The following is a 288,358-nucleotide window of genomic DNA, read 5'->3' as shown; positions in this document are numbered from 1 at the left end:
GCCAGGGCTATACAGGCAAACCCTGTCTCAAAAAACAACAACAAAGAAAAAACAAAAAAGAAAGAAAAGAGTATCTATTGTGTAGTATCTACACCAAAAAAATTGCAGCTCTCACCTTACCAGGTACAAGAGACTATTCTGAAAACAAATATGAGTGTGCATGACCCAGGAATGCAGATTCGGGGTACCCCAAATTCCATATTCTATTGTAGTAATTGTATTAATTGTTTTGTGAAGCTTTTATAGTAACAGAACAGAGAGAGGCATAAACCAATGTGTTTCAAATACTTTGGTGGAGACATCAGGTTGGGTGGGTAACAGCAACGCAGGAACATGTATGTAATAGGCGCCAGTATTATCTGACCACATTCTTAGTCTTGGGGTTGTCAGGAGCTTGGGGGTCTCTTTTACATTCCAAAGGACTCACCAAATAATTAGAAGCATGTTAGTCAGGTACAGAGGTGGTCATAAATGGCTGTGAAGAGCTAAAGATGGCCCAAGATAATATGGCCCTAAATCTACAACATTCCAACCTCTGCCATCATCAACGTTCTTATCAATCAATCAATTCCAGTGATCATGGCTGCCCTGAAGCAGGGTATTATGAACCAGACAAACCTCCAAAGGACAGGGACAGTTTGGGGTTAGGATCAGGAAGGGTGCAAGGGTTTGCCATTGTTCCTCTGCATCAGCAACAGGGTCCCCAGGGTACTAGGGTCTTGTATTAGACTTGGCTAAGAGGGCACAGGTGACAGGCAGCTAGCTGTATCTTCCTGCTTCTGGGTTCCAGGCTGTGGCCCTGAGAGCCTAGCGTTCAAATCATCGTGGGCTTGACCACCCTCTGCTGGCCATTTCTATCACTGCACTTTGATGCCCGAGGACCTGACCCAGGAGTAAGACACTGGGGCGTTTGTAGCCTCATGGTCACAGAGAAAAGATGGCTGTCCCCACAGATGACAGAGGACACATTTTCATCTCATAGTTCCTGGGTCTCTACGTATTGGAAGCTACTATATCTGCACCCACTCTCCCCCAAGCAGTTCTCTGGCTCCTCTTTGACTCGGGATCCACACTGGCCCACAAAATCCCCATAGTATTGAAAGTATATTTTGGAAAAACAAAAACAAAAACAAAAATGTATGACTGAACTGGAAATGTGGCTTAGTTGGTAGACTGCTCACCTTGCCACACACAAAGGTCCATCTGAAGCATCTGTATAAGCTGCAGTGGCCGGGTATACCTGGAGGCCCAATGTTGAGGAGGTGGAAGCAGAAAGATTGTAAGTTCAAGGCCAACCTCACCACTTCACAAGTTTGAAATCCACCTGGGCTATATGAGACCCAGCTTCAAACCAAATGCAAAATAAGAACTGTCAAGGATTCTTCACTTGATCTTGTTTGCATGGACAGAGTAACTCCCAACAGCTGTGACTTACGGAGGGTCACAGTGTGCAATGGGAACTGGATTATTATCAAGTCTATCATTCAGATAAGAAAACGGAAGCCTGATGGCCTGACACCCCCTGCCCCCTCCCCAGTCAGAGACTAAGCCATATGTCCTGAGCTCACAGTTGCTGTTGCAGATGTCAGGGGTTTGAAGGACTGCAGTAACCCCAAGTTCTTGATGCTGTAAGCCTGCTACTCCCTAGGCTGCACTTGGAGGCTGATGCTGTCTTACTTGCCTGGGTGGGCCCTCTGCTGAACTCAGGGACCCTGTGGAGACAGGGGGAACGTCCTGTGTGAGCTCTGGTGCTTGTGCACCTGAGCAGAGAGCAGAGCAGCTGCCAGGGCCACCCAGGCTGGTGGTGCTTTATGTGAGAGGCAGCAACAAAGGGTTGGTGGAAAAGGCAGAGAGGATCTTATACACCAGCACTCCGAGTTCCAGGAAGGCCCCTAGCACTGTGGGATGGTAGGGGAGTACCCCTTGCTCTCTGCAATGAACCAGGTGAAGCATGGGGATGGAAGAATGTAGTTGAATGCTTTTTTTCTGTTTTGTCTGGTCCCACTGGAACAGTTTCTCTCCTGCTCCGGGTTCCCGAAGCTGCTTGTGAAATAACACTCTGAGGCTTAATGTTAAATATAATTGTTTGGCCAATGGCTCAAGCTTTTTACTGCTAACTCTCTCTTATAAATTAACCCATTTCAGCCTGGAGAGATGGCTCAGACATTAAAGGCTAGGCTCACAACCAAAAATATAAATTAACCCATTTCTATTAATCTGTGTACTGTTACGAGGCTGGGGCTTACCGGTAATGCTCCAGTAAGTTACTCCTTCGGCAGTTACATGGTGTGACTCTGCCTTCTTTCTCTCCATAACTCCGTTTGGATTTCCTGCCTGGCTATTGGTCAAAACAGCTTTATTCACCAACCAATAAAAGCAACACATATTCACAGCATTCAGAAGGATATCCCATATCAGAAGAAGGCAGAGAGTCTCCACTTGTGTGCTCAGAAAGAGCCAATAGGGCTCTGAAGATGGCTCCATTGATCAAGTGTTTTGTAGGAGGACTTTTCTGTCCTTGACCACTCCCCAATAATCACAGAGAGGCTTAATATTAATTATAAACGCTTGGCCAATAGCTCAGGCTTGTTACTAGCTAACTCTTTTTTTTGTGGCGGAGGGGGGGGGGTGTTTCTCTTTGGCTTTGGAGGCTGTCCTGGAACTAGCTCTTGTAGACCAGGCTGGTCTCGAACTCACAGAGATCCACCTGTCTCTGTCTCCTGAGTGCTGGGATTAAAGGCATGCACAACCACCACTCGGTACTAGCTAACTCTTACAAATTAATCCATTATATTAATCTACAATCTGTCACATGGCATTACCTCTTTTTTATCTTGCACCTCCTATTTCCTCTGGCTGGTCACTCCTCTCACTCCATTCTTCTCACTCCATCCTTCTTCCCACTGTCCTTAGTCTGGTTCTCCCTCCTAACCTTGTCCTATTTAGCTATTGGCCAGTTAGCTTTTCCTCCTCCTCCTCTTCCTCCCCCTCCCCCTCCCCCTCCTCTTCTTCTTTTTGAGACTGGGTTTCTCTGTAGCTTTGGAACATGTCCTGGAACTCACTCTGTAGACCAGGCTGGCCTTGAATTCACAGAAATCCACCTGACTCTGCCTCCAAAGTGCTAGGATTAAAGGCATGAGCTGCTACCCCCAGTGTTAACTTCTTTATTAAACCCATCACATTGACATATATTTACACAGTATAAAGGAATATTCCACAGTGTTTGTCTTGCAAACAGGAGGACCTGAGTTCAATCCTCAGAACCCATGTTACAAAAAAATATCAGGCATGATGGTACATACTAGGAATCCTAGTGCTGGGGAGATGGAGACAGAGGGTTCAGTGGCCAGCCAGCCCAGGCTACTTGGCAAGTTCCAGGTCAGAGACAAGCCCCATTTTAAAAACAACAACAAAAAAAGTGGATGGTGCCTGAGGAATGACATTTGAGGGTGTTCCCACATCCTGGTGCAGAATAAGACAAAAGAAAGAGTCAGGGGCCTGGAAAGGTAGATCAGTGGTTAAACACACTGGGTGTTCTTGTAGAGGCTCCAGTACCCACCTGGTGACTTACAACTGTCTGTAACTGTATTCTAGGGGACATAATGCCCTCTTCTGGCCTCTGTGAGTACCAGACACACACATGGTACAAAGGCATACATGCAGGCAAAACACTCATATACATAAAATAAAAATAAATAAATCACTAAAAAAAGAAAGACCCAGTAGGGGTTTGGGGTGTGGTTCATTGGTAGAGCACCCCCAGAGTGGGTCAGCTCTTGGCTGAGAAGACAGAGCCCATCCTTCAAAAGTAAGTTCCTCTGGGCTGGTAAAGCACTTGCCACACAAGCCTGATGACCTGAGTTCCATCTTTCCGACAACTCTAACAAACCCTTTCCATTAAGATAATATTTGTTTTGTGGTTCACACTGGTTTCCAGATCTTCTACTTTTTCCATGCTTGCACGGGCCTACTCAGATGCAAAAGTGCAATCCCCAGCGGCTAGTTCTTAGCACTGAACAATTGACTTTGTGGCCTTGTGCCTTGGTCTTCTCGACTATAAAACCAAGACAATGAAAATAGTGCAAACTGTAGAAGGAGCTTGTGAAGAGTCAAGGAACTGATACTTGTATGCATGAAGTTTGGCACGGATAAATCTCAAAAAAGTGAGGGTGCTCAGTAGTTGTGAGTGTAAGATGCCCTTCTTAGGACTCTCACTTTAGAAAATGCTGACACGTGGGAGGCAGCCTGGAGTTCTGATTTAATTGGTTTCATGGAGCCAAACATGGGTACTTCCCAGGCGATTCTGATATTCCAAGGTAAGAAGTCCAGGTCACAGACTGATGGGTGTCCTGGCTCTCTTAGTGGGAGGGAACAATGGGTGGGCCAGCAGGTGTCACGAATCATGAGCTCTTTACTGACTCAGCAGTGAGTGCCTGCCTCTCCTCAGCTGGGAGGATAGGTATCACCCACTCAGAACAAGGTCAGCTAGCTGATATAAAGCTGTGCTTTGTCCATGGAAAGTCCCTGATTCTAGTGAAGTCACCACAGCCCCCTCTCTCTCTCTTTGCCTTGGGCGGTGGAAGTTTTCTGCTCTGGACCTTGGTAGGAAGGGATCCACCCAGATTCTTCCTAGTCACACCTCAGCTGCCGGTTTCCCAGCAAGGGCTAGGGAACCTCAGGTCTCACGCTGAAGGATGTGGAGGCAGGGGGAGGCTTCCATGCTCCCTCTGCTTGGGTCCGTGCCTGCTCTAAGTTGCTTAAGTCTCTTTCCCAGAACAGATGCTTCCCCAGTGGTTGTTAGGCCCTTCACAGTCTTGCTGGTTTGGATTCTAACGATGAATAAATGGCTGCTTTGAGTGTGAACAGTGACTGTGTTAACACCATGCCAAGGGCTGTGATAGGGACTGCCCTGGAGGGGTCCAGCATTGCCCAGCTGGATAGCTGCATGGGTGACATTGACTGGCATAGGTCTGGCCTACTCAGACTTCTTTGCTAAAACACTCATGATTGGACCACAGGACGGGGGCGGGGGCATCTGGTGAATAATCCCACCTCCTTCAGAAGGGACCCACTTGGATTCTGTTTATAGGTCCAGTGCTGGGATCAAAGGCGTGCGCCACCATACCTGGCAGCTTGGACATTCTTTAGTCATTCTCTCAACAAACGTTTATCAAGTACCTCCTGGGTGTCATCTGAAGTACTGGCAACTGGGCACAGTCCACAGCTGTTGGAGCTTATTCCAGGGAACAAGTGGGAGTAGGTAGGTAGGTGGGGAAGAGATACCACAAATGACTAAACAGAGATAATAAGGGTCACGGATTGGTCACGGTTGGTGTTCTTCCAGCCCCTCATTTGATTCCTTCCATTCCTGCTTGGGGGGCTCTGCTCAGCTGAGTGCTTAATCTGTTGTGGCTCTTGCCTGAGGTCCCTCAGGGCCTTAAGTGTAGCCTGGGGGTGCAGGGTTGCTGATAGTCTTGTTCACGTTGGTAGTTGTGGCTGCCAGCTGGACTCTCTCTATATGGTGAATTGTGACCCAAGTTGTCTAACCTATAGAATCTCATGGTCTGGCCTGCAGGATCCCTCATAGGGTAGCCTGGGGGTTTCAGGAGGGCCAAGGAAAAGATGCAAAGCCATTTCAGGCCCAGGACAGGAAACTAGCATGGCATCACTGCCATATCCTGTGGAATGAGATGAGAAAAGGGTCAACCCAGAATCAGGAAGATTAACTCCCATAAACCAGATAATGGGAGATGGCAGGGGTCAGAAACCGGACTTGTAGACTTTGCTTGGTTTCAGCAGTGTTAGACTCTTTCTTTAAACAAACAAACAAACAAAAAACCAGGGTCTTACATAGCCAAGGCTGGTTTTGAACTTGCCACATGTTTAAAGATGACCTTGAGGCCAGGCAGTGGTGGCACAAGCTTTTAATCCCAGCACTCAGGAAGCAGAGGCAAGCGGATCTCTGTGAGTTTGAGGCCGGCCTCGTCTACAGAGTGAGTTCCAGGACAGCCAAGGCTACACAGAGAAACCCTGTCTCAACCCTCCCACCAAAAAAAAAAAAAAAAAAAAAAAAAAGACCTTGAACTCTGGATCCTGCCTCTACCTCCCAAGTCATAAGTAAGTTTAAAAGCACTATTGGCTACATAGCAAAAACCAAAACAAAATAAAACAAAAAGGGATTTTGGCAGACGTTGAAACAGCTCACCGCAGGGCTTGAAATAGCAGATGTAACAGGGGACAGCTGCCACTGGTCAGGCCACCACCTCATCCCAGCAGCACTGGGCAAACAGGAGCCATGGCCATGCTCTCGGGCCACTGCTCTGTCCCTGCTACCTCTTTCCTGGCCACAGCTGCTAAGTGCATCCTGTGGATATGCAGACATTCACCCTTACTGTGAAAGCCCAAGCTGGGATTCTGGGCTCCTCTTCCATTACACAGTTTAGGAGTGGGTAGCAGAGAGAGGGTGAGAAGTTCCCCACTTGCTCTCCAGGCTGGGAGTTGCTGGGGAGAGCAGGCTAGGCTGACTAGGGCCAGTTTGCAAAAATGGGTAGTGCATAGCAACTAGTGTTGACTCAGGGGTGAGGGTGGGATGGGGGGAATGTTCTCTAACAAGTAGTCTTGTTTGGTGGTGGTGGTGGTGGTGGTGGTGGTGGTGGTGGTGGTGATGGTGTTGTGTGTTTGTGTGTGTGTGTGTATGTGTGTGTGTGTATGTGTGTGTGTGTATGTGTGTGTGTATGTGCCTGTGTATTAGGAGTATCCTCCTCAATCACATTTCACTTTATTTTTGTTTTATTTTTTTTAAGACAGGGTCTCTATGCAGTTCTGGCTGGCCTGGAACTTGCTAGGTAGACCAAAATGAGCTCAAACTCATGAGAGATCTACTTGCCTCTGCCTCCAAAGTCCTGGGATCACCGACCTGAGTCAACATGCCCAGCCACCTTGTTTTTTGAGATAGGGTCTCACTGAACCTGAAGCTCAACAAGCAGGTTATACTGGTTCATCAGCCAGGCCCAGAGACCCTTTCATCTCTGCCTCCCAGCACTGACAGTGCAGGCTTACACCATTCTGCCTGACTTCTGATGCCGGTTGTGTGGCAAGTGCTTTACTGACAGATCCATTTTCCCAGCCCTTGTTTGGTTAAGACAGAGTCTGACTACACAGTCAAGGATGACTTCCAACTGAAGGTCCTTCCTCCTAACTGCAGGAATGACAGACATATGCAGCCATACCCAGCTACCCTGAGTGTGGAGTTGGGGTTTGCCCATGCATCGTGGTCTTCTTTTCTTTTTGTTTGCTTGTTGTTTGTTATGAGACAGGGTCTCTCTATTATGTAGCTTCGTCTGGAACTCACTCTGTAGACCAAGCTGGCCTTGAACTCACAGAGATCTACTTGCCTCTGCCTCCCTAGTGCTGGGTCAAAGGTGTGTGCCACTACATCTGGTTATGTTATAGTATTTCAAGTACATCTTTGAAGTGATGGGTCAACATTGCCTGTATGATCATGCCACAGTTTGCCATGCTGACGTTTACATATTTGAGTTCTTCCCTCCTTCCCTTTCTTTGACAGGAGCTCACTGTCAGGTCCAAAGGAAACTCTGGACAGGGGCCAAAGAGATGGCTCAGTTTAAGAGCATCCAGCATCCATTGCTCTTCTGGAGGACCACAGTTCTGTTCTGGTATGCACATCCAGTGCCTCAACCACATTTGTCTCCAACTCCAGGGGACCCAACTCCTCTGGTTCCATGGACACCTGCATAGTCCCCCTAGAACAGACACACCTAATTAAAAATAATAAAGCTAAAAAAAAAAAAAAAAGAAAAGAAACTCTGGACAAAGGCTACCTCTGGTGTCTGTCAGCATACCAAAGTGCATTCTGGCCTCCAGACTCCCTCAGTGTCACAACTCCCCGTGGCTCTTCTCAGCTTTTCCCAGCATGCCCCCTGCTCTGAACTGCTCCAGCGTATGGCCGTCCCTCCTCCAGCTGCTCACACCCATACAACCCTGCCATTTCGGCTCCATGCCTTCTTTTGTCTTCTTCACTTGACTTCCTCTCTCTTGGTCTCCTCCTCCCTCATTGTCTTTATCTTCCCCGCTCACTCCCCCTCTTCTCCTTTCATGGTCAAGTCCATTCTGCTGGTCATGTTCAACCTACTACTCTCCCTGCTCTGTACTTTTCCAGATGCTGCTGCCTGTACCTTCCCTCATATCTATAATAAAAACCTCCCCACTCAACCACACTTTGGTGGGGTTAGGGATACACTCACTAAGTAGCCCAGGCTAGCCTTGAACTCTCAGTGATCCATCCTCTCAAGTGCTGAGACTACACGGCAATCTCCATGCCCAGTTTCCTTTTTTTTTCTCTCTCTCTTCCTTTTCTTCCTTTCACAAGAATTTTTCTAGGTAGCCCAGGCCTAGCTTCAAACTCCTGATCCTATTGCCTCAGCTTCTCTAGAGTGCAGGGATCACAGTGTGGCCACCATGGTGGCTCTATTTTTCTTTCTTTTACCTGCTTTTCTTTCTCTTATACACCTAGGCATGGAACTGGGATCAACTCGATAAACATTAAAAAAAAATTTTATATATGTTCATGTGTCTGTATGTATGTGTATGCATGTATACGTGTGCCTGTAGGTGTGCCAGTGTGTGTGAGTCTGTGCCTGTGTCTGTGTCTGAAACGCAGAAGGCTGCAGAAGATCCCCTGGAGCTGGAGTTACAGGCAGTTGTGAGCTGTCCAACTCAGGTGCTGGACTCTGAACCTCTGCAAAAGCAGCAGGTGCTCTTAACCACTGAGCCATCTCTCCAGCCCCCACATGGTAACAGTTAAATTAAGCAAGAACTACCACATTTCCCTGTTGTGGCTGTGCCATTTTACACCAGTCAGATACAAGGTTCCTGTTTTGCTACGTCCTCAGCAGTTTGTTCCCTTTAACAAAAAAATCGAGAGCCAAGGTAGTGATGGAGCATGCCTTTAGTCTTAGTATTTAGGAGGCAGAGGCAGGCAGGTCTCTGTGAGTTCAAGGCCAGCCTGGTCTACAGAGTGAGTTCCAGGACAGCCAGGGCTATACAGAGATGCCCTGTCTTAGAAAACAACCCCTCATACCCCTCCCCCGAAAAAAAGGAAAAAGAAATCTAGAAAATGTCTCTTGGATCCCCAGGCTGGCCATGAATTCCCTACACATCTGAGGATGACCTTGAACTACTGATCTTTCAGCCTCTACCTCAAAAGTGCTGGGATTACTTGTATGTGTGCTGTCACCCCAGTTTTTGTGGGGTTGGGGATTGAAGCCAGGACTTCATGCATGCTAGGTAAGCACTCTTCAAGCTCAGGCACATCCTCAACCCTACTTTTGCTTAAGAGTGAGAAGTCTCATTTTAAATTTTTTGTTTTGCTTCTCTGTGTAGCCCTAGCTGTTCTGGAACTCACTCTAAACTAGGCTGGCCTTGAATTCACAGAGATCTGCCTGCCTCTGCCTCCCGAGTACAGGGATTAAAGGTGTGCGCCACCACTGCCTGGCTTCACCCTTCACTTTTTTGTTTATTTTGTTTTTTGAGACAGGGTTTCTCTGTATAGCTTTTGGAGCCTATCCTGGCACTCACTCTGTAGACCAGGCTGGCCTTGAACTCACAGCATATACCACCACTGTGCTGCTGGTAGTTTCTTGTCCTGCCTGGTCCCACAGTCACCTTAGCCCCAAATAAACACATGGACACTATAATAATTATAAAACTGTTGGCCAATGACTATGGCTTCTTATTGGCTAGCTCTGTCTTAATTATTAACCCATTTCTATAAATCTATGTATTTCTACATGGTCTTACCTTACTAGAGAAGGGTCCGGACCTCTTACTCCTTCTTCCATTACATGGCATCTCTTCGAGGTCCCTCTCCACCTACCTTTCCCAGAATTATTCTCATCTCCTAGTCCTGCCTATCTTCCTGTCTCTATTGGCCAAACAGTGTTTTATTCATCAACCAATTCAAGAAACATATACACAAGGACTACACCCATCACCACTGAATGACTTCAGTACTGCTTTTAAAGACTTTATTCAAAGATTGTTCAGTAGCAACCTCCTCAAGATGAAGGGCTTAGAGCCTACAATACCAGAGAACTCTGCTAGGCAGGTGTCCTGACCTACATGACACTGTGTGCTACTGAAGGTGAATGACCCTACTTTCCATCATCAGGATGAGTCTGTAGGCTGTGTATACAAACCCAATCACTTGATCTGGCCTTCTGAAAGGTTCTCTAAGTTCTTTATCTTGTGACATCAGTAGTGTGTGTGTGTGTGTGTGTGTGTGTGTGTGTGTGTGTAGGTCATATGACAACTTTCAGGAGTGGTTCTCAGAACTCCTTCCATCATTTGGGCCCCTAATTCAGGTCTTCAGGCTTGGATTTATTATTATTGTTGTTAAGTGCCTGTGACTGCTATAGGGTAACTCTGTGGCCATGGTTACTTCTTTTTTTTAGATTTCTTTATTTATATATAGTTGTTTGCCTGCATGTATGCCTGTAGGCCAGAAGAGGGCACCAGACCTCATTATAGATGGTTGTGAGGCATCATGTGGTTGCTGGGAATTCAACTCAGGAAGATCAGCCAGCCAGTGCTCTTAACCTCTGCACCATCTTTCCAGCCCCATGGATAGACTTTTACAGCATGTAACTAATGGTCTCAATGTCTACTACTCATGTGAGCCCATCATGACAAAAAGCAGCCCTCCTTTCAAGACTGGTCCATGCTGCATCTACAATGCTGATTCAGCAGAATCCAGTCCAAAAAATAAAAGGAATGGCTGTGGAACTGGGGTGAATTGCTTGCTTTGCAAGGAAGAAGACCTGCATTTAATCCTCAAGACACACATTAAAACAATCAAACAAGCCCAACTCAGATGGTGGTGGCACACACCTTTAATCCCAGCATTCAGGAGGCAGAGGCAGGAGAATCTCTATGAGTTCTAGTCCAGCTTAGCCTAAGGAGTTCCAGATAAGCCAAAGTTACACAAAGAAACCCTGTCTCAAAAAACAACAAAACAAAATAAATAAAAATCCCAAACCAACCAACCAAAAGTGCTGGGTGTGGTGACATGCACTTGTAATCCCACCACAGGAGGGGCAGACAGAGATTCTGGGCTCACTGGCCAGCCAGCCTAGCCAACTTGCTGAATTCCAGATCAATGACACTTAGTCTTTCAAAATTAATTAATTAATTAAAATAAAAAGGCAGAAAGTGCTTAAGAATAAAAGACACCTGGCCCCTCGCCTCTGTATACATGTGCACACATACAAACAAAACACAAAGGGATTCAAATATCTTCCCCTTCAAATTATTTTATTAGGTTAATGAAACAGCTTGAAGACAATTCATTTTGCTCAGCACTCTTCTAGAAAATAGTTCAAGTTGTAAACGAACTTCCAATACATAAAACAGAATGACTTGACCATACACAAAGTTCAGCTCAAAATACAACACTCTGTTTTCTTACCATTATAAAATCCAGTCAATACAAATTACGTAAAAAAGATAAAACACCTTCACTAATCCTTGATACAAGAGAACAACAGCACAATGGCAATACTTCCCCAGGACACAGGTCTAGTGCTGAGGGTTACATACAATATCCCCCACAGTTACATACAATATCAACCCCCCCTCCGCAAACAAAGTGCTGCTACTTAATTTAAGAAAATTACCATATCCTTCTGCATCAGTGTTGCTTGTAAACCATAAAGTAACTTTGTAAGAAAGGTTACAAATTAAAAAATAACTTCTGACTTTGCTATAGATACCAGCAAAGGAATAAAAATCTCTACCAGGTACATTTGGCCCACAAGGCAGCAGACAGGGACATTGAAAGGAAATTCAATTTTTTTTTCCTATTCTCCTACTGAATTTGGACAGTTTTGTAAGTTGCAAATTTCTGGCCCCTCAAATAGTTTGCACTTTGTAGAGAATGACACTTGTTGCATTTATGTGAGCCTATTGCAAGTGCCTGTTTGTCAGTGGGAGAACGGTGTAAAGAGCACTCAGCTTTACACAGTTCAGCCTGACCTGAGCGCCATCTTCCTGGGAACTTCACTAGATAGTTACAGCTGCAAGAGTTAAATGAAAAGCCATTCTATAGGTACCATGCCAAGAAAAACAGTTACGGTAATGAGGTGGGATGGATTTTGGTATGGTACTTTTGAAACCTGTATTACATGTATTACATGGTCTTTATGGAGTTATCCTTATGGTAGAAGAAGCATCAGAGAACAAACCAGCTCTTTGCAAGGGTGACCGTTGCATATCAGTTGCATATGCGTATCGGTATTGTGTTCAGCACGATATCACAGGCTGCAGGCGACTCTACTGAGGCAGGGCCCCATGAAGGGTGGTCTGGAGCCTGGGGACAGACTGTCTTATTTAACTCAATTTACACTCTTTTTAACGGGATTTCCTGGGTAGTTCTCTGTCCTAGAAGAAGATAAACACTAGTGGCAGAATACCAACAAACTGCCATATTCATCGTCATGTGTTGTGGGTACATCTTATTCACACAAGGAAACAAATGCCCTGATAACTGCAGAATGAGGTCTGCCTGAGCTGTGTCTATTGATGAGAAGTGAGTGTGGGGCAGTGGTTCTCAACCTGGGTCTTGACCCATTTAGGGGTTGCATATCAGATATCTTGCATAACAGATATTTACATTATGATTCATAACAGCAGGAAAATTACAGTTATGAAGTACCAATGAAATACTTTTATGGTTGGTGGGGTCAGTACAACATAAGGAACTGTATTAAAGGGTTGCAACATTAGGAAGGTTGAGAACCACTGCTCTACAGGGTGGGGGCCCGGGACCCACTGTGACGTATACTCAGCACTTCTAACAAAGCCATCATCTTTGTTTATGGCTGTCACAATTTACAAATGGGACAACGTGGTCAAAGCAAGTATCACCATGCTACTGCTGACATGGAGGTTTACGGGAGAGAGAAAACAAATGGAAGCTGGGTTCTGAGTGGGTTCAAAGTAAAAGGACCCGTGGGCAGAAAAAGCCACTCATTGCTAAATTAAGCAAGCTCTGCTATACAGCTTGTGCTTTCTTTTCTATTTATTTACTTATTTAGTTGTTACTTTTGTTTGTTTTTTGAGACAGGATTTCTCTGTGCAGCCCTGGCTGTCCTGGAACTTGCTTTGTAGACCAGGCTAGCCTGAACTCAGAAATCCGCCTGCTTCTGCATCTGAGTGCTGAGATTAAAGGTTTGTGCCACTGCCTGGCTTATTTTCTATTTTTTTTTTTCTACTGAAGGCCACTTGGTACAGTTCCCAACATAAAGTCCTTCAGCCCATGGAATTTTGAAGACCCCTACATGATGAAACTGAATTCTAGAAATAGGTGTTACATGATAGACAGGATGAAGCTTAGGTGATTTTAAAATCTGATGATACTTTTGCCCTGGGTACCAGTTCCCACATTACTTATTATTTATTTACCTTTGTGTGTGTGTGTGTGTGTGTGTGTGTGTGTGTGTGTGTGTGTGTGTGTGTGTGTGTTTGAGGAGGTCAGAGAGGGTATCAGGTCACCTGGGGCTGGAGTTCCAGGCAGCTGTGAGCCTCTATGTGAGTGCTGGCAGACTCAGGTCCGCTGGAGAACAGCAAGCACTATCCACTGCCGAGCCATCTCTCCAGCCCTACACTGTTGTTATTGTTGTTTATATAAAGCCTAACAGTCAAGTTCAGTGAGTTAGTCTAGGTTGCAATTGACAATCATAATCCTCATCATCCTGGCCATCGACATCACATATGTATTTTCTTGAGTTTCTTTTGAAACAAAAACCCTTGTGATGAAAATATGAAAGAGTGATCCCTTTCTCATTGCAAACAAGCTATTCCCACTTCTGACTCTACTCACAGTTTGGTATACTTAAGTCAGAGCTAAACAAGATGGGAGGAGATGGAAGCCTGGTCTGCTCTTGGGAGCATGCCATGGGATGCAGGAAGGAATCCCATAGTGGTTTTCGGGCCAAGTGCAGAGGATCTGTCAGACAGCCTCTGTGAGGTGACCCCTGCAAGCTCTGAGTATATCTCGATGGACAGTCTGGGGCCACACAGTGCTGTGACAGGGGCTAGATGTTGAGGTAGTATGTGTGGCCTGGTACTGGCCCCCAACTCAGAGAGAGCCCTTGGAGGCCTCAGGGCAGGTGTGAAAGGCTCCTGTTCATCTCCAGTGCTTGAGGCTGGAGATGGGTTTGGGCTACGCTGGGTGCTGACCCAGGAAGCTTCTGGGACTAGCTGGCAGGTGGAAAGTGTCAGCACAAAGGCATGATTGGGGGCCAAGAAGGCACAACTTCTGGAGAGGCTGCTGATGCCATGCTCGGTGGTCCAGGGAGCAGCAAGAATTACAGCTCTCTCCTTTCCTTCCCTTTTTCTAATTTTCTTTTTACATTTACTTATTAATGTGTGTGTGTGTGTGTGTGTGTGTGTGTGTGTGTGTGTGTGTGTGTGTGTGTGTGTTTGTGTGTGGACAACTTGTGGGAATCAGTTCTCTCTCTACCACATGGGTCATCAGGTTTACCTGTTAGGTCACTTTGCTAGGTCTCTTTCCCTTTTTTCTTTGTGACATAATTCAAGCAACTGGAAAACCAGGTGGGGACAAGTGTGAGAGGTTTGAAAGTGGCAGGGGTGTGTACATGACAATGCTCTGGCAAACAGAACCACAGTCGTCCTCCTGAACAGAAGTCCTCAGTGGCTGGAGGGAACTGTGTGTGTGGGAAGGGCCCTGTTCTCAGAATCCTTCCAGTAGCATCTAAGTGGCCATCAGATGTATGAGGACAGCCCAGCACCCTGAGGATGGGGAGGGCAGCTGGGGGCTGTTCTCACCTACTGAGGCTGCTCCCTCATGACTGCAGAATTCCATTTCTACGTAGGGTTGGAGTGAATGGCTGAGGGTCTCTATGGCAGGCTTTCACCAGAGGGGAGACAGAATAGGAACAGAAGATTGGGGTCCCTAGAAATGTTTCACAAAAGGCAACAAAGAACCATGCTAGTTCCCAGGGAAATGTGGCTGAGCTCACCAAGCACCTTCCAGGGCAGCCAGCCCAACTTGGGAAGCATGACTACCATTTACCAGCTTAAGGCAGAGTAGGCAGCAAAGAGCTAAAAACAAAATGTGTGTCAACCAAAAACTATGGTTCTGGTGGACATTATGGCTTAAAGAAATCTCTGTATTATGGAAAGTTGGACCATGAGCACCCTGGTGAAGGGACTGCCATGGTGGCTGGTGGCCAATGGCCACAGTCAAAGGACCAAAGTGATGACAAGCAGAGTGGAGGGGAAAGGAATAAGGCAAAACATAGAAGGGACACAGGACTACTTCACAAAACCCTCTGAATGACTCTCCCCCCCCTTCTCTCCTAAATAAACAGTCCCTAGAGCCTCTGGCTTGCAAGAGCTCCAGCTGCCAGGGCAGAGCACCACAAAGACTGTCCTGCCTGCCTGCACAGGGTCTCTGGGAGTGCTTACAGAAGCTATCGCTGGCTACTACAGAAGGCACCCTGGAACCCCAAGGCTGTCCTACCTGATGGGTCTAAAGATGACAGAAGAGCAATCCTAGCACTTGGGAGGCAGAGGCAGGAGGCTTAAAACCTTGTCTCAAAAAACTCACGAAAAAAAATACATTAAATTAAATAAATAAGCAAGATGGTGAAATTCTGTAATTCTGCCTACTGGCCTGTAGTGTTCTGGTACACACACTTCCTTTATATGCCTACTACCAGGCCAGAGTCTAAAGGGCCTGGTCACCTGCTAAGCGGCTAGATGGCCCCAGGCTGCTCCAGTCTCACACTGCAGGCCTGTCTAGAACCTCCAGGCTGGAGGCATGGCCCTCACCACCCAGATACTGAAGGAAGTAGTTTCCACATACAAGATCCTAGTTAAAGGAGCAGAAGCTCAGGTCTGTGGCCTCAGTCAGAGATTTTGCCTGCCTCTGCCTCCTAAATACTGAAACTAAAGACATGCACTACCACATGTGGCCTGACCATAATTCTTGAACACTCTAAGCACATATGTTGGGGTTTCTGACATGCAGGGTTATCCTGGATATAACCATTAACGCTGGAGGTGAGAAGTGGCATGTGGCCAGAAGGAAAAGAATGTTGTAAGCATAAACAGACATTTACTGGTATCTGATGTGGTGGCAGATAACAGGAATGAGCAATGATAGGAGGCCAGGGATGTTCAGCTCTAAGTAGTCCCCTGCTGGCCCAGTGCCTCACAGCACTCTGTGTGGATAGACAATATGACCAATGAAGCAATGACAGCCACCACTTCTCATGTGTAATCATTACCCCAGACTCCACAGGAGACCTTTCCTTACAACCCATGGAGGTCAACACCTCCCTTCACAAGCAAGCTGAGCTGAGCCTTGAGACCAGAACATCGGTGACAAAAGTCTTCAACCCCAGGTTCCCCAACTCCAGAGCCCATGCTCTTGACCATTGGGCCTGTTCAAGTGCCAGGTAATTTCCTAGGAACGACTAAAACCATAGATGTGGGGCCTAAGCAGGAAGGGAGGATTTGTTCTCTTTGGAGCTGCTCACTGAAACCATGGGCTCCTGTTGCCAGCTCACCTGGGCTCAGACGCAGCCATATAATGCCACTTGAAAAGCTTTGCCATTTCTAGTCTCTGGGCCAATTCTAAAAGCACCAGCACACACATTTAATCATCTTATTGCATGAGGTGGTTTTTGTTGAAAGTGTTGTTTTGTTTTGAGGACAGGATTTCTCTGTGTAGCTCTGGATGTCCTGGAATTCACTCTGCAGACCAGGCTGGCCTCAAACTCACAGAGATCCATCTGCCTCTGCCTCCTGAGTGCTGGGATTAAAGGCTTAGGTTACCACACTTGCATGAGATTTAAACATTTACCAGGACCCATGCAGGGCTCTGAGGGGAGGGTTGGCACCCAGGGAGGGGGCTCTGAGGAGAGGGCTGGCACCCAGGGAGAGGGCTCTGAGGGGAGAACAGGGCTGAGGTGGGGATGGGCTCTGAGAGGAGCATAACATTCCTTTGGCCTCTACTGACTATCCAAGTCTTCCATTTAAGTAGGACAGGTCCAACCGTGACCTGAGAAATGGCCATCCCTATGAGAACTAAGTCCTGGAAGAGTGTTTCCAATTGCTGACTCCCTTAGCAGCTTCATTCTGACTTGGGAACCAGGAGAGAGCAGAGAGGCTGGGGCACTGAGAGCCTGTGACTGGTGGTGTGGAGAAGGCAGGTGCAGGGTGAAGCGCAGGAGAGTGCCCTGACCAGATGAGTCATGATCTTAAGGAAAACATGATTCGAGGTAGTTGGGTCAACCTCGATCTTGAACCTAGAAAACATGTGTTTTATTCTGACATCTGGTACTACCAGGACTGAAGGAAGAAGAGAATGTATTGAGCAGCCAGTAAAAGGAAAAGTTCCTGGGAATCAACAGCACCTTGCAAGAAACCAAACAGCAGCCTCAAGCATCCAAGTTCCAAACACTGTGCTGGATCACAGACACTCGCTCTTTTCTCTGATCCTAACAAGGACAGAAACAAAGCCCTCTAGTTTACACAGCGCTGCTGTGTGAATGTGCTACTTCTTTGCTACAAGAAAACATAGCCTTTTGAATGACTTTCAAATTCAAGTTGAGTTTCAAGTAATCACCTTGCAGTAGTCCCAGAAGAATTACCCCTCCTCCAGGTTTAAAGTGCCTATTTAAAAAAGTAGGAAAATGGAAAACACGCACGCCTTGGAGGACTGAACTTCTCAAGGCTGCTCACTGCTTGCTTTCAGGCGTTTTTTACAGGACAGAATGCTGAATTCTTCTCATCTGTCAGGGAACCAAATTCAACGCTACATCATGAGGTAGCTGACAAGAGGGTTTGTTTTTCCCCTATAAACACAAAGAATGGGAATGATTGCAAGCAATTCCCATCCAGTTAAGCAGGAAATGCCATGAAGTAAGTGATGGAGACTTTCCTAAGGTGTACCTGGTGGCTCTCTCCATACCTGGTGAAGAAGCATAAAGCAAGGCCCCTAAGTCTCCTGTCAGTGCTAAAATGAAGGAAGGGAACGAACTTACCAGGCAGGAGGTAAAACATGCAGAAGAGCCCACAGTTCAACTCCACCCAGACTTCACTGGCAGCAAGAGTGAGACATCTAATGGAGCTCAGGTTTCTTCCCAGCCCGGACCAATGGGCTCACTCTCATCCCTACCCCAGAACTGTATGTAGACATCTAAGTGAGCTATAAGGAGCCTCTGCAGACTGTTTAAAGGGCAGAAGGACCCCTCAGCAAGTCAGAGCAGTCTTCTTCCCCCTGACTGCAGGGGGGCAAATCAATGAAGTGTTAGCTTCAGTCTTTATGAAAAAACCCTGCCTTGCTTCCAGAAGACACTCAGGAAAGCCTGGGACTTCCAACAGCCAACGGGCAGGGGGAAACAAGGGTTTTCCAGTTTCTTCAGCTAGAAATATTTGGTCTGGGAGCTGAAACCATACTACAAGTGATGTACATCTTAGGAATAAAAACACCCGTGAGCCAAAAAAAACCTCAAGTTTTTGTTCAATCGGCTGGACTACCCCTGGTAACCCAAAGGCTTCTGCTTTTGGCTGCTGCTCACACCTGACTGTTCACTGTAGGAAGAGGAGAGTGCCCCTACTCACCCCAGACACGGAAAAGATTTGAAGCCTATGTAAGATGCAGTAACTCAACCTCACATTAACATGATGAACATCATAGGGTGCGCTGGGCACACGGCCACAACTGACGTACAGAAGCACTTGGAGATGCAGGCACTTGGAAGTTTTGATTCTGCCCTCACTTCCTTCTCATTTAAAGCCCAGCAGAATCGAGGAGAGCACTTTGCCTAGGGAAAAACACCCCATTGACGGCGAGGGTACTGCGACTCAATGCCTACTTGGAAACCTGGGTCAACTCACACAGATAGGGTCCCCGCTCAAGCTCAAGGGGGCAGGTGGGAGGACTGTATCCCACCTGCCTCCTTGTAAGGGTTCCTAGAAAGGCAAGCACAATTCTTGGGAGGCCCTCAGTATTTGCTGAATGATCCAGGGCAGGCACTATCACACCTCACCAATCACTGGCTTCCTCTGCGCCCTTTTGGCTAAGGGGCGGTGACTGTAAGAAAGAAGCCTTGCTCTACGCTTCCAGTGGTTATTTCTCAGGCAGTTCTGGTACCTCTAAGTGCATACAGTGAAAGTCACCTCACTTCTTCCCAGAGCATCCAACGTCTTCATCTGACTACAGGAGCACTGTGTGATCAGGGAAACCCACCTACTATAAGATAGCACTGCAGCGTTTGTCACACTCCTTGGAGGACTTCTGGGACTCCTGGCATAGTGCACTGTGTAGGAGGTGTCAAGTGGAGCCCTTGAGAAGAGCTAACTTTCCTTAGTCACCTGACTGGCATCCTGTGGGAACCTGAGGCACCACAGCAAGGACAGCCCTACCTTCACCACCTCTATAAAGAGAATGTGTTTCCGAGATGCTGCTGAGGGGGTGGCCTCGCCCACTTATAAAGGATAAAATGATACTTTGAAGCCACTGGAGATCAGAGTACCTTCAGCAGCAGTGAGATGTAACAGAACACCTGCTCCACACAAACAAGATTCAGCACAGCCCCTGAAGTCTTTTGGTTGCTCCATGATGTGAAAAGCCCAACCAGATCCCTGACTCCTCAGAGCGATCAAACAGCATGCTCAAGCCCTTAGACGAGCCCTTTCTAGGACCAACTGCTAGCTGGTAAATACATATAAAAATCCTGCTAAGGAAGAGAGATGCAAACCTAGTAAAACTGACTACCATCTACCGACAGTTGCACATTTACACACAGCATGTGTTTGACACAGCCATGTGACTGAAGGTCAACAGACTCAAGGTTTATCTGAAGCACCAAGAGACGGAAGTATATATAGCTTGTGACTACGACTCAAAAGTAAACATATACAGACAGACTGATCAAGTCATGTGGTACCGCATGCACACACATTCGCTCATCTGTCATACTATTTTTCTCACAGAACATAAGCACGCTTGAGATTAAAAAAAAAAAACTTCACTTTAAATTAAGCACTTAAATCTTTGAAACAAATCTATGTTTAGATATGTTAGAGAAACAAGCAAGCAAGCAAGCCAACAAACAAACCTAAAACCTATGTTAGACTCTAGTCTAGCAGAGTGCCTTGATGCACTACTGTAGCCTAACACCTTCCAATGAAAAGAAATTGCACTTCCCCCAAGACATTTGTGTTTCAGATTTTAAGATTTAGCCTCGGTTGCCAAATGTAACATATACCTGGTCAAAGTGCCTTACTGAGAAGGGAAGGACCACTCCCTCAGACTTTTACCAAGACACAAGTGGACTAGTAAACCACAAGCCTGCTGGACAGAAGCTACAAGCTACTTCTCAACACTAAAAGAGAGTAGTTACAAAGAGGTATGACTGACTTTGAAACATCATAATAAAATTAAATACAGCCCTACTTTTCAGCAGGATAGCCCCTCCCTCCCTCTCTCTCTCTCTCTCTCTCTCTCTCACACACACACACACACACACTCTCTCTCTCTCTCTCTCTCTCTCTCTCTCACACCTAAAATAACAGTTTGGCACTTAGCAGCTTTTGTTGTTATTGCATCCCATATTAAGTTGCAAATTTATTTTATAAACATTAATTTCTGCAGCTACAGTGTCAATGAACTGAACTGAAAAACCTGTTTGTTTGTTTTTGCTTTTGTTTTTTTTTACGTGAACTGACCAAGTCAACAGGTACTATGACATTACTATTGGACCCATGGCTCTAAACAAGGAACTGTCTCCTTGGAGAGGCCTGAAGCAGACAGAAGAATTTTAAACTTCAGGAGTTTAAACAAACAAACAAACAAACAAACAGACAGACAGACAAAAACAAAAACAGAACAGTTACCACATCTGTCCTGGTATCAGTTTCTCTCTGCTCTGGCAGACCACAGCTCTGTCCTGTGCAGGTATTTCACCAAAGTCTATTTGCCCTTCTGGCAATTTCTCTCCTCTGAGGCCACCATCTCAGCAACAGCAGAAAGTGCTTTCTTTGCCATAGCTTCTTTGATGGAAAGCTTCCCAATGGGAAAACATGCCGAAAATATGGCTGATATGCAACACAATCCAAGCCTGGCTTTGACTGACAATACATTTGACTGGATGGCATGAATGTGTGGCACATCTGGCCTAGAACAAAGGATAAAGACTTACACTTAGACTCTTACCAAGTTGCTTCTGGCCACAGCAGAGTTAGGAAGCCATTCCCAGCCCTTTTCACATCCACTCTCTGGGTTCTTTTCAGCAACTTTTGTAATGCCAGTCACAGGTATAGGAAAATCCCTGCAGAGAGGCCATACTTTTTCAGATCCACAGTGGGAAAATAGGATTAATGTTTTATATGCATTTTAATTGCATATAAAAATCTCACGCAGGAAGTTTCTGGAAGAAATTCCTGTTCTTCAATTTATAACCAAAGGATATACTTATACATTTAGCAATCACTAACATATAATGTTGTCTCGTCTAGCAATATTCTAAGAGAAAGAAACTTGTAGGAAACAATTAGAATGAGGAAATCTAAATCAAGTTGACTAGAAATTTCATATTGCATACAACTCACACTATCAAGTAATGGAGTGCACTCAAGTCCCTGATTTCACACCACGGTGGCATAATCTGAATGGAGAAAAAAAATATCTCACAAGATAAATTCTACAAACTTAGAATTTTTTTACTAATGGGGGGTGGGAAGGAGACTGGAAATGGCAATGAGTGATGGTTAAGGAGGGAAAGAGAAGAGGGTACTAGCGGGAACAGAATGAAATTAAGTTGAGGTAGTTTATTCTACCAGCCAAACATTACTGGGAGTGAAAAGTCATCTAAAACTCCTACCAGTGGACAGCTTTGGAAGTGGTCTGTTACAAAGACAAGATTCTAAACACACCTGTATTCAAAGACAAGTCTGTAACTTCTAAGCAGCAGTAAACAGGACTTAGTGTGCTTTCAGACAGATTATATGAAGTTTTTAATCCCTATGTACATTATCTGGACAGCTTTTTTTTTTCTTTTTCTTTTTTTTCAGTGTTGTTTCATCACTTTTAGTCAAAGCAGATCTCTATCATTTGCCTGACTCTAAAATCTCCTCTGCACTAACAGCCTGGAGTGTAGAAAATGGTTTTGTTTTCCAGATGGAAAAGAAGAATGGTACAAACTTCCTCCTGAGCTGACAGCACCCCCGGAACTTTCATGACATAGAGCCTTTTACAGTGAGTAAGTCCTTTAAGCTCATACAAAGGCTTCGGACTTGATCTCCTTGGGTGACTGAATCTTTACTAAGACAGATTGCTGCCAGACAGGAGTTTTATCTTAGTTTCAATTCATCAGAATATAGTTCTTAAAGAGTCTTAAGACAGAGCACTAGTATTAAATGGGAACTAACTGGCACAAACCTCAATTTAATGAGTGGGGCTAGGCATTATATCTCTCCACACACAGTACAAGGACAACCTTGTATGCTGGGTGTGTTGGCTTGCATACATGAATTCTGTTGTTTGTTTACCACAGCCACACACACTAGGACACAGCATCAGTTAGGTAAGAGCTCCCTTCTGGGAAAATGCACCTTAGGGCTTTGACTTTGATATTTCGTATGACACTAACCCCCACTCCCTCCTCCTTTTGACATTCACTAGCCTCCACAGTTTACAGACGCATCAGGCTGGAGGAACTGATTCCTCCCGGGTAGTTTTTCAACAGTTACACGGTTCCAAACAAGAGCAGAAGCCCAAGCTTCTAAGCATTAAAAAACCACCTAAGAGTAACCATTACTGAAGCCCAGCACACAGCGAGATGGAGCTGCTTCTCTGTGCTTGCTGACATCCAGCCACGTGATGCGCTTGGGGCAGGATCTCACTTTTGGCTCCTCTTCCTCTTCAAGGGGAATGGACCCGGATGCGGAATAAGCCTTGCTGCAGCTGCAGGCGGAAGAGCTTGCAGTTGGCTATGCGCAGAGCTGCGCAGCCTGTGCGACGAAGGTCAGACGGCAGGAGTGGCTTCGTGTGGTGCCAGGTGCCCGTGCTTCTCTTAAACTCACGCACATAGTCATAGTTGGTACCTAAACCCAGAGAGGGAGCAGAGCTGAGCTGGTGCACCTGAGCCCCTGGAAGCAGCTTCCAAGAAACCAATGCAGTGTTCTCACCTGTGTCCAGGTCTCCGATAACATAAATACTGGCTCCTATGGGGACAGCTCCATACACAAAGGATGAACTGGCAGGGATGCACAGGTTCTGATCGTTAAGATAGATCCACCTGGAAGCAAGGCCGACAGACACAACTCAGGAAATCAAAAAGTACAATGACATCTTCAGGAAGACAAACATGGTCAGTGCAACTTGGCAAGTCATCATCAGCACCCTGTACTGCCAGTCTTCACCCCTACTCCACTTGCAGGGACCACAGCAAAGGCTCAGACACAGTGACTCCCAAAGAGTGGGACTGCCTCTGCTGAGCACCACAGCCCCTGAGACTCATTCATATGTGGCTTATGCCACTCACATACTATTGTCCCCCCCCAATTTAAACGTTTAACTGTGTGTGTATGTCTGTGTGTCTGTGTGCAGGTGTGTGCATATGAGTGCAGTGCCTACGGAGGTCAGAGGACAAAGTCAAAGGCCTGGAACTTCAGTTACAGGCAACTGAGAGCCCCCTAATAATGCTGTAAAAGCAGCAAGTGGTCTTAACCACCGAGCATCTCTACAGCCCAGGGATATGCTTATTGTTAAAGTTCCATCATAGTTGTTGCATTCATCTGGATGCCTTCTGGCTACAATGGTCAGGGTTATTAGGTGAGCCTTGTTTGGTTCTAGTTTTTGGTGGACTTACAGAACTGCTTGATTCTTTGGAAAGGACATGTGGCATGTAAATGATAAGAAAATGTCCCTCTTACCCAAAGTACAACGCTGCTCTGTTTTCTAGTTAGTGAGGTGTGGGATCCCAGCTGCTCATTTCACTGGGTCTTGGTGCCCTTACTGTTGGAACCCTGCATTACACTGATCCCACCCCCAGACAATGGGTGGGACATGCATACGGCACTCAGGCAGATTTAGGCAGCTCAAAGGGCCCTGTGTTGCATGGTCACATCATGGCTACATCTTGCATTACGGGGCTGCTTAAGGATTCAGTACGCATGTGCAAGCTTCCCTTTTTAGGTGAGCATCTCCACAAGCTCTCTCTCTCTCCCTTCGTTTCCCCCATCTCTTTCCTTGTTCCCTCCTCTCTCTCTCCCTTCTCCACCCCTCTTCTCCACTTTTCTCTTTCTCTCTGCTCCCAGCTGGTCAACACCCCCCTTCTCTTCTTCCCTTTCCCTTCAATAAACTCCATGTGGGTTTGTTGACTCATGGTTCATGTTTCATTGCCTGTTGCTGCAGCAAAAGAACAACATTGGTGCCGAAGACCCGGCAGGCTCTCTCTGTAGTCTCTCCCGTTGCCTACTGGCGGGCACCGGAGACACTCAGGTATCCTGATCTCGAACCGACAACTCTCTTTTCATCTCCCTGTTTGCTGTGACCTGGTAAGGAACCCCTTCTCCCGGTATGCACATTTCCCACGGATGAGGTTTTTGGCTTTAAGCCTCTGGCAGTTACTGTCTACCATCTTTCAGATTGCTAAGTCATTTCAGGCCTTCTTGCCAGGCCTTACTCTTCGGTTGATGAGTTCCAAGAGTGATCTGTGCCATTTTCGGCCTCACCCATGGGAAATATATGCCAAACTGGCCACTTAACGGCTCTACATTTTACGGGAGCTTTACAATTACCACCAGTGGACAGGTAAATGGAAGGAGTTGCCACATATCTAAGCTTTCTTCTACCTCTCTGCTAAACAATCTTTCCTTAAACTTGTCTGTTTCCCTCCTCTTCCTGGCATGCCAAAACTCTCCTGACTGCCACAGTGGCATCCTGCCACTTCCCATCATGGCTAAGCCTGTCTCAGGGCGGGAACCTTCTTCCACCTGGCAATGTCCTGTTTCGTAGACCTCTTATGCTCCTGTTCAAAATGTCTCTCACTCTCCTGTTTGTCCTACCTCTGCTGCCCTTCTACCATGTTTCTTCCCAGTGCGGATGCCAGCGGCTCACATTGGCCTGGCCTGAGGCAGCATCTGCTCAGAACACTCTGAGAGTTTTCTAAACTTCTGCCAGTAGACGGGAATGTGATTATGGCTGCTGCCATCTTGACCATGTGGCCTAGTGGCCTAGCCGTAGGTCTGTCCACTCCATGCCTAGGCAGAGGAGTTTAGCCAGCCCTTCCAGATGTAATTCATTTACCTTTTTGCCTTTTATTTTTTGTCTCTAATTTCTTTTTTCACTGGCTCTGTTGTGCATGGCTTGTGGCTTGTTTGCTTAATGGTATACCTTTCCAATCACCTGTTCCGTCTGCAGCAGATTCTTGTCACTGGCAGTTTTAAGTCTACTCTCCATCTTTAAATCTCCTGTCTGTTTGCTGCAACATGAGAATCAGAGATCATACTCTGGTTCTCCTTACTTTTATCCAGTCCTGTTTAATATATCTATGTGTGTGTACATGTAGCTACTATTTAAAAATGTAAGCTAACTCTATGCAACCTGTGCTAAGTCTCAAATATTTCTAAATTGTTATGTATCTTTAAATGATGGTAAACATTTAAGGTTATAAAGGTCTATTTCAAATTAACAAAATATTTACACCACCCAGTCCTTCCTGTGATATGTTTACAAAGGTTAAGCTTCTAATACAAAAGGGAATTTTTCTCTACTAACCTATAGTCATACTAACCTATAGTTGTACAAATTAAATTACAGGGATAAAGCCTTACCTAGCCACCTATGTGCTTAAAGCAAGTAACTAAAGACAAATTTTGTCTACTGAGATATACTAAACAGACAGAGATCTAGAGAATATGACATATAAAATGTTTTATTAAAAAGCTTTTTAGAACAGAGAGACAGGCCAACTGCTTGCCCTACCCCATTTCCTCCAAGAACACAGGACACTGAAGAAACTCCATCACAAAAGTGGCAATGCTAGCCACTGAGAAACCCTGCCTTTAACCTCAACTGCTGAAAAGGTCTTCAGACCGTGGACAAGAGGACAGTAGAATTGACTTTTTCCATGTTGCTTGGGCCAATGGATTCTTTAAGTTCCAGGGAGCCAAGTTGAACCCACCCAAACAGGGCTACAGAGGTGTCAGGGTTCCATACAGCCAGGACTATGATGGAACAACCAGCTAACCCAGGACATGGCAGCACTCCAGTTTTCTCAGGTCCCCCAAAGATGGTCAATGTCCCCAGGTCAGCAGGAAGCAGTCTTGAGTACTCGATGCCCTTATTCCCTAACCTCCCACGCCAAACTCCCCACCTTTTATTAATAAGAAGAGGTGGGATTGTTGGAACCTCAGCATTATATTGACCCAGCTCTCTGACAATGGCCAGGGCATGCATAGTGGCATGGCCACTTCACGGCCACATCACTCATCAAGGGGCTGTGTAAGGACTCAATACGCATGTGCAAGTTTCCCCTTTTAAGCGAGTGTTTGCTCTCTCCTTTTGCCTCCTCCTCTCTTGCCCTCCCCTCTCTCTCTCTCTCTCTCTCTCTCTCTCTCTCTCTCTCTCTCTCTCTCTCTCTCTCCACTTCCCTTCTCACCCCCCCCCCTTTTTAGTAAACTCCATGGTTAATGAATTTCTTGGTTCATGTTCCGTCTCGGGATGGAAATTTAAACAAAAGAACAACACTCACTCCTTTGAGGACTGAGCCCCTGTAACAGTGAGAATTCCCTTAAAGTCTAGCTATTATGGGTATTTTGGCATGAGCTTACTGGCTGCTTTATGTACCTACTTTGCAAAATGTTCATTCAAAAATTTGCTCATTTTAGAGAACATACACCGAAATAAAAATAAGATAAGCCCTTGAAAAAAGGCATTCTAGAAAAAAAAAAAAAACTGACTACCTTCAAGTGTCAAAGTCAGGAAAGACAGGGGCTATCACTGGCTAAAGGACAGCAAGGAAACACAGCACCTGTAAGCAACTAGAATCCAGGTTGAATGGAGGCAATGGACATGTTGCTGGAAAGTAAGTGACACTCCAGACAGTCTGTACTTTAGCTAGTACTGAGAAGTTTTGACATCTGTATTCTGACAAGGGAGGCGCTAGCATTAGAAGTTAAATGAGCTGGGCATTGGTGGTGCATGCCTTTAATCTCAGCACTTGGGAGGCAGAGACAGGTGGATCTCTGTGAGTTCAAGAGCAGCCTGGTCTACATGGGCTAGTTCCAGGACAGCCTCCAAAGCCACAGAGAAACCCTGTCTTGAACCTGCTCCCCTCCCAATCCCCCCAAAAAGTTAAATGAATGGCTCATGGGAATGCCTTGACTTTCTGAAACTTTTCTAGAGTCTAAAATTACTGCAGGGGCTGGAGAGATGGTTTAGAGTACTTGTTGCTTTTGCAGAGGATCCAAGTTCAATGTCCAGCACCCACATGGTGGCTTAGAGCCATCTGAAATTACATTTTTTTCTAGAGGATCTGATGCCCTCTATTGACCTCCACAGGCACACACATGGTATACATATAATACAGGCAAAACACTTATAAACATAAATCAATATAAAAATTATTGAAAACACATATGGCTCAGCTGGTGAGGGTGTTTGCTCCTTAGTCTGTTGCCTTAGTTTGATCCTTGGGATCCATGCTGGAGAATCAACTCTTGCAAAGGCTGTTCTCTTACTTTCATATGAGATAGATAAAATCTAGGCTTTGCCGAGCAGTAATGTTCATTCAGGAAACTGTGACCCATTTCCCACTAATAGCTTACAGGCATGCCAAATCATAGCTACTCAGTCACAGCCTTGAGGCCCCACTGTCCAGGACAGTGCCTACAGTTCAGTGCACGCTTTGGCCTATCCACCCTGTAGCACAGCAGCTAAAGAGCCAGTGTAGTAGGGGAGCGAAGTCTGATGTCAACTACCAATATAGAAACATCTCATAAAGACTATCACTCACTTCAACAGACTCTTTGCTGACTGTTATGAAACAGGCAGCTTCCTTATTTTGAATTCCAAGAAACAAGGAAACAAGATAATCTGCCTGAGATTATAAAATAAAGCTAAGCCACCACCATATTTCTCTCCCGGACTCCTCCTCTGTCTCACCTTCCCTCTTCCTTTCTCTTTCTGAGGCAGGGCCCCAGCTGGTCTCCAACGTGCTAAGGAAGACCTTAACTTCTGGTCCTTCCAGCTCATGAGTGCTGGATAACATGTCCAGTTTATGGGGTACAGAAGATAGCCCCCAGCGATCCAGCATGCTCTCTCCTAAGCTACATCCCCAGCCTACCATCAGGTGGTTTGCTGGTGCTAGGAATATGGAATGCTAGGCATGTATTCTACCTACTTAACTGTATCACAGGCCAATGCCCACTGTCCTCAGAGTCCTTTTCATCCCTTGCCATTGCTGGTCAATAATTATATACATTATTGCATTTTCTCTGTTTAGATTACTGGTGTGGTTTCTGCCTCCAGGATGACCATGACTAAAAGTGATGAGGTCAAGAGTAGGGTTCACTCCCCTGATCATTACTTCAAGAGTCTTACTAAGGCAGCTGAAGAGCTTCCTTCTACCCAACCATCAGAGCCAAATGGGATGACATGGTCAGCAAGGGCAGGCAGTGGGGTTTCTGCAGAACACAGGATGATCAATTTTGATATATGGCTGACTCAACCCTGAGACCACACTGCACAGGTTAGCTGCTGGCCCTGCCTTCTAAGACTGAGATAGAGAAACTTCTCTGCAGATGGGATCCTTGCAAACGTGATGAAGAGAAAACATCAGCTAGCTCAACAGTTGCAGAGCAAGGCCTGAGATGGAAAGACATAGCCTGTCCAAGACGCACATCTGGACAGCAATTGAGATCAGTTCAGTCACCCAACAGAGCTGAGGACATGGCATACTGCTTTCCTTCCCTATTCTCCCTCCTAAGGTTTCAGTATGCATCGGCATTGGCTTGAATTAGAAATTCTCCTGTTTTTGTCTTTTGAGGATTATAGTGTGTTCCACCATGCCCAGCCATTTCTACCTTTCTAAGTGCACTGGATGGAGTGATAGGTTTCACATGCCTGCATTTTTTTTTTTTTTTTTAATATCAGTACCTCTGGGATACAGTGGGTTTCTTGTCTTTTGAGGGCAGGAGAGTTTATTTTTATTTTTTATTTTTTTGGTTCTTCGAGACAGGGTTTCTCTGTGTAGCTTTGGAGCCTATCCTGGCACTGGCTCTGGAGGCCAGGCTGGCCTCGAACTCACAGAGATCCACCTGCCTCTGCCTCCCGAGTGCTGGGATTAAAGTCGTGCACCACCAATGCCCGGCTCAGGAGAGTTTAAGGGATTTTCTTAGCCCTTCCTGCTCCAATGGTCCCCAACCCAAGGATCACTAACATTTGTCCAGGTGTCAAGCATCCCTATTCAATTGGACACTCAAAGATGAAAAGATGGCACCGGCTTCACAGTTAACACAAGGACCATGTTTCAAGGCAGGAAACTCAGGCAGAAGTGAAAGGGCTCAGGAAAGGAAGATGCCACAAGGGAGGCCTCAGCCTCAGGACATGGAGAACACTCAGCAGGGCACTCAGTGGACAACAGTGTCTACTTCATCTTGCAGAAGTCTAGGAAGGGAAGAACTCATGAGCAGCACTGCTCTAGATGAGGAAAGAGTCCCCAGCAGTGTGCAGCAGGAAGGAAAGTGGGTGCCCAAGAGACCCCTTATTGAGTGTGAAAGGTAAAATGTGGCAGCAGCATGAGAGTGAGGAAGCCGAGAGGACCCTGTCAAAGTGTGGGCACAACTAAAAGGGCAGAGGCACAAATACCACAGGGACACAGGAACTTCCAGGAAGAGAGAAGTCCCTGCTCTCTGTGTGTCGTTACCATGACTTGTGGCCTTTTCTTTTCTTTCTTTTTCTTTTTTTTAATTCAGAACTCACAGAAAATAGTAAGATATGGCATTTTTCCAGGAAAGTTTTAACCTAAAAATAGGGAACAAAGACAGGAAAGACAAGAGACTCCTTACAATCTAACATAGACTGCTCATCTGGCAGCAGCTTCCACAGCATGCACAGAGAGCACACTGGGAATGCTGTCCTGCTGCAGGTGGGGTTTTTCTGCCAGTATTTACGGGAACAGTCAGGCCAGTGGGGTGGGTGCATCAGAGGACTCTGCAGCCAGAATGCCTGAGTGTGGGTTCCAGGTCTGCTTTCATGCTCACCTCCCTGTGCTCTGGTGTTCTCACATATAAAATGGGACAGGGCAGTGTCTGTGCCTCAGAGGGGAACAGATAAGCCTCGGCAGTGACTGTGCAGCATCTTGTTTTGCTCATGATCAAGTGTTCTACAGATGTGCAAATGCCCTGTATGTCACTGACAAGAGGTCTTAGTGGCTGTTTTCTGTTTAAAAACTAAAACTGGGAAGCCTGGGAACACAAAGGCTGGTGGTCTATGGATTTTATTTGAAAAAAAAAAATTCCCCCCCATGTGACAGGGTTTCGCTGTGTAATAGTCCTGGCTGTCCTGGAACTCACTCTGTTGACCAGGCTGGTCTCAAACTCACTGCCTGCCTCTGCCTCCTGAGTGCTGGGGATAAAGGCGTGCGCCACCACTGCCCGGTGAAGAAAATTTTTTTATAGATGAAGGGTGTGGTGATTAAAAAGAAAATGTCCCCCAAAGGGAGTGGCACTACTAGGAGGTATGGCCTTGTTGGAGTAGGTGTGGTCTTGTTGGAGGAAGTGTGTCACTGTGGAGGAAGGCTTTGAGGTCTCATATATGTTCAAGTCATGCTCAGTGTCTCAGACCACTTCCTGTTGTCTGCAAAATGTAGGTCTCTCAGCTCCAGCACCATGTCCCACCATTATGCTACTGGAATAAATCTCTGATCAGTAAGTGAGCCACCCAAATTAAATGTTTCTCCTTCATAAGTATTGCTGTGGTCATGGTGTCTCTTCACAGTAATAGAAACCCTAAGACAAAGGGTTTTATTTTATTAAAAGGATTTATTTATTTATTATGTATACAGTGTTCTGTCTGCATGTATGTCTGTAGGCCAGAAGAGGGCACCAGATCTCATTACTGATGGTTGTGAGCCCATCATGTGGTTGCTGGGAATTGAACTCAGGACTTATGGAAGAGCAGCCAGTGCTCTTAACCTGTGAGCCATCACACACACACACACACACACACACACACACACACACACACACACACACACCACACATTGACACAGACACAGACTCAAATAAATAATAAAAACATAAATTTAAAGCCAGGCATGATGAAGAGGCAGAGGCAGGCAGATTTCTGTGAATTCATGGCAAGACTAGACTATACAGAGAATTCCAGGTCAGTCAGGGCTACAGAGTGAGACCCTCAAGAATGAAGAAAATTAAAAAGAACAAAACAAAACAAAAAAACATAAAAAGAAAGAAAAAGAAAAAAACAAAAGAGCACTACTTTTACTAATAGGGTCATAGTTTCATACTAAGAATGGGTGGTCAAGTTCATCAACAACAAGCATGTGGCAGGCTGACTGGTAGGAACACCAAAGTTCTAGCTTGTCTTAGGACAGCCAGGAAGCTTTACAGTCAGATTTCAGTCCCACCCAAGGCAACAGACAAAAGGAATAAAAATGTAAGCAAACGACTTCAGCTCATGCTGACTACATACTGAGTCAGTTGTCATGAAAAAGGTTTGTGTCAGTGTTTTCTCAAAAGCCAGACATGCTGCTGCTGCCTGCTAATCAAGCGGGACAGACTGTCTCACACTCATCTGGGCAAGAGATTAATACACTATTTCCTACTGCCGCAACCGGCCCCCACAGTGGCATATCAAAGAAGAAATGTAACAAGCCTCTGACATTCTCTGCCCACCCCCACAGAGCAAATACTGTCTAAATGGCCTCATTTTCTGTCTAGTAAATTCCCCTGACAGTCTACCCCTAGTAATGGGAAGCAAAAGCATCTCTGAAAATATCCTAAAGGAAAGTGCATGGCAGATGAGGCAACATTTATATGCATGTCTAACGCCCTGTGTCTGTTCATCATTCACCCAATCTCAAAGACAGGAAACGAGACCTTATCTGATGGCACCCGCTCTGGTAACATGACTGAAGCACATAAGATTAGCCGTGATCTTCTCTGGCGATCTGAGCAGATCACTACAGTGAAGAACACTGCCTCATGCTTATGAATGGGAAAGTGTGTGAGAGGAGGGGACAGTACCTACCACAGAAGCATGCCATGGCCTGTCAGGCACTTTTAAAAAAGGGTTTTCTTAAGCTGGGCATGGTGGTGCACGCCTTTAATCCCAGCATTTGGGAGGCAGAGGCAGGTGGATCTCTGTGAGTTCGAGGCTAGCCTGGTCTACAAAGTAAGTTCCAGGACAGCCAGGAGAAACCCCACCAAAAAAGGTTTTTCTTTTTGCATTTATTCATTTACTGTTTGTGTGTGTGTGTGTGGGAGGGGGGTGAAGTGACAAGCTGTGTGGAAGTCAGAAGACAACGTGTGGGAATCAGTTTTCTCTTTCTATCTTGGGGGTCCTGACAACTGAATTCAGGTCATCAGGCTTGATGGCAAGTGCCTTTTATCTGCTGAAACACATTGCTGGCTCGTCAGTGTTTTAATATCTCAGACACAGATGGAGCATCTGATGCCAGTCAGTTTGATGCTGGAGGATAATATGGGTTGGCCACATGGGACCTTGCCCTGTATACATTCACAGATTAGCAGTTACAGAGACAGGGAGATGTGCAGAGTACATGGGATCAGGGACTGAGGAGCATGTGCGAGCCTGGTGTAGCTTGTTGGAGGAGGTGTGTTACTGGTATTTTGGTTTCAGAAAACTCTGGCCTTTCCCATTTCTCTCCCCCCCCATCTCTCTCTCTCTGCCTCCAGTTTAGCTCTCAGCTGTTCCTACCACCATGCTTTCGTTCCACAATCATGGACTCTAACCCTCTGAAACTGTAAGCCCAATTAAATGTGCTCTTTCATAAGTTGCCTTGGTCATCATGTCTTACCCCAGCAGTAGAAAAGCAACTAAGGCACTCACCAACTTCTGAAGGCACTGAAAAAATATCTACATGTACTGAACATACTCCCTTGACAGAATTCAGTGACATCACTGGAAATCAAGCTGAGACACATCTCTGGAAGCACAGATGGCAAGGACAGGCTCGAGGACCTCGAGACTGTCAAATTCACAGAGGGAGAGAACCAGGGCAGAATCCTCAAGGCTGCTTACCTCTTGAACTCATCATGATAGAATTCAGACTTGCAGGTTACCATCTCACTGCCTTGGATGTCCTCTCGACTTCTGACGCCTCCAAATACATACAGCTCCATGGCAACACCACAGGCCACTGCTCCAAACCTGCAAGGCCACAGAACACAGGTGCTGGCTTAGAACTCAGGCCCTCAGCCCTAACTCCTCTACTACGTGTTCTTTTGTTTGTTGGTCTTTTTGAGACAGGATCTCATTATGTACTCAGGATAGGCTGGAACTCACTATGTAGACTACATTGGCCGTGAACTCACAGTAATCCTCTTGCCTCAATAGTCTTCCAAGTGTTGTGACAACAGGCATGTGTGCCAACCCAATTGCATTTGTCTTTATGTGTATAGGCACATGTGTGTGTGTGTGTGTGTGTGTGTGTGTGTGTGTCTGTGTTTGTGTGTGTGCATGAGTGTGTGCATGTGTAGGCAGGCCCAAGGCTGACATTAGTAGTGACTCCTGGGTTCCTTACTCATTAAAGCAAGGCCTCTCAAATGAACCTAGAGACTGCCGATAGGGCTAGTCCAGCTAGCCAGCTTCCTTAGGAACCCCTTGTGTCTGCCTTTCCAGTGCCTGCCTGACATTTACTCAGGTACTGGGGATTTGAACTCTGGTTCTCACACTTGTGTAGCACACCACACACTTTAACACTGAGCCACTTCCCCAGTCTTTTTGCTTGTTGTAACTGCAATGCTGTTTTATATGTGCATATGGGCTTCTGTTTTAGGACACGCCATACTCTGAGGCCTCAGATATGTCAACAATAGCACACTGATAGGCACACACACTTTGCCTCACCTCCTCTCTTTCAGTGGACATATGGCAGTCCACTGTTGGGTCCGTGGATCGTAACACTCCACAGACTCAAACAGTTTTCCATATGATCCTCCACCCATGGCATAGATTTTCTTTTTCATAGCTGCATAGCAGCCAATCTGAAAGGAAAAACAATGGTGGGGAGAGGTACCATTTGTCATTAGGATCGGAAGAACAGACAGCAACTGACCCAGAGAGCATGGTCACATTCATAGGGCAAGTTCCAACTCCTAACAGCAAAACAGTGACATGTCCTCAAATGACCTCACAGGGTTTCAGAGATGGAAAGAGCTGGTGACACATTCTGGAAATCCCCCCTTCAGCCATCTTCAGCAAAGAAGCCAGTAATATACTTCTCTTTATTTAGTGGGGGCCATGCTTGGACTGGAACCCAGAACCTTGAACATTCCAGATCAGTGTTCTGCCCCTATACTGGACCCTAGCCCACAATCCCACAATTTTTCTTTTTTTGGGGGTGGGGACCTGGCTCCCTTTTTCCACCATATGGATTCTGGCACTTCAACTCCAGTCATCACACTTGGCAGCAAGCACCTTTACCCACCTTATGAGCCATCTTGATGCCCTCATAATCTAACTTTCCACAAGAGATTTTAAATTCTGGAGATGTAGGCAGTGGGATAGCCCTTGCCTAGTATGCACAAACCATGAGTTCTATCCGCCATCACACTGGGCGAGACAGGGAATAGAAGAGGCTTCCCAGCATCTTCCTCTTTTCACCAGTATTTGATTGAGTTCCCAAAAGTGAAGATATTTGGAACAATAAACTGCTCAATTGCTGCCACAACTGTCTAGTGGGATGGGTGCACAGTAAGATAAGACAGGATATCCATGACATGAACCAGAGTCATAACCAGATGGACTGACAGACAGCTCTGCCTGTGGCCTGAGTCTAAGTGACAGAGGCTCACAGGAGGAAGCCACTGCAGTTTTTCACTTGTAGAGTAAGGGAGGAATGTGGGAGAGACCAGGCTATCCATAAAGAATCTTCTACAGACCCTGCAACCCAGCAGGGCTGCTCAGAGGCAGACAAAGACTCATGGGGGCTTTCCTTCTGTGACTGTGACTGCTGACATGAAGGCAGGCTGCCAGCAGAGACAGAATTCTGGAGCCTTGATCCTCTCCGCAGTTTTGAAAGGCATACTTAAGATGAAGATGTGCGCTGGGAGTTCCATTCCAGCAGAGTGAAACATGAGGCCCTGGGTATGTCCCTCCCCACTGCAACCACCAACCCCAGAAAGAGACACTGACTTGTAAAGAAGCTGCTGCAGCTGACTGACTGCTGCACTCACCTTTCTAACCATGGTCAAGTCAGGTTGCTTCGTCCAGGTTTTTGAATAAATATCGTAACACTCCATGGAAATCAATTCCCGGTCACCATCCTCCCCTCCGAGGATGTACAGCATCCCATCTATCTCCACGATCCCGAAGTTGTGTCTTGCCTGGAAAGACATCACAAACCTTTGTAGTAGAAAGTGGATATTCCATGTTTGCTAAATGCCACAGGCATTGTTTTATTCCAGCATCCCAGCAAAGAGTAACCTTGTTTACACTGCTTCTCCTTGGGATGCCTCCTCATTATGTGTGGCTTCCTCAGCACAACAGACAGAGCCAGTCACTCCTCAGGACCAGGGACAAAGATGCAGGCTCATCAGCAGAGGTGTTGTGCTTAACCTACAGAACTCAGAAGAGCGCCTGCCTCCCAGGACAACTGACTCAGGGACATTGCTTCTGTGCGGTTAGGGGCAAGCAGGTTTCTGAGGAGACTGAAGATGACAGAAGCCAGGTAGTGTAGACTATCTGTGTCCAGGATGGGTAGCAGGGAGGTCAGGGCATGCTAGAGTATCAGCAATTACAGAAGGCAGATATGCGTATCATTCACGCACAGCCCAAGCAGAACATAAGAAATTCCTGGCTAGTGGAGTCTCTGTGGGAACGTGTACAATCAGTGTGTGCAGAGGTAGGGAACAACAAAGAAAGGAAGGAAGGCAGTGGGGAAGACATCTTGAGACTGGGGAAGCAATCAGGGAGGTGGTGCTAGAAGGAGGCAGGGAAGGTAAAAGGCAGGAGAAGGAGATGAGGGAAAGCAGAGCTCCAGGCAGGAGAGGCCAGGCTGCCTCTTCTTTCCCTACACTGGAACCCACACCAATAAAAGTGCCAAGGAGAAAGGAAACACACCTTGGAGACAAACTGTACCATACCTCATTCATGGGTGGAAGAGGAGTCCACGTGTTGGCGTCTGGGTCATACTTCTCCCCCGAGCTCAGTGTCTGCTTATTTTCATCTTGGCCCCCCAACACAAACAAAAATCCTTCTAAAAAAAAGCACAGGCGACACACAGGACACCATCAGCAGGTGCTATTTAAAGCTCCCCTCTCCAACCCTGAGGGTCTTTTTGCTCCTTGGTGACAGATCCAAACTTGTTAGTCACTCTGGCCACTCTACTCAATACAGTCTATGAGGTGATTCTCACCCTATAGGAAGAGAAGAATGGTGAGCCTCCCTTTGGTTCCCAGGCAGCTCAGGGCTACCTCAGTTCATTACATTATTCACTATCTCTGTGAGTCTCCAGAAGCATCTGACCTGCAGTCTACATCTACTCTCAGGGTCACAGGGATATTTGGCACAGGGCACGTGACATTCAAAACAGAATGCAAGACACTGTTGCGCCTGCTCTTGGGGTAGTGGAGGTGAGTTCAGTAATGTAGCACATGGCCAGCACAGGCAAGGTCCTAGGTTTCATTCCCAACATTTAAAACCAAGGGAGGGAAGGGATAAGTAAGTGTGCCACCTGGAACCAGTATTCAACTCCTTTTTAAATTACATTTGACATTGTGCACTTTTTTTTTTTAAGATTTATTTGTTTATTATGTATACAGTGTTCTGCCTGCATGTATCTCTGCAGTCCAGAAGAGGGCACCAGACTACATTACAGATGGTTGGGAGCCACCATGTGGTTGCTGGGAATTGAACTCAGGACCTCTGGAAGAACGGGCAGTGCTCTTAACCCCTGAGCCATCTCTCCAGCCCCCACTGTACACTCTTTCGGCAAGTGTGGCTTTCAGCCTCATCAAAGAAGCTGCTGTCTGTGGCAGACAGAGGCCACTGCAGAGAGCACAACCTGCCACAATGCAGGAAATAAATGTCAGACCCTAACTGGGACATCTACAAGGCAAGCCCTGCATCTAAGGCTCAGGGGACATCATGGAAAGGAAGGTGGAAGACTGTAGGAGACAGATGGCCAGGATATCTGCTGCGAGACAGTGTCTTTTAGGCAGGACAGGGAAGTTGCATCACTGAACTCTCAACAGTTTGGTGCCTGCACAAGACCGCCTCAATCCACATGCCAACATAGAAGGGGAAAATGTCATCAGGTTTCACATGCTTCTACAAGATGCACTAGAGGCAGTCAATGGGCACCGAGGGAGAATCTGTTTTCTTCAGGATGAGCTCTTGATAGGTTTCCTAATCCTAAATGGTCAACCCTAGACACATGTGCATACAGACCATACTAACTGACTCAGGAGATTGTGTGTGTGTGTGTGTGTGTGTGTGTGTGTGTGTGTGTGTGTGTGTGTATTTACAGAAGAGGTCATTAATTTGAGATGGGGTCATGGTGGAAAACAGAAGAGTTGAAGAGAACAGAGGGAAGGATAGGAATGGTAGAAATATAATGGACTCATGTATGGCATTCTCAAAAAATTAAAATGAAAAGAATTCAAGTGTGTGTGTGTGTGTGTGTGTGTGTGTGTGTGTGTGTGTGTGTGTGTGTGTGTGTTTGTGCATGTGATCAGAGACAGCTTGCAGGAGTTGTTTGTCTCATTCCACTCAATCCCAGGGATTGAACTCAGTGTGGTGGCAAGTGTTTTTTCCCACCTTGGCCAGCTTAACTGATTTAAACATTCTGCTTGTTTAGGAAATTTCAAGCTTGAGCTCAGTTTTGGAGCAACAGTATTTTCCTGCAACCGTCAGAAACAAATGTAAAACCTTTATAGAAGAAAAAGAGCACCTTCATCCAAGCCCCAGACTACCTGTCATGCTGCAAGGCATTAATTTTTCTATGAATAAGAGCATCCAGCAAAGGCTCTCAGGCACATCAAGAAATGTGGTCCCGTGGAGTAAGAGCAGAAGCAAACACTGGCAATGGTGCTGCGAAGCCTTGAAGTACTGGATAAGCAGAGAAGGCAAAGCAGTGACACTTACCACAACCCCGAAACGCACATGACTACTAAATGACACTGAACAAAGACTCACAGAGAGACAGAAATGAAATAATCCCCTGGGTGGACTAATAGATTCTCAGAGCTGGAAAGTAGCTCAAGATAAATCAAAAAAAGCAATCATTAATCTTGAACAGAGAGACAAAAGGCCAGAAGCTGACACAAACAAGCAGAGAATGGAGGAGAAAGGTCTGACATGCTTGACAAGACTTCTAAGAGCAGAGGCAACATGGGAAGACAAAATAGATGAGGAAGAAAAAAAGGGCAGGTGAAATGGCTTAGTAGGTAAAAGAGCTTGCTGTAAAGGCTGACAACCTGAGTTTGATGCCTGGAACTCATTTGTCACCATACCAGGTGGTAATGGAGCTCGGACCCAGGGCTCTCTGAGTCACACCCCCTATCTTTTTTTTTTTTTTTTTTTTTTTTTTTTTTTTGAGACAGCATGCAACTACATATCCCTAGCTGACCTAAACTTATTATATAGACAAGGCTGGTCTCAAACTCATAGAGATCCTCCTGCCTCTGCCTCCCAAGTACTGGGATTAAAGGTATGGGGCACCCCGCCAGGCAAAATCGCATCTGTATACCTGCAATAGCCTGAAACAACACATTCCTGGGTCAGGTTGTGTTAGCCCTGAGAAGAGCATACCTGCTGACAGAACGCCATGGTTAATTCTCGGCATGCTCAGAGGGGCCAGCTCGATCCACAGCTGCCTGTTAGGGTCGTAGAGAGGGCACATACAGCGCATGGCGGCCGTGGGTTTCCGTGAACTAAGGAAATACATAACTGATGTTTTACAGTTTTGTTCACCATAAACAGTCAATTTTAGTAGTCTACAGATGGTTAACCATTTTAAAAAGTCAATTACTGTTATACTTTAGACAGAGAATATTACCCTGCATTTTTTTGTGTAGCCCCCCTTGTCTCATACCCCTCTTCCAAGGCCCCCTGCCACACTCACACTCTTTCTTCTCCTCCAATGGTCACTATGCACTCTGAGTAGCCCCTTGGCTTGAAGCTGGCCAGCATGGCTTCCCCCTGCTGCGGCTGGCTGAGCGGGATGTTGCTGCACTCTTTGACGATTTCTCGTACCAAGGGTTCATTCAGCATCTGCTCCCGCAGATAGCTGGAGTCCAGCCCTGAAACCCAGAGTGCTGACATGACATCCTTCATGTGGACCTGCAGAGGGAGGAGGAGGGACAGGAGAGGGGTGACATGGGTCTTCTCAAACACTTCCCGATTCTCAGCAGATGGTAGCCTTGAACTGTCTATTAGCAGGCACTGTCATTCCCAGCACAGCCTGAATATGCAACCAGATCCCTATTCTTCTTTTCTTCTTAAAAAAAAATTTAATTTTATTTTTATTATTTTATGTGTATGAGTATTTTGTATGCACTTTTTATTTTTAATTATGTATATTGCATAGGTGCCTACAGGGCAAAGGGGGCATTGGTGCTGTTGGAGCTAGAGTTATAGGTGGGTGTGAGTCAACTAATTGATGTGTGTGCTGAGAATCCAACTCTGGTCCTCTGTAGAGCAGCAAACATTCTTAACTGCTCAGCCATTTCTCCAGCCCCCTCCTTCTTTCTTTTGAGACAGGGTCTTGCTATGTAATCTAGGCTGGCTTCAAGCCCACCATCCTCCTGCCTCAAGACTCCTAGGCATGAGATTACAGGCATGTGGCACTCTCCTCTCCTTTTTAATTTTTCTTGTCCACAGTCTCTGGGAATAAAGGTTTAATTAACAAACAAACAAACAAACAAACAAACAAAAATCTGTTTGTATTTGTACTGTAAAGCTTCAAAAGCTTTCCATACCCTGAAGGGTCCTACCCAGTAGGTTACCTAAGTGAAAGCGGCCATACTGATTTATCTCACTGTCTGGACACTGAAACACCAGAAAGACAATAGTGAGTACAGTATGGTAAACTTGGAAACAGATCATTAATATTGTAAGAAAATCAGCAAAGCCGAAGGTTAAAAAAATCCCCAAAATTGTATAATCCCTGCAATGGTTACGGTTCAAAACTACCTCACAGCTTTGGGTATTTTTGGGTCTCAGTGGCCATCTCTGATACCTGGGCATACTCTGGGTGATTCTGGCCATGGACTTGATCTCAATTCACCATCTAGTACTGCCTCTGTGGGTAAGGGGACACCCCCCCACCCCGAATAAGTTAGAACATACTTTTCCATGTTCTGAGAAGTCAGACTAGCCAAAGGACAGAGAACTGCCCTGTTTCCTGGTAATCAGTCACCCTGAACACCCTGAGCAAGAGGATGATACAGCACAAGCCAAGGAGGAGCAGTGTCTCCTAGTGGCCTCTGTGAGTATCTCCCTTCCTCAATTACTTACCATGGAGCAGAATACCCGGTGGCCTAACTGCAGCTAAGACTATATGCATGGTTTCTGAGTGTACACGCTCACAGGCTCACAAAATTTAAAAACTATAAGATAATCAATAAGAGCTAAGTCAGTCATTGCCAAGAACAAAGAACAGTGTAATTACACAAAATCTAGTCTCTGAAACCAGCCCAATACATTTCTGATTTTGAAACAAGTAATTGGAGAATAGAATTGAAAAGCTATATTCCCCGTTGGATCCCAATGGGACCTAAAGGCTGTTGTTTTCTAAGACCCTCCCGCATCCGTTGTTCCCGGACCTTCTCCATTTGGTTTTTTGTTGTTATTTGCCCATTTATTTATTACTTTTCAGACAGAATCTCATATAGCTCTGGTTGTCCTGGAGCTTGCTATGTAGACCAGGCTGACCTTGAATGCAAACAGATCCACATGCTTCTGCCTCCTGAGTGCTGGGATTAAAGTGATGCTATGCCCCGCCTCCCTGTTTAACTTTAATTACAATTTTTTTCTTTTTTAAAAATTTATTTTACATTTTGACCAAAGTTTCCCCCCTTCCTCTCCTGCCACCCAGCCTCATCCACTCCTGTTTCTTTTCAGAAATGGGCAGGTGTCCCATGGATATCAACAAAGCATGGCATATCAAAGTTGTGCTAAGATTAAGCACCTCCCTTTGTAATTAGGCTGGGCAAGGCAATCCAAAATGAGGAATAGGTTTCTAAGAGGCAGCCAAAGTGTTAGGGACAGCCCCTGCTCCCACTGCTAGGAGTCTTATAAACAGATCAAGGTACACACACAACTGTCACATATATGTAGAGGGCTATAATTTATTTCTTTTAAATTTAGTTGTGAATGAATGATGAATGTGGGTGCACACATGCCATGGAATGTGTGCAGAGATCAGAGGACCATGTTAAGTAGTTAGTTCTCCCTTCTACCTTGCTGAAGCAGGGTGTCTCGTTTCGGCTGTGCTGTGTATTCTAGGCTGGCTGGTACATGAGCTTCCAGCTGAGCTTCCTGTCTGCGCCTCCCATCTCACTGTGGGAGTGCTGGGATTACAGATGTGCACTGCCACATCCTGTTATCTATCTATCTATCTATCTATCTATCTATCTATCTATCTATCTATCTATCATCTATTTATTTATTTGGTTTTTCGAGATAGGATTTCTTTGTGTATCCCTGGCTGTCCTGGGAACTCACTCTGGAGACCAGGCTGGCTCAAACTCAAGAGATCCACCTGCCTTTGCCTCCTGAGTCTGGGGTTAAAGGCAGGCACCACCACTGCCAGTTCTTGCATTTTTTTTTTTAATATAGGTTCCAGGGAATAAACTCAGGGTGACAGGTCTGTGCTGGAAGTGTTTTACCCTCTAAGCCATCTTCTCAGACCTCCCTTGTTTATGTGGCACTACTGTGCCACACACTCCTGACATGGTGTCAGTCAGTCCAGGGAAAGCCTCAGAAAAGCTCTTCTGCCAGACTCCATGTTCCACTCCCGTCTACTGATGCAGCATCTTGTGAGAGGGTAGCCTGGCACTTTCTACAGCAAAGGTTCAGTGGCAGTTCAGAAAACTTCAGCTTAAGCTTAAACTGCATTCCCAATTAAAAGCAACGTATGATGGCAAGTATGGCTTTACAGGTACCCAACATACTGTGAATGAAGTACATGGACCGCTCTCTCAGACTGTGTCTTTGGGAGCAAATGAAATCTCCTCAGGGGTATGAAGTTAATGATGTGAAAGCATGGCTAATGTTTTTGTTGTTGTTTTGTTTTTCAAGACGGGGTTTCTCTGTGTAGTCCTGGCTGACATGGAACTCACCTGGCAGACCAGGCTGGCCTCGAATTCACAGAGATCCACTTGCCTCTGCCTTTGGAGTATTGAGATTAACAGCACACACTTCCACACCGAGCAAGCACTGCTAACTTTTTTTTCTGCTTTATTTATTCTTCTCTCATACAATACATCCAGACCACAGCCCCGGCCCCACCTCCAGATCCACTGCTCTTCCATTTTCCTTCAGAAATGAGCAGGCCTACTGGATACATGGCCTAACAAGTTACAGTAAGACTAGGCACAAACCCTCCTATTCAGGCTGGACAAGGCAACCCAGCTGGAGGAAAAGAGCAGGTGAAAGAGTCAGAGACACCTTTACTCCCACTGTTAGGAGTCCCATAAAAACCCCAGGCTAAACAACCATAGCATGTATGCAGAGGACCTAGCTCAGAACCATGCAGGCAGGCTCTGTGACTGTTGCTTCAGTCTCTGTGAGCCCCTATGAGCCCAGCTTAGTTGATCCTGTGGGCTGTATTGCTGTGGTGTCCTCATCCCTACAATCTTCCTCTCCCTCCTCCACGGGGTTCCCTGATCTCCATTTAATGTTTGGCTGTGGGTCTCTGAATCAAGCACTACCAATATTAATGACAAATCTTTATTGAAAACAACCCTCCCCTTCTTGGTTTTTATTTTTATTTGAGAAAGGGTTTCACTGTATAGTCTTGTTTGGCCTGGAACTTGTATGGAGACCAGGCTGGCCTTGAACCCTGAGATAAAGCCCATCTCTGTCTCCAAAGTACTGGGATTAAGGCATCTGCCCATGCCCAGCCAAGCATCTCTTTAATTTTTATTTTCCCTCCAAATTAGCTAAGATGTTGGGGGCTGGGGGGAATCTGACTCTAGTTGCTTTGAGTAGAGGACTATCAGCTAAGTAGCCAGCTGGACCTCCTTCATGCCCCATTCTATAGATAGATGCCTTTGGGAGACAACATAGCTGCTTGCTACTGAAGAGAGGGCACTGCATGACAACCACAGCTGCTTGCTGCTAAACTGAGGGCACTACATGGTAACCATAGCTGCTTGCTACTGAAACAGAACTCTGGCTCCAGCAATCACTATCTTAGCCACAGCATTTTAGACAGCTGGACCTTTTTTTTTTTGTCCATCACAAGCCTCACTAACCTCCAGCAGCCATTTTCACCCAGGCCAGTGTGCGAGCATTTCCCTGGTGGCCAGCCTGAGGTTAGTGCAAACAGTCCTTCATTATTATGAAGGTCTACTGTGACTGGCACAAATATAGCCATCTCCTCTCTGGCAATCCTAAAGGATGGCTGTAATTCCAAACACCATTTCCATACTTCCTTTCTGGCTATAGAAGCAAAATTTTTATGTCAGTTGGAAGCTGCCCTCCTGTGTTGTCCCTTAGTGTTGCAATATTAAGTCCCCTGCTCCCCAAAGGGTATATCCTTCAATGGCTCTTCATCCCTACTTTTGATCTTAACTGTTTGCCTATGATGAACTATGACATAAAGAGGACTGGAAAAATGGAAGGAAATAAAGCAGGGACAGCAATCGATGACAGCAGTAGCAGGACAGTTGAAGAGGTCCATAAAGTGACCAGGACTGGGGTGCAGGAGATAATGAAAGCTGTAAAGAGCTAAAAAAGAGAAACTATGAGCCCCGTTACTGGAAGAGTTCCAGAGAACTTCTAAGATGTAAAATCCAAGAGTCTCAGAGATCCTAGGCCTGAGGACCATAACACTCACCTCTGAGGAGCTGAGGGTCAATACCCGAGGCCCTCAGAAGCTCTAAAAGCTGTAGGAAGGAGCATGCTGCCCACTGCTGCCAGAAGCTCAGGGTTATAACAGCTGTCAATGCCAGGACCACTGGTAATTAAAGCTCAAAGCAAGAAGTCTCCAACCTGAGCATCTCCAGCCACAAGTCTGACTGGATAGCCTGGACAAAGAAGCTCCCGGCTCTTAGGGCTGGGAGTGTGAGCCTTGGGGTCTGTCCAGTACCTAGGCCTTGGGCACTTGAGGACCTGGGACTGCTAGCAACAAAGTATTTCTCATTGCTCTCTGGGAAGAACAGAGATCACAGCCAGATGATTGCTAACAGCAACAGATGGAAAATGTTTTCCAGATATCCTTTAGTTCACAACTTGGTGAGTGTTTCAAGATGGAGAAGACAAACTACTGTGATTTGTGTTAAAAATAAACAAAGGGCTGGGTCAGTTAGTAAAGTGAATGCCTTCCAATTGTGCTGACCTGAGCCTGATCTCCAGAATGCATGTAAGATTGCTGGGCATGAGCTGGGTGTTGGTGGCGCACGCCTTTAATCCCAGAACTCGAGAGGCAGAGACAGGTGGATCTCTGTGAGTTCGAGGCCAGCCTGGTCTCCAGAGTAAGTGCCAGGATAGGCTCCAAAGCTACACAGAGAAACCCTGTCTCGGAAAAAAAAAAAAAAGAAAAGAAAAGTAAAGAAAAAAAGATTGCTGGGCATGGTGGTGTACACCATGGCTGGACCCCAGGGCTGGGCAGGCAGAGGCAGAAGGATCTCTGAGGTTTGCTGACTAGCCAGTCCATCCTAATTGGTGAGCTCCAAGTTAATGAGAGACCCTCAAAGAGCCAGACAGTGTTCCTAAGGGACATCATCAATGGTTGGCCTCTGCCTTCACATTCACCCCTCTCATCACACAAAGTAAATAAACACATTAATGAAAAGGGAACCCGCGGCCATGTCCTGAGTGGCAGGTACCTTTCTCATCTCTGTGTCATGTGCTATCCACCGAATCACCGCCTCAAACACGTATCTTTCATTGCCAACATTCAGTTTCTCAAGAGAGATCACTTCTTTGAGCTTCTGTGGACTCAGCTCCAGGAACTCCTCTGTGTTGCTGACGTCTCGGAAGTGAGTCTCCAGGTACTCGGTGGCCAGGTAATGCACATGGTGCAGGCAATAGTGCAGTGCAAAGTCACGGATGCCGATGCAGTTCTCTGCAGCAATGCAGCCCTCCAGGAACTCGCAGCACAAGGTTTTAAGGTCCGTCAGCAGCAGCAGGTCGGCTGCCTGTACAACATCTTGGATCGTGTCTTCATTTAGCCTGATCTGTAAGAAGACCATAAACACTTTATATCTGAATGCAGACGTAAAACCACTAACCTAGTTCTGGTCCACAGGAAATTGCCACTTTTTTCTTTTATCTCTAAAGATTTATTTTTAATCATGTGTATGTGCACATGAGTGTGGTTGCTCACAGATCAGAGGCATTGGATTCCACTGGAGCTGGAGTTACAGGCAGTTGTGAGATGCTAACATAGGAGCCAGGAGCTGAATTCAGGCCCTTTGCAGGAGTAGGGAGCACTCTTAACAACTGAGTTGTTTCTCCTGCCCTCAAATTCCCACTGGTGGAGGTCAAAGATGACTGGCAGTGTTGATCATATACTGCACATCTTTCAAAAGTCTGAGGCATGAAGGGGCCTTCTCTCACAGCAGATGTGTCTGACTTTTAACCTGTTCACCTGTCCAGGCATTCCCCTCCTGTGCCAGCATGATTTACACTCTCCTATTGAGGGAACATACCCATGTGTTCACATTTTCAACCCCGACAAAAACCAGACTGAGCATTTAGGAACAGTACTGCTGTTAGTGGAAATTGGAGTTATCTCTAGATACATTAGGATTCCTGTCTGCCAAGTGGGTGCAGGCCACCAATGTTCGGTAGCCCATACTCAATGCCATAGCACGTGGGACTCAAACTACCTTCTGGAATAAATCCCTCATGTACAGTTTCCCTTACTGTGAGTCTGGTTTTCTCCAGAGTCTGCCTGATGCATCTTTCTCTCCCTGCCTCACGCTTCTCCATGCAACTGCAAAATGCCACAGCACAGCCAAGCTCCCCCCAGACTCTGCTGCTTCAGAAACGAGAGAGTTCAGGGTCCAGCAAGAAACATTTTTACCACATTCTATACATTTTCATACTACAGATTTAAAAATGTGTTATTACCAATCGCCTTAGAAACTGCGCACAGAATTGTGGGAAGTAATATACTAAGTGAGGAAAATTTCCCATGCTGGGGACATTACTAACTTTTTCTTCTTTTTTGTATCTTTTTTGTTTGGGTTTCTTGTTTGTTTGTATGTGTGCTGGTTAGTTTCATGTCAACTTGACACAAGCTAGAATCATCAGAGGAGGAAGCCTCAACTGAGAAAATGCCTCTGTAAGATCAAGCTATAGGCAAGCCTGTAGTGTATTTCCTTAACTAGTGACTGATGGGAGAGGTGGGTCATCCCTGGGCTGGTGGTCCTGAGTTCTATAAGAAAGCAGTCTGAGCAAGTCATGAGAACAAGACAGTAAGCAGCACCCCTCCATGGCCTCTGCATTAGTTCCTGCCTCCAGGTTCCTGCCCTGTTTGAGTCCTTGTCCTGACTTCCTTCAATAATGGACTGTGATGTGGAAGTGTAAGCCAAATAAATCCTTTCCTCTTCAAGTTGCTTTGGTCATGGTGTTTCATCACAGCAGTGGAAACCCTGACTAAGACAGTGTGTGTGGGTGTATGCATGCCAGGATACCTGTGGAGGTCAGAGGACCTTTCAGGAATGGATGGTCTCTTTTTACCATGTGGGTTCTTCAGAATGAACTAGGTTATCAGGGTTGCAGCAGAGCCTTTACCCACTGAGCCATCTGTCCAGCCCTTCACCTCTTCTTTTATTTCTATTTTTTTGTACTTCTCAGGATGGAACCCAGGGCCTCATGCATTACAGGTAAGAGCTCTACCACTCAGCCACAACTCAGCTCCAAGAATGTTAAATTCAGCCAGAAGACAGGGAACAGCTGCAGATACAAATCCATGCAGAAACACGAAATCACATCTCAATTAAACCAAACAGCTAATTTAGAAGTCTGTCATAGCTTAACTTGCCAACTGGATTCTAAAGTTTAACTGGGACAAATCCTAGCAGTCAATCTGCAGACAGGCCCCAGGCTGCAGTCGAAGTCTGCACAGAGCATGCCCTCAGTGGCCCATCACCTGCTGTGTTCATAACTGCACTGACTCCACCCTGCAAGTCAGACCTGGCTGGTGAGATGCCTGGGTCCTCGCTGCTGTGCAGTGTTTCTAGGATCTTAGGGGCCATGCCAAAAGGACTCTAGCTTCATTCACTTTAACATCACATGCATGCACATCCATTGCCTTGTGTTTAGGAAGAAAGAGTCCCTTAATCTATGTTTTCCTACAAAATCACATCACACACTTCAACAGGATTAGAATCCCTGAGTGTGTGGACAGAACAAATGCATTCAGAAAAGACAGGCAATACACTCCAAACACTTAGAAAACTACTGGGAAAAACAGACCTTTTAGAACAAGGAAGGTCGGGGAACAACAGCAATGATGAAAGGTCCAACAGATAGGGCAAGGAGTAATATCTTGGAGAAAATGGCAGAACATACTTTCACACACCTCAATGTACAACACACTACTCTGCTCTCTGGCCAAAATACTCAAAAGTATCTTCTTTTCTGTTTTTTTTTTTTTTTTTTTTTTTTTTTTTTTTTTTTTTTTTTTTTTTTTTGAGGGGGGAGGGTTTCTCTGTGGAACAGCCCTGAATGTCCTGGAGTTCACTCTGTAGACCAGGCAGGCCTCGGACTCACAGAGATCTGCCTGCCTCTGCCTCTCAAGTTCTGGGATTTAAGGCATGCCTTTTTTTTTTTTTTTAAGATTTATTTTTATCTACTTGTATGTGTGTGTGTATGTTTGTTCCATAAGCTTTCCTGGAGCTGGAGTTCCAGGGGGTTGTGAGCCACCTCCTGCAGGTGCTGGGACTGGGAGAGTGCAAGCTCTCTGAACCTTTCTCTGTAACCCTGCTAAGCGTCATAAGAGTTGTATGTTAGAACTTAAATTACAGAAAGAGGACGGGGTTGGAAGGCAAGGAAAAGAAAGCAGTCTAGTTGCTTACCATTTCTTGCCTGGGTAATACCACATCTCCAGAAACAGTGTGGCACAAAGAGTAGAGGGAATGCAGGAAGACAGGGCAGGGGTAGGGTGAAATGTAGGACCACCAGTGCATACTACAAGGGTGGCTTTCAATGTGAGGTGCCTTTCGTGGCAATGACCCATAGCAAACTGTTTCTATAGAATAAGTCCCGGTGCCCAGAGAAGCTCCTGTTTCCATGCAGACAGAGAAGGTCCTGACAGGGTGGGTGTTGTACAAGATCAGATTCAAGACGTGGTGGCAAGAGTCAGCGGTGAGGGTACACTGTTCTTCCAATCTCAGTCTGGAGGGTGGACCTCACAAGAGCATAAGCTGGGATTTGGTCTATGATCTAACTGTGTTGTTCGTTTAGGGACAGAGTCTGAAAGAACACGGATATGGGGTCATCGCCAGGAAGATGCCAACAGATACCCCTGATGGCAGAAGATGACATGGCAATACCGCTCTGAAAGCTGGGAAGCCTCTGCTGTGTCTGGAGCCTGGGTGTCACCATACCTGCCCACTGAAGATGTAATCCAGGATCTCTCTCATAACCATTACCGATATCCCTTCAAGTTCAATCTTATAAGTGGATCCGTCATCTTTTGGAGGATTATAGTTTAACTTTGTCCTAGGAAAGGGAAAAAAATGTAAAACTTCTATGAACCAACAGAAACAACTCTAAATATTTATGCACTAAACACTATAACATAACATGTACTAAGCAGCAAGTACGCTTCCACTTACAGAATTTAGCTTCAGATCAATATACATAGCTTTAGCTCAAAGACATTGGTCCTAGTACACACTGGGGTTTGTTTTCAATCATGTGCATGTGTATCCACATGTGTGCAGGTGCTCATGGAGTCCAGAGGCATCAGATTGTCCAGGGGATGGAGTGCATGGCAGTTCTGAGACAACTGATATGGGTGCCAGAAACTGAACTGAGGTCTTCTGCAAGAGCAGAAAGCCAGTGATATGCAATGAGACACTGTCTTTAAATAAAAACAAAAGAAGGGGCTGAACAGAGGCCTCAGTGGTTAAGAGCACTGGCTGCTCTTTTGGAGGACCTGGGTTTAATACCCATCATCCACATGGCATCTCATAACCATCTGCAACTCCAGTCCCAGGCCAGTGGAACCCTCTTCTGGTCTCTGTGGGTACTGGACACACAGACATAAATTCAGGCAGACATGTATACACAAAAAAGAAAAATAAATAAAATCTCAAAAAAGAGAAAAAATTAGAAAAAAGGAGAGCTACATTAAGAAAATTGGAAGATTAATCCAGAAGTTTGAACATTTAAGAACAGGGATGTCTCCAAGTCAAAGAAAAAAAATACCTAGTAATACTCATGAGTGGAGAAAGACAAATTCTATCATCATGCTGCCTAAGGATGCTGAGAACAGGAATGGATTCTTATAAGCTCTTAGTAAGAAAACAGGCCACAAAGGAAGGAATGAAGATCAGGATGGCTTCCTACTCTACAAATAGGAAGATAGATGTAATACCAGGATCAAGATTCTGAAGGAAAAGAATTTCCAAGATTTTGGCAGCCAGCCAAACTGTCTAGATGTGAGGAGCAGCCAGGTGTGGTGTCACAAACTTCTAATCCCAGCACTTGAAAGGCAGAGGCAGGTGGATCTTTGTAAATTCCATGCCAGAGAAGCTAACATAGTGAGACCTTGTCTCAAAACATAGAAACAAACCAACAAACAATCCCCCGCCAAACAACAACAAAATAAAATAAAACAAGCAACCCAAATGAGATTTTTTAAAAAAACCCAGGATAGAGAAATGGGTAGTGGTGGTGCCCACCTTTGATCCCAGCATTTGGGAGGCAGAGGCAGGCAGATCTCTGAGTTGGAGGCCAGCCTGGTCTACAGAGTGAATTCCAGGACAGTCAGGGTTACACAAAGAAACCCTGTCATGAAAACAAAACAAAACAAAACAGCAGGATAGAGTAGAGGCATTTTAAAGTATACACAGTCATCAAACAACTTACTAACCTTTCCAAGAATGTGGCTGGGAAATGTGTCCCAACCAACCAAAGTCGGTAATCCAGAAAGAAGACACTGCATATATCACAGACATGATTCTGTCACTGTGCTAGTGCTACTGACACTCAGCTCAGGAAAGTGAAGGAAGCTAAGGTTGATGGTGATGAGCAACCCTGGATCACAACCAGGTACCGGGCAGAGGCCCCTGCAGATCTTCGGGAAGATGGAAGGTATGCTCCAAAGTACTAATGAAGCACATACTTGGACACGTTGTTCTCTCCACAGTTTCTACTGAGCTAAGGATTTACTGGGCCTTTACTTGCAACACTGCAAGGTCTATGTGTATGTCTGGTACTAAAAATGAAGCTGCAGGCAATCTTCAGTCAAGAGACAGTATGAGCAATACCTAAGCCTCCCAAATTCACTATGTGCAAGCATGTCTCCTAGCAACCTTTCACTTGGGATGTCATGACTATTGACATCTGTCAGAGTCACTGTACTGGTGGCTGATGGGGGATGTCTATCTGTATGCTGTGAATATAGTTTCTCTTAATGGTTGATAAATAAAACTGTTTCTGCTAATGTAGTCAGGCAGGAAGCATAGGCAGGGCTTCCAGACTAGGAGAATGATGGGAGAAGAAATGCAAGAGAGTTGCCAGAGAGAGATGCCATGTAGCCACTAAAGGAGTGACATACTAGAGCATTACAAGTAAGCCACAGTCTCCTGGTAATGCATAGTTTAATATAAATGGGATAATAATTAAGAGAGAGCTAGCCAATAAGAAGCCTGAGATATCAGCCAAACAGCTTATAATCAATATAAGCCTCTGTGTGTTTATTTGGGACTAAAGGGCTGCAAAGACCTGACTGGAAAGAAACTCCGCCTTAGGTGGCATTGCCCCTCTGTTCCTAATTCACACTCCTTGCCCACTCTGTGAAAGTGGGTCTGGGTCTCTTAACTGGGACAATGGTAAGCTTCTCAGAAGGCAATGGAAACAAATCAAAAAACCAAAAGTACAAACAAGACTGCAGGACAAGAGAGCTGTGCTTCCTGGTTCTAGGGTGTCACCTGGGAGCCCCCACAGTGCAGGTCTTTCCTGGCCTCTGGCTCATGCTCTGCCAGGCTATCCCGGGGTCACCTTCAGTCACCTCCCCAGAGCAGTTTTCTCAGGCATCTTAGAAACCCAATTTCCAGAAAGTTCCACTAGTATGACTTTTCTGTCTTCAGTAAGCCATAGGCATGTCTTGTGCAAGGTCAGCCCACAGGCTGTGGCTGCTGCTCCAATCTGTTACTCCTATAATTTAAAGTTTCCTTTTCGAGTAGCCAATCCGAGGCTACCCCAATCTCCTGTTATGGTGAATGATTCTTATATTAAACTTTCTTTGTTCAGGACCAGGGAGACAGCTCAGCAGATAGAGGAGCCTGATGATCTTGTGGACAGACAGAAACGACTTCAGCAATTTGTCCTTTAATCTCCACATGTGCTGGGGCACACCCATTGCCCACACTCCACCCTTCCCAAAATAAATAAAATGAAAAAAAAAATTAGTACGGACCAGGGAGTATAAACCTGGTAGTGGTGGTGCACATCTTTAATCCCAGCATTCAGGAGGAAAGACTGCTTCTTCCTATCACTGTAATCTTACCAGGGATCCCGTGGGTTTGGGAAGAGAAAATGATGCTTTTAATTGTCTCCCTAAGACTCATGTGTTGAAGGGATAGTCCCCACTGTAACCAGGGTTCAGAGCCATTGAGAGGTGACTGGATCATGAGGGCTCTGACCTCATGGGTAGCCAATCCTTTTGTAGACTCAAATTTATGGGTTTGGAGAAGGAGCCCCCTTTCAGCTTTACTCTAACAAGCATTTCTTCCATGACATTCAGCCTCAGCAGGTCCAAGCAACCGTGGACTGAAAACATGAGCTCAAACATTTCCTCTGTTTAAGTTGATTTTCTTGAGTATTTTATCACAGCAATCGAAATGTTACCAACAGAATACTCAACCCTCATTTTAAAAACATTCTGAACTGGGGCTGGAGAGATGGCTTAGAGGTTAAGAGCATCGACTGCTCTTCCAGAGGTCCTGCGTTCAATTCCCAGCAACCACATGGTGGCTCACAACCATCCGTTATGAGATTTGGTGCCCTCTTCTGGTGTGCAGATATACAACATGGAAGCAGAATGTTGTATACATAATAAATAAAATCTTTAAAAAAAAATTCTGAACTGTTAGCTGCTGTTAAACAGTTGATTTACTGCCACAAAAGATGATTTCTCGTGCAACAGAGCTGAGGGAGAATCAGTCATATAGACAGGATTTTCTCATAATTTGATCTGATGCCCTCTTCTGACCTCTGCACACATGTGTTGCATATACACACATGAAGACAAGACACACTAAAGAGCTATGGAAGGGGTTCAATGCAACAGTGACAAACAGTAACTCCGAAGGGCTTTTCTTCTCCCCTGATACGAACACTCATTTCTGCACACAGAACACAAGGGAATGTAATGTCCAAGGAGTCAGGCACTGTGATTTGGGGTGATTCATGGCATGATTCACAAGGTTGCAATGATTCCTGTCACCTGGAACTCTATGGCTATGAAATAGGCCTTCTGCAGAGCTCGGAGACAGCTTGTGCCAGCACTAGTTTTTGCCCCAAACTAGTCATTTGTTCTTTAGAGAATTTGTTTTACAGATGACACTCACTCACACACTGTGAGCTTCCAGAAACCACATAAAAAATTGTTTAGGGAAGTGAAAGTCCTGTGTGTGACACTGTACTGGCAAACATGTATAATAACACATTTGTGTAAACCCACAAAATACACACCCACCAGAGGGAGCCCAATGTTACCAGGCAGTGTCAACACAGGTTCATAAGATGTAACATACATACCATTCTAGTGGGGATTTGAGGGTACTGGGCATATGTGGGTTCAGGGAAGATCCAGCATTCTCTGTACCTTCCTCTCAATTCTGGTGTGAGCTTACAATTGCCCAAGACATATGGTTTGGTCTTAAAAAAAATGTGTTTTAAAGTTGTGTCTGAGTATAGCTTTGTGCACTTGAGTGCAGTGCCCACAAAGGTCAGAAGAGGGCACTAGATTCCCTAAAATTGGAATTACAGATTGTGAGCTGTCTGACCTGGTAGCTGGGAACTGAACTCAGGTCCTTTGGACTAGAGCTACACACTCTTTTTTTTTGAGACAGGGTTTCTCTGTGTAGCTTTGGAGCCTATCCTGGCACTCACTCTGGAGACCAGGCTGGCCTGGAACTCACAGAGATCCACCTGCCTCTGCCTCCCAAGTGCTGGGATTAAAGGCGTGCACCACCAACGCCCGGCAAACTACACACTCTTAAGCACTGAGTCATCTCTACAGTCCCTAAAGGCTGTTATTTGTTTTGTTTTTTCAAAGGTCTTTTCTAGTTTCCACTTGAGGCAGTATCATTCGCTGTTAACATTTCAATCAACAGATGGTACCCTCTGACAGACCTCTGATGGCAATGTCTCCAGTAGGAGCATAGCAGCTAGCCTCACAGTTCCTCCCATAGACACAGGAAGAAGGCTCCAAGACTGACAGAGCTGCAAGAGGGGGCTGTGCACTGGGAGCTGGCGACGTGAGCAAGCTTCATGCAGTCCCACCACATCTAAGTGAACCAGGGGATCTCAGCACAGGTTCTATAGAAAAGCCACACTAGGCAGCTGAGACAGAGCAACAGGAAGTCTGGGGAGCCGCCCATGCAGCATTGAAGTGAAGGAGGGAAAGAAACCGCACCAGGCTGCAGGATACTGAATGTTGTTTTTTTGTAAAACACGTATTTATGTGTATGTGTGTGCATCTGTGTGTGGTAAGTGCATGTACATGTAAGTGCCTGTGGGTTACAGAAAAGGGTGTTAGGTGCCCTAGAATTGGAGTTACAGGCAGCTGAGTCACTAGACATGGGTGTTGGGAACTGAATTCAGATCCCTCGTAAGAACAGCAAGTGCTCTTAACCACTGCAGGCCTCTGCAGCTCCCAAATGCATTTTAAAGGGTGACACAAACAGTTTGTGTGCTGCCCCCTCCACTCAGATTCTCCTCCATCCATTTCTCCTTTTTACTCGGAACTATGGTGTACAGGACACAGTAGGGACTGGCTATAGGTGTGCCTGACCATATGGTGCTTATTTACTTTCAAAATTTTCCCTCATACAGATCCTGGATTGAGTCATACTTTGAATGACTTTATGAGTAGTTTCCTGGGCTCACCTCCTGGGTCCTTCTGGAGAGCTGCTATAGACAATGAGGTATCATCCTAGACCAAGGTCCACCTCTGACTGCATAATAAATATAAGACATCCCCTGGCTCACCTGGCCTGTTCCTGCTGCCTGGAATGCTTCTGGGCCTCTCCCCGACATCTGCACACTCTGGTTCTTTCTGGCTAGGTGTGCCCCAGCACCCACAGTGGCAGCCCGCAGAGCCACCCTCACCATCTCTTCCTGCTTTTGTTTTCCTTCACAGGACTGATCATCCCCTAATGAACTGCAGGTGCTTCATGTCAACTGCCATGAAAACACTGTTTGCAGCTCGCCTAACACAGCCAACTCCATAGGATCTATATGATTTAGATGAGGCTAGCCCCCATGAGTGCCTGTGAAGGATCATCTAGAATATGCTAATTGAGGCCAAAAGAACCTAACCCTGGTGCCATCTCAAGGGCTGGGTCCTGGCCTGAATAAAGGAGGCAGTGAGCCGAGCACCAGCATTCACATCTCTGCTTCCTGACTGTGGGTGCCATGTAACCAGCTGCCTCCTGCTCAGACTACCTTGCTTTCTCTGCCATGATTGACTATAACTGCAAACCGTGAGCCCACAAAAACCTTCCTTTCCTTAAGCTGCTTTGCCAGTAACAGGAAAATTACCCAACACACTGATCTACCCTGTAGCCACGCCCACTTACGAGGGCGTGGTCAGGCACACCTGTAGCCAGTTCCTAAGTAGGCGTGGCTACAGCTTCCCCTACACTACCCCACACCAATATTCATGGTACCTGACACCTAAGAACTTGACATGAAGCACACAACCAGAGTGGGAACTGATGGATTTTGGTGACTAAGATGAAAAGACCTTTGGACAGGCACAAGTGGCCAGCAGAGCAGCTGAGAGTATTCATCATCACATGCCCAGAAGGGGACGCTTTCCCTCAAGAGACCAGGCACACTCACTATCAGTTGGACTGATGCCCTCACACGGGAGCTGCACTGTAAGGCTGGTCGAGAGGGAAGCTTTTATTTGTGAGTTAGCTAGTGGACCTCATCTTTCTGTGCTACAGTGTCCCACGCTCACCATCACTAGTGGCCTGCTGGGAAACCTGAACTTAGTAAGCAATATAGACTCCAAAAGGCTTCTAGAGCCCAGGCCTCAGCTCAGGCACTGTCCTGAAGAAGATGAAGAGGACCGCTGGACCCTGCAGAGGTTCAGAAGCAGCACCAGCCACAGCTATGGTCCCATCTCCCCAGGCTGTGACACAAGTGCAGGCATAAGGGTGCTTTTTGCTCCAGCCTGGCCTCCACTGTGAAGAAAGAAACAGCACTGGCTGTGCTCTGATGTGACACAAGAAACATAGGTGCTTGTTTTGAGAGTCATGCAACTTGAAAGAAAATGGAATTTACATTAGTGAGGCCATGTTTTCTGAAAAGAGACCGGGAATTCAGCATGTATTACAACTTAAGAGAGGGTTAGGGAAAGGACTGCTGGTAAATGTACACCATGGAAGCCTGAGAATCTGAGTCTAGATCCTCAGCACCTATAAGAAGCCACGAGTGGTCATGCATCTGTGACCCTGGTGCTGGGGTGGAGACAGACATATTTCTGAGGCTCCCTGGATGGCCAACCTACTAACAGGCAGGGCCGACAGCCTTTGTCTTTAAAAAAAAAAAAAAAAAAAAAAAGTGTTTTTCCAGACAGGGTTTCTCTGTGTAGCTTTGGAGCCTATCCTGGCACTCGCTCTGGAGACCAGGCTGGCCTCGAACTCACAGAGATCCGCCTGCTTCTGCCTCCCGAGTGCTGGGATTAAAGGCATGCGCCACCAATGCCCAGCAAAAACAAACAAACAAACAAACAAACCCACTTTTAACTTATTCTTTGACAATATCATATACACATACAATGTATCTTTTAAAAATGTATTTATGTTAAATGTATTGTTAAGTGTTTTGCCTGCCTGCTGCCCATGGAGACCAGAAAAAGGTACAAGATCCCCTAGAACTGGAGATGGTTGTGAGCTGCCATATGGGTGCTGGAAATCGAATCTGGTTACTCAAGAAAAGAAGTTCACACTCTTAATAGCTGAGACATCTCTCCAGTCCTATACAATGTGTCTTGATCAAATCTACCCTCAAATTCCTGTAGATCCCACAACATATGCTCCTCCCACCTTCATGACCTTTCTAGAAAAACAGTAACCCACTGAGTCCAATTCATGCTGTCTGCAGAGGCCACATCCCTGATAGACATGACTCCCTTCCCCCCAGCAAACATCAATTGCCATAGTGCTCCAGCTTGGGGGAACCTCCCCATCTACTCTGGCATTATTGGCAGGCTTGGTCTTGTACAGGCCACCATAGCTGCTGTGACTTCATGAGTGCATCTGTCTGTTTAGTCCAGAAGGCAGTATTCCATAGCACTCCTCCAAATCCTCCGGCTCTTACACTCTTTCTGCCCTCTCTTCTGCAATGTTCCCTGAGCCTTGTGGGGGTACATATAGATGGAGAGATACTATCTGAAAAGGTAAGGTAAGGTTACACATGGCATTAACCTCTGGCCTCCAGAGGTCATGCACACACACATAAACTACACATGTGTATATACACAAACAGGACAACTATGGAAACATCTACAGTGTATATAGGAGTTTGGGGATAGAGTGGTAGCAGGAAGCACACATGGTATCACAGGAACCATGAGAAGGAAGATTCACAAGAGACAATGACATCCAAGCAGAAACAGGCACCTCCACAGAGAAAGACACAGCTTGTGACCCCAACAATACTAACTGTTTGGCTTAGTCTTGTGCAACTAGCCCTTCCTTGTCCCAGTGAGAACGTGAGGTGCTGTCAAAACTTCAGAGAGCCAGCTGGTACTTCCCACCCTCTAGTGGCTATGGCAACCGAACTTCTAAACAGTGTCAACAAAATCAAAGGAGATATCATCAACTCCTGGATTTCAGGTGTTAACTCAATCCTGTTAAACATCACAGTCCACACCTCTCTTCTTTCCAGCCTGCTGAATCCATCCCTCCACTGGATGCTCCCCTTACTAAGTGCTAATATTTCTATCCAGCTGTGTAAGAAAAGAAACTATTAAATACTGAAGGAACAAACATGTTACAAACTGTAGGTGGATGCTGAAACTAGCAAAAGACAGTGGGTAAGTATCATTCCCCAGATCTGTTTCCTGGTTACAAAGAGAAAGCTGCATCCGCCAAGAGGTGTCTCCAACCGTGACCCAACAAACAACTGCTGGTGCTGGGACCTCATGGACATCAAGGGGTTTTGGATCTGAAGCATCCAGAAAGGCATACTCTTATTGTGGCTTGACAGTAGAGGCTAACCTCTGCCCTATAGAGAGGCACCCTATGAAGCAACTGACTAATTTTCACTCAGCATCCAAGTCAAAAAGGAAAAGTTGAGGGCTGCCTCAGACATACAAACCCATCTGTGACACTCTAATGGTGTACTTATGTGTGTGTGTGTGCTTGTGTGGGCTTATATGCACTACCTGTGCGCAGGCACCCACAGAGGCCAGAAGGGGGTGTTAGATCATTTGGAACCAGAGTTACAGACTGCTGTGTGCTGCCTGAAGTGGGTGCTGGGAACTGAACTTGGGTCTTCTGCAGTAAGTGCTGACAGTAGGTGGTGATAGCTGAGTCATCTCTCCAGCTCCTGACTCCAACTCTGCAGAGCTGAGTTACCTTGTACAGCACCCTTCAAGTCAGGGTTGGCAAATTTATATGTTCACACTGTGGTTGTAGGTTTGGGGCAGGAATGCTATGGAAATGCTGAGGTGTCCTTATCTACTGGGGAGAACCTGTCTCCTACTGGTCAGTTGGCTAAATGGCTCTGATAGGGTTCTCCACTGTAACCACTAGTTTTCCTTACATAGGTAATAAACACACTGGAGATCATTTGGGAAAACATAAAAATCCATTTCTCTCAAATTCTTGCCCAGTGACCTCAGTATCCACCAGTGGATCCCCCTGCAACAATTACCACTGTGGCAAGGATGATACCCCCAGCCCCACCTCTGTCTCTGGCTGTCTTCCTGTCTCCCCCACAACACACACACTGGGCTCTTTTAGGTTGCCTAGTTTGGCTTTAAACTCATGATTCTCTTGATTCAGCCTCCTTTAGTGCTTAGCTTCAAGGTGTTCTATTCGAGTCCTTTACAGATATTAACTGAAATTACTTTGTAAGACACCCACATCTTCTCACTCCCATTTGTCAACGTATTCATTCATTCATTCATTCATTCATTCATTCACACATGGATGGCTGTTTACTTTATTCTGATTATAAGCCAGCATGGTTCTTTGTTGCTTGAATTGCTGTAGCTCAGCCACTGGGTTTTTTGAGGCTGGCTCTTTTTGGTTCCTTCCTACTTTCTGGCACAAAGCACTTCAGGCTTATAGAGTAGTTTTCCTGCCCTGGCACCAAGCCAACTAGGTCTCTGAAGACATCAGAGTTTTAAATGTCATCTGATTCCACTTTGGAAACCTCCCTCTGGCGGCAACAGGGTGGAAGACAGATGGGGATTGTGCGTGGAGGACAAGCCAGTGGGAGCCGACACAGCCTAGGGCCAATGGGAGCTGGAGCCTGAGTGGGCAGTTATGGCGTGGAGGAGACAGACTCCAGAGAGCAGAGAGCAGAAGTGGTGCCTTGGTATAGATTAGATGCTGAGGAAAAGAGGGGGAGGAGGCCTCTCTGCCAACAGCTCTCAACTCTCTCCTGGGGAGCCTGATAGTAAAGTAAAGGTAATGGAGGGGGACAGTGAGGTGGCTCAGTGGGTAAAGACTTGTCTACAAGCCTAATGACTTGATTCCATCCCTGAAATTCATATAAAGGTAGAAGGAGAGAACCAACTCCACAAAGTTGTCCCCTGACCTCCATATACTCGCTGTGACTTGTGTACCACCACCTCATCTATACACACCCAGTAATAATAAAAAATTGTAAAAATTATTTGAAGATGGAAATGAGGATTTGGGGAGATGCTTAGTGGGTAAAATTATTTGTTCTTAAGGTAGAAGTATCCGAGTTCAAATCCCCAGCACCCACATAAAAGCTGGACATGGCTCTATGTGCCTGTAAACCCAGTGTTTGAGGCCAGAGTCAGGTGGATCCTAGGACCTGGCTGGCTGGCTAGTCCAGCCAAAATGGTGAGCTTCAGTGTGAGCTTGTCTCAAAAAACACGTAGATGGCAACAGATGTTGCTGTTGACACATTCTTTTAGCTTCTGTGGATACAAACAGGTGTACCCCACCCCTACCCCATATAGGGACAGGGAGGGGATGACTTACTTGGAAGGAGGAGTGTGACCACCAGGGTTGAAGGTGGCCAAGCACTAGGTAAGTGATAGAGGGGAGGGCAGCAAGTGTTCTGGCACACATAGTGTTGTTGTGGGGGTAGAAGGCAGAATAAGGTCAGAATGTTATGCCCGACTACAGTACAGGGATGGGAAGGGGGAGAACCAGAAAGTCAACCACCAGGGAAACAAGACAAAAGATGTCACTGGAGCGTAGAGAGACCAACTGTCAAAAAACAATGGACAGTGATAAATAGGCTAAGTAAGAGAAATGTATTAGTTTTCTGTTGTGGCATAATCTTTTTGTACACTGTGTAGATGTGTCTTTTCCAAGGCACTTTCTAATTGGTTTAATAAAAAGTTGAATGGCTAAGAGCTAGGCAGGAAGAGGTTAGGCAGGACTTCAGGACAGAGAGAGGGGAGAAGAGATGACTCTAGGCACAGGAGAGACGCCAGAGGACACAGAGAGGAAATAGGAGGTGCAAGATGGAAGAGGTAAAAAGCCATGAGGCAAAACATAGATCAATATAAATTTAAGTCATAAGAGCTAGTGGGACAAGCTTAAGCCATACACACGCTGAGCTTTCATAATTAATAGTAAGTTTCCATGTCATTTTTGTTTTGTTGTGTTTTTCGAGACAGAGTTTCTCTGTGTAGCCTTGGCCATCCTGGAACTTACTCTGTAGACCAGGCTGGCCTACAACTCAGAGATCTACCTGCCTCTGCTTCCCAAGTGCTGGGATTACAAGCATACACCACTGCCACCCGGCTTCCATGTTGTTTTTCTGTGAGCTGGCGGCTGCCCCCAAAATCTGTCTACAGTTTTCACTGGATCTGGAAATTACATTCAAAGAATGGGTTTAGTGGTGCCATGAGATGCAAGCCTAGCTGCAGAGTGAAGACAACACAGGAGGAGGGGTGATACACAGCAGGTGAGCTGGCTCTTCAGCCTTGACTAAGACGTTGAGACCAGGCACTCATCAGAGGAGACACATCAGAGGAGACATGGAGTCACTGAGGTACATCTGAGGCCAGGCATGTGAAGACTAAGGCAAGCTTTCCTTTGGGGAAAGGGAGCCAGCAGAGAAGGAAAATTTAAATGACAAGAAGGAAAGAGAAGACAAAAAGGAGGCTTGAAGAACAGAGGCTCCATGTAAGTGAAGGAAGGGGGGGTGTCCAGCCCCGATGGCACAAGATGGTAAGCATCACACAAACCAGAAGCAACAGAGAGCCCCAGGCTGGGTGGCAGTGAAGTAAAGCACTTTCCACACAAGCATAGGGATGGGAGTTTGAATTCACAGAACCTATGTGAAAATTTGAGTTTGAGGAGATAAGTCCCTAATATTCCAACTCTAGGAAGGTAGTGACAGGAGGATCCCTGGAGCTCACTGGAAGCCAGCCTAGCTGAACTGGGGAGCTCCAGGTTCAGCCAGAGACCTGGTTTCAAAAATAGAAAGAAATAGAGGGAAACAGCCAAAGTCCACCTCTAGCCTTTGCATGGCCCATCTGCTTGCATGTGTACACACACACACACACACACACACACACACACACACACACACACACACACGTGCTTACATTTCTGTCCAAACATTTAAGGCTGTAGCAGAAAGGGTAGTGGATTCCATCTTGTTACCTGTTTCCATAAGACTTTTGAGCAAAGCAGTTTTTGTTTTAAAAGTGTGTTAGGACAAAGAGCAAGAATATGCAACAGAGACCACAGGACTTAGGACACAACTGCCATGATTTTAAAATTGAGTCTAGCAGGGGCAAAAGTCATGATTTTGCAAACTCACTTCCAAAAGTACTAAGTAATCATGACAGGTCTTTTAAGAAATGAGACCCATGTCACTGGTATTTTTACAGATGGTGTAGTTTCTCTGGAAAGTGCTTACACTTCATATAGTCCAGCTTGATCATCTACCCAGAACAAAGGTCCTCAAGGTTGGTTCACCCATACCACAGGCTACAAAGCAAAGGGAGTCCACGTATTTTCTGACTGCTTTATAGAGTCACTATTCAGGAGAGAAAACAAACGTACAGGAAGCTGTATGATATAATAATAGTCAGCACTGACAAGTGATGTGAGCTGGCTGTGGTGGCGTATGCCTGCAATGAGGCAGGCAGGAGGACTGCTGTGGTCGGAGGCAATCCTGGCTATGGTGTGAGACCCTGTCTCAAGCAAACAAACTGCTCCCAACATGGTTATGGGCATTTTTATTGAGATAGAAAGATTTGCTGTGAAGTGAGCTCCAGGGAAAGCATGAACATGGAGAATGTGCACACTGACGGGACTCTAGTGTCTCACTAGCTCACCATTCACAGAAATGAACTGAGTTGGACTCTCATGACAGCTTCCCTTTTTGCATGGGAAATACATTTTCTCAATTTAAGCAGTTTTTGTAATTTCCAAATTTTGTAATTTCCATTTACATTTTCAAAGGCAAAGCTGGAAAATGCATGTTAAAATTTCAAGATGAACTCAAAGGCAGAATAGTAATCTAGAAACTTTGGAAGCAAATTCTTCTCGAATGAAACAAGCCAGATTCCTTGCTCTGGTCACACCCGACCTTTTGAAAACACACAAGAGAGACAGATTCATGCCGAGACGTGTCAACACTTCCAGATTTTCTACTTGGGAATTAGTTCTTTAGATGCCATTGAAAATTGGCTCCTTCAATGACCTTGAGACCTCATGCAAAAGGTCATGTCAAAGGCACACCTCTTTGCTTTGGCTACTGTGTATGACATTTTCTGTAGTTCTGGAGACCAAAAGGCTGAAGACAGGTGCCAGGATGCTCAGGCTCCTCCTGGCTTATCCATGCAGACTCACTTGTCTTTCTATAACAGAGACAAGAAACAGAGTGGGGGTCGGGAGAAATTAGGGCTCTTCCTTCCCTCATTAAAAAAAGCTCATCAGGGTCTTTTTCTACAGTATACAAATGGCACTAAATGCCACAGACACCCTACATCCCTTTCCATTTTCTTTCCAAATGAAACAGTAGGGTTGGGGGAGGGGAGACAAGGGGGAGGAGGAGTGGGAAGGAGTGGAGGACTTATGGCTTTTCAAACACAGCAAGCTTCCTGAATAAACACAAAGGGTCAGTAGGAGTTCCAAGAATTCACCCTTTCAAAGAAGTCCAAACCAGAACACTACGTGAGCTCCAAGGGGCTGTCTGTTTTGCCTCTTTAAAGGAGTTAGTCTGAGCAGGATAAACAGCAGCTCACGCCTCACACACTTGAGGAGGCTCCACAATCAGCTTCCATTTAGCAGCATTATGCTCAGCTTCAAGCCACTTCCATGCTTCTGGCAGCTCCTTAATTTATAACCCGCTGCTGTAACTGTCTCCAAACAACTTGACGCTGCACATGGCTTTCTAAAGTGTTGTCAAGGGAATGAATGCTTCTCCTCAAGTCCCCAGCCCTGCTAGAACAACGGCTCTCTCACTGTAGCTACTGTTTTGAATAGTTTGGTCTCTTCGCCCAGGCCTCTTGCCCCAGAGCAACAGCACAACACCAGGACTCCCTCACCGGTTACTCTGTCCTCCTTCCTCCGCACTGATATAGACTCAGCCATGGAGTGAAATGTTTTAGCCAAAGGCTTCATCTCACAGGGTGGTATACACATCATCTTGAAGGCCAGCATCAGCATTTACAAGTTACTCCAAACTAACTCTCATTAAGATCCGCTTAAGCCTCTGTACACAACATGATGCCCACTGCCTGTCCCCTTCTCCTGCTAGACAAAGGACTGACGGAGGGCACACTGAAGTGCTCTGCCACACACGGAGGGAGCATGTTCAAGGTTGGGATGACTTGACAGTGATGGGAAAATGGTGTTGACAGAGGGCTATTTGAAGCAGGCCTGTAGGTGGGTTGTGTGTATTTGTGTACACATGTGTGTTAAGGGGAGGGCAAATGGACATCTGAAGCAGCTCTGTATCTGTGGTGTGCATGTGCACATACATATCCATGTGCACATGCATGTGAGGGCAGAGGTCAATGGGTGTCTTTCTCAATCACTCACCACCTTACGTTGGGGGATGAAGTATTTCATTGAACCTGGACTTCACAAATTTAGCTACAATGACTGGCCAAGGAGCTCTGGTACCATCTGTCTCCACCTTCCCAGTGCCTGGGTTTACACGCACAGTGCTGGGCCTGGCTTCTGTGTAGGTGCTGGGATCTGAACTCAGGTCCTCATGTTTGCACAGCAAGCACTTTGCCCCGAGCTTTCTGAAGCAGGTCTTGAAGGATAGACATGAACTTGCCTGCTTGAAAGTAGCAGAAGGTCCAGAAAGGCAGAGACCAGGCCCATACCTGGACAGGAGCCACATATACACGACAGCAAGGCTCCAATGGACCACTATCTGCTAGCCTCAACACCTGTTCTCTCTTTATTTTGTTTTATGTTTAGCTCCCCACCCCTGCAATGATTTCTCCTCAATTTCTGACATCAGCCAGATTTGGGGCCTCCCCCTTGCCATGGAGTGAGAATGCTATTCTCCCCCTTGCCTGCCTGGCCTCATGACAGACAATTCTCCACCACATGACCACAGCTAAGGACTGAATAAGGACCTAAGCCAAAGAAACCTGGCCTTCTAGGACCCTTCATCTCCATATGCAGCCCTACATTGCCTAGGCCCAGCCACATATCTCCTCACTACCTTCTGTCCTGCATGACCACACACCTACCCTACCTGGACACCTACCCACGGACCCATCTCCCACTCTCCACACCTTGCTCACACATGGCTTCCTTCACCTGTGATCACATGGAGTGGGTCATCAATCCTCCTGGAGCTAGAAGCACCTCTGTGATTTAAAATCTTCTGCTCCACATCAGACAGATCCCACCCTATATATATGGAAGCCCTGTAAAAGGTTTTAAACTCAATGCCAGCATCAGTGATGTGAGTACTTTTCACGGGTGGAAATGGAGTCATCAGCAGGGTAGAGGACCAGCCTGGTGCCTTTTCCCCCTCACTAAGTCCCAATACAAATGTTACCAAACCAGCCCCTTCGCTCCAACTCCACAACTGAGCCCTAGTCCAGGGTACCCTACCTTGTGTTTGAATAAGCACAGTAGCCTCACAATTGGCTCCTGCTTCTACCCAGACTCCTCTACCCTGTTCTAGAGTGACCTTTAAAGAAATGTATAAAAGACTGTAGATTCTCTTTCCAAGAACCTGCCAATGCCACTCACAACCCTTCAACAAAATTTCAGCTCTAGCAGGACTTGAGTGATGTCATGAATAAGTTCTTTTGTCCCTCACTCTATTGGCTACCTCCTAATACAGGGAAGTATAACCTTATCTAGGAGTGTGACACAGTGTGCCTCTAGGACACAGCCATGTGTGGCCCTCTGCTCTGATTGCTGGCTCTGTCTCCAGCACCTCCTGCTGCTCTCCTGCTTAGATGTGTCCTCCTTCATGTCTTCTCTACAGGTACTTCCAACAGAACATGTTCCTTGCAGCAATACCCAAAGCACTCACTCCCTTCCTCTCTGCAATTACTGGACTTCCGTATAGTGGCTTCTCAATATAGACTCCACAGATGCCGAAACGCTGTCTGCCTGGCTCAGGGTAGTGCTGCATATAAATAAACACAAAAGAAATGGTGAGCAAGCCTGTTACAGCACACCAGTCAGGAGACTCACTCTTGCTACTTAAAGACAGGTGCTTCCATTTTATACAGTGGACTTTACAGTGGCAGGTCAATGTTTAGAGTGAGATTTCAGAAGATCTATCTCAGAAACAGAAAATTGTTTCCTTCACTATTCCTGATCTTCTGGCCTCTAGACACCAGGAACACAGTGTGAAAAAAAAGTAAATACCCAAAATAATTTTAAAGTCTAGCTATATGGTTATTCTTCCTAGCTCCACAGTTGTAGAAAATAAAGAACCAGCTTATGTTTCCATATACTCAGTCTTAGCTTTGACCCTGTTTTGTGGAAACAGTGACTACCCACTCAATGGCAGGAAGGGCGACCCTGTATGCCCTAGGAGGGCAAGGACCAGAACACTGCAGCTTCTGAGACTTGGGGTTACCTCCTGGATATATCTGCAGATAGATGACTAGCCCAGGCTTCAGCCCCCTGAACAACTGACACAGATACCACAAGGGAAGGCCCTATGAACTGTACCAGATAAATAGTGCACAGAGCACTTCAGCAACTTCAGACAATGCTCGCTCCTTAACTGTGATCTAAGATTGGCAGGAACAGTCCCATCAGTACATGTGTGAAAGAAGGCAAAGATGACATTTCTAAAGAATGTTCTGACTGTGATGGTGGTGGATACTGTCCTCAGCCCCCCTTTCTACCCACAAGTGGACAGAAGGAAATATCTGATTTTCTGCTCCTGGGCTCCCTTGCAGGAGCAGACAGCAGTTTACATCTCCATGCCAATAACATGGGTTCTAAGTTTTATGTAAGGGACAGAGTTAGTGTCTCTGCCCAACCAAGACAGTAGCTGTTGAGGAGGAAGGTAGGAGAGCACAGTGATGAGCCATACACCAAAGAGAAGTCTGGAAGCTGCTACACCAGGTTAAAGAATCTACACCAGGAGGCTGTAGTTACATACCTGTAATACTGACACATGGGAGATGGTGGCCAAAGGATCCTAAAGTTGAGGCTATTCTGGACTTCAGAGCTGAGATCCTGCCTTAAGACAAATAAGCAGGGACTGGCAAGATGGCTGGAAAGATAGTTAAGAATGCTAGTTGCTCTTCCAGAGGACAGTTTTTTCTTTTTTTTTTTTTTTAGGGGGGGACATAGGGTTTTCTGTGGCTATGGAGGCTGTCCTGGAACTAGCTCTTGTAGACCAGGCTGGTCTCGAACTCACAGAGATCTGCCTGCCTCTGCCTCCCGAGTGCTGGGATTAAAGGTGTGCGCCACCACCGCCCAGCCAGAGGACAGTTTTAAGTTGTTAGCAATACCAAGTTGGGTGGCTCACAACCACCTGTAACCTAGCTCCAGGGGCTGGGTTATACATGCACACACACACACACACACACACACACACACACACACACACACACACGAAAATAAATCTTGAAAACCTATAACAAAGCAGTCCTGTATAAGCTCCCCTTTAGGAACAGCTAGAGTACAGTGTTGCTCCCTTTACTGAGAGATAGAAACCTATGCAGTGAGCCAGGGTTCCTGCTGCTTCCAATTCTGTCCTGAAGTACTAGGTGGGCTCCCAGCCTGCAGAGGACAGAGCAGACCCAGGTATCAGCAACTCTTAGGATTCTCACTGCTGTGTGAAACCCCACCGATAAACTTCAGGCCTCGCTCGTCACTCTCACTTGTCACTTGTCCAGAGAGGCACATCCAATCTCTTGTCCTGAAGGTTAGAGTCCAGTGCAGAGACTGACCAACATAAACAATTCAAGTGCCAGAAGTTTGGGGATACCTTGAGCCCCATAGTATAGGCTATGTTCAATTCTTCAGAGGCACAGGCAGCTAGCTGGTCATGATGAGTATGAATATGACTAGAAAAAATAGGTTTCAAAATGTTTCAGTTCATTAGTGCTGAATCCTCTCTCTTCCAAGTTGTTTCTAAAGATAGGGAAATGCTTGTTGGTAGAGAAGAACTAGGTACAAAATGGCACAGTGGAGTATCTGCCTCCATCAGCATGCAGACTCCAGAAAGGGAGATAAAAGATGGCACTCCCCAGTGCTTCTTAATTCAGCAGATTTAAAAAAAACTAGTTTATCCATCTTCCACTTAGGATGCTCACTGCCCAGCAAAAAAAAAGCTGTTTTATTGAGTGTGTGTTCATGTTATATGTGCCTCTGTGGTGCCTAGGTATTTGTGAAGGTGAGAGCTCTACTCCAGGTACCTTCCTCTGGCTCTGGATATCTTCTATTAGTTGTTACCTTGTTTTTAAGACAGTATCTTATGCTGAGTTCACCATTTCAGCTAAAATGGCTTGTCAGCCAGCCCACAGCATCCACTAACTCCAGCACTGGGGGCCACAAACATGCTGCCACGCCCACATTTTATGTGGATGCTGGGAATCTGATGCCAGGTCCTCAGGCTTGCACAGCAGACACACTTACCCAAGGCACCACTTCCCCAGCCCTTGGGGCTTCCTTCCTTCCTTCCTTCCTTTTCTTTCTTTTTCATGAAGGTTCCATCTTTCACACAACAACACATTCACTATACCAAACTCTTACTTCACCTGTCTATTCTTTTTCTAACATCTTTAATCAAAGAAAACAAATGCCTTTTTTCCTATGATGGAAAATAGAGAGTAAGAAGTGAGGAATACAGCTTGTATTTCCCTCAGTCAAATTAGTTGAGAAAAGGAAAACTCCCAGATCTTTGAATTTTCATATATATGAGATATCCTGGGGATAGGACCCAAGACTAGCAACAAAGTTCATGTAATTTTGTATTACTTTTATTTTGTAGATATAACCCAAGACTGACACAAAATTCATGTAATTTTATATTATTTTATTGTGTCTACATTTAACTCTGACCTATATGATACGAGGTCAAGGGTGAGGCTTTGGAGATATCCAATTTTTTGTCCTGTACGTTTCCCACAGTCACTCTGTGACAACTTGGGACTTTTGTCACTGATTCCCACAGGAGATGGGAGTGGCAAACATCAGCCCATCATCTTGTGGTTTAGTCGCTTTTGCAGTAAGGGCTTTGGAAGACAGCCCAACTCTGGTCTGCAAGCATGAGGTCAAGGGCACTGCTGCAGGATGCGCAGCTTCCCCTCTGCGAAGACAGGCCTGCCACCCCCACCTGAGCCTTCGATCCCCTTCCTTCTTCAGGCTTCTGTGGCTTAGGAGGCAAAGAAGCCATGAGAAGCACTTAAGTTCACGGCTGTAACCAGAGCCTGCCATTTGTCACACCCCACGCCCCCACATCTCCGCCCTTAACCCAGAATCTGAACTTGCAAATTATTCATTTATATTATAGCTTCAGTATACAAAATGATAGCCTTTCTCCTCTGGAAGGATGAGGCAGCTCTCTGAGACTTGCTGCCTGCTACTTGAACCAAATACCTCCTCATTTGTCTTAATTATGTTTTCTTTATGGATTATAAAGAGGTTGCAGGTCCCTCTTTGACAGCATGAGAAGAACTGATTAAGACCACATAGGAGGTAATGTGGTTCTGATTCCTGAGGCTTCATAGTTGGTTCCTATGTGGAGAAGTACTTACTTGAATCAAAGCTATAAAATAAGAATTACTGTAAGAATGACGAAGGAAATGATGGGAAAACCCAAAATATAAGTAAAGGTCAGGGTAACAGAGGACAGATCAGTCAGATGAGCAGCACCAACCACAGCTGAGTTGTGTCACTAGACTCTAAACAGTACCCATGCCGGACAATAACACTTCCCCTATGTCCCAGCCACAGTCTAACTAGGATTGTATTGATTTATTTCTGCAGTTGAGACCTTCCTCTCTAATCAGGGCCTTCGTGACCACACTGTGACACTCACTGTTGTACACAAACAAGTATCTTTAAGCTGAAGGGACAAAACCTAAAGGCAGCACCAGTTTACAAGTGTTTATTGCAATAGAAGGCCAGACCAGGATACTCTGGCGATCCAAAGGGGATCACAACTATAAAATTTCTCTTTGAAAAACTCACATATGAATGGGTTTTAACCAAATAAGATGAAGAAAAAGCAGTAAATTTTTTAAATTACATCTGTTTATCTATTTATGTGTGTGCAAGCTCTTGTTCATGTATCAGAGTATGTGTGTCAAGATCAGAGGCCAAATTTTAGGAGTTGGTTCTCTCCTTCTATCATGTGTGGGTCCCAGGGATCAAACTCAAGTTACCAGACTGGGTGACAAGTGTCTTTCCCTGCTGCACATTCTTGAACACTTAACTCTAAGAGCTTTAGGACAGACTTACTCTTTTAAGAAGTTGCTAGGAAAGCCTTATAGTAGGCAGATAAAAACAAACAAGACCTAGATCCATTAAAAGATAAATGCGTAACTTACTTCCCACCACTACAAGATCCTAACAAGACATGGGTAGGGCACTATGAGCCTTAAGGAGTGGTGCAGACTCAGACAGAGTCTCAGAACCCATCCTATTGGAAGAATCCTAAGAAATGCATTAGGCAACCCTGGCTCCTCAGAGCCCTACTGGGAATCATTCAGAACCTGCTTACAAACTCAAAGTGCAGAAAAAAGATGAAAATATCAAAGAATAATAAGACTGTGTGGAGAGCATCCTTCTGCAATGCCTTTGCTTCGCAGCAAGGACCTTAGTGGGTGTGGCTGCTTGGGTGGCTCAGCTTCAGCATCAAGGAAACAAAGATTCCTTAGACAAAGTCATTTGTCTAAGTGAATCAGGGAAAGGGGCTTTGGGAATTAACGACATGTTCTGCATATAGTGAACAACACTAGGGGATAGTACTTAGATCCCAGTGACATTAAACTTTCAGACATCCCTAAAATGGACGTTGACAATTTCTATGCTACTATGAAACTAACTTAGCTGTCCTATAGAGCTCATGTTAACTTCCTTCAGTATTTTCTTCCACACCAACTATAAGTCAAATCTTATATTTAAATGGCAAAACAGGATTGTCAATAATTAGGTCTGGAATGTACCCAAGTTAACAGTATGAAATAAATGCTCCTTTCAATACAATGCTACTGGCTGCATTCATATAGAATATCCCACAAAATCCTGTAGGGCAAGGCAAGGGAAACATTTCAGACTCAATGTATGTATAATGACATATACAAAACTGAAAAGAGACAAACCCTCCACTACACACATGTAAAGCAAATCAGAAGAGCCACACAGTTGCATATTACATGGAAGGACTGCTCACAAGGACTTTGGCCTTGTGAGGCACAATCAACTTTACCTCACAGATAAAGAAAGCAGGTCCTGCAAAAGTTCAGATGGCCACACTTCTCACTCCACCCTCACTAGACCCACCAGAAAACAATCAATCAAAGCCATTTCCATTGCTGGCTGACTCATCAGAGGATTGAAAAAAGAAATCATGGGGAACTCCACAATATCCAGGACTGAATTCTATCTATAACAGGTCCCCAGAAATGTATAAATTCTGGAAAGTGCACAAAGGGCCAGGAACCTGTACAGAGCCACTATAGTGTCACTTCACAAGCACAGAAAGATTCATTTTCAAATCCCTGTCACTGGAATCGTCTCCAAGAACAGCTCAAGAGAGAAGGGCAGAGCTTCCCATCAGATCAACAGCACTGGGCTGGATTCAGAAGAGCCTCAGACAAGAAACAAGGCAAACTCTGTAGTAGTCTAAAGAAATTTCTGAAAGCCCAAGGAACCATTCCCTGGGGGAGTCAAGAGTTTCTGATGGAGAAAGATGGGGAGGACCATGTCCACGAGTGTAGTCTTGTCATTTTCTAAGGCTCTTGACTGCACTGAGGTCTAGTTTTCCCAACAAGCTATAAGTAAATACCAGTCATGGATGGGACTAGGAAAACAGCCTGCTGGAATATAAATGTTATATTCATTTTGCTTCAATGTAGTCTCTAAAGTGCCATTTCCATTTGCAGAGCTGAGTGACAAATCATGGAAGGACTGTTCATCCCCCTTGAGCATCGTTACATCAAACTTTGGGACACACTCTACACAGGCCCAATCTCAGACCTTTCAGCTGGTTATGAGGGATTTGTTGCTGAAGCTGACTTTTCTGGCTTTTTCCTTTTTTCCTTAAAATCTTTCTTACATGGCATAGTTGGAATGGCTACTTATTGGAAAGAAAAACAAATGCTAGACCAAGGAAAAGCACAAGAAAAGATTAAACCAGTAAGTTATGTTGCAAAACTTTTATACAGTAAGTAGACTATATGTAGCTCAAGTTGCCTTAATTCCTAGAGTGACAACTTTAGATGCCTTTCAACTTTAGAGCTTCTGTGACATTTAATCTACCTAAGGATATTGAAAAATTCATATTTTTAGATTACCTTTACAGAGCCACTTTAGTGTCACTTCACAAGCACAGACTCATTTTCAAATCCCTGTCATCTGCATCCCCAAGAACAGCTTGGGGACCTAAATGCTTGGTCCTAAGGCACCTAAATGCTTATACACATTTTGTTTCAATGTAGTCTCTAAAGTGCCATTTCAACAAAGCTACATTGTAAAAGTTCAACAGCACTGGTGTCAAAAGTTATTAAACTGGAGAGCAGGAGAGCTGGCTCAGTAGTTATGAGCACTGGCTGCTCTTCCAGAGAACACAGGGCCCATAAGGCAACTCACAACCACCTGTAACTCCCATTCCAGAGGATTCAATGCCCTCTTTGGCCCCTGCAGGAACTTTTCACATATGGTGCATAGACATGCATGCAGGCAAAATACCCATACACACAAAAATAAATAAATGTAAAAAATTATTAAAATGCAAGATCAAGACACATTGCTTGTAAGTATGGCATTATCCAATAAAAAATATTCTAAAAATATATAGAAAATTAAGCTGTATTTTAAGTAGTAATTTAGATATTTTGAAATACCCTTGAAATTGATAATGTAAAAATACCACAGGAAACTTCTAGCATTTCAATAGTCAAACTTAACACAATCTGCCAATAAGAGAAAATTCCATTTATTTATTAATCTTTTTGAAAATCTGATTTATTGATAAAATACTAACTTTGCATAATTTTATGCATAACATTACATAATATTTACATGTTAACCAATTGCAAAAAAAAAAAAAAAAACAGTCGAAGGGGAAAATCAAAATGGGTCAGTATATGACCTTGCTTGACAAGCATTTAAAAGATAATGTACTATAAAACTATCAATCTTGGTTTTTCCCAAAGTACACCCAAATACAGGCCATGCTGTCATTTGGAGCAGTAGGAAGAGGAGGCTATGCACCATAAACTAAGTACCAGTAACTTTGACATACAAGTTGCTAACATCCTCTGAGATGCTATTTTTCTACTTGGAAAATGACAGACAGACATGGGCCAGAGGAGATCTTTCCTTTATCTGGAAAGTGACAGCCAGATAGCCAGACATGAACAGGAGATCTTTCCTAACCACTGAACAGACAGACTTGTGTGGAGCTGTAGAGTGTCTGAAACTCATTTCTTTGCAAGTGTCTCAGAGACGAAATGACACAAAAACACACTGTGACCCTCATTTGTCATATTAGTGAGCCAGAGCCAAGACTAAGTTATCCCTAACAACTCAGCTAGGAAGGTAAGAGTTGAAGCATGAGTCCAGATGTCCAAACACCGAGTCCAGACCCTAGTCAACCAGCTAACCCGGAAATATAACAAAACCAACGCTCTGATGTCCAATGAAAGGAAGTCGATCATTCATTGGCTGCCCTTTACTCTGGCACCAGGCACTATTTCCTCTGTGAAGAGCCTAGCAAGAAACAAAGAAAAATCCTTGGTCTGAGTTTATATTGTGACTGAGAAAGATAAACCAAGATGAGCAAAATACAGGTTCTATTACAGTGGGAAGTGCCATGAAGAAAGATGGAAACATCAAGTGTTTCAGGATGTGCAATTTTAGAGGCATGTACCATGTAAGGATTTGCAACAATATGGAATCCACTGTAGTTTTCCTAAGCATTTCCCAAACAGGGACTACTCTGGCTATGGAAAAGGTCTGCCCTGCAGATCCAATTTGATTGATTACCTTAACTTACGAACTGCCAGCTAAGAGCTGTCATCTTGGTAATCTAAATTTCGTATTAACAAATACATCTGACCCCCCACCCCGCCCCACCCCAGTCCACAAAGAGCATAATGTTACAGGCAAGGCTAGGATAGAAGCCAAAAGTTTCAAGGATACTTGGATTGCTTCTGAGTTCAAACATCTCCAAAAACAAAGATTAAAATACAGCGTATGTGCTGAGTTCTGCTGGGGCAGAGCTCTCAGAACAGCATACACATAATTTTCCTTTTTCTGACTTGCCAATTCTAGTGACATTGTCTACCATTAGTCTATATTTAACCAGCTTACTAGGCACTTTCTTCAGCTTTTAGCTCCCTCCACTCCCGATATTAAAAGAGCAACCCAGTTTGCCTGAAGGAAAGTTGCTAAAGAAAAGACAGCAGCCTCCTAGCGAATTCTGGCCCGATGCTTTAAGCTGGCTCTGGACCTTTTCATTAACCTTATAAACTGGGCTAAGGTTTGTGTCGCTGAAGTTTTACAGTGTGCCCTCTTGGTGGTTACAATCTCTGGGGTCCTGGACCGCAACTGTATCCAAAGAATGACGGTGGGTTTCTTCAGATTCGCAACAGTTTAACCTGTTTGTAACAAGGGAGTGGCTAATTGACAGTTGGGCTTTGGGGGCGGGGGCGGGGGTTTCCCACCGAGATCTTACGGGTTCTCCTTCTGCCTACACCGCGGGTGTGTGTTTGGCTTCCCCGCGCAAAACCCGGCCCGGCCCACAGTGCGGTGACTCCGAGGTAAACTTCTGCGGGGCTCGACTGGCCGGGCGGGGCCTGTGGGGGCGAAGGAGCGGCTCTTCCCGGAGCAGCCCCGCCCTGCTCGCGGGTGCGGGTCCCAGGGCCGCCTGCACACCGCGTTTGGGGCTTTTGCTGACCTCCCGGGGCACCGGGGCCAGGGCGATCTTAGTGGGGAGGGGGCTTCCGGGAGAGGCCCGTGGGGGCCGGAGGGGCGCGGCGGCGGAGCCGCGGGAACCGCGGGTGGCCAGGCCAGAGGGAGGGAGGGATGCGGAGGCGATGGGCGGCGGCGACCTCTCACCTGATGTACGGGCTGGCCGCCGCCAGGATGTTCTTCTGCACCGGGATCTCCTCGCCGTCGAGGACCAGGTGCGCGTCGCAGAAGCGCGCCTCCTCCCGGAACGAGCTGAGCGCCCGCAGCAGGCGCGCGGCGTGCTGAGGGTCGGACACAGCGTTGCCCTCGGCCATCGCGCCCGCCTCCCGCTCCTCCACCCGCCCGCCCGCCCTCCCGAATCCCGCGCGCGTCCCTGCCGTCCACGCCGCGCGTCCGCCCGACCCGACTCAGTGTAGCTGCTCTACAGTCAGAGCTGGAAGCCCAGCAACGCGCCTGCGCCATCGGCGGCGCGTGCGGCCGGCGCCTTTAAGGATCACCGGCGTTGCGTCATCTCTCCGCGACGCCCTCCTTACCTCGCAGCAGCCAATCAGAAGCCTCCTTCCTCCCCGTGGGGCTGGGCTCTGAGCCTCGGGCGCACCCAGCGGTGGTTGGTGGCTGGACTGGGTTCGCGGAGAGGGGCTCCGAGCTTCAACGGAAGCGAATTCGGATTCGAGTCTCGGTGATCCGAGTGCTGTCATTGTGGACGGAGGGAGCTGAGATTCGGAGTGAAGCCGAGGGTTTGCTCCTTTCACGTCCGTTATTCCCGGGCAGAGCGCGGAGTCTGCAGGAAGCATTGGCTGAAGATGTCGCGGGTGGAGCGTGAGAAACGTTTCAGTTTTGCAAGGCTGTGGCAAGGAAGTTGTTTTCCTCTTGCAGGGTCTGCGGTTGGGGACCAGAAACACTGGAAGGGTTTTAAATAAGGCTGTGGGGGTAAGGTGTTACGGACACCACTAAGAGGCTGGGTGGGGAATAAGGTCCGGGTGCTTGAGGCAGATCCACGTGGTGATCTGGATCAAGGGCTCTGTTCACACACGTGCGCGCGCGCCCAAAATCACAGTTGTAAAGGAGAGGGTGGTCCAGTTAACTGGAAAGATAAAGTCTGAAAGGCTGGGAGGTATAAAGCCAGATGCGTAATTGGTGGGGCCAGACTTCCCATACAGGCAGAGTTAAGGCTGTGACCGTGAGCAACTCTGGGTAAGCTCGCCCCACAGAATAAGCCTCATACTGTCTGAAGTTTCCCTGGAAGTTGCTGAAAATGTTTGGGAGTGCAGGAAGTAGCTGCCATTTTTGTGCCAGCATTAGGTGCTCAAACCTCCAGAAAATTGTTTTTTTGTTTGTTTGTTCTTATTTTTGTTTTTTTGAGACTGGGTTTCTCTGTGTAGCTCTGGCTATCCTAGAATTCACTTTGTAGACCAGGCTGGTCTTGAACCCACAGAGATCCTCCTGCCTCTGCCTCCCAAGTGCTAGGATTAAAGGTGTGGGTCACTGAGCCTGGCTCAGAAGATTAAGTTTTATGAGGAAGAAAGATCGGAACATTTGGGCAGCATTCCAGGTAAGGCAGGATGGCCCTTTCACCGCACCAGTACAGCCTCCCTTAGTCCAAAGGCCCCAGGAAAGTCTTGGGGTCTTCACCCTGAAAGCAGCCAAAGGCTGTAGAGTCACTGTCAGGAATCAGAGTATAAACAATACTCTCAGGGCAGGAGACCAAGTGAGGCAAGGAAGTTACTAGTGGCAGACCCACACATTTCCAGTTCCCTTTTCAAACACAGCTCAGTATCTATGGGAGCAGTGATAAAAATATTTAGAATCTGTGCCTAAACTAAGGGCTGGGTGTGCAGAGGGAAGTAAAGGTAAATCACTAAGGACTGTGAGTAAAGCTGGTAGTGGGCTGTGAACATGTGTTGTATAATACTATCCTCTGTCTGTGTTTATTAAGAAAATATTAGAGCCGGGTGGTGGTGGCATAAGCCTTTAGTCCCAGCACTCAGGAGGCAGAGGCAAGCAGATCTCTGTGAGTTCCAGACCAGCCTGGTCTACAAGAGTTAGTTCCAGGACAGCCTCCAAAGCCACAGAGAAACCCTGTCTTGAAATGCTACCCCCCAAAAGAAAATATTATATTAAAGAAAGGTAAGTTTGTCTTCTCTACAATACCAGTCCAGAGCTCCTGGCCACAGTCAACACTCCTTTGTCTAAGCAGTGGCTGCATTTTGAACATTTCTTTGTAAGATACTTACTGTAGTGATCTTTTTTTTTTTTTTTTTTCCATATGACTAGCTAACTTCTGTGCATTTGTATCTTGGCAAGATTTCCAGGTGCCACGTACTTGGTAACAGAGTACTTGGTACACAGTGCTTCTTCCTTAGGGTTGGGTGGTGTTTTATTTCATTTTTTAACTGTGAATACCAAACATTAAATAAATATTTCTTGGATTGTATTTTTTTTGTTCTTGTTTATTTTCTGTCAATTGGGCTGTTGTCAAAAGTGGACTATTTGAGTGGGGGATGGTTCAGTTCTATAGAACCTCATGCTGTACAAGCTTGAGGACCTGAGCTCTATAGCACTCATGTAAAACCCATTTTAAAATCCTAGCTGGGGCTGGGGAAGGCACTGGGTGAAGGGCAAGAACATCCCCAGAGCTTGCTGGTCAGCCAGTTTAGCCAGGATTGGAATCCTAAGGAACCCTCCTGTCTCAAAAGTAATGTAGAAAAGTGATTGAGGAAAGACACCTGTTGTCAGCCTCTAGCCTCTTCAGATGCTTGCACACCTCTCCCTCCCTCGAGGCATGTATATGACTAGGAGAGCTTTACACTCACAGGTATTTGTAAGAGTGTATTATTTGCTTGCAATGGTGGTCTACTCTTCATGTGTCAGAGGCTCTGAAACAAACAGCTCTGATAACAGAATGATGGTCAGTTAGCTGAGGGTGGGAGAGTTATCTCACAGAAGTAGCTGGGAGTGAGTGAAGGTTAGGCAGACTCTTCCTGGAAGAGATGAATTTCCAATGTTTCCATCAGGAGGAAGTCCTGAGTTGGGCAGAGACTCCTAACAGTCATCATCTGCCAGGAGGAAGGCAGTTACTGGCCAGAAATGTGCACCTGCACAACAGGACACAGCACCACCTCCACTGTTTCCAGTCTTCCCCACCACTCAATCTGCTTGCTAAACTCTGAGTCACCCTTTGAAATTCAGTTCAAACATGACTGTCAGTAGGCCTCCTACTAACTTCCCAGGACAAGGCAGGCAAGTGCTGTATTTATCACACTGTGCTTTATTTATTGTGGTGTTGGGATCCAGCTCAGGGCTTTGTGTATGTTAGGCAATTGCTGCAACATTGAGTCCAGCCATTCCACACTCCAGGTCTACTTCTTCACTTTCCGGTCTTCCTCTGCTGGGTTGTGAGCACTTCTAAGGAAAGGTCGGTGTTGGATGCACCTGTGTTCTCTGGGACTTGCATAGTGCCTGGTGCCTAGTAGATGCTTCCACCTCATGCTTCAGTTAGCAAGTCAGATAAGAGAGTAGAGTGATGTAGGATGCCTAGATGAAGACACATGCCCAAAAACCCAGCTAATTGCTACATGGGATTAGTGCTAGCAACTTAATTCCATTCACGGAGAATAGTCTCTTGGGTCTGCAGCCAAGATCTGGCTTCAGTCGCTTCTCAAAGATCATCAGAAAACCATCACCAGAGAGTTCATGATCCACTGATGCTAGGCTGACAGTAAAATATATCCAGTTGAGTTCCAGGGTCCCAGAAGCATTCAGCCTGGTGTTAAGGGGTAGGAGGAGCCCTGGGGGTTGGAGGAGCAACTGCCCCCCACCCAACACTCCTGGTTGTGCCCTGGAATGCTTTGCAGTCATTCTTGATACTGCTCAAACTAATCTGTCCTTGATATTAGTCATGATCCTTGAAGTTGTGCATACAATGTTATTGTTTTTCAGCATTCCATAAGTATCTGATAGCAGTTATTGTGAAACAGGACATCTGAGAGATCCCATACTGCCCAGCCAGTTTCAGTCTCTGGTGACAACACTGAACTCACAGCCTCCAGAGGAAGGTTTTCTCGTGTGTGTGTGTGTGTGTGTGTGTGTGTGTGTGTGTGTGTGTGTGTGTGTGTGTGTTGTGGTCAAAAAGGGTGTTGGCATGATATTAATAATAGGTGGTAAGTAGAACAACTTTTTAAAGTATTGGCTACCTGATCCTCACAGCAGGTACAGTGATTCTGAAAGTAGACATCTGCTTCTCTTATATTTTTGGTTATGAGCCTAGCCTTTAACAGCTGAGCCATCTCTCCAGCCCCAGACGTGTGTTTCTCAATAGTTCTTTGTTCTCTGTACTTCCCGCCACTTTATTTCTTCACTGATCACGTGCCATATTTACAGTTGAGGAAATAACAATATCCATTAGCAAAAATAAAAATATTAAAATATTTCTTCTGTTGAAAACTGAGCTCTCAAGAGAAGCATCCCCTTGAGGATTTGGGCTTTTATTTTAAATTAACTATGAGCCCAATACAATAAAGAAATAACCAAGAGTTTGAAAACATGGGATTGGATGAGCTCATTTTATGGAAGAGAAAACTGAAGTTCCAATCAGTCAAAAGCTCCCTCAAGGTCATTCGTGAATTAGACTGAGGTCAGATTTCTGCCCTCTGTAAGCTTTTCCATTCTCAAAAGCTAGCTCTTTATAAATACTCATTTGGTTGAGACAGTCTCTTCTGATTCATTTTCAGGTAGTCCTCAGACATTGGGTAAATCTGTCATTTGTCCAAATCCATAGATAGCTCTTTCTGAAAAGCCTAAGTGCTTCCCAAATCGCTGAGTCAGACACCAGAATTTATGATGCTCAAGAGTTGATTCTATATATTTCACAGTGCCCAGAGAAGTGTCTCAGAAACAAGGCAGCTAATTAAATTGTAACGAAACTCCATGAAGGTAGAAGCTGTCCTTGTACCCCACCCAGGATCCATCACAGTGCCTGACACACAGGTTAGGTCTCCTTACAGATTCACTCAGTGAATAAATGTTAACAGGGATGGTGGATATTTTCCATTCCCTACCGGTAACTTCAGGTGCTGTTTCCCACAATTCTCCACTGACCTTCAAACTGCTGTACTAAATAATAACTGCCTAATGCCCTGGGATAGATAATGGCCATCTGCAATTTAAGCAGGTCACAAAATAAATTCACAAGGGCTGAAGAGATGGCTTGGTAGGTAAGAGCACTGGCTGCTCTTCCAGAGGACATGGGTTCTATTCCTAGAACTTACAGCTTGAGTTAATAACTATCTGTATAACTCCAGCTCTAGAGGATCTAACACTCTTTTCTGGCCTCCTCAGGCACTGCATGCCACGGGTGCACAGACACATATACAAACAAACATTCAAAAAATAAAAATAAACAAAACCTTTTAAAAAAAAACTGATTTGACCCCTCAAACCTAATTTTAATTCCTCCCAAGTGTGTGGTAGTACATTGATAGTATTTGTTTACACACTGGCAGAAAATGGGGGTCTTTTTAAGAGGGCATGGTGTTGGGGATGGAAGCCAGGATCTTGTGAACACAAGTCTAGCCATATACATGATCTATGACCTTAGCCACTGACCTATACCCCTAGCTGTGTCTGGAGCCCTTCATCCCACTCTCCAAGGTCCAAGGCAGACTATTCTGCCTCCAGCCATTTCATCCTCATCAAAACCATCCAATCCACTACCAATCTAGTCCTTCTGCCTTCCCTCTGCCCTTGGGAATCCTTCCTCCCAGACAAGGAAAGCAAATAAAGCCACTTCCAGCTTCTATAGCCTCTTATGCCTGGCTGTCAGACTTAGGAAGAAAAAAAATCCAAAGCCCTTCTTATGCTGTACAGAGCCGTGAGTGATCTATAGCCAATATCCTGTGGCCACATCCTTTAATGTCCATTGTCAGTCAGTGTGTGATGGGGGAAGTACTTCTGTGTATGTTTATCTTACTTATTGTTTAATAAAGTTCTACTTGGCCAATGAAATGGCAAGTTAGGCAGGACTAGGAGTCAAAGAGGATTCTGGGAAATGTAGTAGAGAAGTGATGATCCAGGCAGGAAGTGACATAGCAAGGAGACTCATATTTAAAGAAGGAGAAAAAGGAAGTGTCTCTTTTTCCCCTCTGCTCCTGCTCCAGTGGCACAATGTGATCCACCGGCAAGGAGGGACGCCAATAAGGCGTCTGATAAGATAAGTCTTACAAAATATATAGATTTATGATAATTAAGACTGAGCTAACAGATGAGGAATCCTAGTCGTTGGCCAAGCAGCTTTGAACCTAATACAAGTTTCTGTGTATTCATTTGGGCCTAACTCGGGCGGGCGGCTGGCGTAAAGCTCACACATGGCAGTGGGCTCAGGCGGCTTTTGGCAGAAAGATTTACCGTAACAAGTGTGCCCTACCCTCACTGGCCATCCTGCCTTCCTGGAATAACCCTAACTCATTTCCCACCTCAGGGCCTTAGTATCTTCCTATTTCTCAGTCAGGGAGTCCACTGACATTTTCATTCTGCTCCTTCATTCTACTTAGAGCTCAGAGACGATGCCTCCCTCACCCTGCTTCATCTTTCTTTGTATGTTTAACCCCTCAGTTGTATACAGGAATGTGAGCACCATGTGTCCTTTCTGGTTATCTATCATAAAGGCTTTCATGAGGCTTCACGGTGGGTTTTAACCTTTGTGTCAATAGAGTTTAAGACAAAGCTGGAATTAAAACATATACCTTAAAAAACTTACTTATTGGATAGACATCCTTTTTTCTCTCCTCCATAGCTTAACTCTTCACTCCAAGGATATAATTTATTGAGTGATTAAAAGAACCCCCCAAAAAGTGACACTCATAAACCTTAGGTTGCAACAGCTCTGTGCATGAAGTTATCTTAGTAACTTTTTCCCAACTAGGTCCTGTTCTAGAACCTTTGCCTTTTCATGTTAAGGCATGTACCACTTTGCAGTTTTTACCCAGTACCTTTGCTTTGATTTTTAAGTATGTAAACAATATATAAGAGGCACTCAAATTTTGTTCTTTAACAAGAATTCCAGATATCTTGTTGTTGCGTGTATGATAAGCTGGTTATTCAGCAATATTTACATGGACTTTGGACACCTGCACTTTGGACATGTCTAACAATCTGAACTCATTTGATTCCTCCTTACCCATTGCACTTCCTACTTCCTCTCAGCCTTAGAGGCTGGGGAAATTTACATAGTATTGTTCTAACTCTTCCTAAGGAGAGTTAATGTCCTCCTCCCCCACTCCCAGATAGGGCACCAGTGACTGGCCAAAGTAACTCTTCCATCAAAATGGGATGGATTCATTGGGGTTACTTACAGAGCACGTGTGATAGGTTACTTACAGGAACATTTGTGACCCCAAAGCAGCCAGAAAACCAAAAAGTATCACCTCATTGTAGATGTGATTTCCCTAAAGCTGCATAAATGACCTGGTTCCTCTCCACCCCCTCAGGATCTTAGCCCAACCAAGGAAGGCTGGGCTGGGTCCCAGGAAGAGTAAGTGGGCTGCTTACCAGTTCCCCAGGATCCCAGAGACAGTCAGACACAGCAGGGAGTCTAGTCAAGCAGGAACTCGTTTATTGCCCCACAGCATGTGTCTTTTAAAGCAAAAAACCCAAAAAGTGGTGTAAGGATAACTGTTTCTGCCTGCCACCTGCTTCCACCGCCATGTTATGACCCCCAAATAACACATAGAGATTAATATTAGTTACAATGCTGCTGGCCAATGATTAGGATTTCTTAGATGCTAGCTCAGTCTTAGTTATCAACCATAACTACTAATCTATATATTTTATAAGAACTTATCAGTGGTAGTGGATCACATGGTGACTCTGTTCCTTTCCTACATTTCCCAGAATCCTCCTTCTCTCCTAGTCCTGCCTATCTTGCTCCCCTATTGGCCAACAGTGCTTTATTTATCAACCGATAAGACAAACATATACACAGAAGGACTTCCCCATCATAGTGAGAAAACAGTCAGCCAATGGTTTTAAAGGTCAACCTATCATTTGCCTAGGCGTCCTATGCTTTACCTAGTGAACACGAGCTGTTCATGCAGTGACCTCATCTGGTTTGATCTTGGCGACCAATCACCCTTTCTTTGTAACATCTCAGTACTTGCCCTCCTAATTTCCCTCGGCACCATCTTTAACTGGCTCATGTGCCCTTCAGATTCCCCATGGCCCACCTCATTTCAAAGTACGGGGCCTCTTGGCACCTCCACGGAGGTTCACTTCTTATAGTACCTTTTGTCAAGGTTCACTCAAAAGGGAGATATCCTTAGTGCTGAGCCTATCACAGTGTACACAAGGGGTCATCATTTGGATCTCTTGAGTCTTTGATCTGAATAGTCTGACTAGCCTATTAAAAAGGCAAAGCTCAAAGACACAAATTAGGGTTATTATTATAAAGGGACCCAACAGGGTGGAGATCAGGGTCGTTAATAGTTCAATGAGCTAGGGGCTTGTGTTGGCTGGACCGTTCTTCTAATGATAAAGAGTAACCCTTGGTCTTGTCTCTTTTGATATAGTCAGAGCCCCCACAACATCCCTATCTCCCAATGGGGAATCCTCTTTCCCTCTTCAGTAAGGGCACTCTTAAGGGGGTTACACCCGTATGAAGCACATTTCCCATACAGAGGATTCTGGACGAGCTTGGGATGGTTCACCCTCTTGATCTTAATGGGCCCACTCTGCCTTGCCCAGGAGCCCATCCCCATTTTATCAACCCCCCATTGTGCACAGTAGAAGGCGTCCACCCCACCATATTTGGATATGTCTGGAGCTGTTCAATTGCTCTCTGGGCATATGTAAGAGTCAGTGTCCCATAAGGCTGCCCTATTGGGAACATGTGAGCAGCCCTGGGATTGGGGGTCCGACACGTGGGGAAGGTGGCACCCCCAAAACTCTCCACATTCAGACCATTCTTGATGAAGAGGGGTTCGGTCTCCGATGTCCCAAAAATCCTCGGGCCCAGATCACAGAGGTTGAAGAAAAGCATGGGCCACCAGGTCTGGGGGACTGCCACGTTTGTGGTGCTATTGAGGACATCCATTGGCAGCATTGATCACATCCACATCACCTTTTGGGGACAATTTGAGGGTTCTGCTGGGTGGTCACTGGAGCAGGCAGCATTAGCAGCATGAGCCATTAGAGTGGTCAGGAAGTGGGATATTATCTGTAATTTTTAAGGAACATAAGAGTGTAACATGAATGTTTCTGGCCCGGCTAGGCCCCACTACCGCCTCATCCTCAAATGATCACACAGACACTATATTAATTATAAAACGGTTGGCTGTTGGCTATGGTTTCTTATTGGCCAGCTCTGACTTTATTATTAACCCATAACTACTAATCCATGTATTTCCATGTGGTCTTGGCTTACCAGACCTGCAACTTCTTTGCCTGCTACATGATGACGGCTGGCTCAGCATCTCTGTAGAGAAGAGAAGAGCTCGATTTCCTGTTTGTCCCTGATTATATTCTGATTCTGTCCAGCTACATCACTTCATGCCTGGCCAATCAGCCAATCAGTGTTTTATTCATTAACCAATAAGAGAAATATATACACAGAAGGACTTCCCCTATCATAAAAGCTTCTCAAGAGTCCAGCGCCCTTGGACATGGTTAGGTATCATTGTATTGGCCCTCTTATTTCAGAAGATGAGCTTGACCACCATTGTCGCTTCCTCTCCTTGTTGGTTAATGTGTTCTTGGTCATCCTTCTGCATTTTGAGAACAGGCAGGAATTTTAGATTTCTGACCGGAAGCCAGATGTGTGCTTCCTCCCCTATGGGGAAGACATATCCAAATCCTCTCCCTATTGTAATCAATGGGTCTGGGACCCTCCACTGGGATGTTAGAGGGTCTTTCCCTTTGATCATAATTTGGGGTTTGGGGTTTAGGTGGCCTCAATGTTTTTGGAACTCCCTTAGAAAAATTCAAAGTATTAATAGTAAATAAAGCCATTCCTAGTAGTAAATGGGGGCTGATTTCCCCCCTTTTTGTTTTAAAAGCTGTTTTATTTTTTAAAGATATTGATGGTTTCTTTCTACAATTGCTTGTCTCTGAGGGTTGTAAGGGACTCCCAAAGTATATTTGATGTGCCATCTATTGAAAAATTCTGCCATGGAATTAACTGGCAAAGCAAGGGCCATTATCAGTCTTAATCTGTGTGGGTAATCCTAGGGTTTTGAAACATTGGAGGAAGTGATCTTGAGCATGTTTAGTCTTTTCCCCCATGTGTGGCCCAACAGGCCCCTGAATAAGTGTCTATGGAGACAAAAACATACTTCTGTTTGCCAAAAGCTGGAAAATGAGTAACATAGGTTTGCCAGAGAGTACTGGGCCATAGGCCTCTAGGATTAACTCCTGGCAGCTGTAGAGGGGGATCTCTTAGATATGGTTGACATGATTTGTAGGTGTGAACTATCTTTTTTAGTTCTTTTATAGGAATCATTAGGAATCCATTATGTAGTCTCCCCCTACCCAATTGACATGGGTCATATCATAGAATTGGGCAACTTCCTGTAGGGTTGGTGCCTCTGGGGCTGTCGCCAGTCTATCCACCCATTCATTGCTCTTAGTCAGAAACCCTGGGAGGCCGGAGTGCCCCCGAAGGTGTTTAAGGTAAATTGGTGGCTCTTGGCCCTCTAAAAGGGCCTAATGAGTCACCATGAGGGGGATATATCTAACCAGATGTGTGTCTGTGGGATATGGGGAAGTAAGTTAACCACATAGAGACTGTCTGAAAAAAGATTGCAAGGCTCAGAGATGTCCTGCCAGTATTTCCTTTTATTGGGCAGAACCCTGGCAGGGTTGAAATCTTTGATGGCTTGGTGCCACTTGGTATCCCCTAAAGGCAACATAAGCTGAGCCTACTCACCCCCCCACCCCCATCAGTGAAGATGCAAATGGCTTTGGGGATGGGTTCGGATGGAAACAAGGAGGGCATCTTGAGGGGGAGTCTCTGTAAAAGAGGAGCCTATTTGGACGGCCCATAGTGTCAATCAACACTCCCCATAAATCCCTCTAAGGTGAGAGCAAGGTGGGAGTTAGCCTGAGCAAGCCATTCAACATCTGCCACCTGGAAGAGGAAGACAATAGTATGGGGGTCTAGCCCATAGTGTCACTGGGCCTGGGTCCTACCCTTTATGATGGCATCAGGGAGCTGATCTGCCTGAGAGTAGACTCGGGGTGTTCATCCCAAAGATGTATGGATCCATTCCAATGGCTCCCCCCTCTGGTTATAACTGCTGTAATCAAGGAGGCTCCAGCAAACAGCCAGAGGGACAAGGACCTAGTCTCCGAATACCTCCTTAGAGAGCATTTTTCCAAGGCCTTCTGAAAGACAAGGAGCATCTCGAGGTGCTCCTTTGTCATGGCTATATTATCATGAGGCACCTTGTCCTTTAGCAAGGTGTACAGGGGTACCAGGTCTTCTGTGGGGATTGACACCCAGGGTCTCAGCCAATTAATCTCCCCAAGTAAGTGCTGGAGCTGGGTCAGGGTTGTAGATTCAGGCACCTCTAGAACAGGCTTAAGTGGGCCAGCCTGTGTCAGTGTGAGGCATGACCCAAGTACTTTGAAGGAGGACACCTTTTGGACCTTTTCTGGGGCCACAGTAAAGCCCCCCCCCCTTTAAGTAATTGGAGCAACTTGGCCACAAAGCCCTCCAGATATGCTGGATCCTGATGTCCCAAAATTAAATCACCCATATAAGTATATATTATTGAATCTTTTGACTTTCGTATAGGCCTTAAGAGAGTGGCAAGATACTGTTGACAGAAAGCCAGGCTATTAGCTATTCCTTGTGGTAGCAGTACCCGTTCAAAATGTTGATCAGGTTTGGAATAATTAAGTGAAGGAACAGAGAAGGCAAATTTATCACAATCCTCTGGATGTAGTGGTATAGAAAAGAAGCAATCCTTAGTATCAATTACCATAAATGCATATTCTGTGGGAATAGCAGGGGTCCAGGGCATGCCTCTTAAGGGGGTGCCCACTAGTTCCATCCTCTCATTTATCTTGTGCAAACCTTGGAGCATGCACAAAGCCCTGGATGCCTTTTGAATTACAAACATCAGGGTGTTCCATGGGCTCATAGAAGGGCAGATATGTCCGAGCCTTAATTGTTCATCTACCAGCTGGTGTAGTGATAGCAAATTAGGTTTAGTCAGAGGCCACTGCTCCACCCATATGGGTTTTCCTGGTGCCCATCTGATAGGCAGCACTGAGGGGGGGACAGTGGCCCTTATGTTTGGGGATACTCCCGGATAGGCCTCTCAGGCTCCCCACTGTAGTTGTGGAGGTTGAAAAAATCCTTCTCTGTGACTCCCTTTAGGTCCTTTCCCAGCCTTTGTGCCTCTTCCTTTTCCTCACAAAAAGCCCGATGATCTGCGGTCACAACAGTGTCCATTTAACCCAGCACGGCCTGTCCCAGCGAATCGGCAGTAAGGCCTTTGACCACTAAGATGCATATCTTTCCTTGGTCCCCATCTAGGCTGGTCCAGTGCATTAAGTCACTGTTTCTCTTGATTGGGAGTTACCTCCCATCCCCAAAACCGGGATCCAGGTGCAAGCTCCCAGGTGGAAGGTACTTCCTCCTCCTGGAGTACTGTCCTGTCTGCCCCTGTGTCTTTCAAGCAGTGAAACTTCTTACCGCCTACAGAAATGGTTATTTTTGGGTGAAGTCCTTCAACCAAGGGAACAGTCCAGTAGGCTTGTGTTGTCTGGGTATGAGACCTTCCAATCCTACCTTTAGAGGGGCTTCCTCCCTTTTTTAATGGGGTTGGAGGCTGCCCCTCCTCTAGTTTAAAGGCTTCCCCTCCAGGTCAAATTTTGATCTATAGTCCTTCCAATGGTATCCCTTCCTACACCGAGGGCATGGGGCAGAGGGGGGCTTAGCCTCTCCTGGCCTGTTTACAGGGGTGTGTGTGAAGGACAGTCTCTTTTAAATTGTCCCTCCAGCCCACATCTAAAGCATGTCCCTTTTCCCAGTGGCCTCGAAGATCCTTGACCCTGGGCTGCCAGGGCCTGGCCTCTGTCATTGCGGTCATCTGTGCCTGTAAGGCCAGGGACAGATACTGGGATTGGTGTTATTGGGTACCTATATCTTGGGAGGCTACCATCCATCTGCTCAGGGAACTGTCTTTTAATCCGGTGCAGGCCATTCTACGGTCCCCATTTATCCCTTCCCATACCAACAGTTTGATAAATTGTTCTCTGAGGTCCCTGGATAGCAGCTTGCACTGAATGCTCTGTTGGATTCGGTCTACAAACTCTGGCAAAGGCTCACCGGGCTTCTGCCTCACCCCAGCTATGGGGGACTCAGTAAGCCCATCATCTAGTTTAGCCCAGGCATTCAAACTCAGCCTGCCTTACCTGATCCTGATATGGCCTGGGAACCCCTGCTTGCTGGGCCCCAGTGGAGTAACCATCTCCTGTTCCTGACAGTATAGCATAGGTAATATGGTTGCTGGGTTAGCTTGCCTATTTGCCTCAGCTTGTACCCTACATTCCTCCTTATAAAAGGCATACCATTTGATAAACTGAGAACTAGGGATGACTGCCTTAGCCACATCCAGCCAGCCCTTAGAGACACATGGATGGTAGGCAATGTCCTCCAACAGGGTCTGTGCCCAAGGGGAATTAGTGCCATCTTCTGTGGACCGCTTTAAGATCCTTGGCCTACCAAGGATACCAGTTAAGAGGCCTTCTGGGCCCAGGGGTCAAGTTTACAGGGTAGGCTTGGGGGGCCCTAGTTGCATCCTCCTGTCCCTCCTTGATTGGGTAGGCCTCCACATAAACCGGGTCCCCAGGTCTTATCCTGCTATTGTCCAGTCTATCATAGGGGTCCAGGTCCTGTGGATTTTCCCTGAGGGAGGTATAGGGGAACCCAACCTCTTCACGCCTGGGAATGTAAAGTGGGGATCTGTAGTTATCTGGGGCAGATGGTTTGGCCCATTCCTCCTCTGCCTCACCCTTGGTGGACTTCTCCGGTCCCTCCCCTTCTCCCTTCTTACTGAAAATAGAGTTACCCATACTAAGGGTCTTACTTACTATGAGAGACCACTTAGCCTCAGCTGAGATGTAGGTCCTTCAGGCCCCACGTCGAGGGCACCAGATGCAGGGTCTTAGCCTAACCATGGAAGGCTGAGCTGGGTCTGAGGAAGGCTAAGTGCATGCGCCACTGGCCCATTCCCCAGCCTCCCAGGATCCCAGAGACAATCAGACACAGCAGGGAGTCTAGTCAAGCAGGAACTTGTTTATTGTCCCACAGCAAGCATTTTTTAAAGCAAAAATCCACAGAGTGGGAAAACAGCCAATGGTTTTAAAGGTCAGCCTGAGCTAGGCGTTGGTGGCACATGCCTTTAATCCCAGCACTTGGGAGGCAGAGGCAGGCTGATCACTGTGAGTTCGAGGCCAGCCTGGTCTCCAGAGCGAGTGCCAAGATAGGCTCCAAAGGTATACAGAGAAACCCTGTCTCAAAAAACCAAAAAAAAAAAGTCAGCCTATCATGCACCTAGGCGCCCTATGCTTTACCTAGTGAACAGGAGCCGTTCATGAAGTGACCTCATCTTGGTTCCATCTTGGTGACCAATCATCCTTTTTTGTAAACATCTCAGGACCCGCCCTCCTGACTTCCCCTCGTCACCATCTTTAACTGGCTTACAGTCTCAGACTCTGTTGTCCAGCTGTGTACAGCACCATGCATGATAGCTGCAGTTGTCTAGATGCCACCGTGTGCCACTGTGTCCAGCACTGGCAAGTGGTCAGTAAATTGTAACTTGAAAAAAAGCACAGCCACAGTGTTAGAGAGGTGACTTGGTGCTTAGGAGTACATACTGCTCTTGTAGAGCACCCTAGTTCACTTTCCAGCATCCATGTCAGGCAGCACATAACCATCTGTACCTCCAGCTCCAGGGGACCTGCAGCCCTATTCTGGCCTTCTCAGGTACTACACTCATGCTTGTATACACATACTCATACACATGTAGCACAAATAAAAACTCAGAAACAGATATTGGGGTTCAAGCTGTAGATCAGAGAAGAAGGCAAGCCATCAGAGAGCTCTACTAAGGCTGGGGCAATCTTGTCCTCAATGTAGCTGGAGTCTAATTGCCTGGTCTGAGACCCTGCTCCTATTTTATACACCTCTCTAGTGCTGGGATTAAAGGCATGAGCACCGTTTCTCTTTTAGACTCATTCACTCAAATGTAGCCCTGGGTGGCTTTGAACTCATAGAGATCCATCTACCTCTATCTCCTGAGTTCTGGGATTAAAGGTGTGTGCTACCACTGCCTGGCCTCTGTGGCTGTGGCTAGCTTTGCATTCTGATCTCTAGGCAAGTGTCATAAACAATGTATCACCCCCCGCCCCCCCCCCACTGCAAACAAAAAGTCACAGATGGAAAGATGGCTCACTGGTTAAAGTGCTGGCCAAGGAAGCTTGGGGGACAGAGTTTGGATCCCAAGAACTCCCTTGAATGCTAGGTGGGCAGCGTAGCATGCCTGTAATTCAAGCCTGGAAAGGAGGAGACAATAGAGACCAGAGCAAGCTGGCTAGCAAGACTAGCCATGTCAGCAAATTCCAGGTTTGACTTAAAAGACCCCACCTCAATGGATAAGGTAGACGAATGATGGTTGATAAGTCCCAACACTAACCTCTGGTCTCCATATGTACTCAAGCACACATGCACCTGCACCCACACATGTGCAAACATGCATAACACATATACATGAGAATGAAAAAGGAACAAAAGCCAAACCAAAGCAAAAAGAAGCCCACAATTACACCTATGATATTAGTGACAGCAGCTTGAACATCTCTCTTTTCACTACCCTGGGAGTTTCTTAAATAAGGGTCATTAACTCAGTTTCTCTATAATTACCACTTCCTCTGGTGCCCATTGTGCAGCTTTTGGTGACTCCCTGTGCCAGGAGCTCGCTGTCCATCACACTGACCGGCCACCTAAAGTTACACATCAGGCACTCCGTGTCATGGTCTGAAAGACTGTGCCTCAGAGAAGTGAGCACCGACCCTCAGCCAACCCACGGAGTCGCTAGGACTTTTGTTTTGGAAACGTCTGTGTACTCCCATACTGCATCGTGTACCACTGCCCATCTGCTCATTCCCAGCATCTCCACAAAGAGCCTGGCGAACGGTCAATGAATGGAACCAAACCTAAGAGGCTCAGAACCTATTCTAGCATGCAGAAAGGAGCATGGGCTTAACTGGGCCACCACGGTTCTGAACACGTCCCTCCAGGTCCAGTCAATCAGCACTGCAGATAGTATCTGGGCTGGTGGCTGTTTTCAACATTTCCCTCTTGGGAAAGGGTGGTTTCAACATCAATAATTTGCACTTTGTGGCTCCCAGGTGTGCTCTTTAATCAAGACAATGCCGTCCTTCCAGAGGAACGGGTTGTCACTTTTCACAAAATTTGTCCCATTTAATGGAACTTTTTTTGTTGGCGCCTAATGAACTGCTTTCTTTGTTATAGTCTTAAGCTCTTAAATTGGTGTGCCAAGAGTCTTGGGGAGCTCCTCTGTGGGCACACACTGAGAGTGTGGCCTCTTCAGCTCCATTCTAAGTGTCTCAAGAGCAGGGGCCGTGGGCAACCATCTGAATCATCTCCTGTGGCCCCTGGCTTGGGTAGACAGGGTTTTGGCAGCTCGTTGCCAAGTCATTATCTGCTATGGTGGTGTTTTATGCTGAGTGCTAGGATAAGCCCTGGGAGGGATACAGAAGGAATCAGACTCAAATCTGGTCTCTAGGAATTTCTAAACCTCTCCGTCTTGGGATAAGACACAAACAAACAATGAACAACTTATTTGACTAAATTAGGGAGTGTGCCAGCGAGCTACACTGAGATGTACCCCTTCCCAGAGCACCACTTGTACTTAAATATGGAGAGATCCTTTGATATTAACACAAGCATGGGATGCCATGATTAACACTGTGGCATTTTCATGCATGTCTTGGTAGGCCCCTACACTGCACCTGCCTTCTTTCCTCTTCTTTGCTTACTGTGGGTAAATGAATGATTCTGCATGGATGGATGGATGGATGATGGCTAGACAGGCGATGACTGAACAATAGATGGAGCAGAGAACAGGATAGTGTTCTCTACATAACGAACAAGGTATGTCTTCTCCTTATCATTAATGCTGTGCAATTCTTATCGCTTATACACTAAAAGTGCTTTCACGTCACACCAAAAATCAAAGACTCTAGAATGATCCCAGTTCACCTGTGAAGAAAACTGCAGCCTCAAGCAATAATGTACCATGTCTTACATAATGGGGATCGGTCAGCTTGAGCTCTGAACTGACGCTTACTTGGCTCAGCATGTTCAACACAAGAGCTCAGGGCAGCTACAGGGAGAAAGCACACCATTGAAGCCACTGCTGTGAGCCTACAGAAGGAAGGTGCCCCAAGACTCTCTGCTTTTATCCTCCAGAATGGCAAGTGAATCAGTGTCCATAGCTTTAAGTCAGCAGTTCTCAACCTATGGGTTGTAACCCCTTTGGAAATCGAATGGCCAAACGCAGATATTTACATGGCAATTCATAACAGTAGTAAAATTACAGCTATGAAGTAGCAATGGAAGTAATTTTGTGGTTGGGGGTCACCACAACATGAGGAACTGTATTAATGGGATGCAGCATTAGGAAGGTTGAGAACCACAGCTTTAAGCCATACCCAGGTTTGTGGAATTTGTTTCACCCACAACAAGAATCTTATTCCTTTCTGTAAATCACCTTGTCTGGCACAAGCTGGTTGGTCAGTTTCCAACTCTGGTTGCTGTAAGAAATCTTAGTCCTGGGGCTGGAGAGATGGCTCAGAGGTTAAGAGCACTGACTGCTCTTCCAGAGGTCCTGAGTTCAATTCCCAGCAACCACATGGTGGCTCACAACCATCTGTTATGAGATCTGGTGCCCTCTTCTGGTGTGCAGATATACATGGAAGCAGAATGTTGTATACATAATAAATAAATAAAATCTTAAAAAAAAGAAATCTTAGTCCAACCCCAGCTGACAGGATGGACTAGCCATGTGGACAGTGCTGTCATTCCCACATCAATTCCTAGGATAAGGTTAAGAGCCCAGAGCTAGGGCCTCATATCTGCTCCAAGGAAATGACAAGACGAAAACAAAGTCAGAATGTCAAGTGACCTTCACCACTCCCCAAACCACCCTGAGTTGACACTGTCAAAAAAGTGAAAAGCCCACTATTTTATTCTATAAAAAGGGAAAATGCTGGAGAACCATACCTTTGATGAGGGCCTTAAATCCAGTCCTTTGCTGGTGGTTTCCCAGATAGAATAGACAATCTGATGCAGAGACCTTATCCCAGGACTTTAGGGAGTTTACAATTGTCTTCTGGTTATGGGATATGATCTCCCCAAAATCTATCCAATTAATGACTATCAGAACAAGTTTATTCTCAGCCATCTTGGGATCCTGCACAAACACCCAACAGAGATGCTAGACTATTTCCAAAATAACTGGAACCTGTGGCACTCCCACAATTAAGGCATGACAATTTCAGTGTGCCCACGTCCTCCCTGACTGATGTTTTTATCACTTTATGAAGGAAGTGATATCTTGGTGTGGTTTGTGTGAAGTCTCTATTGTATTTGTCTACAGAATTCTTGAGGGGGATATGGTTCAGGGGTTAAAACGCTTGCTGCCCTTGCAGTTCCCAGCATCCATGTAGGGTGGGTCACAAATTTTTATAACTGGTTCCAGGAGATTGACACCATCTTCTGGACTCCACAGACACCTACACACACACACACACACACACACACACACACACACACACACACACACACACCTTAAAACAGTAAAAATAAATCTTTTTTAAAAAGAGTTCTATATATATTATGGATTTAAGGCCTTGTTGGAGGAAGTGTGTCACTGGGGGGGGGGCTTTGGGGTTTCAAATGCTCAAGCCAGGCCCAGATGTTCTCTCCTTTCCTACCACCTACTGATCTAAATGTAGAACTCTCAGCTACCTCTCCAGCACCATGTCTACAGGTAATGAACTAAGCCTCTGAAACTGTAAGCCAGCCACAATTTAATGCTTTAAGAGTTGCCATGGCTATGGTGTCTCTTCACAGCAACAAAACAGTGACTAGGACACATAATAAAGAGAAACGAAAGAAAGAAAATAGCTTATCAGTTCCTTAAAATGTTAAAATGTAGGGTTTGTGTGGTTATCAAGCAACTACTTGGTATACACCCAAGAGAAATGAAGATGTATGTCCACATTAAACTGAAGTATGATGCTGGGAGTACAACTTGGTCATAGAACACTTACCTAGAATGTATGAGGTCATGGCACTCTCTCCACCACCACCATTGGCAAGACTTGTGCATCAGTGCCCACAGTAGACTTGTTCATAGCACAAAGGGGAAACCACCCAAATATTTACCAACCGATACACAGACAAGCAAAGTGTGATATAGTCATACAGTAAGTGATAGTCTGTCATAAATGTACTGAAGTAGTGACTCATGAAAAAACATAGACAAACCTTGAAAACATTATGCTGAGAAGCCAGTCACAAAAATAAAAATAGGACTGAAGAGATGGCTCAGCAGGTAAAGGTGCAGGCTGGCAAGCCAGACAGCCTGAGCTTGATCCCCAAGGTCCACATGGTAGAAGGACAGCATTGATTCTCACAAGCTGTTCTCTGATCAACATGTACATACTCAGACACACAGACACAATAAATATATAAAATATTTTAAAAATCAACATATCAGGCTGGGAGATGTAGTTCAGTTGGGAGAGCAATTGCTAGCACTCATGGATTCTATCCCAGTACCACATACAGTGTGCTAGCATGTGACAGTAATGTTAACACTTGAGTGGAAGTAGGAGGATCAGCAATTCAAGTTCATCCTTGACTGTGAGTTCAAGACCAGCCTGACCTAAATGAAACTCTGTGTAAAAATTAAAAACCAACCTACCATTCTATGTATATGAAAATTTCCCCCAATTCCTTCCGGACCCCCCCTCTCTCCCACCCCCATCCAACTACCCCCTTTTTATAGTCCATGGACTCCAGTTTGTGCTGCTCATATACTTCTGGGTGTGGGGGCATCCACTGGAGCAAGTCATGTACCAAGGGCCACACCTTAAAGAAAACTACTCTCCATCCCCCAGCAGCCATCAACTGTCAACAGCTCCTCAGACAGCAGTGGGGAGTCATGGTAAAGATGACTAGTTTAATCCTGTGCAGACAACTTTTTTAAAAATGGAAACAGTACCAATCACCTGTATTCCAGGCAAGGAACAGACTCTAGAAGTTCATGCCAACTGACCAATGAGGGCCCTAGCTTCTGGGGCGGCGGAGGGATTGGAAACAATTTAAAAGTACAGGATGGTAGGTGGTAACCAAAGCTCACATGTCCCAAAGAGGGAGTAATGTGCACCCATGAAAAAAGGTAATGACCTGTTAAGTGTAAGCAGTGGAAGGTTTTCAAGTTGGTATGTTGCTTATAAATAAATCTAACCCGTAGACTCTGCACCCAAGCTATGAAAGCTATAGGAAACACACCAGGATGCTGGTTTTCTTTGGATTGTGAGACTGTGGGTATCATTCTCATCTTATTTTAATCTAGCCAGATGTTCAACAATGAACACACAGGAATTTATTTATTTATTTAGATTTTTCGAAACAGGGTTCTCTATAGCTTTGAAGCCTACCCTGGTACTCGCTCTGTAGACCAGGCTGGCCTGGAACTCACAGAGATCCACCTCCCTCCGTCTACCAAGTGCTGGGATTAAAGGTGTGTGCCACCACCACCCAGCTAACCTGCAGGAATTTATAATCAGAAACACAAACACACTCCCTCATCTGCCTCCCTTCCTTTCCATGGCTCATTCGCAGGAACTTTGCTCTGTCCTTGTTTTGTTCAATTATCTACTATCCTAGCCATAAGCTGCAACCTAAACCTGCAGGAACAACCCTTCACAGGACCCCCAAATGTCTTTTTCAGATGATCCCAGAAGTCCCACCCATCCCAGATGCTTCTGTCAATCACCAGGAAGATGGTAGTCTTGTTCATTTTTAGTTTGCCTGATACAATGCTGTACAACTCTCTTAGATCTTGTGGCCAAGAAAATGATCTCTTGCCTGGGACTCAGCCTTAAAGGATGCGTCTCAAGATGGCCCTGTGTGATAGTGAACATGAGTTTGAATTTCCAGAGGGAAGATGAAGCATTGCGGCCTCAAGGTGTCTCACTCCTGTCAGGTGGTATAGATGGTGAAAGCTTCTTCATCTTGTCCTGATTTGTCATAGGAAAGACATCTTGGAGTTTAAAAACCACCCAAGAGAACTTTAAGCAGTGTAACAAGGAATCAAAGATGTATTGACTTAACCTGTACTAACTAACAGCCTGTTCCAAACTGTGAGCCCTGCACCAGTGACTTGGCCCCAAGGAGACAAGTATGAATCAACAGTGCAAACATGGCTCAAAGGCATGCAGGTTTCTTGTGAGCTGATTTGCCCAGGCAGCACATCCAGCTTGTCTCGGCGCTGGACTCACACTAGAGAAACCTGCTGTGGACACCACCAACACCTGTGAGCCTTCGCTGCTGCACCTGACACTCTGGAGTTAGAATTCTCCAGGAAGTAGCTCTTGATGACAACAATAATTGAACTCAGGACATCCTGTTTGCTCATCTTGCCCACCCACACCTTCATAATCAGGAAGGCCGGGAGGGCAAGGGAGACTGATTTTGTGGTCCTTTGGAGAAAGGAGCACACGTGGAGTTCTGAGCTAAGTGCCCTGGCCTGTGGGTATACTGAATGTAATAGTATTATAGAACACTGGACCCAGACAAATCAAATATCCTGTCGTCAATCTTCTGTGTTTTTTTGAAATTGAGACAACAGGATCTGGTGTGGCAGCCTCCATCACCAGTGTGGTATTCCAGCTGTCATCTTAAATAAGGTCAACAAACCACCAACGTTGTTTCCTCCCTGCAGAACTGGGCCCTTTCTTGAGATTAGGCCTGGTGCTGTTTGGCAATTGGGAGCACGGAGGTGGGGACACAACCACCTTACATTCCACTCTACCCTCAGACATTCAAAGCAGAAGCATGAGTGGGTGAGTGACTGCCATATTTGTCACATGCCTTCCACTTCTGCCAGTCTCTGAACACGTCTCCTTTAGGCCACTGTAGCCGACAACCCTAACCTTCCAGGGGCTGAAGGGCTGAGATTCCCACCGGAGATGGAGGGAAAGGGTTCCAGCCGGTCTTCACTCTGCCACTTGCTCTAGGTACCCAAATCGGCTCAAGGTGAGGCACAGATGGCCCCGGAAACCAGGTGGGAGGCCACTTGGCTGGTTTTCAACCTCCTTCATCCCCGTCACTGTCTTGCTTGGGGACCTCCTTCCACTCTGACCCACATGTCAGGTCCACCTTGAAGCACATGCAGGTCAGGGTATTTCCTTTCCCCTCAGATGCAGATGTGCTCTGGTTTTCAGGCCAGCCTGGCCTTGGTCCTCCACCTTGAACCCTGGCCCTTTTGCCATGGCTTATCTGGTCCCCTCCTGTAGAGAAAGGTCCCACTCAAACCTGTCAGTCACTGATCGTCGGGCCTCTTGTAGGCCAGGAAAGGTGAAGTTCTGCAGCCCTACTTTATGGGCTCAGAAGAATTCCAAGAGGCAGTCATATAAAAATCAAATAAGCTCTGGACAGACTTTCAAGTTTGGTTTTTTTTTTTTTTTTTTATATCATGTGTGGGATGACTGCAAAGCATCATGCCCTCCTGGTCACATGACTTATGAACAGGACATGGCTGAGGAAGCCACAGGCAACACACACAATCTAGTCTATTAGAAAGGAGGGAGGGGGAGAAAAAAGAGACAGATGGAGGAAGGAGCAGTGATGATCCCCCACCTTTTCTAAGGTTCATGGCTACTTGTTCCAAGAACAATGATAACATGGTTAATATAATTCTTGATTCATGTTCAAGGTCTTTTGCATGTATATGTGTATGTAACACTCTCTCTCTCTCTCCCTCTCTCTCTGTGTTTGTGTTTGTGTGTGTGTGTGTGTGTGTGTGTGTGTGTGTGCATATATATGTGTAGAATAGAAGTGGACATTGGGCATTTCCCTCCATCCAGTTCCACATTATTTTCTGAGACAGGGTCCCTCACTACTGCTGAGTGTGTCTGGCCATCAAGCCCCAGAGAGCTTCCTGCGACATCCAGCTTCTATGTGGGTAACTATGGGAGGGAGCAAGGGGCCTGAACTCAGGTTCTCATGTTTGTGTAGCCAGTATTCTCACCAAACGAGCCACCTTCCCAGCCCCTTGAGGCCTTTATAAGAAAAGAAAGGGCTTTCTTAAATGTACCAGAACTGACTGGTAATTACTTGATTTTTTTTCACAAGGATCGAGTACAATGGAATCAGCTGTCTCTGTGGATTATTTCGATATTTGCACAAAAAATGGCAGCAGGATGAAACGCATGGCCACCTCCACCCAGAGAGAAGTGCAAGCGCGCTCACTTTCCCATAGCTGGGACAAGGTCCCTACTAAGGCACCATGAGGAAGGGAGGGTTTATTTTGGCTCTCAGGTCCAGATACAGCCTATCATGGAGAGGAGGGCATGATGTCAGGAGCGTGAGGCAGCTGCCCGCCTCGCATCCACAGTCGGGAAGCAGATGAATGCTGGCACTCAGCTGACTTTTGCCTTTTTATTCAGTCGGGACAGATCTCACTTCCTGGGATGGTGCTGCACACATTCAAGGATCTTCCTTGCCCAGCTAACCCAGGATAGAAATTCTCTCACAGACAGGCCCAGAAGTTTGTTTCCTAAGTGATCCTAGATGCTGTCAAGTTGACAGTGTTAACAATCACTGTCCCCAGGTCCCACCAGTAAAGTCATTCTTACTGTGGCTCAGTCCCCGTGCCATCAGGCCTGTGGGGTGATAGGGGCATCTGAATTTTCATCTTCCTGCGTTTTGTCAGGGATCTGCTTCTCTGCACTCCAGTCTGCAGCCGGGATAAACAAGCCATGCAGGTCTAGGTGCATGTCCACATCGACAGAGGCACGGGCCAGCTCTGTAAAATTTTTGGCATCCAGAACGAGTAAAAAAGGAAGCTTTTGGGGATGGGTAGAGACGATGGCTGATAAGATGACTCCTACAGAAAGACAAACAAAACCTGGTTTATTTTCACTTGTAGTGCTGAGACTATAATGCAGGGCCTTCTCTCAGGCTAGGCAGCTGCACTTCCGATGAGCTCCACCCCACCTCCTGAAAAATACCTAAGGGTGTTCAAAGTCTAGCTTTGTGTGTCCTCCACCTGGAGGGGTGCATTTCTCAGAGGTGTCTCTGTCCTCTTTCAACTCATTCTCGACCCAAACAGGAGGGAATTGGATATATGACATGCTGTGTTGGCAGAAGAGAAGTCCAGGTCTGGATCAGAATACTACTCCAGGGTAGCCACTTAGCCTTGCGGAACCTTAGTCTCACCTCTGCAGTGAAGAAATTATCTTCACCATCCTCCAACCTCATGGAGTGCTGAGAGGATCTGCAGGGTGGATTCTGGAAGCACTTATTTCATTTTCATGTGTATTGAAGAATGGCTCTTTTTCTACTGCTTGAAACCTCTGAGTATGGAGAGACCTAGCCAGTTCTGGGAGTACATCTGGCCTAAGATGTGCCACTCAGTTGAGCAGGGACTTCTTGAACTGCAAAAGCATTTGCATATTTGTGCTGTTGTTGTTTTTGTTTTGAGACAGGTCTTACAGTAGCCAAGGCTGACCTTAAACTCAAATTTCCTTGCCTTCACCTTTCCAATGCTCGGATTACAGACCACGTGTTGCCATGCCTTGCTTGTGCTGGCACTGGAATGAATCCAACTCATCCCCTGGTTATATTGGCAACCCTAACGTTTGCCCATAAATTGGAATGTTCTCTATCCTCTGCACTCACTCACAAGGTACAGTGGGGTTAAGGAAACTTTTAGCAAGTGCCTGAGATTCCTCCCAAAGGACCTTGGTTGCAGTAGGCTAATGTGGGTGACGTCAGATTGGCCTGAATTTAAATCCAACCTCTGCATATGGGGCAGGTGACTTAGGTCAATTTGCTTCACTCTGAGCCTCCCCTTGATGAAACGAGGACAATGTCTCTCCACACCCATGAAGAGAAGGCGTGAGAAGTAGTTGCCCAGCCAAGTAGGGGACCAGACTCAGTAGGAGTGGATGATAACAGTCCCTTGCCTTGGAGATGGCAGTGACATGGGATCCCCCTGCCACAATCAATAAGAAGCCAAAGGCAGGTGGAAAGCCACTCCCTCCCACCTGAAGGAAGAAGTTGGCAGCCTCAGTGGGACGGCCTGCCCTCCCCTGCAGGTGTGGGCAGCTCCATCACTGGCTTGGCCCGGGTGGTGTCCCCACCCATAGCTTATTACCCTCCCTAGCATCCCCAGGGCTGTGGGCAGGGCATTTTTGAGGCAAAGGGGGATAAGGTGATTTGGCTATGTGGGAACCCACATTTCCCAGGTGCTATGAAAATATCACATGCTTCTAAGAGAGGTCATTTGAAATTTGGGACCAGCCCTTGTGATGAATTTTAAAACTAAGGCTGCATGTTTGAGACAATGTGTGTCATTCAGTGGAAAGGTACAGGCTTTGTGTAGCAGAGGCTTCAAACCTTCCCACAGAAGGTCTGACATGTGTCACACTCTTAACTATGAGAATGTTTTCAGAGGCTGTGAGCTATGCTAAGTATTGTATTCTAGCACTGTCATCCATCCATCCATCAATCCATCCATTGATCCATCATCCATCCATCCATTCATCCATCCATCCCATCGCCTACCTACCTATCTCCCTACCTGCCTTGTTGTTGCTGTTTTTGAGACAGGGTCTCAGTAGTCAAATTCTCTATGTAGCTGAAGACAATCAGGGATCTAAGGTCCCCTGATTGTCTTCTGTCCACCTCCCAAATACTGAGATCTCAGGCATACACACCATGCCCAGCTGACAATGTGATGATATGATAGAGCCTAGGACCACATGGACCCTGCTTGGCCTCTGAGAAGCTGAACACTGAGGTCATCCACACAGGGTATCAATCATGCCATGTGAGTGAACCATGATAAAATCTCTGGATACGGAGGCTCAGGCAAGCTTCCATGGCTGGAAATGCTTGGTTGTCAGAGGTTAACAGTATGGGCAAATCCACTGGGAAAGAATGGCTAGGGGCTCTGTCCTGGCCTCTCTTGAACCCCATCCTGTGTGTCCACTCCAGATCTGTGCTAAGTTTAGTCTATAATCTTTCACCATGATATGGCATAGCCTTAAGAATAATGACTGTCCATGAGCTCTGGGAGTCCTAGTGAATTACAGCACTCAGTGGAAAGGCACTCTCAAGCTTGCACTTGACATCAGAAGCAAGTGTAGTCTTGGGAAGTTTTTACATGGTTTTGCCACTGACACACCTAGACTCCTCGTCAGGCTACCTGCCTGTGGGATGTCCCTGGATGGTGCCTCTGTTTGATGGGTGATCATAAGTATGGTCACATGGGCTCCCCTCCCCCACTCTTACCATCATCCTCATCCTTGGCTCCTGGCGTGGGCACAAACAGAGGCTCCGCTGGCCAGCAGCACTCCTCACCCCACTTTAAGGAAGACTTGGTGAGAATGTCATATTTTAGTATCTGTGTATGCAGAGAAGAGAAAGATGGGATCCTGTGTCTGCAAGCATGCTGACTCCCTGGGAGCAGGAGGGCATGAAGGCCACTGAGGGGAGAGTGAGTCCTCAAACCTATACTGTGACATCACCTCCAAGTGACACCTGTCCCAAGCAGCACAGCCGCAGAGAGGGAAGAGCCAAACTTCCTCCCCCAATATCAAATACAGGTCTCCTGGCCCACATAAGGCTGAGACCCCACAGTCCTGAATTTTTCTGGTATCTGGTACTATATGACAATGATTTATATAATATAATTAAGGTGTTTAATGCCACTAATTAAAATATGATACAATTATTTTGTTGCTTTGAAAGTGAAAATCCTGTACTACAGCTGGAGCTGTGGTGGAGCCCCTGCCCAGAACACCCGAGGCTCTGGTTTGAGTCCCAGCATCCAAACAAACAAACAAAGCAAAATAACAAATAAAAGGAAAAATTCCCACAAGCTCTCATAGGCCTGTTCCTAAAGGGTGTAGGGTTTGTGGGAGTGGCTTGGAGTGGTGTGTGTGTGTGTGTGTGTGTGTGTGTGTGTGTGTAAAAACCTTAATTTTTGCTTGTGAGTATTTTGTACCATAGATATTTACATTTTTAATTATTTTTAATTTATTATCTTATTTTTACTTTAGCATTTTCACAGTTAGTGCATGGGTGTGTGTGTGTGGGGGAAGGGGACATGCATGCTTGCATCATGCCACAGCACACATGTGGCAGAGGACAGAAGTTGGTTCTCTCCCTCTGCCATGTGGGTTCCTGGGATCTAGCTCAGGCTGTCAAGCTTGACAACACATCCCCTAAGCCACTGAGCTATCCCATCTATTCTGCATTCTTTTCAATGCAAATAAAAATGTTTATATGAAAGAAAAGTGGCCAGCACTTTGGACAGCACCGGACTATAGCAGATACTGACAAATTGTTACTTAGAAGAACAAAAGTAATCTTCCACATTCCAGTGACACTTTCCTGCTGGAGAAGGCAAGCTGGCTACTGGAGGCAGCCCTCCCTGCCAACTCCTTTGTGCTCAGAGCCCACCAGAGCATGCCACATAGCTGGGGCTCACAGTGCAGATGGAACACAGAACTCATACTTTAGATTTATCCCAAGTGATCTCCCTCCTGAATCCCTTTCCCAGTCTTAAGCCTGGATGAGTCTGCTTTGCAGACATTAAGTTGGTCCTGAGAAAGCCAGTCTGCATGCACAGGGACTTCCAGGATGCAGGGGTCAGTACCTTGGTCGGGATTGGACTCCACTGAACTTCAGCAGCAAATATGTAGCGATATGGCTTCCCGTTGTGAGCATAATTTATCCGAGGGAGCTCTAGGCCTTGAGAGGACAGGACACTGATGAAACCCATCACTGGGGTGGGGAACTTCCCTCTTCAGGACAAACTGGGCCTTGTTCCATAGGAACAGTTCCTAAGTACCACCCCTGAGCTTAATTCAGACCCAGATTATATCAAAAGCGGTCCCGGGTAGGGAGGGACCTCAGATAATGATGCTGGCCCTGCTGGAAGGTTCAAGAGTGAGGTGCCATAGACCAGGGGGCTTTAAGTGCATAAGTGCCTGTAATTATCCATGATAGAAATCAGAGAATTGCAGATTTAAATCAGAGACTGCTGTAATTTTTAAAAAGCTCTCTAAAAATACTGTGTGTGTGTGTGTGTGTGTGTGTGTGTGTGTAAGCACACATGGGTATCATAAGAGACTTCAGAAACCAATGGGAGGAGTGTCATTGCATAATAAAATAAATCTGGTACCTGGATTAGTGCAGTCACTGTGCAAGCACTAAGGGATACTAAGGCAACAGGATTGTCACAAGTTCAAAGCCAGCCTGGCCTATAGAGTGAGACCTTGTCTAAAATAAATAAAATAAAATTGGTAAATCCTATTATAATATGTATAAAAAGGATGTTTAGAAAGGATTTTCATAACATAGAAGATGTCCATCTAATAAGGCTAAGTGTAAAAGGCTGGCAATAGAGTTGTGTTTATTATGTCACAAAGAGAAAGTTTAGAAGCATTGCTAAGGTCAGGACTGCCTGCCAGCAGACACTCCATCTTACAACTTTCAATATTTCTACTACTTTTTTTACCCAGTCATTGTTTTTGGTTTTTGTTTGTTTGAAGACAAGACCTCTTAAAACCCATGGAGGCCTTTAACTTACTATGTAGCTGAAGATGACCTTAAACTGCTCCCTGCATCTCCCAAGAGCTGGTGTTGCAGGAATATACTTTGGTTTTGTTTGTTTGTTTGTTTTTTGAGAAAGAATATGTGGCTCAGGCTAGCCTGTTACTCACAGCAATCCTCCTGTCTCAGCCTCCTGATACTAGGATTACGGGCATGTACCACCACACCTAGCTTCAATGTACACTTGGAAGTATGAAAGGCAGATTTCACTACACCAGGTTTTTGTCATGTCCTGAGCACAGAAACTCAGTCCTGTGGGACAGTGGCAATTCCCAGATAGCTTTTGGCTGGCTCCTGTTTAGGGTGAGAGCTATTTGGTACCCTGGGAGGTTTCTGCACATCCTCCAATGCCAGCACCACTCTACCATAAAGAATACCAGCCCCACATGCCATTAGGGCTGAGGAACATGGGCCCATAGGTGTGGTTCCTGCTTTGTGGCTTGACACTGTGTGCAGCTCAGTATCTCTTAGGCCCAGTGGGCCAATGACACCCCTTTGTAGGAACTGTGACAGTGCAGAGGGAGAGACAGGAACCTACTATGCCTGTGCAATACATCACAGCCATTTACATACGTCAACTGTGCATGTCATCCTTCCAAGGACCAGAGTGTCAGAAGGTATCCAAGTAAGATCCCCAAATTCTTTTTCTCTGGCCTCAAGAGCCTTCCCTGCTCTACCCTGTCCCTGCATGGAAGGGAGGTATCACAGAGAGGGGTTCTGGGCATCTCTGTCAGGAAGGCTGTATCCTACCTTCATAGAGGACCTCGGGCTGGCAGTAGACATGGCTGTCTTTCTCCTTCAGGGCTGTTGCTCTTGTAGATGCCAGCTTGATTAAATTTGAGCCCACTTCTGCATTCTGAAAAGAGTAAGTTAAAAACAAGAAGAAAAGTTATTCCCACAAACCCTTGCTTCACCTTATGTTCTTGAACAGAGCTTCAAAACATAACACCTTGCTTGACCTTTCAGTAACCACAGGAAGCAGCTATTTCTTTGCTGTTATTCTCAGTTAAAAACAATGAGGATCGCCGGTGATGGTGGCACATGCCTTTGATCCCAGCACTCAGGAGGCAGAGGCAAGTGGATCTGAGTTTGAGGCCAGCTTAGTCTACAGAATGAGTTCCAGGACAGCTACACTGAGAAACCCTGCCTCAAAAAAAAAAACCCAATAATGATAACAACAATAATAATAGGGATTGGGGCTGGAGAGATGACCCAGCTTTCCAGAGGATCCGAGTTCAAATCCTAGCACCACAAGGTGGCTCACTCACAAATATCTGTTAACTCCAGTCCCAGGGATCCGATGCCCTCTCTTGGCCCCCAAGAGGCACTGTACATAGATGTGCACAGACAAAAAATGCAGACAAATCACCTATACATTTTAAGTAAATACATCTAAAAATGCAGCCATCACTTTGAAGATAATAGGACTGACAATAGAAACAGACTCTGCCAAGGCCACACAGATGGCAGGTGGTGCAGTCAGGACCTATCTAGGCTCTTTATCTCTCTAAGGGAACAATAATATACTCCAAAGAGTATGTTCTCCCTTATTAAATGCTGGGGTATTCACCTGCAGAAAGATACTTTCATTTTCTGATGGGTATTTATGAAGTCCACGGTAACAGCTTTGCTTAGGATGTAATAGAAAATGCTTTGGAACAAATTGCACACATGGTCTGAACCCAACCGCATATGCTGGCACATGACTGTGAGAAATCTCACATATATGAACAACAGAGCAGGTAGTGGAAGAGACTGCCCTAGTTTTCACATGCTAAGCATGAGACTTTGGGCAAGTAGTTCACATTCTCTGTGGTTCATTTTCCTTCTGTGTATCATGAAGATAACAGTATGCACGACTTCAACTGATTGCAAAGATTAAGTGACATCATCTGCCAAATGGTTTGCAGTAGGACCTAGATGATTGCTTTTGTTAATGATGGCATCCTTGCAGTGACACAGTGGGTCTTGGTACAGTACTTACTCTCAGAGGATCCATTCCAGTGCTTCTTGATGCCAGGAAACTCACTTAACACTGAACAATTTGTGTAAATGTTGCAACCAACAGCATTGACTTGATAACTGAGACAACTGCAGAATGACTAATAGGTGGGTAGCTTATATAGAATGGATACATTGTACAAAATGATGAGTTGTGTTCTGAGCAAGTCTGAGATCCTGGACTGTTAATCAGAACAGCATGTAAGAATCATTTCTTTAGAGAGGGCCTTTTCTTCCTTCCTTCCTTCCTTCCTTCCTTCCTTCCTTCCTTCCTTCCTTCCTTCCTTCCTTCCTTCCTTCCTTCCAAGACAGGGTTTCTCTGTGTAGTCTGGGTTGTCCTAGAATGAACCTGTAGACCAGGCTGGCCTCAAACTCACCGAGATCCACCTGCCTCTGCCTCCTGAGTGCTGGGATTAAAGGCATGTGCCACCACTGCCTGGCTAGAGGCTTTCATTGGACATTTTTGGAGCACACTTGTGTCTAAGTCACTGCACAGCGGAAAGAGAATTACTATGACTTCTCTGTCCAATTTTTCAACATCATTTTTAACATTAAAAACAAACTGTTTTTCCTATTGGGACATGTGTATGTGTCTAGTGTATATGTGTCTAGTGTGTATGGGGGCAGAGGTTGGCCTTTGGTGTCTTCCTTAATTGCATTCCATCTCATTATATTTTTCACATTCAAGTTTTTAGTTTATTTGTCTTCTCCTTAGAAATCCGAACCATCACCATAGAAGAAATCACTTCAGGAGCTCTACTACTTTTGCTTTTTGGCAGCACCAGCGATGACCTTTGCAGTCCTCCTGTTCTACCTCATTCTGTCCCTGCTTTCCTTCCAATGCTCACTGGAAGTCATCTTCTAGCAAAGGCCAAGTCCTGCAAGTCTGTGTTTAGGCTCATTCTTCTTTGCATATTCCAAAGACTCATTGTGTCAAAGTTGTCTTGCTACCACCAAAGCGGATCCTGAATTCAAGTACAAAGTTGACATCTGGTGTGGTCTCGTACATTGTGGTTATTTCTTCCTGCATTTCTGTCTTTGAGACAGTTGCTGTCCCAGAGTGGAGGCCATCAGTGACCATGTGTTTCCTCTGAAGCAAACGGTTAGTCATGAACTTCCTGGTCAGGACCATTAGATCATTGCTGTGTCATTCATGATGGTGGGTCCTTGAGCATCGAAGGAGGAAAAGACGACTCCACCTCTTTCTTCTCTCCTCCTCCTCCTCCTCCTCCTCCTCCTCCTCCTCCTCCTCCTCCTCCCCCTCCTCCTTTTTTGGATACAGGTTTCTTACTGAACCTGGGATCCACCAATTAGCTTTACTGGCTGGCCAGACAGCTTCAGAGAGCTGGTTGTCTCTACACTTCCAATGCTGGGATTACAGACACTTAATGCCATGCTGGTGTTTTACGTGGACACTGGGGATGGATCCCAGGTCCTCATGCTTGTATAGCAAGCACCTTACAGGCTGAGTTATCTCGCCAGCCTACAACAACCTATTTTAATGATAGCAGCTCTTCTTTTGAGAAAGGGAAAGTTAGACACATCATAGAAGCCGAATAGAAGGGGTCCTTAGAGATTATTCATCTAGTTCAATCCCTTGATTATTAGAATCAGAAGCTGAGACCCAAAGACAGAAACTGACTTGTCGAAAGTCACAGGGAGACAGACAGAACCTGAGCCCATGGCTTCACACTGAGATTCTCCCAGAAGCAAGAGCATTTTGGACAGAGGCAGGGCGAAGGGCCCTTTCCCAACCAGTAGGTCTCAGCTCACACATCTTCTTCCCTAACCACTTAGTCTGAACCTGCTGCATCCTTGAAGCAGCAGTCCCAGGCTCTGATTATTTTATTCATGAAGCGTTGCCCATCATTTTCTCCATGATGTCAGAGACGAGATTATCTTCAGTGCATGACACACGGCATCCAGGAAGTGAATATATGACTTAACAAGCTTTTCCCCACTTTCAGTGGTCAAGGGACAAAGAACATGCATGCTTTGCAGTTTGGCTGAAGAATCCAGTGAAACCAAGTCTGTGAACCAAGTAGCCCCATTCTAGGTGCATTGTAGTAGCTTACACTGTGCCCATGACTAGCTAGGCACGTGATAGCAGCACCCTGCACCAGCCCCTCCCTGGCCAAGGCATGTCCAACCTTGACTCACAGGGAGTTGGTCTACAAAGACTCTTCTAGCTCTAGCCTGAAACTGGTCAGACTGGTTAAGGGATAAACTTTTAATTTTCCACACACAGCAGTAACCTAACATGACTCGGCTGCTTTTAGCAGCCAACCCTGCTCAGTGTTGAAAAGAAATCAGTCAGAATTCAGTCAAAATCCCACAAGTTGCTCTCAATACTGACACCAGAGGGAACTTCTGGAGGAGAAGCAGTGAGCTCATAAATCTGCACACACACCACCCCTCCAGTTGCCATGGAGATACCAGCTTCTGGGTGGAATCAGAATTCATAACTTGCTATGTGCATTTGAAAAGACCCTCCACTGCCCTGGGTTGGCTTCCCTGTCTTTAAATGGGTGCTGGGTAAACCACAGTGGTTTCTGCCTGATCTCAGAAAGCTACTGTTTTGCAAGCATCCAGTCCCAGGCCAGAGGCATTGTAGTTAACTACAGACATGAATTCAAATCCTGACACAATCCCAATGATGAGTCTTTGATGTTGGGCAAGCTACTTTCCCTCTTAACTGTAGACTCCAGGATAAAGAATAACTCAGAGGGTTGCAATCTGAATTGGCAAAGTGGTTGACAGGTCTTAAAATTTGCAGGGCCTGGAGCAATAGCCCAAGTTGAGGCCCACAGGCCCTAGGCCCAAACGCTGCAAACTGATTAAGTAAGAACAAATCGCTCATACCCAGACACATGGGCCTTTGTCACAGGGAACTGCTCTAACACACCAGGACTAAAACCAACCTATTTTAATGATAGCAGCTCTTATTTTTTTTTCTGAAAAGAAGAGAAAGTTTGTTGCATTTTTGTTGTTGGATTGCAGGTGTCTTTAAAGATTGGCCCAGTTCAAATCCCTCAGTCTACAGCAAAGGAAGCTGAGACCGGGAGAAGGAAATGATGCAGAGAAGAGCCACACGTGGCGACTGAGACTTTCAAATAAGGTAAAACAAGGTTGAAAATCCCACAGTCCCTAATGCTAGCCACATCTCCCATGCTCTACTACCATACTGGTGGTTGGTAGCTACTGCGATGGACAGGAAGAACATTCCAGCAGCATAGCAGGTTCTGTCTCATAGGCTTCCATGGAAGAAGTATGAATTGAGACGTCTAGGACCCCTTAGTTCTCAGCCAGATGAAATGACCCACTGAGAGCTTCTCTCTCTAGGCTTTGCCTGAACCTACACAGATGCCCCACCCGGAACCCTAAGCCCCAGCTAGTTCTACCAGACACTCACACAGTCTGCTCTTAGGTGCACAGAGGCAGTCTCTCAAACTGGTTGGTACCCCAGTTATCCAAAGCATGGGTAGGTGTCATGGGGTGATGCCTTTCTTGGTAGACGCCTTGGCCCTTACAACTTTTCATCTCATGGAGAAGGGGCCATGCTGGAGACAGAGAGGACAGATTGAGGCCTCTACAGTGACAATCTCAGAGAAGTCTCAGATCAGAAAAGCCATTTGCCACAGGGCCCAGCACTCAGCATACCCTCCATGGATATTACTTTGTCTTATCCTCATATATTCAAATCTGCCTTTGGAGACAAAGTCCAAATTTGCTGGTCCAGGATCTGAAGCCATCGCGTGTAGCTCTAGCATGCCTCCTCCAGTGACAACCCCTGACCCATGGCAGAGAATGCTCACAAACCTATTTCTAACATGTTGTGGCGCCCTTTAGGATGAAGGCATGGCAGCTGCCCCGCTGTCTGGACATGCCTAGGTTCCTCCCTGCCACTCCTCCTCCCCTGAAGAGCCCCACCTCAGGTGCCTGCAGCCCTACATAAACAGCTGGTGTTGGGGGGGGCATCTTCTACACTGCCTTCCTTTGACCTCAGCTGGTCTGAGCATCAGGGGTGACCAGGAGGTCCTAGACCTCTGAGTATCAACTCCCATTATCTGCTCTGGGTGTAAAGCTCTGCCCACTGGGAAATGCTATGAATGCTTACAGGAGAACTGTGCTCTCTTAGAGATTTGCTTCATGTTTTCCATTCATTCATTCATTCCCCATGTCTAAGAGTTTTTAAATACAAGGATGACCTGCTGTAAGACAGAGTCCCTGCCCTCTAGGAGCCTGTACTTCAGCAACAAGAGTGGATCAGACAAGCTTGCCATGCTGGAGTTGAGTGTCACTCTAGGGGGGCGGTGCCACAGTGTACATACACCCTTGAGGGGGTGATGGCACAAAGACCTGAAGGATGAAGAGCTCTCTAGGCCCAGGGAGCCTCTTTAGCACTTATTCCAATCACTCAGGATTCCCGAGTCCACTGGTACAGTATCAGGGAGGTTCAGCTGACACTGTCCTGAATGTGGGCTGGGAAAGTGTGGCAGAGGACTCCAAACTGCAATTGGGGAGAGTAGGCAGGACTCCAGAATAGGCCAGTGGGGCAGGCAGAGGAGACATTGATGGGAAAAGGCCCCTGAGTAGAGGGCATTTGAGAAGGGACAACTTTCCTAACCTGAGGTTAGGATGGAGCCAGGCCCTTGGAGCAGGGTGTGTGTGGCTGTGTCCACCTACCCAACTTTCCTATTTGTATATCCAGGCAGCTGAGTGACTTGAAAGCAAAGAAGCCATCTTTAAGGGACAATAAAAAGCAATTAAGCTGCGTGGCCAGAGCCACCCATCCAAGGGTTTGCTCTTCTTGGCTGATTTCAAAGCACTTGGTGGCTACAAAGTGGCTTTTAAAGACGCACACACAAACCATTCGAGCTTGGTTCTGAGGAAGTAGCCATCTTCCCCCTGTGATCAAAGGGTGTAAAACCTTAGGTGGGGGCAGGGAGGGAACATGTCCCTCTTCTGGCATCAGCCCTGGGCTGAGTTCAGCATTGTGACTCATGCTCTGTGTGCTCTGTGACACCCTGTTCTCCCTGGACCAGAAGACAGCTCTCAGTGTGGCATTGTGGGGCTTTCCCAGTACAAGGGGTACCGAGGCCAGGGCTAGGGTGACTTCATGGGGTGCCATTGGTCACTCAAATAGCCCTTATCATAATAGTGGAAAGCTAATGCTTTCTGATACTTTTAAGTGCCCCCCTCCATGTTTAGTAGAACTGTGAAACAATTGAATCTAGGGCCTCATGTTTGCTAGGCATGCATACTATCATTAAATGATACTAAACCCTGTCCTGGTTTTTAGATTTGTTTTTGTTTTGAGACAGGGTGTCATTGGGTTGCCCAGGCTGGCCTTAAAACTTTAAATTTTCCTGCTTCAGCCTCCTGGGTAGTTGGGATTACAGACCAGCACCATGAGTTCTGCTTGCCTGATGCTTTCCCTTTTTTCCAGTTAAAACAAAACAAAAAAATTAAGAAGGTCTCACCATGTAGCCTACCAACCTAGGGTTGACCTTGCAATCCTCCTGCCTTAACCTCCTGAGTGCTGGGGTTGTAGGCATATGCCACCATGCCTAGCTGTTTGGCTCTTTTTTTTTCTTGTCTAATGTTATATCAGAAATCAAACCCAGAGTCTTACTGTGCTAAGCATTCTTTCTACCCCTGACTAATACCCCTGTCCTGGCTAGTTTTATGTCAACTTGGCATAAATTAGAGCTATCTGAAAAGAGGGAACCTCAATTGAGAAAATGGCTTCATAAGATCTGGCTGTAAGGCATTTTCTTAATTAGTGATTAGTGGGGGAGGGCCCAGCCCATTGTGGGTGGTGCTATCCCTGGGCTCTATAAGTGGTCCTGGGTTCTATACGACAGCAGGCTAAAAAAAGCCAGTAAGCAGCATCTCTCCATGGCCTCTGCATCAGCTCCTGCCTCCAGTTTCCTGCCCTGTTTGAGTTCCTGTCCTGGCTTCCTTCAGTGATGGACTATGATGGGGAAGTGTAAGCCAAACAAACTCTTTCCTCCCCAAGTTGCTTTTGGTCTTGGTGTTTCATCACAGCAATAGTAACCTTAGCTAGGACAACCCCCAATCCCTACAATTATTTTCCAAAGTCTGGCCTTGGGAGGATGCAGCCCTAGCTGGAGGTACAGACCTCTGCTGGACTCTCAGATCTCACGTGTACACTCTCTCCCACATTACAGCTGCGATGCTGCTTTCCCTGGTGAGTGACATATTCCCTTTCACAGGGCTTAATTGTCAGTGAGCTGATTGGAACAACAACAAAGACGTTCAGACGAGAAAGCAGAGTGATGTGAGATGTGGCACAAGCCATGACAGAGACACAGAGAGAAGTGTTAGAGAGAGAAAAGAGCCAGAATTTGGAGACACACAAAACTGGGTACAAATCCTGACTCTTCTGCCCCTGGAGATGGGTGTGGGGAAAGGCTCCCTGGGTTGTGGAGAACTGTTCTCCAGGTGTAAGGCCTGTAGTGTGAACAACTGAATTACCATCCCTTTGCAGTTACAGACACTCCTTTAGTGACAGGTCCAGGTTCTAACCTTGCACTGTGGCCTTGGACACAGTCCTTTATCCCTTTGATTATAAGTTTTTTTTTCCAGCTGTAAAATGAGGCTTTCAACCTTTCCCATACATCGTTTTGGTCATTAAGTGATGTAAAGTAAACAAAGGGATAAAATGCACAGCAAAGCACCTGGCATACAGCTCTCCTTTAGTAAATGGGGCTGCCGCATTTTAATTGAGTTCAATTTGGTTCCATTTAAATTAATTATATCATGAAGTCAGTGAGTTCTAAGGCCAGAAGCTTCCTTCTGCTCAGAGTGTGACAGCAGCACCCTGACTGAGGATGACTCCTGTCCTGGGGGGTCATGCACAGGGTTAAGAACAATAGTTCAACAGCAGGGGAACCATTCGAGCTGGCGGGGATGGATCCCTGACTGGGGCCATTATCTGAATATTTAAGATGAGAGCATAGAGAGATGCCTCAGCTTGTAACTGAAAGGAAAGGCAGAGGAAGGTAAGACAGCATGCACACACTTGGCCATGAGAGAAAATGCAGTGTGGATACACACCAACACATGGGTGAAGCAGAAGACACTGTTGAGTAGAAGCCAGTTGTCCCAGGCCGAATGCTGTAAGGTTCTACCAACATAATGTGTTTGGATGGGTGATGCCTTTAAGGCTGGGAGGAGATCCATGGTTGCCTGGGGTAAAGGGAGAGTGTCTGGAAGGTGATGACTGAAAGGTAAAGGGTAGGGGATTTCTCTTAGGGTGAAAAAATGTTCAAAACTGAAGATGGGGATAGATGCTCAACTCTGACCATAACAAAGGACAATGACCTGAATAAATGGATGAAGTTTGCAGTGTGTGGATTATATCTCAGTAAAACCATTCAAAAGATCCAATTAAAATATACACGTATGTGTGTGTGTATATATCTATACACATATGTAATATGTATTCAAAGAGACTGGAGTCAACAGAAACACATCCACAGTGACCATCTATCAGGATTTAATGATGATCTGTGGTGATATCTTTCTGCACAAATAAAGCCTGTCTTGGGGTCAGAGAATGGAGCTTGCCACTAGCTAACCATAGAGGTCTTGAGGTCTGTACAGACAGGTAGGAAGTGACATAGCTGGGCAGAAACAGGATGTAAGCAGGGACAAACAGGAAATTGCTCTCTTCTCTGCAGAGATGCTTAGCCGTCACCATGTGAACCACCAATGAGTCCAGACCCTTCTCCAGTAAGAAGACCACGTGGAAATACTTAGATTAATAGAAATGGTTAGTAATTAAGACAGAGATAAACAATAAGAAGCCCTAGCTAACGGCCATCAGTTTTATAATTAATATAGCATGCATGTGTTAATTTGGAGCAAGGCAGCTACAGAACCGAGTAGGAAGCTCTGTAATATTATTCCTTTATTTGAGACAAGGTCTGGCTAAGTAGCTAAGGCTGGCCTCAGTCTCCTCAGTGCTGGCAACATAGCCTATGTTACCATTCCCAGTCAGCCTTAAAAGGACTTTCCTTATTTCTTACTTATATGTTCTAAAGTTTCTACAGAATATAGCTGCTTTTAGAAAAACAATGAAAAGAATTTTTCCAAAGAATAGTTCAGGGCTGGGGCAGGGATATGTTGCTCAGTGATAAAGGATTTATCTGTTATGTGCGAGGCCCTGGGTTCCATACTCTGCTTTGCCAAACCAAAGAAACAAACAAACAAAAAAAGAAAACCCAGTTCTCTTGGAAATTCAGTGTCAACAAGTGTCAAGGAAACATTTGGCTCAGGTTCAGAGCTGTCCAGAAAGCAGAAAACACACTACCTTGTCCACATGGAGGGGCACAGCAAACCTCTTGAGGGTGGGCACTGAGGTCATCCTGGAATTCTCCTCAAAGTTCTGGTTCAGGTTGGCCAGGTAGAAGAGCTGATAGAGGCTGCTGTCCTCATAGGCAATGACGTCAAACAGAACACAGCCATCTTCCTCATAGGCATTGACATGATGGAAGACCACCATGGGGTCTGTGTAGAACTTGGTTGGCACAGGCTTTTTAGTCCTCTGGTCGATGATATGAATGTAAGTCTGAAAAAAGACAGCCACCCAGTGGTCAGCTCATCCTTTGGTATACCTGGCATGATGACATCACAACCCCTAGGACGGCCCTAGCTTGTGGCCATATGAATATCCCTTTCCCCATTCTGAGCTCTGTGCCCAACTCAAAATGCTAGGAAGTGCTATTCACAATGGCCAAATTATGAAATCAGTCGAGCTGTCCACACATAGATGAAGGTTTTTTCACAATTGCATTTATTTATTTTGTGTATGCGTGTGTGAATGAAATTAGAAGGCGAGTAGGGGATGAACACAGTACATGATACAGTTGAATGAAGGTTCAGTATAAACCCACTACTTTATATAATGAGTATTTGTTCATAAAAATTAAGATAAGGGGCTGGGGAGATGGCTCGGTTGGTAAAGAGCTTGCTGTACAAGCATGAGGATCTGGGTTTGAGCCCTGGTACCCACAAGTAGAAGCCAGGAGTGGTGGTGCGAACCTATAATCCCAGTGCTTGGGGTGGGTGGGTGCGTGGGGGTGGCAGTGGTGCAGAGATAGGAGGGTCCATGGTGCTTTCTGGCTGAATAATCTGTTGAATTAGCAAACCACAGGCCAGTAAGAGACACTGTTTCAAAAAACAAGGTGGGTGGTATCCTAAGGTGTCACACACACACACACACACACACACACACACACACACACACACACACACACACACAGCAGAATACACATGTAAACACATACATATACAAGTAAATAAGTAAAGATTAAAACAAAACAAAATCCTGCCAAACTGGTAGGCAGGTAAGAGCCTTCAGTGAATGGAGCTGCCCTGTGGCATTTCTGCGACATACAGGCCACAGGAGGGCAGCTTTGCGACCAAGGTCCCTGGGCAGCCTTTGGGGAGAGTGCCAAGAGTGCATTGCTGTGGTTCCAGTGACAGACAAGCTCCCTGGGAACAATTGTGGTGGTAGAACCTGCTAGGTGCTGGCACCATCTGAGGCTGGAGTCCTGAAACTCCTAATGCCCTGCTCTTTGGTCCCCTCTCCTGCACACAGCAGCGCAGAGCAAACTTCCCAGGGCTGTTAGTCATACCCACACCATCTGTCCTCAGGGCTGCAGTGGAATGGGCCCAGGCCTGGCTAGGGAGGTGCATCTGCCCCAGGTGGCCTAGCTGTGTGCTACCAGGCCTGAATCACCCTGGGTGGTAATTAGCTATCTCTACAGGTCAGTTGTCTGATAGAACCCCCTCAACCCTGTCTGAGTGTGTGTGTGTGTGTGTGTGTGTGTGTGTGTGTGTGTGTGTGTGTGTGTGTGTTCTCTTCTGGCAGTTCTGGCTTAACTTCCTTCCTGAAGGAGGAGGTGGCTTCTTTCTTCTAGTTCTTTTCTTCCCTCTCCCAGAGGCCAGAGGGGGTGTGACATCATGGGGGTGGGGAGTGTCAGTGTGGACAGGTCAGCGCTGGGATGATTGGTTTAGACATTGTCTTCCCTGTGACCCCCAAACCAAGGTCAGACACTTGGATCTTTCATAAAAGTGTTTACTCTTAACTGACTTCTAGAGCCTGGGACCCACTAGCCCAGGGCCTCTCCCAAGCCACAGAGTCCAGGCTTACAGGTCTCCAAGCTCCTGGAATAGGAGAGCCCCAGTGTCTCTGGAGATGGCTGCAGGGTGTATTCAACTTGAGCTGGCTTCTCTATCCTGTTCATTCATGCTACAAACAGAGAAGCCCTTCTAAGTACCAGGAAGCTCTTTGGGAACTGTAGAGACAAAAAGTCACTGCTTCAAAGGACTGTATATATGAGTGAGGTGGAGCCCACAGAAACGTAGAATCAGTACCTACATGAAGGATGAAGGGTGTTCTCAAGAAAAGTGCAGTAGTGGTGGGAGCTAGAGGAAGCCAGTGTGTGATTTCCTACAGGTGGATTCAGGAAAGAAGGCTTCAGGAGCTGGACCAGTGAGGGAGGAAGCCATCTTATTCCAGGAGGAACAGGAGACATGGAGGCCCTTAGCAGGGAGTGGGAGAAAGGGGACTGAGGAGTGGTGAATGGAGCCCTTGAATGTTATTCTGAGAAGTGTGAGAAACTGCAGAAGGTTAAGCAGTGGTGGACCTCGTCTACCTAGTTCTCCTTCTGAGGAGGCAGACGATGGGTCTTGAAGGGGGTGACTAGCTGACATATTTGTACCTGCAAATGAAAGTGGGTGTGAGTGTCCAGAAGACACCGGTGTAGACAGTCAATGGTTAAGTGTGACTTTTTCTGGAATGGGGAGCAGAAAGGGAAAGGAGGTGGGGAAGGTGTCTGGGAGTCTGCTGGCAAAGAAGATTTTAAAAATTGTAATTTTTAGACAAGGTCTCACCTAGCCCAGGCTGGCCTTGAACTCGCCATGTAGCTGAGGATGACCTTGAACTCCTGATCCTCCTGTCGTCTCTGCCTCCTCTAAGTGCTGAGATTACAGGCATGCACCATCATGCCCAATTCATACAGTGTTGGGAGTTGGACCCAGGGCTTTGTGTATGGCAGGCAAGCACTCTACCAGCTGAACGACATTCCTAGCTCAGGAAAGGGATTTTATATTCGCCTTTCTATAGTGGTGTGTTATTTGAATAGACAACACCGAGAATTATTGGACATTTGTCAGAAGTAGCAACAGCAAATAAATAAATACGTACATTAAGTACAAACACATGTGCGTTTTAGCATCCATTCATGCAGACACATACGTGTACACACTCATGTACACATGCATGGAGCACTCATACGTCTCTGAAGGAGATGTCTTCACTTACCATATGTGGAACCCAGTGTTCTCCTGATAGCTAAGCTCACTGATATCCCAGACTCACTATACTCCTATACCCCTCAACATTGTATGATGAGAGTAGAGGTGTTGAGGGGCTCTCCCAATGGATGGTAGAGGCTGTGTAGGCCCTAGATATGAATGAGGATTTGATCCCATAGTGGCTGTGCATCTGAGAATGTTTTGCGGCGGGGGGTGTTGTTTGCCCAAGATCGCATCCTGTTCCCAGGACATTCTGCATTTGGAAATAGGGATGTCCTAACTCAGGACCACTTTAATGAACCCATCCCAACACCAGAACTCTCCAGATGGTGGTAGCTGCCTACATAGACACTAAATAACAATTAATGTTCCATAAGCATCCCTTAGGGTAGCCTTCTCAGTGCTCCTGGAATGGGGTAGATAGACAGGAAGGGCTCACCTTGTCCTCTCTGTGGAATGACATGCAGGAGGCCCAGCTCACTCCCCGTACATATGCAGTAGCCATCTTGAGGATATCCAACTTAAAAGGCTGCTCCAGAAATATCACATAGTTCTCTGTGACTCCAAAGCTGTGGTAGTAGCTGGGGGAGAGGAGGGACCGAGAGGGGATGGAGCAGAATACTTCTGCATGCTTCAAGAGGCTCTTCCCTTTCTTCTTGGTGCCTGGAGAAAAGCAAACCTGGGAATGTAGCAGGACAGCACTTTCACCTACTCTACCACTGTGTCCTCAGGAGAAACTTTGATGAGGAGCCCACAAGACCAGATGCCAGGACTCCCATTAGAGCCCATTTGCGATGGCAAACTCTGGGTCTCCATCCTGAAAAACCACTACTTCACCCAGGGAGGCCCTGAGGAGCCAATGGTTCCCTACTCCAGCCTGGGGACTCAACTGAGCCTCCAGCTGCTTTTACAAATACAATCTTACATGGAACATGGCTACACTGCCATCTGTGATGACTGACTGTTTCTGCTTCCAGGGACAATAGCCAGTTTAGACTCTGCAACTGACACCAGATAGCTGGTTCTTAGAACCTTAAGTAATTACTTATGGTCCTTTGGCAGAAACAGAAACTGCTGACCTTTGCTGCAGAGCCATGTTTCTCACATTTGAATGTACATATGAATCTTGGGATGGCAATCAAACACAGAATTTAATGTGTTCCTGGAGCAGGGCCCCAGACTGCATTTCTACCAACCCTCCCAGGGGCGTGTGAACTTCCCAGGTTTAAGCCCATGTGATTTGTGGGGAGCCAGCACACACAATGTATGCTACAGAGTTCTGACACTACCCATAACAAAACACACAGCAGCAGACTGTTGTGAGGAGAGACTCCCCTGTGTCTCAGAAGTGAGGCAAGTATGTGCACATGCACAGACCAGTGGACAATCTGAGCTGTCATTGCTTCTCAGGCATGTCCTCCTTGCTTTTTCAGACAGGGGTTCTCACTAGGACCCAGAGTCCACACATTAGACTAGTGAGCCCCAGGACTTTACTCGTCTCTGCCTCTCCAGGGCTAGGATTACAGGTGTGTGTAATCTGGCTTTCTACACAGGCTCTGGGCACCAACCTCAAATCCTCATGCTTGCAAGGCTAGCACTCTACTGATAGGGCCATGCGTCCCTCTGATGATGAGGGGCTTTTACATGTATTATGGCAATTAAGCAAGACTGTAAGATGCCCATTTCATACATGAGCAAATGAGGTGAATGGTCTGTGATGCAAGTCATAGTTACAGAGAAATATACTCAGAAAAGAAAAAAAAAAAAGGCATGGGACAGAAGTGGGAGGGTCCATGCCCACCCGCTGTTCTAACGGCATTTCACAAGTTCACAGTTCACAACTGCAGTTCTCCCAGCACCAAAGGCCAAAGGCCATTGCTGTGTATGTGTATTCTGTGTGTTGAGTCCTTTGTAAGCATGAATCAGCCTTGGGCTTTAAAAGGCCTCCCCACCCAGTCCTAGGGCTGATTTATAATGAGTTCCCTGTCCATGTCCCCACCTCTCTGTGGCCACCTGTGCACACTGTAAACAGCTGGCTGGTGGGAGGCGATGCTGTGGGGCTGTGGGCTAGTTTTCTCCACCAATGTAGAACACAGAGAAAACTGAGATGAAAGGCCCAGGTCTGGGATATAGAGCATGAATGCCCCTGAACCAACAGGAAGCTGAGACTGCCTCCTGTAAAATGTCAGGGCTCCTGGAAGGTGACCAACACCAGGCCACCTAATCTTGTGAGCCTCATGGTCCCCTGTCATATGAGGCAGCAAATAAAAATGCCCACAAGACCCCCATCTGACACTCCAGGATGCTGGGATGGATTATACATCCTTCACCAGCCCAAGTAACTTGAGTTTCACTTAATAATCATGGCACACTTTGACCTGGGGGGAGCTGTGCTTCCAGCTTCTGGCAGAGCCTGGTAGCTTTCTACAGACTATAGGGGTAGGGAGAACACAGGGACTTTCAGGGTCACAGATAGAAACTTGTTACCCAGGCCAGAAGGTCGGGTCAAACACCCTTTAAGGCCTCATCGGCTGGGTGTGGCAACCAGGAGGGTCCCAGACAAACATAGGTTGGGAGCCTCACCCTCTTCCCCCTCAGGAACACGCAATCACTGGCCTGGGCTTTGCTCCAGGACCCGGCCCTAAGAGGAGGAGGTCCAGAAAGCCCCGGGAACAGGGTGTGGATCTGGAGTAGGTCCCAGCAGGGTTGAGCACCCCAACAGCCCTGGGAGCCTGGCTGCAGGATGGAGGGGTGGCACAATCTTGGCATATAAAAGTTTATCAGAATACTTTAAAGAATGACTAACTCATACCTAGAGAAAAAGTTAGAATATGCTAAATCGATGGATAGATAGCTAGATGATCAAGTACATGGGTGGGTGGGTGGATGAGTGGTTGTATAGATGGAAGGATAGGTGGATAAATGGATAAGTGGATGGACGGTTTAGTGGGTAGGTGAGTAGATGGTAGATGGATGGTTGAGTGACAGATGAGTAGATAAATGGATGGATGAATAGATAGAGGGATGGATAAATGGATAGTTGTATAGACACGTGGATGGATGGGTGATTGAACGTGTAGGTTAGTACATGAATGGGTAGATGGATGAACAAATAGGTAAATGGAGGAGTAGGTGGATAAATTAAATAGTGAATTCATAAATTAGAGGTTAAAATAGTAACAGGATTTCCTTTATCCAAAATAACCCCAGAAATGTCCCTTTCGTGTTAAAGGAGAAAACTAAGCTCTTCCCAAAAGAACCTTTGGATTTTGCCTAAATGATAAAAGTGAATTTAAGGTCATCTGAATAATCTTTGAAGGAGAGTTCTGCACTGAGTAGTTGTCACAAACACAAATCAGGGCTCATCAGCAAGGGCCACTCAGCTGTCTTTGCTTTGTTAGGTTCCCTGAGTGACCCACCTGGTGCTGTGGCAGGGATCTTAAATATTACATATTTTGTCCTTCCTTTGTCCACAATGGATGTGCCCATGTTAAGGACATTTCCAGCTTCATCATAATGAGGGTGTGAGGTCGCCAGGTTTACAGCCACGTACTTCCGGTAATCAACCTGTAAAATACAACAGCCACTCCAATTTTGAAAGAGAAGAAGATGGAATCCCATGGACACCTGACTGAGCCTAGGTCTAAAAAGGTGGATCTTTTTGCACATTTCCTGATTGGAAAATAAAGGCACAATTTGCCTTTAAAGAGATGTCTTAGCCAGGTAGTGGTGGCGCACACCTCTAATCCCAGCACTTGGGAGGCAGAGGCAGGCAGATCTCCATGAGTTCTAGGCCAGCCTGGTCTACAGAGATAATTCTATGGCGGCCAAGGCTACACAAAGAAACCTTGCCTGGAAAAAACAAACAAACAAACAAAAAAGGGGATGTCTACTCTCGTGTCATGTGACCTTGCACTAGGAGGTGCTTCTGCAACTAATCAATTGTGGGAAGCTAGTGAGCAGGCACGCAAGTGTGTGTGTGTGTGTGTGTGTGTGTGTGTGTGTGTGTGTGTGTGTGTGTACAAGTGCATGTGGTCACTGTCCCACATTCTGGTCTGGTCAGGATCCTCAGCAGAATGACAGGGTGCTGCATGACAGAAGGCTCCAAGCAATATCAGGGCAGGTAGATTGTCATCTGCCAGCCAGTTCCAGCCACTGGTCTGTGCTGATCCTATTAAGTCATTTAAATTCAACCCTGTTGGAGTCCACAGAGGCAGAGATGCAGCTCAACAGGCCTCTCATGATATTACTCTGGAAACTGAGGTCATAAAACCATTTACTAAAAATCATGAATTCTACTAACAACTTGTACTATGAGCCCTGCTCAGAACGGACCATAGATGAAGAACAATGAGATGGCTAGGGACTAGCGGTTTACCCTTCTTCAAGGTAACACAACCAGCTAAAGAGAGGATTCTAGTCCTTCCGGTATTTCCCAGCATGCATCAGTTGGGCCCTTGCCACCTAGTTTACACGGAACTGGACGCAGTTTCACATTTAAGAAAAGTGTTCAATTTAGCAGATCGTTCAAATGCCTTATGGCAACACTGTGGCTTTGAAGAGCCAGCCGGAGCAAGCTGAAACGGGGTCTATTGATTTTTCACGAGAATGTTAGCCCAGTGCTTCCCAGGAAGCAGTTCTCTCTGCCGGTGCCCTTGCTCTCTGAGTAATGCCTCCCTCTGCAGGTCACTGTGGGTAGAGCCCGTGTGTCCTTAGAGCTATGGCTATGAGTCTTCCAAACACACAGGAGGAAGTCCTTACCTCAGTGTTTGTGAATGTGACCTCACTTGGCAGCAGCATCATTGGATGTGTAATCACAAGATGATGTCATACCATAAGAGAGCAGGCTGTGACCTTGTGACTTGTGTGCTTATAGAACATGGGAAATTGGAGCATACAGACACAAAGGGAGATGGAGATGGAGACTAAAGTGATATGTCTATGAACTGAGGAACATTGAGGATTGGTGATAAGTCCAGGATCTGGGAAACACAGGAAGGATACTCACCTACAAGATGCCAGAGCCTGGCCCTAGCAACACCTTGGATTTAGAATTGTGGCCTCAGTAAGTGCAAGACAGTAGGGTCTCTTATTTTAAGCTGCTTAGTCTGTACCACTTTTAGGGATGGGGATATGTTCTAAAGATTTATTTTTTAATTTGTGTGTGTGTGCGCGCGCACACACACCCCCATGCATATATGCATACATATGAGTGCAGTACTCATTCAGGCCCGAAGGGAGCATCTGATCCCGTCAAGCTGGAGTTACAAATGGTCGTGATCCACCCAACCTGAGAACTGAACTCAGATGATCTGTAAGAGCAGTACAAGTTTTTAACTACTGAGTCATCCCTCCAACCCCGTGGGGACACATGAGAAAGGCACCATGAGGAGATTTCACTTCGGGGACATCATAGAGTTTACCAGATAAGATGGCTACAGCGTCAGTAGGTGGAATCATCTTTAGGACTCCTATTGTGCACGTGTTTCATGGTTAACTGAAATATACTTAAATAACACATGTCTGTGCCGAATATAGCAACCACCGAGAACCAGTGTCGCCACAGAGATGGACACCATGCAGTCCCTGCTTAGGCAGAACAGAAAGCCCCATGCAAGGGTAGCTGAGGATTGAATGACGTCAGAGGGGACCTTCCAGTGAGCTCCTCATAGGGACCTTGCCCACCCCACACCCCGGGGGTAGTGAGTGGGGTTCCTTGTCAGGAATGTACACTGATGGTAAGCCTGTGATACCTTCTCCAGGGTCTCTAGAGTCTGGGGGTTGATTTTCCTGATGTAGTTGGTCTCTGTGGTGGCATAGAAGTCATCTCCACACTTCATGATATTGATCAGGCAGTTGTCTGTGAAATCTGGGATGGTGTGGGACAAGTAGGAGAAAGCTCTGGAAGGAAAGGGGGTTGTGTTAGTGGCCGTGCCCAGGTGGTTCTGCTCTCTGTGACTTGCCTTCTTGCCATGTGACACGACTCAGGCATCAGGGTCCCCACACATTCCACAACATGGAGTCAGCCAGCAAGTGAGGTGCTGGGGCAATGTGGCCACATGACACTCCTCCTGAGAGCCAAAAGTACAGGGGTCTCTTCAGCTGGAGCCAGCAGGAGCTGATATGCTTCCAATCATTTTAAGCAGCCATACAGCTATCATATGTGTAACCCTATATCTCCCCCCCCCCAAAAAAAGAAAAAACTTAGTAAAAACTCAAATCTCTGCTTTGGCAGAATCTGAGTCCCCATTGAGCATCTTAAATTTGCCAAGAAGTTATTTGTAGTTTTTTGTTTTTGTTTGTTTTTCTTTTGAAACCAGGTTTCATTTGTCCCAGGCTAGCCTCAAACTTGCTAGGTACCCAAGGATGTCCTTGAACTTCTTGATCATCCTGCTACCACCTCTTGGGTGCTTGGATAGATGGGCACTCACATGGCTGGAACCCAAGAGCTGTGTGGAGTGGAGACAGGAGCATTGCTGGGGACTTGCTGGCTTAGCTTAGCTCTGACTGCAGTGAGAGACTGTCCAGACATGGAGCATTGGCCTATCACATCTGGTTTAAGCTTGTGCTGGGATCGAACCCAGGGCTTTGTGTAAACCTCTACTAACTGAGCTACATCCTCAGTGCTGGAACTAGTTTGGCAAAAAAGAGAACAAATTTTTGCTCGTTAAGAATTATGGTCCATTTTGCCAAATGGCAAACTTCGAACAGGGAGAAAACGAACCCAAGTTAGGATCTGTACAAAGGCAAACACTGGATGCAAGTGTTGAGTGGTGCTCCGCCTTCTGACAGAGGATATAACTGCAGGGATTCTGCTCCAGGTGTGGTTTTGAAGTCCTTCCAGCCCACTCCCTTTTCTCTGTTGACACCTCCCCAGCTCAGCCCATCTGCAAGGGCGAGTCGTCCTGTTCCAGGGATGGATGATGTCAGCCCTAAAGAACCAGAAACATCTTTCTGTCTTTGGCCAACCCACCCTGAAGTTTTCCACACTTCTCTTCTGTCTGAAGTATCCGAAGGGAGATAGTGGCAGCAGGCCTGACTCTGGCCAAGAATTTAATTGTTGGATGTGTAACACACACATCTGCTTCATATCCCAGACGGCTTCAGATGTGTCCCAGAAAAATCTCCCCACCCCCTCATTCATCAGCTTTCCACAACTGATCGCTTTATGCCCTGTTCAAATAATAATATACTTAGATTTCTTTCTTTCTTTTTTCTCCCTCAACAGAGAACAAATTTATGAACCTTGCTTTAAATAAAAGTGTGTGTGTGTGGTATATGTGTAGTTCATGCACATTTGTGTGTACAGGTACATATACCCATATGTGCACAGTGGGCCAGGGGAAGGGAAGATGTCATTCTCTGCTATATTCTCTCTCTCTCTCTCTCTCTCTCTCTCTCTCTCTCTCTCTCTGATTTTTAAGACAGGGTTTCTCTGTGTAGCTCTCACTGTCCTATGATGGGGAATGTCCTTCTGTGTATATGTTTGTCTTGTTGGTTGATAAATAAAGTACTATTGGCCAATAAGGAAGCAAGTTAGATGGGATTGGAGTTGAGGAAGATTCTGGGAAGTGTAGTAAAGAGAAGTCTTGTGATCCAGGCAGGAAGTGACATAGCAGGCAGACTCAGAATATAAGCAGGGACAAGCAGGAAATCAATCTCTTTCTCCTCCTCTCTTTTATGGGAGCCGTCATGTGAGCCCGACAAGAAAGGATGCATGCTGCCAGCGTCCTCGATCAGATAAGTCTTTATAAAATATATAGATTAATAATTATGGTTGATACTTCAGACAGAGATAGCAGATAAGAAATCCTAGTCATTGGCTAGCAGCATTGTAATTAATATAAGACTCTGTGTGTTATTTCAGGTATCCACATGGTGGCGGGGCTTGGGTGGCTTGGCGGAAAGATTTATCATTACAGTCCTAGAACTCGCTCTATAGACCAGGCTGGCCTTGAACTTACACAGATGCACCTGCCTCTGCCTCCTGAGTGCTGGGATTAAGAGTGTGCACTACCACCACCCGTCTTCCACCATACTCTACAAATAAACAAACAAGCAACTTACAAGCAACTTTTTAACTTAGCGCATCTTAGAATTTGTTTTTGTACAGCATAACTAGCAGTCTCATTCCTTTTTTGCCTCACCGAGTCATTTTCTGATACAGTTTTACTGTCATGCACTCAACCAGACTTCTCGCAATGACATCTGGGTTGTTTGCAGCTTTTAACATAACAAATGATATAGCCAGGAATAACTTTGTCCATTTGTCATTTCCAAATGAGCAAGTGCATCTCTAGACCAAAAGGGAACATACATTTGTAATTTTGATTGATAGTGCCCAAACACTCTCCTACAAGCCAGGCAGGAGAACATCTGACAATTTGTCAACCTCTCTTTGCCTCCCTTGCTATCAATGATTAAGAATCACACAGCATCCATGGTCCCAGGCTAGCCACACGGAGCTTTATCTACCCTGAAGAAAACTACTAGGGGAGAAAATTTTTGACCATCAAAGATATCAAAGCAGCATGAAATCTGTTCAGATTCAGAAGGGGATGTTACTTGGAGAAGATGTTTTTGCACGGGTCTGGGTATGCCATTGTTCCAAACTCTGACACCACGATTTTGTTGGCCTCAATGTTGGCGTTGTAGGTGTCGCTCTGCAAGTATTTGCTCCTGTAGAAGACCTCCCCTGAAATAGAAGCAGACACTTGTCAACTTGGTATCTTCTGGGACTTTGAAATTGATATCAGCCACCCTAGGGGCTTTCCTGGGGGCCAGAGGGAGGTTTACTGACCCAGAAAAGCCTCTTCCATGCGAGAAGAGAGCTTAGATCTTAAGTTCATTTTCACACATTAAAATATGTGGATGTGCTGTGGTGTGTGTGTGTGTGTGTGTGTGTGTGTGTGTGTGTGTGTGTGATGTCCCATGTAGCCCAGACAGATGTTGAACTTGAACTTGAGGCTCAGGAACACCCAGTCACCCTGCCCAGGATGGCCTAGCCATTGGCAATACCTTCCCCCATGCAAGTGTTTGTCCAGGAAGACACAGATGTGGAGAACTTGTTGGGAAAGCTGTGCTGACCCCTGAAGCCTCATTCACAGCTGGAGGAACTACCTTCAGCAGCCAGTGTCAGCAATTTCATATGTGTAGCATCTGGGTGTGGGGGGAGTGACATAATACCGGATTCAGATTCTGAAGGGGATGTTACTTGGAGAAGATGTTTTTGCACGGGTCTGGGTGACATAATACCTATTCTGTATATCCACAGAGCATCGGAACTTCCCAAGGTCTACCATCAAGACCCAGAACGACTAGTGACTCTTTGTTCAGCCTTAAGTGGGACAGCTGTATCATACCCTTTCTCCTGTAGACTCAGGGAGCATTGAGGAAGTCAGCAGGAGGATTTTAAGAGCCAGAGGCTGGGGAGGACAGAGGTGAAACATTGCCTTCAGACTCGGTAGAACCGAGCACTCACAAACCCAGCAGCTATGCTTGCCTTGCCTGCGTGACATCAAGCCAGTCACTGTGCACAGAGATGATTGCACAACCCCCCACTCCTAGCTGAAGAACTCTTGGCAGTTGTGGGCTTCAAGCAGAGAGTCAGTTTTCTCTAGAGGTGTGATCCCTGTAAGTTTCCCAGGCTCTAGTGGATGGTCCCAAGCCTATGCACATATGGGCAGTATTAATTAGATTCAGTGGGTTAAAATAAAGGACAGGAAGGGGATGTTTCATGGGTGAAATGGCTCAGTGCATCCAGTCACCTGCTGACAAATCTGATGACCTAATTTTGATCCCCAGAGCCCACACGGTGGAAGGAGGTAACTGACCTCCCCCCCCTTTCTCAAGGTGTCCTTATGCATGTACTTGTGTTGACACACACATACCCACAAACAAACACAATATAAAAAGCAATGTTCTGAATTAAAAAAAAAACTAACATAAGTTGTCAATCACTGTCAGAGAGGTTGTAAACACTTGAATGTATAATTTCTTAACACATCAAGTACAAATGTGAGCACAGATCCATTCTCACCTAATAAAACTGACATGTAGGAAGGTTAACTATCTTAAGCTATACAACTAGTGAGTGCTAATGCATCGCTAGGCTGGTAATGAACATAGAAACGGCCTCTCAGGCAGGGTCTTAACCTAGCCATACAGTCAGTTTGACTCTACTAAAATTACACTCAAGATGTGCAGCTGGGTGACATTCCATGATTGGGCCATCTCACATAGGTGACATCTCAGTTTAGAAGGGGATTTGAGGAATGTTCCAGAAGCCCAATATCAACGACAAGCCCTTTCCCTGATAATCCCTCTGATGATGACGTCTAAGAGCACAATTGGCTTTTCCTTCTGGGGTATATTTCCATATCTTTCTCCAAAGGGCTGAATGTACATTTCAATAAAAACCATGTCCATTCTCCACCTAAGGGGAAATGATGACCATAACAGTAACACTATCATGAGATTGTAATCAACTTCAGGTAGCCCTCTCCTGGCTCCTAGAGTCAGCGTTTCAATGAGACGCTGTGAGGCACCTGGCTACAGGGTATACAACATATATGTTTTGATGGTTTGCCTTCACTGCCACCTTCAGAATCACTTAGGAGACATACCTCTAGACAGATCTTAGAGGCTGTCTCCAGAGAGGCTTAACTGAGGAGGGAAGGGCCATTCTGAATGTGGGTAGGACCATCCTTGGGGTCTTGAACTGAATGTTGGAGAACGCAGCCTGAGCCTCTGTCTCTCTGCTTCATGCCTGTGGATAAGGCATGACCAGTGTGCCTCACTCTCCTGCTATCAGGCCTTCCTCGACAAGTTGTGATCCCAAAAGAGATCCTTCCTTCCATTTGAAGTTGCTTCTGTCAGGTATTTTGTCACAGTGATAAAAGAAACTTGTATCAGCTTGCACACACACGCTCACACGCTCGGGTCTGCGCCGCCTTCCCGCGCACCTGCTCCCAGGCCCCTGCGTCCCAGGCCCCAGCTCAGCCCATCCCTTCAGGAGAAAGGAGGACTCCATGGCCGCGCCAGGAGGGGCAGCCGGGCTCCTCGGTCCACCCCACCCTCCCAGCCCCGCTGAGCTGTAGCCTGGCACTTTCCATCCGCGCCAGCGCGCGAGAGTGTTGGCTGATGAAATTCTAGATGGTTAAGGAAAACCCTCGATGTTTCAAGCTGGACGCTCACCTTGGGGCGGGGTGAGCCTGATGTTGGTCTTCTGCCAAGCACATCACTGAACAAATACCCACTTTAGAGCCAGCCTGTCCTTCTTTGGTCACTCTTTCTGGATGCCACCATCCACAGGCACTGGTTAAAGGGCCTTTGAGCCCCAGTGCTTGGCTTGAAAGGTGAATTCTTTTCACTTGAAATGTAAACTCTCAGGCCAGGCCTCCCACTCCCTATAAACATGGAGCTGTAGGATCTCGGGAGCACTGGAGGCACTGAGAGAAAGTAGCTCTGGAAGTGCTCAGGCTTAAAGCTAGGCTACGAGTGTGAGATTAAAGTCATCAGCCGCTGCCCATCCTGCTTTACCGAGCCCCCAGTCAGTCACACACACCCCCATCTGAAGGGACACAGCAAACAGAAGTCTCCTGCCTGGTGTCTTCAAGAACTGGGTCAAGTCTGATAGTCTTGTGATAGAGGGTGTGTGTTCACATACACACCATAAGCCAAACACATGTGCACACACACACTCTGACACACACCATACATGCTTGTGTACACCCACCTACTCCAACATACACCACACCCAAACATGTATACCCACATTCCCCAATATGCGTTCACACATATGTGTACACACCCATACGCTTTGACACACACCATACTACACTCCAATACATACCACACATACTCTGTGTACCATACACTCTGACACACACCACAATACTGTGTGCCTGCACACACCCCAGCACACACCACACACACACATACACACACTACAAACCACCCACGCACATACCATACACACTCTTACACATGCACATAAGCGTGCACACCAACACTCAAATCTCAGGGCGATGACTTTGTCTCCTAGAAACAGTCTCTTTGCCGACAGAGACCTGACATCACTCACTGCCACCACTTTAAACAAAAACTTTCTATTTTGCTTGATTATTTATTTATTTATTTATTTAATCTTTTGAGACAGAGTCTTACTATGTAGTTCTGGCTGTCCTGGAACTCACTATGTAGACCAGGCTGGCTTGAACTCAGAGATCTACCTGCCCCTGCCTCCCAAGCATTGGGATTAAAGGTGTGCCATCATGCTTGGGTTTTACTTTTTTTTTTTTTTAAGCATTAACTTCTATTTGTCTTTGGTGAAGACCACAGACTATTTTTCTGCCTTTTCACTTTTTAAAATATTTATTTATTTTATGTGTGTGAGTGTTTGCCGGCATGGATATATGTGTTGCACATGCATGCAGCTCCTATGGAGATGATAAGAGGGCGTCAGATTCTTTGGAACAGGAGTTATGGATGGCTAGGAACCATCATGTGGGGGATGGGAACTGAACCCAGTCTTCTGCAAGAGTAACGAGTGCTCGTAACCACTGAGCTATCTCTCCAGTCCCTCACTTCCTTTTTTTGTTTGTTTGTTTTTGTTTTAAGACAGGATGTCACTATGTAGCTCTAACTGTCCTGGAACTTGCTCCAAAAGACCAGGCTGGCCTGGAATTCACAGAGACTCTCCTGCTTCTGTCTCCCAAGTGCTGAGATTAAAGGTGAGCATCACCACCTCCACCCTGCCCCTCACTCTCTTAGGAAAAGAAGTGGGCTAATAAAATGATCAGGCAGTTTGTAAAGCATGAAATTCCAACATGAAATGCCAGGAATCGTATGAAAAGCTGTCCAACATCACTGACCATCAGAGGAATAAAATCCAAAGCTACACTGAGACTCCATCTCAGCTCAGTGAACATGGTGGTCATGAAACTAATGAGTTTTGGCCAGGTTCCACTCCTGTGGGACTGAAAACCAGTCCAACCACTTTGAAAGTCAGTTGGAGGCTTCTCAAGAACTAAAAATAAGGACTGGAGAGATGGAGCCACAATTAAGAGTGCTGTTCTTAAAGAGGACCCGAGTTCAGTTCCCAGCAACCCCCTGTAACTTCAGCTCCAGGTGACCCCACACCCTCTTCTGGGCTCCTAGGGTACTGCATTCACATGTTCATACCACCCCCCAACACACAGATGCAGTAACATACACATAATTAAAGAAAAATCTTTAAAAAAAAACCCCACAAAACTAAACTAAAACTAGATCTATTAGAGGACTCAGCTATACCACTCCTGGGTATTTACCCAAAGGACTCTAAGGCAACACATCCTGGAGACACCTGCACATACATGTTTACTGCTGCTCCATTCACAATAGCCGTTATGGAACCCGCCTAGGTGTCCAACATCAGAAGAATGGGTAAAGAAAATATGGTATGTGTATACAACTCGATTTTCTTTCAGCTGTAAAGGATGAAGTTATGTCATTTTCAGGAAGATGGACGGAGGTGGGATTACTAAGTGAATTAATTAAGTCAGTCTCAGGAAGATAAATATTGTATGTTTTCTCTCATTTGTGGTTCCCAAATCTTATATAGTCACATAAAATTATGTAGAGGTGAAACTGTCTAGGGGAACAAAAGGGATAAAAGAGAGGGAGAGAAAAAGAGAGTATTAGAGGAGTATGGGGGATAGGTTCAACATCTGATACATGCCCGTATGAGAACTAAAATAAATGAAACAAAAACCTAAAGAATGAAAGACCCACTATAAAATGTGCAAGACAAAATGAACAACGCCCATTTCCTTCTTATACCCTGACCCCAATTTTCCTGTGCATGCCCTCATCTGAGTTAGGCAGGGGGAACTTGACATTCTGGGTTTGTACCTCCACTGTTACACAGTGGAGGAGGGGACACCAGAGGCCCCAGAGGAGCTGAGAGGCCTGATTGGCAATCAGAAGACACTTAGAGGGTCGGGTGGCACATGTGGGAGAACCTGGTAGGAGGGGACCCAGGACACACCGCTATGATGGTTAGGTCAAGCAGTGTGTTTCACTGGCTTCTTTTCGTCTGGTCTCCTCCTGTTTTGATCAGAGGCATGTCTGAGTCCCCAGCCTGTCACCTTCCCTGTGACTGCTCATCTTGTGGCAGATTCCACCGTAAGATGAAATGACAAAGAACCTTGTGCATCTGCCCAGAGTTGTTTGCTGTGGGCTGGGTAATGCTCTCCCCATGATCAGCCTGCATCCGACGGAAGGGACTTTGTGGGTCTTCTTGGTTAAAGCATTAGGGCTATCTGACTGGCCGTGATGCATTATAAAGTCTTTGTAAGAGGGAGACAGTCAGGGGGGTGGTCAAAGAAGTTGTACTGATGAGTGGAGAGAGAGTGAGAGAGCAAGAATTGGGGGAGAAAAGAGGAGGAAGGAGTAGGAAGGAGAAGATAGAAAAGGAGGAGGAAGAAGGGAGGAAGGGAAGGAGAAGAAAAAGGAAGAGGGAGAGGGGAGGAGGTGGAATAGGAGAGAGGAGAGAAGGAAAAGGGAAGGAACATGAATGGAGAAGAGACAGACTGAAAAACATGCATGATACATTGCCACTGGTTTGAGAGAGGGATGGGGCCACAAGCCACGGGTACAGGCCACTTCTGAAATCTTGCAAAGCAAGGCAATGGGTTCTCCTCAGAGCTTCCAGAAGGAAAACAACCCTGCCAATACTCTGACATTACCCCCAATGTGATCAATTTCAGACTTTTGACTACGCCCTCCCCCTCCATCCAGAATGGAAAGAGAGGAAACTCCTGTTGTTTTAGGCCATTGAGTCTGCCTTGTATTTGTTACCATGACAATAGCAAACTCATGCTGGGATCTCACCGTCTTTGATGGAGAAGCTGTGGAGAAGGGCCAGGCCATCAAACCAATGGTTGTACTTGCTATCCCCCACTGTGTGCATCCCAGGCCCATTTCGAAGCAGGGTCCCCTGAAGCCATGTTGGAATCTTGCCTGTTGAAAGATAAACTGTTTAGTTGCCAGATTCCATGACCAAACCAAAAAAATCTCAAAAGGGTGTGGGGGAGGTTGGAAAGGAACTAAGTGATTAGAGCATACTACTACTCATTGTGTGTCCATTTACCCCATGGTTCTTTCTAGAAAAAGTACAATAGGGATGGTAGTTTGCTAGCACTGAAGTTGACCAAGAGTAGATGCCATCCCTAGCCTGAAGTTGTTCACTGTCCATTAAGGAGATTTAAAAGAAAAATAGATACTCCAAATACACTTCTATAGAGGCAGTGCTGCAGCCCAGTGCTTCCCTGATAGTCGTGAGGGAGAACATTGGCTCCACTAAGGCATGGAAGAACACCCTAGAGGCTAGGGGATGGCTCTATGGGTAAAGTGCTTACCACACAAGCATGAGGTTCCGACCTTGGCTCCCACAAGCCATATAAAAAACTCAAGCATGAACCAGGTGGTGGTGGTGCACACCTTTAATCCCATCACTAGGGAGGCAGAGGCAGGAGAATCTTTGTGAGTTCAAGGCCAGCCTGGTCTACAGAGCGAGTGCCAGGATAGGCTCCAAAGCGACACAGAGAAATCCTGTCTCGAGGAAAAAAAGAAATGCTTGTGATCCCAATGCTAGGGACGTGGAGACAGTAGATTCCTGCGACTTGTCAGCCAGTTTAGCCAAATGGGCAAACTCCAGGTCAGTGAGAGATCTTGTTTCATTAAAAAAAAGTGGCTGGCATCTTGAGGAATGGCACCCAAGGTTGACTTTTGTCCTCAGTATGTGTGGAATTCAGAGGACAACTTTCAGGGGCAGCTCTCTCCCTCCACTATCTATGAAGAGCAAGCCATGGGGAGCAAGCCAGTAAGTAGCACTCTTCCATGACCCCCGCATCAGCTCCTGCCTCCAGGTTCCTGCACTGTTTGAGTTCCTGTCCTGCCTCCTTTGATGGTGAACAGTGATATGGGAGAATAAGCCAAATAAACCCTTCCCTCCCCAAGTTGCTTTGGTCCTGGAGTTTCATCATAGCATTAGTAACTCTGACTAAGACTTCTACCTTATGAAAAGTTGAGAGGATCTGGAAAGATGGTGCAGTGGTTAAGAGCACACACTGCTCTTCCAGTTCCAGAGGGTCTGAGTTCCATTCCCAATACCCACCGTAGCTCATAACCACTGTAACTCCAGCTCTAGGGTATCTAACACCTCTGGTCTTCCCAGATACCTGTACTCCTGTTTACATACCCACACTCAGCTATAGACACATTCACATGATTGAAGATAGTAAAAACTTAAAAAAAAAAAAAAAACCTTGAGGGTAACATACTCAAATTCTAATGCAATTTCTCAGTTAGAAAACTCCACCTGAGGGCCAACAAAATGGCATGGCAGGTAAAGGCACTTGCATCCAAGCCTGACAACTGTGTTCAATTCCTGTGACCCACATGGTGGAAAGACCCCACTCCTGCAAGCTGTCCCCTGATCTCCCCACTTGCACTGTGGCTATCAGAGACTTCCCAGTACTCTTCTGGAGACAGTGAAAAGGAACAGGTCTCTCCCTGGAAATTGAGTTACCAAGCGCAAACATACACAGTTTATCAGAGATTGTTTTGGGGTCTTGGCTTATCTTGTTCCCATAAACACATTTCTAGGCTCCCAAAAGCAACTTATAACACAGAAAAAAAAGATGCCCATCAAACACAGAAGTCTCACCTGTCACTGTGGCTGACACCGGCTCCAGCTGTTCTTTCTTATTCCTGCCAAATATTATCTCCATGGAGCTGGTGGGTGGCAGTGAAGAGGATGCTATGGGAATAGACATGATGCCCCGTGTGCTCCTGTCTTCCCGCCCTCTGTTTCTTTACATTTTCATCTCTCCCTCTGCTTCCTTCCTTCCAAAGTGTTTCTGCCTGCAGCCGGAAGCTGCTGGGTAATTTATACAATGTTTGGTCAAAGGTCAGTTCCCAAGCCATGTGCTACTGCTAATCTTTAACCCTGCCAGTATCTTTCCAACTCTTCTTCTCCACTTTCACTTTTATCTTAACCCAGGGAGGCTCTGCTTTAAGTTGGTGGAGAGGATTTGGTGCATTCTGCTGAGTTAGGTTGCCTGAGCTAGCCCATTCTGAAACTTGGTGTGTTTATGGTTGGAGCAGGGAGATATGCAGGACCAGTGAAGCTAGGGGACCATCAAATGCATTGATCACACTATTGCATGGTGTGTGTTGGTGACATTTTTACCTTCTGCAAACTAGAGTGGGGTGTGTGTGTGTGTGTGTGTGTGTGTGTGTGTGTGTGTGTGTGTGTGTGTGTGTGTATACGTTCCTTCCCACTATTAAAAATCATATGAACAGATACCTGATTGGTTTCCTTTTTGGAAAAAGGGCACAAAAATGTGTTACATACCTATTTAAAAAAAAAAAGAAAGGAAAGAATAGGCTTTTTTTTTTCTTTTTTTTTAAATCAGGAGCCAAAGAGTAATTAAAACATCAAACAGCTTCAGGGGTTGGGGACTTGGCTTGTTGTGTAAGCATGAGGACCAAGTTCTACCCAAAGTACCCACATAAATCCCAGCACTGGAAGATGGAGGTGGGAGGATCTTTGGGGCTTGCTGGATGGCCAGTTCAACTGAAACCCTTCAATTCAAGTCGGGCTATTAAGAGGGAGAAACCATGGCCATCTTTGGCTCTACAGTTTCCCTGATGTTCACATATCCTGATATGATGCCTTGCCTAAAAATCTACATTGAGTTTTCCAGAGTGGGTGGGAGTTGGTGAACTCTTGAGTCCTGCTGCTCAGAGTGAGGCCTTCAGTGGGAGAGTAACAGCTGAGGTCAAGCTGGGTTCCACACTAGATAGTACAGATGTGCACAATTTCTGTTTTCTGTAATTAAATGAACTTTTAAAATAAAGACGGCTTGGGGTAGGTAGATGGCTTGATCAGTAAAGTATTTGACTTGCAAACATGAGGCAGACCTGAGTTCCACCTGCAGAACTCATGTTACAAAAAAAAAAAAAAAAAAAAAAAAAAAAAAGAGCCAGGCTTGGTGCTTCCTGTGTGCAATCCCAGTGCTCAGAGGTGAAGGCAGGTGGCTCCCTCGCTGTTGGCCAACCAATTTAGCCTCCTTGGTGAATTCCAGACCAAGGGGAGACCATGTTTCAAAAATAAATAAACAATAAGGCAGTTGGTACCTGAGAAGGCAACTGCCAGAATTGTTCTCTGGGCTACATGTCTGCATGTGAATGCACACCTGCTCATGTAATGCATATCTGTCACCTGCAAACACACACAGATGCACACAAGTGGTTTGGGGAGAGAGGGAGAGAAGGCCATGGTGCCTGCCTTCACATACCCAGCTGTGGAGGAGGGTGGGGGCTGAGATAAGAGTCATCATTCAGGGTTTCAGAGAGTTCTAGAACAGGCTGTGCTTTCTCCCCTGGCTGCATGTTGCCAGCTCCTAGTGAGACTTTGCAAAGCACTGGCACTGGGCTGGGCTCCAGACCCACTGACTCAGAATCTCAGCGGAGCCAGAGGCCAGTGATGTCTCCAGATGACTGTATTGTGCACAGCGGAGCTGAGGAGCCCGTCGACAGGAAGCGATGCGGAGCTTGACTGACATGAGCTGGAGTGTCTGTGGGGCTGGTCTTGTTACTCTCTCTGAGCCTGCTTTTCCCTAGCTATGAAGTAGGGTGCAATGATCTTTGCCCTAGCTATGAAATAGCGTGCAATGACATTAGAATCTGAAAGCCCATTGCCCTTTCTCTCTTTCTTAGAAAGCACTTCCCTCCACCCCACATTTCCAGGAAGTCCCTTGATAAACTATCTGTTTATGCTGCTGTCATGTCCAAACACATGCATTCATGCCAGAATTATGTATTCCAAGCTGTGAAAGTTATATCCTTGTATAGGTATCTGGGATACACAGATGGATCAGGAGAAAAATTATACTATTGGGTGAGAAGGAAAAGCTTTCACTTAAAAGATAGAAGACTTGGGTTTGAAACTCAGCCTGAGCTTTAATAATTGTGACCCTGGGAGGGAGGGCAGGATGGCTCAGTATGTAAAGGGCCCTTGCCACCAAGCCTGATGACCTGGGTTCAATCTCTGGGACCCACATGGTGGAAAGAGAGAACTGACTCCCACAAGTAGTCCCGTGGCGTCCACATGTGCACTGTGCATGTACACCCTCCCACACAACAGAGGAATAAATAAATAAGTAAACAAACAAATTATTAGACAAAAATAAAAAATAATTATGGCCCCTTGAGATCTCAATTTACCCTGCAGAGCAGGGTAGCCAGTTCCCATGTTAGCAGCATACTATGCAAATGCAGACTGTGGCTTTGGAGGCTGTCCTGGAACTAGCTCTTGTAGACCAGGCTGCTCTGCAACACACAGAGATCTGCCTTCGAGTGCTGGGATTAAAGGCGAGTGCCATCACTGCCTGGCACACTGAGCACATTCTATGAGTCAGCTTTTCATGGGAGCTGTACAGGTAGTGATTTGCCCTGGTCAAAACAGACCCATGAGATGGATGCTCTCAGCAGCCAGCATTGAACGAACCATGGTAGCTTAACTCTGTCTGAACTTGAGTCTCTACCCGCTCTGGGATGAGAGAAAAAGTGACTAGGACTGAACTAGAAAGGGTTTGTAGAAATTTGTTCCTGTGTCATAGACAATGGGATCTAAGTTGGGGAGACAGTGTCCAATGCAGGCACTCAGGTGACAGTTAATAGCCAAATGTGGTCATTCAATTTGGATATGAATGGATTGCAATGGGGGATGAGGATGCTCTCAGGTCCAGTGCTTTCCTAACATACATGTATAAGCCCCTGGCTTGAGGCCCAGCACCACATAAACTGGGTGTGGTGGTGTATGTCTGCAATCCCACCACTGGGGACGGGGAGGCAGGAGGATTAATGTTCTAGGTCAGTCTTAGTTCCGTAGAGAATTTCAGTTCCATATAAACTACACGAAACCCTTTCAAAGAGACAGAAGGGCTCATAATGGAATTAAATTAAACAGTCAGTTCCTGGTTCATACCAACCATGTTTTAAGGGATCTGGAACCATCCATTGGACAGTAACAGAATATTCCCAGACAGTTCTGTTGATAGCCCCGAGCTAGCAGAATAGTTATTAAGATAGCATTTACATGTGACTAAGGGGGCAGGGGTAATTATGACTAACACATAGTGTAGGGGGTACAATGTCAAAGGCTGAGAAAGGCAAAAGTGTGCATTGGTTCACACATTCAGTCACTCATTCTTCAGTTCCACGAGTGTGGGCCACCCCTGTCCCAGCAGGAGTGGTTCCACACTGAAGGCAAAAGAAAGGAGCAGGAAATCCACAAGTGCATGGTGAAGACTGTGGCCAACACAGCAGGCCTCCACGAGGACTGGCGACTGAGCCAAGACCTGCAGGATGATGAGGTGCAACCCACTGGAGAAGAAGAGGAGGGTGGACCTCACAGAGGAAGAGCTGATCTGCCTCAGGTTTCCCCCAGCACAGCCCCTCTGCAGGGCATTCTGACCGTGAGAAGCTAAGTGTTGCTTCCTGTGGGGCGTAGGGGGAGAGAACAGTTGACAGGAAAGGAGAGGAGAGGAAAATTGTCAACATGTCAAAGGCATGAAGGCTGGAGTTGTTAAAAAAAGGAAATGAGAAGAACAGAGAGGAAGATTGGCATTGCACAAAAGCATCTCATGCCAGGACCACAGGCCTGGCATTGCTGAGGGCTGAGGGCTTGCTTGCAGGTAGCCACAGTTGCTCCAAGATGGTAATGGGCATTATGCTTGGAGGACAGAGATTCCCAGCAGTTGGGCATTGCTTGGGCTTCCTCCATAGCCTTGGTGGACACACAGAGATGCCTCATTGGGATCTGCCTGTGCAAGAGGGATGGCTTGGCATGTACAAAGCCCCAGTTTGCCCTGGGAAGCAGATTAACACTCAGTTGCTTAGTGTCTGCACACCGTGCTTCATACCTCATCCCCTCACAGTCAGTACTTTATGAGGTTTGCTGACTTTTGCATATGGGTGGGGATCATACTCTGTGGTGGGGTAGAAAGTTTGACCACTGGAGCACTGCAGTAATCTGAGCAGTGGGAGGGGCGGTGTGTGTGTATACAAGTGCGTGTGTATGTGTGTGTGTATCCCATTTCATGGGACAGCCTATCCCACCAGATGGATTCATGAAGTTAACAAGTAAACATGGCGGGCTGGGAGATGGAAAAATGCTGGCCATGTGAGCAGGAGGACCTAATTCAATGCCCAGAACTCACATTAAAAAGCTGGGTATGTTGCCAGGAGTTGGTGGCACATACCTTTAATCCCAGCTCTCGGGAGGCAGGCAGATCTCTGTGAGTTCGAGGCCAGCCTGGTATACAGAGTGAGTTGCAAGACAGCTGGAAAGGCAGAGACAGGGGGATCCCTGAGGCTCACTGGCAACCCAGACTAGCCTACTTGGTGAACTCCAGGCCAAAAATCAAGTGGAACCTCACACGTGTGTACTCACTCATACATAAGCACATACTTATAGGGGAGACCTGCACAATGATATACTCAGGAGCCAATCCACCCATGTTTATTCTGGGGAACCAATGAGTATATCAGGTTGACTTACAGAGCACTGGATGAGGGATTACAGTTATAGGCAGGAGGTTGGGTGACCTTAAAGTGGCCACCCTGGAGGGTCTGCCACCAGGTTGAGGGTGCTCCCTCTTCTAATCCCCACCTACATTCTCTTGCCCCTTTCAGAGACCTCGAGGCCATGTGCAGTTAGGGCATAACTACATACAGTTGGTTGGGAGTGGTAGCTGGATAATCAGCTGTGCTCTTCCCTGTGCTCTCCTTCCAAGAAGGAACATCGACAGTCAACAGGTCCAGATGTAATAGTCTTTTTGGGAGGAGGCCCACTCTGAAGATGGCAGCAGCTGGGCTCAGAGAATAGTCCTGTAAAGTAACAACAACAACAACAACAACAACAACAACAACAACAACACACACACACACACACACACACAAATTCAAAGTTGAAATCAACAAAAAATTCGAAATGTGTTATAAAAAAGCCAAAGTCTTATTTTGCAACTCTGTTTCTCTTGCTCAAAGTCGTTGCCCATAGGGGAGTGAATGTTTCCCTGTTGGAGATAGTGTTATCATATCTAAATTACTTTGCAGTTTTCCAATTAAGTTAAGTTCTATATGGTGCTGCTAATTAGCCAGGGTGATAAGCTGGGCAGATAACATCACATCTTGGCTTTTGGGTTTAAAGGTGAAAGGCAAAGTCCCCACAGTTGCCCTCATGGAAGAGAACTGTGTGTGTGGCACATGGTAGGTGTTCAATAGACACTCGGTGAACAGACACAGAGCTCATTGTGCTGTGGCCACTGCACTTGGTTCCCTGGGTGACCTGTGCAGAGCACCACTAACTGGTCATCTTAAAAACAGAAACTGACCTTCCGTTCTGAAGGCCTTGAGTTGGAGATCAAGGTGTCAGCAGGGCCTTGATCTTTTGGAGGGTTTTGGTCATTTCTGTGTCTCCCAGCTTCTACCATGTGCCTGCCATCTTGGTGCTCCCTGGCGTATAAATGCAGTGCTCTAATCTCTGCCTCCATGTCCATGTGGCGTTCTTTCTTCCATGTCTCTATGACCAAATTGCACTATGAAGGTTCTGGTCACACTGTACTGAGGCTCATTCTACCCCCATGCAGCCTCATCTCTGCCTGATTCCATTGCAAAGTTGGTTCCAAATGATGTCATACTCAAAGGCGCCATGGAGCAACAATACAGCAGATCTTCTTGAGGGACACAATTCAACCCACGAGAGTGAGGAAGCAAGGACAATGTAAACATGGGCAGAAGCAATGGTAGATTTATCCCCACATCCAGATGCTTTTAGCTTCTCCTGAGTGCTCTCCTGGCCTCTTTGAAAGCTTGCTGATACCTTCAAATCATGCCAAGATGGGAAAAGATCAAGCTGCTATGAGGACAGGAAAAAAGGGTCAGTTAGCTCTTGTGAGACCTACGGGGGAGCGGGGATTGGGGGGGTGGGTGTGCGGCAGTCAGGGTTGGAGCTATCCTAGAGAAAGAGCATGGGCACACAAGCATTGAAGAGACGACCTTGGTGGAGGAAACAGCATGTCCAAAGGTGTGACAGACCACTCTGTGGAGGGTAACTGCGGTGGCTGTAGTTTCTGTGGGCGCTGGACTACCAATGAGAAGCAAGGCTTTGGCACCGAGAGATTGTTTCTGACTCTTCCTATAAGCTCATTCCCTGTTGCCAACATCCACCTTATGTTCTGTCTCTCTGAGTGTGTGTGTTTTATGTGTGTGCTGCATACATTTATGCACAGGTAAAGGCCAGAGGACAACCTTGAGTGTCATTCCTCACACCTTTTATTTTTTTTTAAAAAAAAATCATGGTCTTTCTCTGGCCTGAAACTTGCCAGTTAGAGTTGGAGATCTGCCAGTCTCTGGTGTCCCTGGCACTTGGATACAAGCAGTCCTCACCACACCCAGCCACTGTATTATTAGTCTTTCAAAGTCCAGGTTATCCTGTGAAATCTGCTGGCAAGCACATGTTAGCAAGCCTGGAGGGCTTATCTACTCAGTGATCTTTAAAAAAAATCATGAGTGGGCCCAATGCGATGGCTCAGCCACCAAACCCGATGTCCAGAGCTTGATCTCTGGGAGAAAGAAACAACTCTGTAAGATATGTTCTGATATCTGCATATGTGTTATGGCGTACACACACACACACACACACACACACACACACACACACACACACACACACACACACTGTAGGCTAGAGAGATGGCTCAGCAGCTGTGAGCACATACTGCCCCCAGAACCCACATGGTAGCTCATTACTACCTGTAACTCTAGTTTGAGGGAATCTGATGCTCTCTTCTCCTTGGCATCTTCAGGCACCAGGCTCATATATGACACACAGACACAATGCAAGCAAAATAAAATAAAGATATGGTTTTGTTTGTTTGTTTGTTTTTGTTTTTTGAGACAGGGTTTCTCTGTATAACAGTCCTGGCTGTCCCGGAACACAACTTTATAGACCAGGCTGGCCTCGAACTCACTGAGATCCACCTGCTTCTGCCACCCGAGTGCTGGGATTAAAGGTGTGCACCACCACTGCCCGGCCAAGGTTTTTTTTTTTTTAATGTAAAAAAATAAGAGGATTCCACTCATCATTTCAAGGCTGAAGTTGGTACCAGTTGCTCCTCAGAGATGGTTCCCAAATATTGAATCAAGGAAAACAGGAGGACACCCCAAACACTGCCCAGCTGGGAACATGTGCTTAGGATCAATATGCCAAGCAGAGTCTTCAAGTGGGATTGGTGGCACAAGTCACAAGGGGGAGTTAATTAGTTTAAATGGAGCATTGAGCTCATGGCGACAATCACAGGGGCATTCTAGCAAGGTAATCCTGGTGTCCTGGTTCTGGCAGTATGCCTGTGTGAATATGTCACTCTGCTCCCTGCCAGAAGTAGGCCCCAAAGACAGAGATTTCTTCAGGAGATCCCAGCAGTGGGCTTAGGAAGTGAATCAAGGAAAGTGATTATCAGTAACAAAATGAAGACGTAGTGGGCCCTGTGACTTTATTAATGGCCTTTAGAAGATGCTGTCTGGCTGGGCTTTGGTGGCACACTCCTTTAATCCCAGCACTCGGGAGGCAGAAGCAGGCGGATCTCTGTAAGTTAGAGGCCACCCTGGACAAGAGCTAGTTCCAGGTCAGCCTCCAAAGCCACAGAGAAACCCTGTCTCGAAAAACCAAAAAAAAAAAAAAAAAAAAAAAAAAAAAAAAGAAAGAAAGAAAAAAGAGAAAAAAGATGCTGCCTGTAAGACGTTGTAAATAACAATGGCAAGAAGATATTAATGACACACTATTAGGCCCATACAGTAACTCAGCCTCGTTGAGGTGCTTGCTCCTAGTCTCTAAAGTGTGTATGAGTATGTCTCAGGTGAGTCTTCAAGAGGTCAAGTTGTATTCACTCACTTTCTTATGGCCGTGATAGATAAAATCCCTGACAAGAGAACCTTATGGAAAGGAAGCATTCATTGCGGCTCACAGTTTGAGGGTACACAGTGCACCATGGTGAGAAGTCATGGCTGCAGGAGGCAGCTGGCTGGTCACATGGTGTCCACAGTCAGGAAGCAGAGAGGTGAATGCTGGTGCTCAGCTCACTTTCTCCTTTTTATTTGGTCCTAGACCCCAACCTGTGGGATGGTGTTAACCACATTTAAGGTGGGTCTTTCCTGGGTCAATCAACCTAATATAGATAATCCCTCCCAGACACACCTAGATGTTTTTCTCCTGGGATACTCTAGACCTTGTCAAGCTGACACTATTAACCACTGGCTGGTCATATTGTGTTCTCCTGAGAGATACTGACTTCCGGTCCTTCCATTCTGTCACACATGAGGAGGGAGGCCAAGAACCCCAGTGCTCATCTGCAGAAGCCCTCCATAAGGATGAAGTTAAGGTTCAGCCTGATAGGGCCCTATACAGTGCCTGAGAGATTGATCTTCTTAGGTGTTTTCTGGTCAGCAAAACCAAACAGCAAACAAACGAAAATTGAACGAAAATTCCAAACATACAAGCAAGAGAAGAGAGGCTCGAGCATCACCATGGTAACAACAGTGACCCTGATCTTTAACAACACAGAGAAAAGGCTTGCAGACTATGCTCGCTGGATGGAAATGCAGAGCACAATGTGGGACGAACACACTAGTGTCAGGGTAGCACCTGTCCTCAAGAGAACATGTACACGGGCCCCCACCCCTTCCATCTTAGACTAATGAAGAATCTCAGAGATGCTTTGTTCAATAAACAGGTTTCTATGGAGGGTCTGCCAGTGGTGTCTGGGTCTCCTCCCACATAGACTGCTTACAATAAATCCTTGCCTGTGTTGGCTTCGGGGGAATGAAACACGGGAGCCATGGAGTGCACATAGTACAATGGTTCTTTTTGTGTGTTTGTGTGTGCTCATGCACATGCATGTGAAGGCCAGAGGACAACTTGGGGTGTTGCCCACCTCTTTTTTTTTCCTTTTTAGACCAGATTGGACTTCTCTGACCTGGAACTCACAAAAATAGTCTAGTCTGGCTGACCAGCAAGCCACAGGTGTCTGTCTGTTTCTACCTCTCCAGGGTTGGGATTATAACCGCATAGCATCATGCCTGCCTTTTTTACACAGGTGCTAGGGACCAAGCTCAGCGCTCATGTTTGTTGGCAAAGCACTTCACCAACCAAGCCATTTCCCAATGCCTCTTAGAGTTCTCTTTGTGGACCCAATGCTCCTTTTAAAGCAAACATGCTGTCTTTTTTTTCCTTTCATGTTGCGGAGTCCTCGTACAGGCTCAGACGGCTGATTGGGTCACTTGAAATAAGCTTACACGAGGCCAGTTGTGTCCTGGTTTACTAGAAACGTGGGCCTCATGGACTCATAGGCTAAAAGACAGTGAAAGTTGATAAATTCACCAAGAAGAATCCCAAGGCTGGTAGCCTACATTTTATCAAAACTCAAAAAAATTCAAAATGGAATTTAGCCTGCAGATTTTCATGTGTCACCCGAAGTCCCCAAGCACATCTCATTAGATGTATAAACTAAGCCTTTACCCAGGAGATACACTATCATTGCGTGCAGACTTTCACATAGTTTACTGATGGAAGTCACCAGAAGTTTGGCCTCTGCAGATAACAGACCAGTTCTGCCCAGTCTGAATTCCAGCCTCTGAGTCACCCAGTGACTCCATATCCTGCCCTGCTTCAGCCTGTCCCTGCTCCTGTCTCTGTCCTCCCCATCTGGCAGCACTGCTCCTCGGACTCTGTAGAAACGGAGATGGCGGGCAAGGATCAGTACCAGAAATTGACAGCTGGGGCCAGGTAGACATCTACTGAATCCTCCAATGGGCCGGTCACTGGATAGATGAAGTTAAAGAGATGCTGTCCCATCCCCCAAGAAACACACAGAGAAATAGACCCTGCATGTTCTCTACATGAAGATGGAGAAAGTGAGGTCTATCCCTGTAAGGGTTGCAGAGATATAAAAAGGAAGTAGTATAAGGTGTGCCAAGCAGTGGCCTGAGCTGTGTGCTACCAAGATAGCATAGAACCAGAAGCTTTGGGGACAGTGAGATGGCTCAGTAGGTAAAGGAGATTTCTGCTCAATCCTGATGATCTGAGTTTGATCCCTGGAACACATGTAAAGGTGGGTCTGACTCCACAAATTGTCCTCTGATCTCTACATGTGTGTGGTGGCATGTGCACTCCTCACTACTGCCACTACCATAGCCAATAATAATAATAATAATAATAATAATAATAATAATAATAATATTTAGGGCTAGTAAGATGGGTCAGTATAAGGGAGCTTGCCACCAAGCCTGACAACCTGAATTCAACCCCCAGAGGATTCACATAGTGGAAAGAGAGAATCAGCTCCCCAAAGTTGTCCCCAAACCACCACACTCAAGGTGTAACACATACATGCACATACATGCACACAAAGTAAATAATAAATATAAAATTAAAAATACACAAATCTAAAAAATGTAAATTTTCTTAAAATATTGTATGATTTTTTTGCCATGTTTTTTGTAACACAATTGCAAAGTTCCTTAGCATGAACTTTTGTGTGTGTGTCTGTTTTTATGGTATTGGGGATGGACCCCAGGGCCTCCCACTTGCTAAGCGAGCAAACCTTCTACAGCCCCACTTGAGTGTGAACTTGGTAGACTGCAAAGTCATGCCACAATGGTATAAGTGCCTATGAGCACACACTACAACATGGGTGAGCCCAGAGAACGTGATGCTCAGTGACAGAAGCCAGGCACAGCATGTGATAAGCTGGAAGATTTCATTTTTATGAAGTGTTCAGAATGGGCAAATCTAGAGACAGAAATATAGGTTTGTAGTTGCCAAGGGTGGGGTGAGGAGATGAAGATGAAATGCCATAATTACGATGAGGCTGGGGAGTCAGCTCAGAGGGCAAAGTACCTTGTCACAGAAGAGTGAAGAGATGAGGTCTGCCCCCAGATCCATGTTAGAGCCGAGTATAGAGAGATGCGTGTCTGCAAACCTAGCCCTGGGAAAGTGGAGACAGGAGGATTCCTGGGGGTGGGGGTGTGTGTCAATGGCCAGTCAGTCTAGTCAGTGAGCTCCAAGTTCTGTGAGAGCTCCCATCTCAAAAAACAAGGAGGGGAGAGATGGTTCAGAGATGAAGGCCCACACAGCAGTAGGAGAGAGCAACTTGTTCAAGTTTTTCTCTGCTCAAGATTGATAGCCTGAGTTTGATGTCTGAAACCACACACACACACACACACACACACACACACACACACACACACACACACACACACAGAGAGAGAGAGAGAGAGAGAGAGAGAGAGAGAGAGAGGGGTGGGGGAGAAGGGCGAGGGGTGTAATAAATTCATTTTTTAAGGAAAGCAGGTGCTGCAGAGAGAGCTTGGCAGTTAAGAATATATACTGCTCTTCCAGAAGACTTTTCCCTGCCTCCCACCTTGCTGTAGGAGTACTGGGATTAAATATGCACACCACCACATCTGGATTAGAACAATGGCTCTGGGGATCAGGCTTGCTCACGTCTGCTCTTGCCCACTGAGACATCTTCCCAGTCTCGGGAAGTAGGTTTTGAGTTAAGCCTTAAAGGATAAGGAGGTAGGCAGGAAGGATTGAAATATTGTCAGAGGCCAGACTAATCAGCCTTGTGTACAAATAAGACATTTAAATTTTAGCCACAGACTCCGGACACTCTCCAGACAGTTTAGATGATGGGTAAGGATGGGTAGGTCTGAGTTTTGAATAAAAGGTTATATGATGACATGAAATAAATTTTGTAGGGAAGTTTTATCCTCCAGGCGGTATAAGTGATAACACGATGAGTCAGAAGGGGACCTGTTTGTCTCATCAGGTTCTGGCCACACTAGGGGAAGGCCGTTATCATCTGGGCACAGATGCCATTCCACACAATGAGATTGTATGTAGGCACCACTCTGTATGTGTGCCATCCCGTTACTAACATTCATACCAGTTTTATCACATATCTGCCACACGCTGATGGCTTTTCTAGAAACACTGTGTACTCAGGTAATGGCAGAAAAAATGAATGGTAAAGAATCTATCAAACAGATATCATAGCAACTTTATCTTTCTCTGGAAGAAATTCGAAAATGAATTGGTTTTCAAACAGGCATTGAAAAGAGTTGTGTGAAGCCAAAACACAGACACATTCATCCTGAGCCATTGTCTCATAAACAAAAGAGAGTTATTATTTGGTGCAAAGAAGGACGGGAAGATGGATGGTGGGTGCTTGTGGGGATGGCACAATATGAAGGAGCGAGGAACGAACTCCAACGTGCAGTCCTGGCCGTGGTTCCAGGATGAGCATGGCAGGTCTGTTGCTCCTGGGGCTCGCACTGAGCACTGGGGCTGCTGTGGCCAAGTTAGAAGGAAACGACCCCTGCTTAAGGAGCCAGGTGTTCTTCAGAGACACTTGCTATGAATTCATGCCTCTGGGGCATACTTTCCACGGTGCCCAGGGCTGGTGTGAAGGGCGAGGAGGCCATCTGGTCTTCATTCGTGATGAAGACACCCAGAAGCTCCTGCAGAAGCACATTACCCAGGACAGAGACTGGTGGATCGGACTCACAGGAACCTCGGCACCCAATGAGACTGTGGGAGGTAGGTGTTTTGTAGCTGTGTCTGATGGGAAATACTTACTGCTGCTTCTCACCCAGAACCCCACAGGGCAAATGACCATGTCCTAATTTTAATGATCAGGAGGAGACCCTCCTCTTTAGTTGTTTGGTGGATCAGGTAAAATAATTAATTTACAGCAACTAGCAGAGAGATGGTCTAAAAACATGCTTGTATTCCTCTTGTTCTGGGGTCCATGCTGTCTGTGGCATGGCAGAAGCCCAGGGAGCCCAAGGGAGATACAGATGGGTTTCTCTGAGGGGAAACCTTCCCCAGAAGGTTGCCGAGTCTCACACATGAACAGTTCCAGCAATCTTCTCAAAGCTCTAGAAACTTCTGTATGAACTTAACCCATGATGTCTAGACACATCTGCAGACACCCTGCTCAGGAGTTCACCTACTGTGAGCACCAAGGCACACTCTGGGCTCTGCATGTTGCCACACCTAGATAGCATCACTTTTTTATGGGTTTTCATTATGGGTGTCTAGTTATGTCTGAACGTTTGAAACTAATGACGAGGACACACCCAATTTCTGGTGTGTGGAAGAGAGGCATCGATTGAGCACTTATGGCATACTAGGAGTTGAGCTCTCCGCATTAGGGAAGGTAAGAGGGGACTCCTGCAGGCCAAACCCTCCTGCACATGTTTCCAATCCAGGCTCTGGGACCTGGCTGGACACTACAAGTGTGAACTACAGCAACTGGCAGGGAGGGCAGGCCACACCTGCCCCAGGGACCTGCGGCTACATCAGGAGTGGCCCTTCATCTCAGTGGGCTGCCTTGGAGGATTGCTCCCAGGCTTTTGCCTTCATCTGTGAGTTTGGTGAGTTGGTCCTGTGGGGACCCCCTCCCTGTCTCTCCCTCTCCCCCTGCCTGCCTTCTTCCCCCTTCAGGTCCCACCTCTCTAACTTTCTCTCTTTATTGATCGCCATCTCTATAGGTTTCTTGTGGTCTCTAATTCTCCTAACTCATTCTCTCCCATGGGTCTCTTTACTTTCCTCTCTCTGCAGTGTCTACCTCTCTGGGCCTTTCATCTTCCTGTTCAGACAGCTTGTCTGTTAGACTTTCCCTGTCACCACCTTGTTCGTTTGGGACTTTCTAACCCTTTCCATCTCTGGGTCTTCCAACGCCTGTCTCTGCCTGTACCATTCTCTGTACCTCTCCTGGTCTCCAGCTGGCCCCACTCCCACTGCATTCTTGTATCTCACAGTCATGGTGCAGTATTTACCCAGCTCATTGCGTGTTACTAAGTTGTCACCTTCCCTTTGTTGCAGGGGTCGGCCGCAGCCTGGCTTGTGAGGGCCACAACGCCACCATGCACTGTGGCTCAGGAGAAGTCATCCAAGTCCAGGATGCTTTCTATGGGCGCCAGACACCCTATTTTTGCACCCAGGACATCTGGCCTCCCTCAGACCTGGAGAGAGAATGCGGCTGGGCCAGCATCAAGGATGAGGTGGCAGGTAGGACCCCAGTGCTCCCCAGTTCTGCTTGAAGCAGAGAGTGGTTGCTGGTCTTCTGTACACAGCAAAGGATCCTGGAAGATTCTGATATTCTTCAGATATGGCCTGGGTCACCTCCATGTGGGGAAGTCAGTCTCTGTCCATGGCACCAAGTTCTTGAGCAGGACATTGAGGCAGGTCCACCATGGTCATCACGCCCAGTTCCTGGGGCAGGAAGGTTTCTGATCCCATACCCCTCCTTGGTGCAGAGAACGTCAACTTAGTTAGCCCAATTTTTAAAATGGCAAAACACTTCAAACCTACAGGCAAGGATAAAGAGAGCTGGATTGTGTGGCTTATGTCTGTAATCCTTGAAGTTGGGATATGGAGGAAAGAGAATCCGGAATTCAAGGTCATCCCTTAGCTACCTAGCAAGTTTGCTGAGCTACATGAGATCCTGTCTCAAGCAAACAAACAAGCAAAGAATAAAGAATATTGTGATAATTTCCCAGGGAGTCACTACTCACCTGTGTCTTAAAATCATGTAACATTGTGTAACATGGCCTCCTGGGCTTATTGCTGCTGGAAATTCATTGTTTACTAATCATATTGGTCCTCAGTCCTGCCTTTTTTCTGTGCATCCCTAAGCCTGTGTGATCTTGGTTATGTAAATGGTGCTGTCTTCTATGTGTCATTCCACAGCACATTTTTAAAAAACTGTTAGCTTTTTGCAGCATTGTGCTTAACATTGTTTTGTTTTTGAGATGTGTGGTTCCTCTTGGTTCACGTTGTTCTAGTTTATTTCGTTTGTCTCTTATACAACTCTTCTCCTCCTCCTCCTCCTCCTTGCCCCACCCCCACCCCATGTGTGTAGGTCAGAGGATGACCTTAGGTGTCATGTCTCTAGGTTCATCTTCCTTGTTTCTCTTGAGACAGGGTATCTCACTGGACTGGAACTCACTAATACTAGGTCAGATGAGACTGGCTAGCCAGTCAGCCCCTGGGACCTGCCTGTGTCCACTTCCTCAGTGCTAGGATTATAAATTTGTACCACTGCCCCCTGCTTTTTTATGTGGGTTCTGAGAGTTGAACTGGGTCCTTGTGCTGGCACAGTGGGCACTTTACCGACGGGGTCATCTCCCCAGTCCTTGAAGCAGACATTGCTGATGCCATCTCCTGTGTGTGTGTCAGTTTCTCTAGGGCAACCCTCCAAATCAGATTAAATCTCAGATCCCTGCTGCTCTATCAAAGTACTCAGTCTCAGGGCTTCCTGGGCTTCCCAGGGTCTCCTTGTGAAGTCTCCAGAACCTTCTTTTATCTGGGATATCGGAGAATCTGCTGCAGTGACCACTGTCCAGACACCAGGGACCTGGGAAGGCAGGTGTTCTTAATTCCTCAGCTAGTGAGGACACACAGTGCATGGTCAGCCTGGGAACCCTGAAGTCATGGGCCCAGCCTCTCCAGGTCTGCCTGTTAGCATTTTCCCTCTGAGGCTCTGTCTCTAACCAAAGACCTGTGATGATAGTAGGCTGCTTCTGCTCTTGCCCACTGAGCCTCCTCCCTCTGGGGAGATCATGTCTCTTTTCCCTTGGAATTCCCACTTGCTCCACTCCTCTTTCCCGACATGATAGAAAATACTGAAATCAGCTTGTAGTTCTCAGCATCTCTCATCCGAGTTCCAGCACTCCTGAGCTGTATCATCCAAGATGGAAGAGCCTCAGCTGGACAAGCTGAGGGAGGCTTCCTCCTCACAGTACACTGGCGCTGGGAAGGTTGCTTCCCCAAAGGTTCAGCTGTAAATTTTGGAAACATGTCCACCAAATCCCAGAGAGCACATTGGAAGCGAGACCTGGACTCCCCTGGGAAGGGTGAGAGAACCTGGCAGGGCCCCAACATCTGATTGTGTTTGAGTACCTGGTCACTCAATCATCCAGTGGCCAATAAACATTTATTGAGGACCAATGGTGCTATGCACTACCCTGGGCTCTGTAGAGATAGGATGAATCAAACTGTCTGCTTTCAAAGAGCTCAGAGTCCAGTGGGGAGACAGATAAATGCTGCCATGGAAGGAGCAAAAGGCACTATACTATACATTGACTCATGTAAAATGTGCTTTCTATCTGTCTACCACATGCCAGCTGTGTGTGGAACACCCAAGAGTGCAGAGAGCATTTAAAATGCTCCTTAGGCCTTCAGAGACCACCATCTAGGGCTACGGGTGCACGTGTAACCAGGTGGAAAGGCATCACCAACTAGGCCTCACTGGGAATTATGCTGAGAGATGGGGACATGCTCAGAGCAGACTGTCTGCCTAGCATGTGGTATACCTTAGGTTTAATTATCAGAAACACGCCCCCACAGTCCTCCCCCGCCAGTCACAATCCAAAGAACCAATACTTAAGTTTTGAGTTGGATACCAACAGCCCCAGGAAGTGGAGACAAGAAGAGTGTTTGAGGTCAAAGATTAAGATCAACCTAAACAGTAAAGTGAAACTTCACCCATTCCCCCCTCCAAAAATATAAATCAGTCAGATGTAGTGATGCACCCCTTTAACCTCAGCACCTGGAAGGTAGAGACAGGTGGATCTCTCTGAGTTCAAGGCCAGCCTGATCTACATAGAGAGTTCTGGTCCAGCTATGGCTATCTAGTAAGACCCTGTCTCAAAACAGAAAAACACAGGAAGAAAGGAAGGAAGGAAAGAAGGAAGGAAGGAAGGAAGGAAGGAAGAAAGGAAGGAAAAGAAAAGGGAGGGAAGGAGATGAAAGGAAGTAGGGGAGAGGGGAAAGGGGGATGAGAAAGAAGGAAAGGGAAGGGAGGAAACCAATCAGTCAATCAATCAATCAATCAATCAATCATGTTAGGTCATTCAGTAGGGAGTTTAATCCAGGGAGTTGTTTTCCAAAGTCCTGGAAGTTCTGAGAAACAAGACAGCTTCTTACTTCTCCCTAGTCCCTAGAACTGTGGGTGTGATGTGCTGGGGCTCAGAAAGCCACCACAAGGCACAAGGATTCTGCAGACGTGCTTAAGGTCACTAGTCACCTGACTTGAGGATAGGAGGTTTTCCAGAACTGTCCAGATGAGAACAATGTACACATGAGCCCCTCTGTCTCTGGATGGAAACAGAAGAGAGCTGAGGAGGAGAAGCCAGCGAGGTTCCAGGTGTGAGCAGGGCAGCAGCACCCTGGTGGCTTGGAGAGGCCTCGGATTCAAGGATGAAAGAGACAATAAGAGCATCCGAGGACTGGATTCTGCCTGGGATGGCTGCAGGCTTTCCCAGAGCCCCAAGAATGGAAAGCAGACCAGTCCAGCCTACCCAGATTTCTAACCTTTAGAACAGAGACATAAGAGCCTGTGTTGTTTGAGCCACTATTTGAGCTGCTGGAGATGAACATGTGTCCTCCACATGTGCTTGGACTAGGGAGCCTGGGTAATGAGATTGCTTGTAATGTGCAACAGAGTCGGATAAGGAGATATGTGGGCCAGGACAAGGGACCACTGATTCCCCAGAGGAGGCCAGAGGTAAGAGGCTACCAGGAAAAGCACAGGTGGGCGCCTGGGGAAATGGGGAGTGTGGGAAGTCCTACAGGAAGAAGGAATTTGTTGGTACAGGGAATTTCAGAATGTGGGGTATGTTTCTAGCACACAGGGAGACAGGAGATCCATCCAAGGAGCCCTGGGAATGGATGGAGGCTGCTGGGTGGGGGAGGAACTGGAAATTGGTTTTAAAGCTTTCCCCAAGTGTGTGCTAGAAGACAAACAGGGAGGCTGATATCTGAAACCTAGGTGGGATATGCAGGTGGCACAGTGGTAGATTTGAGAACTGGAGAGATTCTAGGCTCAGAAGCTAGCCTAGTGGTATTGCTCACTGGTGGGAGTTCTGGACGCTGTGATTTTTCTGGATTGGATCACTCAGTGTCCTGAGGTACATAAGGCTGAAGGAGACAGTAAGAGAGGAAGGGTCCTACATGGGGAAAGAAGAGGCAGAGTAGTGCCACAGGCATATCAAAAACTGAGACCTTAAACTTGGGGTGTCAAATAAGAGACATTTATTCACTAACACTTATGGAGGTCAGAATCCAAGATCAAGATATAAGCAGGACCATGCCCCCGCACCCGACTCCAAAAGCTGTGAGAGAAAAGCCTCCTCTAGTTGTTTTCTGGTATTCTTTGGTGTCCTTGGCTTGTGGGAGCATCGCTCTCTGTTTCTACAAGCTGTTTTGGACCCCACGGTTCAAATAGTGAAGAAAGAAGGAATCCCTGCCCAGGACAGTTTCTAGAGACTGGGGGGTGGGTGGGTAATGTGTCTTGTTGACTAAACAACTACACATGTATTTAAATATGTAACAACTTAGAGAAAACACAGGTGACTTTGCTGCCCTCTTGGTTCTTAGCCCAGGGTCTGTAGGTGCCAACAGGCATTTGGTGGGCTTGTGGTGAGTAACTGAGTGGATGAAGTAACATATCTGTGACACTCTGCTGAGTTTATGTCCTCTTGTCTCCCACACTGTTCCTATCTCTGTGCAATGTTGATGTCTCCCAGGTCAGTGTCAGGGGCTGCAGGCTTGCCAGGTAGCAGCAGATGGGACCTACTTTGGAAACCTGTGCCCCACCAGGGGCAGCTACCTGTGGGTGCAGTACCAGTGTCTGGAAGGTGAGTCTCCAACTGGGTGGGCATGGGAATTTTCTTACTTCTGTTGTGTACCAGCCTGGAACGCCCTCCCCAAATGACAGATCTGATGTGTGCAATGAACTTCCCCTACAACAGCTTCCCTGTAACCAGAAGTTCCTGCCTTCTGGCCTGCTCCCTTGGAGCCATTTACACACACACACACACACACACGCACACGCACACGCACACGCACACGCACACGCACACGCACACGCACACGCACACGCACACACACTTTCTTTTAAAGTAATAGAATGCTTGAAAAATGATTTTATGTGTATGAATGTTTTGCCTGCATGTATGTATGTATGCCACAAGTATGTAGTGCCTCAGAGGTCAGAGGTGGGCAATGGAGCACCTGGAATTGCAGTTACAGATGCTGTGAGCTGCCATGTAGGAGCTGGGAACTGAGCCAGATCCTCTTCAAGAGCAACAAGTGCTCCTAACCACTGAGCCATCTCTCCAGCTCTAAAATTAAAATCTTAAAAGTCATGAGATAACCCACATTATCACAATTTGTTTTATATATATATATGTATATATATACATACATATATATATATATATATATATATATATATATATATATATATTAAAGAAGGGGCAGTCCTACTTTCAACTTGAAAGCCTTATTCCTCCCAAAGAAATGCTATTAATTTTTTTTTCAAGACACGGTTTCTCTGTATTGGTTTGGAGGCTGTCCTGGAACTCGCTCCATAAACCAGGCTGGCTTTGAACTCACAGAGATCCGCCTTCCTCTGTCTCCTGAGTGCTGGGATTAAAGGCATGCACCACCAACGCCTTATTAATTATTGAGAGGACATTTTTATCTACTTTTAAAAATTGTTTTCAGACATGAATATAAGTGAATATATATACATTTTAAAACTAAAACATAATCATATAAAACATTAATCTACAACTTGACTTTTTCATTTTATTTTATTCCCTGGAACTAGCTCTGTAAACCAGGCTGGCCTCAAACTCACGAGTTCCACCTGCCTCTGCCTCCCCAGTGCTGGGATCAAAGGCTTGCACCACCACTGCCTGCCTTTATTTTCATTTTGTAATATATCTCAGACACATTTCTAAGTCACTTCCTTACATTTGAATGGCTGTGTTGTATTCCAGAATTTGATTGTATTAGAGCTCCCTTATGGATGGACACAGAGGCTGCTCCCAGTTGTTCTCTGTTCCTTTTCACACTGCAAAGTTCACCCCTGTGTAGACTTCTTTTTAAAAATTTTCCTTTGTTAGTTTTATTCTGATCACACTCACCCCATTCTCTTTTACCCCCTCGCACTCTTTCCCACCCTCTTTTTTCTCCCCACAAATCCTCCTCCACATTCATGCCTTTACATTTTGGAGGGAGGGGTGGCTTAGTTTTGTGAACCACTGAGTTTAACTAGAGCCTTGGGAATGAGCATGGCTATGACTCTGTCCACTGAAGCATGGGCAAATAACAATGGCTACACCACATGGGAGACAGTGACTCCCCTCCCCACTGCCCATAGTTCCCTAGTAAAGGGTGGGGCCCCATGAGTCTCTCTCCATCCTACGATTGAATGCCGCTCAGACACATTGTTGTGCAGGCCACTGCCACTGTGCATGTCTATCTTGACATGAACCTATGATTATTTTCAGAGAAGACATTGTTAGTAGTTGGGATGCTAAGTGCATTTTAAGTGCTGCTAGACAGCACTAAATTACCCTCCCAGAGAGTTGCATTAATTCACTTTCCTACAAAGAAGGATGCATATGCCAGTTTCCCTTAAGGGTGAGACACTGCATTGTGCCATCCTGTGACAAATGACTCAGAAAAGCAACTTCTGCCCAGGGCATGAACAACGGGGACCTGTGGGGGAAAAGATGAGTCAGAGCGGGCAGGGCTCCAGTGACATCTAGCACAGCAGAGTTGAGGCTGTAGGAGGACAGGTAGGGAAAGGGAGGCTGCGAGCCGACAGCCTTTACCCATGGCTTTGGTTTGCTGGTCTGGGTGAAACAAGATTGAGGGCAATTCTTCCTCTCTTACTGTCAGGGAAGAGCAGGCCATATGCTTTGGCATCTCCTTCTGTTTTGTGGTTTTACTAGTGGATAAAGAGTGCCTTTTGTCAACCACAGCATGTCACTGAAGTGTGTGGCTTAGGGCAGATGTGTAGGGTGTGGCAAGCACATTTCATCCTGTCCTTATGACCAGTGTGTTTTGATCAGAACCTTCCTCTGATTCATGAAGACAGAGTCAGTGTCCACTCCTGTAAACAGGGGTCCCAACTGTACCCTGAATATGCCCCCACAGGCCCCACTGTGCCCTGATCACCCCCTCACAGGCCTCACTGCACCCCATCACCCCCTCACAGGCCCCACTGCACCCCATCACCCCCTCACAGGCCCCACTGCACCCCAATCACCCCCTCACAGGCCCCACTGCACCCTAATACCCCCTCAAAGGCCCCACTGAACCCTAATCACCCCTCACAGGCCCCACTGCACCCCATCACCCCCTCACAGCTCCACTGCACCCCATCACCCCCTCACAGGCCCCACTGCACCCCAATAACCCCCTCACAGCTCCACTGCACCCCAATCACCCCCTCACAGGCCCCAAGCACCCCAAGCACCCCTCTCACAGCTGACGGTGAGACCCCGATGGCTTTCTGCCCCCTCCAGTATTTCCACTCACAGTTTAGTGTCCTGGCAAGGGAAGGCTGCAGTTTCACAGCTTAGCATAGGGCTATGTGGAACCTCAGCTAATTCTGCTTTTTTTCACTGCACCCACCCCAACCCCTCCTTTGAAGTTCAAGTCTCGTAATGTTTAATATGAAGTGGCTTACAGCGACTCATCTGCAGCCTTAGCTGCCAAGTGGATTTTCTTACAGCAGTGTTTGCTTTAGTGGCTTTAGCCATCAGAAAATAGATCTGGATCATCCGTGTCCCGGTTAAATAAATTAGGGTATATTACACAGCTGTTAAAAAGGAAAGCACAGCTCTAGGACTGTCACACACACACCAATCTCTGATTTAACACACGCTGGTTAAAAAGTGCTGGGTGCTGGATAGGAAACAGCCTTACCATCTGTGCAAATAAAAGTGCATGCATGTTTGTGTGTGCTTGTGTGCCTGTAGCTCTCTCTATAGGGCGGCCCAGGATGGTGGTGACCAGGCAGCAGAACCAGGGTCTTGAGGGCTCTGTGTGCTTCCAGGGACTGAGGCTGTCACTCAGTTGGTGGGTTCTTGCCTCATATGTGAGAGGCCCTGGGTGTGATCCCCAACACCACATATACCTAGGCATAGTGGTGCATGCTTATAACCTCGGCATCCAAGAGGATCAGAAGTTCAGGGTCATCCACAACCACATATAGTATTTGAGCCCTGGGATATATACATAGACCTTGCCTCAAAAATAAAATAAAATAAAATCTAAATTTAAAAGGCCAGTGAGATGGTGCAACAGTAGAGGCTTTTGCAGCCTGATGTCCCGAGTTTGATCCCTGAAGCCCACATGGTGAAAAGAGATAACTGACTCTTGCAAGTTGTCCTCTGCCCTTCACACACACACACACACACACACACACACACACACCAAACATATAAATAAATCTTTCAAAAATAAAAATAATCAGGAGGTAGGGGCAGGTGCATCTCTGTGAGTTTGAGGCCAGCCTGGTCTACAGAGTGAGTTCCAGGTCAGCCAAGGCTATGTAAGGAGGCGCTGTCTCAAAATGAAACGAAAAGGCTTATATAAAAGTAGGGGCCACATGGATAGAAGGAAGTGAGTCTTAACACACGTCTTTGGCTCACAAATTCGCAAAACATCATGCTTCGGTCTGCAGGCCTGCGGCTGGTGGTGCCCAGCGAGAGCTCCACCTTTGACAATGTCACCATCTCCCTGGTGTGGCTCCTTTCTCCTTACACTGGAAACTTGTCCTGCGTGCTCAGCATGGGCGATGGCCACACCTTTGACCCCTACTACCCTCCCAGGTAAGATGATCTCTGATCCTTAATGAAGGATTATGGGTCAGCTTTTGCTGCATAACAAGCCACCCCTAACACTAATGGCTGGATCCTTACTTTTCATTTCTCATGGTTCTGGGGAAGGCTGGGTAGATTTCCTGCCTGGGCTGACCCTGTGGGTAGTGACTGACCAAGGAAGGTGTCACTCTCTCAACTGTCCCATGGTCAACTGGATGTCAGCTGAGGGCATGAGATGTTCATCATCACAAGGCTGGCCTGGGCTTGATCCTGGTGCTACAGAAGGGTTCCAGAATTGAGAATCAAGTGTCATTAGTGATGTAGAGTAAGAGCCTTTTTCTGTCAGAGTGGAGTGATAGCTCAGCTGTAGGATGCTTCCAGGCGCAGTGCGCTCAGGCTCCATCACCACATTCTCTGTCATCGTCATCTGCCTCTGACCATGTGGGTTTTGTCACACAGTCCTGGTTTGCATATCCCAGTCTGTGTGCCTTGGGCTATGTCATATCTCTCCAAGCCTCAATTGCTTTGTCCACGAACGTAAACAAGAAGATAGGGCTGGTGATATCTCAGTGGTGAAGGACCTGAGTTTGATTCTCCAGAACCCATGTAAAAAACAAAAAACTAAATCTAGCCAGGCACAGTGATGTACCCTGTCACTCCAGTGCTGTGGAAGCAGGTTCTGGAAGATCCACCTAGCCTACTTGATGAGTTCTAGGTTAATGAATGACCCCTGTCTGAAAAATTAGGTGGATAAGACCTGAAGAATAGCATTGGAGGTTTTCCTCTTACCTCCACACACACCCACATATACACACACATGTACATGTGTGTGCATGCATGTGTGTGTGTACACATGCATGCACCAGGCCAGCACATAAGCGATGCTTTATCCCTGACACCTGTCTGGGAAGCAGCTCTAAGGAAAAGTCACTAGCGTTTTGTCTCTTTTAAGAAAAATAGATGACAGCGTGTCCCTCCACCATCACCCTGAGCGATTCAATTTCATCTGCTGTCATGATCCATTGGACCCTGAAATTATCCAGCCTCCTCAGTCATTTTCATTCATGTGAGGATGGTCCCTTCTCGTGCTTTCTTGTTTTTTCTTGCCAGCAGCAACAGCACCCAACCTGCAGTACAGATAATGACCTTAATTTCTTTTAATTACACAGAAGCCATACTGTACAAATACCATTGTGCTCTCCTCTCCCTCTTCCCTTCCTTACCATTCACACCTTCCTTTCCTCCCTCTTATTTCTAGCTTGATTTTTTTTCTTACATGGGGCATGCTTGCGCCACACACACATGTGGAGATCAGAGGCAGCTTTAAGGAGTGAGATATCTCCAGCCACCTCGTGGGTTCTGAGGATGGAACTCAGGTTACCAGGCTTGACAGCAAGCGCCCTCACTCATGGCCATCTTGTACTTCTTCCCTCCCTCCCTCCCTCCCTCCCTCCCTTCTTCCCTCCCTCCCTCCTTTCTTTCTTTCTTTCTTTCTTTCTTTCTTTCTTTCTTTCTTTCCTTTTCCTTCTAGATAAAATTTCATTGTGTATTCACTGTGCATCCCAGGCTGGCCTTGGTCCTCTTGCCTCATATCAAGTGCTTGGATTATAGGTGTCCACCACTATAACACCCCCCCATTTGTTTATTTTTTGCAATGCTGAGGCTTGAACTTAGGGTCTCATACATGCTAAGTTAGTGCTCTACCGCTGAACTAAGACTCCTGCCTTAGTCTAAGAAGTAGAACTTTGAAACTGGACCCCACTCCTGCCACGGATATGTGAACTGAGGGTAGAATCCTGCCTAGTAGAGAGCCTATTAAACCACAGGCTTCCGCTTTGGAAACAGCCCCCCCTAACCCTGTGCCTCCCTTTTGCCTTGCATTCGATGTCCTTGTTCATACAGTTGGCAGGCTGTCCTTTCTCTGTCCTGGAAAAGATCCTCATATCTGAGACTGTATTATGGGTCTTATAGGACAATTTATATAAGGTTAACTTTGTCCAAGCCCAGAATTGGATATCCTTGCGCCCCCTACTGGTGCAACTGGGGATTGACTTTTTTTCTGTTTCCGCTGTGAGTTGCCTCTATGCCTAGGCTGTCTTAGGGTAACAATCTTGTTGAGAAAATGCTAATGCACAAGGTAACAAGAGCCTTGGGGAGGAGTAGATGCACACAGGGCACTGGGAGGCAGAGAGGATGGTGATGGTTGGAGAGAGCTCCAAGGCTGCAGTCTTTTGGGTTCAGGTGCAGAAACAGAGGGTCTAGGGCAATGTTTCCTAAACTTCCCAGTGCTGCCACTTTAACACAGTTTCTCATGTTGTGGTGATCCCCAAGCGTGAAATTATTTTCCTTGCTACTTCATAACTTTGCTACTGTTGTGAATCATAATGTAAGTATCTATGTTTTTCAATAGTCTTGGGAGACCCCTGTGAAAGGTTTGTTTGACCTCAAAAGGGTCTCGACCCACAGATTGAGAACCTCTGATCTAGGTGAAAGGGACTGGCCTGGGCCTGAAGAAGCAGGTCATACCCTGAAAACCGCTCTCTCTCTCTGGTGCTCGCTCAGGGGTATGAAGGAAGATGAGAGACTCTGGAAAATGCAGCAGCGCTCCCATCAGAAAGAGCCATTAAAGCTTTCTCATCTGAGGAGACTGTTCCTAGGAGATGGAGGCAAAAAGAACTTGCAGAGGCTGGGGGTCAGCTTGGCCAGTAAAGATCTAGCAATGAAAGCATGAGGACCTGAATTTGATCCCTAATACTCACATAAAATGCCAGGCATGATGGCATGTACTTGTGATGCCAGGGCTGGGGAGACAGGATCTCTGGAGCTCACTGGATTCCTGACAACATCACTCAAGGTTGACTTCTGGCCTCCACACACCCATGTGCACACACAAATGCACACACAAATGCACACACAAATGCACACACACACACACACACACACACACACACACACACAAATAAACAATAAAATAAGTAATTGTTTTCAAAGGATTGGCAGCTGGCATTCATTTTCCAAGATTGATCAGTGCTACTTCTTTCTATATCCAAGATGCTGCTGAGTTGTCACAGTGTGAACTCCCCTGACACAGAGAGCAGGGTGGAGTATGTGACATATTTTTCTTTCCATTGAGACTGGCCTCAAAATCACTATGGAGCAGAGGATGGCCTTGAACTTCTAATCTTCTGCCTCCCCCTGCTGAGTTCGGGAACCACAAATGTTCACCATCACACTCAGTTAATGCAGTGCAGGAGATCAAACTTAGAGCTTCATGCATGCTAGGCAAGCCCTCTCCCCACTGAGCGACACCCCCGGCCCCGAAACTTGTTTTTGTAGAGCATGGGAGTTGTGGATGCTGTGTGATTGTTGAACTTGTGCTCCCCTTACCCCTCACAGTGTGTCCAGCAACGTGACCCACCAGTTCACCTCTCCTGGGGAGTTCACTGTGTTTGCTGAGTGTACAACCAGTGAGTGGCACGTGACCGCACAGACACAAGTGATGCTTCGAGACAAGATGGAGGTGCCCCGTGTCACTGGGTGCGCTGGCCTCTCTGGATCTGGAGCCAGCTTTCTCTGTCAGGCAGTTTTTGGAGAACCTCTGTGGATTCAGGTGGATCTGGATGGAGGTGAGTCTGCAGGATGGAACAGGTTGAGGCAAATTTGAGGATCAGCCTCCTCCAAAGCTATCTAGAGAACTGGAGGCTTCAGTGTCTTAGCTGCCATCTGTTCACTTATTTAATACCGATGGTATCATTTAAGTGCTTGACCTATAATGGCCCACTCAGAATAGACTCCATGTTAATTTGCCCAAAGTCAGAAGGTTAGTGAGCCATTGACAACCTCTCAAGGCTCCTTCTGCATGCTCATATACCATCTGAAAAACAGGACCTCCATAACACTTCCCACTGGGGAGATTCAAGATGAAGAAATGAGCCTGGGAGGGCCACCAGCTGGGCCCAAGCCCATCTCACATAGCCAGCGCTAACAATGAGTGTGGCACCATCCTGTGGCCGTGAGGCCTGGCAATATTCAGATGTGCACACTGATACAAGCCTGTCAACAGTTCTGGCTAGGGTATACTCAGATTGGACACAATGTCTTGTAATTACTCCTGAGGCCATTTTGATTGGTTACAACTTCTGCTTTAATTAGTCAAGGTTTCCACACTGATTGGTCACAGTATCTATTCTAATTATTACAGAAATCACTCTAGTTGGCACTATTCCTCCGCACACCCATCCTAACTGGCTGGTGTTTGAAGGGCTTCCGTCCGTATTTTAAGTAGCACTCCTCTGTCCACAGAGATCTCCTGCCTCATCCTCAGCAGCATTTTCCCACAAGCACGGTCTAGTTAGAGATCTGAACTGAGCCCTGTTGGCATAAATTATGCAGCACCAAGTTAGGACGATGGTGATGCTATGAGGGGAATGTTGGTGGTGTTGACAGCATATGATGACGATGATGGTGGTGATGGTGGTAGTGATGGTGGTGGTCATGGTGGTGGTGGTGATGATGGTAGTGGTAACGGTCATCAAATGGAAGGATCTGACTCAGTGTGACCTCATTCACTTGGACAGAGACTTAATGGGGTTATGACAGGCTCTGACGCAGCACTCATGAGGTTCATTTTTCTGCTCTTGTGTGCCTATTGCCTAATGAAGGCTGACACGTGCACCTGGGGTAAAGTAAAATAATCTTTCATTGATTTATTTAGTCATTCTACAAATGTTTTTTTGCGTATCAGCTCTTTGCCTCGTGTAGAGGAAGCAGGAATACAAATGAAAGGTAAAGGGCCTGCTCCTGTAGGACTTTATAGCATCGCCACCATCACCAAATAATCATCACCACCACTACCATTGCTATCACCACTGTCTTAGTTAGGGCATCTATTGCTGTAGGAGACACCATGACCACGGGAACTCTTACAAAGAAAAGCATTAAATTGGGGGATCACTTATAGTTTCAGAGGTTCGGTTCGTTATCACCATGATGGGGAGCATGGCAGCGTGCAGGCGGGTGTGGCGCTGGAGAGGGAGCTGAGAGTCTGACATCCTCGGGTAACAGGAAACTGACTGAGACACTGGGTGTTATCCTGAGCACAGGAAACCCTAAAGCCAGCCCCTACAGTGATGTACTTCCCCCAACAAGGTCGTACCCCCTCCAACAAAGCCACGCCTCCTAAGAGTGCCACTCCCTACGAACTTAAGCAGACTAATTACATTCAAACAACTACCACCACCATCACCAAACAATCATCATCGCCATCGTTATCACCGTCACCGCCATCATTACCACCACCAGTTCCTCCTCTTCCTTCTCCTCCTTCTCCTCTTCCTTCCCCACTTTTTTTCATCATCACACAAACAAGAAATGTATTTGGGTTGGCTTCTACTGGAAAGAAAACCATTTGGTTTTCTACATCACATTTTCAGCCAACTACAGCTATTTGACATCTAGCTAGACCCGTCATCTGCAGACTGCCAGGGAGGCCCCACTTCATGGAGAGTGGGTTCCATAGTGGTAGGTCCCAGAGGTCATCAGTGGATGCTGAAGGAAACACCTCCACCTACTTTGCTGGCAATGTACCTTGAGGTTCATTCCCATGCGTCAAAATCCCCATGTCTGCCCAGAGAGGCTTCTTTGTCAGTTTCCCACCCCAGGAGTGTCCCTGTCATCAAGATGTTCTAAGCATTTGTTATAAACATTTGGGTTCAAGGGTATAAATAAATAACAATGGGTCTGTGGCTGCAGCTCAGTTGGTAGAGTACTTGCCATCTAAGAAACCCTGGGTTTGATGTCTAGCACCATGTAAACTGGGCATGGTGGTGCTTGCCTGTAATCCTAACATTTGAGAGTTTCAGACAGGAAAAATCAAGAGTTCAAGGCTAGCTTCTGCTACATAGTGAGGTCAAAGCCAGCCTGGGCTAAACTAGACCCTGTCTCAAAAACAAACAAACAAACAAACAATTAATGTAAAAATGAGCAGAGCCCGGTGGTGGTGCAGCAACCCTTGAGTTCCAGAACTTGGGAGGCAGGCAGATTTCTGAGTTCTGGGCCAGCCTGGTCTACAGAGGGAGTTCCAGGACAGGCGGGGCTATGCAAAGAAACAGTGTTTTGAAAAACTAAAAACAAAGCAAAAAAAAAAAAATAGAGAGGGTCCAGACAGTTAAGAAATGAAAAATCACCTATTAAGTCAATACTCAGAAATAATTACAGTCAGCATTTGGGGGGTCCACCCTTAGGTATGTCTTTGAACCTGTATCTTTATATCTATCCCAGAATCTGACACCAGAGCTCAGTCTGAACAATCTTAGAATGCTAGCTGCATAGTTGGTAACAGGCTTCCTAAATTTTCCTTACCCCACCTAGGTGCTGGGGTGACTTACGCTGTGCTTTCGGGTAATGTAACTCTGGCTGAGTACACCACCCAGAGGGGCTTGAGATCTTACAATCTGACTCTGGACAGAGAAACCCAAGAGCTGCTGGGCCCTGGGAGGCACCACCTGAACATCCGAGTTGTGGGAAACAGCACTGCCTCCGCTCCACCAGTAAACATCACTGTCCACTTTGTGGAGCTGCTGTCGGGACTGCAGGCTTCCTGGGCTTCGGACCATGTGGAGCTTGGGTGTGACCTGTTGATCAATGTCTCAGTGGCTTGTGGTACCCTCGAGGAGCTGACCTTTGAGATGGTGGGCCTCAATGCAAACTTCTCCCAGAAGGAGGAAAGTGGTGGGCAGTCATCTGGGACCTACCACGTGACGATTCCTGTTGAAGGTACTGGGGTTGGTAGCACCCCCTTCCAAGGCCCTTTTTATATTTCTTATTTGGTTCCCTCAGTTTTTCAGTAACTCCTGGGTGGAGTGACAGCTTACCTGGTGATCCTTTCTGAGACCCTCCTCAGTAAGGGGACAGGTACTGTCTGTCACCGTTAGTTTCCAGCTGTCTGCAGGGGCTCTCAGCCTGGACACGTCCCAAAATTCTTTGATAATTTCTTTTCGTTTTTTTTTTTTTTTGTTTCTTTGTTTTTTTTTTTTTTTTTTTGTTTTTCGAGACAGGGTTTCTCTGTGTAGCACTCGCTCTGGAGACCAGGCTGGCCTCGAACTCACAGAGATCTGCCTGCCTCTGCCTCCCGAGTGCTGGGATTAAAGGCGTGTGCCACCAACACCCGGCCTTTGATAATTTCATATATGGATAATATATTTTCTTATCATATTCACCCATCATTACCCTTTTAGTTCCCTTCCGGTGCCAGTCCTTGTCATGGTGTGACACTCTCTGCCTACATGTATATTAAGTGTCATGTTCTGTCACCTGTGTGTCCCCAGAGCCTTGCCCCAGGCCTGGCATATCCTAGGACTCATAAGAGCTTAAGAGGGTGAGCAATTCCAGGATTGCAGTCAGGCAGCCAGATAGGCACACCTAGGGAGAGCTGTCTCCGCTGGTGTCACACAGTTGTGACAATGTCAGTGACTCTTTCCCCCTTTGTATTGCAGGCACCTTTCTGGTCACTGTGCGTGTGCGGAACGCTTTCTCAGACTTGAGCTTGGATGTGGGGAGCATCACAGTCACAGGCAAGGTGTTTGTACTCTCAGGAGTCCAGGGCACTGAACCTGCCTGGAGTCTAGCGAGGGGCTTTCAGACCGGACTCTGAACATGGAGTCCACGCCACAGTCTCAGAATCCTCTGGGTGCTCTAAAGACACAGTCACAGAAAGTACCAGGAAAGCTCTGGCTGAACGTGCACAGATACTTCTTGCCGTGACTCCTTGGACTGCACGGTGCAGTGCTCAGACATAGTTCTTATAGCATCTTAGGTATTCTAACACAGAGTTGACTGAGGTACATGAAAGTACAAGAGGTGTGCTGAAGCCTTCACCTCTCCTGTGATGGCCTGAGGGTGTGGCCCAGTGGTAGAGTTCTTCCTTAGTACACAGAAGCCCAGGACTCCACCCCCAATGCTGCAAAACCAATAACAAAAATACACAAGATGAGGGCTGGGGAGGTGGCTCAGTGGGTCAAGAGCTTGATGTGCAGGTGTGAGTGCCTGAGGTCAGATCCCCAGCACTCATGCAAAGCCAGGTGTGACAGCTGTCACCCACTGAGCCTTGTCAACTGAGTGTCTATCGCCTGAATGGGGTTATCCATGTTCCTAGGACCATTTGCAAAGACATCTTAGGGCGTGTTCAGCATGATCTTCTAAAGAGATCTTTATAGTTTTGTTTCGCTTTGTTTTTTTGGATCGGGGTCATACTGTGTTGTCTAGACTTGTTCCCTCACCCGACCCCAAGCTGGGACCTTGAGAATGTGCCACAGCTCCTGCATGACTCTGCCTTTGGCAACTTCTTACAGTATTTTCCACCAAAGCTTAATGCTTGTTCTCATTATGTTCACAGCCCCTTCCAGGCTCCAAGAGCCATCTGGAATGAAGGCTGAAGCAAAGAACGTGAGTATCTTTAAAACATTTAACGTCACAGAAAAAGACATCCAAGCACTTTACTTTAAGTTTTGGGTTTAGCTGATGCTAGGGAAGTTCCCAGGAATCCACAAGGATGGCCTCAGCTAAGATCCCTAGCAATAGTGGAGAGAGTACCTAAACTGGCCTTCCCCTGTAATCAGATTGGTGACTACCCTAACTGACATCATAGAACCTTCCTCCAGTAACTGATGGAGCAGATGCAGAGATGCTTATCCAAGCACCAGGCCAAGCGATAGGAGTCCAGTCAAAGAGCAGGAGGAGGAATTATATGAGCAAGGGGGTCAAGATCATGACCCACAGAAACAGTTGACCAGGGGCTCACAGACTCTAGACTGGTAGCTGGGGATCCTGCATGGGACCAAACCAGGCCCTCTGCATGTGGGGACAGTGCTGTAGTCTGGTCTGGTTGTGGGACCCCTGACAGAGGAACCAAGATCTATCCCTGATGCATGAGCTGACTTTTTGAAGCCCATTCCTTGCTCAGCCTTGATGAGGGACTGGAGGGGGTTGGTCCTGCCTCAACTAAATGTGCCAGGCTTTGTTTCTGAGGAGTGGATGGGGGTGGGTTGGAGAGAGCTGGGGAGGGGAAGGAGGGGAAGACGGGAAATTGTGGTTGGTATGTAAAATGAATGAAAAAAATAAAATATAAGAATAAAAGAATATAAGAAAAACATTTGTGGTTTAGGGTACTGACAGGGCTCCCACAGGTCCCCAAGCTGTCCTCCATTTGGAAAGAGGCCTGGAAGCATGTTCTCTAACTACAACAGTGTTGGGCTATAAAAATAAGACACTGGGTCATATAGGTAGGCCTTAGGAAATAAGTAGTGCATTTATTTTTTTTTTCTTAAAGAGGTGAAATAGGAAATCATAGGGGAAATTAGAAAATATTTCTAACTAAAATTACAATGGCAATACAGTTGATCCACAGTTGTGGGTGAGGCTGAGGCATCACTCAGAGGGAAAATCATAGCTGTTAGCACTTAACTTTAAGAAACAGGCTCGTGTTCTTTAGTGTTTACTCCAGAGTCTTTGGCTCCTTTCCCTTGACATTGTGCACATGTTTGCTGAATAACAAGGACCAGAGTGCTCTCAAATTGACATTAGGGGCTGAGGATTTGATATGGAAAATGCAGATGTGCTCTCTTGCCTCCATGAGGCTCAGAGATAGACACACAAGAACGAAGAAACTGAGAATTGTTAGTGTCTACCAAGAACCCATCAGGTGTGCTGATGGCAACGGTCAGAGTGTGATCTCCTAGATGTGCTCAGAGGTGACATGAGGACTGAGGATGGCTGGTGGCTAAAGCTCTTGTTGCACGGTGTAAGCGGGACATGATAGCAAGCTCCTGTAACCCTGGTGTTCTTACAAGACGGAAAGGGGAGATACGAGAATTCCTGGGAGCACAAAGGCCAGTTAGCCAGGCCTATGCACTGGAGACTAAGAGCCTGGGTCTCAAAGTGGAGGGCCAGGACTGACCCCTGAGGTGTTCTCTGAGCTCCACACACTCATGGCATGCACAGTCCATCAGAGGAGTTCCACTGTAGCCTTGTGCGATTCTGGGCCAAGGTGTGAACAAGAGGACCCATAACTAAGTTGTTTAACAGGTCCCATCAGCAATTGCTCCCAGAATTCACCTCAGGCCCACTGACTCCTAGAACTGACAGGATCTCCACTGTTGCCTAGCTAGCCCTCTCTCCTCTTCCTTTTGGTGCTTCTAGGAGACCATCGAAAGGAAGCTTCCCTAACTCTGCCCAGGGAAGATGTGGCAACCCTGGGAGTCAGATGTTAACAAATCCTCAGAGGGACAGAGACTAATAACACGGCTGAAGGACACAGGCTCATGACCTGCTCTGAGACTTGGCTGGCCCTAAGCCCTATATTCTTTGTTATTTTTCCTTCCTTTGTGTGTGCATATGTGTGAGTATGTGGAGATCAGAGAACACCAGGCATTGTTACTCAGAAGCCATCCACTTTGGTTTGGTTTGATTTTTGAGGCAGGGTCTCTCATTATCCTGGAGCTCATCACGTAGTCTAATCTGGCTTGCCAGTGAGCCTCAGAGATCCATTTGTCTCATCTCCCCAAGGCTGGCATTACAAGCACATGTCACTTCCCTAAGGGAGCTTGAGAGTTGAATTCAGGTCATCACACTTACGAAGCAAAGACCTTTCAAACTGAGCTACCTCTCCCCAAATCCCTCAAGGGATTCTTAACTGGTTGATTGCCCCCATCTTCCACATTCTCCTCTGTCCTCTAATTGAATCCCCTCTAATCAAGCATGGGCAGTGCGCTGAGTTTTAAGTGTCCATTATCGTCCCTGTCTTTCCTATCTATCTTAAGGGCACAGTTGGGTCTCTGTTACCATGTCTCCAGTCATCAGCACAGGCCCTGGCTCAGAATGGCCTCTGTCCATGCACTTTACTACACACTGAGTCTTAAATCAACACTGGAGACAAAGCTGTGTAGCCAGTGAGTCTTAGGAAGGCGTTTCCTCCTGAGGAAAGCCCCAGGGAAGAAAACCATCCAGAACTTTCTCTGCTCTGAGCCTCACCCTGTGACCACTGTCAGCACACTCAGCTCTGGGGTGGAGGATAGGTTGTGGTAGCACTCTACAGAGAAGCTGAACTACGCAGTATTGTCTCACTGGTGGTCACTTCCTCTGCAGGAAGACGAAGGGGACTTGAAGGTGTTCACTGAGCCTGAACTGTATGTGGATCCTTTCACTGAAGTCATTCTGGGCTGGCCAGATGATGACCCAGACTTGGGCTTCCACTGGTCCTGCGGTAGGTGGTGGTATACACTCTCCTGCCCCCACCCCCATCTCTGATGTGTGAGCATTGTCACGCCTGCCTGTTCTCTTCATCTGGCAATCATGTCTTCATCTGACACGACTCATGCTTGACACTGTCAACCTGTGTGTGCCAGAGTGTAAACCACAGATATGAGTGTGGAGGAGTAGCAGCAGACCAAGGAGGGATGATGGCCCTGAACACAGGTAGCATAGGAGATTTAAAAACAATTACACAAGGTAAAAGTCAGGCCACTTTGTTAATTGACACCATGCACTGGCAAATCAGGTAAGTTCTGTTACCAGATAGTTCCCCTATGAGAGAGAGGGTCATTTCCTCCTAACACACACACCATAAACAGACACACACACACACACACACACACACACACACACACACACACCATCTTACCACACATATACAAGCATTCCATATACACATAAAAATATACAAACACATACATACACCACACATACACATTCACACACACACACACAAAAAAAAAACATATATATATATATATATATATATATATACATATATATATATATGCAACATTACACACAAACACATACTACACACTGGACACACACACACACACACACACACACACACACACACACACACACACACATAACATACCCCTCACTACGGAGATTCCAGGTACCTTTCTTCAAACAAAGATGGTAGCACAAACTTCCCAAAGTGGGTGTCCTTTTTTTATAGGGATACGCCCTTGCTACACACTCGTTTTAGAAATAAAATGCTACGAGTGTTGCTTCTGGTTTTTGTTTGTTTTTTCATTGAATGACATGCCCTGTGTACTTGGGAGGTAGAAGGTGGAGGCTCAGGAGTTCAGGTTCATCTTCAGCTGCACAAGGATTCAAGGCCAGTTGGTGCTGTATGAGACCCTGACTTGAAAATCCCAAACAACAACAACAACAATAATCCTCTTCATGCTTAAAAATATTTATTTTTATTTTATTCGTGTGTATCCTTTGCCTACATGCATGTATGTGCACCATGTGTATGCCTGGTGTCCACAGGGATCAAAAGAGGGTGTTGAATCCCTTGGGACTGGAGTTATAGCTATGAGCTTCCTCATGTGGGTGCTGGGAATTGAATCCAGGTCCTCTGCAAGAGCAACAAGTGGTCTTAGCTGCTGAGTCATCTCATTTTAATGCCTGTTCATCCTGATTTTTCATAGTCATCATACAGCAGGTCACCGTGTAGTCATTGTTCACATCTGGGCCTTTCCACTTCTCTGCTCTGATGAACAGTCCTCTCAGTCTTCATCTTACATGGCTTCTTTCAAAACTAATATTTCTGAAAATGGAGTTACTGGGGCTTGTGAGATGGCTCAGCAGGTAAAAGTAGTTGCTGCCAAGCCTAACAACCCAAGTTCATTCCCAGGAACTACACAGTGGAAGGAAAAAATGGACTCCTTCAAGTAGTCCTCTGCCCTCCACATGTACCCAAGACATGTGTTCACACACACGCATACACACACACACACACACACACACACACACACACACGCACGCACGCACGCACGCACGCACGCACGCACGCACGCACGCACGCACGCACACATGCATGTGCATACACACATACATGCATGCACACATGCATGTGCAGGCACACACACATGCATGCATGAGTGCACATGCACACACACCAAGACCAAAAATAAAACATGGTAATTGGAGCTTGGGCATAGTGGCTCAGCCCTGTAACCCTAGCCCTCGGGAGGCAGAAGCAGGGAAATTATCTGTTTGAAGCTAGTACAGGCTGTGCAGCCAGACCCTGTCTCAATGAAACCATACCACCACCACCCACAAAAGCCTTGCTAAACCAGAAAGTCCATGGTATGTCAGCTTCAGGGAGGCTGTGAGTAAGTGTCTGCCCATCTCTCTCAGGACGTTGCTGGGCTCAGTGGAGTGACTGTGTGGGGAGGCAACTGCTCCACACAGACCAAAGGTTGCTGGTGCTCCCTCCCTCATGTCTGCCACCACTCAACTCTGCTGTCACCCTGTACTTGGCTATCCTACGGGGCCAGGAACTGGAGAGAGAGACAGAACGGTGCCTCTATGTATTTTCTCCCCTGGATCTTCAGCCTCAAATCAGGTGAGGCATGTCAGCATGTTCTCCATCAGCCAGCACCACTCAGAGATAAGACTTGCAGGGCAGGTCTCACCTGTGCTCACACAGGAGTGGCGACCTGGGGAATCAACAATAAATAGCATGAAGGGACAGCAGAGGTTTATGACAACTTCTCCATTCAGGGGACACAAAGGTCTTCCCATAAGAGGTAGAGCTCAACAGAGACTTGGAGGAGTCTTGTGGGAAGGAGGAGAAAGAGCAAGGCAGGGTTTTTGTTTGTTTGTTTGTTTGTTTGTTTGTTTTTTGATTTTTTGAGACAGGTTTATCTGTGGCTTTGGAGGCTTGTAGACCAGGCTGGTCTCAAACTCGCAAAGATCTGGCAAGGCAGGGTCTTGCGGGTCTTTTACCTAGGAGTCTCTAGGGAAAGCTACCTGTTTTAGGGTTTCTATTGACAGACCTTTCTGTCTGTCAGCCAGCTTCCAAATAACCACACAGAGACTTACTATTAATTTTAAGGCCCTGGCTGATAGCTCTGTTTGTCACTAACTAGCTCTTATGACTTAAATTAACCCATATTTCTTATCTACACTCTACCACATGGCTTGGGACCTTTTCTCAGCAGGACAAGTTCATCTCCTGCTTCCTCTGCATCTCCTTATGACTCCCTAGACTCCTCCTTTCTTCTTTATGCTGTCTTTTGTTCACAAGTCCTGCCTAACCTATATCTGCCCAGCTATTAGCCAGTCAGCTTTTTTATTAAGCCACAGTGACACATATTCACATAGTGTAAAGGACTATCCTACAGATTTCTATTGTTGTGACGAGACACCATGACGATAGAACAACTTGGAGAGAAAAGGGGTTATTTAACTTACACTTTCACAGCACTGTTCATCATTTAAGGAGATGAAGACAGGAACTCAAAAGGGACAGGATCTTAGAGGCAGGAGCTGATGCAGAGTCCATGGAGGAGTCCTGCTTACTGGCTTGCTCCCCATGGCTTTCTCAGCCTGCTTTCTTATAGAACCCAGGACTACCAGTCCACGGGTGGCTCCACCCACAATGGGCTGAGTCCTCTTCCGTCGATCACTAATTAAGAAAATGCCCTTCAACCAGATCTTATGGAGGCCTTTTCTCAGTTAATGTTTCCTCTGTTCAGATAACTCCAGCTGTGTCAGGTTGACATAAGACAAGCCAGCACACTGCCCAACATGTCTGAGCAAGAGGGACATAGTCACAGCTTGCATCAAAACATTATACTATCAGGAAAGAAGGGACCTCAGTGAGATGATTTAGCATTTTGTAGGAGTCAGGTAGGAGCTTGAGGCAGCTGGGCCCATCAGCCAGGTCCCTGCTGGAAGCAGATGACTCATGCATTCAGAAACTGATTGCAGATGGACAAACATAACCCCTCAGGTGTGAATGAGCAGGACTCAAGGAATGGCCCAGGTGACAATTCAGGACTGCAATAGGATGGGACAAGCCATCACTCCTAGGACTGCAGGGGTAAGAGGAGGCATGACTAGAATCCCCTATGAACTATAGCTGGTGGAGCAGGACAGGAACCACGGCCTTGACAAGATGGGGCACCAGTTCTGCCGCTGTAGCCCTTCTGTAAGCGATGAAAAATAGCTTCATGCTCTCTTCAGCCCACCTTCTCTCCTCAGACCTCCTGGCCCTACCAAAGCTTTCCACTGGCTGGACCCACACAGAAGCCTAGAGGCTGGGAGCTGAGGCATCAGCTCTGCAGAGAGAGCTGGAGAATGTTCTGGAAGGGCTGTAGAAACCCACCAGCATGCTTGTACTTGACAGACATTGACAAGAGAAGAAGAAAGGTTGGAGGACCTGGAGATGCATTTTAGACTGACAGCAGATGTCAAAGTGACCTCTCAGGCTCCAGGGAGGGGTAGGGCACCATATAGAAGGCTCAGGGAGCTGTAGAGATGATGGCTTATTTGATAAAATGTTTGCTGTGCAAGCATGAGGACCAGTGTCCAGATGCCTAGTACTGAAGTAAAACAAAACAAAACAAAACAAAAAACAAAAAACCCAAACAAACAAACAAACAAAACAGACATAGCCCCACAGTTCTATTAAGTTCAGGACAGGGGAAGCAGAGACAAGGGTATCCCAGGGCTTGCTGGACAGCAGGTCTAGCCAATAAGAGAGCTTCAGGTCCAGTAAGAGACCTTATCTCAAACAATAAGGCGAAGAGAGAGGACGGCAATATCAATCTCTGACATCCATATGCATGTATGCAAAAGTACATACAGAGACACAGAGGGAGAGGGGCAGGGAGAGAGAAAGGGTGAGGGAGAGAGGGAGAGATGGAGAGGGAAAGAGGGGGTGGACCCAGACACAGGGTTCATGCTCCATTCACTCACTCCAGAGTGGTGTCCTCTGGGACCAATCATGCAAGTCTTCTGAGCCTGGCATGCTCACAAGTGCTCTAGGGGCTCTAACATGTCACTCTTGGAACTGCTCTCATTACTCACCATATGTGTGCCATCTGCTTTTATCAACACTTAAGAAAATCTCAGAACTTATATGGCTTTATCCATTTCCTTTACAGCTAAGGAAACCAAGACTTAGAGTTTAAGTTACTCATACAGGGTGAGCCTTCCTAAGTAACAGAGTCAGGACTGGAAGCCAGGGCCCTGTCCTGGCTTCCCCTCCCCATCACTGCAAGTGGAGTGATGTGGGAGTCTGGTCATGTCCAACTCTCTTCACCTGCTTGCAGAACAAGGTTCTATCCTGGTTAGATTAGAACATTGGTGGCTTTTATTCCATCTTTCATTTGGCCACATCCCACCCTCTCCACAGACTCAAGAACTGGGTCAAGGCTAGGCAAGAGGTCATGATGCCTGAGGGAGCATTCTCTCTTTAATTCCTTGTACCTTCCAGCTGTGAGAAGAACTGCCAGCCAGTGAAAGCCGACCAAGACGTTCTGCTCACGGTCACTGTGGAAGATGAAAGCCCAATGGCTATGTTCAGTTGGTACTTAGATGACACCTCGTCAGACAAGGTGAGATGCCTCAACCACTCAGTAGAAACTGTCTCCTCTGAGAAGACCAGACTTACGTTGAATACCAGGCCCTGAGACAGGGTGGGCCAACCCCACTTGGAGCTGGTGCAAGGCAGTCAGGAAGATCTGGGGACATGCTTCAGAGGGGACTGGGGGGAAATTCTAACAGGTGAATGGATGACACAAAGAAGCTAAGTCTATGGAGAGACATATACCGTTGCCCTCAGCCAAAGCCCCCTGCCAGCTGCTCGGCAGAGGCCTAGCACCCTTGCCCCCAAAGACATCTCTGCAGCACACCTCACACTGCCAAGGTCCCACAGGGCCACATTAAGAAAGATGCTTCTTTACTGGTAAAGGTTAAAGGGACATGAGTATTAGAGGCATCCGTAAATAGCTTTGTTTGAATAGTTATGATAATCTACTGCATATACCCCTCTAGTAGTTAAACAATTAAGCAAAATCGTATTTTTAATATTTAGATTAGTGGATATAATGTCAGTCTAAGGGTTCCAATTTTTGGAAATTTGTCATCTCTTGGTGAATTCATTCAAATATACTTTTCTTGTGATTAAAAAAAAAGAAAGAAAGATGCTTCTTAAACTGCTTGCTGTCACTCCCTTCTCTGCACTGATTACTAGCTGATTCCCCAATGAATTCACCCTGCATAAGTGAGCTGTGCACATTCCTCCTCAGGCTCCTCACTGCATAAGTAACATATGCCCATTCCTCTCTGGGCTCCTTTCCTGGGAACCGGACCTCAGATAAGAGACAAGGCTAGAGATTGACTATTTACTGACCTCCTGGGTAATAGCAGTGCCTGTCACTCATTCATCAGAGAGAAGTCTGACAGGCCTGGGGATGATAGAATCCAAGGAACTGGGGATGTCCAGGTTCCTACCCAACAGACTTTAGAGCCCTAAGTGCTGTTCTCTTGCAGGATGAGCCACTCCCTGATGCCTGCAGACTCAGAGGATTTTGGCCACGCTCACTGACCCTCCTTCACAGCAATTCCTCCATGCTGTTACTGAACAGCAGCTTCCTGCAGACTTGGGGACCTGTCGTTCGAATCCGGGTCACAGGTGAGAAGCTGTCACCCCACCTCCTGTCACAGAACCAAGACAAACTGGGAAAAGCTAAAATGAGGAACTTTGGCCTAGCATGGGGTAGGGTATGGGCTTTCTACTTAGGAGACTTTGGGCAAAGGATTTGACTTTTTGTTGCTTCAGTTCCCTCACATGTAAATCTGGGGTGATGTAAATACCTGCCCTGAGGACGGTGGTGGCGCACGCCTTAATCCCAGCACTTGGGAGGCAGAGGCAGGTGGATCTCTGTGAGTTCGAGGCCAGCCTGGTCTACAAAGCTACACAGAGAAACCCTGTCTCGAAAAAAAAAACAAACAAACAAAACAAAAACAATAAACAAAAACAAACACAAAAATACCTGCCCTGAAATTGTTATCAGGAAAGATGATTGGCAGAGTTCCGGTGAGACAAGCTGGCCACCCCAAGTCAAACTTCGTTTCCTACCAGAAGTCAAGAGTTACTCATTGAAAATGAGCCCAGTGCCCAAACAAGGTCACAAAGCAAAGATGGCTATGCTTCCTAAGAACACTTTCTTTTCCCCAGTTTCCTGCTAGGACTGCAGGCATGTGCCATCTGTGCCAGACAAACCGAGGCACTGGTTCAGTGGACGCTGCTGCTCTGCCTCAGGCCTTCCCAGCTGAGTTAGGCCAGGACCTTAGTTGTAACCAATTAAGGTTTTCCTGTGCTGGACTCTGGCGACCTCATGCTCTTTTTGAACCAGGCATGGTGACACATTGCTGCAGGACAGATGTGGTGGTGGTGGTGGTGAGCTCATGGCTAAGGGTATGAGGATGGAAAGAGATGGTTTCTGGGTAAGCTGCTCATGAAGTTCCTATGAGGAAGTCATTATTGGCACATCTTACAGATGACAGAGGTCAAGTCCAAGGCCTCTTGCACAGTAAACAGCAGAACAAGAATTCCAACTCCACATCTGTCTTGAGTATCTCTTCTCTGTCCATTTTCTCAAAGTGAGCCCTGGGGCCTTGCATTGGGGACAGTCATTAGAAACGAGTATTTGGGAACCTACCCCCAGAATCTCCAGAGAGACCAGAGGGTGTGGGGCTGCAGAGGCCCAGAAATCTTTGTGGAACAGGCTCTCCACATCTAAGTTTTTAGACACACAGTCCCCTAAGCACAACGAATCTTCCCTTTCCAGCACTGACCAGCCACGCCTACGGGGAGGATGCCTACGTGATCAGCATGCTACCTCTACCAGAGGTGCCCGCCTGTGCAGTCATCCCGGAGGAGGGCACTGTCCTCACGAGCTTTGCTGTCTTCTGCACCACCACCACAGCCCCAGGCCCCCTGGAGTATTGCTTCTGTCTGCAGTCAGGTACCAGCTAGAGATGCTGCTCTTCCCTCAGGCCCCATGACCATCTTCTCCAAGAACAGGGACTGTCCCTGTCATGGAACTATGGTAGAATATGTTCTAGAATGAAGGGAGGCACACAGGGTGAGGGACTCCTAAGCCTTGGTCATTCCCAAAGAACTGGCCCAGTCATCATACCAGAAGAACAGTATCCAATAGCAATGCCTGCCCAAGCCTAGAGGACAAAATGACTTTGTCCCAATATAAGGTATATGAAAGGGTTAAATGGATGAGGAGACCCAACAGGTATGGACATACCAAGTCATAGTCCTACACAAACACACACACACACACACACACACACACACACACACACACACACACACACACACACACACACACACACACACACACACACACACACACAACACACACACACACACACACACACACACACACACACACACACACACACACAAGAGCAAAAGGAGTAAGAAAAAGAGAGTCACTGCAGAGAGACACTGTCATTCTTTGAAAATCTGGAGCTGGAGCTACCTGGGAAAGCAGAACTGGATTTAGTTCACAGAGCCTTCAACACTTTCATTGACCCTGATTTGTAAGTGGCAGCAGAAAATGACTGTGTTCGAAAGACAAGCAAATCTTTTTTTAATTTTTTTTTATTAGTTCAAATTAGGAACAGGCTTGCTTCACATGTCAATCCCTTCTCCCTCTCCCTCTCCCTCCCCTTTCCCCCAACCCTTCCCCCTAACCCCCCACCTTCCCCCCACACCATCCACCCTCCACTCCCCAGGCAGGGTAGGGCCCTCAACGGGGCTTCCCCAAAGTCCACCACATCATCCTGGGCTGGGCCTAGGCCCTCCCTCCATGTGTCCAGGCCAAGAGTGCATCCCTTCACGTGGCATGAGCTCTCAAAGTCCCTTCTTACACCAGGGAAAAATACTAATCCACCACCAGGGGCCCCCTAGAGTGCGGAGGCCTCCTCATTGATATCCGTGTTCAGGGGTCTGGATCAGTCCTGTGCTGGCCTCCCAGACAGCAGTCTGGGGTCCATGTGCTCCCCCTTGTACAGGCCAGTTGTTTCTGTGGGTTTCACCAGCCTGGTACTGACCCTTTTGAACTTTATTCCTCCCTTTCTGCAACGAGGTTCCAGAGTTCAGTTCAGTGTATATCTGTGGGTGTCTGCCTCTGCTTCCATCAGCCATTGGATGAGGGCTCTTGGTAGGGGTCAGGCCAGTGGAGAGGGGCCAAGCAAATCTTAAAGAACATTTTTTCAGAAGGTTCTCAGAGGATGACTATCAAGACCTTACCTACACTGCATGACATCCCACACAGTCATGACAACCACACCCAGAACAGCAGTGAAATTGAAGAGATGGGTGGCTTGGGGCAGCTCACTCCATTTACTATTCCATTTTGGTGACTGTTGGTTCTCCCTGTGGCCTTGGGCATTTAGGGACCATCACATGAGCTCTGTGTGGGCGTACCCACGTGACACTTTCTTCCAAACTGAGGCACCACGAGTGTTGCCTGCCTATACTACAATATCTTGTCCCAGACATCACATGACATAAGCAGTGCACCTTTAACTAGGAAAAGGAGGATGTAAGCCCTTATCTAGGGAATAGAGTTTCCAATGGGTGCCCTGTCAAAGAATGTGCAAACACTGGGCTGTTTAGAAGGCAATGACTGGTTCTGAGTGTGGAAAAAAGAAAACCTAAGCAAGGTGAATAGGCTTCATTCCCAAATGCCTCCCCTCTGCATCCAAAGGGAGAGGCCAGATTTCCCCTTTTGTCCCAGCCCCCATCTCATAGAGGTGAGCAAGAAGGCAAGGAAGTGTGGTTGTACAACAGTGAGTGATCAGTTGCAAGTCAATTGCTTCACGGTTGTCTGTACACTACACAATGACTGGAGACTTCCGTGATGTGTGGGTCTCCTTTAAGGATCAAAAGATATTCATCCATTTACTTATGTTTACAACAAATACATGCCAAATGCCAGGCTGTGTTCTGGGTGCTAGGTATGTAGCAGTGAACACAACAGAGAAAATCCTTTACTTCCTGATCTTTAACATCTAGTGGTAGAGACATCTGGTAAACCATGACATGCACCACATGGTGCATTGTAGGTGATATGGGGCAGGGTGAAGGTCTGCAGAGAGTTCTTGTCTGAAGTGCTTCCATCCCCACACTATAAAACCAAACCCAGAACCAACACTGACATCAAGGGTGGTGGCTCATGTGGCTCATGTCTGCAGTCCCACCCAGTACTTGAGAGGCTGGGAAGGAGGACTGTTGTGAGTTCAAGACCAGCCTGGGCTCCATGGTGAGCTCTAGGCCAGCCTTGACTACAGAGTGATATATTATCTCAGAAAAACAAACCAAGAACAATGAAAAACTCCAAACAAACAAACATGGGCTGGCTTGATGGTTCATTGGGGACAGGAGCTTGCTTCTCTGGATTGGCACTGGAGTTTAATCCTCAGACCCACATAAAGATGGTAGGAGAGAACCAACATCATGAAGTTATCCTCTGCCCTCCATATCTGTGTGGTGACATGTGTGTATAAACACACACATATCATAACCACACACACACACACAATCACACACCACACACACATATCTCACACCACACATACATCACACACATATGAAGATTAAAACAAACAAACAAACAAGCAAAACACACCTACCTAACTCTGGCTGCTGATTCCTGAAGGGGTGAGTATCTGCTCTGAGTGTAATTTGGGGTGGGGGGCTGTTTCTATTCTTCCTCCTGCTCTTCTTTCTCTCTCCCCATTCCCTACCTTCTTTTCATTCATGTTGTAATTTGGTTTGCCACATTATAAAAACAAACACCAAAACCAAAACAAACAAGCCTGGGGCTGGAGAGATGGTTCAGCAGTTAAGAGCACTTGTTGCTCTTCCAGAGTACCCAGCTTCTATTTCCAGCACCTACATGGTGGCTCACAACCATCTAAAGTGCGATGCAATGCCCTCCTCTGGAAAGCAGAGGAACATGCAGACGGAGCACTTATATAAATAAGTAAACCTTTAAAAACATTTAAAAAATATTTTAGCCACCACAAAAAACAAAAACCCACCTGTAAATAGGGATAAATTTCCAACACTTTAGGGAAATGATTATAAAGATACAGCAATCTATGGATTCCCAGAGTGGCTGCCATCTTTTCAATAGCTGGAGCTTCTCTGGCCCTGTGACAAGGAGCTTGGCTCTTTACTCCTAACTGCTTCATTTCCAATTTCCCAGGTTCCTGCCTCCACTGTGGCCTTGAACCAGCACTCCCTGTAGTGTACTTACCACTTGGGAAAGAAAAGGATGACTTTGTCTTGACGGTGGTCATCTCTGTCACCAATCAGGCAGGGGACAGCCAGCAGACTCAAGTGGCAGTTAAGGTGGGTGGTGGTGATGGCTGGTGTTTCTTTACTGGGAAATGTCTCCACCCAGCTGAACCTCAGGAACTACAAGACAGGTGGAGGCAGCCGAGGGCATGGGTGATGAATCGCCTATTCACTCATTCCTTCCACAACTATTTACACAGCACCCATCCACCTTGTGCCAAGTCCTGAGGATACAGCCATGGACACATGGATAACACCTCTACCTTTGTATATCTTATGACTTAGTAGCCAGAGTATGGGTAGGTCCTGGAAGCAGGGGCAAGTTGGAGCAGAAGAACTCGGGCATGAGTTAGGACTGAGATCAGCCAAGAGAACGATGGGCAGAGTCTGGAGAGGTCTTGAGAGAGGTTCATGGCTGGGAGGCAGGTGCAGGTAGGGGATGGCTAGAATAAAGAGGTGGAGTATGGGTTTGCCCAAGATATGGTGTTGGAAGCCATCAGCTTCCTGGTGCAAATGGGTCCAAGTGACCTCAGTCTCAGGAAGCGCCTGAGAGCTCTGCTCTAGGTCTGCTCTGCTCCCAGACCCATGACTTCAGGAGTCAGCATCTTGAACAAAGACTGTTGAGCTCATTTCTGGTTTCCTTCTCAGGTGGGACATGGTAACACTGGTGTTGACAATGAGACATTCCAGGCTATTGTGTCAGAGAGAATCACCACAGCTCGACAAGATGAGCATGGCAGTGACCAGCTTCTCCTATTTGCCAAGGCTGTGTCCTCTGAACTTAACCAGGAGGACCAGAGCCCAGGCTCTGGGCGACTTAGAACAGATATCAAGTGGAAGGTGCGTGAATTGGATCCTTTAAAATCTATATGTAGCTTCTTGGGGTGATTGTGGGGTTCATGAATCAGAGAAGCCTTGAGTATCTCCCAATGGTCACTGTCACTTCTTACTTTAGTTCCTCCCATGAGTGGCATAAAGTGAAGAAAACATCTTCCTTATTGGTAACCCACTTTCTCTGCCCAACACCATGGAGTCAACAGCCTCCTGGAAGCTGAAGCCTCACTCCACCTCCCTCATACCAAAGATGACAAAACCAAGGGCCAGAGGAGGAAAGTGATCAGGCATGCCTAGGCAAGGCCAAGAACTTTCTGAAGGCTATAGGGGAGAATCTACTTTTTAGTTTTCCTAACTTCTAGAGGTCATCATCAGTCCTGGGCTCCTAACCCCCTTTTCCGTCCGTCTTTCCGTCCATCTGTCCGTGTGTGTGTGTGTGTGTGTGTGTGTGTGTGTGTGTGTGTGTGTGTGTGTGTGTGTTAGGGGGTGGAGCTTAGGTCTTCATTCTTGTGTACTAACTATCAAGCTATCAACCCAGCACCCCTTACTACATTTTTGAAGCATTCTCCTCTCCAGGTATCCCCTCCCCTCTCTGCACGCATCACCCGTCTCCTCCCTCAGTGTTCCCACCTCTCTCGTATGGAGATCCTGGCAACTGCACCCACCTGTAACTGCCAAAGGATCTCCCCATGTGAAGGTGCTGAGCAGAACTATATCTTCGGAGTGATTTTGCCAAAGCCCCTTTTCTTTTTTTCTGGGAGGCAACATGGTCACAGGTTTCAGCTTCCCAGAGAGGGAAGCTTGTGGCTATTGTCTTGTATGTCATATATCCAGGTCTACAGAACTCAGATGAGCTCAGCCATTCCTGAGATCCCAAATTGTCCTGCAAGGCCTTTAAGGAAGCCTTTGAAATATAGTTTATTTCCTGGCCTCTCTCCCCTGTGTGCCAAGGTCAGAGAGCTTGTGCTGAGATCACTGTCCACGCTCGCCACTGGCCTGGAGAACATGCAAAGGGTGCAGGGTTTTGCTGAGACACTGAGAGAGGTGACTCACCGCAGTGAGGAGCTCACCCCTGTGGCCCAGGTGAGACTTTCCACTGGCAGAGCCAGACTACAGCACACATTCCTCCATGCTATGTGGGTGGCAACTCATTAGGGCAGAGATCAAAGAAGTCTCCCAGCCATGGTGCTATCCTGGAGCCAAGACTTCTGCCATCTTCTTTCCAAGAGTCCTTCAGGGTCCATGACAGGCCCCAGTGTTTCACTCTGGGCTTATGGCCTGTGTGCTTACTGCCCACTGATGGGCACTAGTGAGAGTACCTAATCATCTTTGGTCCCAAGTGTGTGTCCAGTTATTGCTGCTGGCCCACTGTGTGTCAGCCTAACACAGAGCTGCTGGCTCCTGCCTTTCCAGCCTGGGGTCTTCCTGGTCCCCAAGCTTCCCAATGTGCTCACATGGCAAGGGGATTCACCCAGTGTTCAGTGGCTGGTGGGGATGGGGCATGAGTACCTGAGCTCCCAGATACTCTTGGTGAGAAAGCCTTGTGCCGGACTGAGCCCCAGGTAACAGATTTGCACCTTCTGCATTGACCTCTGACCCTTCCTTTTTTGACTTCTCCACTTCTCCACTTCTCTAGAATGTTCCCGGGGATCACCTTCAAACCAATGACTTACACTCAAATTTTTGCTTCAGGATCATCTTCCTGAAGAATCATAGCGAAGTACCACATTCCCAGGGTTATGGTAGTCCAGGGCTGAAATGAAGTCACAAAGCCATGGAGAGGGAGAAGCACCCTGGTCCTGCCCAGCTGCTCTCTGCCAGGGGGAGGGAGGATTATCCTCACAGATCTCCTGGCCTGGTCAGCAAGGCTCGACTACTCCAGGGCCCTGTGCTGTCGATGAGACCCTTCTGTGATGGCTGCATCTGCTCATTTGTTTTGTGCACACCTGCCTATGCACACCCCTGCGGACATCCCCCACACCCCACTTGTATGTGTTTGTGCACGAATTTCACTCATTCTCCAAATGCTTCTCGAATGCCTGTGTGCCAGTATTGAATTCACTCCCACGGAGATCTGTCCTCATGGTACTTCCAGGCTACTGGGGCAACGAGACATTAAACATTCTCACAAACATATACAAAATTACAAAATTGGGGTGAGTGTTATGTCCAGCTATCTACCGTCCTGTGCATCCTTTTTCCATCCATCCATCCTCCATACAAACATCCTTTATCAATCTCCCATCCATTTTTCCTCCGTCCATTTTCATCCATTCATCCTCAATCCATCTATTGTCCACCTGTCATTCATCCTTCTATCTGTCCTACACCTGTCCTCCATCCATCATTTTCCTTGCGTCCATATTTCTTGCCCCTAGTCAGCAGATGTTACCAAATGCTTGATATGTCAAGGGCATTGTGCAAAGAACGCTGGCAAAATTCAGAGGCAGACCAGGCTACTCTCCCAGAAGAACTTCAATCCCAGTGAAGAGGAAAGAGCCAGTTTTAAGTCAGGATGCTCATGTCAAGTTCTGGTCTACCTCTTCCCTGGCTTGGGCCTCCCTGAACCCTTCCAGTACATTCCTTATTCTGTGACCGGCCCGTCCCAGGCAGGGGCTCACACTGTTTCTCCTTCTTGGGTGAGCCCAGTGGGAGGCCATCCAGGTCCTGCAACATGCCACCGAAGCTCTGTTGACAGCCAGTGCCAAGGTTCATCCTGAGGACCAGAGACGCCAGGAAGCCACCAGAGCCATGTTTCAGGCTGTGGGGAGTGTGCTGGAAGTTTCTCTCAGTCGTGGATCAAAAGAGCCTCTGGAGGCCAACAGCAGCCAGGTGGGTGCCCTGGACCAGAGGCAGAACCCCCCCCCCCACTGCATGTCCAGCTTATGCTAGTGGATTTTTTTCGACAGCGTAGAGATGGGGGACAGCTGCAAAGGTTACAGTGCTTCTTGGGAGCTGGGTGGAAGGTTCTCGAAAGCAGATGTGGGCTAGCACACAACAGGAGTGCTGCACTCAATGAACCCCGCCTGTCACTTGGGAGTCAAGTCACCCAAGTTTCCTAAGCCTGCTTCTCTCATCTGTAGCTAGAGGCACTCTGCCTCACCCTCACTAACTGTCCACTTTGCAAGTTTGGGCAACGTCCTGGTCTTTGTATCCAAGAATACAGAATGTCTTTAGAAGTCAGCCCCCTAGAGCAAGAAAGGAGGGACAGGTGTGGCTTGCAGAGTCACTGGTGGGCCTTGAGAGTACTGCCTCTCAGGACATCATCTTGGTAGAGCCACAAAACCTAATGGTAGCTGCTCCACAGTCCTTCATCCCATGGGCCACCTTTCCTATTCAGAAAGAACTAAACGACAGACAAATGCAAAGATGCAAAGTCATACTCTCACATGTGGCCACACGCTCAGGTGCTAAACAGACTTCCATGCTCATCCTTATACACTCATATGTACAGGCCCTTCACAATTACATATGCACAGCCACACAGGCACATGGCCATACACTCATGCACATACCTGGAAGCCCCCAAACACACATTCTTCGTACTCAAGCACATACACACAAGCATAGATTTACATGCTCATATGGCAATGCAGTGGCATATAAACTCATATAGGTAGTTTCAGCAACACATCAACTTGCCCATACATTCTCATATATACTTAAACACACACCCTCACATCACTTCCCAAATTCAGTCATACACTCACATTTTCACACTCCAGTGCTCACACTGTCTTGCATGTACACACTCAAACACACACATAAATCACATCTCAAATACAGTCATGCATACACACAAATACACACACACACACACACACACACACACACACACAGAGAGAGAGAGAGAGAGAGAGAGAGACAGACAGACAGACACACACACACACACACACACACACACACACACACACACACACACACACTCCTCTGCTAGGTCCTTAGCCCAGCTTCATTTGTCATCATGAGAATGTATCTAAAATTTTTCAAACATGTATTTATTTGAGGAGCACATATGCCACAGCATGCACGTGGAGGTCAGAGGACAGCCCACGAGAATTGATTCTCTCCTCCCACCATGTGGGTCCCTGGGATGGAACTCAGGTCATCAGGTTTAGTTGCAAGCTCCTTACCCACTGAGCCAACTAACTGCTATCAAATGTGTCTTATCTGGGGGTTTGCATGGGGCAGGGAGCTGAGCTTATCTGTGGCTCTTTCTCTCTTGGAGCAAGACATAGGTCATATGTACACACCTGCCAGACAGAGCCACACAGCACAATGGCTCTTCATATGGATCCTGGAGCCAAATTTCCTGAGAGCCTTGGTTCATCTCACCAATATGTGACTTTCCCAAGTCACCTCTTCTCTATGTTCTCTCCTCTCTTCTACCAAGGGGATGGAAAGCACCTGTCTCATGGGGTTGCTGTGAGGGTGCAAGAGCCCGTGGGAGTCAGGCCAATGTTTTGGACTTCTTGTGGGTGTCTGCTTTGCCCATGACCTGCGTCTTTGTCCATCACTTCCCTATCCTCTCCCAGTCCCTGCTAAGAGTCCCACAACAGTAACCTGGTGACAGCAGCCAAAGGGGCCTATGGTGACAGCCCACAGCAGTATTCTGCTTCCTTTCCAGGCTCACATCGTGACCCAGATACTGCAGATTGTAGACCATTTACAGACTGCCCTCCTGCTGGGGACATTGCCAGGGAGCCTTCCAGGCATCCTGGTCACCCCCTCCATCTCTGTGTACACAGACAGGTACTAAGCAACACTGTGCATGTCCAAGAAAGTTGATGCCCTAACCCACGTCCTAAGCTACCCAAGGCAGGGCTCAGAGGCCAGGCTTAGGACTGGAGAAATACTGGGATCTCAGCCTGGTGTGTGAGTGTAATGGAGTCTTTCCATCATGGGAGGCATTTGTTTGGGGCAGAAAGGGAACTCTGGAGGGCTGAGCCCGGTTTTAGAGTCACCTGAGTAAGTCTTGAGAAAGTCCTAGCTTAAGTATGCAGGTAAGGGGGCGAATGAATGGGACCACCTCCTCACACATGTCATCCTCACGTTGTCCTGGGTGGTCTTGGCTATCCCATTGTTTATAGAGAGCCTGTGGGTCCCAAACATGCTTGTCTATGACACTCCCAAGAAGGTTTGCCTCAGTGACCACTGACCAGGGCTTTGGGATACTTCCTGTTGTGTGTGTTTTTCAGGGGAGTTACTTTGATGTATTTACATATTTATTTGTTGAGATGGGATCTCGCTGTGTAGCCTTGGCTGAACTGGAACTAGATATGTAGACCAGGCTGATCTCAGAATTACAGTAATCACTCTGCCCCTGCCAGTGCTAGATTTCTAGGCATGTGAGCTATCATGCCCAGCCTGGGGCATCTATTTTAATGAATATAGAGACCGAACAAAGAAATAATTCCATCTAAGTTAGCTTGGTACTTATTGGGGTTAGTTACAGGACTGTAGGCAACTTATGGGTGGGTTCACCATTGAAGAAAAGAACCCCACTTCCCAGCAATTATTACCTGCTTATATATTCTTGGGGAGGGATGGGGGTCTTATATGTCTCCTGGGCCTCACAAGCCTTGTGACCTTTCTTGTCCTTCCACAGTGCAATGTTAATGGGCCCAGTCTTGGAGCCATTAACTGATCACAGCTACTATGATATACAAGATGGTGAAGATCATGTCCAACCCAGAGGAAACAGACACACACATCAATACTACTCCCTGGCCATTAGGCAGGAGAGGACTCCCTCACTATGCCCCAGTCCTCCGCTCCTCAGACTAGGATTGCTCTCTTGGGTCCCAGTGACAGATTCCATAAGTAGTATTGAGCTCTGAAAACAGGTCCCCGGTCTTATCAAAGGGGACAAGGTCAGAAAAGATGGGGTTGGAAGCTCATGGCTTCAAAGGTCAAGGGAGATGGGGGGAGAAACTTGGAGAAATGATTCACCAGCCACTTGTTAAGTACTATGGCTATTCTAGGGATTGAGAGTCAGTTCTAAGCAACTCCGCTTGTTCATGGACCTCCAGTCCACACGGAGGCATCAGCACCTTTTGATGCTGTTTCTGTTTGAAACACAAACTACAGCCATCTGGACAGTAAAGTGGAGGCCCACCCCTCCTCCCAGTGTACAATGGGGTTCTTCCTCAAACACCAACTTTCTTTTCTTCCTATTCTCACCCTGTGGTCAGAATACAGCCATGGAGTTGGCAAGGCTCTTCAGTGCACACCACCAGCGCTGACTCTGTGACCTTCACCCTGCCTGCCACCACCTCCCTCTTCCCTTTGGAGGACAGCCAGGAGCCTATGGACATAAGGGTAACACAGCAATGCCTCCTCTGAGATGACCTTTATGTATGCAAAGTGCTGGCCTTTGTATTTGCTCACTGATGATGCTAGCAGCCCCACCCACTACAGAGGAGGTTCAGTATCTCATCAAAACCACAGCCAGGATGTGGGACTCAGACCCCACAGCTCTGGACACCCAAATCCATTTATTTTCAGTGGGTTACAAGCTTCTCCCAGCAGCCTTAGCTCTGTGAGTTGTTGTGAAGCAAGCCCTCCATGCTCCCATCTGTAACCCATAAAAAGACTAGGGTCCTTTTCATCCCAGATTAAGGCACATCTGATTCCCCTGAATGCTAGTGTAAACAGACAAACATCTTTCTTCTTAGACACTTCTTACTACTCCTGGTAGCCATGGGGTTGTTTTTAGGATGCTTGTGAACATGAGTTTCAAATCTGTGGCTGCTCAGTCCCTTATATAAAGTGGTATGGTAGTTATACAAAATCTATGCACAGGGCTGGAGGGAAAGCTCAGCTGTTAAAGGCTAGGCTCACAACCAAAAATATACAAAATCTATGCACAACTTCATACCTGTATATATACATACATATACATACACATATACACACATATAAACATATACATACACATATAGACATATATATATGTATAGACAGACATATATACACATACATACACATATACATGATACATATATATACCCATATAAGACATACATACACATATACACAAGCATACACACATACATACACACATGCATATAGATACACACATATATACATGCACACATGTATGCATGTGTATGATACACACACATACATTATATATATATATATATATATATATATATACATACGTGTGTGTGTGTGTGTGTGTGTGTGTGTGTGTGTGTGTGTGTGTGAATTAAGAGAGAAAGAATCAGGGAAGGAAGGAAGGAGGGAGGGAGGAAGTGAAAGGCTCACTATGTAGTCTTGACTGACCTGGAATTGTGTAGACCAAGCTGGCCTACACTTCTGCATATACTTTAAACAAAGTCAAGGTTGCTGGTAACAGCTGATACAATGTAAACGCTACCCAAATAGTTAACAAAAATGTGTTAATTTGGAGAACAACAAGAAAAATCAATACCCACGCAGATGCTATTTTTTCCTAATATTTTCAGTCCACATTTAGTTGAGTCCACAGATACAAAACTAAAGAAGTGGAGATCTGACTATATGGACTCTGGGGGCGGGGGAGACTTGCTGGTTCCCACCCAGGCCAGCACTCTGAGACCACATCTTCAGAAAGCACCATCAGTTACAGGCAGGCTTCTGCATCCACCCCATAGAGCAAGGGCTGCTCATCCAGTCTCAGGATTCATTGTGCACACGAGGGCCTATTCATCTCCCATCCCTCATCAGTGCTTCTTGCTCTTGGCTTTCAGATGATGAGTTTCTCACAGAATCCCTTCCTTTCCCGAAGCCGGTTCGAAGTCAGTGGAACTGTGGGTGGACTCCGTCTGACCAGCTCCAGTGGTCATCCCATCCCAGTGAAGAACCTGTCACAGAACATCGAGGTAGGCACTGGAGTGTACCCAGAAGTCAGGTGGCACTTGGCCTTCTCTTCAGCTTTGTTTAGGACCAAATGGACCAGTTGTGAAAACAATCGTTAGAGAAATCACTCAAAGTACCTCTTGTCCTACTTAAAACCATACACATGTGACCATTCATACATCTTTGGTGTATGACAAGTTTTCCTGGGAATTTAAATCTGTTGGGTGGAATTTTAATCATTGCACAGACTATATGTTCATTTTAAAGGCCCATAATGCAGTCTCCAAAATGCCATTAGGTTTTCTTTAAACTTAAGCAAGAATGCTAACATACCATGGTCCAATGGGCACTTAGGATCTTAACGAGCTTACTATTTCCCTAGTCATCTACTGTTTTCTCTCAATGACTGACTAACAGTTTGCAGGGAAGTCTCCATCCTTGCCCATGGCACCCGTGAATGTGCTACCAGGGACTTGGCAGATTAGATGCAGTTAAGGACCTAGAGATGGGCATCTGAGCCTGGATTGCTCAGGGGTCCAATGGAATAACAAGGGGCCTCAGAAGAGGGAAGTAGAAGGGGGTATTGACTGCTATTCATGACACAGAGATTGGTTTGGGTGATAGGAGGAACATGCCAGAAACCTAGGACCACAGGTAGCCTGCAGAACTGGGAAGGATGGTAAGACAACCCCTGCCCCAGAATCTGTTGCAGAGATCTTCCTGTCCACATCGGGCCCAGGATGCCACAGGGCTTTAGATGGGCACCACTTGCCCTGCCCCTCTACCTGGCTGTAATTCTTTGTTTCTGAAAACAGATCCTGCTGCCCCGGATTTCAGAACACAGCAAGCCAACGATGCTGAGCCTAGCCACACCAGAAGCTCTGTGGGTGAATGTGACTGCAGGGGAGGCAGCTCTGGGGATACAGCTGCACTGGGGACCTGGAGTTGCACTCACACTCAGCCTGGGTTATGGCTACCATCCCAATGAGACCATCTATGATGCCCAAACACACCTGCCTCCTGTGGCTGCCACAGGTAGTCAGCTTCCTATGCTGTTTCTTGAGGGGCTTCCTGGGTGTGGCCAGCTTCAAACTAAGATGTCAATATATATACATTGAACAAAGCCAGAGAGATGGCTCAGTCCTTAAAATATAAGGACCAGAGTTCAATCCTGAGAAACCACATAAAAATCTTGTTGTAGCCTATGCCTGTGATACCAGTCCTAGGAGAGGAGAGGATCAGAGATGGGAGGTCCCTGGGGTTCATTGGCTACTAGCTTCACTGATTCTGAAACTGCAGGTTTTAGTGAAAGACCTTGTCTCAAAAACAAAGCAAAACAAAACCAAAAACCAAAAACAACAACAACAGAAACCATGGAGCTGGAGAGATGGTTCAGCAGAGAAGAGCACACATTGCACTTGCAGAGGTCCCCATCATTCATGCTGGGCGACTCACAATCCCCCTGTAACTCCAGCTCCAGGAGAATCCGTACCTCTGACATCTATGGGCACCCACACAGACAGTCACATACCCTGTCCCCCACCCCACCCTATATACATAATTTTAAAAGTTAAAAAAATAAAAGAGTAGAGAAGCATTGAGGAAGGCACGCAGTGTCAGCCTCTGGTCTCACACGTGCACATATGTGTATGCACACACACTCACACACATACAAAATTATTTAATTAAAAAGCAAAGAAGAAACTGTTTACCTTCAGCAGCTTTCATGGGCTGATGGAATTGGTGTTATTTACCCTCATTGGGTAAACATTTAGTACGTGCCATGGAGATGTGGATGACCCCATAAAGAACCTTCCTTCCGTGGCCAGCTGCAGAAATCTCCATATTCCAGATATGAGCAGAGGGGGTCAAGCCAGGTGCAGAGCAATTCCAGCACTTGGGAGGCTGAGGCAGGAGGACCAGCAGGGCCAGTAGAGCCAGTCTTCACTACATAGCAAGTTTGAGGCCAGCCTGGGCTACATAACACCCTGCCTCAAAACTACAAAACAAATTTAAAAAGAACATAGACGTTCAATAACAAAATTGATACCACACAGCCAATAAACAGTTGTGATCCCTTCATGTCCTGCCATTCCCCACACTGAGCAAGGGTACTCCTGGGATAATGGAGAGACCTTGAGGTCTACATCCCAGGCATGTCACCTTGGTATCCTCTAAATTCAATGAGACCAGAGGCTTGTTTCCTACAGGTGAGCTACCCACATGGATCCTGGGCCCAGAGGACCTGTCCTTTGGAAAAGGAATCTACTATTTGAGAGTGGTCCCCAAGGATGACCTGGAGTCTACCTCTAGCCAGAACCTCACAGTTGGCATTTCTACCTTCCTGTCACATTGTGTATTCTGGGATGAAAGCCAGGAGACCTGGGACAGCACTGGGTGCCAGGTAAGCTGGGAAGGTTTGGTAGGGTGTGTCTACTTTTACAGGGTCCCCTTTGGAGCCCCTGGTACAATATTTCATGCTTTTCCATGTGCTCTGCATATGTCATTTCTGTGCTCAGAGTGTCTGTCCTCTTAGGCCTCAACGAAGCCCATGGTCCTGACTAGGTCAGAGTTCCTGCTATAAACTCCAGTGCACCCCCCCCTTCACCTTGCTTGGCAGTATGGTGTCCAACCCCTCCCCTGAGTCCATCCCAGGAGCCAGGAGTTCTGGGAAAACTGGCCACTGAATAAGAATAGGACTGATTCAGAAGGCTGCCCTCCCTGTGTGGGGCACAGCAGGCCAGGGTGTCACTTCCCAGAAAATGACCTCAGCTGTGTCTTGTGTTCACATTTCACTGCATTATCTCATAAGTGCTTCAGATAGCCCCAGGAGAGCAGAGCAGTTGTTCCCATTTCAGAGGCAATGAAACTTGATGGACTGCCCCCAAATCTCACACACATCTTGTGCAGGGCCTGTGCCTCAAAGCCAGGTCTTCCTGTGGACATGTCATCACCATGACAACACAGCTTCCCCCACTGTTGAGATTCAGAATGGCATTTTTTAAAAAGATTTATTTATTTTTATTATTTTATGTGCATCAGTGTTTTGCCTGCATATATGTCTGTGTGAGGGTGTCAGATCTGGAAGTTACAGACAGTTGTGAGATACCATGTGGGTGCTGGGATTTGAACCCAGGTTCTCTTGAAGAGAAGTCAGTGCTCTTAAAACACTGAACCATTTCTCCAGCCTCAGAATGGCTTCATTAATTCCAATTCTTATCCACTCTACCTCATGAAGTTGAGGCCCCCGTGACAGTGTCCTGTTGACAGACTTTGGCTTTGAGGCCATCAGAGCACTCTCTGGATGGGACCACATTGTCCCAATCATGAGTTATATAGGGTGTGTCTTCCTTTAATGCTCTTCTTATTTATTTCTGCCTAGAATGCTATAGTGACACCCCCCCACACACACACACACACTCCTCACTCACTCCTTGGCCTCCTGCTCCAGAGCCCTCTTCCTGGGAGCCCTTGAGGCTGCCTCATATCAACCACTGTTGAACTTCTCTATCATTCTGTGCCCTGCCAAGATCAGCTGTGTCCATGCAGGATCCGAATGTATCCCTCGCCTTTCTGCATCTATGGACATAGCACCTTCTTTCATTTATTGACAAATGCTCTCCTCGTCCCAGTGGTGGGGTAAATGGGTGAGAAAAACCAGTAAATAGAATTAAGAAGTCTAGCTGAAGGCACAGGCCTGAAGACACACCTGAGAACCTTGTCACCCTAGAGCTCTGGAAGGAGCATACTAAGGGTGAGCCCCTTAAGGCTGTAGAAGCTGTAGGAACAGCCCCACTGTCAATTTTCACCCTGGCTTCTGGCTGCCACACTCAAGGCCCAGGAAGGAGGATGGCACAAAGGCATTCCTAAGGGACAGAAGGCACCCAAGCTCCAGGTACTAGTCTTTGTATCTCAGGAACAGGCCTGGGTGAGTGATGGCCTCTCAGAGTACTCACTCCCCAAAGCCACCTTTTGTGGCTGGCATGGGATACCCCTGCACCCCAGGGCTCATGATGGTGTAGGGTTGGGGGTGTGGAGTCTGCCAAACCGACTTGGGTTTAGCCCCTATACTTGCTGGATGAATGTAAGTTGCCCCACATCTCTGAGCTAAAATGGGGATAAAGTTGAGTGGGGCTCAGGGCTACAAGGAACTAGGCACAATGCCTAACTCACAGAGCAGGTTCCACAAGTAAAGGGGATTGCTGTGCTAAACCCTCTGGGGACAACACTGTCTATAAGATAGAAGTCAAGGACTGAGGGTCTGGATGGTGGCAGGGAGACCGCATGAGATCCAATTAGCCAAACCTAAGTTTCTGAGTACAGATGTTTGTGACACTATTTGAAATATGCTTCTGGGCTTGGAGACTCGGTCCAGTTGAAAAGTGCTTGATTCCTAAGCACAAGTCATGGGTTAGATTCCCAGAACCCATATGAAGTGTCAGGCCTGATATCATTTGCCAAGAGGCAGTCAAGTGGCTCCCTGAGGCTCCCTGACTGTTTAGCCTAAACAGTCAGCTCCCGGCCAATTAAAGCCCCCGTGTCAGAGGAGGTGGACACATTTCCTGAGGATGACATGGAGGGCTGTACCCTGGCTTCCACATTCAGGGACACATATGAACACAAGTGCGCACTCACCCACACACACACATTTTAAAAACTTCATGGGAGAGTGTGACAGCTTGCTTGGTGGACCAAGGAGCACGCCATACTAGGGTGATGGCTTGAGTTTGATCCCTTGAATCCACTTAAAAGTGGAATGAGAAAATCATTCTACAAATGTTACATGCACATGAAATATTCAAGCTCCTCTCCTGACACAAATAATTAATTTTAAAGTTTTGTTTATTTATTTATTGTACTTGTGTGCACACATGCTGTGGCATTCACGTGGAGGTCAGAGGAAAACATATGGATGTGGGCGTTGGTTCTTTTTCCCTAACACATAGGATCCAGGGATTGGATACAGATGGTCAAACACCTTAAGCCTTCTGAACCATCTCACTGGCACACAAATATATATGTTAGAAAAAGCAACAACTTCTCTTGGCTGGGGTGCACCTTAGTTGTAGAATACTTGCCTATCATTCAGGAGATCCTAGATCCAGTTAACCAGTACCTCCATGCCCCCCAGAAGGTCCTGTCACACTGGAAGAGGTTGGGAGAGCTGCTGACCTCAAGGTCTTTATAAAACCTGGGACAAAATCTGAGTATAAACAGAGATGGATCCCTACTCTGTTCTCTCCTCACCCCTTCCGGATGTCCCAGTTGCTCCCATACCACCCTTCCCTCTGTGCCAAGTGCCCACCAGGGTTAGGAAACAGTCAAAACAGCTCAGGGAACAGAAGGGAGACCTATATGAAATGCAGACCAAGCCACTGATGTCTGGCCTGTCCATGGGATGAGACTTGGCAGGTGCCTCATTAAACAGGAGAGAGTCAGAACTGGGCAGCAGGAGGCTGTCTCACCAAGAGTTTGAGCAGAGAACTTTCCTGAAGCCACTCTTTTCTGTTGGGTATGTCTTCACCATCTGGAATGAAAGATGGAGCTGAACCCTGGAGCTGAGTTAAGCCACACTTACCAAATGGTCCGGGGGACAGAGAGCAGAACAGCCACCCTGAGAGAGTGGGGTGCCTGCCCTGGCCTCCCTGATTACCTGAAGGTTGCACAACCAAGCCCATCCTCACTTTGCTGGAACTGAGGCCCAGCCTAGGGGGTTAACATTTGCCTTTCTCCCTTCCTGGAGGCTTCCCTGACTGGCATTTTCTATTCAGCGTGAGTCAATCATCCATTCAAGTTTGCTGCTGAGAGAATTCCTAGGCCCCAGGACATTCAGCTCGAAAAACAGGAAGTCCTGGAAAACTGAGACGTGTTGGCTACTAGATGTTTTTGGCTTGGCCAATTGCTGGGCAAGTGTCAGCACCCAGCACAAGCCCCTCTATGAATGAGTCACAAGTGGGCAAAGGACAGGAGGGCTGTAGGTCATGTTCATGGTGCTGGGTGCCGCTGAGGCAGTGATGACGGAGACCCCAAATTCACTTGCAGTACTTCTCTGAAACGGACAAAGTGGCCTGCAAATTGTTCAGCACCCACACGGGAAGGACAGGTGTGAAACTGTTAAAAATAATATCCACAAGCCCTGTATGGTAGAGCACACCTTTGATCCCAGCACCTGGCAGGCAGATCTCTGTGAATTTAAGACCAGCCTGGTGTACATAGCAAGTCCCAGGACAGCCAGGGCTACACAGTGACACCCTGTCTAAAAAACAAACAAACAAAAAACAGAATAAACAAACAACAAACAAAAACAAAAACCCTTCTGGGAAGGTCCAGGGTTCAATCCCCAGCATGATGAAAAGTAAATAATATTCTCTGGGTCTTAAAATCAGTTTTCATTTTCAAGAGTGTGATTGTGCGCATACATGCTCATGCATGCATTTTTGAATATGGGTGTGTACACATGCACATGTGTGCACATGTATATAAAGGCACATGTGTGCCAGAGGTTGATATTAGGAATCATCCTCCATTTTCCCACCTTATTCAATGAGGTGGAACTCCGCAGCCAAATCCACAGCTGGATGATACAGCTAGCCTCAGTTGCCAGATTCCTCTGGAGATCTGTCTCCATCCTCTGAGGCTGGAGGCCCACCTTTATGCATCCATGTGGGTTCTGGGTTCTGGTCTCCGACCCACACTTCTTTTACAGAGAAGCCAAGTTCAGTTCCCGGCACTCACATCAACTAGCTCACAGGCACTTGTCACTCCAGCTCCAGGGGTGACTTGATGCCTCTGGCCTAGATAGCCAGTCAGCCAGAGTCTCATGTAGCCCAGACTAGCCTTGAACAGGTAGCAGGGGATGACCTCGAACTCCTGATCCTCCTGTGTGCACCTTCTGATACCGGGATTACAGGTGTTTGACACCATACGCAGTTTATGTGATGTTGATTAAACCCAGGGCTTCGTGCATGCTAGGCAAGCTTTCTACCAGCTGAGTCACAGCCCAGCCCTAAAACTATGTAATTCCAACCAGAGGTTGGCTGAATCTGTGGTTCCGAAAGGCTGATGGAGTGGTATCCACACTGCGGTGTTCATCATTCTTCTCCATTGGGCTGAAGCAGGTGCATTTCCAAACATGGTCTTTTTGGGGTTTACAGGTGGGGCCACGAACCACCACCTCCCAGACACACTGCCTTTGCAACCACCTCACCTTCTTTGGAAGCACATTCCTGGTGATGCCCAATGCCATGGATGTCCAGCAGACTGCAGAGCTCTTCGCCACCTTCGAGGACAACCCTGTGGTGGTTACCACAGTGGGCTGCCTCTGCATGGTCTACATGCTGGTGTTGATCTGGGCTAGGAGAAAGGACATACAGGATCAGGGCAAGGTGAGGTGTGGGGTTCCTGGGAATGGGGGGAACAGGGGCTGTAGAGGACAGAGCCCAGGGGTCTGTGGAAAGGCTGGTTGTTAGTCCAGGCCTTAACCCCTGGGGTCATCTCAGGAATCTGACTCCTCAGCCTAGTATTTGCAAAATATCTCTTCTCATCAAACTACCAGGAAGATTGTGATATCTGCCCTAAATGCCAGGCAGCATCTTATTTATGTACACAGCAGCCCTTGGAGGAAGGTGCCTATGCTGGGATGGGAGTCACAAGGCCACCCTTGTGTCAGTAATTTGCTAAAAGGACTTAGAATTCAGAACATCAGTTGAAGTAATGGTGATGGTTTAGTACTTTTGTTTGTAAGTATATGTATTGTGAACCTGTGTGTGTAGGTGCCTATATAAAGTGCATGCAAATGTATGTGTGTGCATCTGAATGACAGAGATCACTATCATGTGTCATTTATCAGAAATGCCCAGCTTAGACTTTGAGACACCAAGCAGGCCAGACAAACTGATCAGTGAGCCCTAGGGATCCTCTCTCCAGTGCTGGGATTACAAGTGTGTACTACCATGTCTGGCTTTTTATGTCAATCAAACTCAGGTTCTCATGTTCCTGTGGCACATTATCAACTGGGCCAGTTCCCCATGGTTCATACACTGAGAGGACTCGGGTTGAAAGAAGCAAAGGAAAGAGAGACCTGGTCTGGTTTCTGTTTGTTCTTCTGATGTCTACAGATGGTGCTTAATTGTCCCTGACACAACACCTAGCAAATATTGCTAAACAGAAGCTCACCTAAGCTTTGATGTCCTGAGTTTGATTGGGAGTTGGACACTGATGAAGGAGTAGCCCACTTGACCAACCCTGATAATGTCATCATCTGCCTCAAACACACAGTATGACCAGAAGTCCCACTGTAAATCACATTGTCCTCATAGCTGTGTGACCTGGCCAGGGCTTCCTGTATGTAAAAGCTGCCTTATGTAGGGTGCACAGAAGTCACCTCTAAGGATCTGGGCACACAGACTATGAGGACAGCCCTCCCATTTGTGTATTTGTGGGGTGTGTTTACTTTTTGAACTATGTCCCATGTAGCCCGGGATGGCCTCAAACTCACTATGTATCTGAGGGCATCCTCAAAGTCATAGGAATCCCCTGCCTCAGCCTCCTGCGTGCTGGGATTGCAGAAGGAATCTCCTCGATTGGTTCTAGTTCTTTCTTTGGTTTGGGCATCTCAAGTTCACTGAGCATACACTGGATTTCATTCCACACATCATCTTTTGGGGAGGACAGTTTCGAGACAGGGTTTGTCTGTATTTCTTTGGAGGCTGGCTTGGAACTCACTCTGTAGACCAAGCTGGTCTCAAACTCACAAAGATCTGCCTACCTCTGCCTCCCAAATGCTGGGACTAAAGGCGTGTGCCACTAACACCCGGCTAAAAATCTTTTTTGTTGTTGTCTGTTTGTTTGGTTTGGTTTTTTGAGACAGGTTTCTCTGTATTGCTTTGGAGGCTGTCCTGGAACTCATTTTGTAGACCAGGCTGTCCTCAAACTCACAGAGATCCACCTGCCTCTGCCTCTTGAGTGTTGGGACTAAAGGTGTGCACTGCCAACGCCTGGCGTTCCACCCATCATCTTAAAGAGAAGTCGACCAGGGACCAAGAGGTCAGTTAATTGGCCTGAAGCTATTAGAGAGGAACCAGAATTTCAACCCAGATAGGGCTCGGGGAATTCATGGACCAAACAAAAAAACTATGCAAGGCATTGTTTGCAACAACAATTAGTAAAGTCATATGGAACACAGGGTTGGCTTTCAGGAAGTGTTCATGAACGTCTGAGGGAATGCATAGGTGAATGCAAGGGTACAGTGTGGCAGAGCTTGGAGCTGTCCATCTCTCACTCTCTCCTCCCTGGCAGCACCCCTAGGGATGTCAACACAGAATGATACTGCTGTCTTTTATTCCTTCGTGAGACCAAATATTGATACTTATATATAGGGCTGGGGATGAAGAGATAGCTCAGTAGTTAAGAGCACACACCACTGGGCCTAGTATAGTGGGTCAAGTCTTTAATCCCAGCACTTGGAGGTAGAGGCAGGAGAATCTCTGAGTTAAGGTCAGTCTGGTCTACACAGTAAGTTGAGGCCAGTCAGGAATACATAATGAGACCCTGTATAAAAAAATTAGCAACAAAAATAAAACCACAAAAATGGGACTTGGGAGATGGATCAGTGGTTAAGAGCTCTAGTTGCTATTGCAGAGGACATGGGTTCAGTTCTGAGAACCCACATGGTAATTGATTCACAACCATCTCTAACTTTAATAACTCCAGTTCCAGTGAATTCAAAGCCCTTTAAGGGCACCAGGCACATATGCATGCACAAACATACATGCAAGCAGACAAAACACACATATAAAACAAATAACTAAAAAATCATGCACTGCTTTTGCAGAGGAACCAAGTTCAAGGTCCATTCCCAAAACCCGTATCAAGCAGCTCACAACCACTCATAACCCCAATTTCAGAGGATCTGTTGCATTATTCTGGCCTCCTTAGACACTGTAGCTATGTGTTCAACTCCCCCAACATATACTCATAACTAATTTTAAAATATAAAAGCTGGGTATAATGACACACACATTTAATCTCAGCACTCAGGAGGCTAAGACATGTGGATCTCTATGAATTCAAGGCCAGACTGGCCTACATAGAAAACTCCAAGCCAGCCAAATCTACTTAGTGAGACCCTATCTCAAAAAAAAAGAAACACACACACACACACACACACACACACACACACACACACACACACACACACAATACATACACATATATAATCTTAAATGCCTCAGGTTGGCTCCCCAAAAGCAAGCATGCTCTAAAATGGAGTTAAAGCTGAGGTGTTTTCTAAGGGGAACCTTTAGGGTGAGCTCCTGTGGAGCTGACAGAGTGGTTATGCAGCAATGAGAGCCCCACCAGTCCTTGGAGATCTGGACGGAGCTAGGCTGAGATGACCAGGTCTTACTCATATAACAGACACTTCACAGATGGGTTATTGCCTGTCAGTGGCCACAAGAGTGTGCCCTTGACAGAGATGATTCTATATCCTTGACAGCAGAGCCTTAGCAGCCAACTGAGCCTTTCACAGGAAAGGGTGCTGAGCAGTGCATCCCAGAGGTCACCCCAGCCCCCAACTAACTCCGGCCACTTGATGCTTAAACTAAAGCATCTGAGCATTTCATTCCTTCTGAGCTCCCTGGGAAACAAGTCTGGTTGTATAAACAGTTGGCTCAGCATACCAAACACTGAACATTCCCAGTTTTTTGTTTTGTTTTGTTTTGTTTTGTTTTTCGAGACAGGGTTTCTCCGTATTGCTTTGGAGCATGTCCTGGAACTTGCTCTGTAGACCAGGCTGGCCTCGAACTCACAGAGATCCATCTACCTCTACCTCCCAAGTACTGGGACTAAAGGTGTGTGCCACCAACACCTGGGGAACATTCCCAGTTTAATGCCAAGCTTATTTCCAACTTGATGGCATCGGGTCACACTAAATAGCGAAAATACTTCCTGCTTCCTTGCTTTTGCTACTATTTTTCTTGAAGCCCTACTTCCCATAAAGGATAGTTCTCACTGGATCAGATAATAATGAATATAATTTTCTTTTTGCATGTTAATTGGCACTGATACCCAACTCATTCTTAGCGGTTGGATGCTGGGTGAGCTCACTAAGTAGGGTGCCCTTAACACTGTCCTTCTGTCTAGGTAAAAGTCATAGTGCTGGAGGACAATGAGCCCTTTGCCCAGTATCACTACCTGGTGACAGTCTACACAGGACACCGACGAGGGGCAGCCACATCTTCAAAGGTACCTATCTGTTGGTTGGTGTGTGTGTCTCTCCCAGTACAATGCTGGCTCTGTCATTGTAGAGTGTCTTTGGATTTGTGTTGCTGTGTACCCTCCTTGTTTCATTTTGTATTTTAGAGGCAAGAATAGTCTTTAATTAAAATATTACATTGTGCATTGTATATGAGTGTGTGTTGTGCACATGTGTGAGTGTGCAACAAGTGTCTGCATGCCTAGTTTTGTGCAGTGCTGGGATCACTGCACTGACCAAGCTACAGTCCCAGCCTCTGTCTCTGGGTTCTAGGTGACTCTCACTTTATATGGCTCTGATAGAGAGAGTGAACCGCACCACCTGTCAGATCCTGATGCTGCAGTTTTTGAGCGAGGAGGGGTGGATGTCTTCCTGCTTTCCACTCTGTTTCCCCTGGGAGAGCTGCAGAGCCTCAGGCTGTGGCATGACAACTCTGGGGATCGGCCATCATGGTGAGTGAGGAGAGGGCAAACGACCAGGCTGAGGTGAGACACCCAATTCCTGGCTTTCATGGGCTGCTACAAACACACAGAATGGCTCTCCTTGGCACAAGTGAGGCAACCAGGCTCAGAGAGGCCCCTGGCTCATGGTGTATGCAAACCAGATCAGAAGGGAAGAGGGCTGAAGTCCAGCCCCAGTGTCCAGCACGGGGCCCACCCCTAACCTTTCTGCAGCTCCAACTCAAGACTTGTCCAAGGTCACACACAGTTATAAGTTCAGAGCGAGGTCCTGTCCATTCTTCCTGAGACCAAAACTAGTGACTCAGACAAGTAGTATCAGTGTGACCAGCTATGAGCAGGCAGCCCGTTTAGAAAAGCAGCGTTATCAGGCATAGTGTACACATACACAATCCTAACGTTTGGGAAGACGAGGCACAAAGAGTGCTACAAATTCTGTGATAGCCTGGGTTGCATAGTGAGCTCCATGCCAGCCTGGACTAGAGCGTGAGACTTCACAAAAATGCTGGGCAGCCAGGTGTGGTAGTATACACCTAGGAGGGCCATGGCCTGGACATAGGTGGCCTTGGCATCCCTAGTGAAACTGTGCTTATGGAAACAAGGAACATGTGTAGAGCATGGTGCTGGCTATGTAGTGAGCACCTGGGAAGAGAAGCTTTGCCACCATGGCTGTTTCTATTGGCTACACACTTACAGAAAAGCTACTGCTAGCCTGCACCTCTCATTCAGGCAAGGTGGCCTCTCCCCGTCTGAGGCTTCGGAAGCAGGTCGGTGGAGCACACTCTCCCACCTGGCTTCTCTTGCTGGGTGTCCTGAGTAAGAGGTTCAGAGTTTTCAAATGTTTTCCCTACACCCTGCTGCTTCTCTGTGGACAAGCAGCTGCCTTCAAAGCTCTCTGCTGGATGACCTCCCCACAGGAGGCCAGATGTCACCCAGACACCAAGTAAAGAGCATGCATGTGCCTTTTCCAGGTACTCGGGGATCACTTTCTGAAGGCCTTAGCCCTGTCCCAGGGAGTCCCTCCTCCCCCTCCTCCTCACACACCTGACCCTCAGAGCCACATCTCCCTTCTCTAGGTATGTGAGCCGGGTGCTGGTCTATGACCCCGTGGCGGACCGGAAATGGTATTTCCTATGCAACTCGTGGCTGTCCATCGATGTTGGAGACTGTGTCCTGGACAAGGTGTTTCCCGTGGCCACAGAGCAGGACAGGAAGCAGTTTAGGTACTTCCCTTCTGTCTTTTTTCAGCACATATGCCTCCCTGTCTTTTTAATCTTAGGAAAATGGCCTCATAGCCCAGACATTCTAATGAAAGCACATTCCAACCAGTGGCCTGGGCATGTTAGAGTATGTGACACTGATGGCCCAAATGTCCTGTTGGAATGTGGGCACGAGCGGGATATTCATCCTGTGAGGCAGAAGTCTGTCCCAGGTAGTGAGGACATAGAAACCGTCACCTGTATTACCTGATGAATTCGTAGGATATTTTCTCTGTTACTAACCACAGTGGTTTGAATGGTACAATGGCTGGTTTTATGCCAGTGTGACACAAGCCAGAATCATTTAGGAAGAGGGACCACAGCTGAGAAAAATGCCTCCACCAGATTTGCCTGTGGACAAGCCTGTGGCATATTTTCTTGACTGGTGATTGATGTGGGAGGGTCAAGCTCACTGTGGGCAGTACCACGCCTGGAAGGTGGTGAGAAAGAAGGCTGAGCAAGCTAGCAGCATGTCTGCACCTGTGATATTGCCCTTCTCCTAAATAAAGAGGTGGGCAGTCCTTCTCCGTGGCCTGCTTCAGTTTCTCTCTCCAGGCTCCTGCCTTGAGTTCCTGCCCTGACTTCCCTAGATAACAGACTAGGGAAACTGTCACGTGAAATAAAGCCTTTCCTCCCCCATGGTATTCTATGGTAGCAACAGAAGCCCAAACCAGGATAAATGTTGATTCAGTCGCTAGCCCTTTCGGCCCTTTTTCTGTGTTTTACTGCAGATGGGTCTTTAGCCCACACTTCCTTCCAGGTTATTCATTTCTCCATTCCCTGATGTGCTTGTTTTCACATTGGTCAGCAAACACATGTGAACAGACATTAATATGTACATTCACACACACACATCACCATACGTTGTTATTTTACTTGTGTGTGGGGGGGAGGAGTGGGAGTGTTTGTATACACACAGGGGACAGAGGTCATTCCTCAGAAGCCATCCACTTTGTTTTTGGAGATGAGTCTCTCACTGGCTTACAACTTGCCCTTTTGATTAGGCTGGTCAGCCAGCGAGTCCCAGAAGCCTTTCAGTCCATCTCTGGCTCCATAGCTCTAGGTTATAGCATGCATCACCACACTTGACTTATTACATATGATGGGTAAAACATTTATCTAATTACTATTTACCGATAAAAAAATCGATAGTCATATGTCAGAGTAAGAACCTGCAAGATCAGAGAAACAGGGGAGCAGTCACCGTGACTTCCTACCTCTTCTGTTCCTTCCTCCAAAAGGCCTGGGATCCTCTTTCAGCCCCGTCTTACTACTTCCTGTCTCCTATCTGTCCACACTCCTCCAAACCTCTATGGTTAGTTCATTTTTGGTCAGCTAGTGGCTAGCTACACCCTCTGACTCAAAGCAAGCTTTATTTTCAGAATGAAATCAAAATATAACACGACAGAAGGGGCTCAAACTCAGTTCCTCATACAGCAGATACGTTCTAAAGCTATCTCCTAGGACACTTACTTTACATCTATGGTATTACTGGATAGACATTGTCTTTTGTCTTTAGTATAATAAATGCATCATGCTCACCCTTTGGGGAGAATATGTTTAGGTTGAATGATTTTCCTTCTTTTTTGAGAAAGGGTCTCATGTAGCCCCTTGGTAATAAGCCAAGGATAATGTTGAGTTCTTGATCCTCCTGTCTCTACCTCCCCAAGCTCTAGGATTATAGGAATATCCCATCATACACAGTGTTCCGAATGGCTTTGCAACAGCACACAGAATGGATGTCGAATCCACTCACTCTCATCCATGGGAAGTAGGTCTGCTTCCAGGAAAATTATTCTGGTGACTTCCCCTCCCAGTGGGACCTTCAAAAGGGACAAATTCTGAATTAGAGACTGGGTACCCAAGAGGCTGATGCAGACAGGGGCATGGATAGTGGGTCCAAAACTAATAATGTTATAGCTATTTTATAAAACACCATGAACCACTCATCTATACAGTAGTGCTGTCTCAACTCTTTACAAAGATGATTTTGCTAGCACAGTGGTACAGATCAGTTATATTGAGTGTGAGGCCAGCCGGAGCTCCATGAGACCCTGTCTCAAATCAGTAACAACTATGACTTTAAATCCTTCCAAACATCCAACAAGGGAAATTCTATCACTATCTTAAAGTCAAGGAAATGGAGGTATGAAGAATGACGTCACTTGCCTAAAGTCACAGCGCTGGGGGGAAGGCAGGTGTTGGTTCTGGGGTCATGCAACGAAGAGGGACAGGCCACCAAAGTCTATTAAACCAGAAGCAAGGTTTATTCCAGGAAAAGTAAAGAAAATCACTGCAGAGCACAAAAAAAAAAAAAAAAAAACAAACAACAAAAAAAAACTGTATCAGCTATAGCTGAGACCACAGCCAGAGATCGAGTTCCTGAAACTGTGGCAATGGGGGCTGGTTTCAAGACTTTTCTTATAGTAAAATCAAGCACCAGGTGTGGGTCAAAGAGCTTTTACAACCATGAGGTCAGGCTTAGAGTCACATTGCACTAAGTTTTACAGCTTTTGGATATAGGATGTTAGGATGTTAACTTAGGATATTTGCAAAAGCCTGTGGCAGATACAGCCACTTTTCTGCTGTCCCTGTAAGAATGCAAGGCAGAGAGTAGAGTCACATAGGAGGACAGTTAAAAATTAAGGGAATACAGAATCCCATAGAGGCAATAGTTAGAAGCCAACCTTTATCTGCCATATCTGCCTAGCCGGGAAGCTGAGAGGCCGGAGACAATTGTTAAGTTTACCTCTGTACACAGTGGCTGCCAGGATGTCTGCTTGTAAGGCAAAAGTGGTTGTTAAAGGTTAACAATGGCTGACAGCATTTTTTTTTCTTCTTCAAAATGTGTTTGGGCTTACAATTTTATATTTCTATATTCCTGGACCCTTTGTTTCTGTATTTCTGTTTCTGGACCCTTCAGCAGGCTAGGACCACAAGGCAGCTCTCTTTTCACACATGCTCAGTTGCAAGAATGCCTGCTTACCATGAACAGCACCATATAAACTGAGTGTGGTGACACATGTCTGTAATTCCAGTACTCAGAAAGTGGAAGACTCTACTCAAAAGTAGATCACAATGTGCTAATTGTATAAATGTGTGTATGGTGCATTTTTGTGTCTGTCCACGGCCTGGCATTTGTGTAGAGGTCAGAGGACAACTTTCTTTTAGAATTGGTTCTTTCCTTCTTTTTGAGATTTTATGTGTGTGTGTGTGTTGCTGATATGTGTATCTGTGCACCTTGTACATACAGTGTCTGTAGAGTCCAGGAAAAGGTGTCAGATCCTTTAGAATTTGAGTTACAAATGACTGTTAGCTGACGCCATGTGGGTGCTGGGAACCGAACTCAGGCTTTCTTAAACAGGGCATGGTGCTCTTAGCCCCTGAGCCATCTCTCCAGCCTGACCTTGTTTCTAAGGCAGGGTCTCCGCTGCTTGCTTGAGAGCTTCTCCTGTCTGCACCTCCCATGCTGTCGTAGGAGAGCAAGGTGTTACAAGCTGTCTGTGGTCATGTCAGAGGATCTGCAGGCAGCAATGAATCTTATGGAGTTCAATTCACCAAACAGCAAAGCTAAACCCTGGAGAGGCGAAGCTGGGGAGGGGGGGTCTCCAGAATGCCCCTTGTTTCTGCTGTGCTTCCTTCTGTTTGCAGCTGCTGTGTTCCTGCTGTATTTGGGGTGGTGTGACGACTATACTGCTGTATCTAGTATAGTGTGATTGTTTCCTCTCTGGGCAATGTACTTGAAAATCATAATAGAGATGGTTTTTATAAGAGCAGCGATGATTGGTTAGATCTATGACTTAACTGGACTTTCTGAGTTAGCCTAAGATATGAGTGGTTAGGACAGTTAGTAAAGATTAGATTAGGGACGTGATTTAGGTTATTTTGCCATTACTCCAGTAAGAGATACAAGGGAGGCAAATATAGACGAAAAGTCACACCCCCCCTTTGTTAGATATGAGATTTGCAGAGGATGGAAAATAATAACAAGGAAGTTTTATGCATTATAGACCCCTGAATTCTGCCTGTGGGAAAACAGGTTGATGATCAAAGAAAGCAGTTATGTCCCTACACCCAAGGCTAGGCCTGAGTTCCTTGGTCATGTAACTTACAGAGTTAATCACAAGCTCCAGTATGCACCTTGAAAAACCAAAGTTGTGAAAGGAAATTAAATGACCCTATTGTGTGTAAAGGAAAATAGATGGTGAACTGACTATTTGTTTAAAGTTTCTCTAGAGTAGAAACCCAAAATCTGCTACACTGAAACCGCAAACAGCTGCCTGCTAGTACAAAAGGAACTGACTGAAATCTACTTAGCTTGCTTAAAACTTTGTTAACCGATTATAAAAGAATCATTGCTTTTAGTGAAGATGTTATGATGAGAAAATCAACACCAAGAAAGTGTTTAACTACTTGTGGTTTCTAAGGGAAACATGTAACTTGTGATCTTAATGTGATTTCTTCTTACAGAAAGATTTTACCTTGTTTTTGGAAAATATGTAACTCATGGTTGTGAGGTAATCTTTTCTTGTGTAGAAAATATTTGTATTAAGAAGTATAAAAGGGCCGGGCGTTGGTGGTACACGCCTTTAATCCCAGCACTTGGGAGGCAGAGGCAGGTGGATCTCTGTGAGTTCCAGGCCAGCCTGGTCTACAGAGTGAGTTCCAGGACAGGCTCCAAAGCTACATAGAGAATGCCTGTCTTGAAAAACAAAAAAGGAGGGGGGGGTAAGAAAAAAATAATAGCTAAGAGAAGGAAAGATTTAGAAGGAAAAGCATCAGAAAAGAAATAGGAGGGAACCATCAGGAAGACATAAAAGGTAATACCAGGAAAGACAAAGAGGGAAGACAACTGAGATAAAGAAGAAAGAAACATCAGGGCAGAAGAACAGAACAGAGAAAGAACAGAGTAAGAACAAGCTTTGCCCTCAGATAAAGTTCCTGTGTCTGTCTGTCCAGCAGTTCACCTACACTACATCTTCAGTTTCTCTGACCTGCTGGGAGCTAGGCCCCTCAGCAGCAACAATCTAATCCAGCTTTTTAAAAATGTGGCTCATAGTTCCAATGCAGTAAGGGCTTTTGCCCACTGAACCATTTTGCTGGCCCCCAAACATGCTAAATCTTACAGGTGAATCACCTTTTGCTCTTAAGAGACTAGCCTCTCTGCATACCTGTCTCCATAAGTGCCTGTCTCTCTCTTCTGGCCTGCTCACAGCCACCTGTTTTTCACTAAAACCTCCACGGGCTTCCAGGATGGACACATCTGGTATTCGGTCTTCTGTAACTCTCGTCGGAGCAGCTTCACACGCGTGCAGAGGGTGTCCTGTTGCTTCTCTCTGCTTCTCTGCACCATGCTAACCAGCATCATGTTCTGGGGCATCCCTAAGGACCCAGCTGAGCAGAAGATGGACCTGGGTAAATCTCAGCATTACTTATGATGGCTGGGGCCGGTGGGCACCAGTCTCATGCCCTGGCAAAACCTCTGCAATCTAGAGGAGTTCTTAAGTTTTTGTTTGATCAGTCTGATATTCTGTGCAAGGTATTACACTGTGGACTAAGCTGGCATCAAAGTCACTCACTACCCATGGCAGGTGTGAGCCCCCATGCCTGACTTGACTCAGTCTTTGTGTCTTGTGTGCACATGTGCATGAACACGTGTGCACATGCATGTGGAAATCAGAGTTCAGCCTCGGGTGTTGTTCCTCAGGAGCCAGTCACCTCATTGTTGCAGACAGGGACCTTAGCTTGCCAGTTGGACTACACTGGCTGGCTACTATGTCTCAGGGATCTGCCTGTTCCTCTTCTCAGCACTGGGATTACAAGCAGGTGCCACCACACCTGGCTTGGGATCCTGGGGTACAGGTCCCCATGCTTACATGCTAAGCACTTCACAGACTGAGCGGTCCTCCTCAGCCCCTTGATTTAGTCTTCATTGGGACCAAATAGATATGGTTGGCAGTGTACCTGCACAGCTGACCTTAGCCTCTGGCCCCCTTAAAAAGTAAGTTGAGCCACATGGCCCAGGCTCTTAGTAAGCTGCCTTGATAGAGTGAACTATCTGGCTTGACTCACAACCCTGGGTAAGCTAAGGTCCTCTTAGGAGCTAGGTAGACATCTAAAGACTTACAAGTGACCTCCCAGGAGTTGTGCTTGGTTGGTCCATCACTGTTGGTCCATAGCTTACTTCTGCTGAGAGGGTGGGTGGAGGGAACTGACTTTGGGCATCTGTTTCCACTTGACCTCGCCTATGTTCCTTTTTTCCCCAGGCAAAATTGAGTTCACTTGGCAGGAGGTGATGATTGGGCTGGAGAGCTCCATCCTTGTGTTTCCTATTAACCTCCTGATTGTCCAGATCTTCCGGAACACCAGACCTCGGCTCCCACTAGAGAAGGACGGAAGACAGGAGCAGGGACCCCCCAATCTGACTCCCTCACTGCAGCCCATGGATGAGGGAATTCGCACACTTGAAATGGTGACCAAGGCATGTCCTCAGCCTCAGCTTATGTGTGAATAGAGGGACTCTAAGCTGGCAGCGGAGGAGTGCAGGCTGGTACATGGGGTCTGGCAGCCTGGATTGCCTGGCAGGCTCAGTTCCCAGGATTCACCAGCTGCAAACATGCAGACTGACATGCATATTACATACAAAACATTTGGACTGACATGTGTATCATATACATCGTGATACATGTTTACACATGCATACTCTTTGAGCATCTATTGTGTGCAAGATATACCACCCTACGGGAACTCTGCTGCTGAAATTCTTTCCCTGGGGGAAGACATAAGCAATATCCAGGTCCTCCTAGGCTCCAACAACAAGCCAAGGTATGAGGCCATCAAACTTCATGCTGTGGAAAGCAATGAGTTCAGTAGGCTTATTTACAATGGTGAGGGGTTACAGACAGGAGCATCGGTGACCTCAAAGCAGCCACTTTGGAAGGGCAACACACAGCAGTAACAATGGCTTCTTTATGACTGCGTAGATGGAGGTCCCTCTCCTCCTTCCTCGCCAATATCCTCTAGCCCCTGTCATCTTTCCGACCCCCCAGCACCATATGCAGTTATGCCAGAATTGCATGAGGTTGGTTGGGAATGGAGAGCCCCGTGCCCCTCCCTGCTCCTCCTTCAACTAGGGAAGGTAAATAGTCAACAGGCCAGTTGTTACACTCTTTCGTAAGCAGGCCCAGAGAACTGAAGATGGCAGCAGTATAGTTCTAAGAATAGTGCTGTGTTGCAGGACTCCACCACCACCACCACCACCACAGGCTAGACGCTCATAAAAGAGATACGTTTTCCCTGCACTTATGTACTTGATAATCTTGTATACAACACTTGCTATGTTCAGTCATTTGAGTAACGCAGCCTGGAACCAGTCCACTCAGGCCCTAGAAAAGTTAGTAGTTGCCTATCATGCCTCACAGGGCAGAGCTAGAGTCCACACATGGAACACGCAGCTCAGTACTCATGCTCTTGGCTTCTATGCCACACGCTCTGGCCTGCGGCTCATGTTCCCTCACCTCACTGGACTTTCTTTCTTGCAGGGAGTACAGAGTCTCCTCAGCTCACTGTTTAAAGCTCTGAAGGTGCCGCCACCAGCCTCAGGCTGGGACTCTATGAACCTGATGGACATTAACTACCTCCTGGCCTTAATGGAAGACCTCGTTTGTCTAGAGAACACAACAGGACAGGGGTTCTTGGAGGAAGCCAAAGAGAGAGAGGACCCTTTCACTTCCACACCTGGGTCTGGACAACTGAAAGGTAAGTCCTTCCTGGTCCCGTGCCAAAGGAAGTGGTCTTCTGGAACCAGGAGGCCCTCTGGGGAAATCAGGACCTTGCCTCCGTCTCCCAAAAGCCGGGAGTTACAGGTGTGTACTGGCCCACAGCTTCACTCCTTTAGAAAATGATTTCATTTATTATTGTCTGTGGTAATCATGCTGTGAGGTCAGAGAACAGCTTGTATGATTGTTTTCTCTACCATGTGGGTCACAGGGAACAAACTTGGGTCATCAAGCTTGGGCACAAGCATCTGTGTCCCCTGCGACATCTCCCTGCCCCTTGTTTTATTTCCTATTATAAATATGTTACTTCTGTGATTTAAAACAAACAACAAGAAGAGATAGTCAAACATTTCTTTAGGTTGGTATAGCAGTGAATGCCTGAAATCCAAGACGGGAGGATCAAAAAGGAGGTCAAGGTCATTCGTAGCAACATCAACATCTTGGGGCCAGCCTAGGATACCCAAAGCACTGTCTCAAAGACAAAATAAAGGAATAAAAATAAAAAAAAAAACTTTTAGAGGATCTGGGAATAGAGGCAGAGCTTGATGGGAGAGCATGACTAATCCCTGAGTTCTGTCCCCAGCACTGAGAGAAACACTGAGAATCTGAAATTTCAAACAATCAGCTGTAGAGAACAGTAACGGGGCGGGGCAGTGGGTAAAGATGCTTGCCTCCACTTCTGACTACCTGAGTTCAGTCCCTGCACCCTGTGAGAGGAGAGAACCAGTTCCTACAAACTATCCTCTGATTCCCACATCCACCTGACACATGAGTGCCCAAATGCATGAGCACACACCAGGTAAAATGATAGTGTCACACTTAGGGTTTTTATTCCTGTGATGACCAAAAAGCAAGTTGGGGAGGAAAGGGTTTTTTTGGCTTACACTTCTGAATTGCTGTTCATCACCAAAGGAAGTCAGGACAGAACTCAAGCAGGGCAAGAACCTGGAGGCAGGAAGATGGCTTACTCAATCTGCTTTCTTATAGAACCCAGGACCACAGGGATGGCACCACCCACAACAGGTTGAGTCCTCCCTCATTGATCCATAAATGAGAAAATGCCTTACAGCTGGATCTCAAGGAGGCATTTCCTCAGCTGAGGCTCTGTTCTTTCTGATGACTCTAACCAGTACAGATAGATAGATAGATAGATAGATAGATAGATAGATAGATAGATAGATAGACAGATAGACAGATAGACAGATAGATTCATGAAAGTCAGACATTGTTGTACATGCCTATAATCCCAGCACTCAGGAGGCTAAAGCAGGAGGATTACCAGTTTGAAGCCAGCCTGTGTTACAAAGCAAAATCCTATGAAGAAAGAAGAGGAAAAGGAGGAGGAAAGAGAAGAAAAAGGAAGAAGGAAAGAATGGAAAGGACAGGAACATCGAGATGTCACAGAAGGTGGAGGCATTTGCCACCCAGCCTAACAGTTTAGGTTTGACCCCTGGAGCCCACATAGTGAAAGAAGAGAACCAAATCCCACAAGTTATACTCTGACTTTCATATGTGTGCCATGGTGCACTCTGCACGCATGCACACACACACACGCACACATTAGATAAATAATGAATGTTTAAACACCTTTAAAAGGGAAGGAGCTAGGCATAGCGGCGGCTCATGGCTGTAATCCCAGCACTTGCGAGGCAGAGGCAGGCAGATCTCTGTGAGTTCCATGACAGCCTGGTCTAAAAAAAAGAGTTCCAGGACAGCCAGGGCTTTACAGAGGAAACCCTGTTGTGAAAACCAAATAATAAAAGAGGAGAAGGAAGAGGAGACCAGATCCTAATATAATAAGAGGAAATGACCATTGGTTGGATAATTGATGAGATTATTGTTAAGCATCTTAAAATCTCTAATGTTGTTGCAGCTTTTTATTTATATATTTTTGAAGTTAATGGTACAGCCGCCCCACCCCACCCCCTTTTGGTTTGTTTTTGTTGTTGTTGTTTGTTTTTTTGAAACAGGGTTTCTCTTTGTAGCCTTGGCTAGCCAGGCTGGCCTTGAACTTGGGGATCTGCCTGCCTCTGCTTCCCAAAAGCTGGGATTAACGGTATGCATGCCACCATGACCCAGCATCAGTGCAGCCTTTTGAAGCCTTTATCTCCTGCAGAAATTCAATGAAATGGTCTGAGCTGCCAAGTAGTCTGATACGGTGCTATAAGTCTATAACCCCAGAACTTAGGAGGCTGATACAGGAGGATGCTGTCTTCCAGGCCAGCCTGGGCATTTCAAACAGTTAACCCATGTGGAAAGGCTACCTAGCAGGTCCTGCTGCTCCAACTCTGCTCTCTTCTAGATGTTTGCCATGGTTTTTCCTTTTGTGGGACAAGTCTCACTACATAGATCAGGCTGACCTGGAATTGTTATTACAGGCATGCAAGCACCACCTCACCTGGCCATTTGACTGGTTTCATTATTTTTTTTAGAAGTGAGACTGAGGCTAGTGAGATTGCTCAGTGGCTAAAAGTGTCTGCTGCTCTTGGACCTAAATCCTGTTCCCAGGACCCATGTCACAGCTGCCTGTAATTCTAGTTCCTAGGGAGCCACAACCATCTTCTGGCCTCTGTATCATTCACACCCATGTGGCAAACACACACTCATACATATGAGTAAAAACTAATAAAAATAAATGTTTTTAAAATGTGAGAACAGAAGACTGGTACTTATCCCATCTTTGGCTCTGGGCAAAACTGGACTTAAATTAAGTCTAACCACATAGAGGGAAAAAACTCCAGAAGGGGAGCCAGTAAGATGGCTCAGTGGGTAAAGAGGCTTGCTATCAAGACTGACAACCTGAGTTCAATCCCCAGGACCCACATGGTGGAGGAGTGTCTTTGTTAGAGTTTTTATTGCTGTGAAGAGACACCATGACCATGACAACTCTTATAAGAAAAACATTTTATTGAGGGAGCTCACTTACAGTTTCAGAGGAGTTTCAATCCATTATCATTATGGGGGGACATGGCACCATGCAGGCAGGTATGATGCTTCAGGAATAGCTCAGAGTCCTACATTTTGCAGGCAACAGGAAGTTGACAGTCACACTGAAGGAAGCTTGAGCAAAAGAGACCTCAAAGCCTGCCCCTACAATGACACACTTCCTCTAACAAGGCCATACCTACACCAGCAAAACCACACCTCCTAACAGTGCCACTTCCTATGAGACTATGGGGATCAATTACATTCAAACTACTACAAGGAGAGAACCTACTTCAGAGAGAGAAGAGGAGAGAGAGATAATAGGTAAATAAACATAATTTAGTGATCACTTACAGTCATTGCTGCAGCAGGGCACATGGGGAAGTGTGCTCTTCTCTTTGTAAGTAAGGACTTTTTCAAACTGTTCCTTAATAAAAAGATAAAATACCCTGGTTGGCTCTTTGAACCCAGCCTCTGTGCCTCAGATTTCCTACACCTGGCATGTAGCAGGTGAGCTCAAAACTGCTGCTATTGTTTGTTTTTTTTTTTTTTTGTAGATGGCTGTCACTCACCACTATATGGTCACTTTCCCCTTTGTCTCCCAGAAAACACATGGCCCCCCAGGCCCAAGCTGGCAGCAAGTGGGCTTTGGAAGGATGGCATCTACAGGCAGTGTCTCTACCTTCAACTGGAGCATGTGGAGAGGGAGCTGCAGCTGGTGGGGCCCCAAGGCTTCCTGCATCACCATAGTCATGCCCAGGCCCTCAAGCAGCTGCATGTCCTGAAGGGCCACCTCTGGGGACAGCCTGGCACTCCAGCAAGAACATATGCAAGGTAATCTACTTCCCTGGGTGCTGAATGGACACCTGCCCTCTCCTGCCTGGGGCTACCAGCTGGGGCACCTTGACCAGCCTTGGAAAGACGTCCACCCAGACCACAAAGACAGAAGGGACTCCCGATTCTGAGAGAGGATAGCAATGTAAGAGACTATTCCCTTCAGAAACTGGCTCCTATTCCTGAGATGTAAAGTTATCTGGAAGCATATTAGACTTGGACACTAAGAACTAGTGGGGAGCGGGGACAGATCCTCCTGCAGCTTGCAGTCATCAGGGGACCAGGGGACTGTAAGAGGAAAATGATCATTAAGGGACTCTATAATGTTTTCAAGGGACTCCCAAAACCAGCATGGGTTAAGGGGACAGGGCTACTTTCTGGAAGATACTCAGCCTTTGTACAGAACTTTTTTAATGACATAGAACGAGCTTTCTAGGCTACCTGTTAGGGTTGCTGTTAGGGACTGCCCCCTAGCCAGAGCTGGACAAATGACAGACTAGAGAACAGCTCTTTCAGGCAGGTACAAATTGTAGAGGAGAAACAGATGGTCAGAGGTTAAGCAGCTAGCCCAAGGTCATTTGGAGGATGAGGACAGAATGGGATTTGAATGTGGGTCTTCGGGTGCCACCCTGACTGTGTCATTCTATCTTCTTTTGCAGCACTCCTCGGGCCAGCAAGTCCCCTCGTGGACTGCCCTGGTGGTGTGTCCTAGTGGGTTGGCTCCTGGTGGCAGCCACCAGTGGCGTGGCAGCCTTCTTCACTATGCTGTATGGCCTGCACTATGGAAGGGCCAGCTCTCTCAGGTGGCTCATCTCCATGGCTGTGTCCTTTGTGGAGAGTGTGTTCATCACCCAGCCCCTGAAGGTCAGACACCCCTCCCCAAGTGTCTGCCCATGGCCTTCCTATCTACCTCTACCCTCTTGTGATCAGTTATTTTTCAAGCACAGCTATTTTTTTTCTTTTTTTTAAATTTATTTATTAGTTCTAGTTAGGGAACAAGCTTGTTTCACATGTAAGTCCCTTCTCCCTCTCCCTCCCCTCACCCCATCCCTCCTCCCCCACCCCCAGCCTACCCCCACCCCATCCACCCACCACTCCCCAGGCAGGGTAGGGCCCTCAATGGGGGCTCTGCAAAGTCCACCAAATCTTCCTGTGCTGGTCCTGGGCCCTTCCCCATGTGTCCAGGGCCAGAGTGTAACCCTTCACGTGGGATGGGCTCTCAAAGTCCCTTCTTGCACCAGGGAAAAATACTAATCCACTACCAGAGGCTCCCTGGAGTGCAGAGGCCTCCTTATTGACATCCATGTTCAGGGGTCTGGATCAGTCTTGTACTGGCCTCCCCGACAGCATCTGGGGTCGAGGGCACAGCTATTATTTTTTTAAGGTTTATTTATTTGTTATGTATGCAGTGTTCTGTCTGCATGTATGCCTGCAGGCCAGAAGAGGGCACCAGATCTCATTACAGATGGCTGTGGTTGCTGGGAATTGAACTCAGGACCTCTGGAAGAGCAGCCAATGTTCTTAACTTCTGAGCCATCTCTCCAGCCCAGTTATTATTTTTTTTATTCATTTAACAAACATATGAGATGCTACCTCTGTGCTGGCCCCAGAGTAGGGATAATAATGGAGATAGTATAGTAGCCCAAAGGACTTGTACAGTGTTGTACTAAGGAGCTAGCACTTCATAATCACCATCACCCTGAGGATTGTGGGAAAATCTATGGGTGAGAAATCATAAAGCGGGGGATGTATCTCAGAAGTAGAGAGCTTGCCCAGCATGTACAAGGTCCTGGGTCCCACCCCAGCATTTCCACCAAGAAGATCACAAACATCTCTCCATAGCCCGTATGTGTGTATATATCTCAGTCCTCAGATACTCCCGATTCTGAGAGAGGATAGCAATGTAAGAGACTATTCCCTTCAGAAACTGGTTCCTATTCCTGAGATGTAAAGTTATCTGGAAGCATATTAGACTTGGACACTAAGAACTGGCGGGGAGCAGGGACAGATCCACCTGCAGCTTGCAGTCATCAGGGGACCAGGGGACTGTAAGAGGAAAATGATCATTAAGGGACTCTATAATGTTTTGTTATTTGGTTTTGAGACAGGGTCTTCCCATGTAGCCTTGGCCAGCCTGGCACTCAGTATATAGTCCAGGCTCACTTTGAATTTATGGCAATCCTCTTGCCTCAGCTACCCAAGTGCAGAAACTACAGATATGCACTGCTATCATAACCAGCTACTGGAATCTTCTCTCCTATAGGACATTTCAAATCCCCCCATCTGCCCTTTTGACTCTCATTCTACCCTGAATTGTATGTATGTATTTGTTTATAGATAAGGCCCAGTAGCCCAAGATGGTCACAAACTAGCTAAGGCTGGCCTCGAACTTCTGATTTTCCTGCCTCCGGCTCCCTAATGCTGGAATTCCAGGTCTGTGCCATCCTGCTGTTGATGTAGAATGCTGGAGGTCAAATCAGGGCTCTGGACATGCCAGGGAAGCACTCTGCCAACTGAGCTATACCCCCAGTTCTGAATGGTCCAAAGCTTCTATGACAATTCCACTAGCCAAGGCTAGAAGACTAGTGAGAGCAGGGTGTGTTCTAAGTGTTCCTAACCACAGGATCTCTTTTGCTTGGGCATAGCAGACACAGACGTGGCAGGCTGTCTCAGCTGATGCAGGGGTACAGGGATGGGGTGAGGTGGAGGCAGTAATTCTTCAGAGTTAGAAGTGAGAGATGATCTGGGCAGCTGGGCAGCAAGTGGGAAATTCTGGGAAGTTTAGAGACCTGTCAGTCTTTATGATGGGTGGCAGCCCTCCCTCCTCATAAAGACCTCCCTCTGTGGGAATGGCTGGTTCCCACCTGACTGCTTATCACCCAGTCCCTATCTCTCAGGCCTTGGGAACTCCCTGCAGGCTTGGGCTCACACGGGGTGGTTTCCAGGTCCTGGGCTTTGCTGCTTTCTTTGCGCTGGTCTTGAAGAGAGAAGATGATGAAGAGACTTTGCCCTCATTGCCAAGACATCTGTCTGGTCCAGGTAATGGGTCCCTGGTATGTGGAGACAGGAGTATGACCACTCAGTGGTCCAGCAAGGCTGAGTAGGCCTGCAGAGAATGTCTATGAAGTATCCTGGGCCTTGAGCACTCCCCAGAATTTATCCCCCACCAGCCTCCACACTGGGTTTTATCAGTCATCCCAAACTAGCCAGACAAGAGACACCCTTCCTGGTCCCTTGATCAGTCTTACTCCTTCCCTTCCATCCTTTCTTCCTGATAACTCAGCATAACCCTTTAGCCAAGGGTGTGCCCTTGGGGATCACGCAGGACCCTTTAGCCAGAGGTATGCCACTGGGGATCAGGTAGGACTCTTTAGCCAGGGGTGTGCCCTTGGGGATCAGGCAGGACCCTTTAGCCAGGGGTATCCCTGGGGAATCAGGCAGGCTCTATTATTCTTTTTAGAGATAGAACCTTCCATAGCCTGGACTGGCCTTGAAATTGGTATGTGACTGAGAATGACTTTGCACTTCAAATCACTCCACCCTACCCCACTGCTACTTCCAGGCATAAGCTACCTGTTGTGCTGGGACAGAACCCAGGACAAGCACAAGCCAGGCAGACACTCTAACAAAGGAGACACATTCTCAGCTCCAAACTGCATTCTTTAGCAAGATGTGGGTTCCTGAGATTTCAAAGGGAAACGAAACATTCAATTTGCTCATGGGTAGTCTGCAGAAAGTGGCCGTACATTAGACTTCTGGGGCAAAAGTCTGCAGTCTCTAACCAAGGAGCCAAACTGTCACTATTGGTTTTGGTAAATAAAGATTTATGGAAACAGCTATGCTGAACCCTGGTCTAAGACACCCCTGGTTAGTCCCCTCTTCCCAGCAAAACTCTCAAAGGGCCTTGAGAAGAGCTTTTCTCAGGCAGATGGGCAAACAAAACAGAATCAATAACTGACCTTGGCCTTGGGGATGATAAATCAGGAGCCAGTGGTTCTCCCTGTCCCAGGCTTATAATCCTACGATAAAATTTTGACTCAAAAAATAAGCCCATTTCTCAACAAAAAAGTCTCCTTTCTCAATAATAGAGTAATTTCTCTCTGAAGAGATGCCAGCTTCCAAACCCACCATATACTCCTTTAATCATTCATTTGGCAATTTTTCAAGGGGAACTGGCTGTGTTTCAGGCAGTGACGGCTTCAGAACATAATTGACAGAGAACTCGCTCACTGTTGGATGTAATTCAGTGAGTCTAGTAAATTTAGAAGGTTATGGAACCATCATCATTATGATTGAGATATAAAACATTTCGTCACCCAGAATGGTCCCTCTGTTCATTTTAAGTCTGTGCCTGACCCCAAGCACATCCCTGGGCAATGTGGTACTGGTTGAAAGGAATGGGTTACACAACCCCTGCAAGCAAAGACCAGGTGGGGAGGTGACATTGAGGCATGTTAGTGCATAAGCAGATATCTAAGGAAGCCTGATGAGGACAGAGCTGGAGACGAAAAAGACCCTTCAGGCTTCCCTAGCCATCCCCCGAGGGTACAGAGAAGAAAGACTGGAGCCCTAGATGCCCGGAAAGACCGTGAGGTGGAACAGAACTGCCCATGCTGTAGCAATCACTAATGGTATGGCAGGAGCTCAGGGAGTTGTGTTGAAGGAGATGGTTCATGGAGAGGATGGAGAGAGTTGGGGAGCAGGGCATGCAGAGACTTGGAGGGTCAGAAGCAATGCTGGGGTTTCTGGAGATTTAAAATAGGAGAGTGCCCTATCTGCCTTGTCATTTTACAGAGGTCACTGGTGTTCCTCCTGGTGACTACAGGTATCAGGTAATAAGTGGAAATGTGGAAACCAGCAGGGAGGTCGACGACAGATGCTGGGGCAGGGAGGGTAGGAGGGCATGAACAACAAAGACAGATGGGTCATAGTGCACCGATCAGAACGGCAATTCCTGGTTTCCCTGACATGCGGGGGACTGTTCTGTGTTCTATGTCCATAGGCTCCCATGCCATGTTCCGAACACGAAGATGCAGCAGCAAGGATGCTTACCAGCCTCCTCTCACTGACGCCATCGAGAAGATGAAAACCACTCGCCTCCAGGAACAGAAAGTCTTTGCTCTCATCAGAGAAATCCTGGGTGGGCAGCTTCTCCCACCTGGGTTCTCAGCACGTCCTGGAGCAGACACACCGAGTGTCCTTTGATGAGCCCTTTGCTGCCTCTAGGCTCCAGTTTCTCTTCTCCCTTTTGCCTGCAATCCTCCATCCTCTTGGAGTGGAGTCTGAGCTCCCTACTATGGTCTACCCCTTGAGTTTCCTTTCCTGGATCCCAGTGCCCTGAGTTCTGTGGCTCCTGGGATCCCGTGCTCTGCTCTCCCTGAGCCTTTTGATCTTTGCATCATCTCAGCAGTCTTGGAATGTGCCCGTCCTTCTTCCCACCTTTCCTTCTGGCTAATTCTTCCTGTCCTTTAACAGTTAGTCCAGTAGCATGTCTTTAGAGAGGACCCCACACCCTATTACTCATGCTAGGGTCTTTTCAAACCCCAGGGTTTGTCTGCTTGATTCCCCCCAAAGCATATCTGGGTGGATATATTTCACTAGCAAGGTGATCCTGGGGAAGATGGGTGGGGAAGAAAGTGCACCAAAGAGGGAAAGAAGCCAAGAAATAGAGTCAATGATTTGGTTCTGCTGGAGACCTTGGGGAGAATGGGAACACCCCCCCAAAAAATTATTCTATGCATTATCATCATTGATATCCATCCAGGCCCACCATGGGACTGGGTGGTGGGGGTGCCTCATGGTGCAGAGTTCAAGCCCAAGCCTGGAAGTTCTGGCTCAGTAGGAATCTGCACCCCTGTTGCATTGTTATGTGTGACTTTCTGATCTAAATATTTTTACACAAGGGCTTTTTACTTGCAGCCTTCCAATATTCCCAACCTGTCTCCAGTAAGCAGGCGAATGCCATGAGCACGGGGACCATATATGTCTGCTCCAACACTGTATTGTCAGCAATGCAACAGGACAGGCGCCCAGTTTTGACAATTCTATCTTTAAAACACAGATAAGGGGTCTGGAGAGGGCTCATTAGGGAAGATTGTCTACTTTGCTAGCACAAGGCTCCGAGTTTGGATTCCCAGCACCCACATACAAACCCAGATGTGGTGGCATGTACTGGCAACCATAGTGCTATGGGAGGCATCGATGGGAGGATCAGTAGAGCCTGCTGGCTGCCAGCCTAGCTCTGTCTCAAGGGAATTAGGTGGAGAGTGATAGAGCAGGACCCACAACAGCATCCTCTGGTGCATTCATATATATGTGCATATATGGCACACACACTCGAAGAAAATATGGCACACAGAAACTCGAAGAAGCTTAACAGTTCATGGGGTTAGCGCAGAGCAAGAGTACCCAGCTAGCAAGCACAGGCTTTGCAGACAATCCCCAGCATGAGAGTGAGCCAAGCAATTTGCCTGTAAAGCCTGATTATCTGAGTTCACTCCCGAAAATCCATGGTGGAAGGAGGGAATGGACTCCCTCATGCGATTCTCTGACCTACACACATGCTGTGGCACATGCATGTCCATACTCTCATGCACAAGAATAGTAATTAAGTTTTTTTTTTTTTTTTTTTAAAGAAAGTCAAGCGGGCGGCTCAAACCTCTAATCCAAACACTGGGAGGATTAGGAATTCCTATCCAATCTCATCTATGTAGCAAGTTCAATGCCAGCCTGGGACATAAGACCCTGTCTCAAAAGAAACACAGAGCATGACTCCCTGATTCAAAAAGCTTTATAAACATTAGCTGATACTTCTACCACAATCCCATGTTGTAAAATTATTTTCTGAATGATGGGGAATCATGCACAGAGAGGTTGAACCATCCATGAAGAACACTCGATGAGGAAGTGGCTGGACCTACCTCTGTGCACTTCCCTCTTCTCTGCTGTTCCTATTACCAGAGTGGCAGGGGCTGGGCTGCGAGCCCTCCACTGTTCTATGTATGCTCCTTTTCCTCCTTGAACTTGTGGGGGTCAAGGACCTGTCTGACCAGGCTGTGTATCCTTTCCAGCTTACCTGGCCTTCCTGTGGATGCTGCTGCTCGTAGCCTATGGGCACAGGGACCCCAATGCTTACCACTTCAACAGACATCTGGAGCATAGCTTCACTCAAGGCTTCTCAGCTGTGCTGGGTTTCAAAGAGTTCTTCGAATGGGCCAATACCACTCTTGTGAAGAACCTATATGGTCATCACCCAGGTAGTCCCCATGCCCTGAGACAGTGTGTCAAGCCCGATTGTTCATGTAAAGTGTGGGGAAGCACTTATAAGTCACTGACAGCATAAAAACACAATAGGCACATGACCTTTTTGACAAGCTGTCAGGAAGAAGGCTGATGTGAAGTGACCATGATCTTCCATGAGAGGTAGGAAGCCTAACCTGCCTAGGGAAATACAGTGTACAGGCGGGAGAAAGGGCATGAAACTAGCCGAGGCAGCATTCCACGGGACTGCAAAGTTCATGCCACTGCAAAACATCAAGTATGGCTACTATGGGGTATCTGAGTGAAGGACTGGTGTGAAGCTGTGTGGAGGAAAGAGACAGGGAGACGAGGCTCTAAAGATCACACTTATCCTCATGGAGAAGAGGCACCATGGAGGAGTCTACACAAGGAACCATCACTCTGGATGTATGTGGAGGTTGGAGCGGAGGGTATTCCAGTCAGGATGCTAGAGAGAGATGATGGGGATTGATATAGGGAGACTGAGAGGGGAGAGAAAGATGGAGTATTATGGGGTGTGGTGGCTGTTAGAGAGTGAGGGTTGGGGAGGACACTGATAGTGTTCAGGCTGACAGAGAGAATTTATGTAGAGCATGGAGTCCGTCCAAGATGGAGAAGTGCTGAGGTGAGGATGGCTGGATCACATAGATTCATGATAGAGTGGCAGTGTTTGGTCCACATACTCACCCTTCCTCGCTGAGTGAGGCTCATTAGGAGAAAGGGCCTCAAGACCATGACTGGGCCCAAGATAGGGGAAGAATATTAGACAGAAAGTGGTACCATATATGGGAGAGCCAAGCATGATGAGGACCTTAAAGGGAAGAAGGACTTCCTTTAAAAACCTGGAGAGGGGATTCATTAAGAATGAGAACAGCTGGGCGGTGGTGGCACATGCTTTTAATCTCAACATTTGGGGGCAGAGGCAGGCAGATCTCTGAGTCCGAGGCCAGCCTGGTCTACAGAGCAAGTTCCAGGACAGCGGGACTATGTAGAGAAGAAACCTGTCTTGAAGAAGAAGAAAAAATAATGAGACCAGGCATGGTGGTGCACACTTTTACATTTTGTTTTGTTTTTGAGACAGGGTTTCTCTGTGTTAACAGCTTTGGCTGTCCTAGAACTTGATCTGTAGACCAGGCTGGCCTTGAACTCACAGAGATCCTCCAGGCTGGAGCACACCTTTAATCCCAGCACTTGGAAAGCAGAGACAGGAGATCATGGAAAGAAAGAATGAATAAGAGAGCTGGGTGAGGGGCTCCATGAAAGGGATGGTGGGGCACAGGATGAGGTCAGAGTAGTGCCTTCATAGAGAATCCCAGAACAGTCCCCTGAGGAGTCTTCTCAGAAATCTGCAGGACAATCCCCAGAACATAGGGCATATCAAACGTTTATACACTGTTAGGGGACTGCAAGTTTTGAGTAATGTGATTTAGTTCAGAATAGTAAACCAGACAAAGAGCATGGAGGAGTCAAGTCCTAGTCGGGACCATAAGCCACACACAGCACAGAACAGCTTCTCAATTCTGTCCCAGAGAGAGCTGCATGGAGGTGGGGCCTAATCCCTTCAGGCTGTAGGCTCTGGCCTCTCTTGAGTGACCAGGGCCTTAAAGGGGCAGGCTCATGTTCTAACAAAGCAGCCTGTGGTGAGGCACAAGCTGCTTCTGGGCTGTGTCTCTAATGGATCCACCCATGATCTTAGTCACATCTGGGTGGGGGATCATGTGATGTGTTAGGATGCTTTCGGATGCCACACTTGCCCTCCTGGTTCTCATCTTCAGGCTTTGTCACTGATGGGAACTCCAAGTTGGTTGGCAGTGCCCACATTCGCCAAGTGAGGGTCCGGGAAGGCTCTTGCCCTGTCGCCCAGCAGCTACAGGCTTCTTTCGATGGATGCCACGCACCATACTCCCTGGATGTTGAAGACCTGGCAAACTATGGAGAAGGCTGGAATGTCTCTGCTGGCAATAACAGCAATGGCTTTCTTCGGGTGTGGCAATACCAGAGCCAGAGCCAACGTCAGGGTTATCCCATGTGGGGCAAACTTACTGTGTATGGGGGAGGAGGCTATGTGGCCTCCTTGGGAACGGATCGCCAAAGTACCACAAGGTGAGACAGACTTGATTCTTTTCTTGCGCAGTGAAGCCATTTGCTAGAGTGCATAGTGGGATAGAGGAAGTAGCCTTCAAGATAAGTTCATTCATGCCAATGTGGGAGGGGACGGGCATGCAAGAATCCCTCAGGTAGTGTTTTCAGGCCCTAGAAACTGTCCATCTCCAGACTTGGAAGGAAAGGGCCCCTGCGGCTATTTCTACTGAGCATACATGTGTGTGCACACACATACTTTCATTTTATCTATTTGGAGGCATTGATGTTTAACACCATTGTGAATGAGGGACCAAGGCCTGCAGAAGTTAGCTTGCCCGAGAGGCAGTCAGGATTTGAATTCAGTTCCCTCTGCCACCCCAGGACACATTGCTTTTTTATTACGTCAGGCCGAGTTCCCCAGGACCTGGTCCCATGTAATGTGCCATCCCAGGGGAACTCCATAGCTGCAGCTACTGCCTGAGCCCCAGAGCTTCATAAGGTTCCTCTCACTGGATAGCTGTTTGACTTAAAAAAGCACACCACCCCCCTGGAAGGGGCACATCCAAGCGCACATTCCCCAGCCCTGGCCCAGCTTCTCTGATGCATGTGACCCAGAGCCTGACAGTCTGTATTCACAATATGTTACAATGTTGGCTGGGAACCCCCTTTGACAAACTCTGTTCTAATGGTCAGGAGACTATAAGCCAACACCACCATGTGGCTGGCATCATCATTTGATGACCGTCCCCAAGAGCTAGGTGTGTGGCCCAGGAGCAGAGCAGAATAGAAGGTTTAGACAGTAAGCCCTAGCCTCATGCAGGGGTTCATGGACAAGGAGCCTCATGAGAAAGAAGATACCAAGCACCCCTCTTTCTCCACAGGATTCTCCAGTATCTCTTTGATAATAGCTGGCTGGACACCTTGACCAGAGCTGTGTTTGTGGAGTTCACTGTCTACAATGCCAATGTCAACCTGTTCTGCATTGTCACACTCACACTGGAGAATAGTGGCCTGGGTGAGCCATCTCTCCTGGAAATCCTCACCCTGGTTGTGTCTCTAACATAGCTGAGTCCTGCTGCTATGTCGTGAATCCCTAGGTCCCCTAAAAGCAAAGCATCAGTGCTACTCTAGCCTGCTTGCCCTATTTACTCTGGACTGGTCTCTTTCATCATCTTAAGGGAATCCAGTTGGAGTAGGAGACAGCTTGTCCATCTCCTCATCCCATAGAGGAGAGAACATGTTGAGCATCACCATCCAACCATGCTCATACGACTGAGACCAAATATCCACACGTAATATTCATGCTCACCTCTGTGATGGGCTTCTATACTTTCTGTTCATTCTTTCTCCCACCCCTCCATCTTTTAAAATGTTAAATTACAAGTTAACAAGAACCAAAGTCAACCTGAAGCCTTCTCAGCTAATGCTCAATTTCCTAGAACTCAACTTCCTCTCTGTTAAACACTGAACGTTTGAAGGTATTCAATTGCTATTTTATTTGTTTGCTTGTTTTGAGACAGCGTCCTGTGTAGCCCAGTCAGGTTTCTTATTAATGCTACTGTCTCCGCTTCCTGATTACTGAGACTATAGGGATGAACACACTCAGCCTAAAATTTAAAAACATATTATTTTTTTCTTTTAGAATTTCATACATGTATGTAGTATGATGCATACAGTGTATTTTATGCAGTCCACACCCACTAAATTTTAAAATATGAATATACAAGATCTTGCTACAAGGCCCCTGTTGGCCTGGATCTTCATTTTCAGCCTGTCTTTCTGTCACCCTGAGGGCTAGCTTTATGTTCACAGGCAGTAATAGCCTTACTAGTCAAACTGGCTTAAAATGTTATCTCATAACCGAGGTATATAGGTAGGTAATCAGAGACGGAGAATCAGGATCTCAAGGTCATCCTTGATTACACAGCAAGTTCAAAGACAGCCTGGAATACATTGGTCTGTCTCAGAAAGCATCAGTAACAACTTTTTTCACTCAAACAATTTAAATGGAGCCGGGCAGTGGTGGCTCATGCCTTTAATCCCAGCACTCAGGAGGCAGAGGTAGGCAGATCTCTGTGAGTTAGAGTCTCGAAAAAACACAACACAAGACAACACACACACAGACTGAGAGAGAGAGAGGGGAGAGAGAGAGAGAGAGAGAGAGAGAGAGAGAGAGAGAGAGAGAAAGAGAGAGAATAAAGCAAACAATTTAAATGGGAAGGATTAAAAACAAGACAAAACTAAAAAGAATGTAAGGAAAAGACACAGTATGGTATGGTGGTGCATGCCCTTAATCCCAGTACTCATGAGGCAGGGGTAGGGGGATCTCTGAGTCCAAGGCCATCTTGGTCTCCATAGCGAATTCCAGGACAGCTAGGGCTACAGTGAGACCATATCTTGAAAGAAAAAAAGAAAGATTTATGAATGAATGACAAATAACTCAGGAAGGTTGACTTGCTTGGCGCATTGGCCATCTGATGATCTTAGGGGACGCTCTGTGGGGGAAAATGGCATCAATGAGCAATGGGGGGGGGCTGGTGGAAGATTCTGGGTGGATGGGTTCTGTGGAGGTGCTGTGCACATACATCCATCCCAGAGAGGGTCTCATGGACTTTCTGGGGTAGCTCCTTCTGGGGCGGTGCCTTCTGGATTGTCCACTGTCATTGGTATCCTGCCCATGTCCAACTTTGTCCCTTGTATCTCCTTGTTAGTCTTCTTGCCAACCTGGAGAAGGCTTGAGTTATGTGACATTGAGTCCGGTCAGAAGCTGGGTCTCCAACAGGCAGGTGAACAGAGGCACTTTTCTCCCCAGGTACCTTTTTCTCACACGCCGCCCTGCAGAGCCTGTGCCTGTACCCCTTCACTGATGGCTGGCACCCCTTCGTGGTGGCAGCTGAGTTCATTTACTTCCTCTTCCTCTTCTACTACATGGTGGTGCAGGTGAGGGGGGTAAGGGCTCAGTGGGCAGAGATGGATAGAAGCATCCTTTTGCCTTCTCACCTCCTAAAGCCAGGACTGAGGCAAGAGGGAAAGGGTTTTTTGTTTTGGTTTGGTTTTTATTGCCCCAGCTGCTTGGCTAACAGATCTTCTGTTGGTCCTGTGAGCCAATCCATCCTTTTTCAGGAAGGAACAGGGTTGGTATTACCCAGGAACTGACACCTCAGGGTTGGTCCTTCCTAAGGGTAGGGTCTGCATTGGTCTTATAGCTTCTAACTGGAAACCTTCCAGAAGGATTAGGTTAAGGGATGTCTTAGTTGCAGTTTCTATTGCTGTGAAGAGACACCATGACCATGCAACTCTTATAAATGTGTGTTACTTTTGTTTATGCTGCATTTGTTTAATTATGTAAAGATGTGTTGCTGTTTCACCTTGCTTGCCTAAGGCATCTGACTGGTCTAATAAAAAGCTGAATGGCCAATAGCTAGGCAGAGGAAAGATAGGCAGGGCTGGCAGAGAGAAAGAATAGAGAAGGGAGAAAAGAACGAGGGAAAAAGAGTGGGAGACTCCTGGCCTAGCCAGCCAGGCAGCTGTCAGACAGACATGGAGTAGTAAATACAAAATGAAAGAAAGGTAAAAAGCCCTGAGGCAAAACATAGATGAAGAGAAACAGGTTAAGTTATGAGAGCTAGTGGGACAAGCATAAGATGAGGCTGAGATTTCATAACTAATAAGTCTCCGTGTCATGACTTGGGAGCTGGTTAGTGTCCCCCCCCCAAAAAAAAGCCTGCTACGGATGGCTGATGCTATAACTCAGTGGCAGACTGCTTTCCTAGAATGCTTAAGGCCTCTGGCTCAGTCCTCAGTTACAGACACATATGCACATGAACACATTCTTAGCTATTGTATCTACAGTCACAAGTCTGGTAATTGAGTTAGTGGTGGGATCTCCAAGGATGTATGTATGTTGGGCCAGGGTAATGTCCTACCAGAGGTCTTTGGCATGGAGAGGTAGACACTGCCATAGCCTTAATCTCTGTATCCGATTTCCAGGGCAAGCTCATGAGGAAACAGAAGCGGGCTTACTTTTGCAGCAAGTGGAATCTTCTTGAACTGGCCATTATCCTAGCCAGCTGGAGCGCCCTGGTGGTGTTTGTGAAGAGGGCTATCCTGGCAGATCGTGACCTCCAGAGCTACCGGAAGCACAGGGGCGAGTATGTGGCAGCTTCCCTGACTCTTCCTCTACCCCTCCTTCCTATAGCTCCCTCAGAGGAAGGTTTTGGAAACCCTGCTGGCCTTGAGTGGATGGAGGGCAGTCCTCGCATATAACTGAAGCTGCTCTAGAGTCACACCCAGGGCCTGGAACTTAAGAAATTGGAAAGAATTCTTTCATTTCTTGTATTTAAATTAGCATGTATTAATTACTAGAATTATAAATTTGTTATAAATACAAAATAATGGGTTTCATTGTGGCATTTTCATACATACATCTAATATACTTTGATCATATTCTCTCTCTCTCTCTCTCTCTCACACACACACACACACACACACACAAACACACACACACACACACACACACACACACACACACACACACACACACACTACCCTCTCTTGCTGTTCCTCTTCCAGGTAGAGAGGACTCTTTAACATAAAATACAGTAACAGGGCTGGAAGATGATTCAGTGGTTAAGAGCATCTGCTTCTCATGCAGATGACCAGAAACTCATGGTCCTCTTGCTTCCATCTTCCTAGTGCTGGGATTACAGACATGTGCCAACATGCCCTGCTACAAATAAAGTTTTATTACAATATGGGTGGGCACACCCATTTGCTCACATACTGCCTATGGCTACTGTTCTGCTACAATGGCACTGTTGAGTCACTGAGACAGAAACCATCTGGCCCATGTAGCGCCAAGTGTGGACTCTCTGACATTTCCAGAAAGAGCTGGCCACCTGGAGAACAAAGGCTGGGTTCTCAGAGGAACAATGCTAAGCTTGTAGCTGGTCGCCCATAAGATCATACACCGCAGTGTTTCAACACATGTGTTCCTTCCTCACCTCACCTCATACTTCATTCTTGACATCCACACAGGTTATTTTTTTCTTAGATCTTTTTTTTTCTTTTTTTTAAAGATTTATTTATTATGCATACAGTGTTCTGTCTGCATGTGTCCCTGCAGGCCAGCAGAGGGCACCAGATCTCATTATGGATGTTTGTGAGCCATCACGTGGTTGCTGGGAATTGAACTCAGGACCTCTAGAAGAGCAGCCAGTGCTCTTAACCTCTGAGCCATCTCTCCAGCCCCTTTCTTAGGTCTTGAACCAACTTTAGACAGTTCTCTTTTTGCAGTGGATGTCAGAAAAGCATAAAGAGATGTGCCAGTTCTTAGAAACTGAAGTGGAGTCTGCATTCATTCTCTCCCCACCCACTCTTTCTTTTGTTTTTTCAAGACAGGGTTTCTCTGTGGCATTGGAGGCTGTACTGGAACTAGCTCTTGTAGACCAGGCTGGTCTCGAACTCACAGAGATCCACCTGCCTCTGCCTCCTGAGTACTGGGATTTAAGGCGTGCACCACCACTGCCTGGCCTGCATTCATTTTCTAGAGACTTTTTATTTGTGTCTGTGTCTGTGTGAGTGCCTGACAGGTGTAAGGGTGCACACAGAAGCCAGAAAAGGGCATTAGATCCCCCAGAGCAAGAGTTACAGGAGGTTATGGGCTGAACAGTGTGGTTGCTGGAAACCAAACTCAGGTCCTTTGCAAGGGCAGTAAACACTCCTAACTGCTCAGCCATCTCTCTAGCCTTTGGGTTTTGTTTGTCTTTCAAGACAGGGTTTCTCTGGTAACAGTCCTTACTTTGTAGACCAGGCTGGCCTCTGCCTTCCGAGTGCTGGTATTAAAGGTGTTGGCCACCATACACAGCTTGTTCTTGTTTTGTTTATGTTTTTGTGAGGTGCTGAGAATCAAACCCTTAAACCCAGGGCTTCACTATCACAGATAATTGCTCTACTACTGAGCTATAAGCCCAATGGACTAAGTACAGTTAAGCTTCAGTTTGAAGTTTAATTTGAAACCCTTAGTTGAATTTGATAATTTTATTACTCTACTAGCCAAAGGTTTTTAGTTTCTGTTTTTCAATGCTAGGGCTTGAACCCAGGACCTCACACATGCTAGGCAAGTGGTTTACTAGTGAACCACATCCTCCATTCTAACGAACCTCCCCATCCCAGTAAACCACACCCCTATCCCAGTGAATCACACCCCATCCCAGTGAACCCCATCCCAGGGAACCCCATCCCCCATACCAGGGAAGCATGGTCCCCCATCCCAGTAAACCACACCCTATCCCTGTGAAAGACATCTCCCCATCCTAGTGAAACACCCCCACCATCCCAGTGAATGAGTAAAGTCTTAGTTTTTTTGTTTTGTTTTTTGTTTTTTGAGACAGGGTTTCTCTGTATTGCTTTGGAGCCTATCCTGTCACTCACTCTGTAGACCAGGCTGACCTCGAACTCACAGAGATCCGCCTGCCTCTGCCTCCTGAGGGCTGGGATTAAAGGCGTGTGCCACCAACGCCCAGCTTGTAAAGTCTTGGTTTTATTTAAAAGGAATTGAGTCAGGGTCTTACAGAGTCACCCAGGATGATCTGAACTTACTCCAGCCTGTACAGATCTTGAACTCTTCCAACCTTCCTGCCTCAGCTCCTCAAATAGCTGAGATTACAGGTCTATGCTGCCAGACCATTTTAACAAAAGTCATAAGTTTTTTTTTTTTACTCTTTTTCAGAGACCTATAAAAATATTTAAATAGATAAGCTTTTTTTTCCTACAAGAACCTAATTTATCCCTTCTCCCTCCTATTCTCTTCCCTCTTTCTCTCTTTCTCTTCCTTTGCTGGGGATCAAACTCAGGGTCTTACTATATGCTAAGTACACACTCTATTACTGAGATAACCCTCTAGCCCAAGTCCTGAATTTTAATAAAATACTTTATTTATTTTTAAAAATATTTTTATTTGGACTGATATTTTGCCTAAATAATGTCTGTACACCACATGTGAGCCTGATGGTGTCCAAGGAGGCCAGAAGTCAGTGTTGGATTTCTTGTAACTGGAGTTACACTGTTGTGAGCCACCATATAGATGCTGGGAATTGAACCTGGGTCCTATGGAAGAGAAGCCAGTGCTCGTAACCTCAGAGCTCACTCTCCAACTAATTAACAAAACACCTTCATTTGCTTCACGGTCTCTGCAACCCAGTAGTCCTCAGCCCTGGCTCCCCAGTAGGATTCTGGAAGGAAGGAAGCCAGCCCTGTGGTCTAAGCTGCCTCCCAGGCTTGCTCATGATGTCCAGAGATAGCACTCAGCACCAGTATCTTATCATTCCTTTGGCTTATTGCAATATGTAGCCAAAGTCAAGAGGCATACTGTAATTAGAACTAATTGCCTTCTCAGACAAAGGCCTAGGAATTGTTATTGTTTCCACATACTGAGCAATTCCATGACATGAAAGGGGATTTGGTATTTTATTTTGCTAATTATAGTTATTTATTTATTTTGTATGTGTGTGTGTGGGGGGACATTCATGTGGACATCAAAGGACAATTTGAGAGAGCTAGTTCTCTCCTTCCATCACAGTTCATTCTCCAAGATCAAACTCGGGATATCATCCTTGCCAGTGAGTGCCTTTACCCACTGTGCCATCTGGCTAGCTCAGGAGGAAGAGGAAAATGCTCAGTGAGGCCAAAGAGAAAGAAGCCATCTATACCAGCAGCTCCAGTTTGCTCAGAGAGGTGGAAGGTTCTGGAAGACTGGAGAGGCCTGACTAGGACCTAAAGGGGCAAAGCCAGCCCACGCCCATGTTTCTACAGAAAGGTACCCTGGTGGGTCACTAAAGCCCAGGTAGAGTAAGGGAAACCTTGGCAGAGGCAGGCTCTGGGCCTGTTCAGCAAGGGTGCTGCAACTTTTTCAATAAATGAGAAATGTGGTATGTCTGCCTAAAACTTAAAATATCGATTAGAAAAACAGATTTGTAAAGCTATAAATGGTGGATAGTCATTGGTGCTTATGTAAGCAACCCTAATTAAACCCATTGGCTCACCAAAACAAAAATCAAAGGACATGAAAGGAGAACTGCTCAGGAAGAGGATCGGATCAGCAGGAGTGAGGGTCATGGGACAAGAGATGTTAACTGGGTTGACATTTACTCATTGTGTAAAACACATCATATACATGTCTAAAACTATCCAGGTGAATCCCATTATTGTGTAATTAACATAAGCTGATAGAAAAAGCTATACATCAGAGCTGGCTTGGGCACAGTGGGACACATTGGAAACCCTAACACCTGTGAGGCTAAGTGCAGGAGGTGAAAAAGCTTAAGATCATCCTCAGCCTCAGAGTGAGTTTGAGGCCACCCTGGGCAATATGAGAGCCTGTTTCAAAACAATAAAATGCCACACTAGTATTAAACTGGATTTGGAATTCATTGACACAAAAGGAGAATGAAGGGCTTTGAAATCAGACACACCTGGATTCCAACTCATTCCTCCCTCACAAGTTGTGTGATCACCAGTTGAGTGATCTTGTGCCAACTCTGTCCTCATCTGTGAACCAGAGATAGCAAGACCCACTCCATCTTGAAATTCAATGACACACAGCAAATCAGATTCGCACTTAGCACAACAAAGAGATGACAGCTCCGTGTTTCTTTCAATGTGAAGGCAACTGGGAATGTACACTCAAAGTACAGGGAGGTCAAGACTCACCAAAAAAACCTCTATTCTCCCAGCTCCCCACACCAATATATTCCTCTTTTGTCAATAATCCAAAATGCCGGTGAAAGGCCCCCTCGAGAACAAGCCGCATTATCATCCATCACCAGAATCAGAATTCTCACCATCATTGTTGTCATGATTGCCATCATCACCATCATTACTTGACCCGTCCCGAAGGTCCAGTCATTCAGGGTTCCGAAGGGGGGCTGCCTGAAAAAGTCATGGGTGAGAGAAAGAAAGGAGACCAAGCGGCTCGAGAAAGGACAAGAGTCCGTCTATGCAATGTCAAGGTCTCGATTTATTGGGGCTTAGAGTGGACTTAAATAGCCCTGCAACAATAGAATTGGAGGGAATAACAGAAGGAACATCAGGTATTTGCTGGGACTGGAACATTCTTCTTATCAGCTGGAACATCTAGTGGTCTTCCTTGGAACAGTGAACAGAAAAGCCCCAGACCCTTTCTCGGAACAGAAGCAGTTAGCAGTTCCACTTGGCCAAACCGTGCCTAATTACAGGTTACAGGAGGCTCACAGAGCTGGCTTTAAGCCGCATAGTTTTGGGCCCACGGCCCCTTACAATTACTCTTATTCTTCTCATCCCCCTCATCATCATGATCACCATCAGCACCAACAGCATCGTCTTCATCCTTATCACTGTTGTCACCATCACCACAACTCTATCACTCTATCATCACCAATGTCATCCTCACTACCACCATGATAATTCTTTTATTTTAATTGACTCATACTTTTTTGATTTTTTTTTTTTTGAGGCAGGGTCTCTGTACTTAGCCCTGGATGTCTTAGAACTCACTAAGTAGACCAGACTGGATTCGGATCTGCCTGCGTCTGCCTCCCTTGTGCTGGATTAAAGGCATGCATAACCATACCTAGCATATTTTATTTATAAGTATTGGAGGAGGGAGGAAAGAAAGAGAGAGAGAGAGAGTGGGCATAAACATGTCACAGCCTGTGGGGAGGCCATAAGACAATTTCAGGAGTTGGTTCTCTCTTTCCACCTTTACCACGTTTACATGGGTTCTGGGAATCAACTCAGGTGGCCAGGCTTGCGTGGAAATTACTTTTAACCACTGAGCCATCTTGTTGGTACATCTACTACTATCATTTTTATCATCATAAATCATCAACAACAACATTCTTCTCACTATCACGACCACCACCACCACCTGACCGGGGGGAATTAGAACTACTTTGTCTCTCAGACCTAGATCAGGACATATTGATCTCTGAGTTGATATCAATATAGCCCTGTATCTGGGTGGACTCCAGCCATGCTTCTCCTGGCATCTGAGATGGGCTTTCCCATTTTGTTCCCACAGGGGGATCAGTTTCAGTGAGACAGCAGCAACTGATGCTGCCCTTGGTTACGTCATTGCCTTCCTTGTCCTGCTGTCCACAGTGAAGCTTTGGCACCTGCTCCGCTTGAATCCCAAAATGAACATGATCACATCAGCACTACGACGTGCCTGGGGTGACATTTCAGGCTTTGTCACCGTCATCCTTATCATGCTCCTGGCTTATTCCATTGCGGTGAGTGCTTCCTTTGGGAAAACCTCAGGGCAGGTCTTGATGGAAGTAAAGGCTACTTGTCACGGTTAGGGGGAGACTGAGAGAATTCAAAGGAAATGACAGAACTTGTGGATCCAGGATCTTTTAGATGGGACCTTATGAAATTACCACCTCTAAGAACAAAGATTGAACCTCAGTAGAATGGGAGTCACACATTACAACGTCCGAGACCAAAAGGACACAGTGACCTCTCGTGATGGACTGCTTTCTGCAGCTAGGCCTGCTCAAGCTGTCAGTTCTGATACCCCAGTTGCTTAGAAGCCTCATGGCTACTGTCCAGGCATGAACTGTGGGCTCCTATTGTGCTCGTGGGTGAATTGGACCACCGTCTCCTTGAGCTAGGGCAGAGGTGGAGAGGTGAGGGTGCAGTCCTAAATACTTGGACTCGGTAGTGCCAATATTGTTTCATTCAGCTGCTTAACACTATATGTTGACAGTTACATCTGTCACTAGGGAAAAAAATAGCCAATGACCATGACCAACCTTGAGTCTTTGACTCTTTCTTATTATCAAGTAATAAGAAACAGACTTCTGGCCTCTTCCTGTTCTCTATCCAAATGCACATTCTGACCCTGAGGTACAATAGGTCCGTGATTTTCCAGTATAGTGCATCCATTTGTCTGTGACTTTTAGCCATGCCTTTGTCATCTCTCGCCCAGCTTTTTCCAGTCTTACATCTCTCCCGACTCACAGATCATATGCATCACCAGCCCGTGTGTCCTTGTCTGCATTCCATTCTAACCCCTCACTTCCACTGTACATCCTAGTCCCTGTCTCGGACAGCAGGACTAGGGGAGGGGCTTTGCACTTTCTTTCCCTCTTCATGAAGACTCTTTCCGTGACAGTCAAACTTAATATTTGGTTGGAAACTCCGTTCCTACAAAACCCTTTTTGATGCAGCAGAAACAATGGTCAGCCTTCAGCTGGGGATCTTCAACTACGAAGAGGTAATGGTAGTGGGGGTTAGCATGGCCACGGCAATCTGTGCCAAATCTGTGTGTTAGAAAATCACTCCCTGCCCACCTTCCCCTTTACTACCTTGAATGCAGTGCAGAGTCTGGCAAGCACAGGGCTTCTCTAGATGAATAAAAATGTTTCCCCTACATTTAGACAGCCTACTCTGGGGACTCCTGCTTGCAGAACATCAGACTCTCAGGAGGACCATGTTGGGTTGCAGAAATTCCAAGCCCTAGCTAGAAATGGTGCCTGTGTTTAGAGGAAGCAGTGGTGGGCATGGGTGCAGCTCATACACCTTCTGGGCCAGCTCCTGGAGAGCTCAGGCCCCACTCCCAGCCCTAGGCAGAGGACCTCTTCCTGACTCTACTCAGCTCAGAGGGGCCTGGTTTGCTGCTGAGGGTTTCTCGGGGGATGGTGACTACAGGAGATGGGAATGACTGGCTTTCTCCCTGGCAGGTCCTAGACTACAGCCCAGTTCTTGGCTCCTTCCTCATTGGGTCCTGCATAGTTTTTATGACATTCGTGGTACTGAATCTGTTTATCTCTGTCATTCTGGTGGCCTTCAGTGAGGAGCAAAATTATGATCAGGTGAACTGAACCTTTGACTTATTCTTTATATAAATGGGATCATATATGTATGTGCTTTTGTATCTGACTGCTTCCTTTTAGGACAATACTATTTTATTTATTTTTGTATATGTGTATGTGTGCCTGTGTGTTTGTATGGCCAGAACTGGAATTCACTGGAACTGGAGTTACAGATGGCTATGAGCTGCCTAGTGGGGGTGCTAGCAATGGACCTGAGTCTTCAGCAAGAAGATCAAGTGCTTTTAGCTGCTGAGCCATCTTTCCAGTCTGTGACTTTCTTTGTGTAGCTTTGGATCCTGTCCTGGAACTCACTTTGTAGACCAGACTAGCCTCGAACTCACAGAACTCTGTCTGCCTCTACCTCCTGTGTGCTGGGATTAAAGGCATGCACCACAACCCCCAGCTTGGGGACAATATTTTTGAAGCTCATCCATGTAGTATCTATCAGCAACTCGCTTTTTTTTTTTTTCTTTTTTTAAATGTAGATCAGGCTGGCCTTCTAACACACAGATCACATGGGGTCTGCATAGTCTTTTGCAACTAAATATTGCCCATGTTTTCATTGTCTAAGAACCTTTTTGGAGGGGAGTTACAGATGTTAAGGACTGAATTTTTGTTCCCTAGGAAAAAACAGGTTAAAGTGCTAAGCTCCACTATTTCCATATAAGACTATATTGGAGAGGAGAGTCATTGTTGATGTAATTGGTTGTATATAGAAGTTTCTGCCGGCCCAGTCCTGTAGCCTTTTAGTTCTAAATAAACACACAAAGGCTTATATTAATTATAAACTGTTTGGCCTATGGCTCAGGCTTCTTATTGGCTAGCTTTCTCTTAATTAGTAACTTATTTCTATTCATCTTTGTAGTTCCATATGGTCTTGGCTTACCAGTGATGCCCAAGTCTCTTGCTTTCTCAGCAGCTACATAGCATCTTGCAACTCACTCCCTGCATTCCTCTTCCCAGAATTCTCCTAGTCTGGTAGCCCTGCCTATATTTCCTACCTGTCTACATCCTGCCTGTCCATTGGCTGAAACAGCTTTATTCATCAACCAATAAGAGAAACATATATTCACAGCATACAGGACATCCCCCATCAATTGGTTAAGTGGTGTTACTCTGGATCCCTAAGCCAATAGGGCTGCTTTGTTGATATATGCACAGTTTTGCTGTTTGTTTGTTTTAGATAAGATCTCATTTTGGCCTTGAACTGATCCTCCTGCTTCTGCCTCCCAAGTGCTGGGATTATAAACACATTCCACCATATCTACATGGCTCTATCTATAGCCTTTAAGTATGGCCTGCCATTCTTATGTCCTACAATTTGTTTTTGCTTTGCCTTATTTGTTTATGAATGAGACATGCTCATGATATACAGCTCAGGCTGGATTTTGTCTTAGCCTCTAAGGGTTGGGATTGCAGGTGTATGCCATCACATCTTTTTCTTTAGTTTAAAGCTCTGTCTGTCTATCTATCTATCTTATCTATCTTATCTATCTATCTATCTATCTATCTATCTATCTATCTATCTATCTGCCCATCATTTATGGTTAAGTATGGGAAAGTTATAGTGAGAAATGCCTATTTAGTTTTTCATTCCCCAGAAATCCCAATCCGTCCCATGCTGGCTACACTGAGAGGTAAGCAGAGGAAACAAAAGTGGCAATTATATAGCAAAGGAAAAAACCACCACTGCAGGGCTGAGTGAGATGGGTGACAGTCATCCCTGCAAGGTGTCTGGAGGTGGCTGGTACTTAAATTCAGGTGCAGTAACCAGCCAAAGCTTTCTGTATCCAGTATGGGATGGTGTTGAGGATGAAACCCAGAGCTTTGAGCTTACCACATGCTCTACCACCTAGCTGTAGCCTCAGCCCTGGGACCAAACAGGACAGTAAAACCTTGGGGTAGTTCCAGATACATCACTTGGTCCTCTCTTCTTGCAGCTGTCGGAGGAAGGAGAAATGGCAGATTTGCTCCTGATGAAAATCCTCAGCTTTTTGGGTGTCAGATGTAAAAGAGAAGAGCCGAAGAGCAGCAATGAGCAGCCAGAGTTGTCCTCCCAGGGTCTGTCTCCTCAACCAGCACAAGCTTTGCCCAGAATTTAAACTGTTCATCTACATGTTGGGGAAGACCAGAGCTTCCAGCCTATTCTGAAGTCTCACGGGAGGACTGGCTTTGCTGTCTATAGAGGAGTTCTGGAATCCAGCTAATAAGTCACAATGCATACATACATAATAGTGAGAGAGCCTGCGTGTTCAAATGCATTTCCTCCTAGAAATAAAATACACATATGTGGAAAAGAATATTCTCTACAGAACAATTAATTCACTGGTTTGGTTATTGGCAGTTGCCTTGAATTACTCTCAGAATTCCTTCAAATGCTAATAGCTGTCTGGTTAGCTGTCTGTTCTGGGACCAAGAACGACAAATTGAGTTTAAAAAAAAACAAGAAAAGTGCCTGTCAGTGGTGGCACACACCTATAATCCCAGCACTTGGGAGGCAGAGGTAGGCAGGTCTCTGTGAGTTTGAGGACAGCCTGGTCTACAAATCGAGTTCCAGGGCAGCCAGGACTATAATGTAGAGAAAGCTTGTCTCAGAAAAATCAAAAAACAAGAAACAAACAGGAAGAACACTATTACTGTCTATGGTTTTGTTTTTGTTTTGTTTTCTTGAGACAGGATTTCTCTGTATAGCCCTGGATGTCCTGGAACTCTGTACAGCTGACCTTGAACTCAGAGATCAGCCTGCCTCTGCTTCCCCATAATGGGATCAAATATGTGTGCCAGCTCCTCTAGGGGGTCTGTCTTCACTGTTAAATAATTAAAAGGCAGGAAGAAAATCTCTACAGGTGGCATCTGAGAAATCTTGAACACAGGAAACAGGAGCAGACAGAAATCAGCAGTTGAAAGGCTTTTTTTTATCGGGGTGGGGGCACAGGCATTAGCAGATACACAGAGAAAAAGAGCCTCTGTAAAGGAGGGACTCGGGAAGCCCAGAGCTCTAGTCTCTTCTTGAGGGCTGTTTGCTGTTTGTTTTTGTCTCTGAAGAGTCTTCCTATAGGGTTGGTCATTTTGAAAAAGACAGGATGGCCCACAACTGTTGTATAAAAGCATCCTGATGTGGCCTTGAATTTATTGAGCCACCCCATGGGTGCAGGGACGAGGACAGGGTTGGGGGGATGGGGGATGGGTGAGTGAGTGGGGTGGTGCAAGGGGAGCATGGCATGCTGGTAGGAGAAAAGTCCACAAGGCCTTTGTTTTAAGTTGCCAGGCTTTTGTCTCAGGTCAGGAGGGTGAGGAAAAAAAGGGGCTTATCATGGAAGCTTACCACCTTTGTTACCTAGTCATGGCCCCTCTTCCTGTCTGCCCCACAAAGTGAAGGAACCAGCTTCCCTTTTGGCAGCCATAACAGCCGAACACGTGCTTGCCATAAACCTGCCTTGGTCACTTAGAGGTCAGATGCCTGTCTCGTGACAAGGAGCCAATCAGAAGTTAGCTGGTGGCGCTATGCTTTACGACCCTGGGTGTGCTTTACGGACAAGCGCACAGCAATGACGTAGAGAGCATAGCAACCACCCTGGGAGGGCCTATGGGCCATAACAACCAGTTGACCAATCAACACAGGGCAAGCCCTCCAAGCCTGGAGGCACACCAATCGTGAGCCTGTGCGTACCCCTAGACACTCCCCTTACGCTGCCTTATAAGATCTTTTGGGAGACCCTAGGAGCCGTCTTTGCTAGCCGTCCGCCATGGCGGGTGGGTGAAAGACCCGAGCTAACATGGGGTTAGCTCGTTAAATTACAATAAAGCCTCGTGCAGTTTGCATCAAGCTCTCGAATCCGCCTGGTGATTGGGGTGACCTCGAACATGACCTGGGACCCCGGATACTTGAGTTTTCGGGGGTCTAACAAAAGGAGTTTGTCTAACTCTTACCCCCACCCCACCAGCAGCCCAGGCTAAGGATCTAACACAGCTTCTAAGCATGTCTTGTCCCCCTCTTTCCTGATCCACTGTAGACACCCTGTGGATTCCCTACCCCAAACCCACCCCATGCTCTCCTCTTTGCTAAGGGAAAACTGACCCTTTTTCAGGGAGCCCTGTCCCCCTTCTCTTGCAGGACTTCTGCAGCCACCTCCAAGTAAATCCTGTTTTGTCTTGGTAATGACAATCCATTTCCCTTGATAGTAAAGAGTTTAGAGAAGCCAAGTTGTGCCCAGTAAGGAATGGGGGTCTCTGACTGGATTATCAACCCTGAGATGGACAACACCTACTTTCTTGCTGTATATTAAAAATCTTCTTATGGGGCTGAGACTAAGGGCTACAGCTGGGAAATTGAAAAATGCAGACCATCAAGGCACTGCTCGTTACTCCAGTTCTGATCAGCTCCAATACCACAGGTCTAATCAGGAGTTTGCCTGCCTCCCTCTTGAGTAGACCAGAGGCCCCATCTAAACAGCCTTCCTGCAGCCGCTCCTCTCTCCAGATGGCCAGATGGGAATTCCAGACCAGTGTTGTTTCCTAGGACATTGACACAGCTGCTAAGTTTATTGGTTGGTGCTGGGGCTGCCACAGTTGGTGTGGTTGGATCAGGGGCTGGCATTGGAACAGTGTTTGGTAGTTTGATTAGTGGCTTTGCCAGGAACCCGTCTCTCAAGCAACAGCTCTTCTATGCCATTCTGGGCTTTGCCCTGTCTGAGGCCATGGGGCTCTTTTGTTTGATGGTCACCTTCCTCATCCTCTTAGCCACATGAAGCTCCATGGGGCCAGCCAGCCATCCCTGCTGCTTCGACTCCATGCCTGTGCTGGTGCTGGAGTGTGCTAAGCCTTACCATTAAACAACGTTTCTCTAAAAAAACAAAACAACAAACAAACAAAAAATCTTACGGGGTTGGGAAATGAGACAGTGGTTAAGAGTACTCACTGCTCCTGCTAGTGCAGAGGACCCAGGTTCATTCCCATGGCTGCTAAGGAGCAATGAATGGGCTGAAAACTCCTGATTCTCCTGTCTCCATCTCCAGGGTGCTGTGATCAAAGGTAGTACAAGGCCCGCATAAATTGTGTTATTCTCTATTTCCCTTGGGTTTAAGAGTCTCTGGCCCTCTTGGCATCTGTAAAGTAATAAAGTGGCTTCCTGGGTTGTTTTCAGCATTTAAAAACTTATACGATCTGTGTCAGAATGACTTTGTCAGATGCCTACCACTGATCTTCAGATGAAATGAATCCCCTTGCGGGTGACCTTGTGCAGATGGGCGTGGCTGTGCTTTACTGGGCCTGGCGGGACCTCGTCTTCCCTAGGACTTTTTGACTTAATGGCATGAGACTGCGTTAGCCCAGCAAAGACATCCTTGCTGGGTTCTTTCTCTGGCCACTGAGGAATGCACAGATTGCCGACCCAGTGCTTGCTTTCACAAGATCCCACTCTAGGCGCGAGGCTCCGCCCTTCGGCGAGGCCCCGCCCCTCTCCGCCCAGCCATTCCGCGCCCCGCACACAGCCCCATCCGGGCCTCGGCTCCTCAACAAGCGCACACCCCCTCGCGCGCCTTGTCCTATCTGAAGTGGAACCTTCGAGCTGTCCAATCAGAGAGCATCTTGCCCGAGCTCCGCCCCGGGCCCCGGGCTCCGCTTACTCTGGCCCGCCCGGTTAGCGCCCGCCCGGTGGCGGAGGCGCAGTGCGGTTACTCCAGCAACTCTGATCATGTCGCTGCGAGTGGCTAGGAGCGCGTGGGCCGTGGCCTGCAGTCTGCGCACCGCCGTGGCCTCCTGCCCACCGGGGCCCTGGGTGCCGAGCGCCGCCGCCGTCCGCGCGCTGAGCACTGGATCGGCTGTCCAGTCGGGTAAGTGAGGGGCACGTGGTCCAGCCTCCCGGAGACGAGTGAGCTGTAGCTCTGTCCGCGCTTCTTCTTGCTCTTGGGATCCTGGTTCTGCGGCCCTTCTCCCTCCCTCGAGAGGACACGAGCAAACTTTGCCCCCGGGGTGGAGCTAGGAGGGAAGGCCCGTTGGACCTGCAGATAACCCGACCACTCTTGCAGGAGTGACTTACATGTGGGTGCACGGAGACCCCAAATGTGGAGTGCTTAACTAAATGAATCATAACAGGGAACTGTTAGGCAGAAGCACCTACTAAAATTTAGCACTGAGTGCACGCACAGATAAATGAAAGAAAAGTCAAAATGCAGAAATAAAAGCTTTTTACTACCCCCCCACCCCCCGCAAAGCCAAGCATGGCGTTGCTGTGAACTACAGAAAGCAAGGGAAAGTGTTCTAGACTTCAGAGAAGTTCTGATAACGTCTGTAATTGAGTCACTGATGTGTACTGGGGCTGAAAAGAGCCTAATTTGACGGACTGGAAATAACTGGGAGACATGCCCATTATACGCCTTCGCATAGTTAGCTGGGAAACAGTTTTCTTTCTTTATGTGCAAATAGTGGAGACCCTAGCTGCCCTTTGTACGATCCCTATTCAGACAGCACAAATCTGAACGACTGCTCTCAGCAAGTCTTTTGGGTCAGAAATCTGTGCGAATTCAAAATGTTGATCACGTTATTCCTCAGTGTGGAGTGCAAAGTTTGCTTCTTTCTTGCTAAAATTTTTCTATTGTTTGTGACACAGCAACACAGAGGTGTGTTGCTGACTAGAATACAAGGGAAGAGCACTGCTCAGATAACTCCATTTCAGACCAGGTATGGTGAGTGGCTCCCACCTGTAACGATGTCAGCACTCCTGAGGTGGAGGATCACTGAGTTCCAGACCAGCTTGAGCTACATTGAGTTCCAGGTTGTTAGTTAAATATTGCCCAAAATATCAATTCCCATGGTCTGCCTAACTACTCGGGTTTTCATTTTTACCCTCTTGTAACTGGCAGAATTGTGCACACTTATTTTGCAGGGTGCAGGCCCTTCACTTGGAAAAGCTCACAATCCTGGTTCTTCCTCTCACAACTGTGTGGTCTTGGGCCCAGTCTCTCAACTTCTCAGAACCCCAGTGTCCTGCATTAGAACAGTGGAGGAAGTAGCTACCTCAGAGTTACTGGGAGGAAGAAATGAATGAAGGTCCTGTCACTGAATAGTGTTATTAAATATTACTGTGTATTTCATAACCAAATGTACACATAACACTGAGCCATATTAGATAAAATAGATTTGTGTTTGAGAATTGGAAGGGTTTCCCTCATTTACAGCTCAGTTTTTCTGAGGCCTCAAACCATGGTGGGTTTTATTTCTGCTCCCTGAGGCATGATCTCAGTTTAGTTGGAAGACTCCTGTGTAGCCCAAGAATGACCTTGAACTTCTGATCCTCCTGACATTGCTGGGACTAAAGACAAGCACCACCACACTCAGTTTATGCAGTGCTAGGGCCTGATCCCAGAGCTACCTCAGTAATAGGCAAGTACCCTACCAACTAAGCCACTTTCCCAGTCCTCAAACCATGTTTTTCAAGGCTTAGCAAGAAAGTAATTATTTACCTAATCTGCTTTTTTTTGAGTCAGGTCAAGGGTTAATGGAGAACTGGAATCACACTGTGGTTAGCCTAGGTAGCTTGACTGGTCTAAAGGATGATAATGGACTTTGAGGTCAAGTGGACCTAGGTATGCTGAGCTGAGAATGCTGCTGGCTCAACCGACAGCTGCAAAGTAGAGGCCAAAGTGTAGACAGTCAACATTAGCAGGGTGATACATATTTGTAACTGTCCGCCCCTTATAGTCAGACACTATGGTTTTGAGCTGCTCGTGATTGGTAATGTAATCAGTGAACTCTAGACTTTTAAGAGAATGAAAGTTGAGTACTGCAGACACATAGCTATACATCATCTTTGACCCAAATTTCTTTTCCTTTAGTTTTTAGTAGTATTGGGAACTGAAGCAAAGGCTTTGACAAGCACTCTTCCACTGAGCTCCAGGCCCCAGTTATCTTCTTTAAACAACGGGAGCCATTTTCTTCTAGGACAGGCTTAAATGAAAGAAGAATTTTAAGAACTTGGCCAAGTTACAATTGTAGGAAGTCCATCTCAGTCCTTAGAACTAAATTGCAGTATCCTGAGCCAACTCTACCTTAAGAGCCACATTGCCTTTTTTAGGTTACATCGTTTGGTTTTTATATCTTTTTAGTTTTTTGAGACAGGGTTTCTCTGTAGCTTTAGAATCTGTCCTGGAACTTACTCTGTAGACCAGGCTGGCCTCAAACTCACAGAGATCCCCCTGTATCTGCCTCCTGAGTGCTGGGATTAAAGGCATGCGCCACCACTGCCTGGCTGGTTTTTATATCTTAAGGATTTATGTTATAGGTGTTGTGCCTGAGTGTATGTCTGTGCACATTGGTGCCTGATACCCTTGGAGGTCAGAAGAGGACCATGAGATTTACTGAAACTGTAGTTGTAGGTAGTTGTGAGCCACCATGTAAGTGCTGGAAACTGAACCCAGGTCCTCTGCAAGAAGAGCACATGCAGGGCTGGAGAGATGGCTCATCAGTTAAGAGCACTGGCTGCTCTTCCAGAGGACCTGGGTTCAATTCCCAGCACCCACATGGCAGCTCACAACTGTCTGTAGCTCCAGTTCAAGGAGTTCTAACATCTTCACACAGATAAAGCATGCAGGAAAACACCAATGCATATAAAATAAAAATAAATTAAAAAAAAAAAAGAGGAACACATGCTTCTAACTGCTGAGCCATCTTTCCAGCCTCAAATTTTTTTTTTCTTTTGAGACAGTGTCTTGTGTTGCCCAAGCTCCCTTAAACTCTCATACTCAACAGATCTCCTGCTTTGGCCTTCTGAATATTTCAGTTATAGGTCACTGTGCCCTGTGTAAATCTATCCCCCTCCCCCATTAGTGGAATGAACCAGAGCCCCCATGGTAGACAAGTCAACATCTACTGAGCTACATCCCCAGTCCTTCAAAAGTTGTTTTCTGTTTGATATCATCTTAATGTTACTTTATTCTTTTTATATGTACAGGTATTTTGCCTGCAGTTATATCTGTGTATCATGTACATGCAGTGCCTGTAGAGGCCACAAGAAGTCAGTTCCTTTGAGACTGGAGTTAAGGATGGTTATGAGCCATTGTGTGAATGCTGGGTGTTGAACCAAGTTCCTTTGGATGAGTAGCCAGTGCTCTTAACTGCTGAGTCATCTCTTCAGGCAATCTTAATAGTCTTGAACTCATGATCCTCCTGCTGCAACCTCCTAAGGGCTGAGTTACAGGCATATGCCATTGTGTGCAGTTAAACTTTGCAGATTGGCCTTGAATTTGCAATCTTCCCAGCTCAGCCCAGGTATTTAGATGAGTCAGCTGTATACTTCTTGGTATGCATCACTTTCTTTGTGCTGCCTCCCCAAATCCATTACCCCAAACCTGTCTTCAAAAGAATAAAGTTCTTTGTTCAAGGCAGACCTTGAACATTCTATAGTTATAGAATGAATTCAGGAAATATGCTCTGAAATTTTGAGTGATTTAGACTGATGTTAAAACAGATAAGCCCAGGGATGTACAAGGTGTTCCATTTAAGATACATGTTCTTGGGGCTGAGAGATGGTTCTGTGGTTAAGAGCACTGGTTGCTGTTCCAGAGGTCCTGGCTTTGGGTCCCAGTACCACCATCTTTAACTCCAATTTCAGGAGATCTGACATCACTTCTAGCCTCCATGAAGCCTGCATACATGTAGTGCATATATACACATGCAGACAAAACCCTCACATACATAAAACCAATTTTTTTACAACATTTATCTCAGTGCATCTGTGGCTACACAAAAATGTGTTTTAAAACTGCCCCATCTTTACACATTGTTGTTCTTTACTGGACATACTACTGCAAAGTAATTATCAGTAAGTCAATCTCAGTCCTGGGGAAGTCTTACCTTTTGACAGAAATGGTGTTTGAAGGGCTGTTGAAGAAGTGACACTGCTGCTTTTCTGAAATACTGGTCTTCTGTTTTAGTGCGTAAATTCACAGAGAAACATGAATGGATAACCACAGAGAATGGTATTGGAACAGTGGGAATCAGCAATTTTGCACAGGTATTGGATTGTCTTGAAGTGTTTATAACAGTCTGCTCTCAAGTAGTTTGGATTATCTCTACCTTATGAAGTGGTATAGTTCTTTGGAGACCCTCAGGGAGCAATCAAAAGTAAAATATGTAAAATGTAAATTAGTTAGAGTATCATATGGTGTTAAATGTTTAAAGAGACACTGTGTTTGGCATGTTGGCACAAACACCCTCAGGCCAAGGCAGGAGATTATGAGTCTGAGACCAACCTGGGCAAGATTTTTTTTTTCTTAAACAACAGTACTTAAAAGCAGGGAATATTATTTAAGAAATATTTCATGTTGAACAGTTAAGAGCAAGACCAAGGGCTGGGGTGGGTTGCCACTGTAGATATGTGAGAACCTACATGATCAAAGATTTTAAACACAGATAAACACTGCTGACACAAAGAAGAGACCTTTTATTTAGCTGGTCTTTATTAATAACCCTATTTTGCTCTCCTCATACTGAGATATATTTTAAAAGAACAAAAGCAAAGCAGTAGCATGGCCAGTGGTTTCAACTGGAGGGATGTGTGTAGTGAGGTAGGAGATAACTGTTGGGAAGACCTCTAGGGTTCGATACCTTCACTGGCATACCTGTATATCCACTGAGGGGCTCAGTACAGGTTGTCCATCTACAAGAGGGAATCACCTATTTGACAGCAACTTATGGAATGTATGTGATACAGCCCATCTGGGTGGTGTGAGGGAAGGTGTGTCAGTCACCTGAGGCAGTGGTGCTGGTGTCTTGGGAGGCAGATCCATGAGGACCACTGTTTGATGAGAAAGTGGGTAGGATTTCATGCAGTGCAGTTTGGGTCACAGCCTAAAACTGCAGAGATGGAAAGCACAGGGTGCTCAGAACACCTAGTAGTCTTGCTTGGAGCATGTGCTTTGTGCCTAGAGATCAAATCTGGCTGGTGGTTTGTTTCTTGTAGTGCAGCTTCTGAGTTAAAAAATTATTTTTAGACCTGCTGAGATGACAAGTAAATGTGCTTGCCACCAACCCTAACAACCTGGTTTGATCCTTGGGACACACACGGTAGGGTGAAAGAACCGACTCCTTCCAGTTACCCACTGACTCCCACATGTTTTTACACATGTACGTGCAATGCATTAACACATGCCCACAGTGCGCTTATCATTTTTTTTAAGTTTTATTTACTTATTTTTATTACATATACAGTGTTCTATCTGCATATTTGCCTGCACACCAGATGAGGGCACTAGATCTCATGGTAGATGGTTGTGAGCCACCGTGTGGATACTGAGAATTGAACTCGGGACCCCTGGAAGAGCAGTCCAGTGCTCTTGACCTCTGAGCCGTCTCTCCAGCCTGCACTTAACATTTTAAAGTATTATTAGTACTGTGGGTTGAACCCTGGGTCCCACACATGCTAGGCAGGTTCTCCACTACCGGGCTACTTATTTCTAGCCTTTTCTTTTTTTGGTTTTTCAAGACAGGGTTTCTCTGTAGCTATGGAGTCTGTCCTGGAACTAGCTCTTGTAGACCAGGCTGGTCTCGAACTCACAGAGATCTGCCTACCTCTCTCCCCCAAGTGCTGGGATTTAAGGTGTGCACCACCACTGCCCGGCCTAGCCTTTTCTTACTTTTCATTTTGAAATAGGCTCTGGCTACGGTGCCTTAGCAGGGCTTGAGCCAATTCTATAGCAAATGTGGGTCTTGAACTTGGGTTCTCCCTTTCTCAGCCTTTGACAGGTGTACCAAATCTCATTTGACTTTATTTTTGTGCAATGGAGACTCATTATGTAGCTGAGGCTGTCTTTAAACTTACAGCCTTCTATATCTGCCCCTCAAGTGCTGGATTTTAGGTATATGCCAGCACACCTGGCCCATTTTACATGTTTAAAGGGTTGTAAAGCAAAGCAAAGAATGTAGCCCCTCGATGGTGAAATAGATAGACAAAAATATAGGCAATTGGGTGTTTTTGTCTCTTTCCTGTTCTCTGATTGGGTCAACTTGTTAGATATTTTTATGTTGTTTTTGTATTTTAGGAAGCTTTGGGAGATGTTGTTTACTGTAGTCTGCCTGAAGTTGGGACAAAATTGAAAAAACAAGGTGAGTTTGTTTCTCATTGTGAAATGTCACTGACCAACCAGCCTGGCCTTAAACTCACAGAGATATACCTGCCTGCCTCCTAAGCCACCATACCCAGTTTTTGTTTGTTTTAAACAGACAGGGTTTCACCATATAATCCAGGCAGGCCTCAGACTCCCTGCATGGTTAGATTATATGCATGTGCCACCATAGCTGGTTGTTTAGGTCATTAGTTTGCTTTGGAGACTTCATTTTTTTCTTTCATATGTTTTATTCATTTAGTCTTTATGTATTTTCTTTTTCTTGCCTTATTGCACTGGCTGGGACTGTCTGAAAAATGTTGTAGTAGAGGTAGTGACAGTGGGTGTCATTGTCTTGTTCCTCATCTTAGGAGGAAGCAGTTGCTATTTCATCAATAGGTGTGATGCTGGCTATGGGACAGTTAGATGCTCATTATTAGTTGAGGTTCCTTTCTGTTTTTAAAGAGTTTGATCATTACTGAATATTGAATTTTGTCAAACTAATTTTCATTTATTAAAATTATTATATGTTTTATTTTGTTAATGCAAGATTTAAAAGTTACATTTAGTGTGTGTGTGGTGTGTTCACATGTACATGCCATGACCTGTATGTGGAAGTCAGAGAACACAACTTTGGAAATTGGTTTTCTCCTTCGATTATATGGGACCTGAGGACCAAACTGGGGTTGTTTTAATCTTTTTATTTTTTTTTAAATTTTTTAAATCTTTATTTTATATGCATTGGCACTTTGACTGTGGGTGACAGATCACCTGGAACTGGAATTATAGACGGTTGTGAGCTGCCGTGTGGGTGCTGGGAATTGAACTTGGATCCTCTGGAAAAGCCATCTCTCCAACCCCGGTTGTTTTAATCTTAATGGTGGTAAAACAATTGTGTGTTTTACCCAGAGCTTTCATCTAGCTATCATTTAAGCAGTAAGGTACATGTCTACTGCTGCCACAGGAGCCCTTGAATTTCATCCTAAAACAGATTTATTTTTTATGTTTAAGCAACCTTACTTTTCTAGAATAAACCCCACCAAGCATGATATACACACCTTTAAAAATACTCTATTAGTAAACTGGGTGTACAGCTGGGAGGTGGTGGCACACTCCTGTAATCCCAGCACTCAGGGGGAAAAAGAAAAAGAAATCTGGGTGTACTGGCATTTAACTTTAATCCCAGCACTAGTGGAGGCAGGTGGATCTCAGTGAGTTCTAGACCAGCCTGTTCTAGAGAGTTCCAGGACAGCCAGATATACAAAGAGAGACCCTATCTCAAAACAAACAAAATAAAACTATTTTGCCAATGCCAGGCATGGTAATGCATACTTTTAATTTCTACTGAAGGCAGAGGCAGGTGGGTCAAGCCTAGCCTGTTCTATGTATCTATTTGCAGGCTGGCCAGGACTAGTTAGTGAGACCAGATCTTTAAAAAACTATAGTGTGTGTGTGTGTGTGTGTGTGTGTGTGTGTGTGTGTGTGTGTGTGTGTGTTGCTGGATTTTATGTTTATCTTGATAAGAGAGTGAGTATACTATTCTTCCTTGCCTGGTTCCTTTTGTGTAGGCCAGGTTCCTTCAACTTAGGATCTCTCCTTGATTATTATTATTATTTTTTTTTTTTCAGAGACAGGGTTTCTCTGTGTAGCACTGGCTGTCCTGGAACTTGCTCTGTAGACCAGCCTGACCTTGAACTCACAGAGACCAGCCACCCTGGGGGCAGTTTCCCTCCATCCACCCATGGGTCTAGGGATTGAATTTATAGATCAGATGGGAGCTCTTAGTTACATGCCAGCCTGCATGCCACCATCCTTCCCACGATTATAATGGACTAACCCTCTGTAAGCACCCCCCCACCCCGTTCCCTTGGTCATGGTGTTCATAGGAATAAAACAGTAACTAACACACTTGGCTTCCATTTTACTAGATAATCTTTATTCTAAAATGCAGTTTCCCTTGGGGAGCTGTAGTTAAAATCTTGGCACAGTTCTTTCAGCCTTTACCAAGTCCCTTGGGTGATGTCCTATGTACACAAGGTTTAAGGCTCCTTCAGAGACCAGGATATGTGACACCATGTATGGCTAATAAACTGAAAGAATTATGTTTTACTGAACGTCAGCACACTTGTGTTCAGTCACACTGTCGTTTGCCCTTTGCTATATGTAAAATGTATATGTTTACTCCTTTGCAGCCATTTATGCTGTTCATGACCAACACAACCTGTAGTTTAACTTTAAATAAGGAAATTCAGAGCTGGGCAGTGGTGGCATGTGCCTTTTGATTCCAACACTCAGTGGGCAGAAGCACTTGGATCTCTTATTTCCAGGACAGCCAGTGTTACACAGAGAAATTCAGAACTTTTTAGCATGACTGTATGGGAGGTGACTACTTTTTCATAGTTTGTCTTTAAATTGCTTTGTAACATTATTCATTTGGAGGGATGTCAGGGGGACCACTTGCAAGAGATGGTTCTCTCCTTGTATCTTGGTACTGAGGATTGAACTGAAAGGTCTTCAGGATTAGCAGCAAGCACATTTACCCACTGACCCATCTTAAGGGGTCTTTTTAAAAAGATTTTTGGTTTGAGAGGTTTATTTTTTTTGAGACAAGATCTTCTGTAGCTCAGGCTAGTTTCTAACTTCCTCTGTTGCTGAGGGAGATTTTGAGCTCCTGATTCTCCTGCCTGTCTCCCCAGAACTGTGATTGCAGGTGTCACCTGCATTTGAACCCATTGCTTTATATATGCTAGCCAAGCACTGTATCCACTAAGCTACATTACATCCCTCACCATATTTTCTATTTTTGTTTTTGTCTTTTTGTTTGTTTAGACAGTGTCTCACTATGTATCCCTGGCTAATCTGGAACTCACTCTGATCTCAAACTTACAGAGATACTCCTGTCTCTGTTCCTAGTGCTAGGATTAAAGGTGTGTGCCACCACTCTTGGGCACATTTGTGTTTGTAGTATTTGATGTTAACTGTTTTCTTTCACTGCTTCCTTTTAGATGAATTTGGTGCTTTGGAGAGTGTGAAGGCTGCCAGTGAGCTCTACTCTCCTCTGTCTGGAGAGGTAACTGAAGTCAATGAAGCACTTGCAGAAAACCCAGGGCTCGTCAACAAATCCTGTTATGAAGATGGTACGTTGTTACTCAGAATTTCAGCCCTACAGTAACCCAGTGAAGTATGCCAGCTGCAGTTTTGTCCTTGTTATAGATGAATGGAGGACCCCAAAAATGTATCTAGAGCGTCAGAGTCTATAAGTGGCAAAATCGGGTTGTGGTTCTCTTTGACCTACTACTTTGCCCTTCATACTTTCTAAGGCTTTCTCTCTTTTTAGGGTGGGGTGAGGTGGGTGATTTGAGACAGAGTCTCTCTATATAGCCATTGCTGGTTCAAAATCACATAGATTCACCTACCTCTGCCTCCCAGGGGCTGGGATTAGAGGTGTGTGCCACCATACCTGGCTCCAGGTCTTTTTACTGCCCTAATAGTGTTTGGTATGTCTTTTTTAAAAATATAAATTAAATTTGTTTGTATGTATGTGCAGGTACTCTTAACTGCTGATCCATCATCTCCCTAGCCTCAAGATTTTATTTAAAAATATTTTAATTAAAAAATATAATTCTGTGTAGGAATATTTACATTTGAGTGCAAGGGGCCAGAGGAGGGCATCAAATCTCCTGGAGCTGAAGTTATGGGTGGTTGTGAGTCACCTGATGTGTTAGGAACCAAACTTGGATCCTTTGCTATAGCAGTATGCTCTCTTAAAAACTGAGCCATCTCATTCCAGGCTACTAATTTCTTAGGGCTAAAATTTATTGAACAAATAATGGATGTATATTAAGAATAACAGCATCATTTAATTGAGGGCACTGTATTAATTTTGAGAGACTTAACAAGTTTATATTTTGAATGAATTTAACTTTTGAAAGGGGCAATTTGAAATGAAGTTTTGTTTTGGTTACAGGTTGGCTGATCAAGATGGCACTGAGTGATCCTTCAGAGCTGGATGAATTAATGAGTGAAGAAGCATATGAGAAATATGTGAAATCCATTGAGGAGTGAGCATGGCACCCCCACTTCCAAATAAAACTGTCGGAAGGAACCTGATCCAGCATGCTTAAGTTAGCGGAGAATAGAAGATCTGAAATAACTTCTAGCAATACTGATGGAAAGAAACTACTCTCAACAGTGCTACTTAAAAAACCCCAACTTCCTGATGGGTACAGATAAATACAATGAACATATTTTTAATAATCTTCATACTAGGTATTTAGATTAGGGTTAAGCTCTGGTGTTTAGAATTCTTGAGATCATCTCTGGTAAAAAGCGGTTATGAAGCTGGGTTTGCTGACAAACTACCCTTTAATCCCTTGACAGGCAGATCTCTTGTTCAAGGTCAGCATGGTCTACTAAAAAGTTCCAGGCCAGCCAGAGTTACATGGTAAGACCCTCCTAGTTATAATTCAGGATAACAGTGTTATCTCAAATAATACTGTAACTTACCCATATCCACTGGAGTTTGGTTGAAGGACTTAATGTGTTTCTCATTGGAAATGCCTGGGAGCACAGGAAACTATTGTACAGGGTCAGATGAAGGACAGTACTGTCTTAATTTTACCATGTGCTGTGTTGGCTGCTGTTGTTTTTACACCATGAAGTACTGGCTTTGCAAGACAGTGAGAAACAAATAAAACATTCATCCTCTTTCTTCATCTTGGTTTTTATTTGGACATTAATGTCTCATTTAGTGACTACTAGTTTTAGAAGGACTAATTTTAATTTATAGGGTGTGTGTGTGTGTGTGTGTGTGTGTGTGTGTGTGTGTGTGGTGCTAGGGATACCACTGAGCTACACCCTGCCTAGCCATGGGAAATTATTATTTATTTTTAAATTAAGCCAGCGGCTGAATAGAGGGTTCAGTGATTAAGAGCAGTTGCTGTTCTTGTAGAGAACCTGGGTCCAGTTCCCAGCATTCACATGGTAGCACACCACTATCCCTAACTCTAGTTTCAGAGAATCTGCCACCTTCTGACCTTTAAAGGTACCAGGCACACATAAGATGCACATGCATACATTCAGGCATAAAGCACATAAAACAGTTCTAGAAATAAAAATAAATGTATGCCTCAACAACGGAAGATGTGAGCGAAGTAGATTCGAAGGCCTGAAGTCACTTAGCACTGTCATTTTAATATGGTTAGGAAGAAATCACTAATGCTCACCTGGCAGGGAGACATCCATCAAGAAGTGATTTTCTCAGTGTACATTAACCCTCGTGTTTTCCCTTGAGGCAAATTAGTTTATATAATTTACAGTGATGGGAGACTGCATTCACTCTTTCACCTTTGATCATTAAAAAAAAAAGGAGAGAGAATGAAATTGCCATCTTCACTTCTTATCATGCTAGCTTAGAAGAGGGAAAATGGCTGACAATTGGTCGGCATTGTACACAGTGTGACTGAATTTAAATCATGATTAGGTTTCCATCTAATAGCAGACACTAGAACTTTCTGACAATGATTTACTAACTCTTCTACAGTTCAAGTGTACTTAACTGCCAAAAGGTATTTTCAGATAGATAATATGGCATAGTCTTTAATTTAGTGAACAAAAAAAAAAAACACCGATGGCGTGGGGCGGGAGGGAGGGATATGTCCACACACAAATATGTGTAGCTAAGCTGGGTGGCTCGAGCCTATGATGCCAGTACTTGGGAGATGAGGGTCAAGGTCATCTTTTGGTTACAGATCCCATGGTAAGCCTGGGGCTCAAGCAAACTCAAAAACAAAAGTGAAATAACTGTGTGAATACACACACAAAAGAAAAGTAGGTAGACTTATATTCCCTCTGACTACAGTAGAGGGAAAGATTCAAACACCTGGTGGTAAGCTGCAAAGGAGCAGTTTCCTCAGAGGAGAGCACTTTCCTAGACACTGCTGATGGAAAACGGCTGCCACCAAGTTTATCTTTGTATCCTCACCAAAAAAAAAAAATACCCAAGGTGTCATGGATGACTCTTTTGTGTGCTTAGCAATAGGTTAATTAATCTTGCTGCTCAGGAACTAGGTAATAATTACATAAGTGTTCTTTGATCTTTATAATCACCAACCTATCTATTACTATACCCCAATTCACAGAAAAGAAAGGTGATATGGATAAGGTATTGAACACTGATGGGTCACGAGAAGGATTCTCACCTTTCCTGGTATAACTTCATTTGTTCCTTAGCAAATGCAAACAACTGTAACTTGAACTGTTCTACTATGAACTCAAAATTTTTTTTGGGGGGGGGGGGTGTTTTGAGAACAGGGTTTCTCTGTGTAGCTTTGGAGGCTGTCCTGGAACTAGCTTTTGTAGACCAGGCTGGTCTCGAACTCATAGAGATTCACCTGCCTCTGCCTCCCAAGTGCTGGGATTAAAGGTGTGTGCCACCACCGCTCAGCTAATACACAGATTTTTAAAAAAAGCTTCAAAATCTTGTGCTTTAAAATAACACAAGTGGAAAATTGTTACCTGACCTCATGTGACATGGAAGTAAAAATTGATGTGTAGTAAAAATAGTTTAAGATCATGTTGGGGGGATGGCTCAGTGGATAACACCTTTTGCTTTGAAAGTGTAAGGATCTGTGTTCAAATTTCAGGGACCCACCTAAAAAGCCAAGTGTGGCTGCAAGGACACAGGAGGATCTCTGTTGGGGCCCAAAAACTATCGATTATAAAGTTTCAGGGTCGGGATGCTGGAATGTAGAAGACGGCAGATAGATTCTTGTCTATCACCATGCACAAAACTTAAGTCCAAATGGATCAAAGACCTCAACATAAATCCAGTCACACTGAACGTATTAGAAGACAAAGTGGGAAATACCCTTGAATTAATTGGAACAGGAAACTGCTTCCTGAACACTAATTATACCAGTAGCATAGACTCAGATCAACAATTGATAAATGGGACCTTCTGAAACTGAGACGCTTCTGTAAGGTTAAGGACACAATAAGACAAGCCCTTTCAGAGACTTAAACAGTCTCTCCTGGAGGCCCCTGCTCTTCATCTACCAGACTTAACTCATCCTTTCTCCCTCTACATAACAGAAAAAGAAGGATTTGCCCTTGGAGTTCTAGGTCACAGCTAGGACCTTCCTTTGCACCTGTAGCATATCTGTCGAAGAAGCTAGACCTAACTACCCAAGGATGGGCATCCTGCATAGGTGCTTTAGCAGCTGCTGAGCTCCTTATCCGTGAGTCAAAGAAATTAACCTTTGGGTCACCCATCACTGTCTTCTCCCACCACAACCGGTCTCATCTCCTAACCTACAGAGGCTTACAAACTCTACCTCCTTCCCAAGTTCTTTCCCTCCAGGTGGCATTAGTAGAAGATGCCACACTTACTTTCCAATCTTGTCCACCCCTTAATATCTCAAATCTACTTCAACCTAACGCTAACTGTTATCCAGCTCATTCCTGCATTGAAACCTTGGAGGAACTATTGCCCCATCCTTCACACATACAGGAGGGCACTACCTCAGGCCACCTATACCTAGTACACAGATGGCAGCTCCTGTTTACATGAGGGGACCCGTAAAGCGGGCTATGGTATAGTGTCAGATACCAGGGTGGTGGAAGCACTGGCACTCCCTGCCCACACTAATAACCAACAGGCTGAATTAATAGCCCTCACCCATGCCTTCCAATGGCACAGGGACATTCTCTCAATGTTTACACAGACTCTAAATATGCTTTTCACATCCTCCTGTCCCATGCACCTATTTGGAAGGAACGTGGGCTACTTACTACAAGAGGAGGATCCATAGCTAACTCAGGTTATATTATGGCCATTCTAAAGGCCTCTCACCTCCCCAAAGCTATAGGAATTATTCACTGCCGGTCACATCAGACTGACAGCTCCGTTATCTCTAGGGGCAACAACCGGACTGATGAAGCAGCTAGGGCTGCAGCCCTCCAAGGCTACCTCACCCACCACAGGGAATCCATACACAACCCACATCCTCACAGCCACCTCCTGACATTAGACAAATTCTGTCCTACTTACACCAGCTCTTCCACCCTAACAGTAAGGCTCTTTCTCTGTCAAGGCTCACCTCCAACCTACTTCTGAGGACTTAAATTTCTTAAAAACTATCACTGCCTCTTGTAAAACCTGTCAGATGTCAAACCCTAACTCTAGATATTGTAACTCCCCTTTTCCCACCCACCAGGCTAGGGGCTCTCTCCCAGGGACTGACTGGCAACTTGACTTTACCAACATGCCCACAGTCAGGCTAGTTAAATACCTCCTGGTACTAGTAGATACTTTCTCAGGGTGGTTAGAGGCATATCCTACCACTAACAAGAAAGCTCAGACAGTCTCTGAACATCCTTCTCAGGGAAATTATTCCCCGATTTGGGATTCCAGCCTCTCTTCAATCAGACAATGGTCCTAAGTTTACCTCTCAGATCTCTCAAACCCTGTCTAAAGCTATAATATTCCTTGGCATTTTCATATTCCATATCACCCCCAGTCCTCAGGGAATGTAGAGTGAACTAACCGTTCTTTAAAGACTGTTCTTGTTAAAATGTCACAGGAACTTCGCCTTGACAGGGTAAAGCTTCTGCCTCTGGCCCTTTTCAGGCTTAGGGCTCTCCCTAAACAACCGCTTTTCATTTCACCCTTTGAACTCATGTACGGGCGGCCGGCTCTAACACCTGGCCTCTCACCTAAACTCTCACCTCTCCCTGAGCACCTGCTTACACCTTTACTTCATCATCTCTGTTCCCTCCTATGGGAATTTGCTGCCCACTCTCTACCTTGATCATGTGCTTCCCCTGTACCTCCCCAATTAATATCGGGGATCAAGTATTTCTTTCTCCTCCAGACCAGAGCCCCTCCCCCTGTCTCCTAAATGGAAGGGCCCCTTCAAAGTAATTATTGTTACTCCAACAGCAGCTAAGCTTGAGTGCCTTCTCCACTGGATTCACTTATCCCACCTCAAGCCCTTTACTTCTCCACCTGAGACTCACCCTTCATACAGTTTCTGCAACAGGACACTGTTCCCTTAAGTTTCAGAGGACACCAAAATCATCTACTTTGCCTCCCATTTCAGAAGAATTTTTTTTTAAAGATTTTATGTATACAACATTCTGCTTCCATGTATATCTGCACACCATGAGAGGGCACCAGATCTCATAATGGATGGTTGTGAGCCACCATGTGGTTGCTGGGAATTGAACTCAGGACCTCTGGAAGAACAGCCAGTGTTCTTAACCTCTCAGCCATCTCTCCAGCCCCCATTTCAGATTAAGGCTCCATTTCTACAAGGATAATTTAAACTCTCCTGCTTCTAATTACACCCTGCTCATCAATTTCCTAAGTATCCCACAATAACTCACTTAAAACTCCTAGTCCAAATGATTAGCTGTTGTTACAGGAATGCCAGCCTAAAAGACATGGATCTAAAGATACAATGACCACCAAATGTTTGTGCCTCTGGGTAAAGGTAACCAGAAAGACTCCATACCACCTAGATATTATATAATGTGTCTAATCTTTATGTTTTCACAAACTTTAAGGATTCTTATAAGTTCCAGGGAGCCGAATCAGATCCAAACAGGTCAGATTCACTCCAGGTCTAAAAGGCGCCAGGGAGTACCATACAGCCCAGACTGCAATGAAACAACCATCTACCCCAGGATGTAGCAGCACCCCAACCTTCTCAGATTCCCCCCAAAGATGGCCAACGCCCCAGGTTAGCAGGAGGCAGCCTTGAGATTTCTTCATCCCTACTTCCCTAACCTGCCATGCCCAATTCCCCAACTTTTATAATAAACAACAGCCGGGATTGTAAGAACAATACATCTGGATGACCCCCGCCCCCCTAATGACAGACAGGGCACGCACAGGAAAACTTGCTAAGTCATCACCATGTCACCCACCACGCATTACGGCCTGCGTGAGGTCTCTGCGCATGTGCGAAACCCCAGTGCGCATGTGCAGCCTTCCCTTTAAAAGGTGCAGCCTTCCATCTTTCTCTCTCTTTGGCTCCTCTTTACAACCCAGCTCCACCCCACCCCACCCCCGCCCCTGCCCCCCCTGTAAATAAACTCCACATGGGTTGTTCATCCATAGCTTCCTTTCTTTGTATCAGCAGCTGCAGCTTAAAAGAATAACAATGACTAGCATGTGAAACCCTGGATTTGCTCATTAGCGTTGGAAAACAACAAAATCGCTAACTTTAAGCATGCCTTTATTGCTGCCCAGCACAAATGCAGTGCACATGTACACACACAGGCACAACTTATCCACATAAATCTAAAAACACATGTAAATAGAATTTTAGGAATACATCATACCATTATTTCTATGTTATGAAGTGTATTCGGAAAGCAACATGTATAGAAACGGGGAAATACCTTAACAAATAGTCATATGCTATAAGAGGACTTTGTTCTAATCTCATTGAATAATGTACCACATATATCCCATCTTTACGGGCCTTTAGCGCCATAAGATCTGTAAAAAGTAGTCATTCTTAGCTATTTTCCAAATGCCTCTGAGTCACAGTGGTATTGGAGACTTGCTTTCTTACTGCAGGAATATCTTTTTAAACCAGAAAGCAGTGGGGCCCCGGAACTAGACCTGAGTTGGGTGCTAGACTTACCACCCAATGCCTCACTTCAGGCATAGGTTTCCAGCATGGGGTATGGCATTTCAGTGCTTAAAAGCAACAAGAGAAGCATGGCAGAAGGTGGGGGACAACTTGCCAAAAGCTCAGTGAGTGCTAGCTGTTACTGCCCCAGAAAAGCGGGTGGCACTGAAAAGAACAAAACAAGAAATCCTTCATATTAGCAGTTGTGGAAGCCACGCCCGTAATCCCCAAGGAAGGAGGGTTGCCGGGGTTTGAGGATACACCAGGCTATACAGCAAGTGAGACCCTGTCTCAAAAATACGCAGGCAGAAAATGAGTATTCTCATGAAGTTCTGGACATGCATTCCACTAGCACGCGGGATCTCAAGAAGGAAGGGAGAATTCTGCCCGAAGAAGCAAGAGTCAAATCTGCAGATATTGTTTGCCTGGCATCTGATGACTCCCTTCTGGAAGGCAAAAGGCTGTTATCAACGCAACGGGGCCGCCCAAAACGTCGACAGCGCCAAACCCTCGAAGCCGCCTGGCAGCACGCGGACCGCAACTTCCCAGACGAGATGTCACGAGGCGCAGGCGACGCTGCCAGACGCCGGAAACTACCCCACAGGCCAGGGGAGGCAGTGCGCGCAGCACGAAGGGAACGCTCCTTAGCCCCGCCCTCAGAGAGAGCCACCTCCCTTGAGCTGCTTTGTTGAGGCGTTGCGCCACTTCCGCCAAGCTGCCCCACCTCCCTCGCCCCGCCCCCGCGGCTGTAACCCAGGGCAACGGCCCAGTCGGAGCGTCTGAGTGGCAGTGTCCACATCCTCGCCCCGGGAAAAAGTCCCCAGGACGCTTCGAGGGTGGCAGAACCGAGGAAGAAAGCAACACTCAGAGCCGGTTAGTTAGATGAAAAGGAGGTGCGGCAGAGGGAGAGTCTACATTGGGCGGGGCCTGGAAGCCGCGCGGGCCTCGGGGGAGGAGCCGTTTGATGGGCGTGGCCCATGGACGTGGCCGAGGCTTCAAGGGAGGAGCTTAGTGCAGCCCTCGGGGGCTTCCTGAAGGAAGGGCAAACCAACAGCGTGTGGCACGGTAGGAGCCGCCGGGAGGAAGGGGAGGAGCCTGATGAAGTGAGGCTGCTTTGCTGGGTTTAGGAAGGAGTGTGATGGGACCTAGTACCAGGGAGGAACCAGATGAGAAGTCCTGGGCGCCAGGATTCGGTCTTGTACTTTGTCTCCGCCTTGAGCCTTGGGATCCCTCGGAAGGCCATCCTCTCAGGACTTGGCACCTAGCGGATTCAGAAACGAAAGTCGAAAAAGGGCAAAGTGGGACCCTAGGCAAAAAAAAGAAAAAGGACAGGAGTTGTAAGTGGTTGGAATAGAAATGGCCTGATCGCAAGGAGTATTTGTACATGCTCTACCTGAATTCAGAAGAATTCAAGGAGTGCTTCATTATGGCAGCTGTACTCCCATAGGCATGTAAGTGTATGCCACAGCTAATTAACATAGGAAGATATTTTTATTTTATCGTCTTTGTCTATTTGAGAGAGTCTTGCTGTGTGCCCCAGGCTAGTTTGGAATTCGGTATACTCCTGCCTCAACCTCCTGCGTTGTTGAGCCCTGGACCTCAAGGGATACATGATTCCCTTAAAGCCGTAGTTTTTTAGTAAGATGAGGAGGTGTAGAGCAATGAGAAGCTGTGGCAGGGTGGTAAGGAGGTTTGAGGAACCAGCCTGCCTTTGACATCTGTAGCATGCTTTTGCCTTCAGTTCCCTGGACTTTTGTTTCTTGCCTGTCAACCTGATTTCCATGCTTGCTGATGCATTAGGAATGTGTCAGAAGTAGGGATCTCAGGTTAGTCATACTCTGACTGCACTGACAAAGGCAAATGTATACACTACCGCTTTGTTTTTTGGCAAACATAAGTAATCAACCATACAACTTTTTCTTGCAGTGGTAAAGCTCCTCAACACATTTAGATAGCCTTTGCTTGTGTATAGTTCATAATTGGACTAGAAATTAACATTTATTTTTGAGACAAGGTTTCTCTGTAGCTTTGGAGGCTGTCCTGGAACTTGCTCTGTAGACCAGAACAGGCCATATGTATCCCAGGCTAACTTTGAATTTGTTAGTCAAGAATGACCTTAAACTTCTAATCTTCCTACCCACATCTTCCTCATGCTTGGTTGCTGGGGGTAGAAGAACCTAGTGCTTTGTGTGTGCTGTTCAACTGCTCCATTTACAAAACTATATCTCTATCATCCTATTTTTTCATTCTTTAATTTTTTTACATGTATGTTGTTTTGTTACATGTATGTCTGGATACCATGGTGGTGCCTGGTATCTTCAGGGGCTAGAACTGTAATAATGTGAATACCATGTGTGTGCTGGGATTCAAACCCAGGTCCTCTTGAAGAGCACTTTTTCTACTTTTCTATGTACCCCTGGCAATCCTGGACTTCACTATATAGACCAGCATGGCCTCAAATCACAGAAATTCATATCCCTCTGCCTCCTTTATGCTGGGATTAAAGATGTGTGCCACCATACCTAGAAAAATAAAGGCATTTTAAGGCAAAAGGTCAAACTATAGGATATCAGAGTCACATTCTGAATTTCCTAAGCTGATCAGTTGGTAGTTCAAAACCAAAATCTTTTGGAGATCTGCTGTGTTTGAAGGTCTACTGTAGGGACACAGCATCTCTGTGTACTGAACACATTTAGCCCACTGAACTACAACCATGCTTCTTATGTGTCTTTGTGTGTATGTGCTTTACTGTGAGGTTGACATTGGGCATCTTCCTCAATCTCTCTCTACCTTATTTTTTTGTATCTTTTAATACAAAATTTTAAAATAATAAAATATTTTAATATTTATTTTAGTTTCATGTATATGAGTGCTTTGCTTAAATGTATGTGCACCTTGGGCATGCCAGGTGCTCATGGAAGGCAGAAAAAGGTATGTCCACTGAAAGTGGACTTACCAGTTCTTATGAGTTCAGAGACCAAACCTGGGTACTTTGCAAGAGTAGCAAATGCTCTTAACTGCTGAGCCATCTCTCCAGTCTTTTTTGAGACATGTTCTATCACTGAATCCAGAGTTCTCTGATTTTGGTTAGGCTGGCTAGTCAGCAAGACCCAAGGATCCTTCTGTCTGTGCCTTTCCAGCACTGGAATTAAAGGCATGTATCACACAGCACATGTTTTTTTATGTGAGTGCTGGGGATCTGAATTCTGTTCCTTAAGCTTGTGTGGCAAGTACCACATGGCATGACTGTAGTAGAAATACTGGGGCTTGCTAGCCAGATAGTCTAACCTGAAAATGGTAAGCTCCAGGTTCAGTGAGAGACTGTCTCAAGGGAACAAGGCAGGTAAGCAGAACACCTGATGTGCACACTCCTGTACACACATTCACTGATCACATGAGTAGACATATATGAATGAGATTTAATTTGGAAGCCCTGGGCTTGCTGGCCAATGCCCGTGATCACAGCACTCAGGAGGCAGAAGCTGTGAGTTTAAGTTCAGCCTGGTCTACAAAGGGAGTCAGGATTGATGCACAGAGAAACCCTGTTCAAAATACAAAACAAAATGAGTTTTTTAAAAATGGAAAATATGGACTGTAAATATGGCAAAGGAGGTTAAAAGCCCTGGCTGTTCTTGCAGAGGACCCAGGTTCAATACCCAACACCCACATGGTGGTGAACAACTGTCTATAATTCCAGTCCAAGGGATCCAATGCTCTCCTCTGGTTTCCTAGCACAGAAAGCAAGCATGTGGTATACAGACATGCTGGCAAAACACAATACAATTAAAAAATAATAAATTTTAAAATGAAAATAATACAAACTTCTGCATTCTAATAGAAGAATACATCTGCATATAATTTGTGAGAACCCACAAAGTAGACATTGAAGTACTAGAGAAGCAGAAGCAGGAGATTTGCTTCAAGTTTAATGCCATCTCTGTCTCAAAACACATTAGAGGGGCTGGAGAGGTGGCTCAGTGGTGAAGAGCACTTGTTGTTGCAGAGAACCCAGGTTTGCTGCCCAGCACCGACATGGTGGCTCTCGGTTGTCCATAACTCCAGGGGATCCAATGCTTCCTTCTGGCCTCCGTAGTACCAGGCACACACCGAGTTTACATATGTACATGGAGGCAAAACGCTAATACACATAAAATAAATAAATCTGGCAGACTTTTGTTTTATTTTATGGATGAGTGTTTACCTGCATATGTGTATGTGTACCACATGTGCCCAGGTCTGCAGCGGCTAGAAGAGGGAATCAGATTCCCTGGAACTGGAGTTATAGACAGTTGTAAGCTGCCATGTGGGTCCTCTCCAATTGCAGGAAATTGCTCTTGATCACTGAACAGCCTCTCTGGCCCCCAAATAAATAAGCAAATCTTAAAGGGAAAGCCAAAAATAAATAAAATAAAAAAAGAACCACTTCTATTTTTTTTCCAAATTAGAAATCACAGTCTACAGCCTGGTCTACAAAGCTACCTAAGTAGAGAAACCCTCTCTCGAAAAATCAAAAAAAAAGAAAGAAAGAAAGAAAGAAAGAAAGAAAGAAAAGAAACCACGATCTATTATTTCAGTGATTTATTTTTGGTGATGGCAGTGGAGGAGGGTGGTGGGAAAGACCAAAATAGGCCTTGAACTCCTCCTGTCCCAGTCTCCCAAGTGCTAGGATTACAGATGTATACATCATGCCCAGCTTTAGTTGTTGCTTGCTTTTTGGGTTTTGGTTGGTTGGTTGATTGTTTTTTCACGACAGGGTTTCACTGTGTAGCCCTAGCTGTCCTGGAACTCACTCTGTAGATCAGATGGCCTTGGACTCACAAAGATCCACGAGACTCAGCCTCTCCAGAGCTGGGATTAAAGGCATGCCCTGCCACCACCTGGCTATCCTTGCTTTTTGCTAACTGTTAATGTGTATTAGATGACAAGAATGGCTAACAAAAGTTGGAGGTATATATAGGAGGAACACTTAAAATTGAGACCATTAACTGGTTTACTTTTTAATTTTGAGGCTGGAAAAAAAAGCTGCAACGCTTCTGGCAGAGGATCAAGTTTGGTTCCTAGCATTCATATTAGGTACCTCTCTATGTCTCTGGCCTCCAGAGGGTACTCGCATGCAGATTATCCCCTCCACACGAGTACACATAATTAAAATAACAAAAATTTGTTTATTAGTGTGTGTAGGTGTACTCAGATATGCCCAGGCTGGTGGGTGGAGGTCAGAAGACAGGTTTCTGGAGTCGATTTTCTCCTTGCTCCTGTTTTTTTCTGCTATACTGTGTATTCCGGACTATCTGACTAACAAGCTTCTAGGCGGTTCTATTGTCAATGCCTCCCATTTCACTGGGGGTATAGGAGGAGTTATAGATACCTATCACTACCTCAGGTTTTTTTCTTTTGTTTTTTGTTTTAATTAAATCCTGAGTCTTCTGAGGATTGAACTCAGGTCATCAGTCTTGTACTGCAAGGGCTTTTGTCATCTCACTGGCCCTGAATATTTTTTGTTTTTTAAATTATAAAAAGGGCAGCGACATTCTCTTGCTAGATGAACCTCAAGAACCTCAGTGTTCTCACAGGATGGTGGTGGCCCACCCCTTTAATCCAAGCACTCGGGAGGTAGAGGCAGGCAGACTTTGTGAGTTTGAGGCCAGCCTGGGCTACAGAGGTAGTTCCAGGACAGCCAGGGCTACACACAGAAATTCTGTCTTGAAAAATTATAATAAATAAATAAATAAATAAATAAATAAATAAATAAATGAGCCTCAGTGTTCTCAAGTGGCATGTAATAAATTGCTGTGCACTGATCTGACTAAATTTTGAGTTTTCCTGATGTCAAAGGAGTCAGTGCAGGTCATGAGTAAAGTACATATAAAAACATTGTTTATAACCGATATATAAATTGCTTTACTGAATTTCCTTTGCTACAGTGTGTTGGAATGCAGCTGGACCATCTTCTTAGACCATCATGGGTTCCAGTTTCTACTGCAGCATGGGGCTCACTCCAAACTGCACCTTTCATTCTTTGCTGGTCCTCACCATCGTATAGACACGTTCAGATTCTTCTCATGACATGAGTTGTATGGAAATGTGGAAATGACTACTCTGTAAGAGAGAACATGGGAACTTTGGTAGATTGTGAGCTGTGGAGACAGCGGGATCACTCACTTTTCACCTTTTTGTCCAGATTGGGCACTTTGTGACTGGGATACATTTCAGGTTCCATAGGCTTAGCCTTTGCACCCACTTCCCATTGCAAAGCCTTGTTCTGCATGTAAGCCAGAAGATGTTGCTGGTGTGCAGAAACCAGTGTTCCTTCAGTATTGGGAATTGCTTTCGAAAAGCAGTAGTTCTCAAATTTAGCTGGTCTTTAGAATGACCCAGGGTTTAAAAAATACCACACCTCGGGTCATCAAGATGGCTCAGCAGGTAAAGGCTCTTGTCTCCAAGCCTAGAGACCTGAGTTCAATTCCCAGAATCTATATAAAGGTGGAACATACATATTCACCCCCAAACAGTAAATATATATGTATCAGCATCTAGCTAGAAGTGATGGTCTACATCAAATTACCCAGCTATTTGTGTCTAACACAGTAAGTTGGAGGTCAGTGTGGCAATACAGGGAGACCTTGTTGCAAAAAAAGAAAATAAAAACCCATGCATCTGTCCATTAGTTACCAGTCCGTTAGTCCTTCCCAGCACTTAACGCTGTGTCCATACTGTGGCAGAGGAGTAGGAATCAATTTTCTCTTCTTTTTCTTTCCTCCCCCTCCCCCTCTTTGTTTTTTGAGACAGGGTTTCTCTTTGTGACAGCAATGGCTGTCCTGGAACTAGCTCTGTAGACCAGGCTGTCCTTGAAGTCACAGATATCCACCTGCCTCCCTAGTGCTGGAGTTAATGGCGTGTGCCATGACTATATAGCCCAGAATCAGTTTTCTTAAGTGTAGACCTCAGGGCAGAGTTAATCAGGTTCTATGGCAGTCTTGTTTCACCTTACGATGGGTTACCAAGACACTTTCCCACAGTGGGGAAGGAGGGCTCTGATTTCTCCATATCTCTGCCAACATTTGCTGCTTTGTTTTGTTCTAGGGGAGGGGGAACAGAGTGGGACCAGGTAGATGTGTAGCAAGGAGAGTGAAGTGTGTGACTCACCAGCTTCCTTGGAAACTTGTGGACCCCAGTCAACTCCAAGGGTTCTGGGAATGGGTGAATCCTGGATCTGTGAGTGCCCACTATTCTCTTGATGTCAGCACAGTGCCATTTGTAGGCCTATATCCTTTGTGAACTCTGTAACATTAACCAGAGATAGAGCCAATGTTAGTGTCTTCCAGTTGTTTTTTCTTCATTCCTTTGGTCTTTATTAAATTCATCAATCTTTTTTTTTTTTTTATTTTTGAGACAGAGTTTCTCTGTGTCGCTTTGGAGCCTATCCTAGCACTCTCTCTGTAGATCAGGCAGGCCTTGAACTCACAGAGATCGGCCTGCCTCTGCCTCCCGAGCACTGGGATTAAAGGCATGTGCAACCAATGCCCCGCTAAATTCATCAATCTTACGTTGGCCGTACTTACCTCACAAGCCTGATGATCTGAGTTCAAAAAAACTTCTGTGTGAGAAAAAAAAAAAAAGAAAGAAAGAAAAGTGAAAGAACAACTGTTGTCCTCTGACTTCTATTAGAGTGCTGTGGTGTATCCCTCCACCCCCATCACACACACACACACACACACACACACACACACACACACACACACACACACACACACACGCTCACACACATAAAACAAAAGATTTTAGTCAAAATTAGCCATCTCTTTTCTGTCAGCAGTTGGAAATGGGTTATTTTGAAATGTTTATTTTCAGTCTTCTCAAATATATTAAAATATTTCACTTGAGATACTGACTTGATTTAAAAACAATAATAAAACCAAGTTTAATTGGGCTTTGCAGGAAGAAGATGTTAAAAACTCTAAGCAATCACCCCAGTAATGGATTTCTGTCAGGAAAGTGAGACTGTTGTAGAGAATAATGAAAATAAGAATACTCAAGGCGCAGAAGAAACTGCACTGACTTTAAGTTGTCCAGATGAGAGAAGTGAAAGGAATCATGTTTGCTGTCTTCTTGGTGTTAGCGACCTCACGTTGGAAGAGGATGAGCGGGCCATCGAGTTTGCCATCGGCACTGGGTGGGAAGAAGCCGTGAGTGTTTTCTTGGGTCTTTCTTACTTGGGTCTTTGCTGCAAATCTTTTTCCAAAGTAGTTTATGTTACCAGAAATGTTGGAGTGAATATAGGAGCCTTGGGACAGAAGGGAAGTGGAGTGACAGCAGTGTGTGCTCGTGGGCATACATGGGGCAGGCAGCTTTACAAGGACAGCTAAGCATTTAGTAGTCATCTGAGGCTTCACTCTGTGAATGAGGATGCTCGGGCACCCAGTAGGTGAAATGGGGCACACAGAGGTCACTCCACCAATAGCAGGGCATAGAGGGCCCAAATGTTTCCAGCCCCATGCTCAGTGCCAGAGACCTGTAGGCTATATCTTGCTGGCTCTCTTAGAGCCCTATGGTTTCTCAGAGCCAGGAATGGAAGCCGGCATTTAAACTATATGGCAGGTGCCTTGGTAGCACAATTTCATAAGGAATATGGGGCCTTGTGACTAAGTTGGTTGACCTGTGGACCAGCAAGATGGCTCATCAGGCAGAGGCATATGCAGTGCAAGTCAGGAGACCTGACTTTGCTCCCCGGAACCTACAGAAAGGTGGAAGGAGAGAAATGACTCCACAAAATTCTTTGACCTTCACACTCACTCTATGGCATTCTCATCCACATATAGGTCATGCATGTCTATATGAATTCACATACAAACTTTCACTGTCTCTTTTTAAATAAAAAGTTTAAATAATAAGGAAACTTGGTTAGATCAAAGATTAAATGCAGGGTTTCCAGATCATACAACAAAAAATACAGGTTGCCCTATTTGAGTTTCAGATGAGTGATCTCTGACTACTTAGTGTTGCATTCATTTGTTTGTTTGTTTGTTTGTTTTTCGAGATAGGGTTTCTCTGTGGCTTAGGAGGCTGTCCTGGCACTCGCTCTTGTAGACCAGGTGGTCTCGAACTCACAGAGATCCACCTGCCTCTGCCTCCCGAGTGTTGGGATTAAAGGCATGCGCCACCACCGCCCGGCTTAGTGTTGCATTTATAACAGATCCTGTCGTCCTTTAGATGGCAGCCGCAGCCAGGGGCTTCGGGGGTAGGTGAGCATAGCTGTAACTTGGGCTCTCAGGAATCTTGGGTTCCCAGGACTGCCTCTGTTCCTTGCTGCCCCTCCAGCCTTTCCGAGCAATCTTCTTTGTGTTTGGGGAAACCGATTGATAGTATAAGAGATTCTTGGATGAGAATGGCAGCTTGGGTCCATAGTGCTACACTGAATTGTGGCTGAAGGGAGCTATAGTCAGTCCTCCAGTGGCTTTGTACAGGTGCCACTGCCCAGTGTTTCAGTCAACAGTCTCCTTGAGATTGGCATATACGGCTGTAAGCCATTGCTTATGTGAGACTAAAATAGCAAGGGTGGGAGTTTTGCTTGCTTTTTAGAAGCAGGGGACAGGAGTATTATAAGTTTGTGGCCAGCTAGTCTACATGATAAGACTGTGTTTGTCTGTGCATGTCTGTCTGTGAGTATGTGTGTGTGTGTGTTTTAAGATGAGTCAATTTTAAGAAAAAATGTGGTTCAAATAAGACTTCCAGAACAGGAGTGTTGGCCAAAATGGGGGAAGCAGAGACCTGGCACAGCTAGCTAGAGAGTAACACGCTGCTTTCTTTGCAGGTCCACGGTTGGGGAAGGACATCACCAACTGCCTGCATCTGGTCAAGGAAGAAAATTAAAAGGGGGAGGGTAGGAGAAGGTAGCAGCAGCAACAGCACCAGCGATTGCTTGTTCTGCATGAGTCTTTCTCAAGGGAGTCTGGAGGTTCATTCCCTGTCAGAGGTTGGGAAACCGGAGGCCAGTGCTGTAGCTGAGGTGAGCTCTGAGAAGAACTGGAGCCCTGAGAAGAGCTGGGAAAACATCTCCCAGAGACCCAGCACTGCTTCCAGAGAACCTAAAAAACTCTGCCTTCCCACATACATGCATGGAGAAAAAAAAAGCCTGCAAATCAAGGAATTTATCTGGTGCATGGAAGAATGGGCTATGCCCGAGACAGTTAGTGGCAAGACCTGCCGAAGCCCCTGCAGAAGCACTGACCGGAACCTCTCCATCTCCAGCTCCCTCACATCCAAGGCCCTTGTGGTTCTGCCCCCGCTGCAAAGCTCTACCCCCAACAGCTTGGATGTCCTGAGTAAGAAGAACAGCAATGTTTTCTGGCAGCCAGAAGAAAAGGCAATAAGGGTGGAAAAGGATGAGTGTGAGGCTTGTACAGATATGTTGAAAACAGTTGATGGGAAAGGTGAAAAGAGACACTTTGAGCTGGCCAGCTGCCTGAAGGTCACCGACATACTGCCTTTTCCTCCACCTGTGGCCCGGACACAGCTGCTGGCAGCAGAGTCCTCGAAGTGCTGCCTGCACTGGTCCCTTCTGCCCCAGAAAAGCTCTATGTTCTCATCCAGCCCCGCCAACATCCACTATCTTGCCACCTTGCAGCTTTTGCATAAACAGAGAGTGCAAAGCAGCAGAACCAGGCTCAAAGCCAAAGAGCCCAGACATCCCAGAAACATTCAGAAGCACATTCTCACAGAGTCCAAGCAGGAAAACAGTTCCCAAGCACTATCAGATAAGATGTTCCCCAAACCTCTCTTGCCTTCCCTTACAGTGAGCAGGGTTGTCATCCCCGTCTCTACTCACAGAGTCCTCTGATTTGTCACAATATAATTTCCCGGGAATAAATGCTGCCTGAAGCTTATTTGTTTCCCCACTTCCTCTCCCACCCTCTCCTTCTCTTGTCTGCCCTTCAGTATTCTTTCCTTTCTCTTCCCTTCCCTATCCTCTCTACTCCTCACCCATTCCTTTTTTTTTTTCAATAGCAGAACGGGGAAATTGAACAGATTTGAATGAGTTTGGATTCATTTTCAAAAACACCATATTGGACTAGGTGTGGTGACATACACCTATAATCCTAGCATTTGGGAGACGGAAGCAGGAGGTTGCTAAAGTTCAAGGCCAGCCTGGGCTATACAAGACAATTTTTTTTAAACCAATCCGAAACAAAAGCACCCACTGTATTACCTGCTTCTTCTGCTAAACCGTTTACAAAATTAAGTTGGTCCAGCCTGTGTTGGCCCTTTCTTTGCCCTGTGGCTCTCATGGTGAGGGGTGGAGTGTCGGAAAGGCACTCTGTGCTGCCCCGGCTCTAGTAGCCCAGGAGCCACCTGACAGGGCTTCTGCCCACAGCAGTGCCTTGAGCTTAGAGAGGACACCCAGTGTCCAAGGTGCTGTATCTTTTTATTACGTTTAGGGACATACATTGTCCAGTGCCTCCACTGCCTAGGAGGTCACATCTTCATACTGCAGCCTCGGGCTAATCTCTGTGCCTGGAAGACTTAGTCACAGATTAATAAAGTCCATCCTGGGGAGCAGGTTAGGAATAACTTTGGAGAGAAAAGTTCACTGGTCATTGTGACCTGGCCTGACCTGCCTTCTCCAGCCTCACCTTGCCTCTAATATTTGGGAACCCTTTGCCTTTAGACAGTTAGGGAATGAAGCTGTTACTTTTTTTCCTTCTGTCTTCCCTCTGCCCTCATCTTATTTTCACTGGTATATAGATCCCTAAGTTGTATATTGAATGTAAATGGATTATATTTTATTGCCAAGTGGTACTGCTATGTGAACAGATGCTCTGACCATTTTGTGATATCAATAATCATTAAACTGCTTTGAAATCATATAGTTTGAATTGCTTAGATTAGGCTATACTTGAACTCTTAGATTTTTTTCCCATCTCCTCATTGACTACTGAATATGACTGTAGACATCGGGTTTACATATTGGTCTCTAAAATGTTGTCTGTTAGCCTAAATTTTTGTTTTGTTTTGTTTTCATAGTTTCTGGTGTTTCGGTTTCATCTACCTCACACTGGCCTTGAGGAAGTTTTGAACTGGATCCTCCTGCCTCAGCTTCCCAAGTGCTTAGATTATAGGAATGTGCCACAATGCCTAGACTTTTTGAAAAACCAAAACCAAAACACTAGCCAGGGATGGTAGTATAAGCCTGTGGTCCCAACACCCAGAAAGCCCAAACAGAGCCAAATGAACTAAGAAGGAAAGGAAAGGCCACAGCACAGGGTCAAGAAGATAATGATCGTGCTAACTGGTGGATTCTGGGCAGTCTAGAAGGAATTGTTAGAGATCCTATCCTCACACCCCATTCTCCAAATAAAGAAGTCACCTGATCTGTCCCAAAGAGAAACTGGGTATCTCAGTATCTGGACATTGTGGTGTAAGGTCCAGGCCCTGGGCCTGCCCACCTGGGTATCTCCAGCTCCTTTTCTAAATCAGCAGAAGCGATCCCAGAGCCTTGAGGGGAGGGGTCTGATGAAGACATCTTATTTAGGACGGAGTGCTCTAAAGTCTCTTAACTCTCTGCACATTGTTCAGTTGTGGGTCTCTGTTAATTTCCATCTACTACATGAAGAAGTTTCTCTGATGATGAGTAAGCAAGGCGCTGATCTATGGGTGTAGCAAGGCTATCACCTCTAAGTAGGAAGAGACACAGCACCTCCATCATAACACGCTCAACACATGACACATGGGTTCCCCTCAAGGTTAGTGGCTGGGAATCCCAATGGGAACTCAAATTCTGTTTACTTTTTGTCTCTCCCTCAAGTTATCACAGGACTGGTAGATGGCCTGAGCTAATCTCAGGAAAAAACAAAACAAAAAACTGGGACAAGGTCTGAGGTGACTTCATCTACAGAGAAACAAACTAACCTGGTCTAGAAAGAGGATACTGTTAAAGTGGCCCAGAACCTGAGCTAGGCCATTGATGTAGGAGAAAACAGACCTATTCTGCTGCAGGAACATAGCAATAAAATGACTCCTAGTGACACTGCTACACCCACAGACCAGCGCCTTGCTTACTCATCATCAGAGAAGCTTCTTCCTGCAGTAGTATGTGTATCTGAGCGTCTACAATAACACAAAAATACACCTTGCTATAACAGGGTACAAAAGGAAAAAAAGGGGGAAGGGATTGAAATCAGTGTAGTTTACTAACAGTACCAGACTCTCAAATATAGTGAGACAAAAATAATTGCTATGAACTGAAATAAAACAGTATAAACAATTCCTAAAGCAGTTCGCCAAGGTTGGCATGATTTCTCAAACACATAATATGGAAATTTCAATTTTAGAGAAAAGTTACTGAGAATTAAAATTCATTAGTTATGCTTGTGTTTTGTCTGCTTGTATGTATATATACCACATGCATGGAAGTCAGAAGAGGTCATCAGCTCTCCTGGAATTGGATTCTTGGGTGGTTGTGAGCTGCCATGTGGATACGGAAACTGGACCCATGTCTTCTGCAAGAGCAGCCAGTGCTCTAAAACACTGAGCCCTCTCTCCAGCCCTGCCAAGGAGAATTTGAACTGTTAACATATCTGTCTGAGGCAAGTCAACTCGGGTGCACTGACTTGTGCCAAGGTCTTCTTAAAGCATGGGCTTTCCATTTTCTGAAGCTGCTCAGCACAGGAATGGCAGGGATGAGTTTTAAATTGGTTCCAATCAGCATATGTGAGATGCATTCACATGTCCATATTGCACCTGGGGCATGGGAAAGCAGAAGACCACCAGACAGTAGAGCTCAAATGGCTGCAAGCAGTGGTAGCATCAAGAAAAGATGCCAAGCTGGGAACAAGGTTTCATTTGCACATGCCAGGCTGAGAAGCTCACTATTCTAGACCCAATAGGTTTTTGCCCATGTTGAGGGAAGGATTTTGAGGGAGATAAAAGTCATCATAGATACATAGTTTTTCAACTTCACTTTCATTTTAGATATACTCTATGACTATCATTTTATCAAAATTGTTTTTCATTTTGTTGTTGCCATTGTCCCTTTTTTTTGTTTTGTTTTGTTTTTCGAGACAGGATTTCTCTGTGGCTTTGGAGGCTGACCTGGAACTAGCTCTTGTAGACCAGGCTGGTCTCGAACTCACAGAGATCCACCTGCCTCTGCCTCCCGAGTGCTGGGATTAAAGGCGTGCACCACCACCACCTGGCTGCCGTTGTCCTTTGGTAGACTCTGGTATGTAATATTAACTTGCTTCAAAGAAATGAAGCTTAATAGAGGTCTGTTAGAGTCCATATGCTTCTCGTAGGCTAATCTGTGAAATCAGTAGATTTTTGAACCAAGTTACAAATGTTTTTATTTTGTTACTAAGATAATATAAAACATATTTTTCCCCTAAGTCTTTTGAAAGAACAAGGAACCCTGCTGGATTTGGTTCAAGCAGTGTCCTTTGTTCATTTACCCAGTTTGGGCTTTGGTCCTTCTAAAAACTCCCTTTTCAATGTAGTCCATGTTATTAACTGCTTGAGAACCAAGAGCCTGAGATCCCTCTCCATTTGTTTCATAGCCCATGCCTCCTGATGTGTGAACTAAAGCATCAGTGTGTTGACTGATAAATCCAGCCTGAGCAACAGAACGGCCCCTTTGAGCACCAGACAACTGAGTCACTCTTTGGTCCTAAGAATATCACACTAAGCTGTGGTGATATACTGTTTATGATTTAATAAAGTTTGCCTGGGGAGCAGAATGCAAAGCCAGCCACACTTGACAGCTGTAGAAGCTGGGCAGTGGTGGCACACACCTTTAATCCTAGGACTCAGGAGACAGAGGCAGATGGTTCTCTGTGAGTTTGATCAAGGCCATCCAGGGCTACATGAGAGTCAGTTTAAAAGAGAAACAGAGCTCATGCCTTTAATCCCAGCACTAGAGAGGTAAATAAGGAAGAAGCAAAGGTCTCATGTGAAATTTAGTTTCCAGTCACAGGGAAGCCAGGATCTCCATTTCAGCCTTGGTAGAGGTAAGAGCTACTGGCTGGCTGCTTTGCTTTTCTGATCTTCAGCTTGAACCCCAATATCTGTCTCTGGGTTTCTATTATTCGTGCTACACTAGGAGGCATCTGGCTGAAGAAACTAGATGAATACTCATGTCCTTTAACAATGGGAATCACATTTGGATATTGAGTATGAAGGGGTCTATGTTGTCCTCTCCCAGTGTCAAATCAATGACACTTGAACACTGTTCAGATGACGACACAGATGCACTGTGAGACAAGATGAGAACACAACTTCAAAGCACTTGACCTCCAAGTTACATATCCTTTCCTCTAGTCTCTTCAAAGGCCTTGAGCAAGCATGAGAGGTAATGGTATAAATGTACCCAATGAAGCCTCAGGAGGCTAAAACAGGATTATCTGAATTGGAGACCAGCTTAGGATATATTGTACCAGGCCAGGGCTACATGGCACTACCCTGGCTCAAAAACACAAGAACAAAACAAAAAGTACCTAATAGCAAGTATCTGGAGAATTTAGCAGGCTTATTTCATATGTCTGTGTAGTCTTCTTGTATGTTCACATGTGTGGGTGCATATGGGTGAACATGTTCATGTGGAGGCTGATACTGAGTCTTCCTAATTTCTTTCCACCTTATTCATGGAGGTAAGGTCTCTCAGTTGAGTTCAAAACATGCTGATAAAGCTGTAACCAGTTTGCTCTGGGCAGCCCCTTTACCTTTCTGGGATTATATACTTGGGGGCTGGCGTGTCTACTCTGTCCACTTCGATCCCCAAGTGTGTAAGGCAAGTGCTCTGCTAAGCTATCTTCCCAACTACCTACCATATTACTAGCTTGGGATAAGCAAGTTTGCCTGGAATTACCGTAAACACTGTAATCGAGATCATAAAAAATTAAATGAAAACGTAACCCCATCAATTTCAAGAGTGATTTCACAGCTAGACCAGTACTGGCTATTTTCTCCAAATGAAAAACATAACTTTGAACTTGACTCAGTATCTTTCAAATAAGTTACAAACACTTAAATTTTCCCTTTACCAGAAGGGAGTAGAAACACTGGTTTGTCTTTCCTAAAAATTAGTGATGAAGCAAAGAGCTATTGACTTGCTGCCTGTCTTGCTTTATTCTTAAGCTGTTCAGGAAGAAAAGGAAGCCCATCACACAAGGATCACATGTGCTGAGTGCACGAACTGTAGTGAATTATTAATAATACACTTTCCTTAAATTCTGAAGGTACATCATATCTTTCTCAAAATACAAACTAGTAATTGAGTATCTTTTTAAAAATGTACTTATTTTTGAGATGGTCTCACTATAAAGCTCTGGCTGTTCTGGAACTCACTCTGTAGACCAGGCTGGTCTCAAACTCAGAGATCTTCCTGCTTTCGCCTCCTGATTAAAGGTGTACCCCACTATGCTGGGTTCATACTTTTATTTATGAATGTGTGCATGCACATGTGTTCAAGTTCAGAAGAAGGCATCAAATCCCTTGAAACTAGAGTTATAGGTTGTGATATGTGTGCTGGGAATCAAACTTGGATCCTTTGGAAGGGCAGCAAGCTGTCTGAACCACTGAGCCACCTCTCCATCCCTTGGGGTATCTTTTTAGGTAAAACTATCATTATCTTTTCATGAAAGCAAGTGATCATGACCCTTCCATTATTATCTTCTGAAAACCCAGTTTGTAAAAACTTAGGGCAACAAAGTCACATGATGAGTATGTACAAAATTCACACCAAAGGTAGACTTCTAGTTTCTCTTTAATCACCAACTTTGTGTTAACAAACACCCTTAGGAATCCAAGAGACTAGTGGTTTGTTGGGACAGTTCTTGCACACAAAGGACAATTTACATGCTCCATTTTTTCTGTCACCATTAAGAGACATTGCCACAGAAACAAAAACTTAAAGCCATAGATCGCTGCACTTATATTTACAAAAAGCCATGAGCAGACATGCATTTCTCCTTCAGCTGGAGAACTTAAATAGATGCTTGAACATTAAGGCAGTGACGATTCCAAAACATAGCAAGAGAAAATCTAAGTTAAGGCTTTATGTCTGCTCTGAAACTCACATTCACAGGCAACTGTGACCAAAACCACTGTTTAGCTACTGGGGTGAACTCATCTGCTGGGTGTGTTATTAGCCCATTTCCGAGTCCTTTGCACCAGATGAATGGGACACAACAGCAGCAATACCACCAGTTTACCTGATGAATCATCAGTCCTTTAGGTTTTATTTTAAGAGTTCACGTTTGGCAGCACAAGCATATACCACAGAAAGAACAGGGCTTCCCAGGGTAGACTGGATGGTTCCCCAGGCTGTGCTCATTCGGCTTTGTCTGAGAGTTGGGCAATAGCTATGAATCCATGATCTGCTTAGCGCAGAGTCCCCGAGGCATGTTTGACCATGTTCTCTCAAAATGCAGAAGCCATTCCCGATTATTGAAGCCAATGTTCTACTGCTTTTACTCCTTAAGAGTGTATCACAACAGAATCTAGACTAGCATACTTTAGATGGATCTAGTCTACAATTGCTAGTCTCAAGGCACACAAATATGCTTGCCAGACCAAAGTGCTTCCTTCAAGTAAAAGCTGGGGTGGATGGAAGGAAAGACTTTGTAGGCCATGTTCCTCCTATCAGATTAGAAGTGCAAAGTACTGAAAGGGGGCTCGGCAGGAATGTCTGTTCTTCACCCTACTTTTCCCTTTTTAATTCCTAGAGGGTCTGTGAGTACATTACAGGAAGCAGTTGGGTAGCCCCAAGGGTCTGCTGTGGAATGGGAAGAATGTTTGTGGGTGTGATGAGATGAAGTATGTATTTGCACACAACACCCCCCAACCCTTAAATATTTAGGAGAAATGTTTTGCTTTTGCATGCTATGAGGCCACTGATAGCTGGTAGCCTCCAGGAAGCATGGGGACAAGTCACAGGAGAGACCAAGGCATTATTAATGATTGAAAGGTGGTGATATTTTCAGCATCATCCCTATCTCCCAACCCAGCGGGGAGGGTGGCACTCAAGGTTAAGTTTATCACTAATGACAATGATTTAAACAACTCTACCCACACAACAAAGCAGCCATTACCCCCAGAAGACTGGGTTTAGAGGGTTTCTACAAGGCTAAATATGTATTCCTGGTGGGTTTTGTGCCTAGAGGGCATGGAAGCTCTGTGCCCCTTTCCCACCCACTCTCTCCTTTGCAATAACTGTATCCCTGAGTTCTGTAAGCCTCTCTAGTAAATTAACTGAGCCCAAGATTGGGGAGTCAGAGGAACCCCAATTATAGTTAGAAGCTCTGGGGTTCTGGGCCCAAATGAAGTGACTATCCTCTAGCCACTGTGTGCTCACAGCTGGCTGCCTGTTGGCATGTGGCAATCCCAAAAATTTGGTCACAGAGATCTTTTTGATCAACAATAGCAAGGGAAAAGCTTTTCCACGACGCAGGACAAGCCTGAGTTGAACCAAACAGCATGATTCCACAGAACTGTCTCCACGGTTTAGATGGCTTACTCTTACTGGAAGGACTGCTACTTACACTAAGTACTTGCTGTTGGGCAGGAACTTCACAGAGAGAAAAGGATGGACAACAAAGCTGGCAGCAGTCACTGCTCCGGAGAGAAGGGATAGCAGTGACTATGTAAAAACTGTCATAGAAGCTAAAGACAGCTGTGGCTTCCTTTAGTGTTTCCAAGTCAGAAAGGACGTGACAAGGTGAGGGGTGGCAGCACAGCAGTCAGCTGCCACACAAGCATTGTCTAACGTTGGAGATGATGTTTACGTGAAGGTGCCATGTAAGTGCTATACTCAGGTTAAAGCAGTTGCAAAGCTTGGGCCCTACTATCTGGTAAGCTTGGCTTCAGTTAAATGGTTTAAGTATTAGTGTGAAATGTTTTTGTTTTTGTTTTTTTTAAAGATGGAGAGAATAGCTATACAGGAGCAAACGTAGGCAACACTGAAACTTTTTAGATCGACACCTTACACTTTATAATACACTCACATTTGTACACCAATCTTGTGTTCACAAGTACAAAACGTCAAGAACTGCAGAGAACCTAAACAGCTGCCCCACCAACTACATCCCCAGTCGGTGTGGCTGTCCTTGTCCCCATTTTCTAAACATACAAGGAAAGGGGAGCCAGGCTGCAGCTTCAGAAGCTGGAGACAGCGTGCAGCTCCGAGCACGTCTGGGTTTCCACAGAGCTGAACTGGGACTCCATTGTGTTCCAGGCCAAATCAGCTAGAAGGAAGTCACCCATTGCTGTCTGAGTTTCGTTGCTGGTGAAGAACAAGTTCCCCAGGGGCTCAAAGCCAGAGCTCATGGTCTGTGTTTCTGTGCTGTTCAGCTGGACCTTGCTCTCCAGAGCCGGTGTGTGTCGAGATGGGGAGGCGCCTTCAGTTTGGGTCTCTGTGTCAGAAGAGTCAGTGCTCATGGAGAAGCTGGAGTGTTTCAGGATGCTTCCCAGAGGCAGGTGAGGACTACTGTCTAAGAAGAAGTTTAAGTCTGTCTGTGTCTGCGTGTCAAACATCTCCAGGCCTAAAAAGCTTGAACTTCCTCTGAACCCGTAGGACTGTGCGGAGGGGTCTGTGAGGAAGAAGTCAGTCTGGGTCTCAATGTCCAGGGACTCCAAGGCTGGCTCAGTGCTCATGCCGCTGAGTTCACTCTCTTCAGTCTGAGTCTGGATATTTGAGGCTGAAAGGAATTCTTCAATATCGAAATCGATCCCAGAATTCTGGCCTGAGCCTGATGGGAGCTGGGCATCAGGCCCAGGGTTTGCGTCGGACAGAAGACTCCGGTTGTCTAGTGCTTGACCAGGCAGATTGCTTGACAAGATGTTTTCTAAGTCACTCAGTAGATCTATGGTTTGGGTCTGATTATCTGTCATGTTCTGTGAAGGAAGCATGCTGTTCTGGGCACTGAAGTGTAACAAGGGTGCAGGCTTTTCAATGACTTGGCTTAATATCTTATGGTCATTCTGAGGTAACAGACCATGAGTTACTGTCTCTGAAACTAAACTACTACTCATGATGTTGTCCGTGGGAACGCTATATGATGAATGGACACCTTCAAAAATGTCCCCACACAGGCCAGCGTGGCCCACCTGCACAGGGTCATCTGTGGGGTCTCGAATCCTGCTGGTTTGGGTTTCTCTGGAGATCCCACCTGGCTGGAAACAGGCATCTATAAATGCATCCGTCTGAGCAGCTATGGATGAAGTGACCTTTGAGCTGGGCACCAACGTCTGGGTGTGGACACTAACGGGAAGGGACACTTGAGAATCAAACGACAGGTCAGTCTGAGAACACGATGACACAGAAGAATCAGGGCTGAGCCACTGAGCAGAAGGTATCAAGTTGGGGGAGGTGTAGGACAGATCAGTCTGCACGTTGATTGAGGAGATGCTATTCTTCTGACATGTATTTCCTAGTTCTTGTAAAGGACCACAAGGACTTTTCCCCAAGTTCTCTTGAACACCTGTACTGACTGGCTCAACAATAGGACTGATAATCTTCGAAAGAGGTAGGCTCTCCTTCATAGAGCAGGCCTGGGAATCCAGGCTGAGGACCAGGGTTCCTACTGACAAGGGGACTAAGTGCACAGCACCTGCTGCAGAACCTCGATCCACACCTAACACCACAGGCTGGGCTGAGGGGTCGGCTGTAGGCACAAAGACAGGCACAGGGGAAAACTGCATGACTGGAAGTTTAACCAGAGCCACCTTGGGCTTTGGTAAAAGCAACTTCTGGGGGCACCTGGGAGGTGCTGTGATGTTCTGCTTTTTGGCATGAGTGCGGAAAGAGTCTTCAAATGATGCTGCTAGCTTTACTTCTGATGCTTCCAGTTCATGAACGTCTTGGTGAGGAGCTGGTTGGTCACTCAATGGTTCAATGGTTTTGCTGGACAACTTCTGGCTTTGCAGGTAGCTTTCCATTTTTCTTTTTTTACCAGGTGGGTCTCTGAAAACAGTGACAAAGCAAAAATAAAACCAATTTTAAAATGAAACAAAAAAATTTATTAAAATTTTTTTATGTGAACTTGTGATTCTCTGTGATAGTATGTGTAGATGGGCACAGAAGTTGGATATGGGTGTAGGATTCTTTTGGAGCTGGAGTTAGGGGGGATTGTGAGCTGCCTGACGTGTCCTGGGAACCAGAATCAGGTATTCTGTAAGAGCAGAAAACTTTCCTAACCACTGAGCCATCTCTTCAGCCCCTAAAATGTAGCTTTCAGGCTGGAGAGATGGCTCAGAGGTTAAGAGCACTGGCTGCTCTTCCAGAGGTCCTGAGTTCAATTCCTAGCAACTGCATGGTGGCTCACAGCCGTGTATCATGAAACCTGGTGCCCTCTTCTGGCCTGCAGGCATATGTGCAGACAGAACACTGTATATCTTTAAAAAAAAAAAAAAATGTAGCTTTCATTGGTTCTATACCATTATATCTTCATTACTCAATTAATGCCATTTCCCACAGGAAAGGTGGGATCCAGTCAGTGGTGACACATCCCTTCTGGCTGAGAGTTCTGCATGCACTCAGAAATATTCCCACTCCCTCTCTCCAGGCTGGCCTTAATTTTTAGGACCTCTTCTGCCTCCTAAAGGATTACAGGCATATGTTACATGCAATGCACTCCATCTTTAACTTGGAGTTTAAATATTTTTCTATTTTTTTTATTACATTTATTTATTGTGTGTGACCGCATGTGCCATAGTACATGGATTATGTGGAGGCTAGGAATTGGTTCTTTCCTTCAACCATGTGGGTCCTGAGGATCAACTCAGGTCATCAGGCTTGAAGGCAAGAACCTTTACCCACTGAGCCATCCTGCTGTCCTCTTAACTTAGATCTTTAAAATCAGACCAAGAAACTTACAAGCACCTATAGCAGAAAGCCATTACACCAAATATAAATTTGATCTTTAAAAATGAAATTTAAAGCTACATGGGGGTGGGGGGATGGAGGGTGGGCTGAGGCAGAAAATTTAAGACCAGTCTTAGCTACACAGTGAGTTCAGGGTCAGTGTCAAAAAAGAAGTAAAATGAGGATGGGCTGTGACTCAGAGCTGAGCACTTGCCCAGCATTCATGGGGCTCAGAATTCAATCCTCAGCACCAGAGAACGTAAATAAACAGACAAAGGAAACCCTGAGTTACATACAACTTTTAGCACTCAACAATCCATTTCTCTAGAGAGAAGATGCTTAAAGTTGAGATTTTCAAATGGGAATAAGAAGGGATCCTCAGGAACTGTGTGCTGGAGAGCTAGCTCAGCAGTTAAGGAGACTTGCTGCTTTTCCAGAGGACCTGAATTTGGTTTCCAGCACCTGCATTGGGCAGGTCACAACCACTTGTAACTCCAGCTCCAGGGGGTCCAATGCCCTCTTCTAGCCTCTTCAGGAACCTGCATACATGTGCCATTCATACACACTGACATAGACATGTACATGTAAGTAAAAATAAAAATCTTTAGGAGAAAAACATACAAAGCAAGTGGGTCAGCATCTCAGGCTCAGTGCTGGGCACTGGCGTACATATCTGCAAGCCCAGCACCCGGAGGCTGAAGCAGGAGGACCATAGGCCCAGCCTCAAAGACAAAATTAAAGAGATATCCTGGCCCAAGGGGGCTTTTTAGTTATTACTGCTATTATTCCAAAAGAACCCTTTTAAAGCCACAGGTTCTGTTCCCCGTTCCTTTTGTTTCCCTATGTGGCTTGCTCCCCAGGAAGCCCCCTTTCCAACCCTTCACAGCTGCTCAACACAATCTCTTTGTGCTTTACCTGTGTTCTGCAGGGATCTCATGGCCAGTTCGGTAGATGTGAGACTGCAGTGCGGTTCTGCTGGCGTATGGACAGCCACACGTACACTGGAAGGTCTTGCCGCAATCCTCCTCATGTCGTTTCAGGTCCCACTCAGTGCCATAGGAATTACTGCATTTACTGCATTTGTGCTTCTTTTCTGCATGCATTTTCATAAAGTGCTGCAAAAAACACAGTTGAGATTAAGACAAGAGACAGCATCACATTAAGATCCACCCCCACACACCCAACTTCACAGCCATCACCAGGTATAGCATTTCCAAGCTGACAAACTCCAGTTTAACATATGTTTCTCCTTATGCAGAGTGGGAAGGCTGCCTTGGAACCAACAGTGTATTCAGACTCTCAACTACACATTAAGTGCTGTGGGCCAAGGATACACAGTGTGCTGGCCAGGTTTATGTCAACTTGACACAAGCTAGAGTTATCTGAAAGATAACTGGCTTTAGGGCATTTTGTTAATTAGTGATTGATAGGGGAGAGGCCCAGCCCATGGTGGGTGGTGCCATCCCTGGGCTGGTGGTCCTGGATTCTGTAAGATCCAGGAACCAGGCTGAGCAGATCATGATGAGCAAGCCAATAATAAGCATCCCTCCATGGTCTCTGCATCAGCTCCTGTCTCCAGGTTCCTGCCCTGTTTTGAGATTCTGATCTGGTTTCCTTCAGTGGTGGACTACGATGTGGAAGTATAAGCCAAATAAAGTGTTTCCTTCCCAACTTGCTTTTTTGGTTGGTGTTTCATTACATTAATAGTAACCCTGACTAAGACATACAGTCTCTGCAATGTCCTTCTCAGGACCCTCCAGCAGAACTTCAGGAATCATTTCAGTTTTGTTTCTCAAATTTTATTTTTATGTATGTGTGTCTGTGCATGCATATGAACATGAGTAGTGTCTGTGGGGCCAGAAATCAGATTTCTATGGAGTTACACATGGCTTTGAGCCACTTGACATGGGTGCTGGAACCTCTCCAAGAGTTGTATGAGCTTTTAGCCACTGGACCTTCTCTCTAGCCCTCAGGATCAATCTCTGCAGTCTGGAACCTTTCTTTCCCCAGCAGCCAGATCCCTCCCTCCTCACAAGACAGCCTGGTTATGCCTGCTTAGCAGGCAGAGCACAAACTGAGTTTACGTCATCATCTGTATGTCATTGTGCTGGCTTGAATGAGGATAGCTCCACAGCCACACTCAGATATTTGAATGCTTGGTCCCTAGTTGACTGGTGACACTGTTTGGGTAGGTAGGTTTAGGAGGTGTGGTCTTGTTGGAGGAAGTATGGCACTGGGAACAGGCTTTGGGGTTTCAAAGCCACATGCCTCCCTGGTTTGCTCTCTTTGCATCCTGCTTGCAGTGTAAGATGTGAACACTCAGCTTTTGCTCTGGCCACCATGCCTGCCTACTTGCCCCCCCTTCCCTGCCATGATGGACGCTCATCCCCCTGGAACCATAAGCCAAATAAACACTTCCTTCTATAAGGTACCTTAGGGCAGTTTTATTTCTTTATTACATTTTTATTTATTTATTGTGTAAATACAGTGTTCTGCCTGCATGTGTCCTTGCAGGCCAGAACAGGGCACCAGATCTTATGTCAGGAGGTTGTGAGCCACCATGTGGTTGCTGGTAATTGAACTCAGGACCTGTGGAAGAGCAGTCAGTGCTGGCCAGTCACTGAGCAATCTCTCCAGCCCTATTTATTTATTTTTTAAAAAGATTTTATTTTATGTGTATGGGTACTTCATGCGCATTTATGTTTATATATCACTTATGTGCAGTTCCTACAGAGGCCAGAAGAGAGTGTTGGATTTTCCAGTTACAGACACTTGTAAATTGTCATGTGGCTGCTGGAAACAACCTGGAAAAGCAACCAATGCTCTTAACCACTGGGCTGTCTCTCCAGGCTGGCCATGGTGTTTTATTGCAGCATCAGAAAAATAACATGTCCACCTTGAAAAAGGTGTAGTAAGTGACATACCTGTTTAACCAGAGAAAACTGAGAAAATGGTCTGTCAGGGCCTCGAGGACATCCTTTGATTGGACAACAGTAGAATTTCGGGACAGTTTTCAAATCTTTTCTTATTGTTGGATTTACTATGCCATCCTGCAAAAGTAAAATCCAGCAATCATTCATTCATTCAAGACATGGTTTCTCTACGTAGTCTTGTCTAGCCTTAAACTCACTATGTAGACCAACTGTTGAATAATATTTTGATAGCATTCTGACAATAAAGCTTGCTTTGAATCAGAGGGTGGAGCTAGCCACTAGCTGACTAACGTTAGGCATAGAGGTTTTGGGGGACTGAGAACAGATAAGAGACAGGAAATAGTAAGGCAGGGCTTAGAGAGGATCTCAGTCTTTTTGGATAGGAGGTCACTGGTGGCTTTCCCGCCACTTCTCTGGTCATTCAGGTTCTTACCCTGATATCTGACTCCTGATTTTTTATTGATAAAAAATGATTAGATAAATGCATCAGAGATCTGCCTGTCTCTGCCTCTGGAGTGCTGGAATTAAGGGGTGTACCATCACACCTGGCCCAGCAATTGTCTTCCAAACCCATCACAACAGGCTAGTGGTAGAAATTAAGGAAATAGGCATCCATCTGCCCTCCCAACCAGCTTGTCTGCAAGTAGAACCACTCCTCAGCTCCCAGACTTGTCCTTGCTCCTGTTTCTCATCCTTGCCCACAGTCTTAGTTTGAGCCCCTGAGAAAACCTCCTGTGAATAGGACCTGGGCCTCATTGGGAGCACTGTGGCTTTCCATTTTTCAGTCTGTGTGCCTGAGTTCTCACACATGCTGTGCAAGTATATAGAGGTCAGAGGTCAGAATCAGGCATCTTCCTAGATCATTCTCCATTTTATTTTTACTTTTACAGAATATTCACTTAGTATGTGTATGCATATGCCACAGCACACATGTAGAGGTCAGAGAACAACTTGTAAGAGTGTATCATTCTGTCATGTGTGTTAAGGGATTACCCTTAGGTCATCAGGCTTGGCAGCCAGCACCTTGACCTGGTAGGCTGCCTCACTGGCCCTCCATCATATTTTTTGGAGATATGGCCCCTCACTATTATGGCTATTCTTAGTTGTCAACTTGACTACATCTGGAATGAACTATAATCCAGAAATGGAGGGCACATCTGTGAGATCTTTTGCTTGGTTTGAAGTAGGTGATCCACTTCTAGTACAGATCTTTGAGGTGAGAAGACATACGCCTTTAATCCGGGCCAAAACTTCTGCTGGAAGTCTATATAAGAAGCAACCTTTTGCTCTTTGCCTGCTTGCCCTTGCCTTGCTAGCACATCCATTCCTTCACTGGCATTAGAACATAGTTCTTCAGGACTCCAACATATACTGAAGACCACCTGAGACATCCAGCCCTGTGGACTGAGCAACTACTGGTTTCCTGGACTTTCTGTTCACAGCCAGCTGTTGTTGGGTTAGCTGGATTGCAGCCTGTAAGTCATTCCCATAAACCATCCATCGAGAAGAAAGAGAAAGAAAGAAGAGAGAGGAGGGAAGTGGGAGAAGAGAGGAGAGGAAAAAAGAGAAAAGAGAAGAGAAGAGAAGAGAAGAGGCAGAGGGATTCATTCCGTATGCTCTGTTACTCTAGAGAACCCTGACTCACTGAACCTGGAGCTCATCAACTCCACTAGGATCCAGGGATCCTCCTGTCTATCTTCCCAGCATTAATGAAGGCATGGCCTCCAAACTTGGGTCTTCATGCTTGTATCACATGCACTTTATAAACTGAGCCACCTCCAGACCTACATGAAGAACCCACCCCCCCCTTGTTTATTTTATGTATATAGGTGTTTTGTGTGCCTGGTACCCACCATGGCCAGAAGAGGGCACCAGATCCTTTGGGACTGGATTTACAGATGGTTATAAGCTGCCGTGTGGGTTCTGGGAATTGAACTCAGGTCCTTTGGAAAAGCAGCCAGTATTTTTAACCACTGAGCCTCCTCCCCAATTCTGGTAAGTTTTTGCTAAGTGCAACTCATTTTTTTTCCTAACCCAATATTCTACCATCTCCAGCTCCTCCTCCCGAATTTCCCTTTACAAGTCCTCACTAATTAGTCCAGGCTGGCCTTGAACTTGTCCATCTACCTCAGTGTCAGAAGTTTGTGGAATGTTTGTGTCACCATGCCTAGCTTTTGGATTTATTTATTTATTTATCTATTTATCTATCTATCTATTTATTTATTTATTTATTTATTTATTTATATTTTCCAAGACAGGGTTTCTCTGTGGCTTTGGAGGCTGTCCTGGAACTAGCTCTTGTAGACCAGGCTGGTCTCGAACTCACAGAGATCTGCCTGCCTTTGCCTCCCGAGTGCTGGGATTAAAGGCGTTCTCCACCACCGCCCGGTGGAATTATTTATTTTTTATTCGGGGCCAGTGAGATGGCTCCATGGGTAAAGAGACTTGTTACATAACCCTGATGACCTGAGTGCAACTCCTGGAAATATGATAGAGGAAGTGAACCATTTCCTGAAAGTTGTCTTCTGATATCCATATGAGAACAATCTCCTCACTAATAATAATAATTAATTAATTAAATGTATTTTATTTTTAGAGACATGTTTTTTAATACATTGCTCAGGATGGCTCCAAGGCTTAAGTACGCCTCCTGCTTCAGTCTCTGGAGTAGGTGGGTCTATAGTTTCACACACCACCACACCAGGAGTCTCACACTCTACCATTCTACTTTTACTCTCTTCCCCTCTGCTCCTGGCACCCTTGCTCTACTTTGTCCTCAGATGGTGCTCTATTCCCAACCAACCACTCCTTTCTCAGATGGAAATGTGGGAACACTTCATTTAATATTAATATCGAATAAATAATTAAATATTTTAATATTAATATTTAAATATCCCAAGATTTTACAAAAGAAACAAGATGGTGGGGACCAAGGGTGTAGCTCAGTGAAAAGCACCTGCCAGCAGGAGTAAAGCCCCAGGTTCCATCTTCAGCATCACAGAACAAAACCCCCCAAACCAAGATTGGAAAAAAAACTACGCAAATGAAAGGAGGAGGGGCTGGAGAACACTTGCTGCTTTTTGCAGAGTTCTGTTCCCAGCACCCACGTGGCAACTGGCACCTTACAACCACCTGTAACAACCACCTGTGTCTCCCTCCAGCTCCAGGGGACCCAGTGCTGGGTTCTGGCCTCTATAAGCAACCATAGCTTTGCCACAAACACATATACACAAATAAAAATAAAGAGCAGAAAAAGGAGGGGAAGGAGGGACATGGCTGAAGAGGAGAAGAAAGAAGACCATAAAGATGGCAGCAGACAGGCTGGGGAGATGGCTCAGCGGTTGAGAGCACTGGCTGTTCTTCCAGATGACCCAGGTTCAATCCCTAGCACCCACATGACAGCTCACAACTGTAACTCCAGTTCCAGGGGATCCGACACTCATACAGACATATATGCAGGCAAAAACACCAATGCACATGAAATAAAAATAAATAAAAATTTAAAAAAATATTGTGGCAGAAAGTGCCTAGCACCTTACCACCCTTACAGAAAGCACCCAAGGAGTCCAGTTGCTTCTTACCTATTCTAAACTGAAAGTCAGTAATCTTCATACACTATGGTTCACAGAGCAACCTGCCACAGCCTTTCTTTCCTCTCTAAAATAACTTCATAGGAAATCACTGAAAATATACCCCTGGATGGAAGAGAATGCAGAACCCACTAAGCTAGGCTTTCAAATGTGAATGCTGCTCTGTAAGAATCCACCGGCCCCTTCCCTGCTTTCAAATGAATGCATCTCCAGCAGCCAGGCAGAGCCTGCTTCCTCCCACTCTTCCTCTGGATCATTTTAGCTCTCACTCCAAAACATCATTGCTCCCTTTCTCGGCTGAGCCCACTGCAGGCACAGCTGGCTGATGACATGTCCAGATTTTCTTTCAGGGCGTGAAATACAGACATTTATTTTGAGAAGCCACATAAAGCCAAAGGTGGCTTACAGTTCCTCCATTTTACTTGCCTTCCTTCAGATGTTAGGTATTCAGTTGGGGTTAGATTAGAATAAAATAACCATACAACTAACGGGGGAAAGAATAAAAGATTATCATGGCCAGGAAAACAGAATAACAAGGAAAGAAATTAGAATCACACAAGTAGCTGTAGCCAAGACAATGAAAATTTCCACTGAGTTGAAGTCAGCCAATATGGGGCTGGGGAAATGTCATAGAGTGGTTGAGACTGTGTACTGTTCCTGCAGGGGACCCAAATTCAGTTCCTAGCATCCATGTCAGCTAAAGTGGCTCATAACCACCTGTAACTCTAGCTCCAGGGGAGTCAATGCCCTCTCTGGACTCCAGAGGCACCCATACTTGTGTGCATATATCAACACACAGACACACATAATTTTTAAAACATCTAACTAAAAAAAAAGTCAGCCAATTGGGCAGTCTCAGAGTATTGTTAGAGCAGGGAAGGGATACACACACCTAACTGATCAATCATGCTCCCCAAAACACACAAGGCCTTTGAGGAACAAAGCTACATTTGTCCCAATGCCACACCTTTCTCTTCCCTAATAACACTTTGAGAATAACATGTCAAGAATTGAACTGAAGAGACTCTTGGTAGTGACCAGCCTAAGGGGACACATAGTTGTTACCTGAGGCCTTACCATATAGGTCCCTTCATTAGAAAAAAAAAATGGACCCCCTTTCCATCAGACAACATATGCCCAGGGCCAGGAGGTCCTGAGATTACCAAGGCAGAGGTTACAGGGAAGTGAGCTGTCTGACAGGGAACTAGCAGCCACAGTTCTGAGGGAGTTTACTGCTCAACAGTCCATCTTTCTGCTGCTCAATATCTGGGTTCTGGAAGGGACCAGCCTGTTTATTGCTATCTCCAGATAAAAGAATCTGAAAAATGAATGATGATTATGGAAAGCATGACTTCACACAAGCTCTAGGCCAGAGAGGACACCAGGACTCTGACATTCTCAAACCGGAGTGAAGATCTGACTGTTGACCTCCATATCTGCTAGAGTAGGTCATGTAGTGGTGCATGTTGTAGTTCCAGCACTTAGGAAGCAGACGCAGGAACATACCCAACAAGTTTAAGGCTACCCTGGTCTACCCAGTGAATTCAGTTCAGCCAGGGCTATGCAGTAAACCCTACCTCAGACCCTAACCAAATGAAACCAAACCTGTATTGGCTAAGACATGTTCCTCCTATCACATGTTATGTCTGGCCTCCTGTGTATTCCTGAGCTTTGGGCTCTTAAAAAACACAAACAGAAGCATCTATTGTACATCATGAAACTAGTTTTCCATGGTCAGTGGCATCTTTGTGCTTCCGAGGCATCCCACAGTTTTGAGGGGTACAGCGCTCCTAACAGCAGCTCCAGAGAAAACAAGTGACTTGCTAAGATATGCTGGCTAGAGTCACACCAGCCCAGACTGAGGAAGCCTGTGGTCAGACTGGTAGCTCCTGGTCAGAAGCATACCACTTGGGGCTGGGGATGTAGCTCAGGAGAGTGTTGCCTAGCATTTATAAGTTCTGTGTTAGTTCCCCATATTGAATAAAACTGGGCATGATGGTGCATGCCAGCAATCTCAGCATTTAAGAGGTAGAGGCAGGAGTATTAAAAGTTCAAGCATATAGTGAGTCTGAGGATAGCTTGGACTACACAAGACATGAACAAACCAAGTAGACAATACTGAAGGCAGGTTATGGTTGCTGAATGCGAGTTACAAGGAACTGAGATTAGGTTGTAGAATTCTTACACACTCACTTTTCACCTAAATTGCGGCGAGAAAAGGGGAGGGTTTCATTAACCTTTAGGATGAAAGAGAAAACTGCAGATCGGAGCCCATGGTGAATTGTACTTTTGTGCTGGAAGGAGGCCCAAACTTTTGCACAGAACTTCCTCAGCATGCCCCTGTTGACATTTCCTGACTGACCTTTCTATGAGATCACTGTCCTCTGAGTGCAGCTGCTAAGTAAAGGCGGGGTCACCGCTCAAGTATACACTTATTAGCCCTACTACAGACTAAAACTCAGAGCTCCTGCTCATCAGTGCTCATGGGAAGTGCCCAAGGTGTCTTTACCTGAAGGTCAGACAGAGTCTGCAATCCCTCAAATCCAACCAGGGTAACATGCAGAAATCTGCTTTTAGAGACTGATGTCTTCCAGTTACAGCACTGCTGGCTGGCATAGAGATCTGATGGTGGAAAGAAGCTTCCTTTTGTAAAAGCTGCGATGCCGTGTCTTTACAGGTCTGATGTGGGGTCCCAACATCTGATTTTTACCAAGCTTCCAGAATATACCATAGGTTTGAAAGTCACTGTCTCCTTTTACGTAACATGGGGAGGTCTTGCTCAGACAACTGTCGTGTTATCTACCGGTGGACCTCCTCCTAAGGATCCACAGAGAAGCCTCCCCTCCCCTCTCATTCCTGTGCAGAGTTGATCTTAACAACCCTAAGAAACTTGTAGCTCAAGTGCCGAGAGCCCAACCCACAGCTGCTTTTGAATGAACGGGTAGGACCCCACGGGCGGTTTTGCGTGAGGGGTGGAAAGCCCGTGGGGGTTGCACCCGGGTGCCTTGGTGGCATCACCTGTCGCTCATCCAAGGAACCCATGTAATGGGCGGCTCTCTGAGGTTCTGTGGGCACGCCACCGAGAAGCGGCTGGCCCGGTGCGTGTGCGCGCTCCGTGCTCTCGCGCTCCCTCCGTGCACGGTCAGGTGCAGGTGGCCGGGCACCCCGCACACCCCTCGCCCCCGGCCGCGGCCCTCTCACCTGCAGTCGGTGGCTCTTGACCAGGTGCATGTTGAGCGCAGGGCTGTTGGGCAGTATCTTGCCGCAGCCGCGCACAGTGCACAGGATATTGGTGCGCACAGCCCGGGACAGCTCACTCACAGACGGCTGGATCAGCTCCCGGGCGGGTGGCACCGGGACCGCGGCCCGAGCCCTGGCTGGTCGCGGTCGGCTGCCTGGAAGCCGCGACTCCGACGGCCCCCACGGCCCCGAGGCGGCGGCGGCGGCTCCCCGCGTGCTCGCCGGCATGGCCGGGACACCCGGGGCCGGAGCCGCGGACGCAGCCGCCGCCGCCTCTGTGGCCGCCATGGCTCCCGCACAGCCGCCAGGCCCCTCTCTCAGGGCCCGCCCCCGCCGCAGCCACTTCCGGCAGGGGGCGGGGCCGCCGGGCTCATTAGCATCCGGCTGGGTGGCTGCTGCAGCGCCCCCAGATGGCCGCGGAGAACGCGTATCGGAGTCGCATCCATCATCGGAGGGAAAACAGGTGAGCTGGATGGGTTCCATGGATCCTACCTAGCTCAGGCAATAGCTGGATAGAAGAAAAAGGGATGCTTTCAGTTTTATTGGTTTTTTTTTTTTGGTTGTTGTTTTATTACTATTATTATGAATTAGCTTTATATTGTAGACCATTTGCCTAGCATGCTAAAAGCCTTGAGTTTGATTTGCAGCACTTAAAA

The 288,358-nt window shown here is 46.3% G+C and overlaps 6 protein-coding genes and 2 pseudogenes across 17 annotated transcripts; 4 read left to right on the top strand and 4 right to left on the bottom strand.

The window, feature by feature from the left end:
* Positions 1-11,304: 11,304 nt before the first annotated feature.
* On the bottom strand, positions 11,305-75,153 carry Gan (gigaxonin). 2 transcript variants are annotated; one of them, XM_027410782.2, is made up of 11 exons: positions 74,824-75,111; positions 49,054-49,168; positions 45,322-45,672; positions 39,390-39,607; positions 39,077-39,198; positions 36,409-36,521; positions 35,500-35,649; positions 34,172-34,308; positions 33,344-33,472; positions 23,242-23,351; positions 11,305-23,157 (listed from the first exon to the last, which is right to left on the bottom strand). In XM_027410782.2, exons 1-11 carry the CDS (start codon positions 74,988-74,990, stop codon positions 22,976-22,978), a joined length of 1,794 nt encoding a protein of 597 aa, XP_027266583.1. In that variant the 5' UTR covers positions 74,991-75,111; the 3' UTR covers positions 11,305-22,975. The 2 variants fall into 2 exon arrangements, with proteins under 2 accessions (XP_027266583.1, XP_035298597.1); XM_035442706.1 differs by lacking the exon at positions 49,054-49,168 and having other exon boundaries at positions 74,824-75,153.
* Positions 75,154-98,250: 23,097 nt separating this feature from the next.
* Bco1 (beta-carotene oxygenase 1) lies at positions 98,251-155,591 on the bottom strand. Of its 2 annotated transcripts, none has more exons than XM_035442705.1 (11): positions 155,496-155,591; positions 131,852-131,980; positions 125,540-125,669; positions 122,728-122,875; positions 120,394-120,541; positions 117,414-117,637; positions 113,964-114,221; positions 104,372-104,477; positions 102,663-102,757; positions 101,294-101,405; positions 98,251-98,882 (listed from the first exon to the last, which is right to left on the bottom strand). In XM_035442705.1, exons 2-11 carry the CDS (start codon positions 131,928-131,930, stop codon positions 98,653-98,655), a joined length of 1,530 nt encoding a protein of 509 aa, XP_035298596.1. In that variant the 5' UTR covers positions 131,931-131,980; positions 155,496-155,591; the 3' UTR covers positions 98,251-98,652. The 2 variants fall into 2 exon arrangements, with proteins under 2 accessions (XP_035298596.1, XP_027266584.1); XM_027410783.2 differs by lacking the exon at positions 155,496-155,591 and adding an exon at positions 133,689-134,060.
* Positions 106,382-106,757, bottom strand: LOC103159240 (annotated as a pseudogene).
* Pkd1l2 (polycystin 1 like 2) lies at positions 146,378-235,614 on the top strand. Of its 3 annotated transcripts, XM_035442704.1 has the most exons (44): positions 146,378-146,690; positions 147,365-147,529; positions 147,981-148,166; positions 152,687-152,797; positions 156,646-156,793; positions 160,181-160,410; positions 163,154-163,558; positions 164,278-164,355; positions 165,177-165,230; positions 167,928-168,041; positions 169,967-170,174; positions 173,055-173,175; positions 174,113-174,254; positions 175,414-175,590; positions 178,858-179,003; positions 179,598-179,789; positions 180,735-180,866; positions 182,433-182,615; positions 183,400-183,402; positions 184,411-184,535; positions 185,978-186,104; positions 187,520-187,651; positions 188,444-188,663; positions 189,839-190,032; positions 194,783-195,013; positions 198,771-198,872; positions 199,156-199,334; positions 200,417-200,563; positions 205,815-206,014; positions 206,866-207,071; positions 208,141-208,357; positions 211,908-212,136; positions 212,796-213,000; positions 215,082-215,175; positions 217,139-217,276; positions 219,207-219,392; positions 221,190-221,517; positions 222,378-222,511; positions 224,309-224,436; positions 225,487-225,647; positions 231,554-231,764; positions 232,649-232,750; positions 233,217-233,348; positions 235,289-235,614. In XM_035442704.1, exons 1-44 carry the CDS (start codon positions 146,390-146,392, stop codon positions 235,448-235,450), a joined length of 7,386 nt encoding a protein of 2,461 aa, XP_035298595.1. In that variant the 5' UTR covers positions 146,378-146,389; the 3' UTR covers positions 235,451-235,614. The 3 variants fall into 3 exon arrangements, with proteins under 3 accessions (XP_035298595.1, XP_035298594.1, XP_027266586.2); XM_035442703.1 differs by lacking the exon at positions 183,400-183,402 and having other exon boundaries at positions 165,177-165,226; positions 167,924-168,041; positions 206,866-207,084; positions 208,145-208,357; XM_027410785.2 differs by lacking the exon at positions 183,400-183,402.
* A 1,580-nt stretch (positions 235,615-237,194) lies between these two features.
* On the top strand, positions 237,195-238,656 carry LOC118238462 (annotated as a pseudogene).
* Positions 238,657-238,950: 294 nt separating this feature from the next.
* On the top strand, positions 238,951-250,161 carry Gcsh (glycine cleavage system protein H). Its single transcript, XM_027410786.1, has 5 exons — positions 238,951-239,179; positions 243,278-243,357; positions 245,384-245,447; positions 248,452-248,583; positions 249,414-250,161. Exons 1-5 carry the CDS (start codon positions 239,041-239,043, stop codon positions 249,509-249,511), a joined length of 513 nt encoding a protein of 170 aa, XP_027266587.1. The 5' UTR covers positions 238,951-239,040; the 3' UTR covers positions 249,512-250,161.
* Positions 250,162-256,800: 6,639 nt separating this feature from the next.
* On the top strand, positions 256,801-267,951 carry CUNH16orf46 (chromosome unknown C16orf46 homolog). Of its 8 annotated transcripts, none has more exons than XM_027410791.2 (4): positions 256,801-256,962; positions 262,014-262,190; positions 264,028-264,275; positions 265,901-267,951. In XM_027410791.2, exons 3-4 carry the CDS (start codon positions 264,066-264,068, stop codon positions 266,924-266,926), a joined length of 1,236 nt encoding a protein of 411 aa, XP_027266592.1. In that variant the 5' UTR covers positions 256,801-256,962; positions 262,014-262,190; positions 264,028-264,065; the 3' UTR covers positions 266,927-267,951. The 8 variants fall into 8 exon arrangements, with proteins under 8 accessions (XP_027266592.1, XP_027266588.1, XP_027266593.1 ...); XM_027410790.2 differs by lacking the exon at positions 256,801-256,962 and adding an exon at positions 256,999-257,154; XM_035442702.1 differs by lacking the exon at positions 256,801-256,962 and adding an exon at positions 257,198-257,540.
* Positions 267,952-272,824: 4,873 nt separating this feature from the next.
* On the bottom strand, positions 272,825-288,005 carry Atmin (ATM interactor). The gene is made up of 4 exons (XM_027410794.2): positions 287,664-288,005; positions 280,864-280,989; positions 278,855-279,054; positions 272,825-277,039 (listed from the first exon to the last, which is right to left on the bottom strand). Exons 1-4 carry the CDS (start codon positions 287,988-287,990, stop codon positions 275,233-275,235), a joined length of 2,460 nt encoding a protein of 819 aa, XP_027266595.1. The 5' UTR covers positions 287,991-288,005; the 3' UTR covers positions 272,825-275,232.
* Positions 288,006-288,358: the final 353 nt, after the last annotated feature.

The sequence above is a fragment of the Cricetulus griseus genome, chromosome 3, assembly GCF_003668045.3.
Source record: "Cricetulus griseus strain 17A/GY chromosome 3, alternate assembly CriGri-PICRH-1.0, whole genome shotgun sequence".
Classification (NCBI taxonomy): domain Eukaryota; kingdom Metazoa; phylum Chordata; class Mammalia; order Rodentia; family Cricetidae; genus Cricetulus; species Cricetulus griseus.
The sequence above is the reverse complement of the archived record's forward strand: the minus strand, read 5'-3'. Positions and strand labels throughout refer to the sequence as shown.

Bases quoted from the DNA above. Each gene is read 5' to 3' on its own strand.
- Pkd1l2 (XM_035442703.1), top strand. From the start codon at position 146,390: ATGAGCATGGCAGGTCTGTTGCTCCTGGGGCTCGCACTGAGCACTGGG. The intron at 148,167-152,686 runs GTAGGACCCCAG...GATGTCTCCCAG, and splicing joins CATCAAGGATGAGGTGGCAG to GTCAGTGTCAGGGGCTGCAG. The intron at 207,085-208,144 runs GTCCTCAGCCTC...TCTTGCAGGGAG, and splicing joins TGAAATGGTGACCAAGGCAT to TACAGAGTCTCCTCAGCTCA.
- Bco1 (XM_027410783.2), bottom strand. From the start codon at position 133,797: ATGTCTATTCCCATAGCATCCTCTTCACTGCCACCCACCAGCTCCATG. The intron at 125,670-131,851 runs GTGAGATCCCAG...CTTCTATTTCAG, and splicing joins CAGCTTCTCCATCAAAGACG to GGGAGGTCTTCTACAGGAGC. The intron at 114,222-117,413 runs GTGAGCCCTTCC...GTCTTTTTTCAG, and splicing joins CATTCCACAGAGAGGACAAG to ACTTACATTCATATCATCGA.
- Gan (XM_035442706.1), bottom strand. From the start codon at position 75,138: ATGGCGCAGGCGCGTTGCTGGGCTTCCAGCTCTGACTGTAGAGCAGCT. The intron at 36,522-39,076 runs GTATGCTCTTCT...GCTTTTTTTTAG, and splicing joins CCATGGCGTTCTGTCAGCAG to AAGGATTTTTGTTTGTGTTG. The intron at 34,309-35,499 runs GTGAGTGCAGCA...TTTTCCTTTCAG, and splicing joins ACTTGACCATGGTTAGAAAG to ATTGGCTGCTATGCAGCTAT.
- Gcsh (XM_027410786.1), top strand. From the start codon at position 239,041: ATGTCGCTGCGAGTGGCTAGGAGCGCGTGGGCCGTGGCCTGCAGTCTG. The intron at 239,180-243,277 runs GTAAGTGAGGGG...CTTCTGTTTTAG, and splicing joins TGGATCGGCTGTCCAGTCGG to TGCGTAAATTCACAGAGAAA. The intron at 248,584-249,413 runs GTACGTTGTTAC...TTTTGGTTACAG, and splicing joins CAAATCCTGTTATGAAGATG to GTTGGCTGATCAAGATGGCA.
- Atmin (XM_027410794.2), bottom strand. From the start codon at position 287,990: ATGGCGGCCACAGAGGCGGCGGCGGCTGCGTCCGCGGCTCCGGCCCCG. The intron at 280,990-287,663 runs GTGAGAGGGCCG...TTACTTTTGCAG, and splicing joins TCAAGAGCCACCGACTGCAG to GATGGCATAGTAAATCCAAC. The intron at 277,040-278,854 runs GTAAAGCACAAA...CACTGTTTTCAG, and splicing joins GAGATCCCTGCAGAACACAG to AGACCCACCTGGTAAAAAAA.
- CUNH16orf46 (XM_027410787.2), top strand. From the start codon at position 264,066: ATGGATTTCTGTCAGGAAAGTGAGACTGTTGTAGAGAATAATGAAAAT. The intron at 264,276-265,900 runs GTGAGTGTTTTC...CTTTCTTTGCAG, and splicing joins GCACTGGGTGGGAAGAAGCC to GTCCACGGTTGGGGAAGGAC.